Below are 288,358 nucleotides of genomic sequence, written 5' to 3'. Positions count from 1 at the left end.
AAAAGATGACCTGCAGTTTTTGGAATTACGCTATGTTCAAAGATATGTCACTGAAATAATGTAATGCCACAGACATTAGGCCATAATGACCTAAAAAAGTATGTGTTTTGTAGTTTGCAGCTGGAGTCAAGGAAGAAGCAAAACCGCTTGAAGTGAGCCAGACCCACACATTCTGAAAACCATTATTGCATTTAGAGCACTGGCTAGGAAAAATATTCATAGCAAACAGTTTGCCTTTGGTTTAGATTAAATGTCACATGATTAGTGGCTTACAATGGTGTAAGAAGAGCATTTACAGAGGATTTCTGATTTGTTTCTTTTTAATGTCACTATCAACTGTGATCTGAAAGACCATAACTGTGGACCAAATCAGCAGTTGTCTGGAATTTTAAGGGATGGAGGTTTTGGTTGGGGTTTTGCGTTTGGTTTTGGGGGCTGTTTTAATAGCAAAGAGAAAGGACTTGTGAGAAATGGGAGCTGATATGTACCATCCAGAACAAGTAAAGGATCTTCTGTGTGTTGAAACACCTTCTGATGATCAGAAGGTCCAAATAAACAAGATGTCTAACTTTGTGCTTGACAGCCCATGTAATTAGGGACTAACATAGGAATAGCTCAACTTCCAAGAGACTAATGGGGGCTTACAATTTTATAGTTAATCTTGGCTGTGCACCGACTAGTATAGAGTCCTCATGATGCAAAGACCAACTTGAAGAGGTAAAGTTCATACCAATGGAGTTTTCATGCTGCCTGCCTTAGCAATGGCTGAAGGCATGGACTTCAGATGCCTTATTTGCTATTCCTATACTCTAACAGCCAAATAATTTTCCTAAGAGAGCACGTACCTTTTTTGGTGTCTAATTTACCAGTGTTTGGCATGATGGATCAAGGGTTTAATACCAGAGCTGCTTCTAGAGTGATTTGTTTTTTGATCTATATGTGTTACCTTCCTCAAAGAAGCTTTAATCGTGTACCCAGCAGCTGAAAACCTTATATATTGAACTGCAGTCCTCAATTTTTTCGAAGTACTGTTTAGAAAAAACAACCCCTATCCACAAGAATAAAAAACTATTATAGACCTAATCAGAATCTGTATTAGCCACTACTAAATGTGCACATAGCTGGTTTTGGTTGCTTTTTCTTATCCTAAATAACAAAGGATAATAGTTATGAATTTATCCTTATAAAGCATCCCATAGAACAGTATGAGAGGGTGTATGACAAAATAAGCCATGATTTTATTAGCATTCCCCAAGTAAATAAATTGTACAACAGTTTGTTAAAAGGAATTGGAAAAGCCCATTGTAACATATCAGACAGGCAAAACAGGCAGGTGGACTGCCTGGCTTCCCATGCATGCAATTACAGATAGCAAAACACCAGAAATACTCAATGTATTTCATTAAAATGTAGAAACAAAAGAAAATTTTCCCAGTAGTGCCAGCTCTTTCCCCACTTGTTTTTCTTGAGCATCTGAATACAAACACATCTTAGAAACTAATCTTATCAGGACGGACAGTTGGCCTGGACTATGCTGAGTTTGTTATATATTGGGTAAAATACCAGGCAGTGTAAGTGGAGTTGGTTACCAACTCTCTTGGCAGATCTAAGGCAATTAGACAGGCTTTGTGCTGATCTGATTTCATTGTTACAGTGAGGTCTACCTTTTGCTTCCCGAGAAAATGCAGGTTTGTCTGTTTTCAAGGCTTCTCTTTTATCCATGTCATCTTTGACTCTGAGTTTCATGACTTTACCATACTTTTTGATTAAATGTGCATACCAAATATTTTGGTGAAATTTTAATAAGCTTTAGTAAGTTTTAATAATCTTTAACTTTACAGGCCTACTAAACTTGGTTTAGGAATATTCTTGAAGTATTGTTATGCAGTAAATGGATGAATTGCCTGTCAGTTCATCTAATTTTTTCTGTACTTGCTTGTAAATGAAACCAGTAATCAAATGCTCTTGACTTCCTCTGTGCGAGTTACTAATCCCGTAATGACAAAGCTAGGGTGTTTCAAAGCACTTACCATTGCCCTGCTCCACAAGGGAGTACAAATCTTAGTTTGAAGATTCCCTGAAGAGTCTGCATTTTACAGAATCAGTTTGTTCCAGTGACATTGTTTGAGCTAGTACTGCTTCATCTATTCCTGTAAATCTGCTCTTTTTTAATATATAAAATCAGATTTGTGAGCAGTTATCTCAAAAGTGAAGGAGAGATGGAGAATTCAGTAGAAAAGTGGCTCTGCTGTAGCTAAAAAATACCCGCTTTGACCTTGTTTTTTTCTTTTGCCTGGAATGTTGATGCTGTGGGGCTTGGGTGTTCTTGAACACAAAATGGTTTATTTCTTCCAAAGTAGTCTGGTCTCCGTATGTTGAGCAATTCCATGGATAGTCTGCTCCAGAACATCTTTGGTTAATAAAAAACTGAAAGATAAGCCTTGTGATAATTGATAAGCCATTAGCAGGACTCTAGTTTATCAGATAAGGCAATTAATGGTTTCACATTGCCTAAAAAGTGTCAGTGTTGGGCTGAGTCACTACAAGATGTAGGATGAGGAATTTTTTTGTGATGTAGTTAGAATTCAGTACAGATTTACATCCAAGTGTGTTTGTTTTCTGCAATACTTACTTTGGCTCTTCAGGAATTTTTATTCATTTTGAGTTCTCAACTGGAAGTTTGTGTTACAAAGAAGTGATATTTTATTCATTCAGGTTTTGCGCAGCAGGAACCACCATTTTTTCTCTCATTTCCCTCTTACATATGCTCATAAATGAGCTTTATCATTGGAAAGGTATTTCACTTTTTTTCTGTACAGGTGTTAGAAATGTTGATTATGATTTGAGCATCATGAAGTCAAGCTATTCCATAATTAGAATACAAAGAAGGAAAAAATCTGTCAGGATTTATTCCAAGTTTTTTAGGATTTTTTTATTTAGCTGAAAAGTTTTTGGTTGGTTGGAAACCCAGTTGTCATTTTTTGTATGGTATAAAAATTCAAGAGATAATAAGAACAGTAACATAGCATGACTTACATATGCAGAGCTCTTAACACTAGTACTGAGATCTTTGCTTCGAGCACAGGCAGGTTGAAGTGTTGAATCTTCAAGGCAGTGTTTGTTACACGAACTGGGCCTTTTTTACTATTTCAAAGCATGTATCAGTTGAACTGAATAACTGTGAAATGACAGGTTTGATGGAGAGTTTGCCTTGCAATAGTGTTTATAAGAAAGGTTGCTCCTAATGAAGCGATGAAGTCAGTAGGAGTAATATCTTTAATAATTTGGGTCAGTAGGTTTGTTGGTATTGGCTTTGTGTAGACAAGATGCCATCACAACCACATAGGATTTGGACTATAAGAGATACCCTGACAGTGCTGACCTCCACTGATATAAGCTGTGGTGGAGCTGCAGACTTAGTTCTCCACTTGGAAGTTCAGCGAGCAACAGGAGACAAAAGGTTACTTTCAGTCTTTTTTGGTCTCTCTATGTGTTGTTCCAATCACAGTTGGGATTTTAAAAAGCTTTGGCGCCTGTAATTGAACTTCCATGTCCCAAGTGACCATTCAGAACAAGTGGTCTGTAGCAGGTCCCTATCACCTAAGGAGATGAATGCTTATTGCTGTTCTCTCTCCATCCAGTCCTTCCATCTTTTGAGAAATGTTCCTTAATGTTTCATACTGGTTTGGGTGAATTAGCTTCTTATATTGAATAAAACTATCAGTTGTAAAGCTTCTTACTGGTTCTTGGTCTAATTGATTTTCAAGAAGACTGAACAATTGGTACACAGATTCCTTACTTACAGTGAAGCGAGGATAAGAGAGGAGATAACATCCTAACTGAACTGAGGTATGAATTCTGATGGTATTGCTGTTGAAAAGCAGGCGTGTTTTTAACCTATTTTTCTTCATTCATAAGGGTAAGAGCTTGCCTGATCTAGCAGGCATTGTGATACGTTGGGAATTCTAAAAACCAGTGTGCAAACATTATTTTGTTCAAATATTGAGTAAATTTTGCCTTAAAATATGTCATACCATACTGTGAAGAGATTCTCTGGGTATAAAATAATGTGTCATGCTTAGTTACTCTAGCCACTTTAAATGTGTGTCTCTGAGAGTAAAAAATTCCATCTGTGATTTGTGTATGAAAGTTGAGGATTAAGCACATGAAACTTGTCATTTGCAACAGGAACGTTGATGCCAACTGCACAAGCTGCTTCTCCGCCAGTGTAAAGAAGTGTAGCCTGTGTCCAGAGAGTAGATCAGGATAGTGCCCATATTAGCATACATCTTAAGGAGTTAACTGCAGTGAGCTCATAGCATCTCAAACTACAATCTTGAAAGTGTCAGAGGAAGAAAAACATTCATATGTGCATACGATTTAAAGAGATGGGAACACATCTTCTACTGATATAAGCCAGCGTCACTGGTGTTGCCAGCATTCAGTTTGCTGCACAAGGCAATGTCAGAAGCTACTGGGAAGAGCTGTTTAAAGCTTATCAGAGCTGGAGCCTACTAGGGTATATCTAACTGAGTGCTAAAGCTCCTTCATGGTTCGGTATTGAAAGAACAGGTGTAAATAATGACTTATTTTAATAAACACTGTACTTCTGAGAGAATCCTTTTAAATTACTTGGAACCTCCTGCAGAAGCAAACAACTGAAAGGTGACAGAATCTGGTCTGTACTTACTAATTTGAAAATGCAGTTCAAAAGGTAATGCTTAATTGTGATATCTCTATCTCCAATCATACTGTGTAGAATGTAATATAATACAGTTTCATTCATCTTAAATGATGCGTATGAAGTCATTTGCGCTATGTTGAGGGCACTAAGCTTCCTAGTACAGCGGGTGGAAGAGGAGACAAAAAGGAGTGCAGGGAGGAGAGAGACGTTGATGTTACTAAATATGTCTCGAGATCTGTCAGGTCCAGACAGGTCACTGGGAAATCTGGAGACGATTTTTAGCTGGTGATGAGGGCTGAATCAGCTGACAGACAGAAGTGTAAACACTGGTTCTTAACTCTTCACAGAGTTGAAATGTATTTACTGTACTCACTGACAACTTAATTGGAGAGAAAATAGTAAGAAAAAATACCAAAGCACTATCCTATTTAAATTAGTAATTTGTAGCAGCCATTCTTGGACAATCCCAGTTTGAGGTCCTTGTGACAAAGCTTGATGTTATCAGTGTCCTGTTACATCAGTATGTAGTGACTTGTAGTAAATGGCTTCTTCATCTTCCTCTTCCTTCCTCTGGAAATAAGGCAGGCATTATCTGAGCCACAGCTTTCTCCCAAAGTTCCCTGGGGGCTCCTGTGTACCACCTCTTACACAAGGCTGAGCCAAGAACACTCAGCTTCACCCTACGGCAGAAGAGCTGTAGCTTTGAACCTTCATAATCTTCATTAAGGTAACTCCTCCTGTTTTAATCAAATGCCTTACAAGAATTTTGTTCAGCCTGTGAGTATGTAAAAATCTCAACAGATCTCTGAAGTGCACATTTCTAATTAACAGTGGTATCATCTCCTTCGTGCTTGCTTTTCCCTTCATGAATTCCTGATATCGCCGAGTGCTTTAGGCAGTGATTATTCACTCTAAGTTCTGCTGCTTTCTTTCAGTCTCTCAGATCAATTGATACAGATGGTTCGTAGGAGCACTGTTGTCACTGTTTAATCCGCAGCATATACTTTGCAGGAAGGTAGCAGAAAAGCATACAAGCCAACTTCAAAAGACTGTCGGTTGAAGAAAAAATCAGCAGTCTTTATAGCAATTAGTGACAATAGAGGCACGCACCTGCGGTGAGGAACTTGGACTCAAAGAAGCTCATCCAAAAAACCTTTAAGCACTGTGGATTCCTCTTAGATTTGAAGAACTGACAAAAATGACCTGTTCACCTCTGAACTAGTGACCTACAGGTGGGAAGAAGTATTGTTAGAGGCATGTAAGCAGAATGTAAGGCTGTGTTGTTTTGATGTTTAAGCTATCCATTTCATCTTGGTGCAAATAACAAAGAGGCAGTCTGGCTGATGAAAGGCAAAACTGCACTTGAGTTAACTCAGGTAGAGAGCTAACTTTGCACTTGAGTTAACTCAGGTAGAGAGCTAACTTTTGCAAATATTTCTACAATCTACATGGTGAAGATGTGTTAATTCATTTGTATTTAAAACCAAAGTCTAGGATTTTAAGACTCTTCCTGCCCTTAACTATATACACATTCTGTAGTCTCTAAAGCTTTTTAACCTTGTTAACTAAGACAGTTTCATTTTAAAAATTAATGATGCAGAGCTCTTTGTCATTGACTCCAATGGCAGGAGTTTCAAGACTTACTATTGTTCAAGAACCTTGGTCCCTGTGATTCCCCAGTTCCTTCACTAGAGGAGAAACGAACACTTTGTGGATTGTGTTACTAGGACACAGAGCAAAGTGGGGCCAAGAAAGCCCATGGCAGTAAAGCACTCTGCAGGACAGTTCATTCAGGAGCTGTGCTGCTCATTAGGGAACTAATGACAGCCAAAAGCTAGTGAAGTTGTAAGCCATCTTCTGATAGCTGAGAGAAGTCAGCTGCTTTAATATGGCACGTTCATACTGGATGTGATTATTATTAATATTTCAGGTGGCATAAAAGAAGTATAGCAGGACTGTGTTGCCAAAGATCAAAGTAAGAACCATCACTGATTTCTTCAAGTGCTTAAGATTGGGAGAAATCTCCAAAGTGATTCCCATTGTAAGATTTTAAATTGAGTAGGAGGAAGATGTATGATTAAGGGGAATTTGGCTGCTGAAAGTTCACACTTAATCATAGCCAAATTCCCCTTAATCATACATCTTCCTCCTACCCCATTTAAAATTTTGCAATGGGGACCACTTAGGACATATCTACCAATCTTAATCATTAAAACACCTGGTTAAATAATGTGAAGAGTTATTCTGTATATACTATTTAACATGCAGTGGTTGCTATCAAAGTTTTTATTCACTCATAAAGAAATTGATGGGAATGCTTTCATGTTTTTAGTATTAATCTTTCAAAAAGAAGGAGCAGATGTATCCTTTTCCAGTAGCTTGCCCCAGCTCTATCTCCTGCTCCAAATAAAAAGTGCAGTTCTCTAAGATACCTTCTGGCATGAGTAGAGTAGCCAAATACATTTAACATCAAATAAGTCTCAGTTAAAGCAAAATTGTCCATAGCATAGGCTTATATACCTGGGGAGACAAACATGATGAACATTGTGAATATGCTGTACACATTGCTTGATGCAGTACTAGTAGATGCTAAATTCTGATTGGTGTCTGTATATGAACTGCATAAACCAGAGTAGTCACTTGAAGTGCAGTTGAAATGTTAAAGAGAATGGCTAATCATTGATTCACACATACTCTTACTCATACCATACTCATACTCATACTCTCACAATTAGCAAGCAAAACATTTCAAGCATGACAGAAGAATATTTATCTAATACTCAATAAATCTTGCCTAGAATATACTTTCAGTATCCAGTATCCTTTAGAATTGTAAACCCACAGTACCTAGCACAAGACATAAAGTATTTTCCAGCAAAGAAGCCAATGTGGTTTTTAGGTGACAGCTCACTAAAGGTTGGAAGGGATAAAGGGCCCACAAATAGTTATGTGTATTATTGAGTAAAAATCAATCTTATTTTGGTTCAGTTGATACCTTGGAGGGAAGGAATGCCATCCAGAGGGACCTTGACACACTTGTGAGGTGGGCTGATGCCAACCTCATGAAGTTTAACCATGAAAAGTGCAAGGTCCTGCATCTGGGTCAGAGCAATCCCAGGCACAGCTACAGGCTGGGCAGGGAAGAGATTCAGAGCAGCCCTGCGGAGAAGGACTTGGGGGTGCTGGTTGATGAGAAAATGAACATGTGCAGGCAGTGTGCGCTTGCAGCCCAGAAAGCCAACCGTATCCTGGGCTGCATCAAAAGGAGCGTGACCAGCAGGTCGAAGGAGGTGATCCTGCCCCTCTACTCTGCTCTTGTGAGACCTCACCTGGAGTATTGTGTGCAGTTCTGGTGTCCTCAACATAAAAAGGACATGGAACTGTTGGAGCAAGTCCAGAGAAGGGCCACGAGGATGATCAGGGGACTGGAGCACCTCCCGTATGAAGACAGGCTGAGAAAGTTGGGGCTGTTCAGCCTGGAGAAGAGAAGGCTGCGTGGAGACCTCATAGCAGCTTTCCAGTATCTGAAGGGGGCCTATAGGGATGCTGGGGAGGGACTCTTCATTAGGGACTGTAGTGATAGGACAAGGGGTAATGGGTTAAAACTTAAACAGGGGAAGTTTAGATTGGATATAAGGAAGAAATTCTTTCCTGTTAGGGTGGTGAGGCACTGGAATGGGTTGCCCAGGGAGGTTGTGAATGCTCCATCCCTGGCAGTGTTCATGACCAGGTTGGACGAGGCCTTGGGTGATATGGTTTAGTGTGAGGTGTCCCTGCCCATGGCAGGGGGGTTGGAACTTGATGATCTTAAGGTCCTTTCCAACCCTAACGATTCTATTCTATGATTCTATTCTATTAAAGCCTTATCTGCCAGTTGCTGCTTAGAAATCAAGTCCCAAACTGAATTAAAATGGCAAAAGCATATACAGCACCTGTCTTTCTAAAGACTTACCAAGTTTTCTAGGATACACAAAAAAGTCAGATGAAACTGGAGTAGCCAATTTCAAAATCATTTTAATAATGACTGATCCATTTGAATTTAAGCAGATGAAGGATAAGCTGAAGCAGGGATCAACTGAAAAGGCCATGTGCTGAGTCCTTTCATTATCTACGTGACTAGAAAGTACCATACTTTATCATCTGTTCTCTCTTTTTGCTATCTCCCTCTTTAATTTTCCTAAATGGCTGGCGCACTGCTGTTGAGATAAGGTATTTAATATGGGAAAGGATTTAGATGTTCCTACAAGACCAGCCTAGGCTTCTTTTTTTTAAAATGTCATCTTGATTTGTGCTTTTTTTTCTTCTAAGTAATAGGCATAGGGATTATGAAATCAATCTGAAAGCTAAATTCCACTAACAAAATCCTTGTATCCACTGGTAGCATAAATAACAATTGGTTCATAGTACTATAATCCCAGGTAGTAACATCATGAGAAGGTACAGAGCTGAACCTTATCTTAGGTGAATTACTTTTAAAATAAAGATTTCAGAAGCCATAGGGCTGCATTTATTTCATTTGAAATAAAACTGTCAAACTTATTGTGTTTTTTTTGAAAAAGCAAAGGAAAACATTCTTCAATGTAATAATTCCCTGTAATAGATATATACATGCTACTTCCATGCCTTAAAACTCATCCTGGAGCCATCCCATTGACTTTCTTAATCAAGTATTGCAGTTGAGTTTCTATCCCAGGAGTGTAATTTAAAGAAGTAGTCCTAATAGTAAGTCATATTCTGCCATCTTTACAAATGCTGAGTAGCATCTTCCTCATGATCGCGCACTGAGTTGGTCTGCAGGATTTTTTCCCTCATTCAGTGCAGTGCATTGACTTTTCTCTGGGCAGGAGACAGTAATTTCATTATCTATTTCAGGTTCACATTTTACACCTCCTTAGTTTGTTGCTGTAGAATATGTTTTCCTACAATTCTTGCTTTACTAATGGTGAGGAACGTTCTGGCGTTACCAGTGTCAGCCTGGGAAGTGCCAGAGTACCCAGCCAAACTCAGAGCAGTGTAGGCTATGCCAAGCCAATTGCTGCATGGATTCTCACATCTGCATTGTGCAAGGCTAAAGCTATGAGCAAGGGACCCCAGAGCAAGGTTCCACTGAGCATCCCAGTGCTGTACTGTACAGTGGTAAGAGGCTGAAGAAGTAATCTAGTTGCATTTGGATGGTGCTGAGTCTGGGCATGGCATTTTTCCAGTTTCCACCTGAGCTGGAGTGTCTCTGCATGGTGCTATGTTGGATCTGACTTGACTCTCCCTCCGTTGTGATCCATAACAGAGTCCATGGAACTTCTCCCACTGGAAGACTGCATTGAAAGCTTGCTCAGATGACCAGAAGCACCAAGAGAGCTCTCTCCTGTACATCAGCTGAGAGCATTTAACTAGTAACACACACACTTGGAACTCCAGAGGTTGAATCTTATAATAGGTATTTTAACCTTTTCAGTTTAAAGTATAAGCTAGAAGGGCCCCTAAGAGAACTGCTTGTTGCTTTCATATGGCAGATGGTACTGGACAGGGAGTACTTGAATTTTTCAATCAAGGCTGGAAGGCTAAGAGGGCTGGTATTGATAGGTAGAGCATTATATTCCAAGGCATTAGAATGAGGTCACCTAATACAGTGGTTTCTTGATTTTCCTGAATACCAGATCGAGGCATGGAGAGTTTACCCTCAAAAGTAGGGTTTTTTTTCCATACCTGACATCTTTGTCTCAGAGATTTAAATGAAAATTTTAATCTGCTGGTTTGCTATAGAAGCAGCTCTTCCAGCATGTGGAAGAAGCCTAAGCTTGCAGTAGCCTGTTCTGGAAGTTCTCTGGTACCTTTCTATAGCTAGAGGGAGGAAATTAATGGATGCAGCTGCTAATTCTATAATTTTATAATGAAAACTTTGTTTTTACTTAAACTCAGCTTTTTCCTTTCTTTTTTTTTTTTAAACTCCTGCTTGTGAATGATACTTGGTAGGAAAATCATCCAAGTTGTTGAAGAAGAGTGGATGGAAGCTAATGTCAGAGGCTTAACCTCAGTTTCTACCTGGAGGGAGGAAACAAGGGGGTTGAAATTCCAGAACTGAAAACTTGGACTGTAAAATTCTCTAAAATAACCCTGTCTTTTTTCTTCCATCAATTTAGAGATAGTCATTGTCAAGGGCTTTTCTGCATCTAGTATATGGTGACTCTGACTTGTTTTCACTGCAGAAACTGATACAAAATGCAATCCATTATCAGGAATTGTATATGCCCATATCAGCGCTGAAGAGGGGGAAGAAATGAAATGTCATTGCCATCTTTTGAATGGAAAACTGAGAGGCAGAAACGGAATCAACTTGCCCAAGATTTTACAGTACTGAACTAATTTTAACTTAGATGTTGTGAGATCTGTTTTCATGTATGTTTTCAAATGCACAGTAATGTTTTTCAGAAATATTTGAGCTCACTCAGAAGTGAAAGACATACAGTTGTATAATTGCAGTTCTTGACCTATGCCAATTACCCACGTTCTCAGCAGGGCTGTACTACACTACAGTCCAAACAGTACAGTACCTGCATCGTGCCAGCTGAACGCACCACTAATGCCTTATCCACACAGCTAGCCCTTTTTTCCTATTTCTTCTGGATTTAGCTCCCACACCCCACAGCTGCTGTTTATCCTCAGCATCTACATTACCTGACAAGTTTGTGTATGCCCAAAGGATAAGGGACAGTATTTGCTAAGCAAGTGAACTTTTTTCCTTAGGCAGTTAAGAAGAGCATAATATTATGCATATAGCAAATGGTCATGATCATTGCTTTTTACTACTGTGTAACTGCTACAAGAACACAAGTTGGGGTGCAACACTTCAGGCAGGGTTTGTGTCCCTCTTCTGAAGTCTCTGCTATGATCTTTTTTTGTGTTAAGTGACAAACTTCAGCATGCAGGTTTGTGTTTTATGGAGAGGGCTGCCAAACCCGTGCTTGGTTAAAAAAAATAAAAATACAAAAATAAAAATCAACAAGCTCAAACTTAAAGAATTCTTCTGTCTAGGCTGAAACTCCTTTCCTTCCTCTTAATGCATGCATTGGGGTTAGAAGTTGGCTAGTTTAGCTTCTGTTGTATATGAGTTGTGTCAGCCTTTGCACATGCAACTTACAGCCTTTATGTTAGTGAAGTAAATGTAAACTTAATGCTGATCACAGTTGACCTGCAAAGCAGTGTCTTCATCTTTAAGGCATCTTTAAGGATGTGAGCCATTCCTGCAGAAGAACTCATGCCAGCAAACTGGTGCAAAATGCTGCATAAGCTTATCCTAATTCAGGGGGCAGGACAGTGGAACTTAACTGTTACTGTTTCTAGGAGTAGAATTGTAAGTGTGTCCACAAAATCAGAGCGCTGTTAGTATTATCTGCATCTACATCTGCTTTTGTAACCTGCTTCCTGGGAAGAAAGAGGCTTAGAGCCTGAGTTACATCACAGGCAAAGCTGAGAAGGGAGACACAGACACAAAGTAGTAAAGGGGTCCCACAGCAGATCAAGGACAGAGCTGGGAATGCAATTCAGGTCTTTTCCATGTTCATTGGAGCGTGCTGCCCCTTACACTTCTGTGCTGACTTAAGCTTTGTACAATGCCAAAGGATTTAATGTTGCCTCTAAACCTGAGGAATATTGGGTTTATGGTGTAGTTCAGGCTATGTCGATGGTAATAATTAAAGGATATTTGAATATCGCAGAGTGAAGGACTCTAGCTAAGGTTGATTGTGATGATAAGGTAAAATGATGGGAAGCAGAATTCCTCTGAAAAGCTTAGAAAAATCAAACTCTGTTTTGAATATTAGATATTTATGGGCAGCTCCACTAACTGTTGTTTCTAAAAGAAGAGCAGATGCAAATAAAGGTTTCTTGTTAAAAAGGTGTAGACTGCTATTCACAAAAAGTTCTATTGAAAACTATGCAGGAGAGGTGGATCAAGTTATGGACTGGAATTGCTGTTTACTGCTTTCATTTGTGAGATGTCATCACAGGCAATCGGCCATCTCCTTAGGTTTAAGAAGAGAAAGTTTTGAGGCAAGTATCAAAAGATAACTCTGGAGGCAAGCACTGACATAGATCTCATTTATACTTGCTTTGGAGCTGGAAGACGCATATGCTCTAAGGAAAGTAAACAAAGAAAAGCAGAAGAAAAAAGTGGAAGGTAAAACTTGAGATTGTTAGGGGAAATTAAAGAGGTATGGAAAATCACCTAGCCAAATCTTGTGGTTCTAGTGTAGTACCACAAATACAATGCTCTGAGCATTTTGAAGCCTTCTTCATTATAATTCTACACTCTATGCTGAATTTTCACTTCTGTGGTTGAGATCCCTTGGAGTCATCACACCTTGATCTATTTTACTGCTTTACCTTCAATATATTACGGTGAGGTTTTCGGTCTTTTTGGCTTTTATCCTCCTGTGATGGTAGAGATAATGTTGGCAGAAGACATAAAAGTTAAAACAAGGTGTGCTCTCAATCTTTATGGAAATTCCAATTATTTTCTGCTTTTGCTGCAAACTAGTGGTGGAATGTTCAAACACCAACACACAGGGCTGAAGTTCTTAGAAACAGCTTTGCCTTCTGTTGAATTAATAAAGGAGTAAGTATGCTTTCAATCTTTCTCATAGCTGCAATTTCTAAGACATTGTATTGCATATGAATAAGTAGAATAAATTTTCAGTGAAATGTTAGAACATTAGAGATTGTAGGTCTCAAATTTGTTTTGTAAGTTTGCATCTTTGCTTAAGAAAGAAAACAGAGGTGCATCAGGATTCCAGGAAGAGATTTGTGCTGGATTCTCTGAGGATGTATGCTGTCTTCATGCTATTGAAAGTGGTGAAGCTTGGACAGTTTATCCTATCAGTGCCTCAGCTTTTCTTTTCAAGTTTTAAGTATTACCGTGTAGTTACTATGAAAAGTAAAGCTTTGGAAGGCTGCTGACTTATATTCTTGCATGGTATCTTTTGGAAAGTGCATCACAAAAGACGGAAGCTAATATTTGTAATGGGATAGCATCAGAGCTTTCAAAATGAATGCTGTAGTTTGCTTGTGTTAGTGAACTCAAATGCAGGAGAGTCTGCCACTGTGACCTGTTTTAGCTGTAGCAATTATTATACAGGCAAAATACACAATAAAAAGGGGACATAAGCAGTCTTGTTTACTCAGTTAACTAAAAGCCGAAGATCACTCAAATAGGGGTAGTTAATACCAGTGTGATTAGAACTGCTGGGGATGCCTGGCCTATGGTTATATCTTTGTATCTTCTGCTTTTGAGAGTCTTCTCTTACAAGTACTTGAAGTCCTAAAACCTGGTAACTTAGCCTAAAAATAGTACAGAGGAATACTTCCTTTTTTTTCTGTGAAATAATTCACTACACTAATAGAGCAGAGAAAAGATTTAGGTGGAGTTGTCCTTATGTTCTGACTAAACATAGATGTGTTCCCTTCTGTTTCATTGATGAAGTTACAGGCTGTATCATATCCTGCACTTCTTTATATCTGATTGGTGACTATTCCCACAAAACATTTGTCTTAACAAATCTTTGTCTTAACTACTGTAGAATTAGAACAAAATCATCGAGGGGGCTTCTGAGCAAAATAAAGGTTTGTAAACCACTGTTTCCCAATACTATCAGTATTTTCAGAAAGCTGTGCCCAGGAAGACTTGGCTGCAAAATGCTGCTTGTTCTCAGAGCTTTATTTGGTCTCTCATTTTGCTTAGAGTTTGTTAGCATGTGAGTTTTCAGAGTCCAGCAATAAGTCAGACAAGGTTAATTCTTCATCAGCTGCTGCTATTATCTTACCTGAGATTTCCCATTATAAAATGCTCTTAAATAAGTGTCTGTTGAAGAATGAGATTAGTGCCTGATGAGATCTGTCAAGTTTCATCTTCGAACGGGTTTTATGCCAGATTCAGATTTGAGAACGAATAGTTAAAGTATTAAAAGTTAATATATGATACAATTGAAAGCTCTGTGGGGTAATTACATTTTTAATTTTGAGTTTGTTAGCCTAACAAGTACAGTAGGGCACGAGTGAAAGGTTCCAATAACCGAAGATTTACTGCATGATGTCATGTGCTGCATCCCTTCCAGAAGAATTCATGTTAATTGTCACACAGTCTTGCCAAAATCATGAGCAGTGTGCAGTAATGAAATCCTAATAGCAGACAGCTGCTTTTAAAGGCGTATACCCAATGGCCTTAACATTTTCAAAGATAGATGTCTTCTGCAAGGGCTAGCTCTGAATTCATGCCTGACCCACAGAGCTGAGCAAAGGGATGTACCAGCAGCTCTGCAGAGCTGTGCAGTCCCCACATGTTCTGAGTGTGGCAGCAAAGGGGCGGTGCGTGCATTTCGCTCCCAGTTTCCTTCGAATTCTTGCCTGAGCCAGAGCCAGACGTCTGCCTCTGTGTTAAGTTAAACTGCATCACAGAGTTCTAATTATCCCTTACCTCCAGCCCCCTCACAGATCTTTTATTATCTCCAGGCTCCAGCCCTGAGAAGACCATTCTTTGATGCATGTTTGTTTGTTTATTTATAAATGGGTCATTTACATGTGGCTGTGACCTTTCCAACTGGCACTAAACACTGTTCTCTGTGTGTAGGAGTCAGTTTTCCACCTCATGGCAGATATATTCACTCCCTCTGTTTCTTAGGATGGGGAGCATAGCCCAGCAAGTATCTTCTTTCTTGAGATTGACTTACGGATCATAATGCAGTTTGTGAGTTCAGCTTCCTACTACTCAGTTTGTTCAGCTTCACAGTTGACAGTCTTGGGCAGAGAGAGGGGAAGCTGTGACTGTTACTTTGGGATTAGTTCACCCCCCAAAAAAACCTAATCAAAAAGACAGCTTCTGGGGTATCTCCATCGTGTTGAAGGAGTTTAATGTTGGCTCATGGGTTGTCATCCTGATTTCCCATTGCATGATCCAAAAAAAAAGCATGTAATGTTCATCTGCTGGTGTGCTCCAGCTGTGGAGAATTAAACCAGAGGCAGATGTATTCAGTGGTCAGACCATCAGTTCATAGGTTAATTCCTTTCCTGTATGTGGAATTTGATTTCTCACCAGATGTTTATCTATCAACTCACAGGGTGATGATCTTTATTAGTATCTGTGTACAACAACCCTGAATAGACTTTTGGAAGGTTCATGTCTGTTTTCTGCTGCCAGCACTCATCTATTGATGCGTTGACTACATCTTACAGGAGACTAAAACATTGTACTTTCAAAAACTGCTGTGAGCTGTCAACCCAAGAAGAGTGACAGCTATCACTGTGGAAGGAGAAAAGGATCTGAGTACATATATTGTCACTAGCAAAAGGAGTTCTATCTTTTGTGTTGGAAAGATGGGTGAATAAGTATACAGCAGGAAGCAATACCTCTGTGGTACTGTGCATCATGTGTGTAATTTTACACTGGGTATTGTATAGGCACATACAGGCATACCTTCAGATGAACCAGTTGTGGAGGTGGTGGCAACCTGAGGTGCGCCTTGTCTTGAGCAGGCAAAAGCTCAGCTATTCGCTGCCCCAGAAACAGAACAGTCAGCCCCTGAAGAAAAGCCTCTTTAGGTACAGCAGACCAAATAAGTCATCTGTCTAAACACTAATAAAAAACCTTGAAAGGCGTAAGGGGAACCTATTAGTATGGTGGTGAGTATCCAAGTGAGGGCTGCAGGTTGCATACTTTGCCATTAAAAGAATTATGCTGCTGAAATCAGCGGATGGGTGATGTTAGATAGAACACACTCCCTGGAAATGAATGGATTTCTCTAGGTTCATTAAACTATTTGGAGATGACAGGCAGACAGATAGATATGTGGGAATACCTGAGAATCATCTTATAAATTTCTAAAAAGTAGGTGAGTATACTCTACTGTTTACTTCAGGCAAATAGATCCCTTCCTGCACCACATCCTAGGGCCGCTTCATGTTGCCTAAATTTTACATATTTATATCTAGAACCTATTGGGTGTCTTTCACGTTCACATGCCCTAAGTCTGTACTAGCAGTTGAAAGGTACGTCAGCTTAGGTAGTACAATGCCAGGAGACTGCTTCCAGCCTGTGCTACCTTCAGGCTCTAATGCTCTTTAACAAGAACAGTTTTATACATTGTGTTTGTCAAGGCAGCACACACTCAAGGTAGTACAATGCTAAATCCACTCAGATTTTTTTGTTACTTATTCTTTCTCTACATAATAATAATGTCAATCTGCCATGTTGTACATGTCTTAGCTATGCCTACTGCTTTATTTCCCATTTTTCTTTTGTCATATTGATAAATGCTCAAGCAAAGCAATATTAGAGCAGGGAATGCAACAGCTGTTGTTAGAGATATCCCAAATGAAAATGATAAAGCAGCCACTGTGCTGTCAGGGGCTTAGTTGTCTAAACAGACATTAATGTTAGATCATCTCTAAGTTCGGGGGGGGGGGGGGGGTGGGAGGTGGAAAGATCACACTGATCTATTTTATTGCTTTTGCACAGCTCCAGTGTAATAATTAAGAGCAGTAGCCTGAGCGAGTGAACACATGCACATTAATAAAGGGATTGATTTTCAGGCAAATGGGTAATAAAAGGCAGAATATAAATGAAGGATAAAGTCTCTTCAGCAATGGAGCTTGGATCCCAGCAACTGGATAGGGGGAGTAGAGAGGTGGCTGCCTAATGGAGTTAAACTCCTCATTGCATGTTTTTTATGTGAACATATGTATGTATAAGTAGATGCAGAAAGTAAGGAACTTATATTCTGTGACAGCTGAAAAGAACTGTTGAAGTTGGACATAGGGGGCGAGATCGGCTCCTAGTGCTTCTGTAAAGTTTTCACTGTGTACTGCAAATGCTGCTTTCCTCCTGTATTGTGCTTTACTAACTCATCTCCACTGCGTATGCGTGGGACTCCATTGAGTTCCAGGATTTGCACTGAAAACATTCAGAGCATGCTTTGAGGTAAAAGGTCTGTGTCTGCTTGGTGAGGCACTGGGTGCCTGCTGTCTGGCAGATAGCAAACCAAACCCAGCTGTATTACTGCTTTTTTCTTGCCAGCAGAGAAAGGCCATCGCCTCCAGTTCATGGTACTTATTAAAAGAAGAGATTGCTTAAATGGCCTAAATCTCATTTTTTCATGAATTTAGCAGTATTTTTGCTTCTAACGTGAAGGATATCTTCTGTCTCCATAGCTGCCCTTTAGTATCTTTGTATCAGAATAATTAGTGGTATTTCGGTAAATGGGAGGTGGGGTGTATATACTTTCCAAATGTACTATGATTGTCTTATCTGATTTCTGTGGGTTTCCTTACAAACCAGAGTGAGGTCTGGGAAAATGAGATGAGAACAGTAGTGAAAAGTCTCTTAGCTTTTCATCAGACCTTACAGTGTGATATCCAGGTAGGTCTGTCCACCTTGAACCATGGGATGATGGCATATGCAGGAACCATGTTCTGGGTAGTGGTATCCTAACAGCACCCTGTCTGTACTACTAGTGAAATTTGAAGTCCACCTCACTTTTAAAGCCTATAAAATGAATGAATGTGAGCAAGCCCCAAACCTCTGTTTTCCTGTGCACTTCCCACCAATGTGTTCAGCCATAGCCTGTACCTGTGCAGAGTGGTTCTGTAGCTTTTCCTGCAATCACATAGTGATTGCTCTTGCTGAAATGTCTCTTGTCGTGACACAGCCTTGCCATGTGAATTCAGGCGTTAGTCTTCATCCTATCCTCATTGTGGGCTGCAGTGCATCAGTTTTCCTTAATAAGCCAAATATCACCACCTAGAACTGAAGGAGTGTTTCTAATCTCCTCACTGTTAAGAGCTGGTATAATGAGAGGGAACAGAAATGACCTCTGGAGTTCTGTGCAGTCTGATGAGCTTTCACAAGGCTTTCAAATGCCATGAGTTCCACACAAATGACTATAAATAATTGCCTAGGTTGGCCTGACCTCGGGTTGTCTGAGAAGATGATCTGATAATGGCACGAGTGACTCTGATTCTGTTCTGAAGCTAAGATCCCGTTTAGGATTATACTTATTTGAACTCTCTGTAATTTAAGAAGAAAGCTTTCTGCATGTGCCAGTACTGGAAACACATTCTGAACACAAAGGTCACTGATGTGGCAGTTGAAATCATCATGAAATAAGTCACTTGGGACATGAGTTTAAGCAAAACTGAAAACTTACCTCCTGTTTGACAGTGCAGTTTTCTTTCCCTGGTCTCTCAGCCCTAGTCAGAGTTGCCAAGTTTCATATTAACTCCACAGTTTTGCAGAATATATATCAGGCAGATACCTTTTTGCAGAACCTGCAGCATGGAGCTTTGCACTTAGTGGAGTACAGGTCAATCCGAGAGCAGCCTGCAGAAGGGGGCAAGTGTATCTCCTCTTTGCCTAGAGGCATTCTTGCTTACTTTCCCTTTCAGTGGCAAGTAGCGAGCATTAGTTTCCAAGAATGACTATCTTATTTCATAAAATGTGCTCCAAGAAAGAAAAAATTAACAAAAGCAGCCTTTATTACCAGCTTGCTTAGTAACTCCTTTTATTTTCCCCCTACAAATTGTAAAGAGCAAAGCTAACCCACTTAATGATCTTAAAGGTCTTTTCCAACCTAAATGATTCTATGGCTTTCTTAAGCTATGCTTTTGCAGAATGCATTGTACCAGGAGTATGCTTTTGCAGAATACATTGTACCAGGAGGAGTTCCATTACCTGCTGTCAGCCCACCCCAAAGTGCTCAGAACTCATGTTATTTCTTCAGAAGTGATCTTGATATATAATAGAGCAAACCCAAAGAATCTTCTGGGATTTACAATGCCCCTAGTCCCAACCAGAAAGATGTGAACTTGCTTTTTAACAGTTGTCAATATTTCCTAGTCAATGCATCCTAAAAAGTCATATCCAAGGAGATGGTAGATAGCATTACAACACTACACTTGGTAGCAGCTTCTCAAATCAGCCATGCCTATGCCTTGGTGTGCTATTGCTGCCAATGTTCAGGTTTTACAGCAAATAATGATTTTCAGATTTCTGTAGAATGCAGCAGCTTAGATAATGGAATGAACGTGATACTGGAAGGGGCACTCCACTTCAAAATGTCATTCAGCCTGGCAAACAAATGGGAGCTGATGCTGCCAGTGAAGGAATTTGCTGTTGCTGATGGTTTCACATGTGGCAGAAAAGGTTTGGGAACTCCCTGGCTTAGAATAAAGAAATCCCTGATGGTAGATGGTCTACACAGATTAACCGTGGCCTTACTAGGCCAGGCTGTTACTAGACTGTTTTGTTAGTGGTACCATCTGAAAATCTTAAAGCCTCATACAAGGCTAGAATAAAGCTCCACAGAGAGCTGCGTATTTACATATTTCATTTCTTCCCAAATAGCTGTAAATATAATTGAATATTACTATACTGAGAAGTGTCCTAAGAAGCTCATGAAAACTTCAATTCTACAACACCAAAGCCTTTTCTGAAAGACAACTCTGTTTATCCTTCCTTTCCTTAGCCAGGAGCAATCCATTCAAGGACCCAAGTATGTCTTTGGGGAAGCCTTGAGGCTGATTTTGTATTTGCTGTAATAATAATAATAACATGAAACATAAATTAATCAGTTTTCACTGTCATAAAAGGAACCACAAGGGAAAGAGAGGGGCAGATCTAATTAGGAAGACTGTGAGGGGACAGGAGAGGTTTTATAGGTGTGAGAAGACAGATAGGAAAAGGCACCACAGTCCACATTTCAGCTCTTCATACACTGTGTTGCTAGCAATAATTTGTAACCTATTAGTTGAGATTTTCAAAATACCTGTAGGATTTAGTCATATCTTGCATTGAGGTGTAATGGGTAATAAGTTTAAATACCATGTATTTAGAAAAGAAGAAAAAAGATGGAAAACATTTTCAGTCATTACTGAAGCATACGATAGTACATTAGTGTGAGGATAAAGACAAGACAGGTGAGATCTACTGTATGGGTAGGCAAGCTTCCAAGAACATTAACATTTTATTTTAAGAGGTGAATAAAAGCCTCAGAATTGCTCTAGACTTGGCAGGTAAAGTTTGTTATGCTTCATCTTGCCTCTTGGCCAGAAAGCTCAGTAAGTGGGAGCTTGCCAGATACAGCAGTCTTCCCCACTACCTGAATTTAATTTAAACCATTCTGTGCAGCCCTGATTTTAATCCTTTCATTTTGGTTTTGAGTTACCACATATATGGCACAATGGAAATATTTTTTCAAACTTAAATTAGAAACATATTTAGGAGACAAAAAAAAAGTGCCTGTCTTCAGTGTGGAATGAAACATCTTTAACTGTTAGATGAAGTATAACCATTGGAACATTTGCCTTGAAAAGTTAGATCATCAGGAGAGAAATGTGGATTTTCTGTGATGCGCTTTTTGTTTCCGTCCGTCTTTCCAGTTTGTACACATTGCACAAACTGTTTCTTCAGGATGGCTGAACTTCATGACAGCTCACAAGCGTGGATTTAAAATAACTAGAGACAAGAGTGTGATGTGTCAAAGGCAAAAAAACCTTTGCTGTGTTCACTTTTATTTTTACACTCTGCATCTAAAGTAATGGTGGGGTTTTTTTTTGTTCTATGCCGAGATCTTTTTATTTTTCATAAATGATGGTGACTTCATTGTTGTCTCCAAAAATACATGTTTCTAGGATGTGCCATCAATTTATGCTCTAAATACTTCCTGTGCTGTATAAATGCTGCAAATCAAATATCTGAACCCAAGCAGAAGTTGCACCTTGATCTCAAATACTGCTGCTCAGGTTGGCCTAGTTTCTTCCCCAAGGAAAAGTAGTAAGTCCAGTTGATAGAAAAATTAGGTTTTAATGTTTCAATGCTGTTTTTGTAAAAGGAAGGCTGGAAAATTTAGATCTTTATGTAGCTACTAAAGCATGTGTGTGAGAAGCATAGCGGAAACATGTATTCAAGCAGTTATCAGTGATCCATTGGCAAATGGAAGGATCGTAGAATCATAGAATGGTTAGAGTTGGAAGAGACATTAAAGCTCATCCAACCCCCTGCCATGGGGAATTGTGCCCTTGTCCTACCATTGGAGTCCCCGATGAGTCCCTCTCTAACATCCTTGTAAACCCCCTTCAGATACTGTAAGACTGCTATGAGGTCTCCAAGCAGTCTTCTCTTTTCCAGGCTGAATAGCCCCAACTTTCTCAGCCTGTCAAAGAAATAGGATGCATTAGGTGGGATTTCCCAGAGATCCTGGTATGGCACAACCATCAAAATCATGGTTGAAAGATTAGATAGTATGGATTAAATCTGCAGATTATGGATTAAATCTGCAGACTAGACATCAATCTAGTCAAGAAGGATAAGTGTGAGAAGCCCCCTGGACAGGAGTAAACTATTATATAAACAAGCAATGGTCAGTGACTAATCTAGTTATCAAGTACTGCAACTACTTCATCCTTACATCACTTTAACTGTGCCTTGATGCTAATACGTTGTTGAGAAGAAAGGCCCATGTTACACTGGAGTATTGGGCTGTTATTGATGAGACCTGTGAAATAACTTTATTTGAATAAAGTAGTTTGGGAAGCATCGAGTGTGATGCGTCCTATTCTGGACTCTGTGTTTCAGAATGGATGGGTACCAATGGGGGCAATTCAGTGTTGAACAGTTGGGATGTTTTGAGGTCTGGAAATGTCACTCATAGCCTAAGACACTGTGCTAATGCTACTGACTTGTTACAAATGATTCCTAGAGTTTGATAAAAGCAAGATTATGTTTTTGTTAAATGGGCTTTGTCTAGCATTTTAAACATGTATTTGTCAGTAAATCAGGTATGTGTTAATATAATTTGTGCCCTTTTTTATGCTTGCTTGTTGGCAGCAGACCATGAACATAGAAAGGAATAGTTGCTATGCAGTTGCAGTTAAAAGAGTGTGAATGCTTAGTTCTTGAAAGGAGCCAATATCAGAAAAAATGTGCCTACATGTGGTGGCTGTATGGACATGGTATGATCCTGTATTGTGACTGGGACTACTGAAACTTAATATATAATGCCTGCTAGTTGGTTGTCTAGATGCCAAACTATCAATGGGATTGTCTTACCAGGCTGCTATTGGAAAGGTACTTGTTTCAGGAAAAAATATAAACAGCATTTGATATCATTTTAGAGACACCACTTTAGGAAGTGCACCTTTTGGAAAATTATGACTATAAATTCCATAAATGAAATATGTGTCACTTCTTGGCTGAGCCAAATAGTTGCGTATTCCATGATGTTAGGAGTGCTGGTTTGTTTTTTGTAATTATGTGAATGAGGACATTAGAAAAATGGTTTATTCCTATTGTACCTGGGAAATGGTGGGGTGACCAGATTTAAATGTAGCTTCCCTGAGTGCTGGTATGCAGAGGAGGTCACTAAGTCACTGTGGGTGTTGGCCAGGATCACATCTGACATGATCATGTTTAAAGGCAAAGCAGAATGAAAGGGAGGAAGGAGCTGACAAGGTATCACTAGTGAAGAAAGCTTATCTATGATGTGCTAGCTACCCAGCAAAGTGTAAAAAGGCCAATTAGCTCTGCTTGTCCTTCCTTTCCTGTTGTTCCCAGCCTTGGGGTGAGCCACTCACAACTTCTTGTTCTTAAGGCTTTGAGCAATGAGTTACTTTTTCTACAGACTGACAGGAAATCACTTAATAAGCTTGGGGGCAGGGAGAGAAGCTTCCTGTTCTAGCCACTGTCTGTATGACCATCCCCAGTGTCCTTATGTGTGTTCCTCTGACAGTGAAGGTTTAACCAAGCTGATCACATCCCCATGGATTTTGCCTTCATCTCAGTGGGACCCCTAAAAGCTCTAAATGCATTTTAAAGAATGTGTAAGTTGAGTGTTTTCTTTTTCTTTAAGTTGTGTATTAACATAATGGCAGTGCTTCCAAGGCCATGACTCTGTGCAGATGGGTTGGACTGTGACCTTGCTGGAACCTCACAAACATTTAATGATGCATTGGTTTAAGTTCAAGTGAAGCCTATTTTGCAGTACATATAAAAAGTGTAACTGGAATTGATACATCTTTGTCTTAGGCCATAAGTATTAATACTTAACTTACTTAACTTTATTACTTTGGTCTGTGAGCAAATGAATTTTACTGCTTTTCATCCTCAAGTCACCAAGACAAATGCAAAGAGGGTCATTGTGTGTGTGACTGCCAGTGACTGAAGAGTGCATGCCCAAGGTCAGTTTAAGGCAGTGAAAACTTACATAAACTCTTCTGCTCACTGCATGGCAGCTGGGCAACCACTCTTCACTCACCAGCTCCACACTTCATCTTCTGCAGCCAACCTTCTGCATCCAGGCATGCTGGGGTAGTGGGAGCGAGAGCAGATAGTGCAGATCGTGCTCTAAAGATCTAACCTTATCAAAGGACTAAACTTTATAAGGCAGTTATGTAAATCTTACTAATGCTTTTGATGTGTTTATCTCCTGATTTTTTTCTTGTCTTATTTTCAGTATACTTGAAATACTGTAATGCATTCACTAAGGAATGGGTGCACTTGTTTAAATTGTGTAAAAATATTAGTCTATTAATTCAAGTGTCTGAATGGTAAACATAAATTTTGTTGAAAGCCCATGGTAAATTTAGAGATTTAATACTTTAGCAATCCTACATAAGACTTGCACAGAAAGTGTAGTGAATTAAACAAAAAAACATCAAGTTGAAGACTACAGCAGTTCTGTAACATGCCTGATACATGCTGTCAATTTCAGTAAGGAATACTTTCTAGATAATATTCCACATTAAAAGTGGTACTGACTAAATCTATGCAATTAATGGAAAAACTGTAAACTCTGACATAATTCCAGGTACTAATGGAAGTACTAATTACTCAATACCTGAAGATAAATTATTTACTAAAGATATATAATGTGTGTTTTCTGAAACAAGTGTGTGGGGTTTTTTGGAGCAGACATCCTCAGCTGCGAGACCTCTCAGAAAGCTCAGCATTTCAGAAAGGTCCTGAGGAAGGATATGACAAGGTTCTGCAAGATGTGACATCTGCTAAGTGGCCTGCTTCCAGTGACCCAGGGACCCTGTCAGGTACTGTGACAAGTTCAGTCTTACTGAGGTTTGTAGCAAATTTCAGGTGACTTGATTAAAATCGTGAATGCACAGTTTTGCTCCTGCTGGGAGTTAACTTCCCTGTGCTGCAGTGGGCAGCACACACTGAAGCTCTGTTTTAATTATGATGTTAATTGTCACTGGACAGTGCTGAAGGATTACAAATCTGTCTTCTTCAGACTCTGAAAAAGCAATTGAATAGGCCAGAGATGTAGCATAGATCTGTAAATTATGCTCTTATTCTCATTTCCAGGATAGGTGTAATCAACACAGGCTCATCCTTTCTAGATATAAATTAATGAGTGCATTTATTCTTGTAGTCTTATATACCTGTTCCAGTCTTCTGCAGCTGCAAAAGCTGATGTTTTCTCAAAAGTACTAGAAATGGCAAAAACAAATTAAAATTGAGTTTATTAGTGTTCAAAGTGGTATTCTTCAGTAAGACTGGAACTATTAGGCAATCCTTGCAGTGTTGTTAAGCTTGGCAGTTGAAGTGTTCAGCTTGAAAAGAGGACATAGGTACAGATGTATGCCACAGAGGACAGGAAGGCTATTTGGTGAAGAGAACATTAAAAACTAAGTCTAGTTTCACTGTTCTGACTGTCCTCAGGAGAACTGCAGGAGAGGCAAGTGAAAAGATCTTTTTAAAAAGTAGTGTCTAAACCTGATATGGAGCATACAGCTGGTTACAAATGATGGACAGGTTTGGTAGGTATTATGTTTTCCTTATGATTGTTTTGAAAGTGAGTTGAAGGAAAGCATTATTCTGTTGTTGTTTCTGGTATTTTTATCACTTATCATAAGTTGTGCTTAGCTTCAGCTGCTTCTCCCTGCAACCCCCATACATAGGCCTATAATCACCTTTCAGAGAGGCTGAAATGAAAATCTGCAAGTTAAGAGGAAAAGCAGCTGAAAAATCCATGGTTTTCAATTAAAATTAAATCTTGCCAAGCCTGTTTGTTTGTTTATTTTTATATACTGCCATGAATATTCTGTCCAGAAGTTACAGATTGCGTATTGTTTGTGATATGTCCCAAGTCATTCCAGTAAACTTTCTCTCTCATGATTTGTTGTGGCTGAGGTACTCAAGCAGGGGAAGGCTTGTTTGCTCGGCTTCACTTTGTTTTCTTCCTGAGATGCTCTGGCTGGAATTTCAAAGCAAAGGAAAAATCCTGTGTGTGTGTAAAGGGGAGAAACTTCTGATGGCAAGGGCTTGAGTGGGTATCTCAAATAGCTGTGATAATCCCAGCAAAGACATAATGATTAGTAAGTAGGAGGATGTATCAATCTGCCAGTAATCGGGCTGGGACAGAAGTACATATGTGTGCACATTGATTGAAATGTCTGACCTGAGCTTTTGTATCCAGAAATAAGTGGCTGATTGTCTCCCATGACACCGTCAAAATACATCCACCATGAGTATGTGTAACCTGTGGGTTTTTACCATACTTTTCCTTATTTTTTCCTGAACTAAGTCCTTGTATGTTGTTCTGCTCTCAATATAAACCCACTTGCTCTGTCTTCCCCCTTAGCCTCCAAGGATTTAGTCGGTGAGGGGGAAGTGTTTAAAAATAATTCCAGTTATGGTAGAACAGCCTGTATCCTTTCTATAGAGTAACTGACATCAGACTTCTGAGTTCACTAAATGGTCATCCAAAGATCAGTAAAAACATCTAAGGATTCTGAAGGACAAACATTTTTTTTCCTCTTTCCTTTGAAGGGAAAATGTGACTTTTCAAGCACGAGTAGGCTTTCAGATTATGGAAGCCTGAATGACACCTCTTATTAAAATTCGTATGATTATTTGTCCTGAAGAACTACCCAACTTCTTACAAGCTTCCTCTCTGAGGATACACATAGCTCTTCTGTAACACCAAGGTAAAATATAGAGTAAATATTCCAGGGTTCTGTGAATAGGTGGGGCTGAAGGAAGAAAAAGAATCTCTTATTTCTCTCTTTTTTTCCCTGACTTGGTGAGAGACACAAACCCTGTGCTGGCTCCTGGAATGAGGGGAAGGGTTCATTTTGCTTGTGTTAGGGCTGGGAGAGGTGAGGAGATACAACATGAGGCTGCAGGTGGAAATCTTCTTTAGACCAGGGAATATGTGCCTCAAGGGAAGACCCATTAGCTGACTGTGGCTATTGTATGGCTTTTGAATGTGGGTGAGCATAAAGCACTAGTCAAATTAGGAGACAGGAGGTGAAAGTTGAAGATGAGGTGGGGATGTAGGCAGTTACAATAGGGAGCTAAGACACAGCTCTGTGGTTTGCTCCCATCCTAGTACCAGTAGCACTCAGAGGCATCACAGCCATCCCTCCAGGAGGCAGCAGGAGGCTGGGTGTAATTTGGTGCTGTCCTGCTCAGAGCTGCTTGGCACAATTTTCTCATTGAAGCTGAAGGGATTTCGAAACAAGCACCTGAAGCGTGTGGGTGAGGAGAGGGCAAGTGATAAAGCAGAATATTGCCTTAGGCCCTGATCCAGTAGGCTCTGAAATTTTGAAGGCAGAAATTCTGCAAGGGACTTAGAAGAGCATGGGCAAGGAGAACACACTCAGCATCTGATGGCCACGTCATGGTGCTCAGCAGTGCCTGAGACAAGAATGGCAACAAGTGTTTGCAAATAGATGTATTTTAGTGTTCGCTTACTATAGTGGTCCATATCAGGAGCTGGAAATGCAGCAGTACTGCAGGTTCTCCTTGACTTAATGCTTTCCCTGCTATTTTAAAGAAATATTGAGAATGGCTTTGGAGACTGTGTAGGAACCTAATGGAAAGCACAACTGGGTTGTTCATAATGGTGTTATTTTAATACATGCATGTGCAATTAGAAACCAGTCAGTTACATTTTCTCACCCTTTCCTAACAAAGCCAGAACTTGTGAATTGATCTCTGTTAGGAACAATACTTTACACTAGCCAAATTTCTTGGCTTACTTTTGAAAGACTAAATCTTAAATAGAATTTTATTAATTTTTTTTTCCTGGCATATAAGATTAGACATGGGAAATAACACTCGCTTTTCCCCTAATCCTTGGCTACATTCAGCCAGCCATGCAAAATCTTCTTAAACATTACAAGTATATTGTTTTCTTTTGTTGCATGCTGGTAGCTTTTTCTCACTGTAAAGGTTCTTTTGCTTTCAGAAGAGGAACTGCCATATCTGCGTTTGGCATTTTCTTAGTGCTTTCACTTTGTAAGTTCATTGGGAGGGCCCAGCGAAAGCTCAAGCTCCCACAGAGATGTCTCACCCTGTTGCTGCAGTCATCTCCTGCCTCTCCTCTTCCATCGCTCACTGTTTCACTGATGCCCCCTTCTGCCCTCCTTGCCTCATATCAGGGAAAAATCTTGGTTAAGACTACCCAGAAAACGCATAGCATAGGACACTGAACCTGGTTTTGGGTACTGCTGGGTGTGTTCTGGGGACAGATCGATCCTGTTTGCTTTTGTGTTGGCAAGACCCTCATTAGCCATTTGCCTTTTCTGGCACATAGGAACCGTGTGAATGTGTGAGAAATACACTGAAGGAAGTGTGAACGATTCATCTATTAGAAATCTTTGTGAGTGTATGACCAAAAAAGCTCTAGAAAGTGTATTTGGCTGCACTCGGTTTTCAGTTGCGTGCTCACCTGTGCATTTTTAGCCAAAACATCACATCTGAAATTAGCTCCTCCTTAGAAAACAATTAAGAGTATATCTTTGAAAAATGAGGACCGGTGTCTGTGCATGTTCTTGCTCACACAGTCCTTCTCCCTGCAACAAACCCTCTAATGTGATACAAGAGTGCTTATATCCGTTTCACCCTGGAGATTCTGCCTGCTGCCCAGTCTCTGTGCCACACTTTCCCTGTGGCGGACAGCAAAAGGAGAAGTGTCCCAGCTCCAGGATTCATTTCTCTGCTCTTGCCAGAGAAATATGGTTTCAGAGGTGAGAAAATGCCCCAGATGCATGCTGTTTGCTGGTGCTGCCCCTGAGGTTTCATTTCTAGCCTGCGCTTTGCTAGGAAAGAGTGAAACCATCAGTTTTCACAAGTTCTTTAGTTGGTTTTGGGATGTGACCTTGGCACTGAACAACTACAAATCTAAAGGTCTGGCTGCCCTTTTAGAAACCTGTTCTGGAATGACCCTTCTTCTAGGAGTCCTTCCATGGGTACTAATCGCATAGAGCACACCAGGGAGTCTCCTGGAAGTGGTGGGGAACATCCATCCAGGGAACATCCACATACAGACAAGTCCTTATTCTATGAGGCCTGTCCTTGCCAGGGAATTCCAGAGTATTCCTTCTGCATAGAAAACAGAGTTCCTATAAAGGTGAATCCTTCTGTTACACAGACCACAGATCCAAAGAGTGCAGGTGCTGGAGTAATCAAAACAAAATCAGAGACTCTGTGGGAGACTTTGTCAATTCAAGAGGGATGATAGGATAAAGGCTGCTTTGATCCAGCACAAGAAGAAAGGGGGGGGGGGGGGGGAAATGACTGCAGAAGTGGTTTGGGGTTTTTCAAATGCAATGTATTTCCCAACAGCAATTGCAGTGGTGCAGCACCACTGTGGAAAGCGGGTTTAGTCACTACACTGTCTTTGGCTTTACAGTGTTAAATGCAGTTACCACTCTTCCAGGCCAGTCTTCTGTTTTTGTTGCAATGACATGAAGTGACTTAATGACTAAACTGAAAAATGGTACGGTATTTCAATCCTCGTATCACGAACAATATAGGAATTAAAAAGCGTATAATAAAATTAATGTATTTTTCAAAAGTTCATTAAAATAGCCCCCTTGGGACCTGTTAACAGGGCCATTCCAAATTAAACCTTAGTTTTAGTGAAAAACATATATGCTTTCTAAGGATAAAAAAAAACAACCAAATATAAATAAAGCCTTTGTAGTTTAAGTTTTCTCCCATCTCCTGATATATTTGTCTCTCAGAGATCTCCTGCTTCCCCCTGTAAGCAGCAAACCACATGAACTGGCAGAGCGCGCCTTCCCAGTACCTTCTGCTCAAAGGCTGTTGACGTATAGGAGTGGCAAAGAGGGAGGTGCAAACAGATGAAAATCCCAGCTGAATGAGTGGGGTTTTTAATCTTCTTGCACCTGCTTCCAGGAGGGAGTTTGACAGTGATAGGGTGCAGAAAGGAATTTACAACCTGGGCAGCAGGATGGGGGTGGAGGAACAAGGCCCAAGGCGGGGGTGGAGAGAGGAGCAGGAGCACGCATTGTGGTTCAGACCTAGAATTTGGAAGAATGGTGGTATTGAGGACATATATAAAAACCACAAACAATTTAAGAGCAGCGTTTGGGTATGGAGGGGGAAAAGAGGTATTTACCAGCATGATGTGAATGCAGCAACTTCTGAAATAATTCAATTTCCAAAAGCAATTGCTCTGAGACTAATGACTCTGCTGTATGGATTTCATGTACAGCAGAAGGTGATCTTATCTCTCAAGCTAATTGCCTAAGCCCAAAGTGGGGTTCTACATGGTTAGAAGTAGCATGTTGAGAATAAAATCTGCCCCAAGTAGGATTTGCTGTTAGATCAGAGGATAGAACAGACTACAGAGGGGTCTGTCGTGGGGGTGCTGATCGAGAGGCAACTTTATTCATCTTCTGTAGTACATCCCTGATATCATGGATGGTGAGCCTGAACCCACACGTTAGAAGAGCTTGGTTGGAGGCCAGGCGGGCACCCTGGCTTTCCAGCTGTTTGTTCCTCAGTGTTCTTTTTTATTACAGTGAAAAGGTTGTAAAAATTGGGCTAAAACATTCTGCTTGCAATATTTGTGAAGATTTGCAAACCTGCCTCTTCCCAACACGCAGCTGGATCCTGGGCCAGGTGCTCTCTTGGTAGTGATGGCAGTTCCAAGGCAGCACAGTTCTAGTCCAACTGCATTCACAGTCCTTTGAAGTAATGCAGACCAGAGATACATTTCAACTGGTGCTTAAATTCCTATGGCATTGCTATTAATCCTTGGTTTTTTTCCCTTTTGCTCTCTTTTGGGTGGACTCCTAGCAAGTTTGACAGGAGCACAGGACATTTTTGATATATGGCATCAGGTCCGTTAGTTCAGAAACCCCACACAGAAGCTTGTTTTTAGAAAGAGAGAAAATAAGATTAAACAGGACAGGGAATGCTGTTATGAAGGAATGAAAATATTTTCATTACCAGAGTATTTGTATGTCAACAGCTGATAGGGAATGATGTGAGACATTCCCACAAGGACTCCCAAAGATTTTTTCCTTGTGCAATAGACCAATTAGCAGAGTCCAGATTAAATAGGCAATGTCACGTTGCTTCTTGCATTAAAAAAGTGTGACATTCAGTCTCTTTATCTAATAAATGTTTGCTCTTTTTTATCCTTGTGACTTTGTTTATGCTACTTTCAACAGCTCTACATTCCCAAGCAATGCAGAGGGAAAAGTTATCTTGTTCAACACAACTTTAAGACATATACCACACAAGATAAATCTATTTATGTTTTAATATATTTTAATACTATATATTTTAATATACTTAATTAATTATTAAGGAGAAGCTCTGTATGCTCACAGAACATTGCACACATGTGAAAAGGAGGGGAAAGATTCAATTTTGCTTACCCAGAACTTGTAATACTTTTAAGGTGACTTCATGAGTTAATAAATGAGGAAATGAGCAAATTCAGCTTCAGCCTCTGCCACCCAGCTCTCCAGAAGCAGCCCTTGAACCGGCCCACAAAAAATTATTTGACTACAGTTGTTTCCCAATCTTAATGTGGTTTGGAGAAATGTTAATCTTTTCCTAGAGAAAACTACTATATAATTAGACTAAAAGCAGCTAAAAAATTATCACTGTTAAAAAAAGACAGTTTGCAGCGTTGCCTTCTTTCCTTGACAGCTTGTGGATTTTTCTGCAGCAGTGGTTGTGCTTTGGTGACAGAACTCTTTCCAGCCTTTACCTCCCTCTGATCCTATGAAGTCATGTTGGTTAAAGTGGATAGATAGAAGAAATGCTGCTATAGACTTAAAGAGCATGAACACTTCACTGAATTGAGTTTCAGGATATATTTTTCATTTCCACATGTCTGAAAAACTGTACAACTTAAATATTTGTTTATAACCCTGATCTTTATCAGGTAACCTACTCCAGTTGTTTGTTTTTCAAAATCAGATGGCTCCCATGGAAGTGTTGTGATCTGTGTGACGTATCAGTTACACGCATTCAATAAAAAAAAGGTAGAAATAGTGGAATTTTGTTTTATATTCACATGTAAAGGACTTGGATTCCACATATGGAATATGTATGTATAATCTATATAACTCTTTTACTACATGTTCATCCACTGATGTTTTCACCTCATCTTTATCTCCTCCCTTAAAACTGTTTTTCTTGCAAATTGCTATTTCTACATATGAAGCCTGAGACCTCTGTTTGTCAGGTCGGAGGAGCACTTGAGAGATGAGCAGTCAATTCCACTAGTGATACTTATTAATAACATTGCAGTAAGTTCCACAACAGGCTCAGGATCCTACTGCTCAAATCACTGTTTGTACTTGTTGTCATCCCCTGAAAAAGCTTGCACTAATGCCTGAGCTGGGAATTTCAAAAGGGCCCAAGTAAGTTTGTATTTTCTGCCTTCACACAGGCTTCAGGAGTGTTCTTTAGGGGCTACTAAAGAGTTGCTTTAGGACTAAATGTGATTCCTTCTCCTAATGCTTTTTCAGATTTTCTTCTGAGACTACTTCTTTCTTGCTAGTCCCAGGTTTAAAGGTTCTAGCTGATACATACCATTTCTGGAAGCTGAATTCTGTTTTGCTGCACCACCAGCTATGAGATGAGGGGGGGATGGGAACTCGCCTTCTGTGGGGAAAAGGCATAAAATGTGTATGCAAACAGGGAAGGCTGAAATGTGTCAGAAAACACCAGTTCCTTCATTGTCAGCTCCTCTGTACATACCTTAGTTTTTTACAGCATTTGTGGCTTCTCAGCACCTATTTGGTGGTGCAAATTTCAATGCATCTGTGTTTCTTCTACAGTTTTTGCTCTTTTGTATGTGCGTACTTATATACGTGCATAAGAGGAAGCACTTCTGTTCTACTGTTCTTACAGTGTTCTTGTCTGCTATTTATGGAGGGCACATCTCTAGAGCAAAGCAGAAATCATGCCAACAGGAGTGTTCTTCTTCCCCCCTCCCTTTCTCACTCAAAAGATCCCAGAGTGTTGAGGGTATGTCCCAGGGAATGACCGAAGCCCTCCTCAATATTGCCTCCTGTAGGGCAAAAGGAGCCAGCCTGTCCAAGGTGTCAAATTGATTAGCTGCTGCCATCCAGAATAAGGAAGTTAATCAGTACCTAATGCTGATTATCTAATAGTCAGGTTTGAAATGGGTTATTCCCGCCCCGAGTATTGCTGGGGCCACTTGGAAGGAGTGACTGCAGGGATTACACTGAGGGTGGGGATCCACAAACAGGAATGTGGTGAATAACTGGACAAAACCGTGCAGCACTCTGCCTGTTGCAAAGAAGCCTTCACCTCTTGCTGGAGTTTTTTGGCATCTCGAATTGCTTATCTACTCTACGTGTAGAGTATAAGGTGAATTGCAAAGAGGAATGCAGACAGCTTCTCCTATCAGCACATTGTTTTGGTTAAGGCTCTACCGGAGTTCTGTAAAAATGCAATTGGGGGAAGGGAAACAAAGCGTGCAATGTCCTCTGGGTTTTCTTAGTTAATCAAAGAGGCTTATTAGGAAATTAACACTTCTAGGGTTAGGAAACAATTGCTGTGCTATTTTAGTTTTCACATGACTTCAAACACTGTGTCCAGCTGTCTCAAAAGCAACCAACAATAAAACAAGCCCTCGCAGCTTGGGCTGTAAGTGTGAAGGTAGGGGACCGGAGCCTGCAGAGTCAGCAGTGGTATGGCAGGTTTATTTTGAGAGAGGAATAGTTTTACGTCTGACTTGTTGTGGGTAGCTGTGGATTTTTCAGCACCCTGGATGCTGGCAAGAGTGAAATTCTCAGCAAATCACATTATGTATTAGTTTCTCTGCTTTGGCTTAAGGTTATCTGATAACTGCCGCAAATATTAACTGTTCTTTCATGCCTTGTCTAAGATTATCATTGTTAGAACTGCCTGCTTGGAGGGCTGGGCATCTGTACTTCCCTCTCCTGACTAGATCACTGAGACTCTTACAGGATCCCTGATGCAGAGATCCTCCTGGAAAATGCAGGTGTATTTTCAAATGGTTGCTTCAACTGTGCACTTGTAGTTTTCTATCTCATTTTTGCTGAGAATTAACAAAATGAAACAAACCCACACATGAATCTGCTTGATGTGCTGGCTTCAAATGACCTGTTTGACAGTTCCAGCACTGAAAATCAGTATTAGCTTTGTGAACTTTATCCACTGCATTTCAGACATTGTACCTCACTTGCCAGCATGATGGTGCTGTTCTCTGCCCAGAATAGCTCTTGAGTAGTCACCTTGATCTCTATTTTACCAGGCTTGCCACCATACTGTCAAGTTCTCTTTTTCTTTTGCTGCTGTCATTTCTCTCTTCTGTAAGATTTCTTAGTCAGCTTTTGGTCCATAGAAGGTTCAAGATTTGCTGACAATTTCCTCAACTGTTTTAATACACTTTACATTCTCTGGGTTTGCTTGCAGTTTATCCTCTGAGTTGCACTTCTCAGGTAACAGAAGCATGAAAAGTAAAGCCTCTAATTTCAAACTAATCTAAAGGTGTAATAAAATACAGGGTATCATTTTGGTGATAAATCTTATCTATGCTTTATGTGCCCCATACAGTCAGCTGGAGAGCTCACAGTGCTCTGTGCACTTACCTGCTTTCCCAAAGGAGTGAATTGGGGGAAGTATGTATGGTTTCATTTTATTTCTTAAAGAATTCAAATGCTAAATAAGCAAAATAGCAAATTTCAGCATTGCTGGAGGAGGGAGCTGTAGCATTTGCAATAGTTTCGTAATGTGGAAATTAATGAATACTTGTAAATGCTTGAATAAAGGGTGCTGTAATCAAATAGGCTCTTGGGAGTATCCCAGCTGAGTTCTATCCTTCATCCATGGAGGTCCCCTCTCCTTATTCTCTTCTCTAGGGTGTTCACACTGAGGCAGGCTCACAGTGAAATAGGATTGTGTATTGTGGTCCAGTGCCTTTAACGAAACTATGTGAGTGAGTAAGGATAGTGTGTGGGTATGAGTCACCCTGGAACTAGATGTTCTCTCCAGGGCAACCTTTGGGAGGAGGGGGCGGCCAACATCTGCAAGGATACTGGGGAGAAGGTTACCACAGGCAAACTCTGTTATTTGATCACTAGTGGCGAGGGGGGGAAACTCTCAGCTCCATGGTCTGGCAGTTGCTGAGCTCTATTTGAACAGGTACACGGATGATTGTATCTGAGTAATACCAAGGAGCATTACAGTTGGTAACAAGACAAGATTTGCAAATTCCTTGCCAGCAAATGCCTTTAGGAAGTATACAGCAGGAAATAAAAAAAGGAGTCCCTGTCTCGTAATCCACAGCCATTTCTGTGTTGCCTGAAGACCTTGCTTTTACCCTGTGTGGTTGAGAGATTTCTTTAGTGCAAATGCTGCTCTGGGACTAATGCAGTTGTGTCATTTTAAAATAGCAGGAAAATAGACCTCACTGTGGCATGTTGTAAGATCATGTTTAAAGTACATGTTGTATTTATAGCAATGAAATTCAGGGAGTTGCAAAGGCTAAAAATTTAAGTACATAAATATACATAATATAAAAATCCTATGTATTTCATAAGTATGTTGCAGTCTTAAATCTGGATTAGACAGCAGTGGAACAATCACCAATGAAGAAGCTATTTCACAGTAACTGATTTTAATGTCATTCCAGACATAAAAATATGTAATTCCTTCATATTCCATCATGTATTTTTTCCCTGAAAATAAATCATGTGCCAGATGAACCTCTCTTTTATTTATTGTAAGAAATGTAAATCTTTAGGGTTTACCAATGAGCACTTAAAAAACAAATGCTGACCTGAAGGAACATTTTGCTGAAGCAAAACTCGATTACTCATTTGCAGTCCTCATTGTTCAAAGCTTGGTTATGCATTTGTTAGAACAATTCCCATGGAAATCTCACGAGGTCAAACATATCCTTGTGGAAACCCAGTTAGGTTCCTTAGTTTGGTTTTTTGGTTTGGGCGTTTTTTTAAAGGATTTTTAATGAGTTTTTGTTTTATGGGTGAGAATCAACAGAGAAATTTCACTGTTTGCCTTTCTGTTCAGAGGAAATTAACTAAGCTTCACTTCCCTGTTGCTGGAGCTGTTAGCTAAAATGAAGACACCTCTAGTGTCCACTCTTTGAAATAAGTGTTTATTCAACCCTGGTTTAAACTGTCTGATAGGGAGCTGTAAGTTATCCTTAAAAAATTCTCCAGCTGCATATCTGTTCTTCACAATAGAATGTCTCTATCCAGGGCTAGATCAGTAATCAATAGCAAAGAATTTAGGGGAGTTCATAGAATGATAGAATGGTTTGGGTTGGAAAGGACCTTAAAGCTCATCCAGTTCCAGCCCCCTGCCATGGGCAGGGACACCTTCCGCTAGAGCAGGTTGCTCCAAGCCCTGTCCAGCCTGGCCTTGAACACTGCGAGGGATGGGGCATTCTCAGCTCCCCTCCATCTCTCCTGTTTTAATATTAACCCATTCCCCCTTGTCCTATCACTACAGTCCCTGATGAAGTGTCCCTCTCTGACATCTCTGTAGGGTACCTTCAGCCATTGGAAGACTGCCTTGAGGTCTCCACGCAGCCTTTCCTTAACTAGCAGAAGTGCTGGGCCCAGCAATCACTCAGCTCACACTTCTTCTATTTTTCCCACTTTTATGTCCCTGGTTTTGACCTTTCCTTCACATTGAAGAGTCTAGTGCAATGAACCTGTTAATTGTCTGAACTGTTTTCATGATTTTTGTGGTGACTCTATGAAACTACTCTCTTTAAGAGGTAAATCAGTGTAAGCAAGAGTAAGAGTATACCTTCTCCTTTGCTTTCTGGTAATAAAATCTCATAACCTCCTGGCAGGTAGCACTTCTGTTCCAGGGAGCTGCCCTTTTTCCAGGAACTGATACAAGTGTTTTAGAAGTACCAAATTTTGGCAAAAATGAGATACAACTTAATGCCCAGCACTTCCAAATCAATTACGTTGAATTTGCACTGTTCCACACCCTTTATCAACAGACATAGGTCATCCTGTCTGGACTGCTGCTCCATTCATTGCTCCTGTTGTACTGCTTGTATCCTCAGATTGGCCAGCAATGATGTGTAACACTTCTGATGAATGCCAGCCGACTCAGGTTCTTATGCAAAGGCCAGAAGAACACCCACATCATGTGAATTCAGATGGAGCTGCTGTTCAAATCAAGAGATTAATTCGCTGTCATGGAAATCATGAGGTAGCCTGGAGAGAGAATGAACATAGAGAACATATCAGTGGACAGCCATAAGGCACGGAGAAATGCAGATGATCTAAAAATGATACCTTGGGTCAGCATAGCAGTGGCATTTCCTTCTAATTCAACTACTTTGACAAGGAGAAATATCCTAAAATACTGAAGAACTAGTAATGCTATTCTTACCAAATAAATTCAACATCCCACTTACAAATCCCTTTTCTTCCTCATCTTGTGGATAACCTGAGTTAGAACAGCTGGACAAGGAACAACTCTGTCTTACAGATACTGCAGTTCAGATTGTATTTTATTAAGCTGAAATGAGAGACATAGCAAACTCTCTGAGGGAGTTCAGAAGTTTCCACCCTTCTAGTAATTGCATACTGTACAGGAAATGGAGGTTAAAAAAAATGACAGAAAGTCATTCAGGGTATCTCTAATAGAGTCATTGCCTTGAAATAAGTTCTCATCTCAGAAATCCTCTGAAAGGAAAGAATCAGGAAAGACTTTTGGCAGTTCTTGGTATTTGTCAATAAATAAGAGTGAAGAAAGGAACCTAGTTTTGAGTTCTAGTGCTCTGTTAGCCTCTAGCCCTGTGCAAGAGACTCCATTGCACTTCTGTATTAAAACTAAACTCTCTAGGCCTCCTCCTGCTCCAGTCCCTGCACAGATGTGTTGCTTTCTTCTCTTACTGCAACTGGTTTCCCCCATAGACACCATCTTTTAAAAAGCGCAATATTCACTATACTTACAAATTGAATTGAAAGTATTTCTGAATGTCAGTCCTACATCCAAACAGACAAGAGCATTATCAGTGTGTGGCTTTCATCTCATTGGAGTGATGTAAGATAAAAACTCAGCACTTGCCTGAAACTAGAGATTCAGGTCACTCTTGAGCACACAAAATCCATCTCGCTTTGGGAGTACAGCTGTGCTAGAGACTTCAGTCCAACCACCTGGACTCAAATGCAATCTTAAAGGGAGAGCAACCTTTTCCTCCTCCTTCCTCTCCTTCCCTCTCACAACACCTACTTAAACCAACCAAAAAAACCTCAACAGTTGGCTCTTGAGAGCCAGGTTGGTTTGGCAGTTGCAGACCACGACAGTCACTATAAAAGTCATGCTTTATACTCAGTTTATGCTTTGTGAAGTAATTCTCAAAGAAACGTAAGAGTATTGAGAGGGTTTCATCCCTACTCATGCCAGAATAATCAGTCCTCTCTCTTGAGTGTAGACAGGGGATTATCTGGGAAGCTGAATGCTGTTGTTTCTTTTTTTTCGTTCAGTGTCTGAGTCATTAACAGGTGTATGGTTGAGGATCAGAAGGTCGTGTACTATGTTCTTATTTCTAACTGCGTATAATCTACCTCAAATGGACTGTTAGCTTCATGGACATTAAACGAGGCATTGAGTAACTGCTCAAGAGGAAGGAAATAATTGTTTGCAATTTATAGATGAGATATTTTAAGCATAGGTTTCACTTAGCCTCATAATTCACAAAGCTAAAACTCCCCAAGATCTGATACACAGTTTTTGCCCACTGTATTAATATTGAAATTGCTTCATGCTTCCACAGAAAATTGAATTCTCTACATAGCAGAGTTACCTGGTCTACTTTGTGTGTCAGGTACTTCATGATTGGTCAGTGAAAAAGGGTATTGTAGATGCTAATATGGTTTTTTGTCCTATTTTACAGAATAAACACAAGACTGAATGTATCCTATTAAAACAAATGTATCCGAGTTTAAATCATTACAAATGCAAAAATCTTGGGAGAAAGAGAGGGAAAGATGTGAATTGTGACATTAACCTAATTATACTCAAAGAGCTTCGTTATAATAGTCAATTAGTTCCACTACAAATCACCCTGCTATGCAACATTCTTGCTGTAGCTTGTTGTAGTACACCAGCCAAAACTGGTTCATGGGCATGGCTATGAATTTATACATAAATTAATTTTGTACATTAATTAAGCACCATAGGGTACTGGTGGGATTACAGTATTGTAACAAATCCAACTGATAATTCTTGGATGATTGGTGACTAGTAGGATGTTCAGGAAAACTTAATTCATATAGAGCTCAAGGTATCTTAAGTATATAGTTAATAGTGTAGATTTTGGATTAACTTCCCGGAATCCTTAAATTGACATGAATTCTGATTTAGCACTCTCAGTAAAATTAATATGCATTGGTAATTATAAGAACAATTATCTGCACTTATTCTACTTCTTCCTGAAAATGTGTATATAGTTAACAGTACTATCATTGACTTAATCTGGAAGATAACTTGGTTCTGTATACATGGTAACACAACTAGTCACTAAATCTCTATTCACTAAGTTAGATTTTAGTCAAAAATAACATTTGGAGGTTGGCTGCATGAAGAAACATATCAAATCAGGAAATACAACAGAACAATCTCTTAACACACCAAAGCTACATAAATGGGCAATACAAAAATAAACAGGCTCAGAGCTAATACATGCAAATCCACACACACTGTTTCAAAGGCACTAGATTACATTGCTGAATATGAAGAGATTGTGAAAGTGTATAATATAAAAGGTGATAGAACAAATTCTCAGATTTGAAAATTTGTGCTTCAAGAGAATAGCTATTCTGTACTTCTATCCTCATGTTTGAAGCAAGATGCAAAAGAAACAATCTACTGAAAGTATGCACTGTATTTTCATCTTTACTTTTAGTAAATTCAGTTTTAAGTTATAAGTAATTATTAGAAAAAAATGTAGCCTGCATTTTTACTTAGTTTCTCGGGATTCACTCTCTACTTGCTGCTATTTTAGGTATGAATATTCAACAATATTAGAGGAGCATGAAGTTTGTATCACTGCTTCAGTGAAGGCTTTCTCTCAGTAAGTATCAACTGGCTCATTTAAGTACTTGGAATTTTTATGCTCCTTTGACATGCAGCCAATAACCAAATTCCAAAGGACTTCACCCCGGGTCTTCTGTCCTCTTTGAGTGCTAGAAATGGCTAATAAAATCTTAAGTTGAAATCAACTCACAGGGTACTACCAGGACAGAGCATTCAGTCACATATCTGACAAATTCAGCACCTTCTGCATCTATATAATGAATTAAGCTGATGGAGACTAACAAGGCTGGGGGGGAATGGATTAAGATCATTTGTTGCACTGTCTTCGGTGTACTTAAAAGCATATAACAGAAGTAAAACCACAAAACACTGTGGGCTGGGACCTTCTCATTCTTTTGTCAACCAGATGTTTGCTGGCCCTGTCTATTTAGACTGAATATATCAATTTGGCATGTGTGGAGGAGAGGAAACGGTTGACATCAGTGAAAATGTTGCCTATAATGCTCTGCTCACTATCTTTTCCATCTGAGGCTGCTTACCCTTTCAGAAAAGCTAATGTAAGTTTATGGTTTGCTCTGAGACATGGATCTGGAAAAAGCCCAAGCTGAGTGAGGAGGAGTCCTTTTCTTCCTCCTAAGCCAACGGAAGATTACAGACTGTGTAGACCATGACCCTTTGATCATGGCCCTTAGATATTCCCTTGTCCCTCACAGTCATTCAGGATGCTTTTGCTGACAGATGATTTACAAGACAGAGGGTGTTGCAAGCAGAGGAAGAGCAGTGACTAAGTTCACTGCCTTGCAGGAAGTTCGCAGCCCTACACAGCATTTTGTGAAGAGACAGCATGAATGTTTCTTTCAATGGGCTAAGGCATGCAGAACTGTGACTGAAGCTGGTTGTGATGATATGTGCCAGGCTCAGGCGGACGTCACCACATTTCAGAGTGTCTTCACCCCTCAAAGTTTCAGTATGTTTCTGGGAGAAGACTGGTTACGCTGTACTCTAGAGATGACGGTGCAGTGTTATACCCAGCCTTTGGGCCACTTCCACCCTTAGAGACATACATCTATTGCATACAATAGCCAGAGTCCATCATTGCATGTATGAAATTAGGACTATTTTTGTTTGCATGACTTCACACCTACGAAACTTTGAACTTCATATGCCATTTTATGACAGATTATAATATTGTCATGTAATTTTCTATGGCTGTCTTTAGTCTTTATTTCATTGAAACCCACTTATCATTAGGAAACCTCTTCTCACTTGCTATTTGCTTTTCCATGTCACACACATATTAGACACCACAAGCTCTAGTGCAGATTCCTGTGAACTCCATAGTTTCCTGTGGAAAAGGACTCCTACCTTATTTTTTTTAGAAATCATTTATGAATGTGCAGACCTACTATTTTTTGACCTACTGCTTTTTTGGTGTTCACTAACCTGAAGCTCAGACGGAGAAAAAGTTGTCATGAGCTCTTCGGAGATGCAGGTAGGGTGTCTGAGTACAGTTGTTTACATCTGTGTTTACTGATCCCTGAAAGCAGATTTTGGAGGTATACTCCCTTGTCAGAGGGGAAATCTTTTTCTATACCTCTCATTGACCACATGTCTCATAGTTCCAATCTTTAGTATTCTTTATTATTATTTCTGATGGTATCTGTCTGGTTTACAGGTTTGCAGTTTGTTAAATCTTCCTTTGCTCTCCAGAATCCTTTAACCTGAGTAACATCTTTGCCATTTTCCAGTTCTTGTGAGATAAGTTAACCACTGCAGCATCACCTTGACTTTGGTTAGAGCTCATACTTGTCTCTCATTTTCTAGTATTCTACTGTTTTATTGATTCATTCTAAAACTTACACTAGCAAGTATATATATCCTTCATGATAAAAGGAAGGTTGTGTCACACTAGCATCTTTTGCACTGTAAATGCTTTTATAAGAATTTATTTAGTCTTTCTACCATGTTTTAAAGCTCTTTCAGTGAGACTTCTGCACTTTGATCATAGTTTGGTCTCCTGCACACTTTCTGCTCTTGATGCATTTGAAAGAGGGGTGATTTCAGTCATTATGCTGGTAATACATTGTTCTTTAAAGTCTTTTAGACCTGCATTAACCTTTGGCTTGCCTGAGCTTTCTTCATTTGTACCCAACTTTGTCTTTCCATAGAAAGTCTGTATTTCTAATATCCTAGCAGCTCATTAGCCATTCCAGTCTCTTTGGTCTTCCTCAAGTCTTTTTTAATAGATGTGCATTTTCTGTCCCATTGGCATGATGTATTTCAATATTCCTGTAGCCTTAAAATCATGTACAAAAATTTCTCTTCTACCTTCTGATTTTAATTTTCTCTTAACATTTTCATACTCTGTAATTAAAGCATTACTTTAATGGATGTTCTGCTCCTACAGGCAGCAATGTGCTATGGGTGTTAGTGTTCTTTTAGGAACAATTTGAACCAGGTTCATGGCTCAGGAGCAAGTAAAGAATTGTTTCTTTTCTTGTCTACTTTCAGATGAGCTGCCCCATGAAACTTGTTTGGAGGGAAAGGTCTATTTCTTTTTAATATGATAACTAGCAACCGGAAAACTGGGAAAAGTAACTAGAAATATAAGATGAGGTTCAACAAGAGTCCTGAGAAATTGGGTGAGAAAATCATCTCAGTTAGAATTTTTTATTAATCATCTTGGTTAGAATTTTTTATTAATTTTAATTAGGAAAATAACATCTTGAAATAGATTTCTCAAAAGCCCCCCCCCCCCCCCCGAAGTGATCTCATGTGAAACAGAATTATTTGTTTTCATTTTGAGCAATTTTCCTTGAAGATAAAATTGAAGGTGATCTTGAGATGAAACAACTTGAATACAAACCTTTCATTAAAAAAGTTGTTTGAAGTGAAATACTTTGTTTAGAACCTTTTTGCCTTTTTTTTTGACACAAACAATTAAGTGAAATCCTGACAAATTCAGAAGCATTCTTTTCGTTACCACTGAGTTTTGTCCTTTTCCTTTCAACCCAGCATAATTCATATCTAATTGAAATAACTTCATGCCAATTGGCAGGAATTAAGAAAGTGGAATGCCACTCTAAGCTCTTATATATAGACACCTGCCATACAGATAAAGTATACCAGGTGCCTCCTAAAGGGTTGTCATGCAACAGATTGCCATCCTCACATGAGGTAAGGTGGCTGTTGGCAAGTGCACTTGACAGGAGCTGTGCGAAACCATGTCTTGTTGCTGTAGAAACCACCTCAGAGGCCTCTGCAATGTGCTAGCTGCTGCACAGCATGCCATGACCCACAGGGAGCATGAGGTGGTTTACCTCATCAGTTATCCATGGAGCTGGTGGTCAAACCATTGATTATGATGTGCCTGTGTGAGTGAGTAGCCACTGGGTTAGTGCTATTAATATGTGGCTTTGGTACATACCATTTGTGGTGGCTTGCTTTCCAAAGCCAGTTCCCCTTCTTTACATTTATTAAGCTGCTTGAGTCACAACCTATGCTTCCTTCATTTGTACAGTGACACGGCTTTTTGAGTGAAATTAGTAATATAATTAGTGTAGATCACTTGAGTTTAGATTTTCCTCTTTGCATATTTTGTTTCAAAAGGCTCTTCAGTCCCTGATTGAATTAGTTCTCTACTTAGAATCACAGAATCAGCTAGGTTGGAAAAGACCTTTAAGATCAAGTGCAGCCTTTACCCCAGCACTGCTAAGGCTACCACTAAACCATGTCACTAATGGCCTCATCTACAGGCTTTTTTTGAGCACCACGACACCAGGGATGGTGGTTCTACCACTGCCCTAGGCAGCCTGTTCCAGTGCCTGACCACCCTTTTGGTTCCTAATATCCAGTCTAAACCTCCCCTGGCACAGCTTGAGGCTGTTTCCACTTGTTCTACCCCTTGTCACCTGGGAGAAGAGCTCAGCCACCTCCTCGCTCCATCCTCCTTTCAGGCAGTTGTAGAGAGTGATAAGGTCCCCCCTGAGCCTTCTCTTCTCCATACTGAACCCCCACCAGATCCCTCAGCCGTTCCCCATCACACTTGTGCTCCAGGCCCTACACCAGCTCCGTTGCCCTTCTCTGGCACCACTCCAGCACCTCAATGTCTCTCTTGTAGTGAGGGGCCCAAAATTGAATGCAGGATTCGAGGTGCAGCCTCACCAGTGCCCAGTGCAGGAGAATATCACTGCCGTGGCCCTGCTGTCACGCTATTGCTGATACAGGCCAGGATGCTGTTGGTCTTCTTGGCTGCCTGGGCACAAGCTGGTTCATGTTCAGGTCCGTCTATCAGCACCCTCAGGTCCTTTTTCATCCAACTTGTTTGAAGTTGGGCAGGTGGATTTTCCTCTTTTGACAGTTTTTGAGGATAATTGGTTGATTAGCTCTTCTTCTATCTACCACCTCTTGAGTACAGCATTAGATAAATGTGGTTAAGTGAGTATAGTATCCTCTCTGCCAACTGCCTCTTATACTGTGTGGAAAAGTTTCTCAGGAATGCCAGAACTTGGTGACGGACACCATAAAACAATTTGTTGTGATACAAGTGCTGCTTCTCACTAGTGAATCAATCAACTGATGGATGTGATCAATAGATTGAAAACACATCAACTAGCCTGTAAATTACAGTCCTGACAAAAGTAGAATTATAGCATCTTCTGGAAGAGAACTTCCTCCTTCTCCCTAAGAGTTTTACTTCACAGAGCCCTAAAGAAAATCCAGAAAACCATCAGTAAATCGGTAAAAACACTATCTGAGAAATAGGGGATCCCTCTATCAAACTGATTTCCAGAATTATTTGTAACATCTCCACAAGCCACTAGGAGAATTCAAACCCATACATGAAACTAGAATCAGCAGCAGTGCTTCTCATGGGCATCACACATGTTGGGTAGATGCTCATTTGAGTCTGTTTCCTCACAGACTAATCCAGAATAACAGGGTTTCAAAGGGTTTGGGAAAGAATCCTTTTTCAGATAATTAAAGTAGTTAAAAAATCCCCTTTCTTCACAAGTACCATCCCCTCCCCCTTCAGAAAGCATTAGTCTGACATCTGCTACTGCTCCTGCTCTGCCTGTTATTATTTGTCTTTGAGCCTCTGCCCATTCTTTTGCTTCTACAGCTGCTGCTGGTGTTTCCTCTTGGTGTTTCCTGCCTCCCTGGCCTAAATTCCATCTGACACCCTCTTGCCCCTCTGGCTTTCTGCCCAGCTGGTTAAGAGCTGGCATTTAGTTGACTGCAGTGCACATTTCTGCAGTAAGAACATAAAATAATATTTGGGTTTAATATTCTTTTGAAGAGCTCTTCAAGATCCTTTCATGAAGGTAATATATTATTTTTTCATGCTGACCCTTTAGTTTGATCTTTGATCTGCAGAGAATCTTGTACCCACGTGAGAATTGCCAATGACTGCAAGGACTGCAGAGAAACCTGTGGCAAATTTCCTGCTTCAAAAACCATGATGGGTTGGTTTGGCTGAGGAAAGTGGTGGAATAGACAGTTCTGTCTTTTCTTCTCAACAGTTTCATAGTCAAGATGACTGCACAGTTTTGCTCTGGCAGCATCCCTGATACCTCTGCTTTTTGTCGCCACTTGTCAGTAGAGAGGGAGGAAATTGAAGGGGGAATCCAGGCTATGTTACCTTGTTCTTTCACCTTGGTGTCTGACATTCCACAGAGGAAGTGGTATATGTTGACTCCCTCCTTCAGAGCGCTCTGGGAGATGCTTACTGCAGTATTCAGGGAAAGAAAAAAACTTCTTAGGAGCAAACAGCTGTCTGGACCTTTCCATCAGCAGAAATAATAGTTATGAACTGGATGTACAGAAGAGGCAAGTAACTGAAAGTGCAGTGTCTTCTCCTTTGCACCTTAAATGTCCAATTTAAGGCATTTCAAATATAGTCCTGAGTTTAACCACAATATGGATATCATAGCCAAGACCTTTTGGTTTTTAAGAACTGGTAGATGAAAAATTGACCTCTGGAAGATGAGACATTTGAAAGAGTGCGGAGCAACAGCTTAGTGATATCCCCATATTGCTGATCATATGAGTTTATTCTAGCTTTAATAGATCACCTAGGAAACATTCCTGTCTTCCGCACTAGCACTGGTCCCTGCCAATCTGCTGCTCACCTCCATTAGCTTGGGAACTAAAGCAAATTCTGGAGGAAGAACTTACTTAGCCACACTGCAAGTAACCTGGTGTTGGCTTGGGCTCGGAAAATAATGCCTTTCTGAAGCTGCTAGAATGAAGCACTACACCAACAGTTTGAAACTCCCCACTTGTATGTTATCCAGATGCTGAGCACCTCTTTGTTCTGGGTGGTTGTGAGACGTCATCTTAGGAGATGCTATTTATATATAGATTAAAATTTTTCCTGAACGGTATACCAGGACCTCTTGTACAGTACAGAGTATGCTGTGGGAAGGTGAAGCCTGAACTGAACATGACGAGTGATATTCTAACTGATGCATGGAGTCACAAAATTGTGGCCAAGGGCATATCTCCCAAGCAAAAAACCTAAAGACTCAGAAATTATAGGGAAATACCAGTAAGTTAAAAGAAGAGCTACTAATTTCTCCCTTTCTCCTCAAGTTAGCTGGTTAGATGTGTTGAAGGAGCTGAATGCAAGAGGAGACACAAATCTGAAATGTGCAAATGACAGCTTCTATAAAGAAACTATTTCCAGGTGGAGGAATCAGTCTGTTTGGAGGTAGAGATCAGTCTGTTTCAGGCAACTGGCCTTGAATTATTAGTACTCAATGTCTTTGTGAGCAGTTAAGCGCTGCTTAACTGCCCACAACACGTTCAAGGAGTACTTAAAACATTCTCAGGACTAAGAAACTAATGAACATGGAAAAATGAGTTTAAACTTAAGAAGCAAAGAATTATAGCCTGTAAAGTATGTAATTTTTATTCTCTATCAATAGATGCTATTGGGGAAGAGCAAGAATCATCTTTTGCCAAAAGAGCTTGTCAGTAAGAGGGCCAAAGCTGCTGAGCACTATCATGTCATGCAGCACACATTCCTTCAACCTCTGTGTGCCATACTGAGATGTCTATCAACAGGTAAGAAAAATACAGCAAAGAAAATCTCCTAGCTTGTAGGAATGTTGAGTAAAAACCTGAAAACAGACTATATTGATAGGGCTGCCCTGCAGTTCTGCAGAGATACTCCTGGTGAACTTTCACCAAAGCATTTTTGGTGACTCTCTTATTTCTCCATTTAGTGTGCCATTGGCTTCAGAGGTAGGTGCTGCACAGGAAATTATATTGCCTGTCCCAGAAGGTAAGAATGAGTACAAGAGGGATTAATGTTAACTTCTTGGTTCATTCTTAGATAGTATCTTGGGAGTGATCTTGACAATCTTAACTTGACACCTGTATATATATATTTATTTTTATTGGAACATAGAATTACATTGGATTTTAAGTGATTCCATTTGGTTTGTAAACTGATATTTTGTTTACATTGGTTCTTCTGGTTTGTTTTCAAAATGTTGTTACAGTGAGTTCTTAAATATTTTAATTACCAGCACATTAAATAATACTGTTTGCAGGGAATTAAGTCATTTAGAGCTAGTTAATGCCCTTCTGTATTGCTTTAACCTGAATCTAGGCTGCTAATTCTGTTCAATTACAAAACCACTGGATTTCCCTCCCTGGTTGTACACTCAGAAAGATGTTTGCTAGTAAAGTGCTCCTTGAATATCAGTGAAGGAAGGAAAATCTAATTGTTTTTCTAAATCTCTAAAAAGTAAATGAACCTTGCCAGAGTGTCAGTCATGTCAGGCTGGGGGAGTAGCTGATATTCCTCAGGTGTCTACTTCTGGCTTATACAATATTTCTGGTGATGTCCAAGGAAACACCCTCATCATGTCCCTGCTTTAGTACTCAAACTGTAACATGCTTTTGATTGTTTCATACTTGTGAGCATTGAGTTTCTTGATGTTACTACATGGATTTTAACATAATGTATCTAAAAACAAACATCCCCAAAGCCCTCAGATCTCTTCTCTTTGCTTTTATTTAATATATGTCAGACCTTTTGAGACCAAAGAAGTACCTCAACATAAAGAAGTGCATCATTTACAGCAATGTCTGCAGATGTGGCCATTTAGAAGTCTAAGGTATATAGTACACACATATGTATATTCTGCATATAGTTGGGCTTCTCTCTGGCCATATCAGATGCCATCTGTTCTTGGATAGGCATACTCCTTCCATTTTCTCTTCTCCATGGTTTCCCCTCATTGTCATGCTCTTTGTCAGTGCAGGTTTTGACCCTCCATCATTTGTGATGAGTTGTGGCCCTGCCTGTCCAATTCCCTGGTTTGCTCCTTTTCCACACCCAGATGCTGATTCTCTTTTTTGGGTTAGTTCTTCTCTGTGCTGATAGATTAATAATTTGTGTCATTTATTAGATCCCTTTATGATGATATTTAGCTGGAAAATACTGATTGAAATTTCTTATTCCCACCTTCTCTGCCATTCTTAGCAAAGAGAACCTTGGTATCAACACAGGAGCTAAGCAGAAATGCCTGAAAGGAGGAATGATTTTTTTATGAAGAAATGCAAGCATTTTCTGTTGTCCTATTGCCCTTGCTGTTCTCTGGCCTCCTGTCATCCATCTCCCTTTTCAGAGCAGGATAATCCTACGGCATACCTAAACATCTGGAGTTCAGACTTAATTTCTGTTTGGCTACAAACTTCTCTTCAGAAGAGCTGCTCTCTTTTTTGCCCTTTTTTTTTTTTCACAGTTGCTGTTAGGAGCCAAGGCAATTGGAGATCAACATCAGATGCCCAATGCTTGTTGGTCCCTTACATTGCAGTTTTGTCTGTTGGCTCATTGCATGTTTCACTTTGGTGCTGTTTCTTCCTCTACAGTCCCAGTGCAGTTTTCCCACCCAGGGTGTCCTACATAATAGAAGCACAAATTCAATAGACCCCACTTCAAATAGGTTCATTATTCCCTGATGCAATTCAAAACTGCCCTTCTTGTTTGTAGACCTCTCCACAGAGTTTCTTAGGCTAATTCTAGCCTCCTTAATTACCTCCCCTCCTTCGCTCTCCTCTGTTCAGCTAGAACTGGCCTTCTCTCTGACCCTGTTTCTTCTGTCTGCCTGTGTCTTGCTGCCTTTCTGACTCACCACCTACTTTTCAAATGCCATGTGAAAGCATATAGTTTCAACCTTGCCTTGTAATAATCCATAGCACCTTAAGGAAAGCAAACCCTTTGTTACCCAAAGAGGGTTCAATAATTTTTTTCTCTAACCCTCCTAAAGTAAAAAAGTTGGCCACAAGAAGCAAGTAGGAGGACCTCACACACATTATCCATGCTGTTTTGAGGAGCTTTGTATCTGAGAGGTAACAAGAATAAAATAAAACTTGAACAAAATATTTCTGCTGACTGGCAAATAGCACAGTACAAAAAATACAAACCATCCATGCAAATAAAATGAATTTGTACATTGATTTTGTTTTGGTTTATGTTTTCCTCTAATGTTTATCAACTCCTGGCTCTTAAAAGTCATTTAAGGATAGGTGTGTGTTAGTGGTTGGAAGCACAGAGAGAACTCTTCAAGTACAGACTTTCACGCTTCAGCACAGTTAAAGGTAGTTTTACTAAAATGCATGTGGCAGGCAAAAGGTGTTTGAGAACCAGTTTTTATCTAAGTCCACGCTAATGCCCTTGGGGGCAGAAGAAGGGAGGGAAACATACCCAGGAGACCACAAAGTCTAGTGTTCAGCATAATTTTTCTGACTGCTTCCAGTTTTCTTTCTTAAACTCTTAAAGGCTCATTTCCCATGTAGCTTCATATATTTTTCCCACTGCTGCTTATGGCTTTGCTTGGGAATGCTCATCCTTACCAGTCTTGAGCTCCTTCTTTCTGTGTGCTTGGGGAAGGCAGCACCCTGCTGCCAGTTAGCAAGGCAATTTTGCTGCAGAAGCCTCTTTCTAATTAGAAACATCTCTGATGCTTAGCACTTGTATTTCTATTTGGTGCCTACCATCCCCAGTCAAGCTTGAGAGATTGCTGTGCTTGGAGCTAGATATGCAGATCTTATCTTCATTAGGAAAAAGGTGGTTTAGATAGCTCGTTGAAGTGTTCCCAAAGACCTGAGCTTAATACAAGTTGGTTGCTGTTTTTCTGAGGCATTTGTTAACTTCAAATACCTAAAAGAGACTAAAAGAGTTGCTGTCTTGGGGAAGACTCTAGCAGTGGTTAAAATCAGGGAATGACTGTTACGTTGCTCACCACAAACTGCTTGACAGACTCTGGGCAAATCATGTAAACTCTTGTTTCTGTGATGGAGGCCAGTTAGGATTTACTTTCCATGCATGCAGAACTGCTTTGCGTGAGCACACAGGGGTAAGCTTACCTCCCCTGGCAATTATTGCATCAGATAGAGCAAATTAGTAAAATAGGACTTGTAACTTTGAACAAGTTCCTTATTTCTCTAAGTCTAATTCTTTGCTGCTATTTACCTTGCACGAGTGCACAATGGATAGGAAATTCTTTCACGAGTGTCGGTACAGCCACATCTTTCTCCTTTGGCTGCTGCAGATGCACAGGCCTGGTCTCTGGGCACCCCATTCTGCCATTGCTCCCCATGTGCTTCCTGCCAGGAAAGGGCTCCTTCTCCAAGCTGGTGGTATCCACGAAAGTACCCCATCACCCTGGGAGGGCATCTGGAACAGGGCACAAGGTGACTTTTAAAAAGGTCCCTTCTGACCCAACTTGCTCTGTTTCTGAGCTCAGGCCTACAAAGCAAAGCTTGATTTCATGTCTGATGTTTGTTATTTGAAGGCATGTTTATTACCAAATTTCTCATATAAACAGGGATGGAAATGGAAAGTTTATCTTACTAGAATTTTAGGTGAAGAGGAAAAATTGTGCAGCTTCAAAGGGGAGGAGAAGGGGATCATCAAGTAGATCTGGTGGTAAAATGAGGTATACATTTCACCCATAGTAATGAAGTCATTTCTATAACAGGCTATGCTTTATCCAAATACTTTATTTTAGTAACTGTCCTTCAAAGTATGGCACTCTTCCTGTTCTCTTTTATTGCTGGGAGCATTGCAACCGTTGATGTGAGCAGTTGTTCCTCTACTATTATGTTATGTTATTAGCTATAATATATGCCAATCTAACTTCCTGATTAACCTTAATGTGGATACAAGTCCGTAACATCTCTTTAATGTTTTCTTCAGATACTTCAAGTATTTATTCTCTGACTTGGAAATAGTTTACACACTGTCATTACATTTAAATACATCATTTGTGTCTCTGTAGGGAAGTGCTAGTTTGGTTACAATTATTGCACTGAAAGCCTGAGGCTAGAGTAAGGTTGTTGCTTAAATAATATATTAAAGGAAGGAGGCCATTTAGCTTGTTTTGTTAAGAATCCTGGGGTGATCGTTTGTGTAAAACCACCAAAGGCTCATACAAATGACACCTGTATAAGCTCCAGGGAGAATGTTCATCTTGGTCCATGCTAGAAACCCCAGCTTGAGAGTCATTAGCAAAGTAGGAGAATTGCAGAAAGCTTCCCTCTTAAATCTCTAACATGAGATTCAGCAATAGCTGGAGCAGCTAAGAAGTATCACTCATCACTGCTCCAAAATCTGAGGGGAGTGGGGGGTTTAAAAGGCTCTTGGAAACTTTTGAAATCATTGTTTTCGTGCTTTAAGGGTTATATTTAACCTTCATTAAATGTTCAAGTAAGTGAATATTTTGGTTTATTTAGTGGGGTTCAGGTTGCAGTACAGACCACCACTCATTTCTGCTTTAATCTTTGCACTCGTGGAAAACATTTACTAAGTTTAGACACTATTTAATCTCTTTCAAGCTTGTTATCTTAAAACCAGCAATAAAAAAAAAAAGCAGACTTTAAAAGAAAGTCCTATTTACATCTGATATAAACCAAAACTGTGTTAATATTAGCATTTCAGAGTATCTAGGAACTCGTTGCTTTCTATTTTGATAGCTTGGACATGATCTCTGTGGGCTGGGAAAATTCCCAGTGTATTCTTGGATTCCACTCCTTGCTGACATGAGGAACAGCTACCTGCAGTAGGGACCTACAAACCCATTCAGCACTACATAGCACACAACGCGTGGCACTTCTTTTGAGGGGGAACCTGGAGTAGGATAGGTCAAAGCGACTCCCTCCCAGGGGTTGTTCTAGCCTGCCCTCCATTGGGATTTCTGAAAGGCACATAGCAAGGTTTGCTTCCTGGATGTCCTCAGCATTTTATCTTTCCAATCAACTCTATTTGCTGGAGTAAGATGTGACAGTGTGAGCTTCCAAACTGAGACATGAAAGAAGTACTGAAATTCTTTTAAACAAGCTAGACCCGCTTCCAAATAGCTTGCCTGATGTTTTCATCCTGCCAGAGATTGAGAGCTGTGGAGCTATATATCTCACAAGCAAATGACAAAGCCGTGATTCTTGCCCTGAAGCAGCTGCAATCCAGGACTCCAGTCCTGTGATCAGTCTGCTGCAAACCACTATGAACCCTCCAAGGGCTCTGCGCTCAGAGCACACGCTCATGTTTGAGGCTGGGGCCACACAATGTCAGAGCCAGATTTCTTAAGGTAGTTGGTGCTGAACTGATACAGGCTGGGGAGTTTCTGAAAATAACCCCAAACTCTTTGATTCAGAAGTAACATGACACTCTGCAGAGTTTTCCTTTTAGGCAGTGAGAGCTCAGATCTGCCCTCTGCATGCACGAGGGCTGGATTGGCTTCAGCAGGAGCCAGCACGCTCTGGCAAAGACGTCGTGCTGGAAACAACATTCTGCTCATTCTTCTGCGTGTTCACATTAGTGATATTTTCCAAGGTGAAGACAGGCTGTACTCATGGAGAAGGAAAAGAGCGGGTGAGGTTATTTTGGCCTGTGTTATTTAGGAAGTCACACTACATGCTATATGATCACCTTACAATCCATAAAAATTAAATCAAATACTAGTGGAGTGTAGTCTGGGTCTCACTATTGGGACTATAAAGGAGTGCGTGTAACCAGCTTGAATACATATATGCCACTTGTAGAGAACTGTTACCCTCCCTGTTACTAGAGTCTCCCCTTTCACTGCGCCTCTGATGAGGCTCAGGTCTTTCTAATGTTTCTAAACTGCTAATTACATGAGGAACTTTGCTGGAACTGCTTGGGAGTGTCAAGTTCAGCTTGTGTGTAAGCGCTGGCAGGAGCTGGGAGCAACTGGCTCTGGAGCCTTTTGGAGTGCTGTGATGGGTGGATGGAAGACATATGGCAGGGAGGGGACAGTGGTACCATGGAGCGAGGCATGGAGAAGAATGTCCCTAAATGAGCCTGGGGTGTTCGTGCCAAGCTCGGCTGCAGACAGGGAGGATGTTCCTTCATTTTCATACCCTGAGTCCCGCTTGCAGCTGGCTCAGTTTTCACTCATGAGAATGAAAACCTAATAAACCGAAACAACAAAACAACCTTTTAATAAACCAAATTGTTCCCCATATAATCTCAGTGTTCTGTCTCACTTCACCTTCTGTGCTTTTTCTTCACTTACAGAGATGTTTGTGCTTTCCTCTTCTGTGTTATAACCAGAGCTGTGTGATGCTTTTCAGCTTGCCTGTTATTATTCGCCCAAAATGCAAGTCCCAAAATCCTTTACTAAATTTAAACCTTCTAACAAATAAGGAAATAGGTTTTCAAGAAAGCATTGCTTGTAGTATTCCAGTAAAGCTGTCATTTCTTACTTGAAAGATATTTTTATGTTCAAATCAAGAATTTCAATTTAGGTAATTCTATAGACTGGTAAAAACTATGACATTTAATCAAAGTTTCATTTTGGATTAGACAAAAGGATTTATTAAATCCAGTTAAGGAAAAAAAGGGCGGGGGGGGGGGGATGACAGTGACACACCATTCTGAAAACAATGTGATTTCTAAGAGAGCTGAAAAAAAAAGGTGAAAAGTCTACATCAAAACATTTGGGTTAGGCAGTGAACACAACTCCTTTTGTTCCAGTCATCAATCTCTGGAGCTGGTGAGGTGATAAATCTTCATCCAGCTTCTGGTCAAATAAGTAAGACACATTTTCTCTATGTTACATTTCCTAGTAATATGACAGCTTCATTTTTACATAATGCTATTTCAGCATTTATGAGACTCGAGGCAATTAATTCTGACATAGTTATTTGTTAGTGACTAGAGATCATTAACAGCTGCACAAACTAAGAGGTAAAATGCTTCAGAAAAGATAGGAAGAATACATACCCAGAAAACATCAATTGCTTTCGTTAAGAAAATAGAGATTTGAAGAGCAACTGCAAGTCCAAATAAGCTCTATCCTGGCAGGAGTGATAACAGTGCAGATATGATGGAGAGCCCTCAGCTCACCCCACAGCCTTGCTTAAGTCTGTGCAATCAGCTAGCTGCTTATTACCTATTCACTATTCTGTCTCTGTCTATATAATGCTTATTTTCAGCACTGATCACTAAGTTCACAAAAGCCTCAGAAGTACACACCCCCAGTGGTGGGGTACTGATGACCTGCTGCACATGATTTGGAAGGTCCTCTTCCCTATAACCTTTACTTGACTTTGGCACATGCATACCCTTTCAGGTGGCTTTGGAGTTTAATGCAATCTGTTTCCACTGAAGGCAAGCAATGCTGGAAATATGATTACGATAATTGTATCATGAACATGGTATTGTCATGATCAAGGGAAGGGCTCCAATATGTAACTGATAAAATTGTAACTTTGACTTCCATCTTTAGCTAAAAAACTGAAATGAATTAATTTAAGGTAGTTTGTGCCCTATGAGGTTCCATCCCCTTCATAAATATTTATGCAATTAATGAGTAATTTAAAAACTTATTACAGTGTTCCAAGTCATACAGAGCATACCAGACCCCGTCTGTGTTGGTTTCTTACCCTCTAGCTTCATTTAGGTCATAATTTGAGGTTCTTATTTAAATATGGAAAGAAGGGTGTAAATTGCACCAGTCCTACCACAAGCTTCAGTTTGCAGAAGTGCCACTGATGCAGACTTCTGCATTTATTTTGGGTGGAAAGTGTCTATTTAAATTGTAAGATCAATCATCAAATTAGATGTGTGACTGCACACATCGTTCCAGTGTTTATTTTCCTTTCTGGCACACTTGTGGCTCTTTGGGTTTGAAGAATGTAACTCAATTGGAATGAGCCTCAGTGATAAAATGGTCATCACATAAGATGTCTTTGTGTTGTTTTGAAATGTACTATTACAAGGCATTTTAATAAACTTTGTTTTTATTTTCCTTGATTAATAACACATTTGCTTGTGAATTTTCTGGGATGTTTGATTCATGGTCTTTCCTTTCTTTTCCTTAGAACTCCTTGGTGGCAGCAGCCTTGTGGGACTATCCCATGGCGATCTGACCTGATTCTGGCTTTGTCCAAGTAATTTTAGTCGCACTAACACTTTTGACCCCTGGTGTCATTGATAAGCTCCAGAGCACCAAGTGCTGGGTCCAGAAAGTTTTGAAAGATCTACAGAAAACTAAATGCCTAAAGCCATGTGATGGATGTTTATTTGTTTTAATTATAAATATAGAAAATAATCTTCTGTCACTTTCTCTTCTCTTTTCTTTATATTCACATGAATAGAAAAGTGGTCTCATCAATAGTGTATTCATTACACGCATTAAACATTGTTCAATAAGGGAGGATAGCTCTGGTTCAGTAAAGGAGGATAGCTCTGGTTTACTCTTCTCTGTTCAATAGCTAATTCGATTTTTACCACTTCCTCAGCTGCATGATTTAGTAGGAAAGACTCAGAGCATTGTGTAAGGCATTAAGCAACAGCAGCTGATCACTTGTGCTAATATGGTTTCACTATAAAGTACTGTCATCTTCTTTTGATTGGCCCTTGCCTTTCTTAGAATTGTTTGCCTAATGCAGTGCTAAATAGTTTCATTTTCTTCCCCCCTCTCCTCCTCCCCCCCCCCCTTTTTAACTGGCTTTTATCTTTAAACTGTTTTTATAAAGCAGAAATCTATGTTCCTTTGAACTCATCCTCTGATGTCATAAGAGCTGGAAGCTGACATGAATTACACTGTGAAAATACTGACATTTAGAGCTAGGTACCAGCGTGCACTGAAATACAGCAATGCATGTTGTGTTCAAGAATATCTTTTAACATGCTGTTATTAGTGGCAGGCTCTTTGGTTTGAACGCCTGTGATAGGTGAAATTAGCACACTGTTTTTCCAGTCTATGGATGATAAATTCTTTTCCCTTTGGGGGTCAAAAAATACAAATATTAAAGAAAACCCCAAGTGTTGCTGTTTGCAAGGTTACAATGTTTGTTATTAGAACTGTGGAATATGATCAATCTTTTAGGGAAGATAGTATGAGGGACCCATAAAAGGACAGGAAACATCTATATTTGCTGGCAGCATGCCTATGTTAAACATATTGCTCACAATGCCATCCTGATGGCACGGTGGGGAAGGACAGTTTAGCTATGCAGTATGAAAACATGCCATCATATCTGTATTTCATAACATAGCACGCTAAAGTCAGTCATGGGTTTAAGTTAATTAGCTGAGGTTCCCTGCAGGAAGCCAGTTCTGTGGCCAGCTAAAAAAACTGAGGATGTTCAGTGGTATTAGGTCCCTAATCTTAATCCTCTCCCAGGAGAAGCAGCAAAATGCAGGAAGCACTTTGCACAAGGCTTCCTCTGGGTCCCCCAGAGATGTCCCACAGAGAAGCCTGGTTTTAATGCTGCATTCCTTAGAACAAATAAAGCACAGCTTTGCATCCTTACTTGTGCAAGACTTTGAAAGGAGACTTATTGTGCCCTACAACATTGGTATAGTGAGGCAGTAGGAACAACTATTTTCCCTTATACTTTTTCCTAAAAAAGTAGAAAATGTACTAGAAGTAGGAAATGCTGCATATATGCAACAGGATTATGGCATACGTGAAAACAAAGTGGACTTTTGATCCTTAGCATGAGAAAATTATATAATGCTGTGCTTACTGAAAATGAGGCTGAATTCAGCGCCATTTATTTCCACCTATAAAGTATCCTAGCAGCCCTCTTAACTGTTGTTTGTATAAACAGCTTTAATTCCATCAGGCAAATTCATTTATTCTGTTAATAGAGATTACTCTTCCCACAAGTATATTAAACATTTAGAGACGTTTTTAATCTCCCTTTTTGTCTTATCCAAAGGAAAAAAGATAGAACCAACCAAAAAGCCCCTGGCTTTTTATGTGTGTTTGAACCTAGTCCATAGCTCCTGGAACTGACTAAAACAAGAGAAAAAGAAATTCAATGCATTTGTAAATAATTCCAATTAGGAATAGCAGCTTTGGCCAGCTGAGGAGGCCTGAGCTGCTTATGGAAGCAATTCACCTGGCTCCATCCACTCTTGTCTGACCCAGCCAAGTGCGGGCTGGTCCCCAAGGTCCCTGCAGGGCAGTCAGTGAGGTGGATAGCCTGCTGTCCCTCGGTGCCAGGTGTTCATCATGCCCAGCATAAATGGCCTGTTCCCCTTGCCTTGGGAATGCCATGGGCCACCACAGCCTCATCAGGGTACCAGCCATTGGGTCTGTGCTGCAGGCAGGTTCCAGCCCTGTTTGCTCAGTGATAACAGAGGGAGCATAATGCCTGCAGCAGTGAGCCCATGCACCATCACCCACACACCCAAGGTAGTGCCCTCAGCTTAATCCAAGAGGCAGTAGATGGATGCAGATGGGTGAGAGAAAGAGCAGGGGCAGCAACTGAAGGAAATGAGTTAGCAGGCTGACAGAGTTAGGGTCAGTAGCACCCATGGGCCACCCTTGGGCTTTGCCTCTTCTGCCTATGCTATGTTGCAGCAGTGGGTGAGCTGCACCATCTGTGCATCCATGCCGGAGCATTATAGAATCATAGAATAATTTGTGTTGGAAGGGACCTTCAAAGGTCATAGAATCATAGAATAGTTAGAGTTAGAAAGGACCTTAAGACCATCTAGTTCCAATCCCCTCTAGTCCAACCCGCCTGTAATAGGCAGGGACATCCTCAAATGAAAAGTAATGCCTTTAAAGAAAAAGTGCAAATGTGCAGGTACAAAGTGAGACAAAGGGTGTATTGGTGTTAGTTACATAGAAATAATTGTTTAAACAACAATCGCACAGCCATTATCAGTCATCTTTACCAATTGCTTCTAGGCAAAACCAGTTATCTCTGATAAAGATTTCTGCTATTTGGAGGCAGGCCTGCATTCAAAACCACAACATAAAGTGGTTATATTAAAAAAAAAAACTGTTACTACTGAAAGAGCCCACAGGAGGAGGATGTGATGCAGCTTTCTGCTCCTTTTTCATGCTCTGTTGCTGCTTATACCCATCTAGGCTGGACCCAGCTCTTGATCTGTACTCAGCAGGAAGACACAAATTTGCAGGGTTTGCTCATGAAGCTTTCTCACCCCTCCATCTCCATCTTCTTCCGTATGCCACCTCTTCAGACTCTTGGCCACTCTTCCCTAGTAAAGTTATTTGAGTGTCAGGGATGATTTTCACCTTTCCCAAACCATTCATAGAATTTTGAGAAAGAATAATGGAAAAAGAAGAGTGAGGAAAGGGGAAGAGCTCAGTAGAACTTGTAGGCTCAGTAATTCATAAGAAAAGAAGTTAGGAGAGGTGGAAAGAGGGGGAAAATCCCCCAGGAAAGAAGGGATGTGTGTCTTTGCTCAGTTGTGGAGGGCAAAGTATTTACATTCTGCTGCAAGAGTGGTGGGATGTGCAGGGTATGGGATATAGAAAGAGAAGAGGTAGAAAGTCAAGCCTTCATATATGGGTGCTGAAGGACCTGTCTGAAGAAACTCATGAGAAAGAGTTCAGAATTAGGAAAACGAGAAGGTTATGAAGAGCTTTGAAAGTTAGAAAATGAAGAAAAGTGGAGAAGTTTTGCAGTAGAAGCCTCTGTCTCAGTCATCCTTTTTTTCTTTGCTACTTTTGTCCTGCGAATTAGGAGAAAATGTGAGATCTTTGTATGTAAGTCAAATGTGTGTTCAGGTGTGTCTTGAGAGTATTCAAGTATTTGAAGCCGGGAAGAAACGCCTAGTATCTAAGCTGCAAGAAAATCATCAAATCCATTTTCCACTCATGTGTCATCTCAGAGATGGTTATAGCAAGGAACCCATTTTCTCATTTCACCCACTGAATCTTCTGCTATTTTCAAAGTCACATGCACTACACATCCCACTGCCCATGCTGGGGTCTGTTCTTTGAACATACAAAATACCCCAAGAAACTTTTCCTAGTATTTTTTATATCACAAATGCAGGCTTTAGACTTCCTTGGTAGGAGCATAGCACTCTCCAACTGCTGCATCTTTCCAATACTCTGGGGAGTTTTAGCACAGGAGAGCAGGATTCTTTGGCACCACCTCCAACAACCCAAAGCTCTGTCACTAACAGAAAAGGGTGCCACAGGCTTTGTGGGTCTGGAGATCTTCTTCTGAGCCTTCCCAGCCTCTGCTCTCTCAGGATTGGATCTGAAATCGTAAGTCATGAAATCTTAATCACTATTAGTACACTCATATGATTCCTCTAAGACCATCCCACCTTGGTTCAGCACTGATGTTCCCACCAGAGGTGAATTTGCGCTGAGCTGCTAAGCAGAGGGGTTTACAAAACCTACAAAAGTAGGAGAAAAGTCTGCAAGTTGAAATGCATCCTCCTGAAGGTACAAGCAATGAATTGCTGTCAGAAATCCTGTCCTCCATGGCAGTGGATGAATGCGTGGTGTTAACACACTACTTGTGCGTAGTGAAGACATCTGAGGGGAAAATAATCATAGAACCCCAGACTGGTTTGGGTTGCAGGAGACTTTAAAGCTCATCCAGTTCCAACCCCCTGCCATGGGCAGGGACACCTTCCACTAGAGCAGGTTGCTCCAAGCCCCATCCAACCTGGCCTTGAACACTGCCAGGGATGGGGCAGCCACAGCTTCTCTGGGAAACCTGTGCCGGTGCCTCAACACTCTCACAGGGAAGAATTCCTGCCTTATATCTAACCTAAATCTCCCCTTTTTAAATTTAAACCTGTTACCCCTTGTCCTATCACTATCATCCCTGAATAAGAGTCTCTCTCCAGCATCCTTGTAGGCTCCCTTCAGATACTGGGAGGCTTCTATGAGGTCTCCACACAGCTGCTCTTCTCCAGGCTGAACAGCCCCAACTTTCTCAGACTCTCTTCATACGGGAGGTGCTCCAGTCCCCTGATCCTTGTGGCCTTCTCTGGACTTGCTCTAACAGCTCCACATCCTTCTAACACTGGGGACGCCAGAGCTGGATGCAGTAGTCCAGGTGGGGTCTCACAAGAGCAGAGTAGAGAGGGAGAATCACCTCCTTCGGCCTACTGCCTCAGATCAATAGAGGCAGCTAAAGAGCATTGCTCTGAACAGGTTGCATCTCACCAGGGAGAACCGGCTTGAGCCTTGGCTCATGAAGAGGCACCACTGGGGACTGGAAGTTTTTTTCTTTGCAATTTGAATGCCTGTGTTGTGTACAATTGTTTAATCCTTACTATTCAATTGATTTTAAAAGTGGATAATCACCACTGAGCTTTAAATACACAGAGGCTGTTGTTGGAGCTACAGATTGTCTTTGTTTGTACTAGCACTAAATACTTATTCTGGATAAGGATAACCTTAGAAATATGTGGAAACACCTGTGATTGAACTGCTGGGATAAGGATCTCTACTCTAAAACTTCTACTGCCAATATTTTTCACAAACCTCACTATATGCAGTGGTGAATAATTTATATTAATTTTCCACTATTTTTGTCTCATAGATTTGAATGTAGTTGATGCCTGAATCTTTACAATAGGTTGCAAACCCTGAGTCGTGTCTTTAAGGACCTGTCCTGAATTGTTTAAGCAGTTCTGCCTGACAGAAGCCCTTCTTCTTCCTCCAGCACTAACTGGGTGATGATAATTGGGTCGCTTAAGGAAACACCAGAGCAGGAGAAGGCAGCAGGAGACAGTGTGTGAGGAAATCCAAAACCATGCACAGACTGATAGTTTTATGAAGCTACAGCAATATACTGTTTCCCTTCCATGAGTACTGCCAACAGGCAGCTCCTTTCTGTTTGCTCTGACAACAGCTTTTATATGGCTTCTTAAAAGTTATCTAGATGATAATGTTTTTACTTGAAAAGTGGAGAATGAAGAGATGTGTTTCCCCCTCTGACAGTAATATACTCAGGGAACCTGATGCTGAATGCCTTTGTTATGGATACATGAATGTTAAATGTTTCTTCATCTAGCGTTATATATTTTTCAATGGAAAATATCTGATAATTGTGGGGTTTAAACGTCTTACTAATATACTGTGCAGAAATTGAATTACTTCAAATAGTACTTTGCTCCAGAATTAATAATGTGTTTTTTAAAAAACCCTTTTGAGAAGGGAACAGTTTTGTAACATTGATGTTTATTTTAAATAAGAATGCAGCCTTTTCACAGAAGTTTTCATACGTCTTTGTAAGCATTTCATTAGGCTCTTACCTATGTGAAACTACTGCACTTCAGTGAGTTATTCTGACACTTCTGTAGAAATAGTAATTTCTTGTCATTTTAGTTGCTGTTAAGGCCCCTGTAAACCTAGACCTTGCAGAGTCAAGAGTAAAGTTCTGCTTGCTTTAGTGAAGCTAGGATGTCTCCTTCTCAGTGGAAGGAGAAATTTCTCTTTCAGCCCTGTACAAAAGCCAGAGGAATGTCGTGTCAGAAGTGTTGAAAGCAAGAGCAAGTGAACTGTGGTCCCAGCTTGATTCACCTGGGACCTGTGTGAGGAACCTGGAGAAATTGTGTGTGATGAGAAGTTAGTTCTTATGTTTTCTCATCTGAAAATCCATGTGATCCGGAACTACTCACATCCCAAATTGTTTCACTCTTTAAAAGCAGTTGCAGGTCCTACAAGGGGTGACATTTCCGAGGCACGGTGCTGCCCGATTCTGGTCCCAGCACTGCCTGCTTGCGTGTTCAGGCAAGAGCTGTGTGCTCTCACAAACCTCAGGATCCATCTTCAAAAGAGAATGTTGCAGGAGAGCACGTTTAAGTTGAGGTCGGTGTGGGGGCTCAGGAGTTACAAATGTGTCTCCAGCCTTCTCTCATCTTGTGCTGTTTTGTGCTACTACGTGAGGGCAACATAAATAGTATTTGCTTGCTTCCATTCAAGCAGTTTAACACCCACTGAGAATAGCTTTGTAATGAAGTCCCTGTTTTGAGTAGGAGTGCAGTTTTGACAGCAAAGAAACTCCGTGCTTCTGTTTTCCATATTAGTTGTGTTATGATCCCAGGATGTATACAAAGCACTGAAAGGCAGCAAATACTATTTTCATTATAATATAAGCAACAAATGACATTTCCATTATAATTTCCATTGCATTTTAAATAGCTCTTTGATCAGGTTAAATTTTTTTGAGATAAAATAAACATTATAGTGCTGCTTAACCTACAGATGCTCTTGTGCTGTTTTAGTTTGTCTTAATAGTGCTTTAAAGGTTGTAGTGAAATCTTTCTATAGACTACTGAATATCCAGAAAATGTGGTGTACCTTTTCCTCTGGCTTCCAGTTCAGGTTATGTTCTTTTAAAATAAGCTTGTCTAGCTAGAAAAGGCAGCCAGCTAAAGAGTGCCTTTCTGTGTATCAAATCCTTTCTGCATGTACTGAACTGTGTAGTGACTATTAGTCTTGTAACTGGTAAGTGCAGGCTGTGGGACAAACATTTTCTATTGTAATTAGTTATTCCAGAGCTAATAACTAATAGAATAATTAGCTATTCCAGACAGTCTACATGTAGTCCTGGTCTCAAATGAGGAATACGTAGATGAAACCTAATATGTAGATGAAATCTAATAATAGCTTAGAGGCTTCTTTCAGTTCACTGAATTACATTGTAAATGGTCTTTAAGTAGTTAAGTTGCCCTATGCAAGCAGGGGAATGTGATGGCAGTGGAGGATCTGTAATAGGTTCACTGCTTTCTTCTGTGGTTGTTTCTAAGTATGTAAATTGAGATTATTCCTTCTTTAGTCATTGTGAAGCAATAAACAATGGAGTTAGAATCTCACAGACAAAATGTGCATCATGTTCTAGGAGGGTTTTCTGTGTGAGCAGAGGGCTAATCTTACTCTTGATCAAGCTATGGCCATCTCTGCCAGAGGAAGGGCAGAGTGTACCCATAGGACTTAGGACAGCCACAGCAGCAAATTCAGTGACTTCAATCTGTAAGTGGAAAGTGGAAAATAAGAAGGGTTAAGGAGCAACATCTAGAATGTGTTCTCTAGGTGTCACTCATTTAATCAGATGTGGGTAACAGAAAGGAACATGAAGTTAAAATCAGCTGCTTTTGAGGCCTCAACTTGTTAATGCAAGCAAGCATATGACAAATGCTGAAGTCTGAATAAATAATTTGTCTTCCATATACCCCATTTAAGCTTTCAGCAATATGTCACAGTAAGAGCTGAGGGTTTTCATGTTAACACAAGGCGTTACAAGCCACCAAAACTTGAAGCCAACTAACAAGTAATGGGCCTTAATCAACTCAAACTGTTTATTTTTAAACAACTGAGAAAAGAGAAGCAATGAGAGTTGTATTTTATAGTAAGCAAAAATTCTGGCTGCAGCTGAAAAAGCCAATAGCAACCTGCTCTAGTAGAAGGTGTTCCCATCTGTGGCAGGGATTGGAACTGGATGAGCTTTAAGGTCTCTTCCAACCCAAACCAGTCTGTAATTCTATGATAATAGTGAATTGAATACACTTCAGTAACTGTGGAAGGGTCCATTCCAATAGGCCTGTTTTCTTACAGAACTGATTGACAACATTCAGTATTACTTAACCTACTGAGAAGCATGGAATACCTGCAAACACTTCCAGGCACTTGTATGTGATGCTCTGGGGGCCAGATACCTGCAGGGGAGTGCTCTGATTTGAGAAGTTTCTTGCTGTTGTACTGATACTTGCTTAAAACATCAGCATGTTTTCAAAGCTTGCTCATTACAGCCCTCATTAAAAGATCTGGGAACATTTGCTGATATTAAACATTTTCTTTATTTATTTTAAAAATGACTGATTTACTCTCCAAACTCCTTTTTCTCTCCATTTACATAGGAAAACTAAACAAAAAAAAAAAAAAAAAAAACCAAAAAAAAAGAAACAAAAACCCTAATAAATTAAGTGAAGAATTGAATTTAAAAGAAATCACTAAATCACTTTAACATTAAAATCCTGTGTAGGAATTCCTTTTAGAACTTGAGTGCTCTAAACTGCCTTTAACTTAGTTAACTTGAATGTTTCTTGGTTGTGAATAAGTTGGGGACTGAGGCCAATTCATTAATATTCTTGAAACATTAATTCAGTATAATTTCATGATGTGTGTCTGTAGGCAAACCTGAGGAGCACAGAAACAGACTCTAACATGGGTCATTCTTTCTTTCTCTGTTTCTTAGAGTCACAGTGGTACCAACAGAGTGATAAGCACTCCTTAAAATACGTATTTGTACCTATCTCTGGGTGAGCAACTCTTTAAAATCCAGTCTAGAGGTCATGGAAGTTCCTGCAGGGACTGCACTGTTGGAGAGCTGAGTTTGTTACCGTCCTCCGATACGGTCTTAGTGTCCTCTTCGTCAGATTTTTACTAAAGTAATACTAAGTATTTCAGTAAGAAAATTAAGTTTCAGTGGAGGTGTTGCTCATGTCAGCCTCCCCAGGTATTTCTGTGTCTTTTTTTTGTAATCTAATGCACTGAGACATAGAGAAATACTGTGAGCCTTGCACTTAATCTTCAAGGGAGAATTCTTCTGGCAGAATATAAGGCAGATACCAATCATCAGTGTTAGATGCTTCTTTGGCTTAATCTGTGCTGACCTTTACTATCTATAGAGCATAGTTAAGTGGGGTTTGGGATCATAAATTCTGTGAGCATCATGCTGCAAACGTGTGTACACAGTTTCTTCTCCACTGACCACTTAGAGCCTTTGAAACTCTAATTTATGCTTTTTCCAGTATAGAATGTAATAGCATCCCTGTTAAAAATAAAGGAAAAAACTCTACTCTTGAATTTATACCAAATATTTAATGGCAAAATCACAATTTTTGATTCCACTTAGCAGTTTGGCAGTGGAAAGTCCCTACTGTGTTCCTTCTTTGAAGTCAAACAAAAAAAATCTGGCCTGGGTTCAGTATTTGGGGAGAAGAGATTTGCCTTGTGTAAGGATTAGTCTCCTAATGCCATGGGACACTTAGGGTGCATCGTGTTTTCCTGAGACAAACATTTAATTCATCCTTTGTTTTTATACCAACGGCCACTCACATGAGGCTTGTAGAAAAGGAGAGCACCTTCTGTCTAATGAGGAATTGTCTTCTCATTAGCTCTGCTGATTTTCCTAAAGATTTTGCTCCATGCAATGCATTATAATTATATGACAGGAGAACAGTGGAGAATATGGCATAGCATTTCCCATAGGTTTCCTTTCTGAGATAAGAAAGATAAACATTCTGCTTTGCTTCTCCAAGAAGGACAAAAAAATTCCCCCTCTGCTGTTTCCGGCAAGGCAGTTGGATGTGAGCTGCTCTCTGGAGCTGTGGTTTTCCACTGCCAGACAATGATCTGTGTCAGGCAGGGAAACGGGCTGTACAAAGTAAGGAAGCCCCCTGGACCGAGGTGTGTGTCCTCAGCTTCCTGAGAATGTGCCTTATCACCCAAGGGTCCCTACACACTCCCAGGGCTTTATCTGGGCAGCTCCCAGAGGGGGGTAGCTCCTGTTTGTTTTTCCAGGGTGCTCTCTGTTCTGGGGGACACCCGGGCAGCCTTTCATTGGATTTCTCCTTTGTTCCTCCTGGATTGCTGTGACTTCAACTGAAGCGGGAGGAGCACGAGCAGGACTGAGGTCTGGTTTGGGGTACGCAGAGCTTGACTCTAAATGACCCACCTCTCTTTCAGCCCTGACACCCAGGCCAGGGAAATGTTTTCCTTAGACTGGCTTTCCTAAAGCAGGCAGAGAAGCTCCGGTTACAGGACAAAAGTGAGCAGCAACGATACTTTCCATTTGCTCCATTCTCTACAGTCTGAATTGTGCAGAAGGGAGAAAAAATACCTAGGCATTGCTTTCCCATACCAGCTGGGAAGCATGCGCTGAAGTTCTCCAAAAGCCTGGGTGGGTGGGTGAGCAATTTAAAAGCTTTAGAGGGGTTCAACAGGAGAAGCTGTAAAATTGAAGTAATGCTCCTAGTGTTAGTGGTTAACAAGAGACTGTCAGACATGGAGAGGTTTGCTCCTTGATAGCCTCAGAGCTTTGCAGCTCCCTGCATTTCTGTTTAACTTTCTTGTTTAACGTTCTCATTTGTAACTTCTTTTATTATTCACACACCAAGTTTTGTAACGCACTGACATCTGCTGTGTGTTTGACTAATGCAGCCACTGCAGAGCTGACGCAAGCCTTGCAGGCTACATATAACAGGCCTTAAGAAATCAGAGTTAAGGAAAGGGGGAAGCAGGGAGAACCTGATGCATTGTTGATACAAGGAGGTAGGAGGGAGCAAGGCCCTTAAGGGGGTTATATTATAGTTGTTTTGTTGGAAGCAATAGTACAAAATAAGTTCATTTGAGTCATGCAAACAGCAGCTGTATTGATTGACTCCAGTTATCACCACTTACAAAAGAGTTATATTAGCTCAGTTTTTCCTTTTTTGTTCTCCTCTCTGAGTAGGGTTGTGGTGATGTGATGGGCCTGATATGATGGGCTTATGATCCTCATAAAGAGCTTTTCTGCCAGCATTCATGAACACTGAAACTGAGAAGAAAGAGTGTAGCTCAGTAACCTCCCTACCTGCACAGTGAGCACTGCATCATCTACAACTATTCTGTGAGATGGGAGCAGCCTCCACCCCAGCAACAAATCACTAGGTCCTTGAGCAGGAGCAGTTGCAAAATAGCATCACTTGTCAAATACTAAACCAAACTGAAAATAGTCATCCAGTTGACAGCAGCAAACTGTCTGGTCTAAAGCTGCTAGTCTAAAGCTGGTCTAAAGCTTCTCTGGGACATTTCACCTGAGGATGTGGTTTAAGCCCAGTTGGTAACCCAGAACCATTCAGCCACTCGCACACTCGCCCCCAAACATCCTGTCCTGAGCCCAGGACAGAATGGATCTCTGGAAGGGGTGTGAGGCAGGGGAGATGCTCCATGGCAGTGTGGGGCAATCATATCACCACTGCCTGTGGGCTGAAGGTGAAGCCTTCAACACTCAAACCCAGCTCCCAGCTTGTGCCTCTGCCAGGATGCATCTCAGCTGGACATTTCACCCAGGGCAGTACTACTCAGAAAGCTTTTATCAAACCAGTTTTAAATGAGATCCTGATCTTTGCCCAAAGGAATAGTTAGGCAGTTTTGCTTTGTCAAAAATTGATGGTATTTCTCATAAGAACTGAAAAGCTGGGATGATTTTTTTTTTTTTGTTATATTCTTCTGCTGAAAAGGATTGTTTATAAAAACACACCTTTCTCCAAAAGAACCCAAAGGGTTTTACCAACTTCAGGGTAGAATCTCTTCTAAAACAAAGACTGAAAATCTAACAGTCTCTTTGGAAAGGGGGGAGCCTCCTAACAGACGGTTTCTCAAAATACAGACTTACCCCAGCTCTGTGAATCAGTGAGTTATGTGGCTGTCCCTCACATTAGTCCTTCTATAGGCAACATTAAGGTAGGAAGTCCCTGGGGCTGGCAAGTTTCTATGAGCAAGAAAGGATAGTTGGCCTTACTTGTTTTTTTCTTTTCCCAAAGCTGGCTGTAAAAACTAACATTGTAAATATATAGTTTACAAAAAAAAAAATGGGATTCAAATGTGCCATAAACTGTAGCTTCTACTTATGGTAATTCCCAGCAAATGTGCAAAATGGCTGCAAGGCCTTTACAGTGCTGGAGTAGCACCTCACTCAACAGAAAGAACTGAAACACAAAAGTACCTTTTCATTATGAAGAATCTTAAAGAGCAGGGGAAATCCTCCTCCCCTAGAGATCGAGAGGGAAATTCCTTTTTAGTTTCAAAAGGACAAAAATTTAGCTTTGTATTAACCTGTTCAAAAGCCCTGGTGTTTCTATTGCTTTGCAGTCTTCCCACAAGCAGGGAAGAGATACAGCTGTCTACCTCTTCATACAAAGCTATGGTTCTTTACGTCCTTCTATCAGTTTTATAGGTCAGTAGAAGGTTTGCTCCTGGGTCATACTCAGGAAATTCCTTCAGGGGCACATAGCATTAAAAGGTTGCTGACTTTCTCTCTTGTATGGTTTTTATGGGAGCAATGTCTTCCTTGAAAGCCTGTGCTGAAGTGCCCTTCATTCCTTATTTTTAATGCCTCTTCTGGTCAAGTTCTAAATACCACATTTTCAAACTGAGACATCTGCCATCAGCAATCATGATCAGTATTTAGACATGTGAGTTCCCAGGTGCATTCAAAGATATTGTGTATTACCTCATTCTGAGAAACTACATGTGCGAAAATGTGACATTAAATGACAAGCAGAGGATCTGATAGCAAGTAGAACTCTGCTTTATGCCTTCCAGCAGTGATGCTATTTCTAAAACACTTGAAGTGCCCAGAGTGTAACATGCTGTCTAAATGCTGTATATTATTCCAATCATAACACTGCCTGGTAGAGACGCACGCTTCAAGGACGGTTGTAATTGTTGATGAACTAGCTTATCAGGTGAAGCTGAGCCTATTTCTTCTCATTGGAGTGTAAGCCATGTATAGGCTGCATTCGTTCCCTGATACACACCGAGAGCTGCTCTCTGTGAGGATGCTAGGATACAAAAGCACTGAAAGCTGACAAATCACTCAAGGCAAAAGTCTGGGGTTTTCTTAAAAAGAAAAAAGCAGCCAAACCCCTTTATTTCCTCTGTTACTGATTTAAGTCAGATAAAATCAAGGTTAAAAAAATGCCCTGCCCATTAAATAGGAACCACAGAAGAACAACTTTTAACATTTTTAAACTATTATTCCAAATATATGCTGAAGATTTTAGGATACACTGAGTGCAATATGTGCTTCTGTATTTAGTGGGCATTGCAAAAGCTAAGCCAAACGTGAAGCCAGTGAACAGAACTGGCTCAACGCACTACACAGTCATGTGGCACACTGAGTAGTAGCCTTCCCATGCAAATAATACTAGTTATGCTTAATATGAGACACCTATAGCACTGGGAAGATGAAGGTGGATGATATGGAGCTAGCGAACTATCTAACGGGACAAGGAAGAAGTAGGAGAGAGGTTTGTTTTGCAAATAATTACATTTTGTTGTTAAATTACATATGTGATGTTTATATTCTGAACCCCCATGGGCATTGTGGTGATTCTAAGCCCCAAGGCTATTTATGCCTCATCACACCCTTGCCTTTGGCCAGACTTCTGCAGGCGCTGCTCTGACCAAGGTCTCTGGGAGATGGGCTGGAGCTTGGAAACGTCCGGCATTCCTCACCCTTCCCCTTTCCAAACAGCACCATCTCTGGGGTGGCCAGCCCTGAACCACACCATCAGGAAGATGTTAGTATGTCCTGACCTCCATGCAGAGCTGCTGCTGCCTGACCAGGTTGTGCTGGCTCTGGCAGAACCTCTGACTTGAACCCTTGGGTCATGGTGTGGAATTATTTGTCCTTAGCATAGGTTGGATTTGCCTGGGGGGCTTCACTTCTCCTGACAGCTATTCTTATGATGGGTTTTATCTTATTTGATGTAAGGGCTGGCTACAAAGTGGATGAAAAAATTAAAACAAGTTAAAATGAAATTATATGTAAGTAAACAAACTGTAATCAAATAAATGGGCTGAACTTTCATCTACATCTCCACTGGATTTGAACCAAGCCCCTTCTGAGAGCCTAAGAAAGTTTGAGGTTTGTTTTGGGGTTTGGGGCTTTTTGTTGTTGGTTAGTCTGCTCTACATTTGCTTTCTGACATTGCAACCAAGAGTAGAAATGCTGGAAAACTGTGAGCAACTCTGATCTGCTGTTTCTGGCCAGGCCAAAAGCAGGACAAGCTGGAAATGTCCTGCAAATTCCCATATTTGGTAAATTTCCAATTCAGATCTGCACACTCAGAAGGTTGGAGTAAGATAAATTTAAAGACCTCAGGGTGACTGTACAGACAAAAATCAACTTCCGGAATTTAGGTGGCTGAGTTCAAACTGAAATATTTGGCTGCTTCTTCAAGGTTGCTGCTCTTGCTCTGAAGGGAAATTTAATGTTTTAGGATTGCATTGTACTTCCAAGCCCACGAGTGGGTTGGGACAATGCAGGCGTGCAAGGAGCAGATATGGATATGGCATCCCAACCTGTATATCTCCAGTGAGTGTATGCTTCCAAGTTACACATTCAAGTTTTTGAGGGACTGCGTATAATCTGAAATTGATGTTGGGTGAAGTTTAGGTCTAGTTCTTTTCCTCCAGAAGGAAGAAAATTACTTGCATCACATCACTTTTAACCTGATTCTCTAGAGATGACATGTGGCTTGGTCCAGCAAAACAGATTTGTTCTCAGATCAAACCTACTTGTATCATGCAGTCTCATTTTTTTAGAAACATAGTAGTTACATTTAAAAGGGAACAAACTTGTGCTTCTAATTGTTGTAAAGTGCAGCATGTACTCAACAGAGGTACAGCTAGAGTTGGGAGTTGCCATGTATTCCTCCTGAATGTGGGCTGCATTTAACACTCCAAGTTTTTTAAGATGAGGTGGATGCAGTTTGTTGGGGCATGGTAGTCCTCTCTCACCTTTGCTCTGCTCTCTAGATCTGGCAGGGTATTGTTTCAGCAAGGGCTTCTTTTTAATAAGATGTGGGAGAAGCTTATAGGTATATGGAGTTATTCACAAATTGTTTATATAGGTAGCATGTACATAAACTCCAGATGTGGACAGCCTATTTTAAAACAAAAGCACCCTGTTCCTGGCTAACCTAACCCTTTCTACACTTTCTGGAACACCTTGGGACCTGACTACTTAACTGTAACCAAGTCAAACTGCTTCTAGTTACTCAGAAATGGAAAAGGAACACAACTTACATGGTCATAATGCAGATAGCAAACTCTGGGTATATGTTTAAATTTTACAGTGCTTTGCTACATGTGCACAGCTTTGCTCCCAGGGCAGCACATCACCTGTTCAGAGAGCCCTGAACATGCCCTGCACAAACTCTCAGGGAGCTGCTAAAGACAAAACTTGAATTCACAGTATGCAGATGAGCTGCCCAAACCCGGTGGCCTGAGTGAGTCACCGCAAGCTACTCACACTAAAACTGGTGTAGCTGCAAACATGTGCAAGCATGTCCCCGGCTGGCCAGGTTGTGGGAACATGAGTATCCCTGTATGCTGCCATAGCAAAGTGCTCCCAGCATGGACACAGCTAACTAGCAGTGTCTACTCCTAGAGCTGACTTCAGCCTCAAGCCTGTAGTACAGGCGCTCCAGATTAGAATAGCTTCACCATTATGACTGTCTCTCTAAAAGGCTTTTGTCAGCAAAGTTTTATCCAGTGGGGAATCACTCTTCTCCCAGTCACTAACACTCCAGTCATGTTGTTATATGATGTGACTGGATTTATGTCTCCTAAATTTAAGAGTTTCAACCTGAATACCCGGATAGCCTTTTCAAATATTGTTTCCTTAAATGAGTAAAGTCCTAGATCCTGGCTGAAAACAGACTTCAGGAGGTTATAGGAGTCAGAGAGAATGGCTATAGTTTGGGACCCAGTTCTTCAAGAATAGACTCCACAAATTCTCTTTGATGTCGCTACACTACTTGAAAGACTTTTTCCTTTAAGCCTCTTCTTTTCCTTCTTTTTTCCTTCTCAGCACACCCCACCCCCCACCTCCTACCCCCCACCCCCCAATAATCTGAAATTAATATCACTTTCTCTGGATCTTAGTGCAAATTTTAAAACAGTCTGAAGGAGCATGCAGTTTTCTTAGTGCCTCTAAGATGCTTAGTATCTCTGCAGCAACAGTGGGAGAAGCCTGCTTTGGCTCTATTTTTGTTGTACAATGCTATTAATTTGCAACTTCAGGGTGATCTGGACAGGAGTGGACTTGCATGGTTCAGGGTTTTTTGCTCTTTTTCCCACCCATGCTTTGTAAAAAAATAAGCATTAATGTGGCAGTGCTAAGAGCGAGCAATTTGCTTTGGAAGTCATCAGGCTCTGACACAAACGGTCTTTGCTTCGAGCTTCCTAAGGAGACATAATTTTTCCTGTCTAAAAAGAGGAGGCTGGATTGTTTGTTTTTATTTGCAGCATTCGGCAGCATTGCTGTAGGCCACTGACTGCAGGATGGCAGTAACACAGGATTATCCTGCAGAGCCGTAACTAGTGAATCCATAACAGCCAACCTGAACTCTGCTGCGGGCTGCCATTTAATACCACAAGAAACTGTTTGCATTTCATCATGTAACCGGTTGTGTGAATTTAAGAACCTTCCCTGGATCAGGCTGTGTTTTCAGATGAAAGAAAGGAGCTACCAAATGGTAGAGTGAAATATATGGCTTGTTTTCCTGTAAGCCTGTCCTCTAAGCGTAAACAAATAGACTGCAGTGAAGGCTCTGGCTCCAGAAAAAAAAAACGAGCAGAGATGGGAAGTAGGAAAAGGTTGGGGCTGCCTTTTCTTGTAAGAGAGGTTTCTCTGATATCAAGGCAGTAGGAACAGGCTCAGAATGAAATGGAACAGTGAAAAATGCCTTTACAGAGTCAGCTGAAGGGGGGAAATCTACTCTCCTGATCCTAAAACTTTTCCTTCTAACATTCCCATCGGAGTGGGTATAGAATTGAGCCCGTTTGTGACTTTTCCCTCAGGGTCTGTTAGATGGGCTTTTATTCAATGTGATTTCAGTCATCAGATCATAATAAAGTTGCTCTGTTCCTCATGAAGCTCACATTATGGATGTACAGCCATCATGGCCTATGGACTGCTTAGTTTTTCCTGTAAAAACAGAAATCTTTGTACGGCTGGGAGCTTGTAAAAACAAGCCTGAAGCTACTCAAATTTTTAGCTTTACAGTATAAACGAGAAACAAAATTCTTCACTGCAAAATATATATGTACCTATATATGCTTGAGGTCTTGACAACGAGACTCATTCATGCAGAAGACGACACTTGCCAGGTGAATATTGCCTTGTTCTAGCATCACACGCCAAGTAATGTAATTAAAGGGCGTTTATGAAATGTTCGGGAATCCTGAGCAGATGGGAGAGTAGGATTGTGTGGTTGGGGTGTCCCGAGGTGAGCTGCAGGCCAAGCGAGAGGTGAAGTGCTGAAAATGAAGCTTTCTCAGGGCAGTTTGGGGTCTAAAGGGAGCAATTTGATCTCAAATAATGGTGGCTATTCCCGGTTGCCAAGTGCTGCGCCGCTAATCGGCACCTCCAGTACCGAGCCTTCCCTGCCTTCGGGTGTCGTTTAGACACCGTCGTTTAGACACCCATCGTTTAGACACCCGAAGGGAGAAACACAGACTCTGGAGGTGAAGCGGCTCGGCCCTGCTCGGATGCGGCTGAGGACACCGCACCCCACGGGCACCTCCGGGCTGCTCTGCCCTCCCGCACTTAGGGAACACGGGAAAACTCCTTCGAGCCTTGTAATAGATTACATCTAATGGATTTTTCACAGCGACCGGAATATTTGATTTCCCGCGGTACAATTAGTTAATTCTCGGGAGCTCCGGCGTGCAGGGCAGACCCCCACATGCCAGGTTTACACGTAGCCGTATTCTCCCGTTAGGGGAATAAACGCTCCACGATCTTAAAGACCACTAGTATTCGGGGAAAGAAGAAGAGGGGAAAAGAAGAAACTAGGATTGCTTGCAACGGCGGCACTGTGACGGCCTATCCCGGCTGCGTTGGTGGCTGTGCCGAGGAGGGGAAGGGACCGGGGGACCGGGACCCGCTCGTTTGAGAAACAGGAACTCGGGACACGCAGCGCCTGGGTCCGCTTATAAAGCTATGTCTGTGCCTCTCCTAGGCGAGCCAAATTAACGCGGGTTAACGTAGCTGCTGAAGCGGTCGGGAAGGGTAGTTTCTTGCTGCGGCACCAGCAGCGTGTTCGGCTCCGTGCTTCCCGGAGCGGAGCCGGAGCCCCGGAACGGGCAAAGTGGCAGTGTCGCCTGCCCTCCGTCCGGGTGCCGGTGCAGGCGGAGGGAGCCTTGCTCCGGTGCCTGCGAGCGCGTGCGGTAGCCGAACGGGAGCGGTGCTCCCCGATCGAGGGGCGTCCCGGAGCGCCGGAGACACGTTTTCTCTCCAAGCGGAATAGTGTGAGAGGAAGCGTGCCACATTTTCAAACAAACTGATCCCAGCCCTTCCAGGTAAAGCCGGCGCTGCTGCCTGCACTGGGGTGAGTAGAAAAAAAACCCTACTCGGGCTCCTTCTTGCTTCTTGCCCGCCCTGCAAAGGCCGGCACGGCTTCCGTAGGACCCCTGTTCGCAGTGCCGTGTCCCAGCCGCGCTTCCCCGTGTCCCAGCTGGAGTCCCCCGCCGCTTGCCGTGACCCGCTCTGCACGGCAATTACACTCGCGGGAACGGTGCCGGCCGCTTCCCCGCCGAATACCGGACTTGATTAGGAAAGGCGGACCCATCCCGGCTCGGTACCGGAGAAGCACGGCGAAGCACGGAATTGCAGCCCCCCTCGGGGAGCTGGGTTGCGCGGCCGGGACTGAGACCCACTCTGCCCGCCTCCTTCCCGGCTTCCTTGCCCTGGGAACGAACTGCAGCCGGGGCTGCTCTGGGTGAAAAAAGCGAAAACGCCTTTCCCGCCGCCCCTCAGCGTTCTGCCGTGGGATCTGCCCCTCTCCGCAGCGGGACGGTGTCCGGGCATCGGCGCCGTGAGCCCTGCTCCACTGCTACCTTCCTCCTGCTACCCCTACCCCCGAGGGCAGCAGGCCCTGTCGGGGAGCAGCTCCACTGCCTCCGATTTGTCCCGGTTTGTTTGATTCCTTGTCCGACTCCGGGAGCGGCAGGGGCTCCCCAGAGCTCACCGCATGGGACCTCTGTCCCGGGTTGTGCGGCATCCTCCGCTCCTCACTGGGGATAGGCGTGCCGCGCCCCTCTGCCCGCTGCCCGACCCCGTTCATTGCATTCCCCTAGCTGCGACATGTCTGTGAATGCCGGTAGGACTCCAGCTCTCGGCTGAACTGCAGCCACAGTGTCCAGGCTCGGCTGTCGTGGCTTAATCATACGGTTTAATGTCCCAAGAAGGGCCCAATTAGCACCGGGGAGAGGGGACAGCCGGGCAGTGCCCGTAAATCAAACGTTCAAGTAGCCGCACACGGGACTGCTCTCTCACCTTTGCCGCTGCTCGGCCCGATCGCCGCTCCCAGCTCTGGGCTGAGCTGCTGCCCTTGGGTGTTCATCCGAAAGTCCCCTTTGGTGGGGCTGTCAAAAAAACCCAAGCAAGGCCCTCGGATGTCCAATGTCCTCTGTGAAACAGGCAGCCCTGGTAAGGCGCTGCGCGCCCGGCTTAGGAGTGCAAAGGGAGGAATGTGCCGTTTGGCGGAGGTGATGACACACGCAACAGTGCTGTTACACCTGCATCGGGCCTCGCCGCGGAAATGCCTCGCGCCGGGAGCAGCCTGGGTGGCCGTCAGAAAGCAGCCGGGCTGGCCCAAGGGGGCCTGGCAACCCCGGCGCCGGGCACGGCTAGGCACGGCTGCCCTCCGTAGAGGCACCCTCCGAGGAGCGACCGGGGAGAAAAACCGCTGAGAGCGTCTCTCCCTCTGGCCTCATTCCTCCGAGGTTTCGTTTATGCGCTTTAGGGGGGTACTTTGAGGGCGGCGTGCGCTGTTCTGCGGCTGTGTGCGGAAATAGAGGGGCCTCGAATCTGTGACCGAATTAATGCGGTCCACGCTTTAGGGTACGCCTTTCGCCGCCGATGAGAGACGGGGGATTCGTTATATGGCGGCAGGCGAACAGGCAAAAACATTCGAACCGAGAAATAGAATGGCTTCCCGAGGGCTAGTTTATTTTTCCGTTTCTAGATCTCCGACCCCCCCTTCACCCACAAATATACTCCCCCGGAGGGGAGAGGGGACCCTTGTGCCCTTGGCTGGGCAGAGGAATCGGAGCTTCCCGCATGGCGCGCCGAAACCCCAGGGCACCCCGACGGGAGGGGTGGCTGCACAGGGTACGCTGTTCGAGGGCAGCCAGGCCCCGCCGGGCTGGCGTTTGGTTAATGAAAACTGATGTTGCGCGTAAAACCCGCGGGGCGCGGAATAGCGCTGAGCGGCGGCTCACGTTCGGGAACAGCAGAAGAGAGACAGAGGGCTCCGGCCGCGGCCCCCAGGGCATGAGTAGCAGCTCCAAGAGCCGCTTCTGGACAGCCCTAGAGGGGAGACTCCGAGGCGTGCTTGAGTGCGTGAGGGGATCGGGTCCTTGTGGCTGCACCCCCGGGGGCGCACCGGCAGCGCGGTTGGGGAGCTCAGGTGACCCCGGCCGCGCTGTTTGGGAGGTTCTGGAAGACAAACAGGGCTAGGCTGCCTTCTTCGCGGGGACCGGGCTAAGGGCTCCTTTAGAAACCAGCGCAAAGTATTATCCGTCTGCTTCTCTACCCGAGGTGGGAGCAGCCCCGTGTTAGTGATTTATTATACGACACCTCTGCTGGGGGGGGGGGGGGGGAGGGGAGGAGAGGGGGGCCTCTACCTGAAGGCAGAGAAGGGGAAGGAGCAGGGCAACGTCGGTGCAGCATATGCCGCCCGTGTGAAACCAGCTGGAGACGTGCAGGTGAAGGAGCGGGAAAACTGGCCGGTGTGTCACGCCTCGCCTCGTCACCCTCCACCGGCCCTCGGGGCGCGTCAGCCCCGCAGCCTACTTCGCGGGGAGAGAGGAGAGACCTGACACCGTTTGCTCTGCCTCCTGCAAACAAGGGCTGCAAGAACCGACTTGCAGGCAGCGGCAGCAGCCTCCTTGTGCTCCCCGGGCGCGATCGGTTGGCGGGGCCCGGGGCCAAGACATACAAACGCGTCCGCGTGTGCGGCTGGACGTCCGGGGCAGGGGCGAACGCCGCGGGCACACTCCGCACCCGCCGCCTCCGACGAGGCCCCTGGCCGGGCGGGAGGGGAGCCCACCGCCGAGGGCCCCATCGGAGCTCCTCGGGCGGGCGGGCGGCGGAGGCTTGATCGGTGCTCCCCCGGACACCGCCTCCCCCCTTAACTTCCCCCCCCCCCACCTCCCCGCCCCGGTGGCGCGACCGAGCCGGGGCGGTTCCGCGCCGCTCCGCGGGGCTACGTCGGGCCGCGTGTGCGTGGGGCTGAGCGCTGCGCCGTGACTGCGGGGTGAACTCGGCCGTGCCCAGCGGCTCGGCGGCGATAGGGGAGCGGGCTCTTGACGAAAGCGGAACTCGGCCGGGCCCATACAAATCAGAAAAGAGCCCGGCTGCGGCGGCAGAGGGGAGCGGAGCCCGCGGGGGCAGGGACGCTGCCGCCGCAGCGCTGCACGGACCAGCGGCGCCGCGAAAGGCGACTCCCCATCTTCGTCCCGGTCCCGGCTTCGACCTCGGCCCCGGTCTTAGCGAGCGCCGGGAGGGACAGGACGGCCCCCGGCACCGGGCTCCGCACATCGGACAAGCGCTCCGCAGCCGTGCCGCGGGCTGCGGGACGGCGGGACGCGGGGCACCATGATGAACAGCTACCCAGACGGCGAGGAGGACGCGGTGGCGCTGCTGGCTCATGACACCGGCGGCAGCAAGGAGCCGGAGCGGGTCAAGGAGGAGCTGGGTGCAGAAAAAATCCCTGAGAAGCCGGACCCCTCGCAGAAGCCCCCCTATTCCTACGTGGCCCTTATCGCCATGGCCATCCGGGAGAGCGCAGAGAAGAGGCTCACGCTGTCCGGGATCTACCAGTACATCATCAGCAAGTTCCCTTTCTACGAGAAGAACAAGAAGGGCTGGCAGAACAGCATCCGCCACAACCTCAGCCTCAACGAGTGCTTTATCAAGGTGCCCAGGGAGGGCGGCGGCGAGCGCAAGGGCAACTACTGGACCCTGGATCCCGCCTGCGAGGACATGTTCGAGAAGGGCAACTACCGCCGGAGGCGAAGGATGAAACGGCCTTTCCGGCCGCCCCCGACCCACTTCCAGCCCGGCAAAACCCTCTTCAGCCCCGACACCTACGGCTACCTCTCCCCGCCCAAGTACTTGCAGTCCACCTTCATGAACAACTCGTGGCCGCTGGCGCAGCCCCCTGCGCCCATGCCCTACGCCTCCTGCCAGATGTCTGGTGGGAACGTCAGCCCCGTCAATGTGAAAGGACTCTCGGGCCCGGCATCCTACGGCCCCTACTCGCGGGTGCAGAGCATGGCGCTGCCCAGCATGGTGAACTCCTACAACGGCATGGGCCACCACCACCACCACCCTCACGCCCATCACCCCCAACAGCTCAGCCCGACCAGCCCCGCGCCGCCCGCGGCCCCGGCTGCGAACGGAGCCGGCCTCCAGTTCGCCTGTGCCCGCCAGCCCGCCGAGCTGTCCATGATGCACTGTTCCTACTGGGAGCACGACAGCAAACACAGCGCCCTGCACTCCCGCATAGACATCTAGGGGGACTTCGGCCGATAGCCCGCCGCCTTTGCACCGGCTCCGCTACCATTCTGCGATCCTGCCGCCTTCTCCTTCTTTCTCGGGTCTCTCCTCCTCTCCAGCCGCGGACTCTCTCCGTGCCTGAACTGTTGCGGTGGGGAAACGGCGGCCCTGCTCCTTGTGTAGTGTAAGTGTAAGAACCGTCCTACGAGGAGGAGAAGGCGGTGTAAGTGCCGGTGCGCTGTAGCTGGGCGAGCTCGGACTTACCGTTCGTTTCTTTGCTCGTTTGTGTGTGTTCGTGAGACTTTTTTTTTTTTTGGGGGGGGGGGGAGCATGTAATTAAAAATAGGCTGTTTAGCCCTCAAAATTCTGCTCCTTTATAATTCAGCCTTAATCCTTTCGGGCTCAGCCTTGGGGAGAGTGAAAAGCCCAGCTTGTAAATAGCGGCGGCATTTCCATGCGTGGCGGTGCTGGCTGGCGAGGCCTAGCTGCTGCCGTGGTGCTCGTCCTCCTCCTCTTCATCTGCTCTTTTTCCTCGGACTGCAAAACACCGCGCTTCTTCCGAACCGCGGCTTTCTGTCAAAATAGTACTTAGGTGGGGACTTCTGGAGCAGCGGGAGATGTGCGATATTGCCGGTTGTCAGAAACCCACAACCGAACCTGCCAGTGTCACTCGGGAAACGTTTCACTGTCGGTAAAACATAGTTTTGAAAGGAGACAATGTCCTCTGAGGTCTTAATTTTATACAGGTCTAAAAAAATGTTTTGACAAAAAAGAAAGACGGTTTCCTGTAAATTGGAATATTTTTTTCCGTGTGCATATTATGAATAATGAAAGTATCTTCGGGTTTTTTCGACCCTAAACCTGGCCCAAAATGGATTCTCTGGTAGGTTCTGCTTTCGAATGCTTGCCCTTTTAAAACGTTTTGATCCTTCGATTTTACATAGATTGTGAAGAAAAAAAAATAGCGTTTATAATACGGGCCAGTTCGTAGCGATTTTGTAAACGTTTATGTAAGCTGATAGATGCTGTGGCATAGTACCATTTTGGGACCAACTTTTCTAGAGTGAACTAGCACTTTTATTGTACTTCCTAGCATTGTAAAGTCTCCAATAAAGTGGCTTTCCTTCTTTTCAGATCGTTTTATTTCGCTCCGTTCCTCCGTGATCGGGGTCGAGAAGCGGCAGCGGAGAACGGTGTGGGCGACTTGTCCCGGGGCCGTTCCGAGCCGTCCGGCCTGCTCCCTTCGGCGGTCACCACTCCCGGTCCCAGTTCCAGCCGCGGCCCTCCAGCTCTCGCCTCCGCCGCGGGGAGTACGAGGACTGTGCCGGGGCGGCGGATCGGCTCTGTTAAGCGCCGTAGCGGGAGGGGTCCGGTGATGTTTTGGCGGCCGCCGTGGAGGTACCGGGACCGCTTCGTTGGCTCTGCGGGAGCGATCGGGAGCGCCTCCGCTGTGGGACACGGGCAGCCGGCGGCACCTCGCCCCTGTGCCCGGCTCTCCCGGAGCAATGCCGGCGGCTGTGGCCGGCACCGACCTTGGCTCCGCTTTCGTTTCATCCCCGCCCGCTCGGGGCCGCGGCGCTGGACGACACCGCGCAGCCCCGCGTTGCTCCGGGCCAGTGCCGGTGCTTGGGGCCGCTGTCGGGCCTCGCTTTCCAAGCCGGGCCGGTGGCTCCGGGCATGGGCCTCGCTTGAGGAGTTCGTACGCAGCTGCTCCTTTGCGGGCTGCACGGGGGGATGGGAGGCGCAGGACGGGACGGTGCTGTCGGCAGGTGGGGTGGTCTCCGCAGAGTGTCCCCTCGAAAGCCAGTCTGGGCCAGGCCTGGTGCTGTTCGGCGGGAGGGAGTGGGGATGTGCGTGTTCCGCTCGTTCCGAGGGGGGGAGGTAGCAGGGCGAAACGCGGTACCGGAGGTGAACACTCCTCTCCCGCTGCCGGGGACAAGATGGGGGCCCACGGGAGAGGTGACCCGCGGGCGCTGGGTGCAAACAGACTGTCGCCCGGCTGGAGTCCCTGCTGCGCTGCCTGTCACCGGTACCCAGACCCTGACCCGAGCAGGAGGGCGTTGGGAGCGGTGTTGCCGCCGAGGGTTCTTGCTCTCGGGGCTGCAGCAGTGCAGCTTCGCGCTGTGCACCGTGACAGCGGGGCCGAGCTGCTGCCGCGGGGACCTGGAGGTAGGGAGGGAGCGAGCCCAGCTCCTACCATGAACACACCGGTGTCATAGGGAGCGAAATGCCTCCCAGGCTGGCAGCCCCGGGATGCCAGCGCACATGGCACACGGTCCCCACTCATGCCTTCGCCACCCTTGCCTCTGCCGGCCTCTGCCGGGAGCGGGGAGCTCACTCGGGGCCTCTGACCTGCCCGGGACCCTCGGGTGGAACTGCTGGTGGAGGGGAGAGGCGTCACCGTTCACACGGCCTCAGGAGCGCAGGGCGACCTCGGCGACCGGCCCAGGCATCCCGGTGTCCTCCTGTGAGTTGTAGCCTTGCACCGGAGAGCTCAGGGCCGTGGCAGCTCGTTCTGCTTGTTGCTTATTCGATAGTCCCGCTTTGTTTCCTCCGGGGTACATGGGGGCCATGGCGGGATCACAAGGGAAGCGATGGGCTCGGGGCGAAGGGAGGACGGGACCTCCGCCGGCGCCCCCCGGGCCGGCTGTGCCACCGCTCGGCCGGGCTGCAGTGCCTATAGCAAACGGCTGTGAGCTGCTGGGGCCTTGCCGACGTTGAGTGAAGATATAAGCTCCGGTGCCCTGGGGCAGGGGTACAGTGGTGGCCCCCGGGGCTGCCTCGATTCCCACGGGGCCTCCAAGCGGTGCCGCCTCAGCAGGGGATCAGCGCCCGGCTGTGGTAACAGAGGCAGGGAACACGGCGCTGGGCTGCCTTTCGGTCCCTTTCGGGCAATCGTTGCCTCTGGACGAGCGTCTTCTCGCCAAGAGAGCGCAATGAGGTGTGTGTGGTTCTGCTTGGAAGCGGGTAAAGGTGCTGTCGAGCCTGCACCCACTCGGGGCTCCCCTCTGCGGCTCCTTCCCCGGGGTCTGGTCCCGCCAGGGAAGAGATGCAGGCGGGCCGAGCCGGAGGAGGCCACCCGTCCTGCCAGGTCGGGGCCTGTCTGGCGGACTCCCTGATCGACCGGGGCTCTGCTAGCCTTTGGTTCTGCTCTCCGAGTCAGTGGGTGCTGCCGTCGTTCCCGTAGGATGTTTTCACGATCTTACTCTATAAACAGAGGCTGTACTGAATGTAAACTCGCGTGGTTCACTAAGCAGCCATCGTGTCGTGTGTACGGCTGCAACCCTCTCCCTTCACCCTGCCCTGAGGACCGACCGGAAAGCCCCCGTGTGGACCTCTGCCCTGTTCGGGCCCAGCAGGGCCCCGCGCTGCTTCCAGACCGGCCGTGCACCCGGTGGGGCCTCCCCTCTCTGCCCTCGGCCCTTCGCAGAGGGGACGGGAAACCAGAGCAAGAGCCCGGCCGTAGTCCAAGCCGACTCACTGGGCGCTGCGGGGCGGCAGGGGGGTGTGGACACGGCCCGTCCTAGGTCCCTACCGACGTGGGGAGAGGAGCCCGGCCTTCACTCCTGGTGTTTGCCTTGGGCAGCGGGCACCGGCCTGGGGGGAGCCGTAGGAGACCTCTGTGGTGTGCGTTAACGAACACCCAGGCCTTGGCACGCAGAGACTGAGATTCCCCGCGCCGCCAAGCCAAGACCATCGGGCAGATAGTGCCTGCATCCCGGGAGAGCGGCGCTCGGTACAGCAGGGGCTGGGCGGGAGAAGGCGTCTGTGCCCACCCCACGGGCACGGACGGCACGGGCCCATGGGGTGTCAGCACACTTCGGATCCTCTCTCTCCCACCCCGGGGTGCCCGGGTACCTCCTCCCTCCTCCCATCTGCCCCGGGCAGCGGCGCCAACCCTTCCCCGCCGACCGCTTAGGAAAGCAAGCGGCAGAGAGCCGATCTCTTGGCAAGAGCGGGGTTTGCGCATTGTGTAAGGCCTTTCCCCGTTATATAAATGACGGCAGGAGGAACGCTCCGCCAAGCGGGATGCGCTCCCCAGGCCGGCACCTTGGCGTGGAGCCTTCCTCAGACTTCGCGGCCACCGCCCGCCGCGGAGCTGCTTCAGTCCCGGAGCCGAGGCATCGGGGCCCAGGGCCGCTGGTCCAGCCGAGCTGCCGCCGCTGCCCTGCCGGAACGGCCTCAGGTTTATGCAACGCTGGCGAGAGATGAAAGCAGAAGAGCGAGGGCTGCTCTGCTTCTGCGCAGAGCGGGTGTGGAAAGAGCCTGCCTCGGCACTGCCCGTGCCCCTCGCGGGAAGGATTTGCTGCCCGGGGCTGAGCGGGCTCCCACCGCATCACGGCTGCTCTAGCCCTCGGGGCAGCGCCAGGCCTGGGGGTGGGGGAGCTGTTTTGTGGCCGCAGGGTTTTCTTCCTTTCCGGTCCTTTGCGCAGCCCTCGAACCCGGTGGCAAAGGCTTGGGCGCCGGGAGCACTCCCCGTCGGTACGGCTTGGCACGGCACGGCTCAGCTCGCTGTGCCAGGAGCGGGAGGGCCGCCGTGCCGGTGACTGCAGACAGGGCCGAGAGGTGCTGCGGGAGGAGCACAAGGCCCGTTCTCACCTTGCGCCCCGCTCCCGCCCCGGCGGTGGGGCTGTTTAATACCGCCTGATTCCTGGTATTCTTGTCCGTGTTTTAAGTGGTGAAAAAGTCATTTCCAGTCCCATGGTCTGCATTTCACCCTGAACTCATTGAAAAGAGTGCGGGGTCAGGACTGTTTATTATACAACCAATTAAAACAGGAAAATATGCAAAGGCTTCAGCGAGATCCGGCTATTGTTAAGCCGAAAACGATATTTTTGTTTCGAAATAAAAGAGTACATTTGTTACTTAAAAAATCTCCGCTCTGCGTGTGTGACGAACGCGGCTCCCGGCGGTCGGGAGCGCTGTAAGCTCCGGTGGCCCCGGCCCTTCGCGTCCCTGGCGGAGCCACGGGTGCTGCGCTACCGAGGGGCGGCTCGACGGAGTGGGCAGCGGACAGGGACCGGTGATCCCCACTTCCACCTCCTGGGGCAGGGACCGGGGATCGCTTCTTGCACCCGCCGCTATGCAGGTTCCGCTCCTGTCCGCTCGCAGGAGAGGCCGGCCAGCATTAAAAGCAGGGAGCCAGCGCCGTGCAGGCGGACATGAGCAGCCGGCGTGGTGCTTTGGGCAGCAGAAGACGGTGAAAACCAAAGTACTGCGGGGACTAGAAAGGCCGACACTGTAGCGGGCAACAGGCAGGGCCGAGTAACCAGACTGGGGAGCTCCGAGCCGCGGTACAGAGTTCGGGGAGCAGAGCTGAGCCCAGCCACCGGCGGCTGAAGCCCCGGGCACAACTCGGCGGGTCCTCTGCGCCCCCTCCATCCTTCCCTGCACAGCCCGCCCGACGCCCATCGCTGGGTCTGCGGGGCATCGCCGCGGCTCGGCAGGGCTCGGTAGCCCTCGGGGATGCGCTGAGCAGCGGGCCTGGGAAGCGCTCACCAAAACAATCGCTCCGGCTGGCCTAATCCAATGAGTTTATTTTAGTCCTCGAGCTGTATTGAAAACATTAGCTCTGCTTCTTGTGGTTGTTTACAGTATGTTGGTCTCAACATCGTAGCCGCCCTTCTGGAAAAGTCTTTCAGGATTCAGGCAGAGGGAAACCAACACAAGTGACTCTGAAAGCAAATGATTAAATCAGAGACAGGAAGGCGGAGGTAATGAGTTTTCACTTATAGTTTACTCGGGTGGACATCTTTCTTTTTAGTTCTATAAGTTTAGAAACCGCATAGGGTTTTATTAGCCAAACAAGCAGCTGCAGGGTTTGGAGGGCTGATGGGAATTCGTTCAAAATCAGTTGCACGTTGCCTGGAGCGGAATTCGGCTTTCGAGAAAACCTCGTGCTTGCTCCCGTCTCAGCACACGGACGGAGCCGGACGGCGGGCACCGAGGCTGGGGTGGAGGGGGAGAGCCGAGGAACATGGAGCACGAACGCCTTGCACAAGGCAGGGGAGCTTTGCGCTCCTTCAAGCCGCACAGAGAACACTGTGAGAAATGTCACACATGGGGCGAGATCCGAACATGAAGCCCCGGCTCTCCTCGCCCAGTATTCAGGACGGGGCACACCTGAAGCCCTGGATGTCCCCAGATCGGTGTCCCCGCAGGTCCCAAGAGTGGAGCCTCCTCCCGGCACAGGCTCCCTACCCCCAGCAGGTTCCTGCAAATGCTGCCGGCTTGCTGGCAGATGCCTTTCTCGCCTACTTTCGTTTAATTTCTTTAACGGGATTTCCCCGCCACTACCACATGAAGGGCTAATTCGGAGCGACTCCGAAGGAATGTGATTTCTCGTTTGCACTGGCTATCTCCGCACTGGGGAGGGTGAGGGCAGTTCACCGACCGCTGTCGGGAGCTGAGGCCCTTTGAGGGGCTGAAAACACCGTTATGGTTTGGGAAACGGGCTCCGTGCGAGGTGGGGGGATGAGGATCTTGGTTCTTGGGGCTGGGGGGAGGCAGCTTCCACCTCTTGGGGCGAGCGGCCCGGCGCAGGGACAGCCAGTGACCTCTTGTCTAAGATACGGAGACTGTTTCCCCGTTTTTTTTTTCCCAGCGATGTCATTTTATTACTATCGTTCTGTTCTGTGGAAACCCAAACAATAAAGGGGGAGAAACTGAGCACACGAAGCGTATTGTCCTTAGTTATCAAAAAGGGGGAGAAACAAAAAGGAGTCGCTCACCACTTTTTTTTTTCCAGGTGTTTTTAACACGATCAGAAAAACAAAAATATTGGGCACATGCTCTTGAGGATGCGCCGAGTTTTCCCCGTTCCCTGCTTTAGGCGGCGATACCACCCGGTGCAGTTTCAACAAGGTTTTAAAGCCTCCCCAGTCCCTCTCTACACGAGGCTGGGGACGGCCGCTGCGATCCCACTGGTACCGGAGGAGACGGACCCCCGGGAGACTTGCATTTCTTCCTTACGGGGTGCCGGGACACAGACCCAGCCACCCCAGTGAGCAGTGGAAGGGGCTAGGGTCAGCGGCGAGCGAAGTTTCAGGCAGGGGTGTCCTCCCCATCCCCTTGGCCTCACAAGTTGCCTTTCTGGTTCCTATGATGCCTCCGAGATACGGGGACGTTTTGTAAAAAAATAGGCGGTTTTAAAAGTTAGCAGGGGAATTTGTAAAGTCTTTGTAATTACACATCACTGATCACACCTCCTGCGGAGCAGACTCCTGCCCTGGCTGCTGCAGTTGCTGTCCCACGGAACAGCCACTCTCTACTCCTTCCCAGCACCGGTAAGGTGCTCCGGAAAATCCCTTGCTTTGCCTTTACAGCTCAGTACAGCCCAGCGCAGCCAAGCGTTGTCTGGGACAGTCACCAGTTAGTTGCCCTGGAACAGAAATGGGAACCACTTGTTTAAACACCCTAAGGTCCCAAAATCTCTACGAGCCATCACAGGAGAGGGTTTTTTCCCTTCCCGGAGGGGAAGGGAGCAGGGATTACAGGGAGGAATGTCTGCCCTGGCTGCGGCAAGCACCCTGAGATTGCGGTTTGCCTTTTTTCTTTGCCCATCAGTTTTTCCATTCCTTGAGGAAATTTGTTCGGTATCTGAATCAAAGTGCACTATTCCAGCCCTTTCTGCCGTTTTTTATCTCGGCCCTTTTTTATGTTTCCATTTAAAAAGTGAGAGATTTGGTAGAGCTCTCAACTGTTTCCCATTAGAGGCGCAGAGTTCAGCACTGTGCCTTCCCGCTGTTCCCCATCACGGGGTCGGGGCTCTCAAGCCGGGATACAGCCGAAGCCCATCTCCGTCAGCGCTTTCCTGGTAGCCTGGTCCGCGCTCCAGCCGCTGCGGCGGGCCGGACCGCCGCTGCCCCCTGCCGGCCCCGCCGCGCACCGCCGGGCCCGGTGCTGCCGAGGTGCTGCCCGGCGAGCGGGACCACCTTCTCCATTCGGTTCTGAAATGTGGGGGATTAATTCCCGGGATATAAATAGCAGTGGCACATTTCTCCTTAAGGAGCCTACGAGAAATCTGGAGAGGGCAGATTTTGGCAAGGGCCTGTAGTTACAGAGCAAGGGAGAATGGCTTTAAACTGACAGAGGGGAGATTGAGATTAGACATTAGGAAGTTCTTCACTATCAGGTTGCTGAGGCACTGGCACAGGGTGCCCGGAGAAGCTGTGGCTGCCCCATCCCTGGCAGCGTTCAAGGCCAGGTTGGACACGGCTTGGAGCAACCTGGTCTAGTGGAAGGTGTCCCTGCTCATGGCAGGTTGAAACTGCATGAAGCTGTAAGGTCCCTTCCAACCCAAACCATTCTGTGATTCTATAGATTCTCCATGCCCCTTGCTGATTGTTCTTTGCTGCTTCTCTTACTACCAGTGCTGCTCTCTCTCAACAAGCAGCATCAAGGGGGCTGCTGCATTCCATCCTGACAGTGGGCTCTTACCACTGTTCTGTTGCTCCCTATTTTTCATCACCTTTAAGGAAAAAAACATTTATGGAACAGGTCATCCTGCATCCTTGTGTTTGAAGTGGTCCTGTACAAGTACTAGTAAAGCAGCGTGGAGAGCAGCGCTTGGTAGGAAAAATAGAAGGCGTCAAGCAATCTTTGTGGCCAAATTTTCTTGTAAATACTTGCAGAATACAATACATGTTCATAAAATCCCTCCTTTGGCAACTCTGAGTTTATAATGGCAACTGAGACCTTATAACTATAGAAAATGGTTTTGTACATGGCTGCTGAAGTTTTTTGGTGAGAAGCCTCCGTTTTATAGCCCTTAGAGCAAATAAATCACTGTGTAGCCTATTGATCTTGAGAAAATGAGCACATTTATGAGTGCAAAATATGAAATGAGAAACAAAAAAATGATGTAGGTTAAAGAACTTTCCACACATTACATTTGTTAATCCATGGGCACAGGGTAGCTGCAAGCTCATAGCAACTGTTTGTAGTTTATACAACAAAATCACTAAGTTCCTGGTGTAGCACAGTTTAAGGTGCTCACAGTTCATTAGATCCTACACAAATTCTCACATTCTTGATATGATCAACTGTTGCCTTTTATTTGAAAAACATCAGAATATTTAGAAAATATAAGAAGAACCAGAATTTGATGAAGAAAACCAAGTGCAGTGGACTCTGGGCAAACACAAGGCACAGTGAGATGGTTGATACTGAAGCAAGAAGGAAGTCCTGGGTTATTTTTACAGCTACTGTATTTGTTCACTCTTCAGGTAAGATGGGGGTGTTGCTGCAATACAACTGTGTATGAAGCAGCCCTAGCTCCATGAGAGCCCCCAACCCAAATAGTCCTGTGATGTTTTCAGACTGTTGACTCCTTCAGATGGAAGAGGTGCCCTGCACACAGACAGCCTGCCAGCACTGATGCTCCACTGGTGAAAATCAGCACAGTAGCAACACAGCCAGCACAGCCTCATCTTGTTAGGTGTGGATTTCTACTTCTATCACCATATTCAATTAATAGTACTTTTTCTCTGTCCTGTGCTTCACATCACTGTAAGACAGAACAATTGTTATGATTTAACTTGTACTTTTCCCTAGAAATTGTTTTATGATGGACACTAAGTAGTTGGAAAGAAGGCTCATCCACTTGAAACTCAGGTGGGGAAGGTGTAGGGTAGAAAGGATAAAGCTCTGTGCTTTATCTTTTGGCAAGACACTGGAACACAGGAATGTGACACTGGATACTGGAATAGTGAAGCGCTGGTACAGGGTGCCCAGAAAAGCCGTGGCTGCCCCATCCCTGGCAGTGTTCAAGGCCAGGCTGGATGGGGCTTGGAGCAACCTGCTCTAGTGGAAGGTGTCCCTGCCCGTGGCAGAGGTTGGAACTGGATGAGCTTTAAGGTCCCTTCTAACCCAAACCATGCTGTGATTTTGTGATTCTGTGCACGGCTGTGTTCTCGGTCTACTTGAAGGAGGGTGCCTGTGGATTCAGTACCAGTGGATATAACACAATGTGAGAACTGTTTTTCTGTTTCCCTGACATTACAGTTGAAATATGAAATGAGCTCCATGTGGCAGCAGCCAAAGAAAAAAAGGGAAAGAAAAAAGAAAGGCACTGTCCAAAAGTTTCAGTTATCCCTTGAAGCTATATTACAACATATACCACTCTAATTGAATCAGTGTGAGAACTTTTCCCCTCCATTGCGATCAGTGCACATCTCTGTCCACTTTCCCCTGGAGATGTGCGCATTTGATGCAAAGATGTGCTGGGGACACTCACACCTAGTATAGGATTTTAACAGTCCTTTTAATGCTTTAACTGCTGAAAAGGCAATGCCAGAGTCCATTACGATTTTCTCCCTCTTCTCTCCCCTTCCTTATAGACTTAGCACCAGGGCATGATGCAGGGAAGGTTTGTCTGGATAAAGTCTACTAGATATGGTCTGAAGACATGATAGATTAATTGATCATTTCTAGGGAGCTTGTTGGAATGAATCAATACATGTGAGAAATACTGGAAGAGTCTGTAAAGAGCCATTCACAAGGCTGATGGCGATGGAGAAGGAATGTGGTCTTGATGCTGCCTAAACTCCCGTTCTGTTATCCCTGCATGTACTAGTGCTGTTACACAGCACGGAAAGCAAAAGCACCTAATGCACAAACACACGTCTGTTCTGTAAGTACTCACATGTGTGAAACAATACGTGATCCACAAAACCATATGGCTCTTGATCAAATACATGGGATCAAGTTGAATTATGAAGACTTTGAAAAGGTCCACGCTTTAAATGTACACGACTCCCTGAAATGTCCAGCTAAGTTTAGTGTAACAATTAAAACCAGATAAATTGTCAAGATGCATAGACCAGGGGTAGAGTTAATTCAATACGAAAGAAGTGAGTGGCTAGGAATGAGAGAGAGGAGCAGGAGCAGCAAGGAAGGAAAAGAGCAAGGAGCAGTGGAGAGTCAAAATGATAATAAGGGGGGTTAGGGAGAGCTAGGAATGAAAGGGGGAAAGAAAGAAGTGAAATAAAAAGGAGAGAGAAAAAAGTAAAGAAAGGGATGAGATAGGAAAGGGAAGGAGGGAGGCAAGAGAAACAGTGACACTTTATTGTGTCACCATGCAGCTTTCACTTTAGGAGAACAAAGCCTGGAGCTGACCTAGAGGCTACTGCTTACATATTGAAAGTATGTGGGAAGGTCTTTCTTTGATGGCTGTATATGTACACACATATAATTATATAAATAAAATTACATAGATATTGCAGTCTTCCTGGGGACCTTGTGCTGTTTCTTGGGATCATGGTTTTTCCCCATGCTGCTGTGTGCCTGGCAGCAGCAGTGCCCTTCCCATGCTCTGCCCTGGGATTTCTGGTTTGCTTTGCTGTGTGTTCCTGTCCTGCCTCCTCAGCGCTGGGAATGGTGTTTCTGGCTTCCCTCTTCTGTGGCCCTGAGGAGATGACAACCTGGTACAACCTTGGGGCTTTGCTGCGCCATCACTGCTGTTTGCAGTCACTGCTGCCTTGTGTTGATATTCATGGCAACACTTTCATTTTGCACTGACTGATCCAAATTGTATCAAATGTTTTATTGTTGGATTAGCTGTCCTGGGGTTTTTACATTGTTTTTGCCATGTCTGTCCCTCTACATGCAAGCTGCTAGCAAAGGAGCATAACTCTTCTAGCTTTTGGGGGCTAAAACAGTCGTTGAGTGGTATTTAAATGTATGTATGCATGTATGTATCTGTCTATCTATCTATCTACCTATCTATCTAATAGTTTAACAATGCTAAATACTGATCAGAACCTATCTGCCTCCTGTAAAACAGGCCCTTTCTTATTTTAACATCATATCTTACCTTTGGCTTGGGATCTCTTGTACCATCAGTTACATATCTTTGACTAATTATGCTCATGTCCAATAAACTGTGCTCTGTTCTTGTATGAGGGATAACATACTCGGCAAGCAAAAATTGATTTGGTATGATCACCCATCAGGCTTTAGGAAGGCTTATCTTGCACAGTTATTGATTTGCTGCTGGATGTCTATGGGGCAGTGTACCCATATAGCTGGGGTTGCACTGTTTGCTAGTTTTGTCTGAGTCATTCCAGCTCCATTTTGTCTTGTCATACAGGTTCTCCCCAGGGTGTGAGGGTCAGGCTCCTTTAGTTTTCTTCCATACACTGTGGAGAGCTTCCTGTTCTCCAAAGGTATCCTCAGACCCTCCCATGGTTACATTTGTCTCTTGTCCCTCTAAGGTGGACACCTTTTTGAGGGGTCCCAAGGGATCAGTGTGTAGTTCAGTGATGGACACGTTATTTCCTGGGGCTGTTAGAAATGGCACCTCTCCATTTTGTTAGTGACCTGTGTGCTTCGCTCCTGTGCCCAGCTGGAATTGTTCAAATCACCTTTTCTAGGGTACAAAGTTTTCTAGTTTAAGCGTGGTTCACAGGTTCATTAAACATTGCATAGTTAATCTGTATTTTTTCTGGGGAAGAAATTAAAGGCTTCCAGCCATTGCTGGGCTGTTTCTGAAGGTCTTTACTGCTGTTTTGGCTAAAAATCCAAGCTAAATTTTGCTGTTCTCACTCATCATTTCCCTGTTTCATTTCTCATCATTCTAATAGTCCTGTTACGAAGAAAAGAAACAGAAACATGGATGTTTAACACTTAACAATGTCTTATTGTCTCATTGCTTTTGGAAAAGGGAATGGAAGAGGAAAAACCTCCCATATGGCTATAAACAAAGCAGAGGGAAGTGAGTTCACTATCCACGGGAAAGTGCAGCTCTCCTGCAAAGGAGTTTTTGATTTCAGTTGAGGGGAAAAGCAGCACTGGCCTGGTGCTGCTGAGCAGTTCTATTCAGCTGCAATGCTGAAATGTCAGGAAGCCCCAAGATATACCCTGTGTCCCTTGGGAGCATTCATGATGAAGATGGTGATGAAAATGGCTCATAGTCTACCAGCGTGAGGTGAATGGCAAATTCATATTGAGTTCAGTGTTGTGTACTTGGGCTTGATAAGGAGAAAGAAATGCTATATCCTGCCTTTTCAGAGGTGTCATTTTTAGTGTCCACTTGAGTCTGTCCTCTTCTAGTCCATAGCACCTCCCCAGTTGTTGCTTTCCAACTCTTCAGAGTCCCCTGCCTTGTCCATGTTGTGGGTATTCCTTTACCTTGCCCTCAATGTCTGTCTTGCCTCTGGGCATATAATGACATGGAAATGCAGTTAGGTCAAGGGCTAGGCATCCCCAAGCCACTGGATATCAGGGTTGTCATCACTAAATATAGTGAAATAGTGGAAATTAGAACTTTTGAGGTGGTTAAAAGGATGAATAGTGTAAAATATTTCCCTATGTTTTAGGACAACAGAAAAAAATGGGAGAAAAATGAACAAACCAACCAGATAAAAGCTGCATTGAGAGTCTTAGGTGGAATGAAAGCATCATTGGAGAACTGGGGATGAAATGGTTAAGCAGCCTCCTCACCCCAGTCTAAACTTAGTGATCTCTGTGAGAATAGCAAATAAACAGCAAATAGCTACATGAAGTAGGGCATTATGGTTATTACTGCCTAACATAGCAAATGAATCACGTCCTCAGTTTAGAGCCTCAAGTGTGCAGCAGAAGTGGGTATAACACCATCACAGTATGAGTTTTCTTGGGGATATCTGCAATAGCTGTCTCAGTGTGACTAGAGAAAGGGGTTGTAATAGATTATCTAATGCCTCAAGTTTGGTAAAGCACAAATATAATTGAGCATCCTAACTTTATTCCCTTCCTCCAGAAGATGGCAAAAGTTAGCTGGACTTAACGCAGACAGATGGACTAAAATGTTTCAGGACTGCTTGTGCTATACTAGAGTTTCAGGTCACCACTGGTTTAATGCTCCAGATGGAAGGGCTGATACCAAACCCACTGACAGAAGCTTGCTTGGAGCAATCAGCCACCTCACCTTGGCAACACTGCAACCACTAATATAGCATATATTTTGGCTAGGACAGAGCGGAGAACTTGCATCTACAGAGGAACCTTGGCTAAAAAAAAAGGAAAGAATGTATAACCAGTATACAGAAAGAAACATCATTTAGATATATATACGATATAGAAAGAATTGGCAACAAGGATTTTTTTCCCAGCTCAGCAAGGGACTCTAGAAAAAGGAAAGAAATACAACTAACAAAATCCAAAGAGACACATAATAACCTTTTCTTTCTTGTACAGTTAGTTTCTTTTGTTCCTGTATTTAGCTTCTCTGGCAGTTTATAGTTTCAACATTAGGAAAATGTGAGAGTGTGCGAGTAAAGAGATATGCTGAAGTTAAGAGGCTTCCTGCCAGCAGAGATGAAGAACTGAGGACTCCTTGTTAAATGGATGCTCCTGAGGTGGTTCAGTTTAACCTGGTGCTTATCCCATGGTGAAATCCTAATTAGATTCCAAACAAATTGATCCTCACAATTTCTTTTCAGCCTAGGGGTTTTGACAGCTGCTGTAGCTCACTGATTGCTGCTCTGGGAGGATTTGTGCCCATGCCCTTGGAATAGAGCAGTTGGCCAATGAGGAGGACGTTTGACACCCTTCCAAAAGCCAACCGATCAGCAAGCTGTGCTAACAACTCAAGAGCCTATGACAGCTATTCTCCTTCGTAAATGTCCTCTAAGAGGAGGTTGACTTACGTCCCTAAACTCCAACTGTCTTTTTAGACACTTTACTGCAGGGCAGGACCAGGAGGTGCTGCATGAGCTCCCACCTGAGCTGCCTGGATGTTGAGTTTTGAGTTTGGACAATATGCTGCCATTTGAGCACGCATTTTCTCCTTCAGACAATGTTCAATGTGTCGGTCACATTGCTTACCACCCACAGTGGGGTAGTGATTGTAGCTTAGTGATAAGAAAATGTTCATTTCACTGATGACTTCTTCTTTGAGGTCATGTCATATTATTCAAGTTGACTGGGAGATTTTAAGTAATTCCCTGTCCCTCCACTCCCTGAGAAAATGCAAATTTATCAGGACAAAACCTTTGTTGGTATTTTTAGTTTTTGAAGATTCTTTGTGTGTCAAAATATTCTGTTTCCCATCCCAAAGCAGGAAAAAATCTTGTTATCTCAAAATTTTCATCCGATTTGTGTTTTCTGGGTAATACAAATGTGCAGAAGGATTACTGCCAACTGCCTGATTTTAGCAGCATGAGAAGAAATATCAGCCATGGGGAAAGACCATGCACTGCTTCCATTTGAATAACTCAGCAACATTAATTGTCAAGACCCAACTAGGATCAGGTTGGCAGAGTCCTGATGCTGAGTTTGAATCCCACTGACTGCGTCATCGATGGCTTCCCTAGCTGTGCGGCAGAGGAAGCAGTGAGACAATAGCTACAGTGGTAGGAAGCTTTCTAGCCTCACCCCTGCTTCCTTCAGGCAGCAGGGGTATTACCTGCTAGTCCACTCCTCTCTGCTGGGTTCATGGCTTCCTATAATCCCTCTGCTCCAGCAGCTCTGGTTTGGATAGAGGGAGTCACGTTCATAATCCTGCAGAGGCGAGATTGTTCTCGAGGTATGTATTTGTCAGTGCACTGCTGCAAGCTCTGGAGAAGCTCTTGAAGCATTAATAGCTCGCCTGCTACCAGATGAAAGAAGGATAGTATTCAGATTTAACAAATCAACAGATGTTAAAGCAACTCCTGCCTTCTCTGTTATACTGCACATCAACAGGAATGTGGTAAAGTGCTTTTTCGCGCTGTTTAGAATCTGACATTTCAGCACATCTTGTAAGTGTGCATTAGGAGAGTGAATGTTGCTATATTTGTACTTGCAGATTTGGAATGAGAACAAAATCTGGAGAGATTCAATGTGCACATGGAATATTTTCCAAAGGGGCTGAGACAATCCAGCACAGTGCAGCTTGAGCTGTCTTGAAACTTCAGGCTGCAAATTCGGTGAGACAGCACATACTGATTCTGAAATGGAACTGAAAACTGTTGAAACCTGTTGAAACCCGTAGCTGCTTCTCCAAACCCTGCTAAATACAGGTGCCACTGTAAAATATGGAATCGTGTTCGATTTTTGCAGTTATGTTCAAAATACGTTGTTCCTTTATCTTGTCTCTGAGTATCAACCTTAAACAGGGGAGATTGAGATTAGATATTAGGAAGTTCTTCCCTGTGAGGGTGGTTAGGCCCTGGCACGGGGTGCCCAGAGAAGCTGTGGCTGCCCCATCTCTGGCAGTGTACAAGGCCAGGCTGAATGGGGCTTGGAGCAACCTGCTCTAGTGGAAGGTGTCCCTGCCCACGGCAGGGGGTTGGAACTGGATGAGCTTTGAGGTCCCTTCCAACCCAAACCATTCTGTGGGCCTATGCTATCAGTAATGGCCCTCTGCCTGGTCACTTCAGAAGGAAGCCATTGCAAGTGTTATTTGTATTTATTTATTTACTGCCGAAACCTGGCAGGACTGTGATGCAACACTGTCTGCAGCCGTGGTACTGTACATGAGCACAATTTCTCCCTATGCTTCTATCAACTGTTTTCTGCTAGATCCCTTCTTACCTATCAGTGAGGTCTCTGAAGTCACCCCAAGCCTGTAGTCAGCAAAGCTGCTTTTTTGTGTTAGGGCACTAATAGGCACTATTAGACACTAATTACCCTGACCAGCCTCACCTGGAACCTCAACCCCACCCCTACCTAGGAGCCTTTTGTCTCACTCTGGAGTCCTCAGTCTTGATCTTAAGTTATGTGATACAAGTGCTAGCCTCTAGCCATGGTTCAGATGTGTGTCTGGCCAAGAACATAGTTGATGTGGACTCCAGCATGCAGAATGATGTCGCAGCCTGGCCTCAGTCTTGCTTTACCACTATGGATCTGCCCTGGGGACCTGAAGAGGACAAGCATGTTGCCGGAATGGTGAGGAACCAGCAGCTTTGGCTGCATTATGGCACGGAAGACAGGCTTTGGGAGAAGGGCCTGATGTTTAACTTGGCTTTCTTGTTGAAAGAGAGTGCTGTCCTGAGACAAAGGTGCAGAAGTGCCTTCCTAGATTTGTGCTGAGAGTGTCAGTTTATCCTAGAAGATTAACATGAGTAGCAGAGGCAAAAAGGTAGAATTCTTGTTTGTCTTCCTTGTTTTCCAGTACTTCCTCTCAATTATCTTGTTTGTTTCTTTACCTTTCTAGATTCCCTCTTCTGTTCCTGCCTGGGCTCTGCTTTGTCTTTTTCAAGAGCAACATCAGCTTTCAGGTCTCCTTTGCTGCTTTTTCAATCACCTGGGCTTTGCTGGCAGTGTTCTTTGTTTCCAGCAGAGGCTGCTGAGGCTGCCTTTACAGTTAGTGTGTTTTCAAGGAAGTGCAAGGGCTTGTTTCCTATCCTTCCCCCTTAGGCTTTTCCCTTTGATGGCAGAAGCTCAACTGAGCATCTTGGACAAGCCTATAGCTCCCAGGGAGTTTCCACTGCAGTTAAGCCACTATTCAGGCTACCTTGCCCCATGGCTAAGCTACAGGAGGATGTGTCTCTTCCCTTCTACGGTTTGCAGTGCTGCAGTGGGACTGCAGCCAGCCTCAAGTGTTAGCTTAAAGGTGGCTGAAAGGAGATTAAACCAGGAAAGACTACTGCTGTAGGTTAACCATAGACAAAGAGGGAAAGGCTTTGGATGCTGCTGGAGCCTGGATATTGTAAGAACATTTAATATGTCTCCCCATTTCTTTAAGGAATGGGTGGACAGGAGCACCTTGTTTTCTGGTAATAGGAACTTGGTGTTTACCCCAGACACAAGGGATTCCTCTCTTGGTAGACCAGGATATGTAGCACTGCGCACTGTTTTGCAGCTTGAACGTTAAGAGCCAGTTAACCTTGGGCCATTACAGAGTGCTCATCAGAGAGTGGTGGCCCAGCTGCTGTGTCTCTGCCTTTGGACCATTTGGGCGCTACGAATGTTGACTTGGAGGAACGTAAGAGGGGGCTGTGACTGAGGGATCTTGTGAAGGAACGAAACTACCTGTTTGCACCTCTGCTCTAGTCAGCTATGTGGGAGCTGCTGTCCCAGGGTGCAAAGTTGTTGGATACAGGGTTGTGCCTGGTCCCTCTCAGACATTGCTTTACCATGTCTGTGCTTCTGTTTGTAAAGGAGAATCTTCCTGGGTTGTTCCTGTGCTAATGAATATTTCACAGGACCACACAGAATCGTTAGTATTGGAGGGGACCTCTGGAGATCATCCAGTCCAACTGCCTGCCAAGGCAGGAGCACCCAGAGCAGGTTACACAGGAACACATCCAGGCAGGTTTTGAATGTCTCCACATTCGGAGAGGGAGACCCCATGACCCTCCTGGCCAGCCTATTCCCATGCTCTGCCACCCTCAGTGTAAAGAAGCTCTTCCTCACATTGAGGTGAAACTTCTTGTGTTTCTGTTTATGGCCATTGCTCCTCATCCTGTAGCTGGGAACCACTGGAAAGAATCTGGCACCTGCCTTTGAGATGTTTATGTGCACTGATGAGATCCCCTCTCAGTTTTTTATTTCTATTTGCCTTAGGCTCTCTGAAAAATCATTCTGCTTCCAGACTGTCTGTCTGGGGCTGAGCATGCTTTCTGGGATGCCCCACACAGTTGTTTTGCTGTTTAGGCTGGTTTGGAGTATTGTTTCACACAATGATTGTATGTCAAGACTTGTGTGTGTTGGCTGAAAGCTCCGTACACTCGGTTATCAAACTGTCCTCTGTTCTGCTTTGAAATAGTGACTCTTGGCATCAGAGGACCTTCAGGAGATTTCATACAATCACAGAATTGACCAGGTTGGAAAAGACCTTTAAGATCAAGTCCAACCATTCCCCACCACTAAACCATGTCACTAAGCAACTCGTCCACACGGTTTGTGAACACTTCCAGGGCTGATAATTCCACCACGTCCCTGGGCAGCCTGTTCCAATGCCTGACCCCTCTGAAACCAGTGCTCACTCGTCCCATGTGAGGCCCACAGGAGTCTTCCTGCCCTCAGCACATCGGGCCCGGACACTGCCCCCGGGGGCGCAGCACTGCCGCTCCTGTCCGCCAGGTGTCGCCGTAGTGGGAGCCTCGGGCTCCTCGTTCGGCCCCAGCCCCGAGGCGTAGGGCTCGCGATGCTGTAACCTTAGGGTTATAAACCCCTTAAGGGCCTTGCTCCCTCCTACCTGCTCGTATCAACAATGCACCAGGTTTTCCCGCTGTGCTTCCCCCTTTCCTTAACTCTGATTTCTTAAGGCCTGTTACATGTAGCCTGCAAGGCTCGTGTCAGCTCTGCAGTGGCTGCGTTAGTCAAACACACAGCAGATGTCAGTGCGTTACAGAACTTGGTGTGTGAATAATAAAAAGTTGCAAATGAGAACGTTAAACAAGAAAGCAGAAGCACAGGGAGCTGCAAAGCTCTGAGGCTGTATTTGTAAAGTGTCTGGTGTAGAGGAACCCTGACTCTGCTTGGAGCTGCCAGACAGCAAAAGTACTGAGTCTTACTGTTTTATGACGTCTGAGGGTGTAAGAGAATCTTGGGAACAGGCAAGTATTGAACTGTTGCTCACACGTTGTGGGTACACACTAGTCCAAGGAGCAGGTATGGTCCTGAGGGCATTGCTGCCAACTTCAATGGAGCTGAGATTTCAGCAACGTCTTTTGTTGAAGGGAAATCGGGTGTTAAGGTACAGCATTCATGAATTATTGCCTCCTGTGTATGTTGTGCTGTCTTTGCCCTTTGCTCAGGTCCTCAGACCGCCTGGCATGTTCTCCAAGGGAATTTAAAAGGATCATTTACAAATACCTAATTGAATGCTTACTGCGCTTGCCCTGAGTCTGAAATCTCAGCTCAATTTAAATCTCATGGGAGTGAGTTCCATAGGTTAATTGTGTGCTGTATGGAAAGAGATTTTATAATTTAAAATGCTACCTTTCAAGTTGTATTGAAATTGCCTTGTATCATGGAAAGGAGGTAACCAGTCAGAGCTGACAGCAGCGACTTTAACAATATCTGTTAGTGTCAAAACATGTTAAGTATGAGCAGGGCTTGGGTTACTATCCACTCGCTTTAATGCCCAGACCCTCTCTAGAGTCACCTTAAGTTTCTGTGTGAAGAAATATTTCCCTTCCTCAGATTGAATTTTCCACAGTTTCCGTTTCCTTGCATATTCTTGTGCTCAGACATGAAGCCAGGAAAATGCCAACCTCCCATACTAACCTTATTCATTCCAGGGCATGCTTATATCAAGTCTCCTCTTGCTCACTTCTCTGTCCTGAAAAGCCCTGGTCTTTCAAACTCTGTTTTAGTTTTCCCAGCCCTGTATCATTAGTATCTCTGTGAAGGTGAGGTAGCCAGTGAGGGCTGGTGTTTTAACCTGAAGCAGGCAGGGCTGTAGTCTCCCTTCCTTCCTAGTACCACTCTGCATTGTACATACTTGTTTCCCATAAGCTGTAAGAATAGCTGTACAGTTTCACATAATTACAGCTGTACAGTGCTCACATACCTCAGGCTCATACAAAGAGCTTTAATGTTTTCACTCTCTGATACCTCAAGCATTCAGACACCTTATTGCCATCTGTAACCACAGCTGTGTATTCCCATGAAGGTTTTCCAAAGCTGTTTGCAGTAATACCCAGGTAGATTTTGCATTTGCACCATTAACTGGGAGCAGTGATGTCTGAAAACAACCATGCCTTATTACTCTAGTAAAGTACAATTACCTCTTAAAATGCCCAGACTGGCTGGCCTTTATTTTATCCCCTGTAATTGAAATTTGGCTTGAAGTGTTTCTAACTACAGCCAGTAAATAGAGACAAGCCCCTATCCCTCAGCGCGAACTCATTCACCCATTGTCCAACAACGTCTGCAATGATTTATTTGATGACTGTTGCTTTGCCATGTACAAGATGGGCTGAGCAGTGGAAATGATAATCATTAAGACAAATAGGAACACCGATTGAAAAAGCAGGTTCATCTATTGCTGAATGATTTGGGGAGTGTCTGAGGTGACTATGTTGGAGATTGAAATGGATGTTTCTCAAAGGAATAGGAGAGGACATCAAAATATGTGTGTCTTTAAACTAACTAGCATGCAGATTTTGTTAGCCTTATTTAAGGTTATCCCAACAGGCCAGTTCTCAGATGTCATGGAATTTTGCTTGTGTAATGACTGGGTTTTCTTCCTTCCTGGAGTTTGTCCAGAGAAAGTAGGGAGCAGCTATCAGTGAGCTTCCAGTATCGCTCCAAGTAGAGGGTATGGCTAGCACACATGAAAATAAGATACCATTATGCATTATAAGAAGTGGCAAAATCTGGTCTGTAGATATCACCACTGTTTTTCCACTTATACAGAGTATTGGTCATGTGCCAATAGAAAAAGCTGCCAATTACAACCTTTAAAGAAAGGAAACCCTGTTTGAAGCCTGACAATAAATGTTTTCCTTCCCCTGAAATATGTGCTGAACATCCATAAAGAAGACTTATGGATGTTGCTGAGGTTTAACATTTTGCAGTCATAGAGATTGATTTGTTAACGCTTTCACACTTTGTTCTTTAATAGATGAGCATTGTAACTAATAGGATGCGGTTAAAATTGTAATTAAACACCGAAAACAAGAGATAATGTACTGCAGTTGGATAAACCTATTAAAAGAGAATAGTATAACATTAAAATGCCAACAGCATGAATTCTTTGTTGGTTTAAAATTCCTTTGCTGTTCTGCCACTTTCTTTGTTTCTTTATGCTGCTGTTTTTTCTTGTAACTGAAAACATCAGATGACCACTGGCAATGACTGTGCAGCGGTGCTGCTTCCCAGGATGTGTAGCTGCAGCCTCTAAACCCAGTGTTACGGCAGCAGTGGGCATCCACGTGGCCGATTGTTTAGCAGACATAATGGTGGTGTATTTATGTATTCCTAAACTTGTTTTTCAGGATCTGGGCCTGCCTGCGTATCATGAAACTCGCTGCTTAACAACAGAAATAAAGCACTTGTCAGGCTGCAGCAATGCGTCAGTGCAAAATGGAATTTGCAAGACTAAAGTTTACGCGAGGCAACAACAAAATCCACTGTGCCGTTCTGTTGGGCAACAAAGGTGATTTGTTATGCAACATAATGAGAACTTGTGTGTGATAGACGGCAGTGGCACTCAGTTACAGGGCGTTGACATCAACAAGCACATGCAGCAGGCAGATCTAAGAGAATTGCTATACATAGCAGGGAATTCAAAAGCTTTGTTGTTATTACAGGGTGTTTTTTTTCCAACTTAAAAACCACAGAGTAAACAAACACTCTGAGGCCAGCCCTGCAGTCCTTTATGGTCTGGGTAGGACCTTCATCGTTTCCTTTTGGGTTGGTCTGTGTCTTAGAGTTGACTGTCAGCATAAGGGCCACAAGGTCAGGCTCACAGTGTCATGCACTTGTGGCTCTGACACATTTGGCACATCTCCTGCCAGCCCACAGAATGACAAGGGAAGAGCGAGTGTAGGGGAAGAAGTAAGATGCACTCATGATGCTGTTTACTGCTGCTCAGAAGCCCGTGATGCCTAATCCCACACTGGGATTAGCTCCACTACTGTTGTTAGCACGTACACTCCTAAAAGCCAGTTATCCTTCCTGTAGGGAGCCAATGGTCATTCACCAATTTTGCAGATATCCTGCCAACAGGTGGGCTGTGCACACAGCTGGGAATAGAGCTATGGCTATAAGCACTGAGATTCACCTGCTTTGCAACATCACCTTTCAAAGCAAACCTACCTGCTGCTATGATTGTGCCTCCTGTTTAGGATGACTTTGGCTGCTCTCTGCCTCCAGAGCTGGGGCTAGACCCAAAGATCCTGTTTGCTGACATTCCAGTGCTGTCTCACAAATGCTTGTGTAACTCACTGTTGGGTATGTGTTCTCCCAGCCCACATGGAATGTTTCCCTTGTTGTTCAGCTGGAAGAGAGAGTCTGGGAGCAATCTCTTCCCGAGAGCTGCAAGGGAGAATCTGGGATCAAACTTCACTGATAAAGGCATGCAGGAGAAATAAGGAATCAAGACTGTGGCCCGTGATATGCAGAATGGAGGACTAAGCTGCAGCTGTGTTGGTAACCTTTGTCCTGGCACTCTGTGGGGTTGGTTCTGTTTCTTCAGCATGGATGTAACATTGTACCTTATGCATGATAGTCTGGAATAGTCATAATCAAGCAAACAGTTGTATCCCATGATGGCTGTGTTAATCTGGAATTAATGCTTGCTTTTTGCCTCAAACCATGGTCAAGCCTAGTTGGGGGCACATTAGGTGTCCTGTAGAAAATTCAAAGGCCCCCATTCCCTTGTGTACTGTGCCTTAACCATCACTCAGTGGCAGGATGTTGGAGTTTTGACTGTGACAGTGACTCTGCAAGGGCCTGATCTGTTATTCAAGCAAGAGCACAACTACTTAGGACAGTTACAAAGGGTAAACCATTGTAAAGCCACAACCTTGGTCAAGCTACTTTACCTCTTGGTGGCTTACATGGAAATATCACTATGAACTTAATCTATGGTGCTTGAGGGTTTAACCAAACTGACTGAAACAGCTAAAGAAAAGTTATAAAGCACAAGTTGCTTTAGTGATTTAGTGTAATGTTGGGCATGACACTTGGGCCAAGGTATTGAAACTAATACGTGGTTGAGGAAAAACTTTGCTTTTGGTGTCAAACAGGCACTTGTACTCCATTTCTAATTTCTAGAGGTGCTTCCTCACATTATAAGGCAGACGGGGTTGTTTGGCCGTGTTTTACTTGTGGTTTTTTTTTTTCCCCCTCACAGTCTCTTGAACAATAGGACTCTAGTCCTGATGGAGGTATTTTAGGAGCCACCATGACAAATATTTCATGATGATACTGGGGGTTTTTGTATTTAAGAAATGCAATTGCCAACCAAAACAATGAAGTTAAGGCTAACCAAATTAATATTGCGTCATAAGAAGCAATAAGATTCCATACTGTTGAGGATAAGAAGCAAACAAACCAACCCTGCCTTTCATGCAGAAGATGCTATCTGCCATTTGCATAGATATTGTGTATGTAATTAAAGCCATCCTTAATGTGTAATGCTGTTATTACAGTCCTTGTGATTCTGTAGCATTTGGTAGACCTTATAATGAAGGAGTATAAAAATATCCCAGGGACTCTAGAAAGCATTACAATGACCTTGCAGGCAATGACTGTCTTAAAGTAAACCCCACAAGCATCCTTGCTTCTTCACAGGGAAACATCTTGCTGGCATCTGGCAGTACGAATACTATTTTTTATCAGGAAAATGCTGCTGGTGGGACAGCCTGGATGCTGCATATGGAAAGCTCACAGGTGAGTAAGTCGGGTGGCTCACTCTGCAGTGTGAGTGCAGCATGTCCTCACATTCACAGCACTGCTTGGCTGAGCCTCGGGTTGTGAGGAGCCACATGTGAGCAGCTGGAGTGACTGATGCTGGGGATTAAAGTAATTTCCTGGGGCTTCCTTAGTCAGTCTTTCCCTTTTGCAAGTGAGCATTCACTTTTCAGCACTGCCAGCACCCAGAAACACTTTCGGCAAGCTTGCCCGTCCCCAAGATCTCCATGTGAGAATCTCTTTCTTCCTCACTTATTCCTTCATCTTTTGCCCCTGCAGCAGAGGATGCTCCACTACTTTCTCAGCCTCCTTGCCCTGCTCTGTGGAGTTCATAGAATCACAGGACTCTGTGGGGCTGGAAGGGACCTTAAAGCTCATCCAGTTCCAACCCCCTGCCATGGGCAGGGACACCTTCCACTAGAGCAGGCTGCTCCAAGCCCCATCCAACCTGGCCTTGAACACTGCCAGGGATGGGGCAGCCACAGCTTTTCTGCACCCTGTGCCAGCTCCTCAGCACCCTCACAGGGAAGAACTTCTTCCTAATGTCTGATCTCAATCACCCCTATGTTAGTTTAAAACTGTTTCCCTTGTCCTAAGGGGGTTCTGTGTTCCCTTTCCAGCCCTACTTGAATCGAGCACACGATGAAAGAACAGGTCAGCAATGTTAAACTGAATGTGTTCTATATGTCTCACATATAAAACTGCTCAGAACTTGCACTGTTTCCATCAGCAGCTTACCAGAATATGCATAAGTGCAATTGTGCAAAAAAAAATGTTAAGGATTTTCACATGTGAATGTTTAGACTGAGATTTGGTATGGCAGCAGATGGATGGATGGAGTTGTATGGTTTAGGCCTTTAAAGGTACTGTTTTAGTGTCAGGCTCATCTGGGTCGAGGTGGCATTTGCTCTTTGGCAGGAAGCTTGCCATGTGATTGCTCCCTGTGTGGATGGTTTTTATGCAAATGGCATATCTGTAGTGCTGTAAATCAGTGTTGTGCCCTGACCTCACCTGGATAGGCCTTTTCAAAATTTAGGAAAATGTGTCCCTGACAGGATTTGATTTTTAACCATTAAAAGAACTAGAAATTAGTAGATACTCCTTTAATCTGCTTGCAATAGGCACTGCACCATGTGAATGCTTGAGGCAAGATGAGTGGGCTGTCAAGGACTGGCTGGTGACCAACCAACAACTTTAGCTGACCAGACTGGTAGTTTTTCTATTGTAATCTAAACTGAGGTCAAAGCAGGTGTCTTAGGGGTATTGACTAAGTGCTAGGGCTCCGTAAGTGCTGTGAGTAAGATGAAACTTTGAATTATGCGCTTTGAAAGTCATAACAGGTCAAGTACCTAATGAAAAATTAAAGGGTGAAATTAGCAGGAGCAAGAGAGTTCCCACCAGAGCAATAACCTGGTCCCTGAAAGCAGCCGGCAGCCTCTGTGGAGGCAGTTAGCATGCTCTCTTCTCACAGCTGCCTGCATCCTCTTCTGAGGCTCTGCCTTGCCTTAGTCTTTGTTTTGTTTGCTGTCAGCAGAGGCTGATTTGAATGTGGCCTGAGTAAAAACAGTATCGCAGGATCTTCATCAGAGAGGGTTTTGACTCTGCTTTCAGAAGTGGTCATGCCCATTGCTGACAGCAAATGGTTCTCCGCTAGTAGTCAGTCATCTCACAGCTTGGTCTTACTTTCATGCTTGCTAGCTATAGAGCAAGAAACACTCGGAAATCTGCATTCATAATGTGTAAAGATTGCCTATTGACAGGGAGATGTTTGGGAGCAATGTGCCACTTTTCCAGTAAAGAATTGAAACTAGTATTATCACAAATAATTTTGCCCTAATGGCTGCATGAATAAGAAATAGAAATAAGATGTAGTGGCAACCTAGTAGTTAAGGTAGAAATTAACTGGTAATTAATATGAAAAAGTCATTTGCATTATTTTTAAATGCCAAGTATTGGCAACATAACCTCTTTAATGGCTAAATTCAAGACTACAATACTGCTTTTTCCTCCAAATGATGATACAAGAATATGTAAAAGTATGTGTAATACAGTTAGTTGGTAAGAATTGGGCAAGCACAGACAAGCAAGAAACATGGAACAACACAAAGCCGATTGCTTCTGGACTTTACAGGTCCATCAGGACATTCTCACTGCTTATCAGGAAATATGTAAATAGCTCCTGCACCCTTACCTGCTCAGATAGTGAGGCAAGATCTTTTCCTATAAGCCTTCTTCCAGGAAACTCGCCCTCCCCAAGGTGTGTAATGAGACAAAAAAGCGAGGATACGAGGCAGCACTAGATAATGACAAGAATATCAAGATCCTGGGAAGTGGTGAGGGAGAGGCAGGGATTGTCAGGAGCTGAGGAATGCTAAATATGCTGAGAAGTGACAACTAGGTGAGGGTGAGACGAAGTCGTGGTCAGGACTGTGCAAGTTAGGCTAGGCAGACAAGCTGTCTGCAGGCTGAAAAACCCAGCTATGGTAGTGGACAGTCAAAGATTTCTCCACAGCAAGGGCAAGAGCTGAGCAAGTCAGACTTGTTTCTGCAGTACCTTGGTACTTAGTTTTGCCCTTTCAGGTGATGCTTGGGTGCCACAGCTGTGCTGAGTGCATGGGGAACAGCCTTTATTGGAGATCATTATCTGTGCAGGGACAGCTGATGGAGGGTGGAGGAATAGAAGTATTCTGCATGCTCTGTGGGAGGAAATGGGAAGTTTGGATTTAAGAGCTGTCTTAGGGATACACAGTAAAGAATTAGAGCCAGCAGTGCCTTTGTTCTCTGGGATTTTTAATGTGACATATTGGCTCCGTTAGCATAAGTGGTCATACTGGGGTGTCAAAAGGAAGTAGAATCCTTTCCAAGTGTGGTTTAAACTACAGATGTCATAAAAGCTGCTGGCAAAAGTGCTGTTCAAAAGGCAGGCATGGAGAGTTATACCTCATGGAAAACTTGTCAATTCTGATGCAGATACAACCTCAAAAGCACCAGCAGTGTCTGAGACTGGTAGGGAACACTTCATAAGGTCCCAATTGAAAGTGTTCCTCCCTGTTCTTTCTCAGCTGCTTATAGGAGTTTCATCATGTCTGCTGCTGATTTATACAGGTGTTAGGATATGTGCCTGTATTTAGATTCTTAAAGGACCACTTACAGGACTACTGTATTTTGGGTGCTGAAAGAAACCAACAGGATTTATTCTGTTAAGTTGTTAAGGAGAAGTCACAAGTACATTGGGAAAAGAAGGAAAAGGCATGTTTGCTCAAGGGAAAAGGAAGGAGCACCCTGCAAGAAATGGCAAGGAAGCTACTGCTAGCTGGAGTTTGTTCTCTGTTGGTAGAGAGGGAGGGCTTTTGCCCATCCAGACGAATGGGAGGAAGAACTCTGGCACTGAGCATCCCCAGGAGCATGGAAAAGGAAGCTCCAGGTGGAGGCCACTTTGGGTTCCTTTTCTCTGTGACATTGGCTTTCCTGCCCTGTTCAGACCCCTATTTGCGACCAGCACAGCTGTAGGAGAGGGTTTGGAGTTGTTATTGTTCATTGCAACCTATTGCCCCCACGGAGCATTAAAAGTCCCAGGGGCTTGGAAGTGAGTGGGCTTTAAGGTCCTTTCCAACCCAAACCATTACGTGATTCTAGATAGCTGGATAGCATTTAGTATGACTCCGTATTTCACTACCAAGTGCAAAGTCACGGCTGTAAAAGCCCATGCTTATAAACCCTGGATGCTGGCCTGGGTGCAGGTAACCTGGTCCTTCTGGGGCACACACAGGTCTGTGTTTGCAGGCAGCGTTCCCCCTTGGCCTGGGGCGCTCGAGGCAGGCAGCAGCGCTTCGGGAAAGTGCCTGGAAAAACAGAAGGCTCTGTCCTGAATCCTTTGTGGGAAGCCGGGAGCCCCGCCGCAGCCCAGCGCAGCGATAACCTGTCGGTTTAATTGTGCTTTCCCCCCGGGGCCCCGCCGAGGAGGAGGAGGAACAGAAGGAGGAGGAGGAAGAGGCGGCGGCCGGTCGGTGCCGGGATGGGCCGGGCTGCCGGGCAGGCTGGGCCAGGACGGGACGCGCTGTCGGTGCGAGCCTCCGGGGAGCGCGGTCCCCGCCAGCACAGCGGGTAGGACAGCGGGGCTTGTTTCCTGCGGAGCTCGCTTTTGACCTTCCCCTGATCCTTTCCTGGATTGGGAGCCCCGGGGCGGCTTTCCTTGCCGGGAGAGGACCGGAGGGCACCGGTTACCGCGGTGGCAGAGCTGAGCCCAGGCGGCTGCGGGTCCCGGCTGCGGGCTGGGTGGGCTCCGCCGTGATCCGCTGCCCTCTCCCTGGTACCTGGGGCTTCTTCATCTGCGCAGAGCTCTTGTCTCACTGCAGTGGATGCCGGTTGAGTGACTTCCCAGCCCTCCTCGGTGGCGATCCCCCCCTCCCCGGAGGCGCTTCTGGGGTCTCTTCCTGTTTTCGGAGGGGATGAGAAAGAGGGGTTGAGGTTGAAAAAGGTCAGATGCTGCTGGTGCATCAGAAAGAAACCAGGGGAAAAGGAACCAAGCCCGCGGAGATGGGGCTGCAGGGGCTCAATTTACCAGAAACCAACGGGAACAGGGCCTCCAGCCGGGAAACGTTAAAACCCCAGGGAAGGCTGGCGGCTGCCGGCAGTGGGGAAATGTAGCTAGCAGCGTGTCTGAGGCCAACACTCCCTCCTGCCAGCATGTGTCAAACCGTTTAGGGTGTTAATGGGAAGAATTCACCAATTAAACAACATTCCATCTTTTTGTGTTTCTGTCAATGTTTTCCACGTGTGCTGTCCTGAACATTAACCTCAAATCTTTTTTTAATGATGTGAAGCATTATTGTTGCTTGTCTTCTGTAGTTTTGTTTTCCTTAGCTGTGATTAATCACCCCGTTTTCCTATTCCAATTAAGCTGCTTACTCGGAGCACTGAGACAATCAGTGTCTCATCATAAGAGCTGGTTTCAGAATTACGTGTCTTGGGCTCTTGGTAGACCAGAGGTCTTTTCAGTTTCAGGCTATTGTGTTTTACTGGCAGTTGTAACACGAGGGACTTTACTTGAGTCAATGATCTGTTAAAGCATGAACAGGCTGGGAGGGGGGCTCATAAAAGCAGAGCCTTGATTGCACATGTGCACTTGGGTTTACTTCTCACAGACATTACATCCTGTAAGAGAGCTCAGACAACTACTGAGGCACTATGGGCACTATCCATTGCCCTCGGATGAGAATCTGTATTAGATGTTTGAATGTGATGTTCCAGTCATAGTTTTTGTACATTAAACACAGAGATCAGTGAGTTAATCTTTGACGTTGTCAGGACGATGCACAATGTTCCCTGGTGAGCTTAGTCCCTTTTGGCAAGAAGAGAGGACAAGTACTGGATCTGAGATGCCCGAGGAGGGGAAGAAATAAAGGAGGAACCTAACTGCTTGCAGTTCCCAGGCATGGGAGGAGGCTGGGGCCTCCTGTGTCCTGGTGTTTTTTGCTCTGTGTTCAGCAGTGGATACCCAGAAATAGTAAGGAACAGAGCTGATTTCTGCATGAATTATTTTGCAGGAAATTCTGAAGCACGTTACTTTTGCCAACACTTGTGGTGTATTTTTTTGGAAGTTTTGGATATTTTTGATTGACAGCTTTGACTCCACAGCAGACTGCCTTTCCTGACAGGGCTCCATCACCATGTCCCTGTTGGGTGATCAATAGATGTATCCAGGGTGACTGAACCACAGCTCCAGCGAGACACCCCTTCAAACCTAAGTTTTTGTTGGAAAACAAAATAGTAGATCTTGTGGTTTTAGAAATAAACCATGAGTCAGTGCCTGCTTTTAGTGGAAAGCTTTTTTCAGTATTATTTTCCTTGGAGAAAGCCAGAATTGTCAGTAGAAAAACCTCACGAAGGGAGTGATTTGAGCAGCCCTGGGCAGCAGTTATTGAAATCCAGTGTTCATAGAGGGATGAGAAATGAATGCAGTTTGTCTTGTCTGTTTCTTGCCTCGACAGCATCCAGGAGTGAAACACTGCCTGCCACATCATCCTGGTGTGGCACTTTTTTCCGAGTAGGTGGCCTCTATAAATCTTTACACTTGGCTCCAAAAGCTTGCATGGTGTATGTGGGAATACAAGCCCCTTTCATGCCTTGGTGGATTTTGTACTGTTTGTATACTAGTTGTGTGGTTCCTTGGCTAACAGAGCAGTAAGTAGCCAGGTTTATTTTCCATGCTTTTGGGGCATATATGAAAGGTTTTTTGGGACCTAGGAGTTCTGCTGGGATGCTGTGTGCTGTACCAAGTGCAGGGAAAAATGTCATGAGCACGTTCTGAAGTTAATGACTATGGATGCATGTTCTGAATAGTGGCTCTTATTCTCTGCCCTGTGTAATACTTCTCTGACTTGGTGAATTTTAGCAAAACTTTTCTGGCTCATCGTACAGGAATCACGTTTAAGTCTGTCAAAGAGTGTTGCTGGGAACCTTTCTTTGCAACATCTAAGTATGAGCAGCGCTGAAAACAGGATCCTTGATAAAATGAACCTTGTCTATCAACCATTGTGGTTTTTCTAATGAGAGCAGTTTGCCACCTGCAGCTCTGTGGTGTGTGTGACTTAATTTTGGAGATATTGTAAATGTGAATAAACAACCTTCTGACCTTCCTCATTTCCATCTTGTGCTTTATTTACCATTTCCTTCTTTTCCTCTTCATCCTCTCTCACAGTCCTGTGTCCTTGCAGACATTTCTTATTGCTGGCTTGAGACACGTTACCAATTGACCATTGTTTCACAGCTATTTCGGACAAGAGGAGGAAAGGGCTTGCATGGTGAGACAGGTAGCCTTCAGAGTTTAATGAGCATCCCCTAAATAGCACAGTCAGCTAAGGTCTGCGGGCATCAATACCCTCGTTCTCACCCTCTGACTCCTGAGCTTTTGTGGTGGCTCAGCAGAGCTCAGTGGCGAAACCCTGTGTGTGTACATGGCATCAGCTTCTCCATTTCGTGAATAGAAGGGACTTTATAATAGAGAGTTGTGAACAGTGACATCAGAATTCCCCCGTGACACTGTGATCCATGAACTCATCAACTGTCCTTGACAGGGTAGTGCTGGGAGAGGTAGGTTTATTATTATTCTCCGTGGAATTTTCTCAGATAGAAGGAATTCATTTCAAGGCCTGAATGCTCGGTATTACACTCTTTATTAATTACAATCAGTCAAAACAACATTGGCACTGAAGCTTGTGTGGGAGGGTTGTTTGTGGACTATTAATTATTTTCAGTCTGCTTGACATGATGTGAAGGATTATTAACATAACCAGTCTTGCAGGTGGTGATAAATTCAACAAGCATTACTCCTATTTCTTAAAGAGGTTGCTTTTCATTATTATTAATCTTTCACATAGCTGCCCTCTTCGAGCTGACACAAATTCCTTTTAGAGCTGACCTAAACCTTGTAATTTGGCAGGAATTTAGGGTAGTTTATTGAATTCAAAATACAATTTTCCCTCCCCTTACTTAATACAGTGACCAAAATCAGGGCATTTATTTCATCTTGTAGAAAGTAAAACATCATGACACTATCTCAGCACTGCAAAGTTACCTTCCGTTAAATTCTGTGCCATACCAATCCAGTTTAAGGGGAAGACCGTGTCTGTTAAATCACAGGAGAATTTTTGTCTTCTCTTTCAGTTAAACACTTTCCCCCAGCAATATGGCCAGGAGGACCATTATTTCCATAGAATCATAGAATGGTTGGGGTTGGAAAGGACCTTAAGATCATCTGGTTTCCACCCTGCTGCCATGGTCAGGGATGCCTCACACTAGACCATGTCATATTTTCAGCTGTTCCTATATGTTTGCTTTCAATATTGAGTGTAGCAGCCTGAATCATGAAGGTCAGACTGAGAAGGGACTTAATGCTGGTGAAGAGGATGCATGCATTTTGGACCAGTTTGCACTTTAGATCTATCTACAGTCTCCTCTGTTGTATTACTCACAGCTCTGACATAGTATTGTCAGCATATGCATAAGCATTATATTGCTTTTATGGCTTTGAAGGACTTTTTTTTGGTGAATATATATAAGTTTCTTGCTGGAACTAGTATTCAGGTTGAAAGGGAAGGCCAGCTATGTAATCTTACTCATTTTACTGCCTCCATTGGCATGTATTCAGGTAATTTCCAAGCATACATTTGCTGTCTGGTACCATACTATATTGACTACTGAAGTGTCCTGGGGATTCAATGGCTTTTGAAACTGGAGCAATAAAAGACAAATTCATGAGAAAGTAACATAATAATGTGAATACCTATCTATTATGTTGACTGAAATCTATGTGTGAGAAAGGTTAGCCTTCTAATAGCCTAAATAGAGAGCTACTTGTGTGTATCTGTAGGGTCGTGTCCCCTCCTGTTACCTTTATTAATAGTAAATATCTTTTCCCTCATTGAGCGGGTATGGTGATGGTATATCTGTGGTTAAAGGAGATTAATCTGTTCTTAGTTTAGTTACTCGCTTGTCTTGGCATATCAGATGGGTGAAGATCAATTCATGTGTTTACAAGTACCCAAGCTGTTTTATGATGACAACACTACTCTTATGATGAAAACATACCTTTCAGTATCCCACCCGTACAGCCTTTGTATCGTGCCTTACTTTCCCCAGTCTAAACAAAGCTTTGGTGCTGCTGTTTGTGTTAGTTTTCTCTGTAGACACAACTTTGCTGTTTTTTAAGTTCCGCTGCAGTCTGCCTTGTGTTGTTCTTTCCATACAGATGGTTTTGTGGGGCTTGAAAAAAGCTGTCATGAAAAATATTGTTTGTCCTAAGGCGAACTTAAACACAGCCTTAATGCTCGGTGCAAGTGAAGGGCATACCCTACAGGCAGTGATGGCATGCGTCATCTCCACAGATCCCTAAGTCTTTTTGATTGCAATTAGATAGAAACGTGTAGCAATGTAAAAAATCGCTTATATCTCTCTTTTCTATGTGCCTTCACAATTAAAATGCTGCAGACAAGTAAATATTGAAAAGGAATGTCTATTTCTTGGCTTGAGTTTTAATGCAAGTAACATTTCAATGGCAAAGAAGTTTCTATCCTGCCATTCATATGTGGTGCAGCAGGTAACAGTGTAAGGTGTAGTTTAAATTGTCAATTACAGAGCACAAAGAGATAACTGAGAGACGCTGGTATCGTCAGTGCACATTACGGGGCTCCTTCAGGAATACAGGTGATGTCAGAAGTCAGCAAAGTGTCCTCTCAACTTTGTTTCCTAAAATACGGACTCAGATGAATTACCTTTGCCCTATAACTAAGTTCTCAATGTGAATGGGAGCTTCCTCAGGAGAGCTCAAACCTTAGTTAATACTGTAGGGATCTTTCTTACAAATGACCTAAATGACTTTTATAGTCCTCCTTTCAATTTTTAACCTGCTTGCTTGGTTTCAGGCTTTTCAGCTGCATGTTTTACTTATAGCATTTGTGCTCTGGTTTTGGTGGGTGAGATGGGAACACAGAAATCCCACTTTTCATGTACCCCAGCTGCACAGCCAACAGATTATAGTTCCACCTGTGTTGGCAGGGATTTCCTGTTTTAGAAGATTAGTTAGAGTTGAGTAACTGAGTTCCTCTAAAAGAAAGGATTTTCCTTTCCCACAAGGGAAGATTGCAATCTTCTGAAGCTGTAAACTTGTTCATACCTACCGATGAAGCAGTTGGTACCATTTAGAGATACCTAAGTGGTTTCAGTTCTGGTTGGTTACATGGGCATAAATTGGAGTAGCTGCTGTGCCTTCCTTTACCTCTTTTAGAGGTTGTCCTTGTAGCCAGTTTTCTATCCAGCTAGATATTTGCATCTTGCCCTTACTGTCTCTTCTTTCCAAGTCAAAAGTTGCTATCTGTATCTTACTACACCTCAGAAAACAACTGCCCTGCTTGACTGGGAAACTTTAGTTTGGCAAGTGTGCAGAAGTGGTTTTGAACCACAGTCTGGTTTGCATGACCCTGAATATTCATGTAGAAGCAGTTTTTACTCTTTTCTGTTTATTCCTTCTCTTTTTTTTATCCCCCAGTTCAGTCTGTTGAGTGGCTAGCACTTCTGCCTCACCCAGTAACCTTGTCCTGGTGTAGTTCCAAAAGTCAGAGGGTGAGGAAATGGTCTTTTTCCTTGTGAGTTTTGCCTCTGACAATTTTTCTCAGTTATGTTTACAGTATTAAATTGACATATTTCTCACCTTGTTATGAAGTGTATTTGAACACAGCTTAATTAGGAGATCTAGATTCTACCTTTTTACTCATTTTGTTGGAAGATCATTGGAAGGGTGGTCCTGTTTGTTTTGAACATGGACATTTGTGTGCACATACACAGCTTGTCTTTTCCCCTAGAGATGCACTGTTAGAACTGCAGCATGGTTAGTCTTGCTCTGCCAGTGTCTGAGGAAGCTGAAGGAGCTGGTAGTGACTGTGCTCCTGGTAGACTCTTCACCTTTCATAGTGGGATGAGGTCAAAATGTATAAAGAAGGTGGTGCCAAAGCCTGATCCAAAACAGGACCTGGCAGACAGATGAGACACCTGCAAAGTGAAGCAGTGGGGACATACCTTTTAATCAACATCTTTGCCACTGACATGGACAGCGGGATCCAGTGCATCCTTAGCAATATGCCAATGACACCAAGCTGTGTGGTGTGGTTGACACACCGAAGAGAAAGGATGGGGTCCAGAGGGAGCTGGACAGGCTTGAAAGGTGGGACTGTGTGGACCTTATGACGTTTAACAAGGCCAAGTGCAACGTTCTACACATAGGTCGGGGCAATCCCAAGCACAAACACCGGATGGGCAGACACTGGGTTGAGAGCAGCCCTGAGGAGAAGGACTTGGGGGTGCTGGATGATGGGAAGCTCACCATGAGGTGGTGGAGGGGAGATTTAGATTAGACATTGGGCAGAAGTTCTTCCTGTGAGGGAGGTGAGGTGCTGGAATAGTAACTGAAGCACATGGCACACGTGAGATGTTCTTATTTTCTTCACCTCTAAAACACAGTCCCATTGTGGAATATTCTGTGTTTGCAGTTTGTAGTCTGTAGTTTGATCTGTGCTTTAAATTGGCAACATAGGACAGGTGACACCATCATTTTAGGCAGTCTATTTTTGTTATTGCTTTTTCCTCACATACTTTTTTGGGGAAGGCAAGATGGGAAGGTCTTTCCATAGCTGGGAACAGCTGGATTTCCAGAGTGCCAAAACTTGGTGTGTTACATCTCTGAGCCCAACATGTGGTTACAAGTGAGCATGAAGTCAAGATGCAGTAGGATGGGAAGAGTGCAGAGGCAAGGGTCAAGAAGGGATAAGAGGAAGGAAAAAAATGAAGGGGATGGTGGATTATCAAAAATTAATAGGGAATGCAGAGAGAAGGGAAGGAGTTTGAGGGACATTGAGAATTTTAACTTTCTAATTTAGGCACAAGCTATAAAAATGTATTCATATATCTCTGACATGACTTGATTTGAAGGCAAGTAAGGTTTTCCATGAATAAAACTCTTTGTTCCTCTCTCTGACCTGTTATACTCAATCTTTTAGAAGAATTCTGATTTAACAGCAGCTGTAAGAAGATACCGGAACTGGTCTCCTGATTCCACCCTAGCATCCGGAACCAGCACACCAATTGGTGATTAATAAAAGCTGTAAGAAGCAAGGTGGTCTCCACGTGTTATGGACTCCTAACTTACTGTACAAGCAGCAGAATGAGATGTTGTCCTGTTACATAACTCCTCAAGCCCAGATCTAGCATTGTTGATTCAAGCCTGCTGTTAAATTTGAGATTAAGAGAGAAAATAATTCTTAACAAACACTTGGAAAATGCTGTTTGAGAGCTGTAACAGTTCTCCTCCTCCTGCTCTGTGTCTAGGTGGAATTTTGGCTACAAACCAGGCTCTAGTGTGTTTTTTTCCACTGTGTACTTAATTTGTCACATGCAGTTTTAAGGACTTGGACTAAAAGCTTTCAGAGCAGCTAAGAAAGCTTTTCTTTTCTAATCTGATGTAACAAAAATCATTTGATACCGATTTTAAACCTCAGACTGACAAAAATTGGAAAAACAACTTGCCAAATGACCGGCCTCTGCCAAGTACCTTTGGAAAGGCCGCACTCAGCCAGCCAGCCAGTTTGGAGAAACAATGTGGAAAGAAATGGAGTTAAGCTAGTTCTTTAACAAGTGTCTCCCTTAATATCATTACAGTGTAGGTCGGATAGGAAAAACTGAAAGGAAAAAGGTGAACTTGAAACCTTGGAAAATCATAGCCAACTAGACGGAAAGGCTATAAAAAGAGGGGATGGGTGGAAAAGGGCAGAATGTACAGAACCCGCCATGTGCTGAGCACAGATAGGTTTGGAAAGACAGTTGAACTCAGCAGGATTGCTCATTTGTCTAAGGTTACATGTGTGGGTATGTGGAATTGATCACTACAGCCACAGAGTGCAAAGCTAATTGTGACTCTGCATTAAAAAGGCAGATTGCTAATTAAGATACTCAGCATCTCAGTATCTGTGAAAGAACTTTAGATTTATTTTAATAGTTATTATTACATAACAAAAATAATGTGTAATTGTCATTATCTATTTATTATTATTATTATATATTTGGATTTAGATTAGACATTATGACAACATTCTATGAGGGTGGTGAGGTTGACAGAGGTTGCCCAGAGAAGCTGTGGCTGCCCCATCGCTGGCAGTGTTCGAGGCCAGGTTGGACAGGGCTTGGAGCAACCTGCTCTAGTGGAAGGTGTCCCTGCCTGTGGCAGGGGTTGGAACTGGATGAGCTTTAAGGTCCCTTCCAACCCAAACCATTCTATGATTGAATGGACTTGAAGCAAGCAACTGCAGTAATGCAGAACTGACAGTGAACTTGCGATGGAGCCATTCATTTGTAGTTTTCTGACTTCAGCAGCCTTAAATTTAACCCTAATGTGTTTGTGTGCCACCATGAGGCACCCCTTTTGTGACAGAACTTGCCTGTTCTCTCTGAAGATCTGTGCTTGGGTGCTTGTTAAGAGTTATCTCACTGGGGTGTGATTTCTTCAGAGATTGCCCAGAAGGGCTTATTTAATATCATTTGTTTCAGGGTCAGTGTGCAGCATGGGGCACCAGTTTGTCCTTTGAAACATCAATCCAGAAGCACCTTTCAGGTATATTTTAGCAGGGTGTGGAAAACCAGTATGATGCTCAGTGCTCTAAGGGGCAGGCACCCAGAGGAGTTGTTGCTGCAGTGAGAAGCACAAAGTATCTTTTTCTGAGTCTTCCTATGTTGTTGTTTAATTCAGGGTTTACACAGTGCAATCAGCTCTGCAATTAGGCTCTGTTGGTATTTTTTCATCTTTGGAGGGAGGTTGTAGCATGATTCTTAGCAACTCGAAATAATCGAGTTTTTAATAGAGTTCATATGGGCAAACCACCATAGAACTGTGTATCTATTCCCTCAGATGAAGTCATGGGGGAAGGAGAGAAAACAGCCATAGAAAATCATGCTCAGTTTGTCAAGGTATGTTTGTGGTAAATGCTAATTTAGCTAAGCATTATTGATTCTTAGATTTGCATAAAATGATTAAATCACAAAGTACAATGGCATAATCTTCGAAAGTAACAATCCTGTAACAGGACCTCGTTTTCCAGATCTGTGTATTCTTTTTTAACATGTACCTGTGAAAAGTGGTAGTTTCAGATGTGACTAAGGTGAGAAGAGACAAGCTATGTAACTCTCTAATACTTTATTCAGGGGGATATGTAGCATTAGAGTCAAGATTTAAAGGTTAAGTACACGTTTTAAAGTTAAATTATTAAAGCAAAGCACTAATGTTAAATCATAACGTTTTCAGAGCTTATTTTAGATATAAAGAAATTGGCATAGGATGGTTTTGAAGTTTACAGGCAGTTATTTCACAAATAGACATTTTCTTTTCCACTAATTCTTCTCTCTCTGACGTTTCATACTCTATCGTTTATAATAGCTGCAATTTAGCAACAGCTGTAAGAAGATATTTGAACTGCTGGCCTCCTTGTTCCACCCTAGAAGAAGACTTTTTTCTTCTATTGTGGTTAAGTATTGGATCCATTTGTTGTTAATGGCACTTGAGAACAAATATGGTATTTTGAAGGTGCATGACAGCTGACGCTTCATACTTTGTGCTGTTGTGAATCACCCCTTGGGTGACATGGTCTAGTGTGAGGTGGCAGGGGGGTTGGAACTGGATGACCTTAATGTCCTTTCCACCTCTAACTATTCTATGATTCTATGTTTGATTGACCCTAACTGGAAGTTGTACTGGGCAAAAGGAATTTTAAATACAGCTTACTGTAAGGATGCGTTTGAAGTTTTGGCCTAAATGATTCTGTGTTTGTGCCAGTTGTATGGTGGCATTAGAAATGCTGTTGGATTTGCATGGAATAATTAAAGGCAGCGTGTTCTTGTTTAATGGCATTACACCATGCTTTTCTTTAGCAGCTCACTGCAATTTAGGATGCAGATCACTGCAGTTGAAATAGGCTTCCCAAAGATCCCCTCTTGAAACAATGTGAGTTGCCATACTGTGGTGAGGACAGACACATATCTATGGATAGACAGGTACGTAGACATTTCCATAATCCAGATGTGTATGGGCTGTTATTGTCATCTGGTCTTGGCCTTACATAGTCATTATTCTCTGTGGGATGAGTGCCCAGACTCCCTGGTCCCTGGCAGGATGTGGTACTCAGGACTCATACAGAGGGGGCTAGGAGGCTGTACTGCTGCCCAGGGGCTGCTGCACTCCTGCCAGAACCTGCCTGACAACAGCACTGTGGTGGATGTTAGGCTGAGCTCTGTCGTTTCTCGCCTGTATTAAAAAAATAGAAGATCAAATTGCTGTGAAGTTGCAGGGAGGTGTGGATTACATTGATCTATGCATGTGTGCACTGTGCATACCTATAAAGCCCCTCTTCTCTCTGTCTGCAGCACCATGTCATGCTTTAGCCCATGTGCTGCTTGTGCAGAGGCTGTGGCAGATTCCTGCCTCTTCCCCAGGGCCCTGCAGAGATGTCTCTGGGCAGGAGCTGGGGGACATGTGTCCTGTTTGCAGACGATGGTGGTGGAGGAGTAAAGGAGAGTGCAAATGCATTTCTTTTGCTGTCATCACATTCCCCTGGTGTCCCCAGCATAAGAAGGACTTGCTGGAGCAAGTCCACAGGAGGCCACAGGGATGATCAGGGGCTGGAGCACCTCCCGTATGAAGACAGGCTGAGAAAGTTGGGGCTGTTCAGCCTGGAGGAGAGAAGGCTGCGTGGAGAGCCCAGAGGTTCCAATATCTGAAGGGGGCCTACAAGGGTACTGGAGAGTGGCTCTTAATCAGGGACTGTAGTGATAGGACAAGAAGTAATGGGTTTAAACTTAAACAGGGGAAGTTCAGATTAAATATAAGGAAGGAGTTCTTCCCTGTGAGGGTGCTGAGGCGCTGGCACAGGGTGCCCAGAGAAGCTGTGGCTGCCCCATTGCTGGCAGTGTTCAAGGCCAGGTTGGACGGGGCTTGGAGCAACCTGCTCTAGTGGAAGGTGTCCCTGCCCACGGCAGGGGGCTGGAACTGGATGAGCTTTGAGGTCCCTTCCAACCCAGACCAGTCTGGGATTCTATACCTGAGCTTTGGTGCCCTCAGTGCCTTGACTGAAAAATAAGCAGCTTTTCAGTTGAATACAAGTACTTGCAAAGTCTAGAAGCCACTGGTACATCCAAAAGTCCACTTAGTCCTGGCAGTAATGTTCTTAGAGTCTGGAAATTAGTAGTTTTATTAGTCTTTGACACACACACAGAAGTTGTTTCACAGAATAGAGAATTAATAATGCAGTGAGTTACTCTTTCTCAGGAAAGAAGCAGTGGCTGGCCAAAGCTTTCCCCAGAGGTGTTTGTGGATGGTTTGGTGTTTCAATAGTTCCTCTTCTCTGAGGGAACCAAAGGCATCATGGAAATATTATTCAAAACCTTTCATCAAAACACTCCTACTGAGCACTGGCGCTCCTGTGATAGCTGTAATGCAATCATTAACTCACTGCTGTGGTGCTGGAAACTGTTTTCTGAGCAGGAAAGGCTGATTCTGGTCTGGTTTTTGCTTTGTGTCTGTCCTGATCAGCCCAGACAGAAAAACAGACCCACATCAGTTACTGAGGTGTGCACAATAGTTTTTATGTTCTTGTGATCTGATTTTGCCATGGTGGCCATAATTTCTGTGCCCTTATGCTTTACTGTCTTTGAACAGTCACTGATATCAGTGCGCAGTTACTGTACATAGGTGGGAAGCTGACTACAGGCTGGTGGCCTTGGAGCTGGGAGCTGTGGTATTCAGTACTGCTAACCTGTTCTCATCCAGATGTGGGAGATGAGGCCAAAAAGGCTACTGGTGTAAGCAGGGGGAAAGAGGGTTTGAAGGAGGTTGTTCTCTGGTATTGCTGCTTTCCATGTATTGCCCAAACAGGAGCACATTTCCCACTAGCTGTAGTTTATCTCTGGGAGCAGTCTTGTTGAAACTCAATAATAAGGCCCAGGGAAGCTAACTTCACTTGTAAGGAAGTCTTCCAAAACGTGTATTGGAGCCAAGTGATCAGCAGTGTAACAAGTTGTTAATCTCCTGTTCTTTGAATGTTCTTACCTTGTGTTAGACCATGTGTGCCATGGATTACGAATTCTTATCAAAGTCACATTAAAAAACCCCAACTTGCCCCACAACTCTCACCCTGTGCACTTAATGGACATTAAAAGAAACAATTTATACTTGGAAAAAGTTATAGAGAATGCATGACTTCACCTGTCTTAACAGCTCTCTCCAAACTTTTTGCCCAAGCACTTTTTGGAGTGGAATTTGGTGTTTTTTCCGGGTCATTCGTCAGATCCTTGACCCTAGGTCAGGTCTCTCCTACAGAAATCAATTTGAGAAAGTACAAATTGCAATGGAAAATCCCAGATATTTCCTTTGGTAGTTCTCCTTTGGGACTAATGGTTCTGAGTCTCATGAAGGTGATTCAGGAGCTCATCTTCATCCTAGTGATGTTTTTGCTTTTAAGCATGTCCCCTTTTGGCTGGTTAGCTCAGAATTGCATTTGTCCCTGTGGTGGAGTGTCGTAGACGGTGAAGTAAAAGGAATTACTGGCATATGCTGTGCAAACAGTGTGCATGCCTAAAGCAATACTAAATTCCAAGGGGATTTCCTCTTCTGGATTGACAAGGACTGTGTCTTCTCAATACTATGTTCTCACACCTTTGGGAAAAACATGTGACAATACATAAACCAAAACTGGGGAGAGGGGACATACTGTTGGCTGATTCATGATGGCTCATGTAAAACAGCCTTGGTGGTATGAGAAGAACCCAGCCTATTTCCAGTTGGATTTTGTCATTTATCCTTACCACAACTCTAATATTTTTGGGACATCAAGTTACCCCACTGTGTAGTCTTTAAGGCCAGGCAGGAACTTTCAGAGGACACCTCAGAGTTAAGCTTCATTGGGTAAGTTTCAAGGGGTTTAAGATCTATATTGGGAGATAGGGGAGGAGGAAGATTCCAGTCAGTGATTGGTAGGGAATCATAGAATGGTTTGTGTTGGAAGGGACCTTAAAGCTCATCCAGTTCCAACCGCTGCCATAGGCAGGGACACCTTCCACTAGAGCAGGTTGCTCCAAGCCACATCCAACCGGGCCTTGAACACTGCCAGGGATGGGGTAGCCACAGCTTCTCAGGGCACTCTGTGCCAGTGCCTCAGCACCCTCACATGGAAGAACTTCTGCCTAATGTCTGATCTCAATCTCCCCTCTGTCAGGTTAAAGCCATTCCCCCTTGTCCTGTCCCTACAGGCCCTTGTCAAAATCTCTCTCCAGGTTTCTTGTAGCCCCTTTAGGCACTGGAGCTGCTCTAAGGTCTCCCATTCAGGACCCTTCTCTTCTCCAGGCTGAACCAGCCCAGCTCTCTCAGCCTGGCTCTAGAGCAGAGCTGCTCCAGCCCTTGCAGAATCTCTGTGGCCTCCTCTAGAAATGCTTCATTAATAAGCTTTAGGTGCAGAGGAACTGAGGAAGTTGTTTTTCCATTATCACAAAGGGAAGCAATACCAGTTAAGCCAAGGACTGCAGCAGAAACAGTTACTGGAAATGTTTTCATGTTACTTAATACCTTGACATGCATTATTCAACTTGTGTAATGTCAGCCTGGGTGGAGCAGGGAGGAATGGCTTTGCAGAAGAATTTGTTTGCTCCCCCTGGAATATTTTGCTGTTGATTGCCCGAGAAGGTAGCTATAAGGTACATTCCAGGAATAATTAAAAAGAAAGAAACCACTCTTCAGCCACATCTTCCTGAACTTTTGGAATGTGTTGTCTTGCAAAGCGACCTAACCTTGTCTAGATGCCTAGCCCTTCTCTGAGCAGTGATATCCTGCCAGCCTTTCTTCATTGTAGAACAGAATTGAAGCAAAAGCCATCTATGAGCCCCCTGCAGCAGGACAGCTACACAGTAAATGGTAGAGCCATTTAAATTGGATGCACTTCTCAGAGGCATATGCAGCAAACACTCTCTTCTGAGCAAGTTACTTAAGCACATGCTTCAGTTTTCCTGATGTGTCTAAAGGGCTTTCTGAACTGCAGCCAAAAGGGTTGTGTATTGGGAAAAAGGCAGGAAGAGTTTGTCTGCTCATATTAGCAATGTCACAGGGATACAGTGGAGGAGATGGGAGGCAGAGACAGATTGCGAAGCGTGAAGTTAAGCTGGCAGCTCTCTGCTCCCCTCTGTGTTTACTTAGCATCCACACAGACAGTAATTTCATGATTCACCTGCTGAATGATTTGTTTCGCTGACAAAGCTGTGATAAATAGAGACTTGGCATCATTTGCACAGTTGCTGGATCTAAAGGCATATGAGTCATATAAATGAAGCTTTCAGACTTGTGATAGATTGCCAGACAGAGTGGGTGAAACACACACATATTTTGATCTGGGTAATCAGTAGCTGAAAACATTGTTGTAAAAAGCAGTTTAGCACGAAGTTTGGAGTTTCCAAATCAGTAAGGCAGGATTAATGTGTTAGTTTTGAAAGTAAGCATAACAATAAGAATACATTTTTCCTCCTATGCCCCAACCTTTCTTTTTTTTTGGCATCTACCCAGATTTTGTAACGTTAGCTGTTGTGGACTGAAAATTGAAGATGATGCATGTGTAGCTACAAGAAACTGCCTAAAATGTAATTCCTAGAAATAACATGAGTCTTCCTGATTCAGGATTCAACCCAAGATTGTGCCGAGTGTTGTGAGATGAGCTAGTACTGTAGATGCACTACCAGAATGTCTCCTGCATTGGCTGCGCGCTTTGTGGACGCTGGTCTGAAATGCGTCGGAATGCTGTTTTTTCTGAGGCTGGCACTCAGGGCTCCTGATCATGGGAAGTGAAATTAATAGAGCTGTGAGAGAAAGTGTTTCTGGTTGTTTCAGCAGAGCACTGAATATTCGTGATTCTCACTGATTTCAGTGTGTCTTGGTGACTCTGCAGTGATCTTAGTGTAGGATAAGAGTTGTATAACAAAAGGGCATTGATATGATTAGATGTTAGTGAATTAGTATTAGAGAAGCTTCTAGAAACTTGAAGCATCCTTAAGAAATCTATAAATGCCTTTGGAATGCCTATCTGCTAGATATATGTATCTTTTATAGTCCTTTTAAAAATAGGAACTCATAAATAGTATTAAAATTGTAGCACATTCACCACAGGGAAGAATTTAAAACCTGAAATTTTAAATAAGGAATCCAAAATAAAAGTCCATTTGTAGCTAAGAACTGGTACTTTCAGAGGATTGATGTTGCTTGTAGCCCTTGTTTTTCTTGTACTTGCTGATTTATAACATTTCGCATGAACTTTTTCAGTTTGCCCTATATGTAGGTGTAGATAAAGTAGCTTTCTAGTAGTGTGTAATTATCAACGAGGTTGAAGTTATCCTGGTTTTCTATGGGCTAGCAAAATGTTAATGAATTATCTGTGTTTTATGGTAGCAGTAATATATCACATTTGCTTTTCTCTCTTTCTTTGGCACATGACATATAACTTGGGCAAGATAAAGAAAGATCTGTTTTTGAGCAAGTCTTTCATGGTCCACAAATGGCACATGACCAAATCCAGAGTGATACTCACTGTGTACTGAAGGTCACTAAATGTATTTGAGTCACAGGGTAACCACGTCCATGTAAATTGGGGTTAAAGAATCTGTGTTTTCTGTCTTACAGTGGTTCTACACAAAATGAAATTTTACTGTGACTTACACCACTGTGGCTTGACAATGAACTTCTCTAAGCAAACTTGATATAACATCAGTTGAAAGTCTTCTGCAAGGCCAAAAAGAGGAATAATAGCATATTTCACATCTATAGTCATTAGAAGATGTGATAGACTCAGTATTATTCATGATCATTATGAATTTTCATGCTTATATCTGTTCTGTTATCAGAATAAGACAAAAAGGGTAGCTGGAAAATAAATATGTAAAGAAGGTGGGTTTCTTTGAATCATTTGAATTCCAGTTCCTGTAACAAATCTCCTCTTAGTCATTGCCTCTCGCTGATAATAGTAATATACCATTAACCCAAGAGATGTAAAACTGCTGCGCTGTGCTTGGAAGGGTGTCAGAAACTCCTCTGGTAAGGATGAGAAGGTCTTTTATTGCCTTTTCAATTGCTGGATAGTCTAATCCTAGTAAGCATTTTAACAAAATGGATCTACTGAAGTAATTGTGAAGCCTGATGTTTGACTTTCATAATGAACATATGGCAAAGATGAACTGCTAATAGAGCTGTGTCAAGGCAGGTACAGCAGCTGTTAGACTCAAAGTGCTATCTAACACATTGCAACCTGCTGGACATTGAAGCCTATTTTTAGCAAAAGAATAAATAAGCCGGCTGTGCCCTACTTTTTGTCAAAATGTGTCATGGGATCTTTATATTTGATTAGAAAAGTCAGCAGAAATAACACAAGGGAACTCAGCGCCTCATCTGAAACCTGGCAATTCTGACAAACCAATGCTGCTTTCTATTACACAAATATGTTAATACTGGGTATGAGGTCAAGCCCATAAATTGGGCAGCCGAGGTAACAGCTGGTGGGAGACTTGGCTGTCTGGTGTGTGAGAGTACACGTGGGCACAAGTCCTGGTTCTATTAGGCAGTGGCTATTCAAGATTTTTTGATGAAAAAAGTTATTTTGTAGTCCTGAATAGAACTGGTTTTGCAAAACCTGTGTTAAGAAGCAGGAAAAGTTTTAACTATGTGGAGATATTATACAGTACAATACAATGATGTACCTTCTAGGTGTAGGTTTACATCGCAAAGTAGGAGTATTCTGTTCCCAACTCTTACTGGCACACTTGCAGCCTCAGTACAGAGGGACTCTCCTTTCCAATCCCCCAGTCCCAGGTGTAGGGAGCCAGAGAAGCAGTCATACTCTGCAGGATAATGTACAAAGCCGGTGCTCCAGGAGAGATTTGGTGCATTAAGGCCTCTCTCCAGTTTGGACCTACTCATGCAGCTTGCCTAGGTGGCAAAAAGGGGAAGGAACTGAGCTCACTCATTCACAGCAGGGCTCTGTCTGCCCTGATGTGTGGATCAGTTGACCTCCTGACACTTCTGGCGTGCTACAGAGGCTATGGGAGGTTAGGGAGCTTGAGTTCCTCCAGCCTTCTATTTCAAGTGGCTTTACGTCATTGAAGTTAGGCTTAAAACTTTAAGATGAGAGGCCTCTGACTGTAGGGGAGTGGAACAGTGAAATGTCAGGATGCTGAGTGTTTGGGTATCAATGCTGCTGGCTATTTGAGGTGCTGCTGTAGGTAAGAGGATGGTTTGCCTCTCTGGCTTCCATACACATGCTATAAGTTCTCAGAGAACTTTTCCACTAAATTTTACATGTATTAAATAACTTGGTTTAGCAAAGCACTGTTAAAAGCTGCTTGTTCTTGCTGCAAGCTGTAGCTTCATTAGCTGAATTCAGCATCTGTTTTGTCTGACATCTGCATTTGCAGTCTGGTACTGAATGTCACTCAGTCCATTATTTGCTGCTGCCTCCCCCTTCACTGGAGTCAGTGTGAGAAACAAAGAGAAGCTTATTATAGACACACATGCTGGTGTAAAGGCAGGCAAGGAGAGCAGCATGCTGTACGGAACCACCTTTGAGGGACTGTTACTCTTATGAAATTGAGCGAGTGTGTTCTGCTGAGTTTTTCACCATGCTGTTATCAGTGCACCCTGAGAGGCACTAATGGCAATGGCCAGCTTTGATTTCAAAGAGTGGTCTAATGTCTGCAGAGATGGGGAAGGTCCAATCCAGCAAGCCAGCTTTTATTGAGACTGTTACAGTATGTGGATCATACTATCCACGTACTGTATCTTCTCTATCATATCATTTACTTTCAGCGTACAAAATTCCTTGGGAATCTCAGTATTTGCTTTTTAGGAAATTAAATATAGACTTCAATGGTTAAACCTGGTTCTTGTGACTTTTTTTCCAAACACATGGCTTGAAAGAGTCACACCAAAATTATTTACTTGCTGCTTAACAACACTTGAATTTCAGTGACTAAAGAGAGATTCTGTCCCCCAAATGGTAACAACCTACAACCTCAGGTAACAGGGGACATGTTTTTCTAGTGTAGATGAAGGGATTTACAATGGGGCATGAAAGTTGTTTTTCTTAATTCCAGGTAAGCTATTTTTTGAATGTTATAATTCAAACTGGCCTTTTTTCTAGTGACTGCTGAGGAGACTGTCATGTTATTTTTCATACACAAGATCTTCTGAAGCCTTTTATTTGCCAGCATGCTGACAAAGGAATGACCACACAGTGTAGAATGACCATTATTCTCCCTACCATTGCTCACATAATTTTGAATATAACTTCTTTTTTTTTATCATCATTTCTAAGAAAACAAGTATTCATGAGAGATTCTCATGGTATTCTGTATTCACCACAAAACATTCCTCATTAGCTACACAAAGCTGATTTGGTTTGAAGATGTTGCCATTGTATCCCAATATTGGGCACTAGCAAGTTGCTATGAGCATTTAAGTCTTGTGAGCAATTATTTCTAATACTCAGCTGTGTTCTGGATTGTTGTCCTTACTAACTTGAGTTCTTTTCAGACCAGCTTTTTCTACATTAGGCCGAATGTCCTTCACATGGCATTTCCACTTAGATTTTCCTTCTCCCTCCATCTGGGTCTGCTGCCACAGCTCTGTGATGTCCACAGATGCACAGATGACTTGTGTGTTAGTTCCTTTCTTCTGACCACTGCGGTGATACAGTGATAAAATAAAGTACACCCAGAATGCTGAAAATGACCCATTTTCAAGTGACCAAGAGTATGCCCTAGGTGTACAGCTGTTTCACATGCAGACATGACTCAGATACAGCTTTTTTAGACAAAACTCTTGTTATTCTGACAACACATGTAACAATAGCCTGGGGGGGGGGGTGTGTGTGTGTAGAATAAGTAGTAGAACATTGGTTGTTTTGTGAAGGGGGGTGGGAAGAAAGAGAACCTAAAGGTAAGGAAATTGAAAAGTAAAATTATAGTTAAAGCCTTTAGTTAAAGCCTTGGTTTTTTTTTCCATTGCCACATTAGGGTATAAGAAAGTTTCTTTAAGATGTTTCAAGATGAGTTCCTTATTCATATTGCACACACCGTCCGTAACTCTATGTGTGATAAGAGCATGAATAGCATGCAAGTTAATTGACTATAATCTGAAATACGTTGATAAGTACTGATTGAGGTCTCTTTGCTCCTACTGCTAAATACTGATATTGTATTTGGAGGCATTAAAACACAGAATGGAGAAGAAATTTGAAGTCAGGGATTACAGTCCTACAGAAAAACTCTGCATAGGCAGATTTCATTAAATGCTATTCATAGATATAGCAGAAATAGTCTATACAAGACAATTTTTAAGTGCTTGGGGCTCTATGCCTGACAGATACTTTAAGGCATTGTTATTAAATGGAGAAGATGGCAGCACAATAGATAGATTTTGAAGTTTCTGGATTGTAGCCCTCTGCTCAGTCTGGTAAATCACTCACATAGTTGACTTACGCTTTACAAAGTCCACATTTGGTCCTGTAGAACAACAACCTAAAGGTGCAAGATCCAGAGCCAGTAGCTCTTTTCTAAAAAACACATTATCTATCCTTTCCAGGTACGAACCCATTTGTCATAAGTGAGGCCAACTAGCAAGCCAAGATGTGAATACCTAAGCCAAGACTATATGGATATTTAATGTCAAACTCACAATTATTAGAATGGTTTGAAAATGGGATGGTTTTTGCACTGCTGCATTTCATTAATACCTTATTTTTCAGAAATAAGTAACAATGTAAACTTTAAACAAAAGAGTCAATGTGCTGAACTGAACTTCATTATATAGAGCACTATCTATAGAAATGATGTCTTTGTACGATCTGTACAAACAAGATCATAAACAAGTTTTGCTTGAAAACTATTGGCTTTTTCTTCCAGGAAGAGGGGAAGTCAAGTGAAGTTACCACACTCCTGCGGTATGAAGCAGCAGCAAGGTCAGAAACAGCGCCTTGTGGTACTGAGCGGCCTTAGAAGAACTGGTTAAAAGCAGGAAGGGGAACTGTTAGTTGGTGCACACAACAGACGAGCTGTGAAGGCAACTGACACGCTGTAGGCAAGGCTTCTTACTAACTTCTGCCCTTCCACTGAGATTTGCCTAGATGTTGTATTGTGTGCCCACTGTGAGTGCAAAACACATTTGCTGAAAAGAGTGGAGAGATCATTGTCCTTCCCATAAATTTCCAGTCAGTCCTTGTTGCAGTGCATTGGTTTGTTTGTAACAAACAACTAAACATCCCCTAGATGTTTTCTAACCCAGATTTAATGAAGTTTTAATGCCTTGAGCATTGGGAAGTGAGGTTGATGAAGAAGTAGATTGTCCATCTTTCTATTGTCAGAACTGGAATAACTGGGAAAATGAGCAGAGTAGAATAGACAAGACTAGTAATACAGCTTGATTATTAGCATAAGGATGTTAAAGTATGCATAATATGATCATAGTCTTTGAATGTGGACAGGGATATGCTATGCCTTGCCCTATTTTCATTAAAGGTAGTAGGAATGTTTCTGCTGATTTCAGTGGGTGGGGACGGTGCTAGCTGCATGCAAAACCAAGTTGCTTCATTACTAGTTACATTCTACATTGTGTTTCTTTGATTGCTTCTTTGAAGAAGCCACCGATTTTTTACACATACCCCTTTCAATGCAATTATTCCTAACAGCTCAGCACCAAGGCTCTTAAAACGAGGCTGTATCACGGAAATCATTGGCAAGGCAATAAGCTGCTCTAATGAGGTCTTCCCTGCTGATTTCCAAAAGCCACTTAGCGAAGCCTGCTCTTTGATGAGCCTTTTCCAGTGAGAACAGAACGACTGCCTCTTTCAGTCTCCTAGACCACGCTTAGACCCGTCCTGATGCCTGAGCCCGGCCGCTGGAGGAGGCGTTGGGGCGCTTACCCCCGCGGTGGCCGGCACTGCGAGTGAGGAACGCGGCCAGGGAGCGCCAAAGGAGCGGGGGAAAGCAGATGAGCGGGCGGGGAGGCCGCGGTCGCTGCTGAGCTCCGCTGGAGCTCCCAAAGGGGTATTTCACCGCTGGCTCCGCGGGGCCGGCTTCGCCCCTCACGGGAAAATGGACCCGGGAGCGCTCAGACGGGGCGGGGACGCGCCGCCCGATTGGTCGGCGCCCGAGGTTTGATACTGAAAGCTGCGAGCGGATTGGCGGCCAGCGGCCAAGGGGGCGGGGCCAGGACCCGTAGGCGAAGCTATCGCCTAGGTAACCCCGGCACCGGGGCTGTACGCTCGGAGGACGCAGGAACGCGGCGCGGTCGCTGCCGGTGGCGGCGTGAGGGAGCAGGCTCCCCGCTAGCGCCAGGGCCGCCGCGCTGGCTGCGGGCGGCGACGGAGACGGCGGCGGCCGCTGCTGCACGGGCAGGTGGGTGTGCGACGGCAGGCGGGCGGACGCTGCGCTCTGAAGGAGAGACGGGACGGACCGGCGGGACATCCGCGGGCGGGCAGGTCTGCTTGGCGGGGGGCCGAGGTGCGGCGGGGCTTCCCTTCGGCTTGTTTCGGTGCCTCCTTGCGCCGCGGCGCCGAGCTCCGCAGGAAGAGGGAGCGCTCTTCTCGGCTGCCACCCGTTGCGACACGGGGGTTGCTCAACCCGGGCGGGAGGCGCTGCCCTCTTCCCGGCGCGGGGGCAGGTTTCGGCCGGCGGCAGAGGCCGTTTGTCAGCAGTCGTGAGGAGCGCGGGGCCGCCCTTTGTGCGTTGCGCAGCGAGGAGCGACGGTTAACGGCCGCCGCAACAAGTGGGGTGCGGGCGACGGGGGGTGAGGGGGCTGGGCAGCGGAGGAGCCCGCCCTGACGGCCCTTGGCCATCGTTTGTGATCTTTAAGGGGCGTTCAGGTTATTCGGTGCCGCCGGCTGTTTCCAGCTGAGTTTCCGAGCGCTGTTTCCGTCCTGAACCGCAGGAATTTGTGTGGAAAAAGTAGTGTTTATGTGTTTGCAGTTGGATGTTTGTTCCGTGTGCAGCCCGAGGGGCGTGGAACGCGGGGTGACCGCTTTGGCCCTGTGGTGCCATCGGGTAGTTTCTCAACAGGCAGCTAAGTTCTTCCATAGGTGAGGGCTTGTTTCTGTGTAAGGGACTAATGTGCACATTAAGGGACTAATGTACACTAAAAGTTCCTGAAAGAGAAGGGGAGAACTTCATGCCAGAATGGCCTGTCCAGCATCAGTGCATGTCTTGCTGGATGCCTTCTAAAACCCAGAAAGCTTTAGCGGTTTTCTGCCAGAACTTTAAGCATTTACACTTTTCTTGTCACCAGATACATTGATGAGTTTTGTTCATTTGAAATTGCCATTGTAGCCAAAGTAAGTGTTCTGTATTCTCTAAGTCAATGCTGCTATTACACTGTTGATATTGGGAATTGTTCAGGCTTTGTAATCTCCTGAAACTGGGCATTGCTAGGAACCCCAGACACATGTTATTTATGGTTTCAGGCTTGTAGTTTAGGGTTCAAGGTTATGTGAGTACATGAAGGGTGTCACGGAAATTTGATTGGCCTGTGGTCTGTAGCATTAGTTAAGAGACCCCCACAACTATAGGTCTTAAAAGATCAATTAAAAGGTGAAATAAAACTTTATAACGCACTTGCTGTTAGGAAAATTGCATATAGAGAAATACTGGGCACCCAGACACTTGGCAAAGGGTTGCGTAGTGGAATGCATTAAGGTGCCTGGGGAATCAATCACCAGCTCACTTGGATACTTCGATCTGGAGTCTTCAGTTCCATCTGATGATGGTTTTCCAGGCCTTTGAAGTTTCATGCCAGCAAGCAGTGCTTTTCAGAAGAGTGAAAGAAAGCAAAGGATTATTGGACAGAACCTGTTTGGTAACTGGTTTTCTTTTGCCTTTTTAAAAAGGACTATCAGGGATGTCAATAGCATCAAGACTGTTTTGTTATGGATTGACTGGGAAATGTGTTTGGATGGGGGGGTCAGCCTGGAGTTGAATATTTTTTAAGAATCTTTTTAAAAGGAGCTTCCTCCGTACATGGTCTTAAAGTATTTTTGTTGATGCCTGTTTAAATATCTGGTTTTCTTGAATAAAAATCACTTCCGTTAAGTCAGGTTTCACTTCCTTGGAATATCTGATGTCATACACTTGCTAGTTCTCCAATTGTCTATAGACTTTTGGCAGAACTCCAAATTCTAGTGTAGGAAAGCCTTAAAAAAAGAAAAAGAAAGGAAAGAAAATCTTTGATTCTTATGCTAGAATGTATCCTGCCTCTCCTGCCTGATTTCACTGCTCCTTTCTTGCAAGTTAAACATAGAGTCAGTAGGCTTCTGAAATGTTGTGCATGTTTTAAATAGTTTGCATATGTCTGCAGTATGCTCTGTTTCACAAATGTGAAATATAAACCCCAAATCCTGTAAAAATACAAGCTGCCAGAATGCCATATCCACGAGGAGGGTGCAGGAAGAACACTAACTGGTGTGACTTAGGAGTGGGGTGGAAATGCAAGCTGGTGTTGTGTTCCAGCGACCAGAGGCACAGAGTTCAAGTAGCTGAAGTACTTCTTCATAGGCCTAGGTACACGTGGAAGCTTTGCTTTTAGCTTTCTAAAAGTTGCCACCAATTAACTTACCTGAAAATCAGTACAGGGGTTGCTCGGTCGTGGGCTAAGGGATTGTATTTTAATGCGAAGTCCAGGGAGCTGCTTCTGCTTCAGGTGGACTTTCTGACTTGATGCTCTTGGCAGCAGCAGACCATGAAGTTCACCCTTTTTCACAGCTGGCAGTTGTTGTGAAAGCAGTTCAGGAGAGAAAAGCCTGAAATAAGCATTATTTCCACAGTTACATAGGAAAACTTGCTTGGTTGGTTTTTTTTTAGTAAATGTGTGTTTGTACTCAAACAGGTACCCTTGGAGCATGGGGACACATAGTGTTCCATGCTGCATCTCACATCTCATTTCATTTGCGTCAGATTATGATGACTTTGAATTGTGGAGGGCTAAAACAATGTCAGTGTTAGTGTCTGAGTGCATTAAACAATTTGTTTTGTGGCAGTGTTGTTAATCTTTGCAGTCGGTCACCATGTGAAAGTTTCAATATGGTTTGTTTTGATAACTAAATCACATCTGGTAGCTAAAATCATCTTGCATTAGAAATGTAACTATTTAGTACTTTAGTTTTAGAAATCACAATAGAAACTTGTAAGCAAAAGCTTTGGGTTGGTAAGGTGTGTACTTAGGGTCCACAGTTAGCAGCAGGTACCAGTGTGACAGTTCTGTCGGAAATCACAAAGCAGGGGTTCTGCAAGGTGAAGGTTACATGTATTTGTATAATACCTGAAGTACCAGTTAGTTTAGGCACAACATTGACTAATCTGTTTTACAGTCTGTCAGTTTTACATGGGTAAATATTGGTATCTCAACCTCTGGTGGAACTAAATTCAGGAATGTGGTTCCATTTACATATATTAGAGTGGCAGAGTGAGGTCGTTATGTGCAAATGCTTGTGGGTATGTAGCTACCAAAATAATTGAATTTACATATTGGCTTCAGAAGATGAAAGAAACAAATAGTGGCACTGATGTGTCAAAAAAGCTTCCTTTGAGAAGCAGGATTGGAGCAATTATACTGTCTCCCACTGATAATCCTGTTTTTTGGGGTGGGGAGGGGTATATATATATATATATATATATATATATATATATATAGTTTATTTGTTTGGTCTTGGCAGTTCTAGGTAGCCAAAGTTGAATTGTTAGCTACAGAATACAACCTTTCCTCACTCTAGTTGTTTGCACATAGAGGACTCAGACAGTCTTTGGGTACCATCTTTGCTACTTCTACTTCACGGCTCTGGCTGTAGAGAAGAATGCCCTGAATCTCTTTTAGTTGCATTAAATAGGAGGGAGGCAGGAAGGGAGGGGGGCAGCTGTGAGAATTTCAATTATTCACTTTCTTGGAATTGTGAGTTAATTGAAGTTGGAGTAATTTTGTGTCTCTGGAGCTAAATCTACATATGTAAATTATATATTTCTTTTGGGTATTTAAAAAGAGTACAAGAAAGATGAGTACTGTAATTTTTCTCTTGAAGCAAAATATACTTAATAAAAACTTGCTATTTAGAGCTTTTGTTTCTTTTGAAATTGTTGAACTTGCATATGTTTGGTGTCATTGCATTAAATTTTCACTATGAAACTGTATTGTAAAGGGTGCTTTTCTGATTCCAAAATAACTTGCTATTACTTACAGAAGTTATTGTGATTTTTAGAATAGCTTTATGAGTTCTACATCAAAATATCTTCATCAGAGATACCAGCATCTAGTTTTGTGCTTGTGTAACTTCACTGTACATGTAATGCTGAATGGAGTGAGTTGACCTGACTGAATAGGTCTGCTTCTAAAAATAAAGTACATTTAAGAGATGGTGAAGAATTGTGACTATTACACATATAATGGCTGAATAAATACATTCCCCATCCCTTCCATGACGACTGATTGGGGAAGATATATCCTATAATAGGACACCCACCCATCCCACCTCCTCCCCTCCTTGTCCCTTGTTGTAGGTTTAATTTTTGGGCCTGTATGTGGTGGTATCTTTCTTCTTTGCGTGAATTCACTGGCAAGAGAGGAGAGGGTCGCAATCCTGATTTCCAATTTCTTTCTGAGACCCAAGTGATAAGTGTGTTCTCATGGCTGTCTTTTGGGGTTCACTAGGACAAGGGGGAATGGCTTTAACCTGACAGAGGGGAGATTGAGATCAGACATTAGGAAGAATTTCTTCCCTGTGAGGGTGCTGAGGTGCTGGCACAGGGTGCCCAGAGAAGCTGTGGCTGCCCCATTGCTGACAGTGTTCAAGGCCAGGTTGGATGGGGCTTGGAGTAACCTAGGCTAGTGGAAGGTGTCCCTGCCTGTGGCAGGGGGTTGGAATTAGATGAGCTTTAAGGTCCCTTCCAACCCAAACCAGTCTGGGATTGCATGACTATCAAAGGTTTAGACTGAAAAGTCTAAGCTTTTCACAATGTTTTTCTGAGGCTTCTGTTCCCAGAATTCTTGTATCCAGAGCAGAAGGCAGAGACCCTTGTTCATGTGTTAATTTGGAGCTGATGAATATTTTTAAGTGTTGTGGAGTGCCTTAGGAGCGGCTTGCACTCTTTGCTTTGGCTTTGGATCATTCCTGTCCTCCCCTTGCCCCCAGGCAACATATAGCCACTGGATTAAAAAAAAGGACTATGAGAGCATTCAATGAGTTATTTTATGTACATGTGGAGTTTGTATCAACTGTTTCAGTTAATAAGAATTAACGAGAATATTGGTGTGTGTTTGCTTTTATGATACAGTCTTGTTATGTAGCATTTGCTGGTTTTCAGAGTTTCTTGAAAGCCCTTTGCTGTCTGAATGCAGAGAAGGTGTCTTTAACAAATTAATGAAATACTTCACAAATAGGCGTAAGACAAGTCAGTTGTTTATGAAAGCTTTTGTGTGGAATGTGCAATAGCTGGCATTCTGTAGGATTGACCTGACATTTTGTAAGAGGCTCACAGTCCTGCTGTCAAGTGGGTTTCTTACGGGTTTAATGTGGAAGACCTGTGTTTGTGTGCAGCTGCAGAGTACTAGAAGCAGTTTAGAAACCAGAGTAGGTAGGTGATATTGTGAAAAGTGCCTAGGAAATAGAACAACCAGTAACGTTTGTAGTGCTTGAGGTTCTTGTGGTAGCTATCTATTGAGCAACGTCTTTTTTTATCTTTTATAAATAAGGTGCTTGAGAGATGGATTTTGATATGATTGCATCATTTTATTTCCTAAGAATGAAAGATGATTATTTCAAAATGTGCTGTGTTGTTTTCAGTTAACAATTTGCTGTTCATGAGTATAGGATGTTAATAACAGAAAAACATAAAGCATACCTGATTCAAAAACCTGATTATGTTTGTGTTGCTACAAATAACCCCCCAAAAGACTGCTTTCAAGTACTGCAGTATGATGGTTTTCTGTAAGGTAAATGTTGTCAGTAGAAACTCAAAGCTAAGTACAAAGTTACTGTGGTACAAAGAAACACATAAAATGTTATTCTGAAATTGGGCACTGTGTTCTCTTCCTGATTGGCTTCATGCCTCAAAATTCGTTCCTCTGTTGTTGAAAAGCACTTTGGTCCTTATGCCTGTACTTTTTTCCACTTCATGCACCTTTTGGTATTCCTGCGTTTATACCTTTTCTCTTTTTTTTTTCTTCTTTCTTTCTTATTTTAGCTTGTCGTTAAATGTATTACTATTGGCTTATTCTCCCCAGATCCTCCATTATTTCCTTTCCAACCCTCAAAGACATTAAGGACCTGTGTGTTAACCATATAGGAGTGTTCACTCTGTCAAGTGTCTTGACTGACTGCTGGTTCTTGGAGGCATAGGCTAGTGTTCCTTGCAGTGCCCTGGAGGAGTCCTGTTGTGAGGGTGTGTGTTAGAAGTAATTCAAGCTTTATGGAGTATAACGTTCTGTAAAACTGAATCTGCAGAATAAGGGAGTTTTGAGTGACAGCTGAGGGAGGGAAGGAAATCAGTAGTCACAGATGAGGTCCAGGCTAGGAAATGAGTGGACTGCTATGGTAAGGGCTCACCAGAGAGGTGTGGGGGTTGGTGTTGTAGAAATTGTGATGCTGGGAGGCCAGCTGTTGGATCCTGTATGTTTCAATACTTGAAGATTGCTGGCAGTATCTGGTGTTGAGATGTTGGTTTTGGTGTGTGGTTTGGATTGTGTTTTTGGCTTTTCTCTCCAGATGGACTTAAACGAGTGTTGCTAAGGCAGGCAAGGCCTTTGGGATTCTCCACTCTGTGGTGCTCTGAAAATCATTTGGGCTTGCAGTATTTGTATTTCTAGCCTTTAGTGCTGAATTTCTTCCTTTTGTTTCAGCTGATACAGAGGAAGACCTCTGAATTTACAAACTAGTTATCTTTATGCTCTGCTAAGGATGCAATTCAAGATATCAGTGGTTGATATCTTTGCTGAAGATTGGATGAGGGCATCAAGCGCACCCTTAATAAATTTGCAGGTGGTACCAAGTTGGATGGGGATGTTGATCTGCTGGAGGGTATGAAGGCTCTGCAGAGGGGTCTCTGCTCAGAGCAGGGCAATGAACCTGGTGAAGGGCCTGGAGCAGAAGTCTGATGAGGAGCAACTGAGGAACCTGGGGGTGTTCAGTCTGGAGAAGGCTCAGGGGGGACCTCATCACTCCCTACAACTGCCTGACAGGAGGATGGAGCCAGGAGATGGCTGGGCACTTCTCACAATAAACAAGGGATAGGACAAAAGGAAATGGCCTCAAGCTGTGCTGGGTGAGGTTTAGACTGGATATTAGGAACAATTTCTTCCCCAGAAGGGTAGTCAGACATTGAAACAGGCTGCCCAGGGCAGTGGTGGAATCACTGTCCATGAAAGTGTCCAAAAACTTGTAGACGAGGCCATTAGTGATACGGTTTAGTGGTGGATTTGGCAGTGCTGGGGTAAAGGTTAGACTTGATAATCTTAAAGATCTTTTCCAACCTGGTGGATTCTATGATATTTAAGGAGGATTGTCTGAGTCATAAGCAGAGATCCCCTAAGTAAAGAAGAGGTATTTCATACACAGGCAGCTGTAGAACAGAGGTGGTGCATATATGTGTATGAAGTCCATAGAGGCATATGAAATACATTCTACTGTGTCTGATTGACATTTGGCCAAGTCCTGTTACTAATTCATGGAGATCTACAGCACGCAATAACGAGTCGAAACCTAATAAAATAAATAGAATTGGAACTGTAGCTTTACAGCTATCTGAAAGGAGATTGTAGCAAGGTGGTGGTCAGTCTCTTTTCCCAGGTAACAATAATAGAAGGAGAGGAAATGGCCCAGGTTGCACCAGGGGAGGTTTAGACTGGGTATTAGAAACGATTTCTTCTTGAAAGAGTGATAAGGCACTGGAACAGACTGCCCAGGGAAGTGGTGGAGTCACCATCCCTGGGAGGTGTATAAAAGAGGTGTAGGTAGGCGTGGTGGTGCTTAGGGGCGTGGTTTAGTGCTGGACTTGGCAGTACTGGGTTCATGATTGGACTTGATCTTAAGGGTCTGTTCCTGCCGAAATGATTCCTTGATTGTATGATATTATTCTTTCAGTTTTCTTGTGTTATGTTTGAATCGAAGTTTCAGGTGAATCATGGCATTAGGGTTGAGCCATAATCTTGGGAGGTGCAGAACCCTCATCTGCATCTGCTGATGTATTTTCAATTATTTACTTGTAGTAATAATGTAAGTGTGAAGAGGTGTGTATGTGAGAAGAGCTGTCTTGGTTTTCTTTTCATGGGAGGACTGTATTTGGGAATCTGTGATAGATGCTGACTGGAAAGTGAGTAGTGGTTTCTGAGCCCTCTTGAGTGAAGAAATGCATCATTAGTCTGGCAGATAGTCAGCAGCAAACGGTACATTAATTTTTTGTCACAAAACTCTGCTAACAAAAAAAAGAGACTTTCCTTTCTGTTGTTAATAATAAAAATGGGGAGAGACTGATTATCTGTTGTCATCAGGCTGATATTGTGCAGCTTCTTTTTAATAGCCATGTAAGGCAGACACAATGGTTCTGACAAAAGTCCTTTTATATTTTATTGAAAATAAAATAATACTTTTTAATAAACTGATAAGCTGCATCCATCTACATAACTACGTTTTCATTAAATAAGAATTTTATGATTCCAAGCTATGTGTAAACTGTTGCAAAATTTGAGATGTTATTTGAAGATAAAGGGAGATCATTATTAAAGTGTGTATTAAGCTCCGTGTAATACAGCGAGGCTTCATCCTAAGCCAGTTTTACTTCCCCAGCACTTCAGAAGTAGTGTAGTGATAGAAGGAAGTAATATTTTTCATTAAAAACATTTACACTTGACTAGATGGTCTCTAGCAATGTTGAATATTTCAGTAAGCTCAACATAATGCTCTAACATTATTTTTCACCTGAGTAACAATAAAAGCATTTTTCTTTGTTGAATCTTTAGGTGTCAGGATACCATTTTTTTATATGCAGTGTCATTCTGCCGAAGTTCATAAGAGTTCAGCTGACACGAGTAGATAAACATTGTTTGTTTTTATATGGTAGTCTGTTTTGATAGCTGTAGTAATTTGTACTTCCTTTGGGTGCTGTAAATAATCACTGCAGCTCTTCATACACTGGGTTTAAGAAGAGCAAAAAAAGTACTGCATAAATAGTGAAGGCCATTTAGTAGGAATTGCATCCTTTGGGAAAAGCGAGATTTGCAAGAATGCAAAGATGTGATTTAAAAAGTTCAAAATAATGCTAAGACCACAATCAAGTCTTTTCCTCATAATTTCTCATCTGAGTTTGTAGTGGATTCATCAAGATTTGCTAACAGCTCTGTCTTTGGAAATTGAATGTGCCTATTGGGTGCTTTCACAATTTGTCACTGCAAATAGGCTGGATTACAACCCACTTCATACTCAGTTTGCTATTCACCACAAAATAACAAGTCCTTATCTAGATCCACTCTTTAAATGAAGAACTTCTCTCTCTCTATGTTTTCTTTTACTCCATTTTGTTTAATTTGAAAGTTTCAACTTTAATTTACTTGGGTGAGAAATACTGTGGGTAAAGCACTGCCTAGAGATTTGTAATTACTAGGTTCTGTTTCCAAGTGTGTCACATGCCTGCTGTTCAAGCTTAAAGACGTTTGGTTATCGTGGTATATTTTCATCTATACAGTGTCTTTGCTTGGTAAACTTGTGTTTATGTCCTTGAACATGCGTAATGTCAACTGTCATCCCTTGTAGGGGTTTAAAAGATGTGTACATGTGGTTCTTAAGGATGTGGTTTAATGGTGGGCTTGGCAGTGCTGCATTAATGCTTGGACTAGATGATCTTAAAGGTCTTTTCCAACCTTAGCAATTCTGTGATTCTCTGCTCGTCTAGGGTAAATACAAATGTTTAATTGAAAAATAGGTTGTAGCAGCTGTGGTATTTGAAGTGAATAGCAAGTAGGCTTCATGTGCTTTATATTAGAATGGATAAAAAGTAAATGTATTTTTAAGTGGCTCCATTTAAAAAGATCCATTTAAGTGGCCACATATAATCACCTCAGCTGATGCACAGCCTCATTTTGCCTAGTGTCTGTGGAAAATGCTTTTTGTTGAAAGAAAACCCTCTTTATTATATTACAAAAGGAGAAATAATTCATTAAAAGTAGGTAGAAGCAGACTGTAGCACAGCAGCTAAAGTTTTGTAAAAGCATCATATTAAAAAGTTAGAATCTTTAGTGTATTCTTGTCATGGGAATAGAAATCTGAATGATTAGCCCCCTTCTATTTATAGCTGTTTTCCCTGAGTTAATATTCCTGTTCCAGTTAACTTCTATGTAAATTTCATGAGAAGGCAGAGCAATTCTTGCCTTAGTCTATCACTGCAGCTAAGCAATTTGGTGTCCTTGAGTTACTTTCTTCTTAATGTGAATTTCACAAGTCACCTCGCTGTATTTTCAGATTTATTTGTACTTTGATAACTCGTTAACTTTTATTGCATGCAACTACAAGGTTTAAAGAGGCCTTCAGCGCTTGGTGGCTCCTTTTGTCTTCCTATCACTACTTGCCAACTTTAAAACACTGCTATATTGTGGCTTAAGAGTGATCTTCTGGGGTTCCTGGCTCAGGAGAATGAGATGTGCAGGCTGGGTGTGCTAATGCTGATAAAGCTCAGAAGAGCCAGGCCTAATATATACCAATTGTTATGAATTTTTTCTGCCCTCTTGATGCCAAAAAGTTGCTTCTTCATTGCTAATTCAGTTGGGGCTTGTTGGCCAGGAAACTAGCTTGTGATTTTTTTACTCTATTTTTTAACTCTATTTGTGGAGTAATAAATGGTTTCTACCTATGTAATAGTGGTTTCTTTGAAAAACAGGCAGTGCGGTTGGCTAAACTTATTGGGTAAGGTAAGAGTCTTCAGAAATGGCAGCAGTCCTGAAACTTTCAGCTCAAACTTCTATGTTTTGGTGATGAGCAGACCCAGTTAATCAGAAAGATGTCTTGGTGGCAAGTGAAATGGTGTTAAGTGTTATTTAATTTTCTTACGTTCTGTGATGGACCTTTTTTCCTTTCCTGTGATTTACTTGTGACAAGTAAAATGGGATTATGGAGGGGCTTTGTTTTCTTTCTGACTTATCATGGGAGAGAATTTGAAGGGACTTAAGACAAATAGTTTTTGAGTCTGTCCTCAAGACTTGCACCCCTTGGTAAATAAATCACTGGCTGTCAAGTGTGGTGGTGAGAAGTTTTTAACATGGTCAAACTGTTACTGTTTTTCTGAACACTGAAAAAGCCTTTGCTTTAATTTGCAAGAGACACTTTTTGATTTCTGATTAATATGACATTTTTTATATTAATACTTTAAGAATTACTTTCTTAAGTTCAAATTCTCCTGCTCCAGTGCTCTTCTATGTGCCAGGTTTACATACCTCCTATATTATTATTGCTGTTTGGAGGTGAAGGAACCTGTTCTGAAACAGAAAGTTGTTCTGAAGTAGTAAAGTGGCTGTAAAAAGAAAGTCTCTCCAGTGGTTTGCTCTGGAAGAAGGAGGAGCTCATTCTCTTTTTTTGGGGGGGAAGAGAGCTTTTAGGTACCTATGGCCAGAAACTGAGGTAAATGCTGATCTCATAATCCAGTGGTAGCAGGAGGATAAATGCATTGCCCAGAATGCCCTGCTGCCTCCTCTCCTCAGTCCTTCTGCACCTTGCCCCTGGGAAAATGTCAGAGCACGGATTATTTTCAGTTCAGCCTTTGTCAGGTTCCTCTTTAGTCTTGTGGTTTTATAGATGTTACATAGAATGTCAAGAGGGTTGTGTTTTATTCTTTCCATCTTGTTCATAGTTCATTTCAATGTCAGGAACTGCTTTATGATTTGATCACACTGAATATAGAGTTGTTCTTAATCTGGTTAGAGCAGTTCTGTTCACCATAGCATCTATGATACTAAGTAAGCAGTTGTTCACCTGCCAAGCAGGTTGCTCTCCCTATGGAGGAAGTTTATTCCCCAAGTATTTCTATGCTCTGCCAGTGGTGCTGTCACACAGGGTCATAGCTGTTGCCAGTCTTCACTGAGGAGAATAAACATGGCAATGCACTGAAGAGAGTACTTACAGGAAGTCACAGCTCCAAGTACTGCTACAGCTCTGCTCCTTCTCACAATGTAGAATTAAATTTCTCCCTGTAGTGTTCTCTGATGCCACAGAAAGCTTTTACTTTTGTCAGAAATATGTCTGTAGAAAAGACAGTTCTGTAATCTAATGAAACCTTTTCATTAATGAAGGAAGCTGACAACTGTCATACAGTCTAAATTACTATGCTGAGCATTGCAAGCTGATGAAAATAGAGGTTTCTGGTTGGTTGTTTTGGGTTTGTTTTTTTTTTTTTTTTTTTGCATTAAGCGCTCTATAATTTGAGGTGATGTAGTTAAAAGCAGTGTAAAACATCTTAATACTATTCATATAGACTTTTAGGTCCAAATCCAGATTTGAACTGTTGGTTTGTTTGTTGTTTTTTTTTTTATGTGCATTCTTGTTTGGTTTTTTTTGTGTGCTTTCTTGTTTGGGTTTTTTTTTTGTGCGTGTGTGTGTGTGCATTCTTGTTTGGTTTTTAACATGCATGAGCAGAGCCTGGTACCTGCATACTTGTTGAATTTTTCCTGGTTTTAATACATAGAACTTTTATATAAAGAGACATTAAAGGGGGCAGTCTACCAAGTTATTTTTGCATTCCAGCTTTTATTATATTGAAGAAAAAAATAGCTAGTGAAAGGGATAAAATAATCTTGCTATAAATGTAGATATTAATGCAAAGGATTGTACTGGAACTGGGGAATGTGCTTGTTTAGTTTCATGTTAGAAAATTTGGTCTCAAAATCACTCCCAGATCCATTCTATATTATAAACTGTTCATTGATTGTCATTGTACTGCTGATCTTGAATTTGAAGGAGGAATAGGGATATCGTAAAGCTTCTGTAATTCAGTATTTTGGAGGAAGTGTACAAAATAAACCAAAACCCCCAACTTGTAAATAGGCTTATTAGTTTTCTGTTCAGTTTTGTATGTTTTTCCCCATTCCTTTCAATGCATTTCAGGTTTGCTGTTGAGCGGCTAATTGGAGCAGGAGAGTGCATGTCCTTGCTTTCTTCAGCCCCTGCTTGTCTTGCTTCCACAGTCCCCTATTGATACTCAAACCTTTCTGTTCTGTAAGACAGTTGATGTTCTTGGAGAGTTTCTCTAACCACACTGGAAACAGGAGTTTATACATTGTGGCATCTAACTTGCAGCCCCTTCCACAACATTCTTGAGTTTGCAGCACCAGGGGGTGAGGCAGTACCTACCTGAAAGAAGGGGGGCGTGGGGAGCAAAACCAAATTAAAATCTACAGTTTTGTTACGTGAAGGAACCTCATAGATTTGCTTTTTAGTAATGAATATAGCTGAAGGTAAACTGCATTTGTTAGATACTTTAATTTTTCCTTCAGCACAAAAACTATTCTTAATGACTATTTACAGATAGTATTTACTATATACATGATGTGAGTGATGAAATACTCTTGATATTTATCATGTGGTAAAATTTGAAATCAAACAGCAAGTTGGACAACAGCATGTCTTTGAAGTACAGTTAGCTGGACACTACTGTGTTTGTTCGTAATCTTTTCCAGTCCATGCTTTGGAGTTTGTTTTTATCAGAAAGAGCAAAGCCTTTAAATGTATTTGGAGCAGAGTAGGAGGCAGCTTCACAAAATGGCTCATTACAGTTAATTACTGAGAAATTGTTTAGTCTTGCTATGTAATTCTATTCATGTTTTCTCATTTATATGAAACTAAAGATGTATACAACAAAAAGCAGAATTTGGGAATGAAATAGGAAGGAATTTGCATGGTCTCATCATAGTAGGCATTTAATACAATGTAAATGGGAAGTGAAACATAAGCTTGTGAAAGTAGTGAAGAAAATAGACTGCACAGAAGAGAAGAGAAATCACAAGTAGTCCTATTAATAATATTTCAGATAACTAAACAATTGTGATAGGATCCTTGTAGAACCCAGATGAAGACTCACTGGTTTATTTCTCTGCTTAAAATGCAAGTGGATGTTTATTAATTTAACAACTGTTTGGTGGAACCAGGAGGGTTTTTTGCAGTTTTTTTTACATCTATGATACACTAGTGAGTAGAAGATGCAGCAACAGTAAGAGCTGTATTCAGGTATCCTGAGTGGTGGGGAAATGCCTAGTCAGCGGGAGCTCTGCAGCTTAAATCTTTCAGAGTTGAAGCCTGTCAGAGGGAAATTGTGGAGAAGGACTTCATAAACTTGAGAGTGCCTGAAAATGGCCTTAAGCTCATTAAACTCATTAAATGAATATTTAGATTAAAACCTTTTTTGGTCAAAAAATGGTAGTGTGGAAGTAATTTTGTTCCTTAACAAGTCCTTGTGTTCTATGTTATGCCCAATAATTAACTTAGCTTCAAAAGTAGGTTTTAAAGGGAAAGTATGGGGCATAATTGTGGTGTGAGACAGGACCAAAAGAACCAGTGCTTCACTGCCATCTCACAGGTATAAGAATTGCTGTGCTGCTGCCTCCCTCCCCAAGACATCTGTTTTCAAATACTGCTTTAGATGTAATGAAAATCCATGCAAAACCAGGTCTTCTTTTTTCTTATTATTGCTTACAATCTATTTCAGTATTCAAAAAGATGAATTTTAGTAGTGAGACTGCTGAGGGTGTGCAGTGATTGCGGACCAGTTGACTGGCACTTCATGAGATCTTGCTACATCTCTGTAGATGTCACAAGGGCTTGTGCAGGGTGGTGGATTTGTTTAGACCTGCTTAAACTACTGCTTGGTGGTTATGATAGCTCAGCCTCAAGCCTTTGAGCTTCACACTCTGTGTGTGTATGCATGCGCATGCACATATAGGTATGGATTTCTTGGAGGAGCACTGCTCTGTGACCATGGCTTCTAATTGTTCATTTCTGTAAGCCAGATGTAGTGAACCAGATTTAGAAAAGCTGCAGCACTGGCCTGGAGGTGCCAGGGATGTGTGGGCCCTGGAGAAGTTGGGGCAGCCTACATCTTCAAATGGATAAGTGTTTAACCTAAGCTATTCATTTCTTTGTCACCAGCTTTGGAGCTATTGAACCAGTTGGGTAATCACTTGTGTGCTAAACTGGAATGGAACTGGAAATGAGCTGGAAAGTGTTACTCATTTGACTCCCATGTTTTTGAATCAATACAAAGCAAATCTAAGCACTTGTTTGTGAGTCATCTGAAATCATACAAGCACTGCCGTTTTTATAAAATGGTCACATGCTGCCTAGAACTTTGTGCCTCTTGAACTCTAGAGTACCCTCAGGTCTAGTACATTCTCCAGCCCAGAATCTGTCCTAGGATGTTTAGGTGTTCCACAGTTGTCATTGTGAGTTATTGCCACTGGCAGCCAGCAGTCTAATACTGAGCGCATTTGCAGAGTCTCCCACTTAGATAGACTTAGATAATCTCAATTTCAGTACACTGCACTCAAATCAGAGAATGACTGGTTGCTGAAGAGAATGAGAGGGAGAAATGTGCAATGTACTAGCCTCTTGTTAAACTTCAGTAACAGTGATGATGTGTTTCCCTTATGCTCTGCCCAGAGGCATTTTTTTTGAAGGGGGAAGAGCAGAATAAAATCAGTTGAATCATTCTGGGAAAACAGGAATCAATTATTTTTGTTTAGGTTTCTGTTTGTTGATTCTAAGTCCTGCAGGTGATGCCACCTGGAAGTATCTTTGCTCCTTTAGCTGAGGGTCCTTCATGTTCCAGTGCCAGTAAGAACCTGACATCTTTTGCTCTTTCATTGACTATCTTAAGGACAGAAGATTGGCATTTGCCTCACAACTTCAATCGTACTGAGTTCTAAGCTACAACCAGTAGCAGGATTACTGGGCTACCGAACCTTGGGTACCATCGGGATATAGTGCTTCTACAGAGGGATTCCCCTCCTGTGAATTAAACTCAGATATCAGTAGCTGACACCCTGTTAGAAATCAGTGTTTTAAAAATAGAGTTGATGAAATCTTGCAAGTTCTTTTTTAGTATTTTCTTACAGTTCTAAACTGAAAATAATTCAGCAGTGTGTGTAACCAAATAACAAAACCATCCAGTTTATTCTAAAGTATAGTATGTGCTTATGCAAGTATCAGTTTATTTTAAGTAGGCCTCTTGGACACTGAAGGGTGTTTTTCACAGAGGTGGGCCGTAGCCTTGTGAGACTGGCTCTCTGGGTAGAGCAAACATGGCTTTGATTAAGAGTGGTTCATAGCAGTTAAGTAAAGCTCCTGCTCTGAATCACCCACTGGATAAACATAGTTATGATATTAAGATCTTCTTAATGAAGACATGGCTGGATTTAGCTTCAAATCATGTTTCAAACTGCTGTCCATGTAACCTAATAACACTCCCCCATATTTTTTAGTTATTCATGAAAATGCTTTGTGGTCTTTCTTTTGTCTGTCTGAAGTCTTTAAACTGACTTGTAGCTCTGACATAGATCTCTCTTTGCAACTCTTTTGGCTTAGAGCTTGGTATTCTGCAGTTTCTGTCTTGGCTTGTTTGGGTTTTTTAGTTTTCCACGGGTATTTTTACACGATGAGAGCTTGTAGATGTGTGCTTGGTTTGGTTAAAAAAATTTTGGACGAGGCAGGTGGGTTTCATAGAGCAACTGTGGTCTGCATTTTCAAGTGAAACATTTCAGATAAGGTTGAGGCTTTTTAGTTAAAGGATGATACTGGTTTTTGACCAGCACCTGTGAAATTCAAACACAAGGAAGAACATTGCTGTGTGTGTATAACATGTATGCTGGCTATTATCAGTAAATTACTGTCTCTTGATATTACTGCAGAAATGCCACCTTTAAAAGGTCAAAACTGGTTTCTGCTGTTGAAGAGACTGTGGGCATTGCATAATTAGGATGATGCTTATGTGTGGTTCCCCTCTTTGGATCAGTTTGCATGTAACCCTATGCCACATACAAGAAATAATTTTTTCAACTTCAGGTTTTAATTTGCATTTTCAGCCTTTGCACTAAGATGTGCATGCAGTATGTGGAAGGTGCATGTTGCTGTGATTCAGGCACATGTGTACTGCTGCAAGTTCTTCTTCTCACTGTTGTAATCCCTGAGCTATATAACCCTGAGGTTATAATGGCTCAATTACTGATAGCAAATGTTCTTGAAGAATTTTGAGCTTATTGTTGTTGAAAGTTAAGACTGAGGAAGGAGGGATAAGAATGTTGCTTTATGTTTTTCAGTGTTCTTCTCTTTTGAAGGTATTAGGGGTATTTACTGATAGTTAGTCCTCCTCGTGTATAAGACGTGTTGAAATGATGGTGAGTTTCTTCATTGCTGAGTGGGTGCTACAACAGCTAATTCAGCTTTACATTCACTTGTCCAATCTTCAGTACTATTGAGAGCAGGAAATATGCAAGACAGCTTTGAATATGTGACACAAAAGCTATACAGCTATACCCTAGCTGTATGTTTCTCTCTGCGTTGCTGTCCAGAACATCTCCTAGTGTTCTCAGTGCTGGTCCTGTTGCCTTCCTCAGTGCATTCTTCCAGAGCAGGAGATTGATTTGCGGAGAGGAAGATACTCAAGAAACTGCTATGTCATGTCATTCAACCCACTCAAAGTTCCTTACCCTAAAGCGCATGCAGAGTATCCTCTCTAACAAATGGTTTCTTTGTGTGCTCTGGCAGAGTTCACAGAGGAGCCTGTCTCCTGGGTCTAGAAATTGTTACAGGGTAGGAGACCATAGTGCTGCAATTAACCCAGTAATTTCTGTGTGGCATTTGGTACTGCTGCTGAACGATTTTCTTCCCCCTCCCCCTTGTTTGTTTATTGATTTATGTTTTAATGTCTTTGTGGGTTTCCCTGGCTTATAATTGTTTCCATTTTACATTAAATACCACACAGGAGCTATAGGCAAAAGTTTCCTGTCCATTTTCCCCTTTTTTTCCCTTGTGGTACAGTGTGTTTTTTTTTTTCTCATGCATTCGTAAGTGTTTCTGTGGACATAAAGAAGTTCACACTGTACAACTGTAGACTTTACTGTATTGTCACAGGCGTTTTGATTGCCACCATTTCTGAATTAGTTTGTAAGGTTATTAGAGTTGGTTTTTCCAAACCAGTTACGATTTGCACAAAGATGACCTCTGTAATAAAGGTGTAATGAAAAGATTCACAAAAAATTATTATCCTGCAAAATAAATTTTCTCATGCAAAAGCTGTAACCTGAAATAGAATAGGGTTTCTATTAGGTTTGTGGTGGTACTTTCTGTAGAATTGGTATGGGCAAGTGCCCAAGATGGTTTTGTGATGTGTTGTGCTCTTGATTGAGCTCACAGTCAATAGAGATCCATTAAAGAAGGCCTCAGTAGTAACATCCAAATGACAGTTGTGTCTTTGCCATGTTCCCCAGAGAGGTGCCAGGGGGAAGAGGCGTGTGCTCATCGGATTCCAGTTTGTGTACATTGCTTGAGGTATTTGCTTCAAGTCTTTCTGACCTTTGCTCTGCTCCCAGTATATCCTTGTGTGTTTCTTGTACAGTTGGAGTTCTCGCTGGTTGTTCACGGTAGTTAAAAGGCCATCAGAGTGTCTGTTAGCTGGTGTAGTCACCAGCCCTGAAAACTTTCCCATGCATGCTTTGAAGGTAGAAACTGAACTGGCATATGAAAGGTTGACCCTGATGTGATCTATGGTTATGCGATAACCGTCTCTCATAATCTTTGAGAAATAAGGAAGGTTGGTTAGCTAGAAAAATGAAGCTGTGCACTGTCAGCCTGTAGTTAAGGGCTTTTCTAATGCTCGAATCTAGCAGTGGGTAGTTAGTCTGTATACATCAGAAATGCCTCAAGGTCTGGAGAGCTAGCCATTCCCCTATCTATCCTCAGGGTACAGCTGGTTGCAGAGGACCAGCAGGAAGCCTCTTGTCAATGTCATGTCTGAATTGCAGTGGAGATCAAACTACTGTGAGAACAGAGAGGAAGAAGGACAGGGCTGTAGGAAAGTGAGCAGCAATCTAGCAAGCAAGAGACTGTGGCGAACGCAGGAGCTGATATACTGTGACAGGAGCTGTTCACAATGTACTATCTTATTAAATGTCTACAATTTACACACCCTAGATACTTTCTGGGTTTTATGCATGTGCCTACCCCTCAGGTTGAATGCCAGTGCATTGAGCACTGTGCTAATCGTGCTTCTTCTATTTCTCACCAAATTCTGAATAAGGCACGAGAAGCATTAGCTGTCCTTGCTTCACCAGTGTCTTAGAAACTAATGGAGTTTTGGAGGTTGACTGTCTAAGATGGGCATGACTTGAAGCTTGGTAGGAGCCAAGCAGCTATTTCCTGTTTCAGGTCACAGTTTGCACTACGTGCTGTGAAGAGAAAGGAAAAAATGAGACAGAGGGTGGCTCTGAGCAGAAGTGGCAGCACTAATATGACTCTTCTAGTATTTGAGTTATTTCATAAAATGCACTCTTTAGTCCAGAAATCTGACAACATATGTGTTACACATTGTTTGCATTGATGAACTTAATAAAATGGATAGATAGTATGGTACTATCTACCATGGTACCCTGGTAGGAAAGGAATAAGGTCACAGTTGTTTCCAGTGTATCAGTGATACACTGATATTAGAAAACTAGTATTGGCATGTTTTGCCTGTGATTCCTACATTGCAGCTGGGAGGGTTCTCTGTGGTTTGCCAGCCTCTGTGGAAGTCGTTGTTGTTAGGTAAGCTTGCATCATACACACCAGCAGTGGCATATCTGCGATTTCAAAGCACCATAGTTTGTTATGTTGGTGCTGGTACGTTTCCCGTGAAAGATTTCCTATGAATTTAGAATGGTGTGTCAGGCTCCCACCACCTGGTTTGTCATCATATGACTGGTTAGCCAGATAGCTCTAGAAGGTTGAGATATCTCATCTTCAGTTAAAATCCTGCTTCTGCCCCAGGGCATGGTGGTTCAGACATACATTGCGTCCTTCCTTTGAGCCCACCTGAGTGCTTCCCCAGGTGGAAGTTCTGCAAGTAGTGACTGTTCATTTTGTATCTACAGTATGAGGCATTTCATACCTCCCAGGCTCCTGCCTTCTGGCCACTAGGTTTTGGTTCTGATTTTTCTGACTCCATAAAAGCAAAGTGACATGGCTGGAGAACGTTGGTGGCAGACTGGTAGTTTAGCATTGGGTATGAGAGATTCACACTGTTCCTTTGTCCATGTAATTTCTAAATTGTGTAAGATTTAGAAATCCTACACGTTTTAGAAATCTGCACTCAGTTTTTCCTCAAGTTTTCCTTTTTGGCTGTTGCCTCCTGTAGGCTCTTAGGCTTTAATCATGAGAAGTTTCTGGACTAGTACATATCTTGATGCACCACCAGATAGTTTTCAAAAGGTTGCGCATGGAGCAGTAGCTTATTTTTTCCGGACTTCAGCAGATGGACAGCAACTATTTTTCCCTCAAAGCAACTGAAGAAACCTAAGTTCCTTCAGAGTGCTCTACATACTGATCCCTACAGAGGTTCTGCTCTGCATGGGACAGAGGGAATGACAGCCCTGGTTCCTGATCACGTTGAGTTCCTACAAGTACAATGTGTACTCCTAAGTGTGGCTTAGAAACAGAATTGTTTATGGGAGGAGGAGTGTAGTACATGCCTTGTGTTTTGTGGCTCGGCCTACAAACTAATAGTATCAATGCAAACTGATAGCACTGCTCTGGTCTCAAGGTGGTTTTAAATATTTTTTGTGTATCTCACTTTGTTGAGAGCCTGGTTTGCAAGGTAGAGCTAAATGGAGATGATGCCTTGGCTCTGTGGAGCTGCTTTGTGTGGAGGATGTTGGTAAGAGGAGAACTATTGAACCTTTCTCCTGCCGTTTAACAAATTAAAATATGAATAGTAAGATGGGATCACCTGTGTTATCAGCTCAAATTCTCCACAATAGGACTACCGATGACATTAAACTCTTAAAAAACCCACATAGATTAGCTTACAGCCAAATGTACGAGAGAAGATGTGTTAGGAGGGTGAAGACAGATCTATTTCCCTTTGTTTTGTCTGTGGATCTGACCCAAATTTAAAAATACTTGTAGCAGCTAAAACATGTATTTACTGTGTAATTAATGATTGTGATACCTGTATTGTTAGAATAAATGGCAACTCCAACATATTTTTTCCTTTCCTTTTTTTTTCCTGGTAACGGAGCATTTGAGGACTTGACATTGGTTTGTTCGCTTGTGTAATATTGAGTAATACTGACTTTACTGTTGTTGTACCATTTGAAGAGAATGAAAATGTGGGGTTAATTGGACATTTCTGCCCCAAAAGTTAACGGCACTACTAAATCAACTAGAAATTGCTGATTTTTCTCATTTGGTTAATGACATGTTGTGTTTTGCTTTGTTTTAGGTCACATTTGGATCATCTTGTGGAACCTTCTGAGAAAACAAGGGTAATAATAAGAAAACAATGTTTAATGAAAGTATTTTCAGTACACAGTCGGACTGAAACAGGAACAGGTTATCTGGAGTAAGTATTAGAGGTTTTTGGTGGGGTTGGTTGTATTGTTTTTTTCTTTATAAAGTCAGTAGCGTGGTTATTAGTCAATTATTTAACTTTGTTAGAGTTGCATTCAGAAGTAAAAATCAGTGATTCCATAGTAGTTTTGGTTGATCAGCTGGTAATGGGTACTCTTTTGGGCTCTTATTGAAGCATTTCCTGTCTTAGAAGCAATCGTATCTTATGAAATTTAGATGGGTTTCAGACTCTTCTCTTTGCTCCTGTGTATTCTATATAGGGTTTTGAACAGGAAGTGGCCTCATATAAATATGATGACATATAACCCCTGATTTACTAGCAAAAGTTAAAGCCCTGGCTGTACTTCCAGTGTATTCGAAAAATTGGTTGGGTTGTTTTTTTTTTTTCTGAAAATTTCCATTCCTGGCATTTTCTGTGTGACCTTGATGTTTTTGTTGTCAGTATTTTAATATTTGTCTTGTGTTGCAGTTGTGTTGTCCTTCAAACTAGCATAAGTCTTTAGTTTATGAATCTCAGACCTGTCTTTCCTTCACTGCTGCTAGCTGACTTTTAGCTTTTCTGAATTGTAGGCTGATACATGTATATCTCATTTATGATATAAGAAGTTGAACTGCCTAACTCAGGGACTGTGGATTGCACATTTTGGTACTAAACACTGATATACTGATACAATATAAATCTTAGTTTCCTTGTGCATCACTTGCTTGAGGTAGGTCGCCTTGTTTGGATCAGATTGTTGAAACATATCCTTATAGAGGTTAGAAACTGGGAAAAATCTGCATAATCTTGTCTGATGCGGATTTTGCTCATGCTGCGTGCTATGTCACTGTAATTCTGCACGAGCCATTGCAAATGAGTGAAAAATACCTGGCCATTAGAACTGAAAGGGTTGGAAACCAGTTTTAGTTTACAAGAAGATTATTTTGACATACAGCTTTATTGCCAAGAGGAAATGACTCTTTTTAGCTTCTCCTTTAAAAAGGGATCTGGACATGGTGTCATAATTTGGGTAGAAAAATGTCTGAGTAGGTTTCACAGACAAGATAAACGTTTCCCACTTGGTATTTTTTCCAAAGTAGTTTTTTTTATCTGACAGAATAACACATTTGGATTGATTATTAATTTTTTTTTTAAGGTAGGAAATGCATTATTGTAAAGTTTCAATTAGAGATGGATTTAAAGAGGTTGATGTGTGTGTTAGTTCCCTTTTTGTAAGCACTTGAAGCTAATACTGCAGTTTTAAGTCAGCACATGTAAATTTGTATCAGTTCCTGATATAGGCCCTATGTCACATGGCTGGAAAACCTACTCACAAAAGCTTCTTGTAGCACTGACACTTCAGTTCTGACCTCTGAAGTTTTCAGGAACTGTGTTGCATGATGTTGTTTGTCTTTTAATCACATACTAGACTACAGGGTAGAAATACAGGCACCTATCACAATGTCCAAATAAAGTAATACCTACTTGTTTACACACTTCCTTTCAACAGGTTAATTCTCGAGTCTGATAATCAAGGCACCAAAAGAGATGGGCAATAATGCTGAAACTGAGCTCTCCAAACAAATGAAATTAAAAATGTCCACTGGAGGCAGCTTTAGTAATTTTCAGTAATTATATACAGGCTTATATTGGGCTTAAAACTTGCTCATGTGTGCAGTAGCCAGTTAACTTTGTCCCCGCTGTTTTGTTTCTTAAGGGACTTTGAGAATTCAGCTACTAAAATTGCTTCTAGCTTGTCCTTTTGGGGGAAATATTTTTGGATGCTTCATGTTTGTTTGTTTAGATTCGGACATTTGTGCAGAGTTCAATCATTCCAAAGTATTTTGCAGCTGGAATCCTTCATTAAAGAACTGAAAACATGAAAGTCTGAATGGTGAAGTTTTAAAAGCAGATGTCAAATCTCACAGCTGGGGAGAAGTAACCCCATGCAGTAGTCATCCTGGGACTGACTGCTAAAGGCAGCTACTAATGGTAGTTCATAAAGGCAGGAGCTTTGCTGGGAGTCAGGTTTAGTGTGAACCAGCAGTGAACACTAACCACACAGCAGGCTGCCTCAGCAGGAATACCACCAGCAGGACAAGGGAAACGACTGCTCGGTGCCTCTGAATCTGCATCCAGAACATTTCTCCAGTTCTGGGCCCTAAACAACAAGAGGGATGCTCACAAACTGGAGAGAGTCCAGAGGAAGGGCTGCTGCTGAGGGGCTGAAGGATGTAACATTCGAGGTGGGGATGTGCATGACCTTTGATTGGGGAAGACAAGGAGAGAAAGATCTTTACCAAGGTTTCCACTGCCTGAAGGAGGATTATAGAGCAGATGTGGCCACATGTCTGAGAGAGAAGAACTTCGCTGTGAGGGTGGTTAAGCACTGGAGCAGATTTGGTCGTGGAGACTTTGGAGTCTCCATCCATGGAGCCTTTCAAAGTTAACTGTGCAAACTCCTAAGCAACATGCTTTAACTTCAGTGTTGAAACCAGTCTTGGGACCAGATGACTCCCAGAGGTTTCTTTCAACCCAAACTAGTCTGTGATTCTTAGATAATTATTCTTGGTCCTTCTGGTGAATGGCCAGGACTACTTTTGGTTTTATTACCATTAACTTCATGACAGAAATACTGATTGAGTGCCATTTTTAGGATTATTCTTTGCCATTGCCATTATATTTCAAGCTGTCTTTATAAAAGACATATGAAAAAGATGCATGAAATAAATCTAAATATTTGTGTTAGGCTTAGATTGTTGCTTGTTCAGTAACAATTCCTATTCTTATGTAGCAAATGGCTGTGAATGCCTGCTTCTGAATCTGTGGGGCTTTTTCCTTAAAGGGCATTTTGCTAACTTTAAGTGTCCATGGCATCTCTGTATGTGAGACTTGAGCACAGTCTGCTTGTGTGATAGCTCTGTGATTTGGCCCATGAGCCCTTCTTGTTGGAGAAAATTTCACTCATTATTTTCCACTGGCTTTAATTATTTCCCTTTTTACCTCTCTTTCTAGCTGCATATGATGTGTCTGCTGGAGAATAATTGTCTTTCCTAGAGGTTTTGATTGAAATGTCAGAAATAATTGAAAAGAGAATCTTTTAGTCCCGGTGTGAAGAGGTATCTATATATAGGAAAACCGCAGTTTCTGCTCTTCACTTTTTTTATAGTAGAAAGTCCTCTAGCTCATAATTTAGAGATGTAACATTTTAACAGCTGAATGAAGCAGTTGGCTGCTGTGGGAATTTGATAGTCTAGGTCCATTTGTACATGTTGAAAAGGGGAAATAGTAACCATTTATACATTTGTCATGTAAGTGGAATATTTACTTCTCCTGTCCTTCTTGTTTACACTAGAACAAGTAATTACTCTGACTGGTGGAACAGGCAAGAAAATAGCAGAGAGCAGAACCAATACTGATTTAATATTTCCTCGTATTTTTGTTAGACTTGTACAAACGTTTAGCGGGGGGGGGGGAGGGACCCTGCAGTTTACTTAGTACAATAGATAGTACAATAAAAGCACAACCGAACCGCAGATTATTAATACATCTTTTCAGATCCATGGCAGGCACACTGAATAATAGCTTGGACTGTTACACACACCTTTAGGCTGTAGTTTTACCTACATTTTTTTAAAAGAGCTTAAGAGCTGTGAAGTGGCAAACCAGCCCTGGGGCTGGAGAAACTGTCACTTCTCCAGCTCATCTTGTTTCTGTTTACATCTTCACTTTGCTGGCACAAGCAGCTTTGTAGGGAACTGACTCACCTGTGTTAAAATGACATCTTTATTCAGGGTTAAGCTTCCCTCTGGGTTATGGTTCAGCTCTTTCTCCTCCTTTCCCCTTGAGTCTGATTGTCCAGTCATCTTTCTTCCCATGTGACATCTCCATTCACCTTTTCCGTTAAGCTTGATTTTTCTGTTTGTTTGAAATGACCATGTGAGAATCTCATCATTGAAATGTTTAATAGAATTTTTTCTAATGCTTACAACTGAACATACCCTAACATAGAATCATAGAATCGTTAGGGTTGGAAAGGACCTGAAGATCATCTAGTTCCAACCCCCCTGCCGTGGGCAGGGACACCTTACGCTAAATCATATCACCCAAGGCCTCGTCCAACCTGGTCTTGAACACTGCCAGGGATGGAGCATTCACAACCTCCCTGGGCAACCCATTCCAGTGCCTCACCACCCTAACAGGAAAGAATTTCCTTCTTATATCCAACCTAAACTTCCCCTGTTTAAGTTTTAATCCGTTACCCCTTGTCCTATCACTACAGTCTCTAATGAAGAGTCCCTCTCCAGCATCCCTATAGGCCCCCTTCAGGTACTGGCAGGCTGCTATGAGGTCTCCACGCAGCCTTCTCTTCTCCAGGCTGAACAGCCCCAACTTCCTCAGCCCGTCTTCATACGGGAGGTGCTCCAGTCCCCTGATCATCCTCGTGGCCCTTCTCTGGACTTGTTCCAACAGTTCCATGCCCTTTTTATGTTGAGGACACCAGAACTGCACACAGTGCTCCAGGTGAGGTCTCACGAGAGCAGAGTAGAGGGGCAGGATCACCTCCTTTGATCTGCTGGTCACGCTGCTTTTGATGCAGCCCAGAATACGGTTGGCTTCCTGGGCTGCAAGCACACACTGCCGGCCCATGTTCATTTTCTCATCAACCAACACTCCCAAGTCCTTCTCCGCAGGGCTGCTCTGAATCTCTTCTCTGCCCAACCTGTAGCTGTGCCTGGGATTGCTCTGACCCAGGTGTAGGCCCTTGCACTTGGCATGGTTAAACTTCATGAGGTTGGCATCAGCCCACCTCACAAGCATGTCGAGGTCCCTCTGGATGGCATTCCTTCCCTCCAGGGTATCAAAACCAAACCACACAGCTTGGTGTCATTGGCAAACTTGCTGAGGGTGCACTCAATCCCGCTGTCCATGTCAGCAATGAAGATGTTGAACAAGACCGGTCTCAACACCGATCCCTGAGGGACACCACTCATTACTGGTCTCCAGCCGAACATTGAGCCATTGACCACAACTCTTTGTGTGCGGCCATCCAGCCAGTTCTTTATCCACCCAGTGGTCCATCCGTCAAATTGATGTCTCTCCAATTTAGAGTCAAGGATGTCATGCAGGACAATGTCGAATGCTTTTCACAAGTCCAGGTAGATGACATCAACTGCTCTACCCCTGTCCATCAGTTCTGTAGCCCCATCATAGAAGGCCACCAATTTGGTCAGGCAGGATTTCCCCTTAGTGAAGCCATGCTGGCTGTCACCAAGCACCTTGTTGATTTTCATGTGCCTTAGCATGCCATCCAGGAGAATCTGCTCCAAGATTTTGCCAGGCACAGAGGTGAGACTGACTGGTCTGTAATTCCCCGGGTCATCCATTTTCCCCTTCTTGAAAATGGGGGTTACATTTCCCTTTTTCCAGTCATTGGGAAATTCACCTGACAGCCATGGTTTCTCAACTATGATGGCCAGCGGCTTTGCAACTTCATTCGCCAGCTCCTTCAGGAGGGATCTCATCAGGACCCATGGACTTGTGCACGTTCAGATTTTTAAGATGGTCTCGAACCAGATCCTCTCCTACAGTGGGCCCAAGGTCTTCATTCTCACAGTCCCTGCATCTGCCTTCCAAGACTTGGGTGGTTTGGTCAGAGCCTTTGCCAGTGAAGACCGAGGCAAAGAAGTCATTCAGAACCTCAGCTTTCTCCAAATCCTGTGTAGCCAGTTCTCCCGAAAGCTTCCTGAGGGGGCCTACATTCTCCCTAGTCTGTTTTTTATTTGCTATGTTTGCTTCTCGGACAACATCCTTGTACTCTTCCCATGCCACCTGTCCTTGCTTCCACTTATTATAAGCCTCTTTTTTCAATTGAATTTTCCTCAGGAGCTCCTTATCCATCCAAGGAGGTCTCCTGGCCCTCCTGCTGCACTTCCTTCTGGTTGGGATGCAACACTCCTGAGCTTGCAGCAGGTGATCCTTGAATATCGACCAACAGTCTTGGGCCCCCCTGCCCTCTGGGGCTATATCCCATGGAACCTTCCTAAGCAGGTTCCTGAAGAGGCCAAAGTCTGCTCTTTTGAAGTCCAGGGCAGTGAGCTTGCTGCACGCTCTTCTCACTGTCCTGAGGATCTCAAATTCGAGCATCTCATGATCGCTGCATCCAAGGCTGCCCTGGAGAGTCACATTTCCAACGAGCCCTTCCCTGTTGGTGAGCACGAGGTCAAGCACGGCACCTCTCCTTGTCGGCTCCTCTATTACTTGCAGAAGGAAGTTGTCTTCTACACAATCGTGGAACCTCCTGGATTGCTTGTGCCGGGCCGCACCGTCCTTCCAACAGATGTCAGGGTGGTTGGAGTTGCCCATGAGAACAAGGGCCTGTGAGCGTGAGGCTTTTCCTATCTGTCTATGGAGTGCTTCATCCGCAGGTTCTCCTTGATCAGGCGGTCGTAAAATATCTACAGTGATCTGGATTCTCAAAAGTGAATTACCTAGGTTGTGAAGTAACCAGCTCTGATCTCCCAAATCTTTAGCCTTGTTATCCTGGAGCACACTATACAGAATGCATTGATCTTTGTGTCAGGTCCCTCTCTGCCTGCTGCTATTTAAAACTTACCAAAATATCTGAGAAAGCTGTTTACAAATTTTCCTAGCAGTGAATGTATCGGCTATGTTCTCACAACCCAGTTGACACAGAATACTCATCTGTTTGGGCTTTTTGCTTCATTTGAGCCTTTCTCCTTGTCTCCCTGACTTTGTTGGTCATGGTGTCAAATGAACTGTTACCTATATGACAGTGCTTTTCTAATTTACTCTTTTCTTCCACTTCTTTATATTCCATCCCAGCTTGACCATGCACAACTAAGTTCCAGTGAGCTGAATGTTTTCCTATAGTGGCCCCAGCTTCAGTGTGATCCAGTGGTCATATACTTCTAAAGATCATTTCAGACAGTAGCATTTGAATGTGCATGGAGTTTTTCTTCTCCTTGCAACTCACTTTAACTGCACAATACAGAGATGACCTGACACTCCTTACTTTTATATTTATATTTCAATGTATCTGTATAGTGATTTCAAGACAGAGCAAATGATAGTCACAAATTAGTTTTGAGAAGCTGTTACGCTACTTTCTTGCTTTGTGCTCATTATGAATTATGTGTGCCCGTGAATTGTCCAAAGTCTGTCAGAATTCTGGGACTTGAGTTTTATTTGTTTGGCTCATTATGAGTAATCTTTGGAGGGAGCAAGAACTGTGGTGAATTGCCTGAGTCTAAAGTAATAAGGAGTAAGAAAATCCTTTTATCCTCCTTGTTCAAAGCAGTACTGATAAGTCTTCCAAGTCTGGAATAACATTTTATTAGTGTTGTTCTCTACCTGCACACTTGTTTAGGAGGAAAATTTTCTGAGGACGAGAATCTGATTTACAGCTGCTTTAAAATGACACTTGCATTGAATTGTAGACCAATGTCTGTAAGAGCTGACAAGAGGTAACCCAGCCATCTGTTCAAATCAGGTTGATCAAATCAAATTTCAGTTTGAAACCAGTTAACCTGTTTGCATTTTGTTTTCCACCTCCCTATGTCCTGCTGATGTCAATTGCAAATTCAGGTGCTCAGCATTTCTGGAGATCTGGGCCACTTGTATTTCGACGCATTAATATCAAAGCAGAAAGTCAGTTCATTGCGGTTTTAAAAAACTGGCTTCAGTTATTCAGTCTTAGTGTGTAACTGTGAGGGTGCAGGAGTCCCCTTTAACCAGGGACTATAGAAGAAACCTCATTAACTTTTCTTTGTGGAAAATTAGCTGTATTTCAAGAAGAGAATGACAGGATCTAAACTTGAATAGCTGAGTGACCACTCTTGGTCTGAGCACTGTAAGGGAATGGCATTTAAATAAGGCCTTTCATATTTTCAATATGTAGATATTTTTAGCAAACTAAACAGTGATATTTTTATTCTGATTTCTGGAGGAATCCTGACTAAATGGACACTCAATTTTCCATCCCATAGGGTCAGCTCATGCGGCAGTTGGGAACTGCTGGGAAGTATTTATAGTACCACATGATCTTTAAAAATAACTTCCCAGGCTACACTGTAGGTGTCTTGAGTTCTTAAAATCTTTGCTATTGGAGATAGATGACATTCCTGGAGTGGAAAATCTTAGCTTGGCTAATTTAGGCGTGTGTGTTTATGATCTAGTTGTTTGTATTTACCTTCTTTAAAATAGATTGAGGTTCACCTGTGCAGCTGTGGAAGGCCAGACCTCAAGCAGGTTTACTTTTTTTGGCAAAATAGGAATTTCAGGGGCATGGTAAGAAATAATATACAGAATAAATTTTAGTTGTCAGTGCATTCCATCCTGTTTAAAGAGGGTCACTATTGGTCCTGTGTGAACTGTGAGGCCTAGTGAACAAACAGTTTAGTAGTACACGCGTTGCATAACGTAGATGCTTTCTGTTGTCATGTTAAAGCTTTGAACAAACCTAGGCTGCAGTTCCATGTTACACCTAATTTCATCCAGCTGGAGAGTAAGGGCAGTGTTCTCACCCACGCCTGCTTCAGATATGGTGATTTCCTGTCACAGGTGGGCAGGTTGTTCCCTGAGTTAATGGAAAACTAGTAATGTTTGTTCATATTGTTTTTCCACTCTGCTAGGGAGGGGGGGGACAGCCAAGAATGGGGAGAAGCAGAACAGCTGCCTGTAGGCTGCTCTCACAGCCAGCCGCAACTGCATGCAGGAAACAGTGACTTAGGAGACAGTGACTTGTAAGAGTCACGCTAGTGTCTGAAATAATCCTGTTGTAGTCAGTATAAATGCAGTGGAAGTCAGCAAAATGGGAGTCCCACGCAACACTGAAACTATTGCCAGTGTATTGACTGCAGAACCATCCTCTTGGATCTGTAAGCTCAGTGGCTGTGAATCTGTAGTTCTACAGAGCCATGAACTGGTATGCTGATCCAAGGTGTTTGACTTCAGAGTCTTTGGAAGAAATAATAACTCACATATAAAGAAGGAGGAATTTTTACTTAAATTCATTTTTTATATGCCTTCTAAGTTTCATAGAACATAAACCTTCTTGCATATCCTGATTCCTTTGCCATCTTTGCTGCTAAATTCTTTCCCCCTACTTGTTCTCTTGCTTGCTCATCTTTTTATAGTACTAGATGTTTACGTAGTTAGGAAAACGATTACAGTGGTTATATTGTGTTAGTGCTTAGTGTTTCTCCTACTTAGACTACGTGATATGCTGCTGCTGTTTCCTAGAAAATGACTGTGGCCAGATTGTCATCCAGACTCTTCTGGACAGTAAGATATTGTTTAAACACTGTTCTTGTGTGTCTGGATGGGGTGGCCCTTTTCAACTGCTTTCACTGCTGCAAGACTTTCTCTTTCTTTTAGCCCCTTGACTGCCACATGACAGAGCCAGCAGTAGATAAAGAGCTGTATTGATCACAGTGACGATCATCTTGAATGTGGTGCTTAACAGTTGTGATAACTTATTACATAAAGCAAAAATCTGGATAAGCAGAGTGCTCCTAGTTTGTGCATAATCAAAACAAGCTGGTTTCTGACATTTGTCTCTTATGTAAATAGTCACATTTTTAGTGAAAATGAAAGTAAATCCAGCTTTGTGTTTAACCTGAAGATCCACAGATACTTACGTGCCCTTAAAAGGCACCCTTGTCTGAAAAAGGTGGTGTTTCTTAAGGAAATGGACTTCTTCATACACAGGTGATTTCTTCCCTGTTCCTTACTGCCCCCATAACATTTTGCCATTTGGGATAGCATACATAAGTATTCATCCCGAGAGAACTGACCACCTTTCAGGGGGTAGGTGACATCATTTCAGATGTACAGTATCTCTTCTAAAGACTTGCCTGAAGACTAGATTTTCTTGGTGCTGTGCAGCAGCCCAGGAGAGTAAATGATGTGAGAAATAGCAGGGGGTTGGAACTTCCTTCTAACAATGTGCTGTGTGTGTGTTTATATTTTCCAGCTTGGAAGCTGGTAATTCCATGCTTTTACTTGTAAAATTAGTACTTGTTTTACTTGTAAAATTAGTATTCTTTTTGATTATGCTTCAGGATAAGAGATTGAATGTTGTATTGGAGTTTACTTTTGTATTCTTTTAACAATAGATACATCTCAAAGGAGAAGTGTTAGGGGATTTGTGGTGAGTTCACAAGTAAAGGAGAATTTTTATTTTAATGTGATAGTGTGAAATTTTGCAATTGGTGCATTCTTCAAAATGTTGGTATTAGAGGAACTTACCTGGCACATTAATGCTGAGTATTGGTAACAATCCATGTGGATTTGTGGGTACTTTTTGATGTCTAAGTTTTTTGCTGATGTGATAAATTACTTTCAAAGAAAAGTTTATTGCATTGTTACTCCATGTCTAATTTTATTGCAGTGCCTCCAGGCAGACTGACTTTCTGAGCATGCTCTTGATCAGCTCTTAATTTTAGGAAAACCTTCTGAAATCTCTCCCCTTCTTTGCTTTGTTCTTCATATCTTCTTGGTTGGCACTGTTTCATGTCATATACTTGGATTTAATTCTTTTACATGAGTAAGTTAACTACCTGATGCAGGTAAAACTGAGTTCACCAGCTCTTCCAGTAGTGGTGTGAAGCCTTTGTAGCGGGATGGTCCTGGGCTCACAGTGCTGTCTTGTCCTTGAGTAGTTGTGGTAGAATTGAGTTTGCCACAAACTGTTTTGCTTCCTTCTCAGCAAAATGGGCTTAGTAAGAGAACACAACTCCTACTCAAAACCACAGCTTCTGAAACCCTGCAGATCCTATAGTCTGAAAGGTAAGTCTCGTAACTCTTGGGGATGTTGTGAAAGCCTGGGTTTTGTTAATTGGTATCTTGTAATCTTCCAGTGGTTCTGCTGGTGGCTGACACTTCCAGCAAGTGCTGCCTACATTGCTTTTACAGACTGCTTTTGTACTTGAATTGTATAGGCCAGGTGTGCATGGTTCAAGTTCTGTGTTTTGATTAGGGGAAAACAATGAGTGGGATGCAATTCATAGAAGACCGTACATAGATTACTTTGACTGTCATCATTACTGAAACCGTCTTAGGAATCAATGAAGAAGCAGCCTGCTTCTGGTAGCCCTTTTTTGTTTGGTTTTTTCTTTCTTAGTGGTCTCTTTGGTTAGATGATGAGATACACTTCTGTTGGGCGGTAGGGAGGAAGCTACACGGTCTCTTGGCTTCTGGAGTAAGGCTGCTAGCACTAGAGTCAATTATTCTGTTGCCAGGACCTGGTAAGTCCTTTAAAACCCTACCCCCCACAACAGAACAAGAACAACAACAAAGAACCCTGTGCCTGGGAACACAATAGCTGTTCTCAATAGCTGTTCAGGACTGTGGGCTGTTGGCTGGTCTTTCCTACCTAAAATGTGTGATTATTTTGTGATCAAGGTCACAATACTGAGGAAAGACAGAAAATTAAATACTGTAACTTTCACGTTGGTTTCATAGAGGAAATTCTAACCCGCTGCAAGAATCCACAATGAAGAGAAAAATAGCTTAAATCTCTTCTGTGGTGAAACAGTCCTGGTCTTTTGGTGAGGCAGTGTCAAAACAGTGAATGTTTATGAAAGACAACAGTGGTGAAAATCTCTATGACTTACTCCATGGTTCACTAGATTCTTTCCTCCTGTTTTACCTAGCTGGAACTGTGTTAGTGTGAAGTATTCGTTTTGCTTTAGGCATTTAGAATTTGAATTGTCTTTAATCAGGGAATTCTTTCTCCCTCTTAAAAGCAAATTAAAGTGTTATTTCATGTGTTGCTTAAGTTGCTCAAAATCTGGGTTGCTGTCAGAAGGGATGTTCCTGCCCTGTTCCCAGCTAAGGGTTACTACCACCACCTTTCTGTGTTCATGCAGCATGCTTCCTTAAAAAGCTGTTTTCAACTGAAAACTTAGTTTAAAGGAGAGAAATACCTGAAATCTCACTTAGATCAATGCACTGACCTTGCTGACAGAATGGGCGATATGGTCTTGTATCAGTTTTAGTCAGTTGTAAAACTGCATCTTAAGGCTGTGGTTACCTGCAGACACAATTTGGAGGCTTGCTTCTGGTTAAAAAATAAGATCATGCTTCCATTCCTCTCCTTTCAGAGGCTCTGGCACTCTTCAGAACCCACGTATGGTTCTGGTGTCACCAACATAAGGACATGGAACTGTTAGAGCAAGTCCAGAGGAGGCCACAAGGATGATCAGGGGCTGGAGCACCTCCCATACAAAGACAGGCTGAGAAAATTGGGTCTGTTCAGCCTGGAGAAGAGAAGCTGTGTGGAGACCTCAGAGCAGCTTCCAGTAACTGAAGGGGGCCTGCAAGGATGCCAGAGAGGGATTCTTTATCAGGGACTGTAGCAGTGAGACAAGGGCTAAAGGGTTTAAACTTAAACAGGTGAGAATTAGATTAGATATAAAGAAGTTTTTTACTGTGAGAGTGGTGAGGCACTGGAACAGGTTGCCCAGAGAAGTTGTCGTTGGCAAACTTGCTGAGGGTGCAGTGGATCCCACTGTCCATTTTGCCAGTGAAGATGTTGAACAGTGCTGGTTCCAGCACTGACCCCCGAGGAACATCACTTGTCACTGGTCTCTGCTTGGATGTTGAGCTGTTTACCAAAACTCTTTGAGTGCATCCAGCCAGCCAGTTCATTATGCAGTGGTCCATTTGGCAAATCCATGCCTCTCCAGTTTAGAGACAAGGATGCCATGCAGGACAGTGTCAAATGGTTTGTACACATCCAGGTAGATGATGGCAGTCGCTCTTCCATAACCACCAGTGCTGTGGCCCCATCATAGAAGACCAGCAAATTTGTTAGGCATGGTTTTTCCTTAGTGAAGCCTAATCACCCAATCACCCCCTTACTGTCTATGTGCCTTAGCATAGTTTCCAGGAAGATCTGCTCCATGATATTGCAGGGCATTGAGGTGAGACTGACATAGCAGCCTGAAAACACAGGCAGTTGTGCTGGTTGAGAAATTTTGTTGTAGGGCTTCTTGTTTGTGTCTGTTAGAAAGTAAATGCAAAGATGAATGTTAAACTTTCTTTCTCTTTTTCTCCTTTTGCAGATGTTCTCCTAATCTGTGTTCCATTTCTTTCCATTAGTCTGAGCAGCCTTTTCAGAACTGTTGGTATATTAAAATATAAAGTGAGTGGGTTTGAGATTAAGCTTGTGTGTGTAGATATATGCATATGCAAGAATCTGAAATGCCCATGTCAAAGTTCAGAGTGAATTTTTGCTTTACATGGAAAGGGTTGAATGATGTCTATCAATGCGCTGTACCTGGGTCTTAGGAAAGCATTTAATATCAGCCTTTGTTGCTATTAAATTCAAATAACCATCAGATACTTGAGTAGTCAAGATTAAGTATTGGTTTAATTACTTCCTTCTATATGAGAAGTTGTTTTTTACTGTGACAGTAGGCAAGAGCAGCTATGAAGTTAACAGCCAGAAATAGCTTTTTTAGTATAATTTTGCTTGTTGGTATATTTTCCCTCCATCTGGAAGTTGTTTAAAATGTCTTTGGTATTATTGCTCCCAATGCAGATGGCTTTCCGCCTTTGTTTCAGTTCCTAGATGTGAGTGCTGTTAGTGTTAGTCACTACTGCCATAACACATTTTACTGTTTTGGCTCGTGACTCATTCTCACACCCGTCTTACGTTGGCAATCAGTGTTATTCCCAGTATAAATACTTGTTCTTTCTTGACCCCTGTCATGTCAGGGGTAGAAACTGGGTGCTGACTGTGAAAGACCCCAACCTGTTTCCTTGAGGAAGGAAATATTAAGTAAGTGCCTGAAAGCAAGAATAGTTTCCAGCATGCTCGGGTTGGCATGATGATTGCTCTTCCCTTTTTAATCAAATGTGGAAATAGAGTTGTAAAAGCTTCTGATGTCAGTGTTGGAAGTCCATGATTACAAACATGATAGGTCTGGTTTTGGTTGGCTATAGGGTATGTAACAGCATTTTGAAGTCTTGCTGCTTTGAACTTTTTAAACTCTTGTTGATGTGCTGAAGTGCAACAATTGCAAATGCTGTGGTAAAACAGCTGAAAGAAGATGACAATAAAGAAGATCTTACCCTGAATGCAAATAGAAATAATAAACGAAGTTATTTTTCACCAGGTCTGCACCTCTCACCTCTAATTCTTTTTGTTCTGATTCAGTCCGGTGCAGTGTGGTGGGGTTTTGGGGGGAATGAGGACTTAATGGTGATAAAACCATTCAATTATGATTTATATATTCAATAATGATGATAATAGGAGCTCCCTAGTTGTTTCTTCTATTGAGGAAAATATTTTTCCTTATGTATTTACCTGTCTGAAAATTAGAGGTTTTTTGATTGCACTTAATGGTATTCTTACTATGCTTTTATCTATTTTTTTTATCTACTACAAGCAAAATACTAAGTGATCCACATATTTAGTGTGGTAGCAAGATGTGCTGGCAGCAGTCACGCTTGTGTGGGTGCTCACAGCTTTGCTAAGGCTGAATGGAAGGTGTATTTACATGGCAGTTAGAGGTGCGACTGAAGTGTGTTGTCTCATATCTAAAGCAGCTTTGAAATGGCAAGCTGATGGTAGCACAGCTGCAATACCAAAGAGTTGTTTTTAGTATTTAGCTGGGCTCCATTTGGGTTTTTGGGTTTGCTGTTTTCACTGGGCAGTGGTAAGCTTCGGAGGATTGCCGTTCTCCCTGCTCAAGCCTCTCTTTACCAGAGTTTTTCATCTCCTGAATTTTTCCAACTGTCAAATGAGCAATTTGCCGTAAGGATAGAAACCAGTACTGAGAACTGAGGCATATGGGGACTGGGAATATTTTCAAGTGGTGATTTAAATGGTACTACTTGTGTGACCATGATGATCAGTAAAAGTTAGCAGTTGTACAAAATATTAATAGCTTTCTTGTCAATGAAAAGTTGTGCTTCAGTAGGAGTTGATTTTTGTGCTGCTGGCATAGTCTGTTAGCCATTGTAGGGACATTGAGCTTTCCCCTATACTTGCTTGCTTATATTTTTATTTCATTAGAAGCTGTCTGTATCAAGCAAGGGATTACGGACAGACTTTCTGAAGTACCACTTTTGCATTTTTGTTGTCAGTTAAGGATGATGATGCATATGACATTGAACTGTTCCATTTAAAAGCCTACCAATTTTGAAGAGGAATAGAACTATTCAATTTAACTTGCTATAAATGAAGCATTAACTCCTGCATATGAATTTTGGATTTAGTAGCTGGTGGTGTGACTTTTCCCAAACCAAGCTGTTTCATATAGAAAAAAGCTGGAGAGGGAGGGGAGCAAAACACCTTTGTTATGATGTGGTTGGTCTCCTGGAATTTTGTGGTGGGTTCACCTATAGTGTGTTATAAAAAGATTTTCTGGTTGCTTGTTTTTTGGGAAAAAAAATATTAGTGATAAAGTGCTTTAGGGTTGAAAAACTGTATTCATAAATGCATACATACATTTATAACATGTTTTATATATATAGACTAAAACATGTATATGTAATTATCTGTAATTATCTGTAATTCAATGGCATGACCAATTTAAGCAATCCTGCCCTGTTTCTAGGAATACCTTTGTATGTTTACCCCTTGTAGAAAGGATTAGCTTTTGACAGTGGATTTTGCCTAGTGCCTTAACAAAGGGGAAAATCCCATGTGTCAGACCTTATAGCAATGAAGTCAGCAGTAGTGACTGGAGTTCAGGAGGCTGTTGTGCTGATGTGGGGTTTGTTTGCTTCCCGATGAGTGAGTTTGAACCTGCTCTGTGATGGATAAAGAACAGAAGGCCAGTGTATTGGTTACATCCTGCTTTTTCTGCTGGTGCTGTAATAGGGGAAATACCTTCAGTTGGGCAGAACAGGCCTGATTTCAGAGCAGGGAAGGAATGTAAAAGGGAAATAATGATAAAAGTAACAGAAAGCTGTACTATTAGTGGTGGTGTACATTTTGGCTTATTTTTTTATAAACAGTGATTCCCCTCATCTCCTGATGTCCAACAAGAATTGGAAAGGTGTTGGGGTAATTTGTAAAGCAATTCTCCAATGAAGGCAATAGTGTTTTACAGCACTCCTCATCCCTTTGTCAGCTGAAAAACATTGTATGAAGAGGAAGGTAAATACTTTAGTGACTAGTGACTGAAGGGAAAATGGATCTTTAGAACATAGGTAATCAAAAGACTTGGAAGGTCAGAAAAACTAGTGGTAGCATAAAGAGTAAGTAAAAATGTCCTGAAACACAAAGGACATGTAATCAGGAAGCCAGTGTAATGTGTTGAAGTAGGTCACATAAAGGGTTTCCCCCTACCCTGCAGGGGATGTAGTTTACACAGTGGGTTGAATTTATCAGAGATGATCTTGCTTTAGGGGTGAAAGTGAATAGAGATAAATGTCTTTAGAGGAAAAAGTTGCTTTCTAATAAGCATTGAAGATTTTTTTCCTTTTAAGCTGAATATGTCACTCTGGCCACAGTAGTGCTTTACCAGAAAGGGCTTTTACACTAAATGGAATTAATGAGTAAAACTATGCTTATGTGTTTGCAATAGCAGCATTTGAGACCCCAGACTTGGCAAGCTGAGCTGTACAATCAGTCTTATGTAAACCTTCCAAAGGCTTTAAAATGTGTGTCTGATTATAGAAGGTGAAGTATACTGAATTGTAATTCTTTTTTTCCCCCCTAAGGCCATGTGGTTATGATATTATTGAGATTGCATAATGCCTCCTGCCGTGACAGACAGCCTTGACATCTGGGCAGTGGATTCGCAGATTGGCGCTGATGGCTCAATATCTGTGGACTTCCTGTTGCCCACTGGAATCTATATCAACCTGGATGTCCCTCGAGATGCCACCATATCTCAGATTAAACAGGTAATAATACCAAATGGTTCATTAATGTAAAAGTTACCTTCTATTTGGAATGTGTGCTGTTCCTGATTTTTAAGCGCCTTTTGGCAAATGAAGTAACGAATTTGAGTAGGCATAAAAAATGGTGTACTGAAGGCATGTGCGTAGCAGATTGATTAATAAATGTAAGTGTGTCTGGGGATTTGGAATTTCTTTGGGCAGATGGCAAGGTTTGGAGAAATTACTTCTTGCTGAAGGTTAAACTTCAGCTGAGATTATTAATATGCGGGTATTAGAATACTGCATTGCTACATCTAAACCTGTCTTTAGCGTATCGCTACTACATTGTACATTGATTTAACAGTTTTCTGATTAGTGTGCAAACAGGAGACACTGTGTCTAATTTGATTTTTAATATGGAAGTCACAGATAGTGCTCCTGTTTATTTTGATTGACACCAAAGATGGGTCCTTTAAAAATCATGTATGCCACTTCTTAAGGGTTTTGTATAAGCGTCTTGTTAGGGTACCACTTAAAAAGTAAGGGAATACTCAAATTAGAGGAAGGGGAGCATGGGAATAACCACAGATATTAAAGAATAATCTATTGACCTTTCATCAGGTAGTGACCATATGAGGGCATTTAGACAAGCTACAGGGGAGTTGGGTAGTGAGTGAATTACAACAAGTAATCTGATCTTTAAGGCATAATAAAGTTCTAAAAGAAAATAAAGAAGTGTGATTTCTTTTTCCATTGCATTGCCTGGTAAGTAAGTACATTATTTTTCATTCTTATTCAGTCTGGCAGTAATCTCTTTTTTATAGAGATTATTTTCATTGTATCAATAGTAGCTTCATGTACATTCATGTACATGTACGTGCATCCACAGTTCATTGTACTCATTTGAAATGTTGTAGGCACTGACGTACTTTTTTTTATGCAGTGGGTCACTTGGTATATGCACTTAGTATGTGCAGTAATGAGAGTGCCACTAGAACTTGAAATGATCCAAGCGAAGAGTTTTGTGCTATACTCAAATACTTGAAATATTTCTGACTGGAAAAATGCCTTTGTTTTAGTAAAAGGGTAACGTGGGCAACTGCAGGTTATTTTGTGGGTGGTGGGTAAGATAATGGAACAGCTGACAGTGATTTCAGCTGAGAAAGAATTTAAAAACCGAGTGTGTAAGTGACAGCACAAGGGCCATGACAGAGGCTGTCTGGTTTTCTGATGGTTGACACGCTGCAACCTAACATGTTACAAACATGTACTGTTGATATTTAGCTGTTTTTCAAAGGTAAGGAATGTTGATTGTAACTGCAGAGCTCTTTCATGGAAAGGACTCTATTTGAAAACAGAACAATAAATGAGGAATTTGATGGCATACTGGGTTTGTAGCTCTGCTCCCATTTCATTGCTGTGATAAGCCCCAATTTATGGACTGTAGAATGTGTAATGCAAGTAGCCGAATACTTGAGGGCTGAAGAACTGCTTATTTCTGTAGACTTTCTAATGCTACCAGGCCTGTACTTTGGGTGATGGCAAATGACTGCTTTCAGCAGAAGTCTGTTTCAGGGACTTGCCAGCTTTTTAAATGTTATGGTCATTAAGGGACATAATAAGTACCAGTTGCTGGAAAATTAGACAACTTGGGAGCTAAAATAAAAAGATACTGATTTTTATATAATGAGCTGTTAGAGAAGAACAGAGAGGCAATGGTAGATTTAGCCTTTCGATACCTTCAAAGTTGGAAGTTTTGCTCTACACCAGAGGTAGTTGCTGGATTCGACTTCAGTCAGCTAAGCAAAATACACTGGAATACATTTCTGGAAGGCGGAATTCATTGTACAAACTATGAAATATATGTAGGTATGTTCAATTTGGCAGAAGGAGTGCAGTTCAGCTCCAGTTGTTTGAGAAGGGGTTTTTGCTATACATTATCGATCCTGCAGTTCCTGTTTCAAAAGAAGTTTTGGAAACAAATCCGTAAGATGTAAACTTTCAAGATGAGGACAAAACCATTCTCACAGATAAAGATTTTAATAGTATTTAGGTCAGGAGAGCTCTATTTACTTCCACTTTAGCTTTCTGCTGAGGATTTGATATATTTTATGTATCAAGTTACATCAAGTAACGCTGGTGTTACTTAAGGTGTAATCTGCTACTGATGTATTCAGTTCAGTAAAGCATTTAGTGTTCTGTGGGCGACGTGGGTGTCTTAATAGCCTGCCAGTAATTTACAAATAAATTTACTTCAAGCTTCTCCAGACAACAGGGGAAATTTTATTCAGGAATTAGTTCCATAGTGGGAACCTGTTGTCTGTGTATTACAGTAATTACTGGAAAAAGTATAGATGTGTCTTGAGGCGAAAGGATTTTGTTAAGAAGCTATAGGAATGGATGGAAGAGAATGGTAGCTGGGTGGTCATTGTCATCACAAAGTGCTTTGCTACTGTAGTGACAGCCATAGTCCTGCAGCTTTACTGCAAATAGGACTAGATTGGGTCAATACCAGGATAAGCATCAGGATGAGGATTAGTGCCCTCTTATCACCTCATAGTACTTGCCCCTGTATGTTTTTTACCCTTGGGATACTTGGGCACACAAGTTGCTGCTTAAAAAGAACCTCAAGATAGAGACTACAAACAAGACCTATATCATTATATATAGGGGTATAGCAAACATGTTACTCTTATGTTCTTCGGGGGACGTGAAAGAAAATTAATGTTATCTTCAGTGCCATAAGATATGTGCATTCCTTCATGTTTTGATTTATTTATTTTCTTTGCAGCTGTTATGGAAGCAGGCACATGCCTATCCACTTTTTCATCTCCTCATGGAGATTGACTCTTACATGTTCTCCTGTGTGAATCAGACTGCTGTACATGAAGAATTAGAGGATGAAACGCAGAGACTTTGTGATGTTAGACCCTTTCTGCCTGTCCTTAAACTAGTGACAAGGAACTGTGATCCAGGAGAGAAGTTGGATTCCAAAATAGGTGTCCTTATAGGCAAAGGTAATCACATTTAATTTTTTTTTTTCTAAATGAGGGCAAACTTTGTTTTGTATGAAGGTCTCAACTGGGCAGGTAGCAGTGAAAAATGAAACATTAAGAAGTATTTCTGTGTCAGAATTTGCCTTTCTCAAACTAAAGCTTGTGAAAGAATTGAAATACTCAAGATGAAATGTTTGAAAGCTGTTGAAAGCTACTTTCAATGTTGCATTTCAGTATGGTGTTGTATTACTACATCATTCAAGAACAAGTTTTACCTTATTCAGTGAGGGGAAATCTATAATACTGTTACTAAGTGAAGGAAAGCATAATCCCTGAAAAGTGTTATCATTAATAGCCTAACAGCAAGCAGAGGGAACTTATTATGATTTTGTTATACATGGTTTCTGACTTGGTTAACAATGAGATTCTTGGGTTTGCTCTCAATTGTGGCACTGATTTGCAGCACACAATGAAAAGCTATTTTTAAAGGTTTCACAGTAACTTATTCTTGATGTTATTTCAGAATTTTCAGCTTTTCAATCCACTCTGCTGGGTTATACAATCAAGATTGACGGGGTCATGTGAGGTCATACCTCTTGTTTTAAAACAATGAACCATTGTTAGCTCTTTTAATAAAGACTGCAGGTTTTGTTTAGATTTCATCAGCACACTGTCTGCCCATTTGTTGAAACTGACAATGGGAACAGTTAGCTAGTTTAACCATTCACACAGATTCTGACACATTCGGAGAGATTCAGATGTTTTCATTGGATCTTCTGCCTGTTATAGCTGTGTCCCTTTTCTGTACTTTAGCAGTGGAAAAACATATTCCTATCTCAGCCTCTAAACTTAGTGGTTTGTTCTCAAAAGGTGTTCAGTGCTGTGCCATAATCTGGACAATGTCCTTCAAAGTTGAGAAAAGGAACACTTGCAGGCCCTATGCTTCCTGAACGAGCAAAGAATCACAGCTCTGTGGACTCTCCACTGTGTATTCTCTCTCTACGTATTTTGGGAAAGGAACTTGGATTGGTTGGAATTTCATTATGACATTATGTCATGTTATATATTAAGTACTGTCATGATGACTTGAGTAGAAAATGTTAATTACAAGAAAAATTCAAGAATAAATTTATCTATTTTCAGTCGCTCTCATATCCATTTCTGTTTCTTTCTGTAGGATTAAAAAAATACAGTTTGCAAGCACTTCTCTGTGGTCTTTAAGATGCATTTACTGGTCTTTTCATTGGTTCTGTGAGAAGAGACTTTACAGCTTTCCAAATTATCTCAAACTCGGGGTGAGGTTGTCTTTGCCACTTAATAGTACCTAAGGGAAGCTTTGGTTCTTGCAGTTTGAACTAAACTCTCATGCCAGGTTGCATGGGAATTGTGCAAGTAACTTCAGAAGTCCACTGATGTAGAGGACAGTGTAGAGCCCAACTGGCTTTTGAGCAGCCATATTGGATGGGATGTCTGAAGAAAACTCTTGTAAGCTTAAATTAAAGATAACAATGGTTTGAGTGGGATGCTAAATAGGTGAGCAGTATTTGCACAGGTATGTATCCTTTAGCATCCTTGAATTCTTTCAGGTCTCCATGAGTTTGATGCCTTACAAGATCCTGAAGTGCATGACTTCCGAGCTAAAATGCGGAGAATCAGTGAGGAAAGGATTCAGTCACTTGTGGGTCTCTCCTGGATGGACTGGTTAAAGCACACTTACCCACCAGAGCAGGAACCTGCTGTCCCAGAGAGCTTCCAAGATAAGCTCTATAGTGGAAATCTTGTAGTGGCTGTTCATTTTGATAACTGCCAGGTAGGAATGGTTGTTCATCACATTTCATCTCCTGCTCTTGATTATGAACTGGAACGTCATGTGATTGATCAAGGATGTAAATAAAAGAGTACTAACATTATGGCATTTGATTTAAAATGCAGATTTTTTCACCAAGATCTTGAAAGTGAGGATGCAAACCTACAATTGTAAAGTGAACTTCTAAAGTCAAGTTACAGTTCTTCTGAAGTCAAAATGTATTTGTATGTTCTATATGATATATTCTATGTATTTTTACATTTTTTTAAATGTAAAACTTAATTCAAAGTTGTCAGGACTTTGTTTTTGGCCAGCTGTTACTGTGTTGCTTTACTAGTGTTCATTTTCAAGCTTGGGGGATGCTGGTGAATTGGGAAACACCATATCTAACACGCTTCTCTGTGTGGTTCATTGTTGAACGTCTTTGGGGTTGATCTGCTAATTAGGTTGACCAATATCTTTTAATGAAAAAGGAATTAGTATTTCCTATGCTAGACATGCATACAGACAAATGAAGCATTAGCTGAGACTTAGACTTACCTTCCTGTTTCAGCTAACAAATCCATAGCTTATTTATAAAATCAAACCCCATTTAGTTTCCATCTAAAATGATTTAGCTTAAGTTTCTTGATGTTGAAGTAGCTATGATTCTCCTTGAGGCCAGCATTCCCATTATTCATTTCTACACTGTGTTCTTTTGGATTACAGTGAGGGATCAGCATTGAAAACCTGAAAATCTTGAAAATGTGTAAATATATCAGGCTATATTTTGTGTCCAATTTTGACCAAGGTGCTAGATACTGATTTTCTAATGATTTGGCAGATTTCATTTACAAAGCCCTATTATTTCCAGTACTACATTTTTAAACTTAAAAAATCTCAAATGGTAAAATAGTGTCTGATTCTGGAAACACTAAATGCAGAGATAAGTCCTCAGTTTGGTCACTAGCTGATGCTGGATGCATAGGTGGGTTTATGACAACACCTTTTCCAATCCTTTTAGCATAGAGGACTTGTAGTTGTCCAGGAGAGAGAATATCTGTCTGTTGTTAGCTTTTGATTAAAATGTTGTATATATGTGCGTATGGTAACGGTGCAAAAGTTCCTGCTGGTGCAGAATGTATTTGCATGCCACTGTAATAGCTGAGACTGCTGACATTTCAGATGTTTTGAATGCTTCTGCTGCCAGTTCTGACCTTCAAAGCTGTTAACACCTCAAATCTGAGCTACTTTTTAGTATATTAAACTCTCTTCCAGACTTTACTACTTGCCCTGAATACTAGAATCATCCCAGGAGGATTAAATGAGAAGGTGTGGGGACTGTTGTGTCCTTTCTGTAGGAATTCTGCAAGACTGAGAGAAAGGACTACTGAAATCATTTTTGTCTAGAATGTGTGGGGGGGCTGTAAAAGCTACCTAATTGTCTGTGCAGCAAAAGAGAGAGACTGATCCCCATTGCTGTGATGTGCATTTAAAGACTTACAAGTTGGAAGTAAGGCAGCTGTTACAGAGCACCAGCTTCCTGAGAAGAAAAAGTGTCATTCCCTGTATAGCCGTTACCAGTTTTGATAGGAGAAGAAACCCTTCAAAGTTTTGCAGCTTTCTGACAGGGGAAGGCTCTTGGGAGCCGTGCAGAAACTGAGAAAAACCTGAGCTAATTCTGCTTTACTTTACAGAGTTAGATCTTTTCATTAGGGCAGCTTGGCTTCTTACCAGTAAACTTCTGTGTAAATAAAACGCAGGTCAAAAGACTGTGAGCCAGACAATACATCGTGTATTAGTAAATTAATAAAAAAATCAAAAGACTCCCCAGATCAACCTTTGCTAATAAGCGTGTGTAGAGCATAATGTAATAAGTTAAAGGGAGATGAAAGATATCACAGATGACCTTTTAAATAAGGAAATGTAACCTTTTTTCTTTTGTAAATTTAAAAAAGGAGGTAACTTCTTACCTGTCTAGAATGCATCAGAATTAGAGATACTTTGGCAATAACTAGATAGCCTCAAAAAGTTAGATTAAAAATGTTCTTTGGAAAGGTTTCCATGTTGTATCCAGAATGCTGCAGGTATTGGCAGCTTCCCCTCTTTTCTGCACTCTTCCAAGTAAGTTGGTGGGTTTGTACATAAGTCACGTTAACATTTTCTTCTGCTTTATTGCAGAAGCAAATTGTTATTTCAAGTGTTATTGCACTTAGACTTCTTTCTGAACAGAAAGAAGAAAAACCACATCTAGTACTGCTACATAGCTTGAAATGTATGCATGATTTATATTCTCCCTCATTCACATTCTAAAATGTAAGCTTCTAGGTCAATAACTTGATGTAGAAGTTTTTGAATTGCTACTGTACCAATTAGGTGAAGTTCTGTGTTCTTAAAACATTTCTCATACTACAGAAGTTTGTGAATTGACCATTTTGCAGCTTGAAGTGTTAAAAATAGTCTGGTTTTAACAGTTAAGTATTTCTACCTATTTTATTGTGCATGCTACAATTTAAGTCTTATACATCTGACTATGAGAAGCTTGATAATAGGTATTCCTGTTTGTGTTTTCTTAGGATGTATTTAGTTTTCAGGTGTCTCCTAACATGAATCCCATCAAACTGAATGAGCTGGCAATCCGAAAACGTTTGACTATCCATGGAAAAGAAGACGAGGAAGTTGATCCTGCTGACTATGTGCTGCAAGTTAGTGGAAGGCTTGAATATGTTTTCGGTGATCACCCGTTAATTCAGTTTCAGGTATGTAAAGCTGTTTGAACTTACCGCAACGGTTCTCTGGTGCCTTGGCCAAAATTTGGCTTTGCTTCCTGTGCTACTGGATGCTCAGCTGTGCTGAACAGTAACAGACTTCATCCTCATGTCTGCAGCTCTCTCCAATTGTAAAATACATGAGCACCTTTTCCTTTGTGTCTTTATAATATATTATTTGTTTCTTTGGTTTGAAAGTTGGCTCAGAAGTAGTCTGCTAGCTGATAACATCTGTTTTCCATGGGGTTTTAGTATATACGCAACTGTGTGATGAACAGGACTCTTCCTCAGCTAACTCTAGTTGAGTGTTGCACTATAAAGAAGATGTGCGAGCAGGAGATGATTGCCATAGAAGCTGCCATAAACCGAAAATCATCCAACCTTCCTCTTCCTCTGCCACCAAAAAAAACAAGAACAACAACTGTAAGTTGATATGGAGAATGTCTAAAACCCAAACAAACAGTGACTTGTGGAATATGAGTAATAGTGCCTGGGATTTGTGCTGCTACTGCTGGTTTCCAGTGTAGGTCACCTAGGGTCTACTTGGAGTCTCCTGTTCCTTGCAAGAGCATTTACATCAGAAATAACAGACCTTGAGACTTTTTGGAAACCTCTTTTCTTTCCTTGCCTCACCCATCCTTCTCCTCTGCTCACCATCTCCTTTCCATTGCTATTGATTCTATTTTAAATCACAACCCGGAAGAGGGGGTAACTTTGCAGGAGTTAGTGCAGAGAATCTGGATTCTCCAGCTTCTGTGCACTGTGTAGGCTCCACTAGCTTGGGCCATAGTGGTCTGTGATCCCTTTTATCAGCCCAGATATCTTGCATGATGTTGCCAATTCAATGATGGCAACTTTGGGGCGTATTATGCGTCCATCTTTTCTTTTAAAATGGTGCTTTCTTTATTGCTAAACCTAATGTCCTTAGAGCACAGATGCAACCTACATACTGTCATTCTAAGAAACGTGAACAGACTTTGCTCTGTTATGCAATGTATATATTCAGAATGAACAACAAATTTGAAGGTTTATTGTGAATTGTCAGTGAGTGGTACTCATTCCCCCCACCTCTTTTCCGCTGAGTGTTTTTTCCTAACTTTTTTCCTCTTTAGGGTGTCTTTGTATACTCTTGTGATCATGATAACCAATTTATTTTTTTTAAAATTTCAACTTTATGTTTTTAAAAATATCTCTTTATATGTAGTTATGACTTTTTCTTAACATATTTAGCTTATAAAGTAGGTCTTAATATGTTACATGGAGTAAAAATGAGCTTATATCTTTGTTTTATTTCTCAGAGTGTATGGGATATTTCCAACCCTTTCAAGATTACTCTGTTAAAGGGCAATAAACTAAATACAGAAGAAAATGCCAAAGTAAGTAATCATGGCAAGTGCCAGAATATACTCTGTCCATCATTTAAACAATTTTCAATGGTTATTGAACTTAGTATACAGATTTCAATTTAGCAAAAGCATTTTTAGTTATTCCTAGTTATATCAGTAGTAGTATTAAAAATCTTGCTTTATTGCACAGGTATTGCTTTCTTATCTAAATAATAGATACGTGCATTAGAACATTGTCAATAATCATGGGCAGTATGACACAAATGTTCACATGGTACTTTTTGAAAATGATATGTGTAAAGTACTGACATTGGTATGAAATAAGCTTGTTCAAACTAAACTGTCATAAACATCTGATAAACAGAAGCAGATGAAATACTAAACATTTTTCAATGGAACTTAAGGTACTTTTGTAGTCCAGAACACAGTCTGTGTGTGTGTAAGCACAGACTGCATGCTTATATACAATCTGTCTTTTATTTTCTAAACACGCTGAACACAAAAAGCTGCAATATCTCTTCCTGTAAAAATGCACACGGCTGGGCTTCTGACTGGTTTACAGACCACAGGCTGTTAACATGTGGGAATTTATTGCACAACTACTTTTAGACCTTACAAGACACTTGCCTGTGAGACAGAACAAGATTCGTTTCCTTTCCTTTGCTTGGCAATCAGTAAATTACATAGTCAATCGTGTAGATTGGGAAGAAATTAAAAAAGCCATTGAAGTTGCTGTTCTGATGGTTTATTCGGAATACTCTGTGGATTTTTTTTTTTTCCTTCAAAACTGTTGTCATAACCCCCTTGTGTATTAGCAGTACTATGTTTTACTACATAGCTAAATGAACCATAGCTACAATTTTACTACCAAAGACGCTTTGGCTATGGAAACGGATGTCTGCAAAAACAGATGTTTCCCTTATATTCGTCCAAACCATTATTTGGCTAGTTGTTGTAATATCTTAATTCTATGTTCTGTAGACTCTTAAAGCTTTTAAAAGAAAAGGGAAGGGAAAAGAGAAGGTGGATTCCAGAAGCAACGTAGCTACTGGGTTTTATTTTCGGGGTAGGGTATCATACTTAGAAAAAGTGAGTCTTGGTTACTTTCAGTATGCTTTTAGAGGAAAAAGAAAGTACACTTGAAAAGCTTGAGAAGAAACAGGAACAATGACAATTTTTTTGTATCGGTGCCTGTGGACACTTGCCTGAATCTTATTTAATATTCTGAATGCTTTTTAATCTTGAAAATGTTACAGTCCTGTAGTTACCTAGGAACAAGAATGCATGTATTAACTTTGCAGGCTTGTGCATGTTTCCCTGCATTGTCTGTCTATTCTATTTTGGAATTGTCACTACTGAGATCGTGTTTGTTTCCTAGTTGTGATTCTAAGTCTGTTTAATTCACTGCCATTGTTTAAGTTTCATTGTGCTTCGGATCAAGCCAATATTCATCCATTTTTGCTCAAACCACCAACAGGGTTCACAAACACAGTGCTTGTAGCGGGAAGCAAAACAGGTGTCAAATGGATAACATTCCACTAATTTGAGCTGGATTTAGTATCTTTTACTTGATCGCGTATGCTCTTAATAAAGTAAAAAAAAAGCTGGGGAAATGTGATGGCATGTAAAGTTGTATCAGATAATAGCAAAGAAGGATATTCAAAATGATGCAAATGTGAGCTTAAATCCCTGGTTAAAAAACAACTCCCACCTCCTCCCCAAACAGCCTCATTTTAGAACATTTACTGTTGCTGGTGTTAAAGCAAAAGCATATACTAGATGTAATTGTATTTCCCTAAGATGTCTTTAAGTCAGCAAAAGAACTTGATTATAAATTCAGTTGAATGAATAATAAATCTCCAAATGAATTAATAAAGGGCCATATGGTGAGTTGTTTGAAGAAGGTTAGGAACCAACCAATTTTAATCTGTTCTCTGACATCAGCCACAGTATTTTGTTTTTGAGGAATATATGGCTGCAATCTTTAATTACAGAGAAATAAAAACCCCACTGTAAATACAATGAAGAAGAATTTTTATTGTATATGTGTATTTTTACATACAGGCATGCATATACATGTGTAGTCTGTATACATTTAGATTTCCTGAAGTAAGGTTACTTTCATGCAGTCTGTTTCATGGATGTTCATGTTGCTGTTCTTAACTCACAGTGGTGAAGCTGTGCATGCCAGAAATACGTAACTTGTGATTCTTACGAGTATGGCTGAGACTCAAGCGAATGCAGTTTTTTAAACTGAACTTTTTCTTTCAGTGGTAGTTTGTAAGCTTGGAAATGAAATAGGGATTGTATATATGTAAGTCAATGAGTCAGTTAATAATGGATGTTCCTATGGCACCTGTATCAAAGAATGTGACCCATAATAGTGTGTTCTCCAAGACTTAATGCCTCTGCCTATGCTGTGAAAGCAGTCTCTTGATCAGTAGTAGCAATTGTTCCAGTGAAGTCCAGAATGGGTGTTATTTAGAGACCATCTGTTGATGCTACTAATGCCTCCTCCACGTATTATGTCAGGCTGAAGAGAGATTTGCTCGCTAGCATGACTTCATTTAAACTGCATTACAGTTTGCCAGTCACTAGTTTATCTGAGCTAGTTGATGGAGAACTTAGTACTGAGCAGAAGCTGGTGTAGCCAAGTCAGGCATATTGATACTGGAACTGCTTCAGTGTTGATCACACTGTTTGTTGTTCCTTTGAAGGAGGGAAAGACAGGCTCTCTCCCGGAGCAGATCTTGTTTGTGTCCTTGGGAATTCAAAGGTGAATTTTATTTTTTTTTTTTTAATCTAAAATCTGAACCAAATTTTAAACATCTCTGCCTTTCCCTTATAGTGCTCAGAAATAATACAGTAGCTTAAAGGGATTGTTGGGAATGTTGTTTGAGAAGCATAGGGAACCTGAAACATCAGGTCATATTTTCCTCACCCAAAACCACTGATACTTTGGAAGATCACCTGGAAGAAGCTGACATATTTCTCTTTGTTGTTTGCTCAGGCAACGAAAATAAAGACCTGTCATTCCCATTTGAACTGTCAAAGAATATGGATACTTGAAAACATGCAGTTTCCTGTGTACATGTGTTTGTTGAACACAAATGCAGAAATGATCCACATCTTAGCATTGGCCTGGAATGGGTGTAATTTCAGGGCTAATAACTCCAGCTTCTTCTTTTCTTGCCCTTCTCCTTTCCTGTTCCTTATTTTTATCATTCAAGCTAGCTGATTTCGCTGGTTTCTGGGTGCTAAAGACAAAACAGAATTTCTGGCAATTACATATATCGTTGCTACTGTTCCTATTGCTATTACAGGTGAAGTCTGATGTCTGGGTCAGCAGTGTTCCCTCTATACATTTTAATGAGCAATTTAAGTAAAAAAATGGTATTTTTTTTTCTTTGGCTGAAAACCTCCAAACTTTTCTCATTTAGAAGCACAAGTAGGTTCTACCTGGAGGTTTGAATTTGTGAAAATTAGTCTTTTCCATTCTGCTTAATAGTTTATTTCCTACATTTTTTTTTCTGTGTTAGGTATGTTGTTAGAAGCGTTTGTGTATCCATATATTGTATTTATTACTACAGATGAGTTATATTATTTGTTGTGTGGTAATATAAGTAATACAGTACTGAAAAAATTAGTAGCCAGTATTATTTAAACAAATATATTTTGATTTGGCTAGTGACATGCATAGCAAAGTATTTCAAGCGTTATGGGTTTAAACTGAAATGGAGTAAGTTTAGATTGGATAGAAGGAAGAAGTTCTTTACTGTGAGGGTGGTGAGGCACTGGAATGGGTTACCCAAAGAAGTGGTAAATGCTCCATCCCTGGCAGTGTTCAAGGCCAGGCTGGACAGAGCCTTGGGTGACATGGTTTAGTGTGAGGTGTCCCTGCCCATGGCAGGGGGGTTGGAACTGGATGATCTTAAGGTCCTTTCCAACCCTAACGATTCTATGAATCTGTGATTATGCGATTTATTTTAAAGCATCAAAATTAGTATTTCTTTTAAGACAGAAATATTAATGAAATGCACATATGTATGTTCTGTATAATATTCTCTGCAGAATTCTATAGGTTCTGTGGCAAGTTTAAAATGTCTCCTTATTGCAGGTTCATGTTAGGGCTGGTCTTTTCCATGGTACAGAGCTCCTTTGTAAAACTATTGTAAGCACAGAAATATCTGGGAGAAGTGACCATGTTTGGAATGAAGTACTGGAGTTTGAAATAAATGTCTGCGATCTTCCAAGAATGGCAAGGCTCTGCTTTGCAGTTTACGCTGTGATGGATAAGGTGAAAACTAAAAAGTCAACCAAGGCAATGAATCCTTCTAAGTACCAAACCATAAGGAAAGCAGGAAAAGTGGTAATTATTTCTTCTTGTTTTCTTGAGTGTAACTCTGGGTTATATTGAAATGACTGTTCAGAAATCTTTCATTACTTCACTTTAGTGTTAAAAACTGCAGAATGGAGGGAAAAAAAACCTGCAACCCAATGGAGAAAGAGGATAAGTAATAAGAATTGCACATCGTAATTATTATTTTAAATTGAAAATAAATATATTTGAATTTTCTAATAATAATGTTTATAGTATAAGTATCTTTAAACTTAGTTTTATAAATATTTTTATATTTAAATATAATTTACAATGTATTTTTAATAATAATAGCTTTACTATCAGGAAACAAATTCTTCCCTGTGAGAGTGCTGAGGCTCTGGCACGTGGTGATCAGAGAAGCTGTGGCTGCCTCATCCCTGGCAGTGTTCAAGGCCAGGCTGGAAGGGGCTGGGAGCAACCTGCTCTAGTGGAAGGTGTCCCTACCTGTGGCAGGGGGGTGGGACTGGCTGGGCTTTAAGGTCCCTTCCAACCCAAACCAGTCTGGGATTTTGTGATTGATACAAAACGAAACTTCTCATACTTCTCATACACTGATGAAGGCATGACCATTTTTGTTGTAAGCCAGTTGGCATATGGTTGTTTAAATAGTTGTATTTCAAAAGGTCAGTTTTGTTCTGAACTCTAGATGAGTTCTGTCTGAGGAAAGATGGACAAATTAGCATCTAGGCTCACATTCAGGGAAATGCATGTTTCTATACCCTTAAAATGAAGTCTGAGTAGCACTTAGTGGTACTGGAGTACATACTGAAAACGATGAATGTGTTTAACTGCTTTTCTGAAAGATAACACCATTTTAAGAAGCCCAACTCTGTTTTGCCTATACTGTACTGCTTGCTGCATAGTAATGTTCCACATAACAATTTTTTCCTTTCACAGCATTATCCTGTAGCCTGGGTAAATACCATGGTGTTTGATTATAAAGGGCAGTTGAAGAATGGAGAACTGGTACTGCACAGCTGGTCATCATTTCCTGGTAAGGTTTAATATTTGGATTTTAAATACTTGGAAGACTCAAGATGTGTACTATCAAATAGTAGAGTTTTTACTGTATGCTTATCCAATTCTCTTGGCATAATCTTTTTACTCCTTGTGTTTTTTTAATGTGGATAGATATGTAATATCTAATCTCTTTCCTGAAAGTATTGTGTATCAGCAAAGAGGAGGGCAAGAGTCAGCTTGGAAATAGTATAGTAAAAGTATTTCCTAAATTATGGAGTTAAAATCATATAAAAATAGATTCATATTTATATTTGGTGTTACTTAAATGCAGTTTGTTTCATCTGGCTTCCTGTGCTAAGCACCATAAACTAAATAGATAAGCTGTATTGTATGTGACGGTATTTGTGTTAGCAAAAAATGTGGATTAGAATCTGTTTTAAGTCTTCCTTCCCTGACAGATCGGATTGATTAGTGAGAACATCTGAAACCCCATGTCTTCATTCTGTCCTGAGAAAACCTGTATCAACTTGGCTGTAGTGCTGAAAGAAATCTGCCTTAAAACTCCATACTTTCTTTTCATTCTGTTTGATACAGAGGCAGTGTGTATACTGATTCACAGAACCTGCAGATCTTACTGGGATTTAGTTAGGTATAAGGATATGTCACCTTCCCTTAACTGGTACAGTTACTTTGCAAAGAGAAAATCAGTTTTTCATTGGGTGATAATCCCATTTGTGAATATAGGAGATATGGGGCATTTATGCTGGAAATACAGTGCATTGTATTCGAAAGTGTTATGCAGCAAAACATGCTTCTGTCCATTGTATACAGTAAGCAATTTCTTACTGCATCTTTCGCCTCTCAGATTTTATAATTTGAATGCATGCCTGGCCTATAATATTAATTGTTCTGTCTGATGTTTCAGATGAACTTGAAGAAATGTTGAACCCAATGGGAACTGTCCAGACTAACCCTTACACTGAAAATGCAACAGCTTTGCACATTAGGTTTCAAGAATATTCAAAACAGCCTATTAATTACCCTCCCTTTGATAAGGTAAGGTATGACATTGAGAGCAGTCATGCTTCTGTGTAAGTAGCTATTTCTTTTTTCAGCACTGCCTTTTCCACTCAATTCCCACTTCCTGCCTTTTAATTAGCATACTAAAGTGTTTTAAACTTGCCCTGTGTGAGAGTGCCAGTGCTCTGGCTTCAGGCTTTTTAGATAGCATTTTGAAGACCTGTACTTTTAAAAATACACTGTACCTAGTCTCTTGAGGGCCAGAAGCATAATCAGTTTCCCATATCGGTGATCTTATAAAAAGCTAAACTTATCTGCCATTCTGGAAATCTTCAAACTGTACTTTTCTGTGATTTTAAAGATCTGGTATTTCTTTCTATAAACGTATTTTTCCCACTTTCTAGGACACTTGTTCCTCTATAAGCTAAATGCTTTTAAGCAGACTCTTAATATTGTACAAAAAGGGATTTCTTAAGGTCTGTGCTCTTCAACTAAATTCAGTGAAGTTGCCTTGCAGTTTTCTACAGCTATGGCTAAGAATGTCTAGAAACTAAGTGTATGTTTGGAATGCACGTGGTAATGTCTGTAGTGTGGATGCTAAACAGCAAGCTGTTCACAAACCAGAAAGTAAAGCTAAGACCAGACAAGTAATAAGTGTTAGACAGCTAATGTTGAAAATTATGAAAATGGTTCAACTCATACATACGTTAGTCTGAATTTTATTTTGGGGAGAGTTAGTAACCACCTAGAGAAAATCCTTGCTCAAAGGGACATTTTGGGTTTAAAGTTAATCGAAATGGAATTAAATAATAAAATAGGGTTCTTGGTTTGATATTTGCTTGGGGTTTTTTGTTTGTTTTTTTCCTCCTTGTTGGCACAATACTTGTTCTTGTATTAAAACAGTGTTGGAAATGTATTAAGAGCTAGAACAGTACTAATTGCATTCTTAATCACAGTTGACCAGTTGACTCTTCATACTGGACTAATTTTAGTTCATTTGGCTATTGGTTCATTTGTAAAGCTGTAGTTTTTGCTCATTGCAGTATATATTTTGAATTTCTACAGGAAAAAAAATTGGTTTTATGAGCATATTACAGACATGCTATATAAAAGTGTATTTCTTAAGTAATCGCATGGTTGTTCTAGCTCTCTTCCTTTTATTTGTACCTGCAATGCCAAGTTTCAGTGTTAAAATACTGGGGTGAATACAGACAAAAGGTTTGACTTAGTTAAGTTACCTGATGTATTGATGTTAAGGTAGTGTCTGATGGTCTTCACTGGAACAGGTTGCCCAGAGAAGTTGTAAATGCTCCATTCTTGGCAGTGTTTGAGGCCAGGTTAGACAGAGCCTTGGGTGACATGGTCTAGGGTAAGGCATCCCTGCCCATGGCAGGGGGATTGGGACCAGATGATCTTAAGGTCCTTTCCAACCCAAACCATTCTATGATTCTCTGATCCCTTGTAACTTTGGTTTGGCTGCTTGATTTAGTTATTTTGTGGCTCTTACCCCCTTCGGGATCCTGAGAAATCCTCAGTATCAGATAGAGAAATAGCCCAGAATACTGTTACAGAGCTGGTAATAAGACATTGGAAGCATTCAACTTTGAGGAAATGTTTTGTTTTTTTTTTCTAGTACCTTTTGCTACTTGCTGTTCCCTAGAGTTAAGAAGCTGTTTTGTGGTATCGGGGAAAATCAGAGCCCTAAACTATTTGATAATGCATTCAATTTCTGCAGGTATACTGAAATTTTTACTGAAATATACTTTAAATACTGCAAAAGAGACTACAATACCCAGTCTCTGACAGGTTCTTTTGGTGAAGGTCCTGTTGAATCAGGAGTAACACTGTAGCTGCTTGAGTTTCATCAGCTGAGAATCTGGTTTTCAGAATTGTCTACATGAGACTTCCTTGGTGTGTGGCTGCTTCTAATTTTATCTGTCTCGTTGCTTGTTTCTGCCAAGAAAACAGAAGGCAGATCTTTATTTTAAGAAACATAATGTGCAAAAATGGATTATTCTTTTTGATCTTACTGTCAATCCACTTGCACTGAACAGCTGTTTAGGGCTAAGTGAGCAAAAGATAATCGAGAAGAAAACTGTTGTCTGGTGCAGGAGCAATGCATTGGCTGGTAGTTCAGTTGAACAAAGCTTAGAATTGTAGAAACTTTCGAAGTTCATTTGCAAACCAATTAACTCTAAAAAGCACAAGGAGGCAAGGGTCAAACACAGCATTAAGGCATTGTGGTTTTTACACTGAGGGTGGCAGAGCACTGAACAGGCTGCCATGGGGAGTTGTGGGGTCTCCCTCTCTGGAGACATTCACCTGGGTGCATTCCTGTTCTGGGTGCTCCTGCCTGGCAGGGTGTTGGACTGGATGATCTCCAGAGGTCCCTTCCAGCCCTAACGATTCTGTGTGATTCTATGAAATATTCCTTCATTTCTATAATATTTGCTTCATTTCTATAATACTTACTTTCCCAGTGCAGTCAGATTTGGTTTTAAATCTAATGTATTTAAAAACATGTCTTTGCAGATACTTGAAAAGGCAGCTGAGATTGCAAGGAGCAGTGACAATGCTGCAATGGCGGTAAGCACCTGCTAAAGACTAGTTAAAAACTACTTTTCTGGGGCTTTTTGGTTTTTATCTTCTACATTAATTTAGAAATACATCAACTGCTCAAATGATGACAGTTCTGCTGGCTCTGTTTTCTTCTGTAATTCACTTTGAACTGCTTTAACGTTCAGGTGTATATCCCCTTTTTTCAATATATCTTGGACTTGGCTGTTTTCTGACAGGAAGCACACTTGCTTTACATACTCTATGGGTTTGGCACACAGCTGTGATTTACATTCTATCTGAATCTGGAAAACATTCCTAGGTGGAATAAAATATTGCTGGAAAATTGCTCAGTGTTGTCAGTTATGAAGTTTCAAAATAAGCTCTTTTAAAAATGTTTCCTAAATATGGTGTTTATATCCTTTTTTTGAGGATTTGGATAGTTCTACCTTGAGGAAAAAGATCACCTGCATCCGAAGGTGTTTTGACCAAATACTGAAGACTGCAATTAAAAATGGTTAAAGCACAGTTGGAATCCGCAGTAACAACTGTATTTTATATAAGAATCAAGTAGTTAATGAACATACATGTCAGTTACAATGCCAAGTGCCTAAAGCACTCAAGAAAAGTGAAAAGTTATTGCTGCTGCAAACAACTTCGTGGCAAATACTTGAAAATCCTCAACAGCAGCATGCCAGCTTGAGAGGATTGCAACTTCCAAATGAAAAGATTCAGTATTTCTAGATAAAGAATCATCTTATTGTCAAGACTGTTTTGATACAGAAACAGACTATGTACTTAGTTTTACCAAGCAAGCATTGCATTTCAACTACTTTTTTATGTTCACTGCTAAAGAATTTGTACTTATGTGGTATTTTTACATGAAAATACTTAAAGCATTTTAGCACAATGCAAGGCTCAGGCATTTATCATTTCTAAAGGAGCTAAACTTAAGTTCTGTGTACAGCAGATGTGGTTTTTTTGTCAGGTGGAATACCTGTGCAAAATGTTATTTGATGAGAGCTGTTTGTTTCTGCTACCATTTTTTCTGAACTTTCCTTTGTTTTTTATTTTCCATTAATGTAAAGACCTTTGGCCTATGTCTTAAAATTATGTAGAAACTTCTTCAGCTTTGTGAAGATAAAGCTGCCTTTGGTATTTTAAGCTTGCCGTATTGTTTTTCAAAGTATGTATTAAAACTAATTTTTCCCTTCAAATACTAATTCCTCACTCAGAAGCAGCAGGGTCTTTTTATCTCCCATTAATTTATGGAATGCTATTGCTGCTGATATTACTGCTTTAATTTCTGCCCTTGCAGTTTGCATAGAGGCATGGCCAGGGACAGAAGGTATTAGCTGAGCCAGTGTGAAGACTCGTTATACAAACTGATCTACAGAATCAGTACTAATGTCTGGAAAAGACAGATTTATACGTACTTCTCTTAAATTTGCTCACTTGAAAAACAGAAGGAGAAAGTACATGCATCCTAAATGAAAGTTCTCCATGTTAGAGTAGGAAAATAGAAATATTGCCATCTAGTGTCAATTAACTTTAAAGTTGAGTTACTTCTCTCAAAATTTCTGTACACTGGATTTTGAACCTACTAGTTACAGTTCTTTACAGCTTAAAGAAATCTGAAAGAGAGGCATAGTCATTCCCCTGTATTTCATGAGTTTTAGCTGATGTTCTTCCTGGTATAGGATTTCTAGTATTTGAGCAAAACTACAAAAATCCTAGCGAATATATCAAAACATTATTTATTTTATATGTTTCTTATTTTCTAGGGTCGAGGTGGTAAGAAGTTTTATGTTGTGCTAAAAGAAATAATGGAAAGAGATCCTTTATCTCAACTCTGTGAAAATGAAATGGATCTTATTTGGACTTTGCGATATGACTGTCGTGAAAATTTTCCACAATCATTGCCAAAACTGCTGCTCTCTTTAAAATGGAACAAACTTGAAGATGTTGCTCAGGTAAGGGAAAAGGCAATGATGCTGGGGAGAAATCCTGGAGTCAAATAATGAATAAATAGGGCTTCTTTCCCACATACAGGCATTTTGAAATGGTACTGTTGTATAAACCCAAGTTCATTGTATACCTTCTGTGGCATGGACACATAAGCAAGAACTTAATAGCTAAAATAAAGCAAAAAGAAACCCAGAATACATTTCAGAGGTTCTCTAAATGATGAGGAAAGCACAGCAATGAATTTATACAGGCTAACTTTAATATCTTGTGCTCAACTTTGATCTTGAGTGCAAGGAAATTCACAGAATCATTTAGGTTGGAAGGGACCTTTTGAGATGATGCGGTCTAGCCCCTGTGCTCAGGCACAGTTGGCTAGAGCAGGACTGTGTCCAGCTGAGTGTTGAGTATCTTCACTGATGGAGTAAAATCAAAATCTGAAATAAAGGTTCTTCTAAAAATTTAACTTTCTCAAATATTACAAAATTCCACATCTTGGACTGCGTAATTAAACCTCTTAGAGGCAGACATGATTCTTCAGAGATACAGTACCCACTAGAGGCACAAAATAAAGTACTCTCTTCTCATCATGTTGGTTGACCAAATAGAGTCTCTTTCAGGTAACTCTAAGTAATTATGGACTTTAAGACTGGTGCTGTGATACAAGACTACATTTTCGGTGAAACTATGCAATTTCTTTGCTGTATAGATGCACAAGGTTATTTCACTTTACTGTAAAGAAGTTGCTAGAGCTGCCTTTTTCTGTATTTACCCAAATGGAATACAACTCTTTGACGCTTCTTGGGAATAAGTGGAACCTTGATATAGGAAAATTATATGAGCTTATAACGAAATAATTCTGGCTTGATAGACTTGCTTAAAAGTAATAAAATAACAGATTCATGGATTTGTATTCAAACATTTTAGTCTGGGTGCGTAAAGAGGAGGCTGGGCAAAACAGTAAATGTCTGGCCAGTGTTCACACGTGCAGAGCTCACTGTTCATCTGCTTATCCTAAACAAAAAAAACATTTGCCCTAGTATTGTGATAGGTAGCATAAATTTCTATTGTAGCTTTACTATTCTGACTTTCATCTGTTTCAAGCTAGGTGTAATTGGAAGAAAAGGAAACCACCCCATGAAAACTTGACTTCCATCTATTCATCATGTGATTTTTGTAATTATCCAGTCCATCAGAATCTTACTTTGCCTCCAGCTTAGTTGATATTATTTCCTTCCTACCAGCTAGGTGTATGTTTTGTGAACTTCTAAAATTACATGGAGTTTCATCCTAGCTCAATGTCTGTGCCATGAATACACCACTAACAAAATACAGCACCCACACATTCCTTGTGTTCTCGTGTGCAAGAACGCTTTGTTCCTTAGTACGTTCATTATATGCTTCTGAATTTATTGTTAATTATTAGAAGTTATCTGGAGATATAACCTGTAGGAATAAAAGCAAGTATTTGTTTACTCATTAAAATATGTGAAGGAAAAGGCATTCTGATTGCTTGCTTTGATATGGCCTTTGGAAACAGAGTTCCGCAGAGTTATTTGGAGTATGCATGTTAGATGACAGCTCAAAGTCCTTTAAATTTTGGGATATTAAACAATAAGTATAAAGCATTTTATTTAAACAAATGGCTGAAAACACATAGTCATCTGGCTTGTGGAAAGAATGTAGTATTGATATTTGCTTATCTATAGACAGTTGGCAGCAAGAATACCCCATCTGAAAAATGAGATCTTACCCTTAAACACACTCAATATTGCAAAAATATATGTAAGTATTCCCAGTGACTTACCTTTTCAGGTCATTCAAGGCAGTCTCAGGAATTCTATGAATTCCAACATTAGCAAGACACATTGTTTACCTCACATGAAAATTAAGTCAATGTAGTACTAGCTGTATATTGCAGTATTAGTGCTGCTACAGCACACATGCTGTGGCACTAGGAGGTTTGTAAATACCATAAGTATTTCAGTAAAAGTCTTGACACATAAGGCAAAAAAAGTTCAAAGTATCAAAGCCAACCAACCAACAAAGCCCGCGAAAACCCAAAATCAAGTCAAAAACCAGCCAAACACCAGCTGTTTATAGGAAAAATGAACAGTGTAGCTATATTCCGGTTTCTGTTAATGCAGCTCAAAGGTAGTAAGGTTTTCAACAAATGAAGTATTTGATTGTAGACTGTCTTTAATCTGTTACTTCAATGTTCCCATAGAGTTATGTACAATGGATTAAAGCAGCTTTCTTGTGTTATTTACCATATAGATACCATCCTAGCTGTTACTGTATTGTAATAGTTAGGTGGAGTAGTTGCACTGAAGGATTCTGAAGGTGTTCGTCCTTCCTGTTTCTGTAACCTCCTTGCTCAGCATAGCAGGAGGATGGAAGAACCTGTTAGTAGCAGAACTCACTATTTATTTTCAAAGCAGGGCTTAGCCATTATTAAAAACAAACAAAACCATTGCTTGTTTTGACTTTCAATCAAGTGACACCATCATTAATAAGAACTAGAAAAATTACAACTAATTTTCTCAAGTACTTGAAACAACTGCAGTAAAAATACCCACATGTGCTTAACTGCATTGTCTCTTACAGTAGACTTGTCTTTTAGGAAAAAAATGTAGTTATATCTGTATAGAAATACAGAAATACTGGCACTCTAAGGCTAAATTTGAGTTTTCTCTAAACCTTTAGATTGTTGTTGAGAATTCATGTTCCTCATTTCCTCACAGCTTGTCAGGAGTTACAAACCATGTGAGAGAAGTGTGCAGTGTTTCCTGTGTGCAACATGGTTGATACTGCAAAGAAATTTTAAGAGTGTGAACCATTTATTTTGAACTGTCAAATGTCGTTACAAATGAGCGGTGTTATCACTGATACCCATTCACCTGCACTTTTGAGAAGTCTGGGATGTGCCTGGGATGTGAAGCTAGTTGGAATGCATTTCCCTCTTAATTCCAAGGCAGAAGGTGACCAGAGCAGTGGGTATTTGGGGAATTTCCTTGTCTGTTTCATAGCTCGTTTAGATCATGCTTCTTCTAAGCTCATATCACGTAACATTTTCCCATTGTAATAACCTCTGAAATCATTGCAGCAGTCAAAGTGAGAAGGTATGTAACTTCAAATGAACTTCATAGTTAATGTACATGCTGTAGGCCATGACTTTCAAAATGAAGTAACTGATAGATGCAGCATGTCTTTCTCTTGTCTTTTCAGACTGTACTTCAGGTTCTCACTCATGATCAGTCATGATTAACAAAATGTTTCTATGTTTTTACTGATTCCGCACCTCATTTTAAGTAGGCTGTCTAGAAATTCCAACACATTTGTTTTGAAGTTTCTTGCTGTGTCTCTGCAAGCAGGGCTGCTGCTTGCATTTCCAACATCTGCTTTATTGTATTAAATGTCTGCTCAGTGTTAGTATTTCTTTCAGAATCCCTATAAGTATCCATGATATGTACATGTTGATGCCTGTAGTTCTGCATGACCTTGTTGAACCTTACTATGGATTGAATAGATATTTGCTTGTATATTTCTGTGAAATTAGGACATCTGTATTTAAAAATACCTTTAGTTTTAGTTCATGTAATCTTACATATGTTCGTACCAGTATTTGCCCATGAAAGCAGTTTGATTCTTTCTCCTGCTTCTGGAATTGTAGCATGGCCACTGGCTTTGCAGTGGGAATGATCTGTGCCCGTTTCTTGCCTTCTGAATTTCACAAAACTGCACAGATGAACCCATTCAGAATCTGTCCCATAGGTGTTTAAACAGTGTTATGAACATGTCTGTTACATGCAGGCTGAGGCTATGATGTACACGTGTTTGTCATAGTTGAACTGGAAGCACTGGTTGAACTATGTCATATGGTAGAAATGGAGATTTTTCACTATTGGTGTAAAAAGAATTCCTAAATCAGGAGGAAAATAAGAACTTCCTAAGCATTCATATTTTAAGTTGCTGTTTAAATATGAAGTACCTGTATTATCTAATTTGTAGGAAGGGGTGTTTTTATCATGAGTTGTGGATCATTCCTACAGAGAAGAAAAACCTTGTTCTGTTAATGCACTGCATTTACGCATTCTGGCTTGTTTATTTGGAGCAATAATGTACTACTGCTCCAGCCACACCACTATATACATATCATTAGAAATGATACCTATATAGAAATGATATGTATGTATCATGTAGCTTCATTGAAATGTGATAAAACCAGTTGATTTTTTTGAGACCTCTAGATGTTGTTCTTGGTAGTCCAAAATAATAACACTAGTGGTTTCTGTATTTTTTTCCAGCACACCATTGTCTTCAATATTGGGAAATTTTTTTAATATCTAACCCGAATCATCCATTTTGCAACTAATGCTCATTACTATTCACAGTGCCTGTGGGAAAAGGCTCCATCAGTTGAGGTGGATAAATAGCTTTGGTATAGGTCTCTCAGCAAAACCCTATTTTTCTTAAATAGAAAACTTTTACCATTACCAAAATATTTATATGTTTATGAGAACATTTACAAAACATTATCAACATTAGCTAAGTATTATTGAAGCTCTTTCTAATACATACATATTTGGGGTTACCTTATCATTATTTACTGTCATTGTGTCTTATGTATGAAGAAACTGATATTTCAGACTAAGTATAAATGACACCTGGTGCCCAAAACATAATCTGGATCATTTGAAAGGGTAAGAAACATAATCAGAAGTGGGCCTATTTTCCCATAATTATTTGCTCTCCCCTGACCAGTGTGTAACCTCCTTCTGTAGTGGGAATGGTTTTTGGGCACTTATACCCATCTGTGTTCTTCAATACTTACTTTACCTGTAACCTAAGAATCTTCTTTTTAAAACAGCTTCAGGCTCTCCTTCAGATATGGCCCAAACTGCTGCCCAGAGAAGCATTAGAATTGTTGGATTTCAATTATCCAGACCAGTACGTCAGAGAATACGCAGTGGGTTGTTTAAAACAAATGAGGTGAGTATATTTTATTACTTCAGCATGCATGGACACCTGCAGTGAAAAACTTCATTCTGTTTGTTTATAGGAACAAAAAAAAAACCCAAAAGATAGATTAAAGCACACTGCCTGCCATGAATAGAAGGCCAAATAAAGCAGGCTAATTTCTAGATAAGCACGTTGGCAACCAAATAAAGCCGTATTCTGACATTGTGTATTCAGTGATTATTCCGTGTTGCTGAGAGAACAGCAGTGTGCCTTTGTCCCAGGGAGGGCCATGTCTTCAACCAACCCTTCCTTGGACAAAAGGAGAGCAAGATAGTGTGAGATCTTTCTAAGAACAAAGGGAGAAAATATTACAATGTTCTAATACTATAAAAATTGCCATCCAGCTACCTCAGATCCTGTCAGCGATTCACTGTATCATGTCATACAAATGTAAGCTGTAGTGTATAATAAAACAGAGAATTACTGATTTTTTTGTTCTTCACTGTAGACTTTGCTATGTGCAGTTCTTTATCACATATAATTTTGCTGTTTATGGTAATGCAAGGCAAATCTGTATAACAGTAGCATTTGCAGCATTACTGCCTATTTCCTGTCCTTGAATTCTAAATTGTCTGTGGTGAATAGTTTAATGATTAATTCTTTTAATGGTCAAGGCTAGACTTTTGGGGGTAAATAAAACCCAAGAGTATTTTGACTTCTTTAGAATGCAAAGGAGCAATTTAGCTTCTGGGCTATCCTAAATAATACTGAATTGTTACATCTGGAGTTACTTTGAGAATTCTTAAGTTCTGGCTCTGAAGCAAAATCATATTCAGCTGCTATCAGAAATCAGTTTTCAACATCATTAAAAAGTCTAATGAAGGCAGCTGGTAAAAACTGTAACCTAAAGGTGATCCTTTTAGCAGAAATAGAATAATACATGAGCTTAAATAAAAAGCATCATAATTGAAAATCTTTTCAAGTTACTGAAGTTTTTCAGGCTAAGATGAAGTGAATGAAAATTCAGTGTTTGCTTCTCTGCAGTCTTCAAGCGATGGGCAGAATTTTGACTCTTTTTCCTTCTGTCTTAGGAAGAGAACTTGAATTCTGCAGGCCTTTTTGAAAAGATACTCAAATGTAAAACGTTCACATTTGTACTAGAGTAACGTAATTGTCAAGTCTGAGAGGTTTTTTTGGGGGGGGAGGAAAATACAAGATTTAATAGAGAATTATTGGAAATATTTTTATAATGTCATAATATTACTTGAAGTAGTTAATTAGCACAGAGGCCTTATAAAGCTATGTTTATGTGGCTAAATACTTAAATGTGCACTTGTAGGAGTAATTTGGGCACTGTTTGGTTTCTCAGAGATGATGTATGTATTTTTTCCTTAACCTTTATGTTGTTGGTAGGAATAAAAAAACTAACACAACCAAAACGACACCAACAGACAAAACCCAAACAAAAAGTTTTGGCTCAATGGATCACTTTATAGGTGTATCTTAATAAATTAACACCTATTAGCTCACAGGTAGTAACTTTTACAGACACAGTAATTGAATTTCTTTCAGTAGAATCAATGCTCTGCTCCCCCTTCTTTGTAAGCTGAGTGACTTTGATGGGTATATGTAATTATTACCAGTTCTTGTCCATGCCCACTGTAGGTAACTGCTAGGTTCCTCTTTCTGTGGTTCCACAAGTCCAGCTTCTCAGTCCGAGGTTTGAGTGCTCAAAGGCAGCCAGTGTCCAGTCTGAAATAATTTGAAATAGTGAATTTCCCAGGTACTTAACCTAGCACTGAGGCTTAGATTTTAGTCTTCTAAAAACCTGTGACAGAACACCAGGTTATCAGTTACAGTTTTCAAAGCCATAAGACACTGCTGGAGATATAACTTAGTGATGAATTCGTCACTCTGGCACTTGCACTAACTTGTGTATTATTGTCCCTCTCCATGCGATTGAAAAACTGGGAGACTGTTGCTATTGAAACAAAACTGTTGGATTTGTCCTATGCATCTCAGTTTCTGGAATATCGTTAATCTAGTTACTCTGTTACTAACTGCTTTTATGTACCTCATTCTAGTGATGAAGAGCTCTCTCAGTATCTCCTTCAACTTGTACAAGTCCTGAAATATGAACCTTTTCTTGATTGTGCACTCTCCAGATTTCTCTTAGAGAGAGCACTCGCTAATAGGAGGATAGGACAGATGTTGTTTTGGCATCTAAGGTAGGAGTTTTTCCCTTACATCCTTCTGAAACTATGGAGCCTGACTGGACTTTCAAATGTGATTGCTTGAGGATTTTTCTAACTGAGCTGTTACTGTAGTCCCCTGCAAGTCCTCTTTATGTTTCTTTACCTTTGGCATTTATAGATCGGAGCATGTCTATGACTGAGAATATATTACAGTGATTTGTAATCTGCTCTTTGATGAAAGTATTCCCAACTGCATTCAGCTGTAACTCTCTGATAAGTTAGGTTTGTATATAACCTTAGTGTTTGTTTTGGCTGCGTATGCAGTAGAAATACAATATTTATACCTCTCAGGTGAGCAAAATTTGTATTATCTTTGAGAGTCTAACAAAATAAAAGCAGTTCTTTGTTTAGGTGCTACTTTTGGTGACCGGTTCCCTGAAAGGGAGCCACCTTGTGGAATGGACCATAGGTACATTCTGACTTCCAAGTACAATTTACTTAATATTTCTAAATAAAAAGAAGAAGTACTACATGAAAATGTTTTAAGGATAATTGGCTTTGGTATAAGGTTCAGTGGCTTATTTCAAAGTGTTCCCCCGGAGGCAAATTTGGGGTTTTCAGTTAGAAAGATTTGAGAACACGTAGTTTAGCGTCAGCCCTGATTGTCAGTGTCACCTTCTATGACTTATAAGTACTACTGTCTTGAATAAAAGGGGTTCCTGAAAACAAATATCCAGTCACTACCTATTACATTACTGTCTCCAGAGCAGTCCTATACCTGGCACCAAGGGACATGCACAGAATCTGGCCAGTCCTCATAGTCTTCAGTACATAAATGTTCTGTTATTTCTTTAGAAATCTGACTTTGTTTTCTCTGCATGACCAAGAGGTGTTTTGCTGTTTATTTTTTTGTTGTTTTATTTTTATTTTTATTTTTTTTATTTCCTTATATGGGTGTTTTTCATTATCATAATGACTTGAAGAATGCCAATCTGTAAGTGCTGTGGTCTGATGAGCAGCTTTTCCTCTTATAGGTCAGAGGTCCACATACCTGCCGTTTCAATACAGTTTGGTTTGATACTTGAAGCTTACTGCCGAGGAAGTGTTGCTCATATGAAAGTACTTGCTAAACAGGTATAGACTTCCCTTTTTTGAACCTTGAGTTATCCTAGCTTGTAACTGAGACAATTATTACATTGCTCCTGTGGGCCATATTGGTTTCCTTGGCAAAATCCATCTCTTGGGGAGCAGGGAGGAGAAGAAAGCATGGGTGAGACAGGAATGAAAGAGAAACCAGATGGATGATGGAGTGTCCTCCCTGGTACAGAAAGCAGCTAGTGCTGTGGGGCCCTGGAGGTAGGGAGCTGGATTTATAGTGTACCAAGTTGTGTGAGGTACTTTAAGCAGCCTGCTTGTATTCTGGACAGAGCAGAAGGCTGCCTGGGTTATTAACTGAATAAGGGTTTCTGTGCACTGGAGACTTGTGACCTTTTTACCCCAGTAAGGGTAGCTTGTTCATTAGAAACTATTACTTTTCCATCTAAACGTTGGTTAGATGACTCCTGAACTGCTTCCTGCAGCTTTGGCTTTTGTGAAAAGCTGATGCAAAACCCTGTGAAGTTGTAGTATAATGTAGTATTCCTTGGAAATAGAGGTGTTGAAGCAAATCAAATACACGTTTTAGTGATAATATAGTATGGTTCAGGACACGACACAAAAATATGCCATTTACAGAAAACAAACAAAAAAAAGAGATGGTTGCTGTTAAATACCCTAGTAAATCTTTGAGGTTTGCTTTTAAGTACAAGTGTATCAGTAGATCACTGAGACTCACAAATCACTTTTGAAGTCTCTAATGCAGTTTTAGCAATGAATTTATATTATGATAATAAAAATCTTTTGAAAACAATCTCTGGAATGAATGTATTTGCTGTATCAGGCCACAGAGACTCACCCAGTAGGTACTTGTCTGTTGAGTGTTGTTTCTAACCGTTTTGATACCGTCTATGTTGAAACTATGCTTTGAGAGGCATATGGAACAGGAACGTGCTGTTGTGCTCTTTATTACTGCAGCTAACTAAGTTACAGAACTTTGAGAGACCATGTCTTAGACATGTGTGCTTGCTAGTATTGTCAAAATCATACAAAGATTAGGTGATGAAATGCTTGGAGCAATAGACCTAAGGTCACTAAAGTTTTCGTGCACTTCACAGGAAACCAATGTCAGTACAATCAAAGAAGGGGCAAAAAAATTCCCAACTGTGCAAACACGGAAGAAATTCAAAGTAGAAATACTTCAAAAAGTTCCTGTTTGTACAGCACAGGTTCCATTTTGTTCGCTTGTCACTGATGTTTGTACAGCTCCTAGAATAGTGGAAAAGCAGAATGCTTTTGGTTTTGACAGATGGCTGACCTGGCAGGTCTCCACTGCCTCAGCTTTATAATCAAACTGCATACAATTTCCACAGCATCCTGCCTGACAGAGGTCATTCTGTCTGTAGAAGTGGTAAGTTTTGACTCAGCACCTTGTAAGTTAGACTGAAGCTTCCTTGTATAGAAATCAACTTTTGTAATTATTAAATCGATGCTGTTTGCTAGAAAATGTGTATTACTGAGCATGTTAACTGTGGCTAGTGCAAGTACAGCTGATTGTTCTAACAACTATTTTATATATGTCTAACAAGTTGCTTAGATGTAGATGCAATGCACGACTTGTATTTGTTGTATGTGCTATTGAGGCTTGTTATTGAAGGGCTTTTCTCTCTTAGTGTTACGTACATTCGCATCATTAGTTGACTTGTTTTCTTAGAAATTATGTAGCAGTAGAAAACTTTCCAAAACAGAAGGGTAGAAAAAAGGGTTAAATCCCACCTGCATGATTGCAAGGAATTGTCTTGCCTTTTTACATATGTTTAAGGTAACAGTATGGCTTAGATGAGACACTATGATTTGGAACACCTTAATTGATTAGAGCACTTGCCTTATGTCTACCTTCAGCAGGATTTTAATGAGCAAACGTTTAAGACTCTGCTCTTTACAGGTTAGGATGTGTAGTTACGCATGTGAAAATTGTCTGCAAGTGGTCACAGGGCCATGTCACATTGTATGCAACTAACAGGGTGTGTGCAATGAAGTATCCGCATCCATAGCTCACCACAAGTAATGTTTCATTTTTAAAAGTGTGAAGCACTCAATATTTCTGTTCAACCTCAGTATGGATAGAGGCACCTGTGTTAAGGGCTTTGTTAAATTAGTGGGCAAAAATTGTATCTTGAAGAAGGACTTTGTGTAAATATACACTACAATACCTCATTCATGTTTTTGGAAATGTCAAGTCATGCTTTAAAAGATGACTCAAAGCTCGGGAGCTTTCACCCATCAGTGTCTTTGCTACTTAAGAAAATGAAATTTCTGGGGCAGGAGTTGCTTGGGAAAGGCTGCCTTAATAGCCATCTATTATTTCCATTTTGAAAAAATTGTAGAATTGTTTAATACTACCTTTTGTTTTGAAATGGGATTTTGCATTGTATTATGTGTAAAATCAGAGCAATGACTTTTAAAGATAAAATATCTTTCAGGTGGAAGCCCTTAATAAAATGAAGACTTTGAATAGTTTAATTAAGCTGAATGCCATGAAGCAAAGCAAAGCAAAAGGAAAAGATGCAATGCAGACGTGTTTGAAACAAAATGCTTACAGAGAAGCACTTTCTGACCTCCAGTCTCCTCTGAATCCTTCTGTTATACTGTCAGAACTACAGTAAGTTAAGAATGAGGGAATAAAATTCCACTGTAGCTTTTTCATGGGAACAATAAAGCAGAAACGTGTATGTGCTGTAACTTCTTTTGGCTGCATTGTTCAGCAGATACGCTGTCCTAAGAAACTTCTTGTATAGTGAGAGAAGACCTGCGGCTGGCAATCCGCCTAAGGTTAAGTTATCAGTTAAGTTTAGAGGTTTTTGCGGTCCACCTTGAAACTTAATAGTCTCTTAGTTAATGCATTACCATAACTAAATAGAATTAAATATAAGCCTAAAAATGAGTTGGACAGCATTTCTAGCTTCTGTTTATAACAATAAGCACAAAAAACATTAACACTTTTAACAGCACTTTAAACTTTATAGTTTAAAAGCTGATGGGAAAGGATATAAAGAAAATCATTTTCTCTGAAAATGACGGTGTTTAATTAAAGCATTAGATATATGTATGTCAATCACAGTATCTAATACATTCCATCTATAACAATATGTTTGTAACTTGGTAAGTGCTCATAGCATAGTAGCAGAATGAAAGCAGAGGTAACATATCAGTGCTTCCAGACTGGAAGTCTGTGTGTTCTGTTGTGTTCGCACAATGTTTGGATATTTTCAGTTGAATTACTCTTATTGGACTGAAACTTTCTTTGTATTTTTTTCTAGTGTTGAGAAATGTAGATATATGGATTCTAAAATGAAGCCTCTATGGATAGTGTACAACAACAAGATGTTTGGAGGAGATCTTGTAGGGATCATCTTTAAAAATGGCGATGGTAAGCAGTGCTAAAAACTTTAAACTTTTCCTTTCTGTCTTCGTTCCCACACTTGCACTTAAGCTTGTTGCTCTGTACTGCTGTAGAACAAATATGATTTACTCTAACATAATGAAGCATCATCTTCTGACTGGGTTTCAAAGTATATACATGATCAATGATGGTAATATAATTATGATTAATCCCAACTTCACCTTTAGTGTTTTTGAGATTGCTTTTTCTGAAGGCTTTATAAACATAAGGAAGTTTGTCTACAGCACACTGAGAGATTGAAGTAGCAGTTTCAATCTCTTGTTATAGATCTGCGGCAGGACATGTTGACGCTCCAGATTTTGCGTTTGATGGACATACTTTGGAAAGAAGCTGGTCTGGATCTTCGGTAAGGATCTTTTGAGGGCTGGTTTATTTGGATGGAGAGTCTGCTTTTAGCTGTAAAGTTCTCATGTTTTCTAAATATCTTCTCTACTGTTCTCTTTCTATGCATCCACATGGCTGTCCAGAGGTTTCACTTCTCATTGCCAGGGGGAACAGCCTATAGAAAGCAGTTACTGTAACTGATTAGATGGCTTCTCTTGGCATTTAATTTCTTAGATGGCCCACATTACAGAAGAACTTAACCATGAAAAGGAATAATGGAAGAAGTGAAGTGAAACTTCGGTTTTTTTATTTATTATCAATCAGAATCCTTTTCCTGGTGTGCCACATCTCTTGCCATTTATCTAAGTTGCCACACTGATTGTAAATTCCACTGTTCTTTTATATAGTTTAGTGTTTTCATTGTTTGAAAATCATCTAGATAAAAAGCATTGTATGAGCTCAGGAAATAATTCCTGAGTTAAGCATCCAGCAAGCAGCTTTTGTGTCTTTTGTTTGTTTGCCTGTGTTTGTGACCTTTACAGAGATATTTCATAAACTCCTCATGTAACAAACTTAACTCTTAGTGGTCACTGATTTTCCAGGCATATGCAAAAATGGGGACTTAGATTGCAACTCTTAAGTAAATTAACTCTGAAGAATGAAAGTGAAGTACAAACACAGAACACAGATCTGCTGGCCAAAAGTTAGCAGCTGAGGACTGCACCTGGAATATACCATCACAATTCTCTAATGGGTAGACCTAATAGGCAAAACCCTCTCTAGGCCTTAGTCAGCTTTAAGTACTGGTAATTTGGGGATGGGGGAGTAGGAGGCTTGAGATTCTTTATAATAGAATTTTGCTGTCTGGTTGAGATTTACCAGAATTGTGGAATGCAAATACAGGTTTTTAACATTTTCTCATTTCTCTGGGCCTTTTTCCTTAAGGACATGTGTGGTTTGTGCTGCCATGGCCACACATGTCCAAATAAATTTTATACTTGCAATCTGTTTCCTACCAAATTTAACAGCAGAATGTCCATCTTATATTAATTACATACAGGCTTCATGAAGATGAGGGTCCCGGGAGAGAAGTATCAATTCGTGGGCCTTTTGTGGTTTTTCTGGGGGGAGGGAAGGCATGTTGGTTATTTTGGGGGATACTTTTCCAGCCAAATCTATGCACCACTTTTAGCCAAAATAATTTTCAAGTTCTTATTTCTTTTCAGAGAAGTAGTTCTAAAGAAGATACTGGGTATCAGATTATTATAAACCATTTGGAGGCCATAAATTCAATTTTGTATGCCTGTGAAAGAGCTATAATCCTTTGTGTTTAATTTTTAAGTGTTGTTTATAAAGCTAGAAGTACTTATTTAAATATTACTTGAAATATTCCATTTAAATTGTTTGAGCTCATTTAAAATTTCTGTGCTTCAAGCATAATAGTGGGAGTTTCATAAGGCACAAAACATCAGCTTGCACAGACAAGTAAAACTATAAACTTGTTACTTATGCTGCTTATGGAAATTCCTTTGAGTGAAGTATGGAATGAGGGAGGAATGTGAACAATAGTTTCTGGAAGTATATGTTTGTGATGAGGTGGCTGGGCATGTGTTAAGTTGAACACTGATTTGAGGAAACTTTAGGTAATTTATGTCATTATAAATAGACTGTAAGGAGACTGATCCAGCGTTTAGCGGCAAGGACAATCTCTGGCAGCTGTGGAATCCCAGATGAGGCATTCTTTGGTTGCTGCCTTCCAGAAGCTTAGTTTGTGGTTGCAGCCAGGGCCACACACTGTGCCTAGCAAACAGGAATAGCGATCAGGAGTCATCAAATAGGCTTTTCCTGACTAAGGCATTTTTCTAAACTCAACAAAGGAAAACCACAAACGGTCTCTGATGTCCAAGATTTTTCTTAAAACTCTCAGAAGAAAAAAAAGTAGCAAGGGGAAGTTCCTAGTGAGAACTGAAGTTCTATAATTGGCCTCTTCCATTTATTTACTTAACTGGGAGCATCTTCCTTCCATTCATCCTCTCGTAGTTATGATTAGAACATAAAATTCTAGGATTGAGGCAGGGCTACAGTTTGATATCTGTCAAAGAGAGATTAACCAGGCAGCTGCCAAGGGAAGGCTCTGAAATGGCCTGAATTGAAAACAGAATTGGACAAAACAGCACTCTGAATGCCTGGAGCACAAGGACGCAGCTGGGAGGGTAGGACACTGTGATGTCCATGTTTACAGTATGTGTGCCTCTTGGGAAGAGGTAACCCCAAAATCTGTGGGTTAACAGCAGTGGTTCTGTAGCCATGTTCGTGAATTGGGACTTGCTTGCTTGTTGGTTAAGAGGCATGGTATCAGGTAAATAAGCGCTTTCCTGAAAAATACAGCTTTGTGTGTCCATATAAAGACTGCAGTATTTTCTTTTTGCCCTGTATCATCCTTTGAGGCTATAGTTTCCCTGAAGTTGTTGCTTCCCTTTTGCCTTTGTGGATGCATAATGGATTTTGCGCTTTTCAACTATTTTCCACTACAGAAAGTCTGGTATCTTATGCAAGAATGATACAGGGCTTCTCTCTTCTTTCACCAGCATAAGAGCAGAAGCACTTGGTGTCTGCCTCTTTCTGCCAATCAATATCTTGCCACAAGCAAATAACGCTGCTGCTACAAAGCATGGATCAAATGGCAACCAATATACTGCCATCGAGGAGTTTGGGATAGGGTCAGTTTCCTTATAATTGCACTGCAATCCACAGTCAGTTATTCAGTAGTAATATAAAATGAAATCTTAGCCCAGTCTGTGCCTAAAGCAAGCAGGATATTCTCAGTGGGGTTTCTCAGCTCTGGAGAGGAACACCAAATATATATTGGTTTTGAGATCTCCAAAGCTGAAGAAGCAGAAGTGTATGTTTGTATGTTTGTTTGTTTGTTTGTTTAACTGTTAAGTGATTTGTCTCATGGGCAAACTGGCCTATTCCACATAGGGTGTGTTTCGTTGTCTCAGTCCCATATGTGCATTCTGACTGAAGAGCAGAACAAGACCAGATTTTGTATCAGGGAAATATGCAGGAGGATGCAGCAGTGTACTCCAGTAGCTCTTTCATCCAGAGCTGTCACTGGCTGGACCGTGCAGTGCCCAACTGAATAAAGCTTCTCATGGAAATTGCATCTGCTTTTCATACAGACCCAGCCAGTAGACAGCAATGACCGTCAGCCCAGAGGAGCACTGTGCTGTCATTTAGAGAAGTCTGGCTCAGGGTCAGTTTACCTTAGATGTCTGTCGGTCAAGTACCAGAGAGAAATGAGAAAACCAAAAAAGCATGTTCTTTAATTAATCCCCATACCTATTAATTTCTAACATAAACTATTACCTGAAAATTGAGGAGGAAAGAATTGACATTAGTAAGTGTGTGCAGCCAGACTTCCGCACTTCTTTCTGTAGCTTATGTCTAGTTGTTTCTTGTTAAGTATGGGCAGTTATGAAACAAACTCTCTAAATAAAATGGTATTTTTATTGAGGTTACATCTGCAGAGTGACAAGATAAGACTTTCAGCGGTTCAAACCCATGAAAAGTTACAACTCTTCAAGTTAAAAACTCTGTGTCTTAAGTCACGTGTACGGATATACTCAGTAGATTGTCATTCTCTGATACTTGTTTCTATGAGGAATGTTTAAATACTGCAAATACCTGTCACAGCAGAGGGGTGTAACAGCTGTCCGTGGGGTCTGCAGTGTTGCACCTCTTGGAAGAGTAATCCTTGCATCAAAAAGCGTATCTGCAGCTTTACCTATGTGACAGCATTGAAACTGTGTTAAGGGAGAACTTAGCAAAGTAACAGAACAAAAGAAAATCTGAAGTTTGAAGAATCTGATCTATGCTGAGTGACCTTTGTTGTCAGAGATTGTCAAGGTATTTAGTACTTGGTTACTTTATGGACAGAGTGAGTTCTCCAGACTACTTTTTCATTTCATGGCTTATTGAGCTCAATGCCTATAATGAGTTTTCATCTTTACCTCCCTTAACGTCTGTCAAGTCTGATGTTGAGCGACTGTACATTAATGAAATCAGAGCTCATAAACATATTGAAAAATGCGTTTGTTACAAATGTAAAAATGACATTATTTTTAAACCATTGGCCTTGAAGTTACAGAGAATGTGTTAATAAATTACCAGAACTTGGTGAAGGATTTGGAAATATACTGCTTTGGAGAATTAAACTGTGGAAATAAAGAACAGCATTAAATGGAATGATGAACATTTTCTGTCCTGCTCAGGACTGCTGTGTTGATCTGCCTGTGGTTTTTACCGGCATTAAAAAGCAGGGAGCATATCCTGCTGACAGATGTTGAAGTCAGAAAGACCAGGATGAGATGGAAAGGGCCCAGAGGATTTGTCCCTAACTTGACTCCTGTCAAACTGTCTCTCTGACAAGGATGTTTTTTCCTCCAGTTGTAAGCACAGAGTCCTCAAGGGGCTGAAGGCTTTTCATCATTGCTTGCTTTGAAGGGGAAGTTGTTGGACATGTGCCCAGTTAAGCTGCAAGTAGGGTGGGTTGAAATGCCATGGAAGAAGGCCAGCATGCACTTTAACCTGGCAATATTTGGCTTACATTTGTCGTATCATGATAAGGATGGGCAGTGCTTCCTTCTATCATGGACATTGGTGTTCGGTAATTACAGATCCCTTCTGTTCATTGTGAGAGCCCTTTGGTCTAGACTGTTGGGGTTTTTAATTGGGAAATAGATTAGAAATAGGAAGAAAGTTCCAAATCTGCACTTGTCTTTTTTTATTATTATTAGGTTTCAATTTTTGTTTCAAAGTTGTGCATTCTGAATCCCCTGTTGAATCTAATTTTCAGTTGGTTTTGTGGCCCGTAGAGAAGAACCCCCAGCTATATAGTTATTCCTACTTGTGCCCCTTCAGTTGCGTGCTGTTAGGCAAGCTGTTCAGCTGTCTAATAGCTATTATGCCAAAAAGTTCCAGTTATTTTCACCTGGAATGTTATTTAGTTTTCCTCTGTGACTTGGGATAATAGCCTCTGTTGGCTGAAAGATATGGTTCTGCTTTGTAGCAATCAGTATCTGCTTTATACATGAATACTGATTAAACTCCACCAGCAGTGCTTTTTGTGTGTATATATATATATATATATATACACACACACATATATAGGTGTGTGTCTGTATTTATATGTAAGTATGGATGCATATATACCCCACACAGATTTTAATGTCCTGCAATTTTTCATACAGCTTTGTAAGTCAGTGAGTACTAGTCTATACCTTGTGTACTGCAATTAGATTTGCATGGGTAGCCGTTCTTTTCTACGTGGATCCATGACCAGAATAGAGGTAATACTCTTGACACTTCCATTTGGGATGTAATACCTTTGAGGAGTTGCTTTACTTTCCCATTGCAGACATGGAGCTCCTGTCCAAGTTCCCATCCCATTTAGCATTTTAAGCATCTGGAGTGAGGAAAAGTTTTAGAAAAAACTACACATAACTATTTAGACACATCTCTAAGTGTCTTAATACAGTGATATTATTGTAGATACTTTTACAAGACATGGTGTATGAATGCACAGGAGTATTCTTGCACACCAGGCAGGTTAAAAGGTGCATTCCTAGTTTTCATTAGGTTTCTATGTTTGAAATAAGAGTTGGAAAACATTATTTTATGTTTATATTTAAATGGATTTCTAGCATTTTATGTTAAACTAGGAAGAACGGGGAGAAAAGAGATGCTCTTTTCCATTTACACAAATGATTTTGTCTAGAATGAAGGTAACTGCTTAGCCGGTAAAATAACAAATGAAAACAAAGGGCTCCCTCTATGGTTTCTCCTATCAAAGTACAACTGTGTTATCTAGGAAAAGGGAAAAATAAGGGTTATTTATAATTTCTTTTTTATAAATATATATAAAAATAGGGAAAAATAACATTTTAAATGTATTGCTGGTATTTTAACTTTGCAAGCAATGTCTGTACATTAACCTTTGAGAGTTTAGTGTTCAAGTTAGCCTGAGTATTCAGCCTGAACTGGATGTTGATACACTAAAGAAATGTGCTTGCTGTTTCTGTTTTTAACATAAATCTGTGTTTCCTTTCAGGATATTGCCTTATGGCTGTTTAGCAACTGGAGATCACTCAGGCCTTATTGAGGCCGTGTCTAGTTCAGAAACCATTGCTGACATTCAGTTAAATAGCAGCAACGTTGCTGCCGCCGCCGCCTTCAACAAAGATGCTCTCTTGAACTGGCTGAAGGAATACAATTTAGGGTAATTTCTACAGTTATTTTCTCATTTATAGTTTAAGCCACAAAATTCCTTCAAGTTTTTATTTCAATGTCAAGGAATATGTGGTGCTTCTGGCAACTTCGTTACTACTTATTTTTCTAGTTTGTAAAATTTTTGACTCTAATCCATGGTATCCTTGGGATTCCAACAGCGATCCAGCTTAAATGTGGCAACATTTTGACTGCATGTTGTTGAGTAAGTTACACTCGATTTGGCAAAACAAACCAACCCAAGGAAACTACATGGGTCACAGGTCTTGGTGTTGTTGCCTTTCATACTTGCATTTCTCCCGTTCTTCCTAGCTACTTTTTACAGTGTTTTCTCTCAAGTAAGTCTAGGTTTACCTCATCCCAACGGGCACTTGGTTTAAACAAGCAAAAATCCTTTTTGAGGTCCAGGAATGACGCAAATTACCAGTCTTGTGCACTAATGTTGGTTGTCTTTGTGGTTTTAGAGATGACTTGGATCGAGCCATTGAAGAATTTACCCTGTCCTGTGCTGGCTACTGTGTAGCTACTTATGTACTGGGGATTGGTGACAGACACAGTGACAATATTATGGTCAGAAAAAACGGTCAGGTAAAAAAGTCTCTTCTGTAGGTAGAATAATTACAATGTCTCTGTTGTGAGATTTATATTATATTTATCTATAAGAATTATATTAAACTTTTGATATCTTCAGTGTCTCAGTAAAATTAACTTGTCTGAGTTTATGTAAATTATTCTGCCTATAAAACTAGCAAGGATCTTAAAGGGAGAGTTTTAGGGACACTGCAGTATTAAGGTTTTTACCTACTAAAAGACAGCTTGAAATGTCCTTATCTTTGCTTCTGAAATGGGAGCCCGGCTGCAGGTTCCGTGAGATTAGCTTAAGTTCTACTAGCTTTGCTCCTGGCTTTATGTGGGAAGCCCTTGGATACGATGATGTTCAGTCTTCCAGGCTCATCACTGGGCTCATTTTTTTATCTGATATTATCACAGGGTGTTTCTTGGCAGACGTCAAAAGCTTAAACCTGAGATAATCTTTTGCACATTTATTTGGTTGCTCATAAGAGCCTGGTTGTTATCACTGACTTTAAATTAGTCTTGAAATGTTTAAAACTAAATACTCCCAATGAGTTGAAACTGTGGGTTGTGAAGAGTAGCATTATGCATTAGCTGTTCTTGATACCAGCATCCTGCAGAGATATCGGGAAAGTGAAATATTTCACTGTATAAATTAATTTCATTTCTGGTTTTTAGCTCTTTCATATCGATTTTGGGCATATCCTTGGAAACTTCAAGTCCAAGTTTGGAATTAAAAGGGAACGGGTACCTTTCATACTCACCTATGATTTCATTCATGTTATTCAACAAGGAAAAACAGGGAACACTGAAAAATTTGGTCGGTGAGTATTATTTTCCTTTCATAACTGAGTGATAATTTCCAGCACACCAGGAACCTATCTGAGTTTGTTTTGCTTATTTGTACTTGCGTGGAAGTGTGCTAGCGCACATTTAAAACACTGTCTACTTCTCTACTTGAGCTTGAATATACATATACGAATTACTTCATACATCAGAAACTGCAGCTTTGCAATGAAAAGATACAGTTCCTTTTATCTTCCCCAGCAGGAGATGGCAGACTCTTCTGGACTCATCTTTTTTTTTTTTTTTACCTTCGGCAGCACCAGGCAGGAGGGAGGGATTCCACAGATTATTGTTCAAGTGAGATGAAGCACTGGACTTAAGCAGGCTCCCTTCTGCCCTTTCTGTCTGTCAGTTCACATTCATTGTGCTGATCGATCATGCCCTGACTTAGATGCTTAGGTGTATAGAGCCTCCTGCTCCCAGTCCAATGCTTTGGCATGCCCCTTCCCACCTCAGGATACAGTGCTGCAGTGGACCGTGAAAGCACATGACAAGGGAAGCTGCCTTCTGTGATTCTACCTGCTGTGGGAGATCTGTCTTTTTCCCTTCTGTATCATTCTCACCAATGACAGGAGGGGTGTTCTGAATGTTTTACTCTCACTTTGCTATCTGTTTTCAAAGGAAGAATTTTTTGACAGAGATGTGAAATTACGTACTTAAATATGTAAGATAAATCTTACAGCTACTTCTGCTAGCAGAAGCTGTACATATAGTTGTAATGGTTTGTCTATGAAAAGAGCTGCTAGTGACCCATGTCTTTTCTGGAGACTAAAGAAATCAACCTGTAGCTCCACTTTTAAGCCATGATGTAAAGGCCATTAAGTGACTATGCTGTTGCAAGAGCTGTGGACTGTGAAGTACTTTAAATGGCAGTAGGATTCAACTTTCACTTGAAAAATGCTTCAGAAGAGATTTTATTCTTTGAATTATTGCTCATCATCTTAGTCTGAAGGGTTCTTCCCATTTTCTGTGGAAACTTACAGATTAAATGCTGGACAATGGCACATTTGGGGACCCTAAGCAAGGTCTTAAGTGCCTGTGTGATAGGTCTTCATGCCAGATCTGGCAGTGAGTTCAATTTTGACCACATCTGCAGGAAGGAATTACCTTACAGAGACAGGCTGGATAGGTAGGGACTGCTGTAGAGTTGTTGCTGTTCTCCACTGTGTAGGATCATGAGAGTGTTTCACTTAACATTCTGGAAGAGGTGGGACACCAGCATTATCTTTGCCATTTTTTGCTTTTTCTGAAGAATGGTTGCTTCTTTTAAAGCTTTTGGCCTCTTGTACTGATGTTCTGAGGGCTCCTTGGAGGGCATGGGGTATATTTGGGGGAATGCATTGGAGATTCTGTAGATATCTGTGTCCTTTCTGTTACTGTGTTCCTACAATACGCGTGTTAGACCAGATAGCAGTTTTTGGAAATCATTATATACATTTGTCATCTGTGTAAGTTCTCATGTGTTGTCTTGATCGCATGTGCTTGTGGTTGAACGTGAAGGTTCCGCCAGTATTGTGAAGAAGCATACTTGATTCTGCGAAAACATGGAAACCTATTTATTACACTCTTTGCACTGATGTTAACTGCAGGGCTTCCAGAGCTAACCTCTGTCAAGGACATCCAGTATCTCAAGGTAAAGTATGATTTACAGCTCAGTGGGACTTTGCAATATGTCAGTTTTGATACTAAGATGAATACATTTTAATTGTTTTCCATTTCTGTCAAGATTTCCACGTAGTTCCCAAAGCTTTCTTTTTGAGCTCTATAGAACAAGGCCTGTAGTCAGTCCTAGCAGTCAAAGGAAATTGTGAATACATGTTCCTCTCAACTGTTCTATAATGAGTTCAGCATCCCTTCATCTTAAATGTAGTTACCTCAGGGGTGTTCTATGTCTTGGCCTATGCACAAGCACAGACCTGCAAAGGGAAAAAATATCTGCTTAATTCTTATTTAGTTTTGTCTTTAAACCCAGAAAATACCTCTAATACATTGCTCAATGAATAATAGGTGAAAAAGTGTCAGAACAGGAAAAAAAACCAGAATGTGGTTTGTGTTGCAAGGTGGAGGCAGCGTTAGCTGTAGTTTGTAAAATTCCTAACAGTACTTGTTTTGCTGTCATCTCAGGACTCCCTCGCTTTAGGGAAGAGTGAGGAAGAAGCACTAAAACAATTTAAGCAAAAGTTTGATGAAGCACTCCGGGAAAGTTGGACTACTAAAGTGAACTGGATGGCTCACACTGTTCGAAAAGACTACAGATCCTAGAAGGTTTTTGCATTTGCACTAAGCTGGATGTTCCCTTGATAAGTGTTTTTTAAAAGGGATCTGTAGCATGGACCAATGGAACCTATCTTAAATAAGAAAGAAAACAAAACAACGAGAAGAAGTAAGACCCTACAAATAGTGAACATCCTGGATAATCAGTTCCTGCTGACTTTGCACGCTGAGAGCTACTAAGCATTTTTAAAACTTCTTTGGTACTTTATGGAGGTGTAAATATTTGTTTTTATACGTTAGGGTAATGTACTCTAACAGCCTCAGGAGGTTTGGAGACCTCTGACAGAATTGTTCTTTGTTTAAAGTTGGGACTTTAAGAGAAATTTTTTTATATATATATCCTAATCTGGCTAAAATTGACCATATTGTGTATATTTTTCATATGGACTCTGCCTTACTGGCACAGATGCATTAAGTTACTGTAAATAGCAACCACAGTATCATTGTACTACAGGGAGCTGTTTAATGTCTTATACTGCTGCCGAGAGAAGAGTAGATATTGGTAAGATGGGGAGGTGGACAGAGGGAGACCTCTGGAAATGATGCGGTGTCCAGATGTTCAGGGTTGCATGATCTTGTTCCTTTGACATAACATACACAAACAAAGCCCTTCCATAAGGGGAAAGTAAGGCCAGACATGCCTGGGAGACCCTCATTGGTAACAGTCTCCCATTTGGCTCTGGGGCTTTGCTTTCAGCCCCTTACAATGCACATTAACTTCAGGTTCAGCAAGAAGCTCCTTACAGCCTTACACTGAAATTGATATCTCAGACTAGTTGTGCCATGCAAACATATTGATTTAGGTATGGAAAATTTTCATCAAATATCCTATACATAGTGTTTTATCAGAGCATACATACCAAAAACCCCAAGTGTTTGGAAAAGCAAGTGTTTATGGGAAAACATTGTTCCCTAAAACACCAATGAGAAGTCATTAATCTTTTCTTTCTGTATTTATTAAAGGCTTGCAGTAATGTTGCTTTACAAGATATATATGTTGAAGATGGTTGCTGAAGAAACTGGATTTGTTTTAATTTATTTAGTGAGGTACCAGGCTTTTAGGTGCTTAAATGGAGAGCAGATTTGTTACGTGCAATAGGGAACTGCTGGTTAAGAGATGTAACATACTGTTTCTGAACATCAGCAAGATTGACTTTACTGCTTGTTCTCCAAGGAACACTGGTAGCTCTCAATTCCTGTTGCCATTTGAAAGAGAAACGTATATATTTCCTTTTGACTAAACAGTTGTTTTGCATAGAAATGTTGGTTTATGTAGGAATTTAATTAAAGGCGGTTTTACTTTGTTGAAAGTGATTTATTTTTGTCATTGTTTGGGGGTTTTGTTGTTTCTTTTCAAGGTCAAGAACCTTTTTGGAGCCAGAGCACCGTTTTATGTAGTGGTTTGATTCTCTCGTCCCTCACCCTTTGGGTGAGTCTGACTGAAAAGACCTCTGCTTCTACAATATTGTGAAAGTAACATGTGCTTTATGGTTTTTAGTTATTTTTGGTAATAATATAGTAGCACTTGAAGTGTGCCATGTCCCCCTTTTAATTTATTTTTACTTTTAAAGCAGATGGGAAGAAGGGTACAAAGAAACTACTCTGCACGTGACAACTTTGGGAAAAGTAATTTCATCCTCAGCTAATTCACAGCACATAAATTTGCATATGTGTCCATTCTTGGATGTGTGATGTTTTCTGTCGGACAGCATACTAGAGTGTCTGCTATGTTGTCTTGTTGAGGGTGACATACCCTTCTCCCTGGAACTTGGCACATTCATCTTTGTTGTGTAAGGCTGGTGTGCAAGGTCTGGGACAGGAGGGAGTGTGACAGCTTCTTACATCCGAGGCTAAGGCAGGTCAGCAACGTGTTCCACTCAACTTCATGTGAGACTGGAAACAAGTCGTTAAGTCTGTGCCTTTGATTCCCATCTGCAAAGCTAGCAAGTAGCATTGGCCTCCAGCCACAGAAACACCTTCTGTCAGTTACCACCAGGATGTTGCACAGAGTAAAGATGCTTTGTACATCAGTCCATTAATTAATTCTTTATTTGCCTCCCATATCCAGCCATACTGTTAAAATGGGCAGTTTATTTGGGCTGAGTGGGATCATATTTTTTTTTTCTTCCTCTGAGCCATTATTTTAGACCATTATTTGCAGAATTCAGAAGGCATCAGGTGGTCAGATTATAATGTGAGAGGGTTTTTTAAGGATTTTGTTTCTAATAGTGAGTAGAAACATAACATGATTTTAAGTATGGAAGCTGTGGAAAGGATGTAGTTTTACACTGCTGTAGAAGAGAAATGTAAGCTAGGACTTTGGTACAAAACTCTGTCACTTCAGATGGTCTTGTGTCACATTTATTATTCTTTTCCAAGTTTGCATCTAATGTGGTCTGAATGTTTCCATGGGAAAAGTGACTTCTCTTAAACCAGCTCTGCTTCTCCAGCCTTCATTACATCTGACAGAGAAGAAGGCACCTAGACTACTTTAAAAACAAACGGGGAATATGCAGTGTGTATATTGTATAAGTCTGTTCTGGTTTTCTTCTGACTGCATGATTACTGGATGGGTTTCCTTGCTATACCTTGTATCATCTGATTTGTGGCGAATGCTGACAACTGCTGTTCTTGCACTCCTGTGTGACCTGTCCTTGGTTTCCAAGGAGAGCACTCCCATGATTTGCCCCTCAGCAGTGGAGTTGATTCCCTTCCCTTTGATGCTTGTATCAGTTTTAATGACAGTGGTGTGTTGTTTGTTAAGTCATTCACATTCTAGCAAATGCCTTTGTCAGAGCCTATTCATATATATAATACAGCAGAGTCCGTTATTACTCTTTTAATTTCCTAGAGCTATTGAAATCAGATAATTAAATAGCACAGGCTCTTAGTAATTAATATGTCAGGTGGTGATCATAGCTTTATTCTTTAGGAATGATTCCAAGCCTAAACCTTTTAAGTATGTAATCAGTAATTCTATTTTTACTCTTTCACAATATATTGGGTTAATATAATTCTGTGTCTGAGCTGGCTTCTAAAATGCAATCCTGTGCTTACATAATGCGTTCCAGGTTTTGGCAAGTTTTCTTAAAATAATTCAAAAAGTAACTTGTCTGGCAGAATACTGCCAAGTGAAGAGGGAGTAGATCCGACCCGATGGAAAGTGACTCTTAGTAGGTGCTGCTGTATGTGACGGCGGTGCTGCGCTGCTGTTGGACCTCACAGTTTGCATGTGGCTCTGGCTTGCTTGATGGACAGCCTGCCTCCTTCTGGCTTGGTTCACAAGGTAACAGTCAGACTAAGTTCAAGGCAGTTTTATTGCCTGACCACAGTACCACTGGCTACTAATGGCTTTAATGAGCCGGGTGTGCAAGCTGCTAGTATTTCTGTGCCTTTCCAACTTGACCCAGGTGAGGAACTTGCCATCTTGTCCTCTAGCAAACCACAAAGGAAAGTTCTACATCAAATGCTGGTAGAACTTTACATGTTATGTCAGCTCTGGAACACCCCACTGAAAGCCAGCTCAACTCTGTAACCTATTTTAGCAGGTTTCCTGTATTGGACTGTCAGATGTAAAATAATACTGCTGTGGTGAGCTAGTCCTTCATCCTTACAGTCTGGCACCTTGAGATTTCTCAGGTGAAGTTTCTCCAGGGATTGTTTGATGAAGGATGGGATGGGTATGTGTTTTTTAAGTAATGGCATGGCTTACTCTTTGGAAACCTGTGAAGGATCACGGTTTAAGAACAGCAGTCAGAGAAATGTAAAAGGTTAATTCTGATTTCCAAGGCATCGTTTGGCTTTTATGAAGCAAATGGGAGGAAGCGACAGTCAAGCTCCATGGAAACATGGTTTCTGAGGGATTACAGCCCTTGTAGCGCAAGGATGTTTGTTAGATCTGATATATGGCTTTAGAAGTCTGTGTTTGGGCAGGAAGCCTGGGCACTTGCTGGGAGTGTCCAGAACCACTGAAGTTTGAGTAGAATCGAGGAACTTGTTAGTGGTTTGTTCCTATTTGCGAATTCTGCCCAAGGTTTTTTCCTGCGTATCTTACCTAATGGGCATTCTCTGGATGCGCGTTTGTGATCTGACTACTTGCTCCACAGGGACAAAGCAGCTGTACCTCCTTGCCTAAGGTGCATCAAGCATTTGATTGACATGCCACAAAGGGTGCTGAGCAGTATCACTCAGGATACTTTGCAGTGTGAGAATGTTATACGCATGGCTCTGAATTCCTCCTGTTGAAACTGTTCCGTAGGAGGTATGGGAGGAAGCCAAGACAAGAATGGATGACGTAGCTCAGTTAGAGTACTCTCTAGGGACAGAAAAAAAAGCCTGTATTCCAGTCCCTTTACCAAACATTAACTGGAACAAAAATGGAACATCTTCAAAGGGGAGCAGGAAGGACAGAGGGAGTCCTTTCCCTTATGGACCAGTGGCTTGGGAACACAGGAAAACAAGTGACGAAACCGGTCTAAACTTTTCAGTCTGTATTCTGCCTGGCTAAATAAAAGAACCCTTAATGGCTATGTGAGACAAAGTTTGTGTTGCCTATTCCCTAACATTACCAAAGAATTCATCCTGCATACAGAATTGTACCAGCTGACAAGGGAGGAAGAGATACGTGCTGCTGGGTTTGGGGTAATCTGCTCCAGAGGCTACTTCTGCCCTTAATCTGTCTTTATGAGCTCCATAAGGTAAGTTGTCTTGTGTATGCCTGGACCTTAATGCCACCCACTGTATATTGGCTAGTCACAGTGCTGCTCTCCTGAACCTTGCTGAGCAAGTCCTTCTGGGCTCTGTAGAGGTAATGGAGACAGAGGTGTGGGTTCCACTGGTATGCTTAAACTGTGAATACTGTTGCATTTGGAGCTGTACTGCACAGATCTTCAACCCAAAAAAGGTTTAAACACTTCATGAGTTGTGATTGTTCCTGTTCCTTTTAAGGAGAAACACTGAATTGTAAGTTAGGATTTGAAGTCTGTAAAAGTTCAGAAACTGTGGAAGGGAATTTGGAAGTGTTCTGCAATTCTTGTGGCCAGGATAACCTTTAGAAGCCCCCTCCCCCATCAAACTGCATACCCAGGCTAGTAAATTTAAAAATAAAGAAGAAGTTTAATATTCCAGACCACAAACAACACTGAAACATAGCTAGGCACTACAAAAAAGTGTAATCACCCAGGGGTTCTGCTTTTAAATTCACTTTCTCTTTTGCAGCTCAATGGATAATCTTGTTTCCTTGAGAGGAAAAAAAAAACTCTTTGAAAGTGTTTCTGAAATGATTCCCTCTTCTTAGTAGCTGAGAAACTTCTAGCTCCTACTTACATATCTTTGTTTGCAGAGTTTATGCTAGTTAAATTGGTGAATGTGCATCTGTTACAGCAGGTATGAAGTACAGTATGGTTGTAACTGCTGCATATTAGAGTGCACGGGACAATGATCCAGTCACCCTGAATGGACCCAAGCTTCAGCATTTTGGATGTAGTCAGGTACCCAGGGCATCCACAGCAAATCTTTATAATCACCTCTACGTACTTGACTTTCTGCAGACAGCGTCTCCTGTGTCATAGTGATCAAGCAGGCTGTGGGCAATGAAGCTCCGTTCTGAGTGCAGAGTTTCGCACTTTGGGCAGACGAGGATTTCACATTTTGGACACATTTTCCCAGAGTGAGGCTGCCTTAAAGTACATATTTCTTCCCTCGCTGCCTTCAGCTTTTTGGAACCTTTCCTGTGTAAGCATCTTCTCTTGTCTTCAAGAAGCTGACTTCTTCCCTGAGGGCTAGAACAGTCAGAAATGAAGGCAACAAGTTTAACCTACACAGATTCCTGGATGAATGAGATCAGCAGAAGCAATTAGTGTGTGATTTATGAACCCTTCCTGAGGCTTTCCCTGTGACACGCTAGGAGCAGGTGCAGCGTGTGGTCACCTGCAGAAAGCAGGAATGGACAGAAAATGGAGAGTGCGGCTCTGGTGCTGAGGTGGCAGCAACAAACCATTAGTTTCAGAACATAGAATTATTAAAAGGATTGCCACCATTTAAACAAAACCATAAGAAAATGGTAAGGCAACTAGCTTGGTAGGTGCTTTCTATTCAGTTCTTTAATACGTTGGTGGTGGTGAAACAAGCCTTGTGTGTTTGCATGCAGACAGATTTCATACAGCTTTATGTATCTAAGTTATAGGCTCTGACGTAGTAGAGCTCATTTACATTATCATAAATGTTCTTTTTCCTCTTTCATGCACTAATAATTATGCTGGCTAGTAGATAGCCCCTATATTATGCTATCCTTGAACAGAGATGGAAAGACAGCAAGGGAAGCACTCTTGATTGAATTATATGCCATTATATTTTCTATAAAACAGTACCTCCCTCAAAATCAAGCCAATAACCTACATAATCCCTTACAGAAGCTCACAAATCAGTGCCGAACTGCAGAGATTGTATGATTTCACCGCTGTGAAGTTCTGTGGACCCTGATGCCTGGAATGTTTTAAAAAACCCCTGCCATGCAGTTGGTCTGTGGAAATACACCCAGTAAAGCCTGAAGGCTGACTCTCCATTAATGTGAGAGTACCATGGGAGGAGGATGCTACATCACTGTTTTAGTATGTTTTTATTTTTAGATCAAACTGGGGAAAATCCATATTCATCACCTTCTAATAAGGATCAAGTCCCAGAGAGCATGACTTGACTGCTTCAGCTGCATTTGTCTGCCTCCCGAATGCACGCTTCAGTGTAATTTTGCACAATGGAGAAAATTCACAGGTGTAATTTACTGACTCCTTGGATGCTTGACTGTTTCCAGTCTAGTTCCTCAGCAGCAAGATAAACCCCAAAGCAAAGCCTTGGTATTAGTTGTTCTCCAGTTGGATCAGTCTGAGAGAAGAACGTTGCTTTCAGGATCATTTTTGGCTAGTCTATATTAATCTTGTATCAAGCTTGTAACCAGCTGCTGTGGCTTTCAAGCTTAATGTAGTTAGCTGAGTAATTGTTGAGACTTGCATGCACTTCCTGCTAAGACAGTAATTTCATGATAATTATCAAAGGCAGACTCTTTGGAGATGTGTACAGAAAACGGCTCTTTTAATGGATGAGAAAAGACTCCTTTTGGAAGCTAGTCCTGATCTTAGCATGACGTATATGGTACGTTTACCTCATGTGCAGGAAGAATAATATCAAGTACAAAGACCCAAGAAAAGAATTTCAAATCCCATCAGACTGATGATAACTCAAACCTAATATGTGCACAAAGCAGTAAACTCAAACTCATTTTTGCCTCTTTGCTAACGTTGGTTAAAGAAGGAATGGTTTTGTATTACTTGGCTTTTTCTATCTATAAAGCAGTAAGCATAAAGGCACTATTTTAGGAACATAAGCAGTAATTACGGTCTGATTCAAGGAACTTAGAAGCACTAACTTTGAAGAGTGATTTTGGCTGCTGCCCATACGTTGCCACTGTATCTTACAGGCTGGAGGTAGGGATATTGGCACAACGAAAACTGCAGCAATGTGACCTCTAGAAGCAGTGTCTTGGGTTGTCACAACTGGCAGTGCTTGTGTGTATGTGGAGGAATAGAGATGCTGCCCCTCCGGTTCTCTTGCTGGGTGGGAGGAAGTATAGGGAAATGGTTGTCAGATGAACATGCAGACCACATGTTCAGAGACCTTCATGTCATACTTCTGGCAGTGACTTGCTTTTTTAGGTCAAGTTGTTTAATTAGCCTATAGCTGTTTTCCTTCTTTGTGAAACAATCAACAGAGTAGAAGTAAGAGAGATGTCTGTGGCTCTTTGAAAGGTGCTCTGGAAATACTTAAAAATGTTTTGGTTAAGAATGTATACAAAATATAATCTCAGATGTACTTACAGTTTCTTCTTAGGAGACCCAGAGAAGAGGCTCAGTCCAGAAAATCTCCTCCTGAATAGTCGCTCTCGCTTTTTTCGGCTGTGCTTCCCATCTCCTGTGCTTTCTTCTGTGAGTTCCTTCTTTCCTTTGTGCCAGCTCATTTTATCTGTCATGGCAACAGCACCTGCTTAGATGAAAGCAGAAATCTGAGTAGCTTTTCGAAAGTCCCTCCCGTACTGCATTAGACCTCGTGAAGTCTGGTCCTGTTACTCCACAGACCTGTAAGTGTCCTGGTTACACAGAAGAGATCAGCTGCTTTCCATGAGGTGGAGCAAATACCTGCTTGGAAAAATCCAGCAGACCCAAGGTGACTCGGTATTCTTACTCAACCACTATTCCACGTAATTATAGAAAGTACGTTTGGACATTAAATATAATAAATATTTCCCTCTACGAGCTCTCTTTCATGATTAGGCTCGTTCCTGAAAACCAAGAGAGGAGGCAGCTCGTTTGATAAAAGCAAAGAGCCAGGAGCTAAAGAAACAGTTTTGTGCGGAGAACAGAAGCAGTGAAACAGATGTGAGATGGAACAAACACTGCAAAGCAAAAACCAGAACCCTGAAAAGATGAAGAACCAACTGGGGATTTTAGTTAAGGCTTGGAAATTGTTTCCTTTTTCTTTTGATAGACCAGTTATTAGTCTGCATTTCCGTGTTGCATTGCTTTGTCTCCAAGAATTATCCCTTTGGCCTCTCTGATTGAATTAGTCTCTCTGCTCTGCTTTTAATACTTGGTAATTGCATTAACTTTTGGTTGCTTGACTTGGAGGGCTGCATTCAGCCCCTCCTATTGCCTGGAAGCACTTGTCTCTTCCTACCTCTTCAAAATGTCTTCCACAAATCATCTAATACCAGTCATGCAAACTCTGTAGGTTTAAAACCAGAACTGAAAGCATTTTGAACTATGCACTTTTCTGATTTTACTCTTCATCTCCTCCCCCTGTCATCCCCCATCCATCCCTTGTCCTCCCCCCTCCCCTCCCACACTCAACCTTCCCTGTCTTAAGGACAGCAATTCTTAACCAGCTCTTACAGTATGATACACACAGGCAGAAGGGACTCACTGTGCAAAGTCTTTGCAGGATTCACACCCTGAAGCAGGGTGTGTTTAACCGTATTGTAATACAGTTGTGTTGTAATCATTTACTTTTACACACGTTAAGAAGAGACTGTAACTATCTTGAAGGAACATCCTACTCATGCTTGGTAGTGAGACATCCAGCTTTTTAACAGAACCCACGTAAATTGAACCTGTTTCTTCCACAGAAATGGCAGAGTAGACTGTAAAAGAAGATGCAAACAGCTAACTGACCTGTAAGAGGAAACTGTCACTAAAGAATTACCATGCTATTAAGGAATGAATCAAAGTTGCCAGTGAAAGAAAATTGTACACTTCACGATTATAGACTTCAGTTTTTAATCTGTGACAAAATAATCTGCAAGTTTGAGACCTGTTTCAGGCATGCAGCGGTGCTGAGGTGAAGCTTTGCAGAACAGACCAATCCATGGCTAATAAAGTCAGCAACTGGGGAGGCAGGAATCTTTCTTACCTCTGAGAAGCGAGCTTCAAAGGCTTCTCACTGCAGGATCTTTCAGTACTAATTCCACTCATCTAAAAGATCAAGAGAGGAAAGCGTAACATTGAAAGTACAGGTGTAAGTATGTGGGAATTGGTGACAAAGAATCAAAGATAAATGGAAAGGGTCTTTTCTAAAGCCTTTTAGTTAGTAATTATTTAGAAATTGTAATTTGGATATATATTGTAGAGTATTTAATTTTTAACTATGAAGTTGGCTGGCTATGTTGAGTCTCCAGTGTAATTAACTCTAATGATGTAGGAGGAATCCCTTCTATACTTCGTTTAACATGCGTTACCAGGTCAGGAGATTTGAATACCCAGTATTTAAATATCGTGTTTCTTTGCCATGCTTTTCTTCTTTCCTTAAATCTTGTCAAACTTGACTACCATTACTTTCAATATACCAATTGATTGTCCTCACCTTTCACACTTAGCAACAGAATAGTGTTTTTCTGATCTGTGAGCCAAACCAGTAATGGTGTTACTGTTGATAGCCCTGAGATTTACTTCATTAGCTGGTCAGTCCATAAGCCTATAATGACTCTTTAAAATGGGAATCCTACTTGTAGATCTGGGAGAAAATACATTTCCTTCAGATGAAGATCACGTAGCAGCAGGGGACAGCACTTTTAGGAACCTCAGTGTTGTATGTTTAGCTCGTCTCTAGTTAATTATAAGCAAGGTCTAGTACCTGCAGGACTTCAGATGTCAAACCTGATTTGCACTGATGCTTGCTGTTGACTGCTTTCATTCGTAGGCTACCTGAGCAGTCCACTGGTGTCTCTGTAACTGCCTTCATGTTTACAGACAGCATTTCAGGACAAAGTATTATGGATGGATGGGGCAAAAAAACCAAACAAAACCCCACAACAGTTGATGGATGAGATAGTTTTTCCTACCCAGGTCTGGCAGGTTAAAGATGAAGGAAGCTATTTTCCAGAAACAGAGTGTTTCTACAGCCATCCCCCCATCTGCAGCAGCCCTGACCCAGCTGATATCCCCTGGGGTAAAAGAACCCAACAGAGCAAGAGGTAAAAACTTTGTGACAGGGACTGCCACGCAAACACACAGGGCGAGAGATGCCAGACAGGAAAGGAGGTCTGGAGAAATGAAATGACACCACTAGCAACTTGGGAAGTACTTCTCAAGGTATTTCCAGGATGCAGCTTTCCTGATCCAGTCCTGTGTCTTAATTCAATACAATTTAAACTGTTTGAACAAATTCTGATTTTTATTTTTTTTTTTTTTTTTTGCCACCACAAGGTGTCTCTGCATCTCTTCCTACACCGAAGGCTTTGGTAGCCTTTAATGGCAAGTTGATGTAGGGCTAAAGGAAAATATGCCCCAGCTTAGATATGGACTTTCTTCAGGATCATGAGCCTTCTTGGATTGGAATGGTGATGCCTTCATTAGCTGGTAGGAAATTATTCTTTAGCAAGAAAGGCCATAGTCCAATGATGTTATTTCATTTGGTTTTGAGAGCTCTCCTGCGTTTGATCGAAGTAAGCTGTGCTCATGTGACAGGGTGCATTGATCTAGCCTAAGCTCATTCTGCACTATGTTCACAATGTTTGAAGCATCATCCTTACAATGGCACAATTTTGCTAAAGCAGTATCTGTCTGCCATTTTACCTTTATGCTTATGTGGGTACTTTCTGTTGTCCTTCCGTCAGAACAGAGCTGGCACGAAGTCAGCATAAACACTGCATCTCATGCTCTAGATAGTGTGTATATTAAAACTGTTTCATGTTGGGTTTGGGGTTTTCCAGTTTTGGATCTTTTTTGAGTCTTACAAACTTTGGTCTAGCATCACGGTTACTTCTTCCACCCTCCATACAGTAGGGACAGGAAGTCAGACCACAGAAGGGGCTGGAAGGTCTAAGAAAGCAGATCCTTCTGTCCAAGGAGCTCTTGACCACGCATGACTCTTCACCTCCTCAGTATTTTGGGTTTGAGAACTAAGATAACATACCTGGTGGCATGTGGTCCCAATGTTAGGCGTAACCCTGTGAGTGGGTTTTGGTGTGGCTGTATGCTAAAGGAGTATCAAACATATCTTTGTCTAGGATGTCTGAAAAGTAAACTGTCCTCACAAGAAAAGAGTTATGGAGGAATTCTAGATGACAAGTGCTAAGTGGTCTCTAGATGGATAAATCTCAAAGCTTCTCTGGAATATTATTGTCATCAGGGCATGACAATTGGTTTAAAATCCAGCTTTTTTGTAGAGAAAATCCAGCCTGAAGTGGTTTTTACTTCCATCAGGTAAAGTTTCCCAGGGCCAGGCTGTTACAAGTGCAGTGTGTGAGCAAGCCCTTAGTGATGTGGTCAAATGTAGAAAACTAAGGCTCAAGGTGGTATTTATTTATTCATGCAAGTAATTAGGTTCAGTAGAAAAGACAGATTCACCCTCTGGTGGCAGTAGGTATGACGGGTCTTCAATGCAGCAAGCAAGCTCCCAGGCACCAGAGGGAGAAGAAAGAGATGTTCCTGTGATTAAGTTACTCTGAGGTGTTTGTTCCACTGTTCCCAAGGGGCTGGTTCCCTTCAGAGCTGGCAGCCCAGAGGCTTGCATCTGAATCCAGCTGGGATAGCATCTGAGCCTGGATTTGGGCAATAACTGAGTGTCCTAATGCCTGGGCTCTATACCACTGCTGTGGGTGTTTTCACAGTCCCAGTTCCTTTCTTTCTCCATGAAAATTTTCAGCTTGTTGATACTAAGTTTAGAAATCAGGACTGATGTGTTGCTCACTCCTAGTACCTGTATCTTTTCCTGTCGCTTTGAGGAACATCTCTTTTCTTTGGCTTCCAGATGCAGAAAAGACAGATTCAATCTCATGACACCAAGGTACTTCATCCCCAACAGGCACACCAAGATCTGAGGTCTAGACACTTACAAAAACTCCTCCTGTTCTGGGTAAGCCTTCCACTTGCTTGGGCAGACACCTGGTCTCAAAAGCTTGTGCTACCTGTCACTGAAATTGATGGAAAGTTAGTGAAGGCAGTGACTGGTGGAGTGTCTTTTTACATGAAAAATGGAACAAGTTATCTCAAGTAATAACATTATTCCTTAAACTGTTATCTGAATGGTGGGCCGCACAAATGTTTTCATGCCGTGTTTATTATTGATTTCTCTTTATTCCCAGATCCAGGCCATGTATGACATTACTCAGTATGAGAATATTTCTAGTTTGTTCATGATTCTGCAACAACTTCTTCCAGATGAAACAGAAGAAATGTTCTGCTTAAGAAGAAGTTTTGATCTGTACAGGAACACAGGGGGTGGACAAAGAGAGTGCTAATGTTAATGAAAGGGATTCAGGGGTGATATTGGATGACTGGACCTAGGTTGGTTGGACAGAACTTGGAGCAACCTGATTTAGTGGAAGGTGTCCCTGCCCCTGGCAGGGTGCTGGAACTGGATGAGCTTTAAGGTCCCTTCCAACCCAAACCAGTCTAGTATTCTATGAATCATGCAAGAAGCAATGGCTGATCTAGTAGCTTGTCTGCCTCTGGATTTGCTCTACACTGTGGGAAGGAATTACAATCCAGACAATTTCCTTTTTGTCATTCTCAGGTCCTCACCTGTGACAGCACAGATTAAACTGCAACAACACCTCCTGTGATTTTATTCCTCTTTTTTCCTTTCTCTTCCCTTTCTTCTTTCTACAGAGGAGAGGGAGACTGAAGGTGGTTACAGACACACACAAAGGTTTTCACCTCCACAGCCACCCTCAAGCCTCCCGGCTGGAACGATCCCGGCTCCTGTAACCACACCCAGCGAGACAGGGGCAGGAGCGGGATGCAGGAGGCTCGGTCTGCCTGAGTCGCTCTAGGACCTTCTCCTGCCTGGCGTGAGGCTGGGGAGGGGGTACCCCGTGCCCTGCCTCTACTTCCTACCCTGTGATGTGAGGCACAGGCATGCTCAGTAGCCGGTGCCTACCCCTCCTAGCTCAGCAACAGTGCCTACAACACTAGGAGACTGCTGGTAGCAGGAGCGGAGCCGGAAAGCCATCTTTGCTAGAGAGGGAAGCAGCAGTCCCTGCGCCGCTAGGCAGCCGCGCCACTGCCCATCATGTGAGTACCGGGAAGGGGGGGGGGCCCTGCCCCACGGCCCGGCCCCAGGCGGGACGCTCACGGCGGCTGTGGGGACAGGAGCGAGCATTGATGTGCAGCCTCGGGCGTTACCCTGTTGCTGCCGCAGCCGAGGGGGGGGATTAACTTTTGGGATCCGGCGTCGGTTTGGTGCTCGTGGGACGTGCGGCGGGGTGGGGTGACGGGATGGAAACAGGAATACCGGTGTCTGAGGCTGCCGTTCCTTGTGGATGGCATCCGTGCAGCTGCAGACTCCGAGCAAGGAGGTCCAGGGCGTGGGGCTTGGCTTCAGCCGGCCGGAGTCTGTGGCGAGCAGCATCCAAGTGTAATCCATCTGCTCCCGCTGGTAGCCTGGGGCTTGGTCCACTGTTCCTCCAGCTGCCAGGCAGCGGTGGGGGGGATTACTGACACATTTCTAACTCGGATTACTACTCAAAAGGAAATGCTGGGCCAGGATCCTCAACAGGTTTGAGTCAGGATTGTTCCATAGCCTGAGTCACTCCGTGCTGCTGATCCGCAGCTGTTTATTTTCACAGTTTAATGCGATGTTCTCTCTCAAATACTAGCTGTCTGATCCATTCAGCCTCACCATCTCCAGTGCCAATGGCTTCCTGTCAGCAGCGCTTCATAATAGTCTGCTCCTTCTTGTTTGCATCTCTTCAAATATCTCTTCCAAGTCTTTACATTCAGCATGAATGACAGCATTAACATTCTCTGCTAGGCAGTGATGAAACCCCCAAAGACATTGTGAAACCAGAAGTGTGTGGAGGTAAGTAGGAGCTGGTCGTCTCCCTGTTCATTCACAAAAGAATTCAGGTCACTAAATGCATCACTTTACTAGTGTCTCAATTGGCTGCTCGTTTCCAGTGACTCCTAAGGGACAGTCAGGAATATGTCTAAACCAGTCACTCCTCTGTGGTGTGTGGGACCAAATACCTGCTGGTATCGGATGGTCTTCAAAGGACTGCAGCTTAGCTAATTCAGACAAGATGAGGAGTGGAAACAGTCCTGGCAATCTACAATTAAATGACTTTAAAAATATTTCCAGTAACCGTTTGTCTTCATGAGGAGAGCCCGCAATCTCATATTCTGAAATGTTGTCTTTGTTCTTGAATGCTACTTCCTATGTGATATCTTGGGCAAAAAGCTTTTGTCCATGTTTGCTAAAATGTTTCCCAAGGAAGGAACTCTTTGGAAGTGAAAAAAAAAATTGTTATCTAGAAGAAGATTTCTCATTTAAATACTGAACTCCATCTAGCAAAAGCCAGTTCATTGTAAGCTTCTGTTGCCTAGTTCTGTTGTTATCAAGAGCCAGATGATATCAAATACTTTTATTTGTATGTGAGCTGTTCTTCAGTGATTAATAGTAGAGTTTGCTGCTGCAGTATTACACAAGCTAAGCTGTTCAGACACAAAATAGTACCTCAGATAATGTTTAACTTAACCTGTGTATATTTCAGTCTTGGTGTACATAGGTGTTCATGAGAGCATTTGTAAATAAAGCAGAAAGGGTGATGCTAGTGTAAGTCATTCATACTTCTTCTGTAGGGAACTTGCATCAGACTTCTGAGAAAAATTACAAGCAAAAGGGAAGGCATTTTATGTCTGTTTTGGCAATATAGACTTTCAGTCTGATAATGGAAACAAAGCCAAGACAAATAAGCAGCTTGTCATTGGCAGTGTCAGTTGGCTTCAGTCTCACTGCCAGATACTGTAATGAAAACTTCTTTTTTAACATCTGCATGAATATCATGTCCCAGTACCTTCTGAGTTACTGATGAGCACCAGAGATAAATGTGTATTAGCTACTGACTTTTAGCAGCAGCTACAGTTGTAGTTCACTGGAATATAAAAGCTATTTGCTAGTGAGCACCAAAGACACTGTAGAGGTTACTTCTGCTACAGAGTATTGCAAGCATGGACTCATGCATGTATGCAGGCATGCACATGAGACACGATGCTGCGTCTTCAGCTGGTGTGAACTAGTGTCAATAAAGAACTCCTTCACTGGGTCAAATGGCAGCTCCGTATGTCCTGGTGTGTTATCCCCTAAAGAAGCTTGCAGGGAATGCTCAGGGAAGAGAGTACAAGGAAACAGTGGGTATGCAGTGGCATTGCCAGAATACTTTTCCAGTTTCCAGGGATTTAAGGTTCAGGGAGTGTCTAAACCTGAGGAGAGTTCTTTGTATTTCATGGCTCCCAGTGCTGTTCTTCCAGGAAGGTGTCCAGTTGTTCCATTTGCAGTGTCCTGTGGCAAGGAGCTTCATAGTTGGACCATGGAGGCTGTGAAAGCTGCTTCTTGTTGGATTTGAGCTGTCAGATAGCAGGTTCTTTCTGATCGTACTCTTGTACTGGGAATCAGAGACCAGTGTTCTTTATTCACCACCTTCTCTGTGATTCATGATTGTGCATCAGACCTACACTGATTTACATCAGGTCGGAATCTGTCCCTGTGGTCTCTATTACAGCAAGTAGAATCCAGGGCAGATTAGATATGTTCATGTAACAGACATCTTTTACCTTGCTTCAAGCAGAGGAAAGGAAGCTGTGACAGAAGAAATATAAATGAAAGGAGGAGGGTATAAGAGGGTCCTAAAGCGAGAACAGCGAATGGTTGAGCTATGCCAGTGCAGCTGGGAAGATGGAGACAGTTGAGGCCAGGCTGGATGTGGTTCTGAGCAATGTGATCTAGTGGAAGATGTCCCTGCTCATTGCAGGGGGTTGGACTAGATGACCTTTAAAGGTCCCCTCGAACCCAAACTAATCTATGATTCTATGATTGTTCCAGCTGTAAGGGAGAGCCCACAAACTTACTTGGAGGAGATATCAGGAGCAGTGAAGGGAGATGAGAAAAAAAATGGTGCTCAAAGCTGAGGCACTTAAAGGCTTTGTTCCTCTCTGGAAAACAGACTAACAGCAGCAGGTGAGGTATATGGTTTTGTTTCTTTTACAATGGTCACATCTCAATAGGTAATTATATATAATAGAAGCTCATGGCATCATGTCATCTGTTGTTTACAGACAGGTCAGTGACCAGACAGCAGGGTGCCTTTGATTACATTAATTCGATACAAATGTGCTCTATTGCAGGGTACAACTTTTGTGAGACAAGCAGCAAAGCAAAGCACCTGGCTCTCCCTGGGGCAGTATTGCCTTGCTCTGTCTCATTCCTCGGGCAGCAGTTAGGCCTTCCTAAAAAAAACCCCAAGCCTCTGCCTGTTTTAGAGCAGCAAGGAGTACATCCTGGAGGGGCTGAATGGGATTGAAGTGGTTGCACCAGTTGTAATGAGGCTCTTCTGGCTGAATGTCTATTCAGTTCCTCTGAAAAGAGTGGCATAGCTGTGGCCTCCTGCTGTTAGCAGAACAGTACTTAGCCCTCCTTTTGCTGGCATAATTTTATGATACTCTGCAGAATCTCCCTACCCTGTCCTTCTCTTGTACTGAACAGCAGAGACAAACCGATTTAGTACAGTTCTCTACACAGTCCTGATCCACTGCTTTTAGGGAGTTTAGTGGCTTACAAAAGTCCACGTAGCCAGTGCATGTCCTATAAAAGTATAACCAGCATGAAATGGAGGAGTAAATGTTCTAAGTGATGCAGCTATTCCAGGATGGTAAAGGGTTTGTATACCCTTAGAAATATATTCCAAAGAGCTTTGGAAATCCATGGTGGCAGGAAGATTTGAGTCCACTGGAGCTCTTCAGGTTTTACATCTGGTGGCCAGCTGCATCATACTGGGATGATGCCACAAAGAAGGAATCTTCTTCATGTATTGCATTAGAAATAAATGCTTTCAGTTCACATTAAGTGTTATTCCTGATACACTCATCACTTGAAATAAGGGTCGCCCAAGTAGGTCATAAAGCTTTCGGATATTTGGTTGAGGAGTATTTGAAAGTGTAGAAACCAAACTGAATGGTGTCAGGAGGACCTCAGCTAAGAAAGTCTCAGAATGAGAGCTATTGGGAATTATATGTGCCAAGTACAGACAAGTGAATATGTGTCATGATAAACAGTCTTCAAAACAGGCGAATATGTAGTAGATGGAACCCAAATCTGTTTAGTTTGGTGGTCTCATTCCTTGTGACTTAGTGCTTATTTATTCTGCTATGTGTCAGCTGTAGCTTGTTCCTGTTAACTTCCAGGCATTTTGCATAGATGGTTCCAGCTGTGGAGTAACTTACAGGACACTTAAAGTGGCTGCAGTGGAAGCTGACTCGTCTGCCCAAAGGAGCATTTCCCCTTTTTAGATGGTATTTACGTAATTAATGCCTTCCTGAAAAATCAATAGTTAGTTGTAGAATACCAGCAAACCCGTGTTTGTGTGCATGCCTGTGGACGAGCATGTGTGAGAAAAGGAGAGCAACATGACTGCTACTGCTGAACCCAGGACAAACCTGTTCTTCCCCTTCTTCTGCCACCATTTATAGGAGGCAGAACACATGGATTATTCTCTCTGGCAGCTTTAGCCAGATGTTTATGGTGCCTTTGGAAAGGACAGTACAGACTGTGCTAAATCAGTCAAATTGACTGAACTGCTCATTTTAAGCAATTATGACTTAGAGAATATCCTCTCACCTACAACATTCAGTGCTCTACTGTCGTTATTCATAGCCATTGCCAGCAATTAACTAGACCAGTGTTTTTCAATGATGCAGTTCCTTTTTTCCCTCATGTCTGTACTTGAGCCCCCTAAACTCTGTTCCGTTATGGACTGAACAACCACCAAGTGATTGCAAGGTGGGTTGTTTTTTTCTAACTGCTCAGTTATGATCACCTTATGTTTTACTGTGTAAACAGTAACTCACAGAAATAGATCCGTCTGTACATTTGCAAGGGTTTTTTTTTTTGTCAGTTGCAGTTACATTGTAGCTTCTGTACCGGGTAAAATAAGTTCCTGACCGAATGATCTGAATTACCTGACCACGTTCCTTAACCACTTCAGATGCAAAATTTAAAGAATATGCAGGAACAAAAATAAAAAAAAATTAAAAAAAGCAGTATTTCAATTTCAGAGTTAATTAGAAAGAAATCTAATTTATTAGGTGTTAACTTACACCTGATGGACTCAGTGTCACAGGGTCCAAAGAGGACTCTATTCTAGAAAATAGAAATTCTCCCACGATGACATTATAGAAGAAAAAAATCCACATTGTTTCAGGAATTGTGGTTTTTTTGGTTGTTTTTTAAAGTACATTCTCATTTACCACAGTGCTCTCTAAATGTGAACCAGTAAATGTATTTGAATCAAGGGCTGTCACTGACTATTTATACATCAGGGCTATAGCTTGTGTTCTCTAAGTATCAGACTGTTGACGGTTTGGTTTGTGAGGAATCAGTGCTGTGAACTTCACTGGAGTTTTTATTATGAAACATGTCAATACCATGCGAATTGAGACAGCCTTTGCGAAAAGCTGGAAATGGAAAAACTGGGCAGTGGGAATATGCCAGAGGCTGTGATTTGTCCTGCTTCCCGATGCAGGAGTCTAAGAAGGAAAGGAAGTGTCCACAGAGCTCATAAAACTCCTTACATGGTCTAGAAGAGTTGGAGGGAGGAAATATACAATGGTAAGTGCTGCACTGAACTGTCGTTAGTGCCTCATACTGGATAAATGCTGATTTTCCGTTAAGCCGCTCACACCAGATCCAGAGGGGAATTTATACATTTAACTTTAAAAATTCTGACTGGATAATTAAAAAGCAAATCTCACTGTCCCATGCAGCAGACTGGAAGAGACAGGAGTTGCTGGTAGTAGACAAGGTTACCAAAGAGTGGTGTGCTAAGACTTGTCACCCACTGCTACAGAGCTGTGGCTTTTACAGCTCAGTTTGTAGCTACTGGAAATGGTGGGTTTAATCCCTGGTTTGTCTAGCAAGATGGTGGCTGCTGAGTTAGCACCAAGGACTGTATTGCTTCAGGGATGGCTGTGGAGGTGGATCCTTCATCTGTGGAGACATACAGGAAAGCTCTATGGGCACGCTTGGCAAAGAGTGCTCCTTATATCCATGCTGGTAGCAGGTACCTCTTGGTTTTGGACTTCAGAAGAAGGACAGATCCTTAGCCCAGCATCTTTGCTGCCTCTCCAGAGCTCCTTTCCCAGCCTAGATTTCATGCACCATTGGAGAAAAGGTGAGAAATGAGCTTTCCCAGTGAGCCTTGTGAACTGCAGTTCTTGTTGGAATCAGTTTCTGAACCTTCAAAGTGAGCAATGCACCCAAAGTACTCAGCTCTACTGAAACACTCTTGCCTGTATAATTGACTGTGTGGATCTGTGAAGGAAAGCACTTGGGAACTGGCTCCATAGGCATCTCCTCTGCACCCACATAAAGGCAGGGGTGCTGGCCCTGGGATCTGGGGGAATATTGTAAGGCACTAGTTGCCCTTTTAGACACTGAGGGCCCGAGTCGGGCAATGTGCCAGCATTTCAGAAATATGCGGGTCCTGGTAAAGCTTCCCTAGAAACTATGAAAATCATTAATTATCCCTAAACCCACTTGTTATCTACTTCAGGAGGTTAATGGTTAGAAATTACATTCGTTCATTTGAATTCACATACAAAAATAGCTCCTCTTTATCATGCTAGTGAATCTGGCCCTACTCAGGGCCTTAATTACAGCGTGCTGCAGTAAGGCAAAGCGCACTGCTGCTTGAAAGCATAAACCTGATCTGCTGTTATCCACCAGCTGTTGGCACAGGCTGTTACATGGGATAGTGTCTTGTATGTTGTTTAGAGAGGAATTTTAAGACCGGATATTTCTTATTGCTCTCAGTGATCCTGAACAACAGTGGTTCTAAAAGATAAAAACCTCTAGCTCTTTCTCATACACACACACACACTCTTTAGGCTGGTCTGTGGGAAAGGTTCCTGAAGTCCTGCTAGGTTTGCCAATAGCTCTGATAAAGAATGGTTCCTCCTTCTTTTGCCTTCATCACCAGTAGTATCCATTTCCAGTGTGTGCACAGGGAGAATAGCTGTACGCAACAGTTGTCACCTATGGTGACAATTCAGATGGGGAAAGTGGAAAGGAAACAAAGAAACAAAAAGCTTTAATCAACGGCAGCAAAACCAAAGTTGTCATCTACCCTCAAAGGCATAGAGCACTTTGTGCCATCGCTGACTGGCATGGCACTTTGTGCTGCCAAACATCCTGGGTGGAATCAGATTTTACAAAGCAGTTACCACGAGATAATTGGGCTTGCCTGTTGGTAAAAATGCAAATATTCTGAAACAGGCATGAGATTGAGCATCAAAAAGCGAAACTAACAGAATGACCTTGCATCCCTTGTATACGGTGAGAGTGGTGGATGCTGCAGGCCTGATTTGCTAGGACTGGTTCTGGCGAAGAGCCCCTATTTACAGGGGACAGTTGTGTACAAATATGGCTTGCTTAGTTTACCATCACGAGTGCACTGAGTGACAAAAACAGTCCTTCCAGAAGGCTTTGGGGATTGGTTTGCTTCCTACACTTCCAAAGCCGACTGAGATTTGATGATGACTTGTAGCCCATCAGTTTACCAGAGAATCTCAAGGCAAAACTCTCTGAGCTGGTGTCAGTGCTGTGGTTGAGAGCCTTTCTGCTGATTGGGATCTGGGGAGGGCTCAGCTTGAGAGCAGGCACTGCCAGGATGAATCAGCAGATATCTTCCTGGAAGCAGTTGACAGTCTGGGTATCCCAAGTGTTCAGCAGAGATCCCACCAGGCTATAAAAGTCTGCTTCTGAAATGTTTGACTACTTTCCTGCAAGGAGCTGTACAGTCATTCCCTGACAGCTGTGATGCTGTCTCCCACACACACATGAAGTTCACACCATGACATTTTTCAGCAACTTTGTTTACTAGATGATATAAACATAGAAATACTTCAAGTCACTTAACACTTTGATGCTTTTCTCTTTGCATTGAGCATTTTAGGGAAGCTAGGAGAAGGGAATGGAAAGGCAGAATATGCCCCGTGTGACTTGGCATGTTGACACTGATCTGCACATTTTTCATGTCTCAACTGACTTGTATACATCAAGTAACTTAGTCTTTTGTATTTCGTCTTCATAACTGATCTGTGGCTACAGCAGCGATGTTAAGTAACAAACCTTGCATTAGCATGTTCATTGCCTTTGTTGTGACACTCAGTTTTATGCAGTTACCTCTAGGGGCAAATGAGCGAATTTGATGTTTAAAGTTCTGTGCAGAGACTGAAATGTTTTAGCAGTAGGACTATAGCTGACAGGTGCTTTTCTTGTTTAACCCCCACCTGGAAAAGCCAGTTCTGAACTAAGCAAGCTAGTATTTTTCTTGTTACTGACTTGCAGATAGCTGTTTGCTGAAGATCTCCTTCACCACCACAGGTTTAGAAATAAAGCCCGTTTTCTGTCCTGAGCCCCCTCTCCTAGCCTTTCCATGAGCAGTCTGCATGGTCAAACTTGTTATGCAGCAAGAAGGCATTTTGGCTTAGGCTAAAACAAAACAAATACAGAATCAAAGGCATTTGGATGGAGGAAAAAGCTTAAGAAATCGGTGTGTATGGATGAATTGAAAGGGAGCCTGCATCTTGGGGAGGGGAGCACTGTACCCAGGGAGAAGAGCAGAGTTTCTCTCTTGGAAATATCCTCATTCCTGTGCGCTGTCAGTGAATAAGAAGTACCAGGATTTCTGAGTAACTTGCTCTAATCTTGGAGGAATCTGTAGCAAGGAATTGGAGGAATTCCTGTAGAAAGTAAGAGCACTCCAGAAAGCTTCTGGGTGATTGAACTGAGCAGTTGCTAGTCCTGAAGTTTCTTAGAAAAGAAAGTCTTACCCAGCAAAGAGGGAAGGAGTCCAAGAGGTCAGATCTGTTTAGAAACTTGAATCCAAAATCCTCAGAGGCAGCATGGCTACTGGCTCTAGATCAGGCTCAGATCAAAGCTAAATTGTTCTGTTCAAAGCACTTCCACTCTGCAGTGCTGCAGTAGCATTGAATAACGTGAATGAAAATATTAAAGAAGTAGGAGAAAATGTAGTTCAGAAGGTAACTCCCAGTGAATCAAGCCTTACATACTTGGAGTGAACCTGAAAAATCCCAAAATATTGTAAAACATTTAACAAAACATAACCAGTGACTAACCAGATATTGGTTTGGTTTAAACTGCACCTTTTTCTTCCTTTAGTTTGGTGATGGCGCTTGTCTCTGGATTTGTTCTAGCGTTGCTTGTACCTGTCTGTAGGACTGGGTGTGGTTTACAGTGAAGGCAGCTCTTCCCCCAGCCTGGACCAGAGCAGTTGTGCTTCAGTGTTTGGATGTATACAACCATTTGTCCAACTCTCCTAGCTGAAAGATTTTTTTTCTCAAAGGCTTATGTTTATTCCTATAACCTTTGCTGAAACTGATGGTGCAGGTTGCCTATGAGGAAAGGCTGAGAGTGCTGGGGCTGTTCAGCCTGGAGAAGAGAAGACTGGGGAGACCTTATTACAGCCTTTCAGTTATTAAAAGAGGCCTATAAGAAAGATGGGGAGAAACATTTTAGCAGAGTCTGTTGCGACAGGATGAGGGGTGATGGTTTTAAACTGAAAGGGGATATTCAGGCTGGATGTGAGGAAGAGATTTCTTACAATGAAGATGGTAAAATCCTGGCACAGGCTGCCCAGAGAGGTGGTGGGTGCACCATCCCTGGAGACATTCAGGTCTGGGCTGGATGTGGTTGTGGGTTCAGCCACATCTAGTTGAAAATGTCCCTGCAGGGGGTTGGAAAAGATGACCTTTAAAGGTCCCTTCCAACCTAAACTGTTCTATGATTCTATGATTATGCATGTAGGTAGCAAAGGAAAGTACTTGATAAAGATTTCTTCATATCTTAAAGAGATTGTCATCTAGGATTTAGGATAAAATTCTCCAAAATAAGAAACTCCTATTTGAAGGGTGGTGGTGAAGTATTGTGAGTAACAGATAGGGGATAGCAACTTCGTGAGTGTGTGGGGAAGAGGAGACAAGCACAGGTGTTTATGCTTGCAGCCTGCTGCGCAGAGCCAGTGCTGTTTCCTGACAGCACAGTCACATCACGGGCTCCAGGGGGTTGTGTCTTCAGCGATGACTCATGCGCTGAATCCAGTTTCTGTTGTTCTTGCTGTGGTCCCTTGTTAACCTGCAGATAGTCTATCTCAAAGTCCACCTTCCCCTGCCACTTCCCAGTGGCAAATGTGACTTGGCTGCCTGTACTTGAGATTTCTCCCTTCCTGAGGTGGCTTGATGATAGATTGATGATAGATTCACCAACCAGCAAACATCAACTATAGCTCCAAGTGACAGACAGCTCGTAGCCTAACTTCCCATGGAAATAGCTTTTCTATCTGTACTGGATGACAGCGTGTTTTTTGGGACTCTAGTAGCAGCACCACTCCCAAAAGGCTATCAGTGGTGATAGGTGGCAGGATTGCAGTAATTTCCTTGTGTTTTCACATAAACAAAGGGAATCCCTCTGCTCTGAGCTACAATTTTCTTCAATTTGGTTAGAGTAGAATAATTTTCATCTGTTCTTCGCTCTATCTTTGAGAGAATAAACTAGGCAAACTTGGCTTCATTCTTTCATAACAGAGAAGACTGGTTGTAGGCTGAGGTCAGAAGAAAATTAATTTAGAATATGTCAGGAGTTTGGGATGGAAGAGATTGCTTCATCTTGCTTTTTACAGAGAGGCTGAATGAAGAGGACACAAGGATAGACTGGGATGCACAACCCACTGCAACATTAGACATCACACCACCTCACTATTGCACAGAGAAGGAAATTAGTGCTGTGTCTGCCCTTCTGTCTTTAAAATGGAACAAAGAGAAGATACTGTAGTTGGCTCTCCTTTTCTTTAAGAAGAAAAGACAAAGACCCAAGGACTCAGTTGAGTTATCTTTAATTACTAGATCTCTGCCCAAGTAATGGTGGGTGTTTGCAACTGGGAATTCTTTACAGTTACTGCCATAACCAAACCAGGGTTTTTCTTGAGAAGCCTTTACTTTTCCAGAATGTAGTAAAAGAAGTAAAAAAAAAAAAGAAGAAAGTAGAACTTTCTATATCCAAGTACAACACAGATTTTATATGGAACTTGCTTTAGGGCGTTTTCAGGTAAATGCTCAAGGTGCTTAACTCAGAGATCAAAAAAACAAGTAAGTTGACCTTACAAAGATTATGAGAGAAGATGTTAATACTCTGTGAGAAGTGTGAGGTTTCTAGGTGAGAACAGATTCAGTGCAGGAAAGAACACCTCTGCCTAGAAGCATGCAGATTTTGTTCAGATTGTCAGTGTTTTTAATGACAGCTGCTTTCTGCAAATGTGCATACAGAATGCCCAATTTACATGTTTCCATGATGCTGTGCAAGAGCTATTTTGCATATGATCATTACAACGCAAGGTGTATTCTATTTGACAACTTAGTGTTTTGCTTTGTCTTTAGAAATACGGTCCTGAGAGGCTGGTGGGTTTTGCCTATGTGTGCATTAAATGGGTTGTTTTGGGAAATTTGGTTTGTTTATTTTTCAGACTATCTGAAAAGGAGAAGTTGTCTGAGAAATTAAAGTGCTGGAATTCAGCCTCTCCTTTCTGGGGATTCATCTCCAGTCCACTGAGGTGGCTCTTGTCCCAGTTCAGTAAATCTGGCTTTGAAGAGTACGCGATTCTTTCCAGTAGTTCTTTGCTTTACGTAGGATGTGTTATTGGTGTTTATCTTCTCTATGCAGAGGTATCCTTCATAGCAAATTTAATGACGAAAAACCAGTAACAACTATTTGAAGTTGTGTTTGTAGCATCAGAGTAGAGAGTACATTTCATACAGGAGTAGTGTGTGGCTATTGACTGTACAGGAACTAACCCCGGTCATAAAGCTCAGGTATGGACTGTGTAATACCATACTAGGTAGAAAAGGATGCATCTAGCATCTTTCTTGTTCCTTCTTATCCGCAGTCTGTAATACACGTGTAAATAAAGCAAACTGATTGTTGGAATATGACAATAGTCCTCTATCAGCCATACACAATTGGCTGAAATCAAGAGAAATGTGTAAATGCCCCCTAGGCCCTGGGTGTCTTATATCTGGTACACCAGGCTAGAGCAACAACGTGGATCAGGCAAACATTCAGTGATTTTGAAAGTTCAAGTGATTGAACCAAGGATAATGGTTTTAATAGGCTAAACCCAATCAAAATAGCCCTCTGTGTTTTAATGACAGTGGTTTTGGCAACCTCAGCACTGCACAGATTTACACAATATAAACACTGAGAAATGAACCAAAGAAAAATTAAAATCCTGTTGAAAAACTAAGACAAATATAGCCACTGTATATATATTTTATGGAATTCTTTTTTCCCTTCAGAATTGGGAAGTGTTAATGGGAATTAAGTGTTAAGAGAACATCCTGGTTTTCACTGAGGTGGCATAAGCGAGTAAAAATTGCAGTTCTCTTATGTGCTTTTGATAATCCCATAGCTTTAATGATTGTCCCTTTGCTTATGTTCTCGACATTTTCTCACAGAATTGAGTTAGTGTGCGATTGCGCCTCCATCACAGTGCTCCGGATATTGATGTTTCAAAAGAAGTTAAGACTTCTGCCCTCTTCCTGAAAGTTTCTGCTCTCAGAGTACTAGGAAATAAACCACCCTGCAACAACCTTTATTCACTGGCTGGAAATGTGGCTTCAGGGTGGTGGCTTCTGCTATTTAATTGCTCTTTGTAACCCCTGCAAGTGTGCCTGGTCTTGGGTGATACATACAGTTGGAAGTACCAGTGAAGTGGTAAGCAAAGTAGAGGAGCAAGAGGTTGTAACAATATGGTGTTGGTAGAGGGAAAGGTGTTCTGCTCCAACATAGAGTGGGTTACTGGGGTAATATATAACTGTTTCTACCTTGCTCTTTCTTTTCTGCTTCTTTCCTCACCTTTGATCTATGACTAACTGAATATCTTTGTCTTTGCTCTCCTGTAACTACTCTGCTTCACAAAACCTTTTGAGGAGTGAATTTGCTTCAACAGTGTGTGCACAATGCCTGTCTTTTACATTTTTTTCATCAGAGGTCACATCTTGTTCCATCAAGAATAAACTTTTCTGGCTTGCTTCTAATTTGAAATTTGATTTCTTAAATGTTTAAAAATTTAAAGAAGAATTAAAAAAGCAGTCGTGCTGTGACGTGAAGGGAACAGAAGCTATGGACTGGAGAAAATATCTGTTCACTAGGAGAGATATTTGAAGAGAGAAAAATAAATTCCCTATGGGAAGGATCAAAGCACATGGAGTTAATGGATTATGACAAAAAAATACCTGGAGAAAATATTAGGTTCAAACATGAAAGAGCGAAATAGGGAAGAGTGAGGGTTTTTTTTTTTTTGTTGGACATAAAGGATAGTTAGATGGCTAGCTAAGTACTTCAGATTACACGATGTAACTAAAGGGCTATTAGCAGGAATAGGCATTTCTTTCCTTGTGTCATCACTTATGTGGTGTCGAATTAGCCTTGGAGTTGCAGTCCTGAATTCCTCTTCTATTGCAGTGCTCTGTGCTGCTGACTAGAGCCTAAATCACTCTATAGTCCAACTGGACCCTCTCAGACTGATTGTAATAACTCTTAATAATAAATCAATAAATAGTCTTTCTTATTTAATAATAACTTAATAAAATAATAAATCTTAATAACTCATAGTAATTGTAATAACTCTTAAAGTCACTTTAATAGCCTGGTTAGGTTCTGCTAGGCTGAAAAATATATGGGGTTTATCAAAGAAGAGAAAAAAGGCAGAAACCTTTCTGGTGAGCAAGGAAATGGTCATGGGTGAAGAACTGTGGAAAACTTTTGTTCATGTTATTGTTCTGAAAGATCATCTGTACTGGTCCAGGTATCTATGTGCTTTCTTCATTGCTGCAGTGTTTGATGCCTTACAATCGTACCAGATAGAAACAGATAACTACAGCTAAGGCACAAAGACAGATCCTCAAAGATTTCACTCACAGTGGCATACACATCTCACTGTACGGGATGTGGGAATCAGATGTTTGAAATGCCTCTCAAGAAGCTGGGATCCGATGACTTTGTCCAAGGCTCCCCTGGGCTTGTGTGGCTGAGCAGAAGCTGCACCTCTCTTGTCCCATTTAGTCACCCATCCTTCCTCCAGTCCCACCGCAAAGCAGAATTGCCAGGGGACTTGTGCCAGTGCTTTCATGCACCAGGATGCTCACCTGTACTAATTACAAAGTAAGGGCTGGATCTACTGAGAGATGCTCATCCACCCAGAACTATTGGTAGGTGTTGCTGTTTGCCAGTCTGGTTTATTTCTCTGTGCGTTTGAGCAGTTCCATCTCCATAAAACTGCTTTCCTGTATTGAAAGTGATGTCTACAGTGAGTGAGATTGAATTTTTGTTACTTGCCCTTCTTAGCAACCCCCACTTGCCCTCTGCCTTGGGTCAGTTTCTTATTTGCCTTTTCACAGTTCTTAATAAAGAAGGCCCTCTTGTCCTCCTGTCTACAGAAGTTTAATTTGGAAAAGGCAGTAGATTTGTATAGTGACTGGAGACATGAAAAGGTGGCATATGTGGGACACCGCCTGTATTGATGATCTGATAGAGAGCTGATCAGTACTGACTGGAGTGCAATTAGAAGTGCAGTATTGTGCCTGTGACCGTATGCTATGACAGAGGTGGTGTTACCAGATGGGGTGAGGGAAGGATGAAGGCCCTGGTCAATCCTAGTCTCCCAGACCTCTCTCATCAGCACTGCCTGTGCTTTGTGAGTGCTCCTTTTTGCTGTATGATTTGTCTTTAACTTCCAAGAAGTGGCTGAACTGATGGAGGAACTGTGTTACTTCCAGTTCAAAGGCAACTTCAAATCAAATATATTTAACTTAATTAAAAATATAATTGTGTTTCCTTTTGTTAAACAGCTTCACTTTAAACTAGAAAATCCCTTGCCTTCTTTTACAGCAGCTGCAAGAGCAGCAGTCTCTCTTGTCTGTCCCCAAAGACCAGAAAGAACTACATAAAGGAATATATTCCAGTGAGTGCATAGTCCAGAAGAAGCAGAGCAACATGAGTACAAAACACTGCTGTTGTCTATTCTCTTAGAATTGTGTCTGCCTTCTGAGACTTGGGTGGTGTGGTCAGAGCCTTTGCCAGTGAAGACTGAGGAAAAGAAGTCATTCAGAACCTCAGCCTTCTCCAAATTCCGGGTAGCCAGTTCTCCTGAGAGCTTCCTGAGGTGGCTTATGTTGTCCCTAGTCTGTTTTTTATTTGCTATGTACTTGTAGAATCCCTTCCTGTTATCCTTAACATCCCTAGCCAAGTTTAATTCTAACTGGGCCTTAGCTTTCCTAACCTGGTCCCTAGCTTCCCGGACAACATCCCTGTACTCTTCCCAGGCCGCCTGTCCTGGCTTCCACTGATTATAAGCCTCTTTTTTCAATTGAATTTTCCACCGCAGCTCCTTATCCATCCAAGGAGGTCTCCTGGCCCTCCTGCTGCACTTCCTTCTGGTTGGGATGCAACACTCCTGAGCTTGCAGCAGGTGATCCTTGAATACTGACCAACAGTCTTGGACCCCCCTGCCCTCTAGGGCTGTATCCCATGGAACCTTCCGAAGCAGGTTCCTGAAGAGGCCAAAGTCTGCTCTTTTGAAGTCCAGGGCAGTGAGCTTGCTGCACGCTCTTCTCACTGTCCTGAGGATCTTGAATTCAACCATCTCATGATCGCAAGGTTTCCCAAAGCTATGTGTAGCTTTTCTTTTAAATATTGTCAATTTTACCACCAGTCATTTCCATTTCAGTGCTGAAGTATAGAAGATGATAACATACAAAAGCTTGCTATAGTATGGTACTACTATGAGACTTCACAGCAGTCTTCAAATATCTGAAGGGGGTCTACAAGGATGCTGGAGAGGGACTCTTCATCAGGGACTGTAGGACGAGGGGCAGTGGGTTCAAACTTGAACGGGGAAGTTCAGGTTAGATATAAACAAGACATTCTTTACTGTGAGGGTGGTGAGGTGCTAGCACAGGTTGCCCAAGGAAGTGGTAAATGCTCCATCCTCGGGAGTGTTCAAGGCCAGATTGCACAAAGCGCTGGGGGACATGGTCTAGAGTGAGGTGTCCCTGCCCATGGCAAGGGGGCTGGAATGAGAGGATCTTAAGGTCCTTTCCAACCCAAAGGATTTTATGATTCTATGGTGCTGGCAACTTGGGCAATTAGCCATACCAGTTTCTTCTCTTCTTAAGAGCTTGGAAGAAAACATATGGAATTAGGGAGCAACAAACCTCAGTTTTCATTTGAAAAAAGAAATAGAGAATGATTCATTCTAAGACTATACGCTCCAAAGGATGAAGATTTGAATTATTAGCAACATATCTAACCATGACGGGTGCTGACACCTTCATCTCTCTTATTTTTACTGCCATGGATTTTCTTCACATGCAGTGAGAGAATTTACACTACAGGAAGTGTTAATGGTTTCACGCTTCCTACCCATTTTTAGCTGCCTAATTTATGGAAAGCCATTACAAGGTGAGTCACTGCTTTCACAGGATTACTGTGGCTGAGACAGAGCTTTGGGTGTTCCTTTAATTTCCATATTTGCTTGAAAGGAACAACAGATCCACATTAAAGCTGTTAGTGTTTGATATTACAAGAGAATTCAGAGTCTCTGCTCTACTTGATCATGGACAAATATTGCAAGATTGTCCCTATAAGCTAACAAACAAGAAACAGACTTTCCTGCATTACAGATGCTGTGAATCAAGGTGTCTCGTTGTGTATTCTCTCGGATGGGATTTAAATACTCAGAAAGACAACAAACAGAAGCAACACTAGGAAACTCCCTGTAAAGGACCATTCATCCTGCACTAGCTATTGAACAAGCACATTTACTCTCTTGGTTTTAATAGGTTTTGGATAGAGATTGACAGGTGACAAAAATATCAGTCAAGCCTGAGGATCAGGGTTTGCCCCTCACAGTAAATGTGAACCATGGGTTGAAATGAATTTGGACTGTCTGTATTATAAATTCAACAGGAGAAACTCAGTGTGTGAAGTACTCAAGTGCTGAATAAAATGTAGATTTCCTAGCCAATACTCTTTGTGCTAAAGAATTTGGAAAGATTTGTTCAGGTTAGGAAAGGGTCTCCAGCAGGCAGTAACAGGGAAAATCTACAGGAAATCTTGTTGGTTTTTTTCTTTTTTTTTTTTTTGCTCTGTTTTTGTTTTGTTGTTTTTTTTTTTAACTCATTTACTCTCTATAAACCTCTTAACCTGTCATGAAAGGCATGTGTGGCTTGTTATGAGTCTTTCACCCAATCAGAATCTCTTAAATACTTATGTAGGTTTTTTCTACTAAAGATTTTTTGTTCAGGCTTCCCTCCAGAGGCTGTTTATTTCAATTCTGGTTTGGTTTCTTAATTAAGGAGCCCAGATCTCACCGCACAGCACATAGCAGGTAGTACAACCATCCATCTGTAGCTTCCACATTTGCCTTGCTGGGAAGTCTGTTGTGCAGTTGAGTCAGTGTGGACCTGTGGCTGGGTTAACTTTGAGCTGTCCTACAAAAATGATGATTTTGGGGTCTGTAGATAATGCAGTGAAGCATAACGAGTTCTCTCTGTTTTCCACTTGAGAGTCTGTGTGGGATGAAACTGGAGAAATGATGTTACAAGTAATTTATTCCTTAGGGTTCCTTTTCTCTCCCCAGTTTCTTTCTATTCTGTCAGCTTCATTTTTTCTCACACCAATTACTCTGGCTTAAGAAATTACAAAGCTCTTCATAACAGCGCTTGAAGATTGGTACGTTTGCTGTATAAATTCTGAGGCAGACCTTCAGCTCCTACAAAATGAAGTAACTGAAGCCACAACCTTTTCTTGTCGGCTAAAGATCTATTGTATATGAGCTATCCACCATTTTTCCTAGGATTTTTAAAATGCTTGAGAGATTTTTAAAACAAAAGGAAGTGAAAAATAGTGAATGGTACACATAAGGTTGGGAAGCAGTAAGTTACTGATGGCTTGTTAAATGGGAAGTTATAGAAACTCAATATAGGTGTATGTACATGTCTCTGTGTACCCACATGTGTAAACTCTTGAAAGAGGTGTTGGGAAATAAATCCCATATGACCCTTACAGTCTATCATCAAACTGATCACATGAGATCAGTTAATAAGTAATGTAGGCAAGTACAATAAGACATTCTTCAACTACATCCCTGGCATTGTTTAAGGCCAGGTTGGATGGAGTCTTGGGTGACATGGTTTAGTGTGTGGTGTCCCTACCTATGGCAGGGGGGTTGGAACTGAATGATCTTAAGGTCCTTTCCAACTATTCTATGATTCTTCTGTTTTGCAATGTGAGCCTGTGGTGAAAACAGAAGCCTTTTGGAATTGACTTTTATAAGAAGGTTCAAAGTACTTCGGGTATTTAGAATTGAAGTCTTCCATCACACTCTTCCAGTAGGATTTTTCTTAATGGGACTGTGTTTGGACTACACCTTCTTATTCACTGGCTATGCATGTGGACTTTAGGAAAAAAAAAGTTTTAAGTTTTATTCTGAACTGAAATCAATACAAACATTTGTGGTAGATGCTTTAATTTGTACTTTCGAAGCACCCCACATTTATGTGTTCTTATTTCATTCAGGGCAGGTGAATAACTGAATGCCGAAGAAAAGAAGAAAAGCAGCAACATCCTTTGAATGATAGCTGCTCATTTGTTATACCACTTCTGTGTAAAATAAACAGTGTCTTCCTCAAGGGGAGAGTCACTGATATGACTGAGGCATAACAAATGTTTGAATAACAGTAGCAAAAGCAGAGGCTACAAAGATCTCTACATGGAAGGCTTTTAAATGATGCTGGCTTTGGCCTGCCTTTCCAATGACACGCAGTCTGTGTGATTGCCTGTCTGCTGGTCTGCTGAACTTGATGGAGTGGTAAAGACCTTGTAAATACAAACACCTAAAAGCTGTTGGGAGATCAGTGGCTAGGGAGAGATGAGGCCCAAATTGTTGTTGCTAGCTGAGGAAAAGTTGTAAGAGAAGTTCATGAGCTATTGGTTACTGTGGTTGGCTGTATGCAAGGATGGTCCAGACCTCACCACACATTAGAGCAAATGTTCTAATGCTCACTAGAAGGAAAAAGGGTGGAGAACAGCTGGTGGATGTGGCAGGAACTGGAAGAATTACAAGGTAGCAAGTCTTAGAAGTTGGTAACAGAAGTAAGCTGCAGATACTCTGGTGATGGGGCAATTTAGGATCTGAAACCTGGCTTTATTGGTTTGGTTCCTCATGGAACAGTTCATAATATAGTTTGTAAAAGTTGCTTTTTAGTGAATGATGGAGTATTTAGGAATAATGGAGTATTTCTGAATATTGCTGATGTTTTAGACCAGTAGAAGGGATAAGACCTAGTCTGGGTGTCAATGAAACCTCACTGGGGCCGTAACTGCAGAAAAGGCAGAAATTATACACAAAATGAAGAAGTAGCATCATATACCAGGAGTGTTTGTTCTATAAATAAATAAGCCAGTGGATTGAATATTTGTCCTGCTTTGGTACATTTTGTTTCCAAGCAAGCCATTATTAAAACACTTCTTTCGGCATCTTTACTGAAATCTGTTTCATTATGTGGTGTGTAACACAGGGAAAGCTGTGAGTCCAGTCGGTATCTTCAAAGTAGTAACTGACAAGTCAATGAAAGCAAGAATTAGTAGACTGACCTGCCTCTTCTTTCTTTCATTTGTCTTAGTACATTCATTTATCATTAGACATTCTGTAAAGCATCCTTATTTAATGGATACAGTCAGAATAGTTTAATACCTACTCTTATTTACTGCTTCTTATAATTGAATCAAGCAAAAATGTTCTTTCCTTTCAGACATTGACAATTGTCTTCAATTGTACCACACGACATCTAGTATGGTAAGATGGAGCTATATACTGCTGTTAAAAGCCCCTTGGACATTGCCAGATATATTGTGGAGTTGTGACAGTTATGTTTTTACTAAAATTGTTTCCTTAAGATGATGAGAGGACTGCGATCACTGTCAGTTTTTTCAGTCTAAGTTAAACCAGACAGATGTGATTCAGGCATATTCACTTGACAGAATGCTCTGAATTTACATGAGTAGGAGGCTCTTCAGATTAAATGCAATTCATCAAGGCATTACTCACAAGTAAAATACCTGTGTCAGACTGGCCACTTTTCCTTTAAGATGGTGGGAAAGTAATCTTAATGAATTCAAGAGAAATCTCTGAACTACCTGCACATGCCACCAGGTAGATAGGTAAATAAAGTCTCTAATTAGTTCCAGATGTAAACTTGCATGTGCAAGCTTGAAGGCTGAGTTAAAATTTATCTCATTAAATGTTAGTTAAAATCTTAATAAGAAAAAATGCTTAGTAAAGAGTAAGGTTCTTTATTGTTGCAGCATCATTTAGAAAGATTGTATATAGAAGTATGCAGCAGGCTCTCTGGAACATAGTTCTGTGATCTCGAGGTATCAATAACCAGTTATAGATTGTTTTCATGTGCTAGGTTCAAGCTTCTTGCAGAAGTATTGGTATTAATCCACATATGCTCAGATGGTGCATTACATATGATGGCTGCTGGTAATCATGTGAATGCAACACAATTGTCACAACTAGTAAGAGCTTGTCTTTAAATTTACAAAGCTGTGGTACTATGCATTAACTCAAATGTTTTGATGTTTCTGAGGTCCTGCAGGAAACGTACTGGAGAGAAACTCTAAGTTTGGTGCATCTTTATCCACAGAAAATTATAGCAGGAAGCAAGAGTGGAGTCAAAAATTAGACAGGTGCTGCCTTGAGAAAGGAATTTAAAGTATCGGGTTTGGTCATGTTTCCTTCCCTAGTAAGCACAAAGTAAAAAATAAGCTTGGTTTAACTATGCATGGTTGGATGAGTGTTGGCGAGATGGTGATAATGAATGGTTAGTTACTCGAAAGAGTATGCTGTTCATTTGACTCATGAAAGACTTGGGAATCTCTGTTAAAGTTTAGTGACTTTATATAAGGAGTGTATGAGCACAATAAATAGAAAGAAAGCCTTTAAAATTAGCAAATCCCCAGAAGATGAGATTGTCAACAAAGTTGGCTTTTTCTGCAAGTTACAGATTTTCATTTACTTGGATAACTTGGATGTAGCAGTGTGGTGAGATTAGCATAATCACTGAACATATATGTTATCCTAAATTTGATTTGGCAGTTGTTGATAAAAATTAATTAATTAAAGCAACTAGATGTTGAGTTTGCATTTTTTGTTTCAAATGAACTGCACTTGGTACACTAAAGCCAAAATGCCATTAAATTCTGACTTGTTGTGTTGTGGAGCTCTGTCATTTCACAGGTCACTTTTTTTAAGTCATTATATGTTTTTTTGAATCACATCAAACATTGGTTTGTTGATGTTCAGGTTTTTATTTGCAATCTAGCCTTCATTTAACCATTTGAATTTAAAACTTACTAATTTTAAGCAGTTATGCTTTTGTTAGCTAGCCTGCACAGTGATCTAATGTCTAGCATCTTTTCCCTGAGCTCTGATGGTCACTGGTTTTGAGGTTTTGAGATACACACACATTTTCATGCATACCTATATGTGGAATTACTTTTAAAGCCTGCATAATGATGTCTTGCACTAGTAACTTTTATGATTTTCAAGTGAATCAGTACTTCACAGTGTATTATGTCTTTGACTTTTCAATTTGCAATTGCCTATGAGAAGTCTGAGCATCTAACTATGATTTTTGAAAAGTCATTTGAAAGTCATCTCTGAGAATTGTTATTCAGTGAATTACTCCCAAGCTGTTAGTTGTTTTTACTTGAAATCTGATGGAAGACATGAAATGTGGTCTCTTCATTTAGGCTGGATTAATTGTCATTTTTTCTTCAGTTTGAACACTGGAATCGGGATTCAAAATCTGTTTTCCCAATAACATTGCATTTTATCTTTCTGGTAGTCTTTGTCTCAGTTGACTCATTTAAATAGTCACAAACGAATTTTAACATTTTTGTAAGTATATTATTAAGTGTTTTTAGGAAGTTAGCTAATTCTGAATCAACCTGGTTTTAAAGAGAACAACCAACGACAGAACTCTGCTGTGATCTGAACAGTTCCCTTCGTAGGTTAAAATGTACTTTGCAAACGGTTTTGTAAACACTTCTTGCAGAGTCAGTATGATTTCTACCAAACTCAGCAAGGAAAATTACTTGTGTTCCTGTACTGAATTGCTGTGTAGATGTTCAGTCACTCTAGGACTTCTTGGATAAAGAGCTTGTTGCTAAGGTTTTCATGGCTCTGGGACTCTTCATATTCACAACTCTTTCTTTTGTAGGTATTCTGGTCCCTCAGCTGATTCATGATTGAGGGCCCAATACTACAGATAAAGTTGGCCAGTCCCCTCTTAGGGACCCTAAGACTAAATAGTACAAAGCATACTTGCAGGGATTAATGGCTCTTGACTGGTGTCCTAGGAGCTTTGCTTGAGTTAAAAGTGCTAAATGAACCATCAAAATGTCTGGTACAAATATTGTTGGGGGGAAAAGCCAGACAAGGCTGAGGCAGACAAACCTGTTTCAGATCTGAAGCAGAAGTCAGTCCTGCTTGGAGATAAGGGAATGGTCAAGATAAACTCCTGAGGTCTTTTCCAGATAATTTTTACATTTTCCACTATTCTGTCAGGAACATAAAAAGTAAAACCTCAGTCAAAAGCATGTCTTCTGCCAGCAACACTCCCAGTTATGTAAAAATCTGTTGGTTATATTGGGAACTGATAGACCATGTGTGGTTATACCCTACATCCCTTTTTCTTAGTTCCCAAAATTTTTATAATCAGTCCAAAGCCTAAGGATTTCATACTGCTATCTAAATAAAATCTGATTTCATTATTGGCTAATGAAATATTATTAATGGCTAACAAGGTATTCAGGGACTAATACCTCATTGGTATGAAATGCTTAATGCCATGGTCAACTGCGCATCTAACATAGCAGTCTTCTTCCTAGGCTAACACATCTCTCTGTAAGAGTAAGGCATGACTTATAACTGTAGCCTTTTAAAGCACTTATAATTTATGAAGTTTTGCTGTGTTCAGTGACCATGTTGGTTTATCTAGAAGCGCAGTGATTCTGGGGCTGTGCATTGTCAGGTCACTAATCTCCATCCTGCACTCAGCCTATCAGACAGATGAGAATGACTCATTCCCTGCAAACCTCCTGTTGCTTAGTAGCTGTTTGTAATGTGAAAAAGAGTTGGGAAAGTAGTGGTGAGGTAAGAAGAAAAGGGCTGGGAATCAGAGTGTTCCTGGCTGCCTAAAAGGAACTTGTGAATTGAAGGTATTATTTGACCTTGTAATTGGTAAGGATTTTTTCTGTTTCCTCACAGGTGCAAGGTACATGAATTTACATGTTCTGCCCTTCGCTATTCTCTGCAGTACCTAGGAAAGTTAGTCATGCTGTGGGCCTTTATTGTATGCATTTATTTATTTATCACCTTGGTACCACTTTCTCTTTTAATAGTATCTGTTACCTAGGGAACTGGCTACAGCACTGCACATTTCTTCCTCTGTTTTTGGTGCGTCATCATGCTCCTGTATGCCATACACAAAGTTCCCAATAGTGTCTGAGGAACTGTATGTCTGCAGCGTGTTGTGCCAGGCCTGCATTACAGCACTGGCACCAGCATGATGACTCAAATAAAAGATGATGCAGGAGCAAAAGAGGAATAATAATTAAAAAAAAAAGAAAAAGGAAAAATAATAGCTCTGTCAGTGCATTGAATCTTGCCATAGGTAGGCTGAATTTCTTGTGGATAGGTGGATTTAATTCCCAGTATTTAGTTGGGATAGCTGTAGAAAGTTACTTAGCTTTTTAATGAAAATAAACTGCATGAACAACATTTGCTTCTAAAATGAAGCATCCCAGTCCTAATAGCAGGAGGTAATAATTTGCCCTTCAAGGGATGCAACACAGATGGAAAGACTGAGAGACTGAAGAGTAGCTCTGAGGGCAGGAAATGTTAGCTATGGGAATGCTTCAGTGATCTGACTTCTTCTTTGTTAATATGAACAGGCCTTTATGGTTGATTGTAAATGGATTGCTTGGTCCCAACTATGATTCTCTGCAATTTCTTCTCACTTGAATAACATATGGACAGTTCAAATTTTTATTAAGTCTTTGACTTTTAACAGGTTTAAATCTCAACCACTTCTCCTCAATCCTAAGGACTTTTCTTTGTTTTGAAAAAGGAGATGAGCAACAAGTGGTTAGCTCTGATGTATAATTAACTTCCATGTTTCAGATGAATGCTAAGCAAAACAGCAATACTCACTCAGCAGACACAGAGTGTTTCTATTTATCTAGAGAACCCCAAGGGCTGCTGGTAATGACGCAACTCACAACATGATTTACACCGAAGTGGCTAAGCATTTTACAAATAGCAAAAGGTAGTCTCTTGAGTGCAACAAGACTAAAAAATAGAACCAAAATAAACTGGTATTTACAAAACGAGGACAAGTTTATGGGTTTATGTTGTGGGGGAGAGAAGCAAAATTCAATTTCTGGACTGTAGCAATTTGTGAACGTACAAGTGTGCATAACGTTGATTTAAATACCTCAACTAAATTAGAAAATCAGATGCCATATCTCAGCCTCAGCCTTCATCCACGGAGTATGTTTGTAAGCTTCTGAAATCACAATGGGGGTCTTTAAATTTCTGGTTTTGTAGTACTGAAAATGTTTCGAAGTTTTTTTATTTTGGTTTGTTGTTTTTTGGTGGTGTGTTGTTTTTTTTTCCACTCAATGAGAGTTTGAAGTGAGAAGTTCCCTTTTATTGCTCAATATATTTTATTGGTTAACTGGAATTTGATTCAGTAATTGATGGATGTTGAAACTGGGGAGAAAATGCATTGTGTGTGAATCCTAAAACTGCGGGAAGGTGGAGCACCTGTGGTAAGGATATGGTCATTTGCAAACGGTACCTGTACTTCATAGAAGTGCTGCAAGAACTGAACATGACACTCATGAGAAATAAGGATACAAGATTGGCTTTCTATACAAATATTTTTGCTATTCTCTCTTAACACTTGCACATACTGTGTGACAGCTGTTTAAGTAATGAATAGGCGGGATAAAATTTTCACTGTAGTTGTCTTGGCCAAGTAGTTAGAGAATATTTAAGCTTAATAAGCCTCCTGATAATTAAGCTTTAATATTAGTAAGGATGGTAATTACCCTATAATGTTCAGTTGTGATGAAACTGCCACTGCGTAGATGCAAATAGCAAGGCTACAAGAACAGTTGTTTTGTTGTTGCTGGGGCTTTTTTAATTAAGAAAAAAAACAAGAGCAAAAACCATGTTAGTAGTATATTTCTTTCTAAAGTGCAACAAGAATGCTGGAAAGAAATTTACACGCAAACGCAGAGCCTCCAAGCCTCCTCGGTTTTAATTCGGGTCTCTCGAAAGACAGACACAGAAAACATCCTTGATCCAAAAAACTACTACTTAAAAGCAGGGAAAGCATATCAGTCTTGTAATTCCTTTGGAAGTCTTGCTTGCTCCTCTGTATCAGAGTTAACTTTTAACTGACTGCCACCAGCAACAAATTACAGCAGTTCCTTCTGCACATGAGTCAGTAAGGGATGGCTGAGTCAAACTGTGCCCTGATCCTTCCCTCCCACTCCCTGCCCAGCTGCTGCCTGTTTACTCCTTAGGGTACAGCCCATGATCCTGGAAGCCTACAGAGACAGTTAGAAATAGTGGATGCCTTTACTCCTCTGCATGAGAAACATAGGTGAAGTTTGACCGCAATACACCATGTCAGCATGAACGTCAAGTACGTTAGCTCCTGTTCAGAAACAGGACTTGAGACTTTGCTTAAAGCTGACCATTTCCACTGAACTGTGTCCTCAGTGATTGCTCTGGAGGGTGAAAACAGAGGTCTGTAATCTGGACTGTGTGGTACACCAGGAAGTTTAACATCAAATGTACTCTAGCTTCAGAGTCCTGAATTTTTGAAACATTTCTGTAGCAATGTATTTGGTATTTATATCTTTACCCTATAGCTTCAGTAACAGATTGTGTTTGTTCTTTTTCTTTCAAGATGGAGAGGAAAATGACAGCAATGATTCTGACTGCATTTTCAGTGTATTTATTGCTTTATTCTTGAGTTGTTTCAGACATATTCCGCTAAGGCACTGAGTGAAGCTTTGTTGTGTTAGGCTGCTTCTCTCCCACAGCCTGGTATACTTTCTGCTTTAATCCAGCATTGTTTCAGTTTGCAGTCAGGTTTCTCTTTCCCTAATTTCAGATCAGTAACTTAGCACAAGAAAAATAAAGTCTTTGTGTTGTTCAGGATTCCAGGATTTGATTTCTCTACTGAATCTCTCTGTTGCTGTTTTTATGCCCAGTAAAAGCACTCTCCTATTTATAAACTAAAATTCCTTTAGCAAAGTTTGCTAGGAAGAAAAGTGCAACTCCTCCTCTGATGGATGGTCTTTGTGTTGTTTTTCTAGGTGTGTAAAGTAACTCAATGTGCAAGGCAGCCCTCTAGTAACTGGAGAAAGACCGCTACTAGTGCCCCCCCCATGGGACTGATGGAGCATAAAACAACCTTATGTAAACAAAAATCCTGGTCTTTCTTATAATAGTATGTTCATTTACCTACACCTTTGACTCTATTTGCAGTTGGCATCCCATGCCGAGATTTAATCTGTATTCAACTAACTTGAAGTAGTAACCATTTTGTGACAAAATCAAATCACAGAACTGATCTTTGTGCCAGTTTAGCTCACACCATAACCTGGACACTTGTTAAGTTAACAGATGGAGAAATGTCAAAAAGTAAACTAATGAAAAAAGAGCAGCTTGTATTCTCTCAGCTAATAGAGAGAAATTACTGCAAGAGCCCAAAACCTGTTATTTGGAGTCCTTTAGCTGTGAAAAAATAGATGACATTTGATCAGAGATTACCCAGATCTGGAGCTAGCCCCGTGCAGAGGTTTCTTAGGTGCAATGTCCCCTGCTGATCTGAGAAGGGCAGTGAAGTCCTCCCGCTTCAAGGGCAGCTCCTTGCTGGCAGCAGGAGTCCTACATGCATCAAGGTGCTGTGAGGCTGTCCCATAGGCTAACCAGCACTTTTGGGCGCTCAGTAATATTGGGACTCTTCCTTCCTTCTTGAGCTGCTCCTGGAGGCACTTAATTTGCTGCTCTGCTCCTCTAGGAAGAGATGGGGAACACTCAGCACTACCACTGCTTTTGAAGAGGCAAGCGCTGTGGCATAAAAATCAAAACTTCTGTCACAGTGTGTTAGAGCAGAGATTTGGCTATTCTGGTCTGGGTCAACACAATTCCTGACTGCAGTTGGCAGACTGAGCTCTTTTAAATGGATCAGATAGGTGAGAGTTTATAATAGTGACTGTCTACTTGACTACTTGCTTTATTAGTTCCGTGCACCATGAACCTTTCTTCTGTCCAGTTAAATGTGAAGATGAGACTGGTCAACTGGGATCTGAAGACATGGTAGTATTAGCTTGTACGTGCAGGTTCTTTTCTGGATAGTTGATCCCTTAATACAAGCATATGTTAGATGATTGCCTTCTGCAGGGTATAGTTCTGTGGTTTTAATTTGTGAACATGAAATGTGTAGACCAACACCCTGAGTCATCTAACCCTTAATCATCCTTCAAGCAAATCCATAGACTACTCTGCAAAGTGTGGTAAGTAGTTAACACATGAATCGATAGCCCTGTATTGTGTTGACTTTATCTTAAGCCACAGTCTTTGCTAATGACAGCAAGGGGAAAGAAGAATCTAAAAATATCTGTGGTGTTGATATTTCAGAACAGGAATCCTGCCTGTTTCTGACTAGCAGAAATCCCACCTGAGGCCCTGCGACTGGTTGTTGTGAAAACTACAATTTAGAGGAATCATGGAAATAATGCAACTCTTCCTGGCAAATTCTTTGTCACAAAAATCATTTGGCCGAATTAATTGGCTTGATTTAGAATTCAGGTGCTTTGGGCCTTAACAGTAATACTCATTTGGCTTGAATGGAAGATACTGGAGAAGATAAATCAGTCAGTCATTACTGGCATAACAAATGATGATCAAATTAAAGATGATGTCTTAAGGTTCCTCTCTTTTTCCTCTGTGTGCATATTTAGCACACCAGATGGTTAATGCAGTCATAATAAACTGGTGGGAATATTTAATTAAATGTGTTCCTAGGGCATTAAATGTAGGGTATTATTCTTTGGCTGATGATCAGAGTAAATATTTTGTTAATAAGGGAGTCCATGTAGAATATTGCTGGTAGTACATGAAAATCACATTTGGGAACAGAAATGTGTTCAAAGCAGAAATTTCTTCACAAAATTAAGACATCTCAAGTGCTAATTCTTTTTATATGTGGGGTTTTTTTTCCACCGCCGATTCACTATTGGTCATTACTACCCAATTATTACAAATAGCCTGAGAAATCATTCTAAAATTGATAGTCATAGAATGGAATGGATCTAAGTTAAAGTCTGTAGGCATTTAATTGGCAGTAGTAACATTTTCACTGCATACTGAAGGGATTGGATGGAACACCGAAAAGCACAGTTAAGATCATCGTTTTTGTTAGGGCAGTGATGGTTCCCTGGTAGGGAAGGAAGCCCATGTGCTCTTGTTGGGGGTTAATTCTGCTCCCTCTGTGACATTCCAGAGGACTGAAAACATCTTTCCATGATCTGAAAATCCTGCCACCCCAGGTATGCAAACATCTACTAACCCAGCAGTGATACCCCTGTGTCAATAACTTTTCCACCCTAACCAGTTTTATATCATTACTTTCTTTACTCCCACAGAGCAGCTTTTTTGCCATGTGAAAGCAAGATTAGTAGAATGAAAACAAGGATAAACTTGGTCTATTAAATAGGCTAGTTAATAACTGAAGGGGGAAAGATGTGCTAGAAATACATACCATCAGTGGGCAGCAGAGCTGAAAAGCACACTGAGTGCATCTATCTTGGAACTGGGTAGGTCATGCTCTCTAGCCAGGGTTTTCTTTTGAAGACTACTTATATTAGCGGCAGAGAAAATGATTATCTAGTTGTAAGAAGCCTGAGAACTTAATTCTGAAGGACACTCATTTATGGGGGTGTTAGAAGTAAACCATCTTTTCTCCAAACCTCTCCTGACCGAATTAGCGTGTGGTTTTGAAAGAGTAACGAGACCTGCCATTTGATGCTACCCCATCTCATGATGGGAAAAGCAAAAGCTTGGATAGGTGGTGTTGGGATGGATAACTAATGTCTCTTGATTTCTAGACACGTACATGTATCTATATATTCCCAAATAGAAACACGATTGTGTGCACACAGCCTGTAGGCCTGTACTAAAAGTCTGTACAGTTAAGCACACAAGTCTGTATTTCTTTGAGAAATGGCACGTAGACAAGCTAGCACAGAATGTTAGTCTGCACTCTTTGGTTAGACTGGATTTTGTTAGGACTGTGTCAAACTGCATAAAGACAAACTGATTGGTAAGAAAGGTTTTTTGCTAGTGTTGGCTAAGTTGACTTACTGCAGCAATAAAATCATAGGTAGTAGGATCCAGTTAACAGAAAACTGAGAACTAGCAAATCCCTCCAGAAAGCAGAATACTAAGTATGATCAGTAAAAGTACCCCATGGCAAACTAACAGCAAACCCCCACTGCTATACAGCTTCTTTATTTCCTTAGAGATCCTCCCTGCCTCAATGCTCTCAGATGCATCTAAATTCACAGATGAACACTCTCTGCACCAGGGACGATGTGAGAGTTGTTTGTTTCTACGGTTTCTGTTAGGTTCAGGATCTTCAGTGACATTTGTAGTCATTACAGTCATGTATGAATTTGCAGTTGTAGCTATTTTTAACAATTGTCTTACAGTTAAATCTCAAGAGTACAGAGCTATGGAAGTGTTATTTTTTGGGTGTGTGTGAGGTGTTCAGGTTTTTTAATGCGTTTGGAACCACAGGGTATCAAACCCCGCTTAAGCAGCGAAGCCCAGATGGGTAGATGCCTTTTGAAGGGGTCCAAATGGAAAAAAAGTGTCTTAAATATAGTGCATAAGTTTGGTTACAACAGTAAATATTTACTATATAAATATGGAATCTGGACAGTAAAAAAAAAGAGAGAGAGGAAGAGAGGCAGTGCAATTTAATGTTTTATTTAAACAACAGGTAACGGATTTGAGGAAAGAAGAATTAAAATGGGATTTGTAGAAAGCTGCCTTCCTCATTTCACTTTTACAGGGATCATTAGTCAAATCCTGTACTGCTTTGATGCACTTCCACTGCCCCCACCCGTGAGCTTTGCCAGTTGAGACCAGCTAAAGCTGTCTGATGTAATTCTCACATTCCTCATGCTGTAACCTTTAACCGTATGGTTCTCATTATTTAAGTCTGAGGGATAGAAAATAACTCCTGCTATTAGAAATTGGTTTTGAGCTTTGATTTGGAGTCAGTAGCTGAAGAATTGAGGGGCACAGAGCTGGAAATGAAGAGGCCTTTGCTGCTTTGCCACAGGCTTTCTCTGTCACCTGAGCAAGTCATTTCATTACCCTGTACCTGCTTCCCAGCCATATGCAGGGATAATAGCTTTTCCTCAGCTTATTGCAGTGTTCTTAGGATAAAAACTTTGAAGGGATTAGGTCCTGTAGCTGAAGGCTTTAAAAAGCACTTAGGATGGATAAAACAAGTTGCTGAAAGCAGCTGTCAAGGTCCAAATGTAAACTGTACCAAAGTCGCAGTGGTGGCCTGGCATCCTCCTGGTATTCATGTCGTACGCTTCCCTTCCCTAGCCTGATTAACACCAAAAAATTCTCCTACATAGCTCACACGCATGAACAAAACTGGAAGTGTGCATCAGGCAGTTTCCTAAAACATCAGATACACAGTCATCCTTAATGTTCTTTCAACCAGTGCTTAAATGGAAAACGAACACTGGATATCTCCGGTTATCTCTTAGAGTTGCAGTTCCCTTGAACTAAGAGTTAAATAGTAAATTGCTTCCAAAATATCCAGGTGAGATAAGAAGTCTTAGTCATGATTTTGACCCACCAGTTTCCGGCCCAGCAAGTAACCAGAAGAACAGGATGTGTGAGTCAGCTGAGACTATTTCACTGAATTGCTAGGACAGTCCCAAAGATTTCTTCCAAAGTGGCTGCGCACATACACAGATCCAGCTCCTGCTGTCAGTCAGCCAGATTGCTCATGTGTGAAATGAAGCAAAATCTGGCATGAAGGGGAGAAAGAATATAGTTCATGTTACATAGAGAGTGACCCAACTGCCCAGGCTCTAAGTGTGTGTCTAAGAGTTGTCCTGAAGTAAGTGTACTTGTCAGTCTCCCAGAGTGTCCCCCAAAGAATATTTGCTAGGGATTTATTCCCTTTTAACAATAATAGAGCTTTGTTCCCCTGTCAAAAATAATTTGACCTGTTCTTGAGAGTAAAGATTCTCACCATCAATGGTAACCTTTTTCCTTTTCTTAAAAACAAAACAAAACAACCCCTAAATAAAAGTGCACAAGTGTGTTGGCCTGATGGCTAGGGGCGCAGTGATGGAGCTTTTATATGGGTTTTGCATTCTTTTGTAGCTCCTCAAAATAGCGTCAGCCCACGAGAAATTGGACTTTAAAGTTGTGATGCTTCAAGTCTTTCAGAAGCAAACCTTTCTAAAATAGTGCCAGTGTTCTGCATAAATTTTTTTTCAATAATTCTGATAAATTATAAACTGAGATAGCACAGTTCAGAGGCAATAATAGAATGATGTAAATGTGCTAGACTTTCGTTCTAGCATTTTTGCACTAAGATATCCCAGGAAACAGTGGTGTTTTCCAGGGATGTAGGCCTTCAGTTCCCTTCTTTACTAGAAAACTCAGGTTCAAAGACAAACTCTTAACAGATGCCTTGTGTGACTAGAGCTACATTAGCTCACTGAGGTACTGCCTTCTGCTGCCGACAGACGGGATGCTTTCGACAGAGCTCAAACACTTGTAGGGCTGAGCTAGAAGCATGGAGACCCCTCTGTTTTGATCTAAAGTGCCTTAGGAAGTTGGGAGAAGCGGTGATGCAGGTGTCTCTGTGCTTATTTTGTCTATTTTGGATATTACATGCTATCTCATGACAAGAGAGGGCTCATTCCTTGTTGACCTGCAACAGCTGCTGGTGGCATTAAAGTCACATGCTTAAGGCCTGACTTCCTAGAACTGGTGCTGGCCCCTCTGCAGCATGTCCTGAATCTCCTCTGGTGAGCACTCTTTATTGCTCTGACCCCCAAGGCTGTGAGCAAGGCAACTGCTAGTTGCTGTGTAAGGAGAGCACAACTCCAGAGACAAAAGTAGCTCTGCACTGCAGTCAGCACCCAGCTCTGGTTTCTCTTCTATTAGATTTTATGTAATTAATTCAGATGGGTATGTTAATCACAAGCTTGCTGTGCCTTAGCATTAAGGCAGCCATTTCTTTTTGGCAGTTACAGTAACTCCTGTTGGGTGGTCAGGGCAGCTGTACAAACACAGTTTTCCAATCCATTCCTCCATTACACAGGGAGCAGAGAAGCCCCAGGAAAAGCAGCTGAAACCAAATTAGGTGGCAGCAAGGATACCAAAGGTCAACCAACTGGAAAGTACCTACTTTGTGCCAAATCAGTTTAAGGACGGCTTGGGAGGTGCAAAACATAAAGGATTAAAATTACTGGGCAGGGAAGGGGTATGGCAGAGCACTGAACTTTTATCATGCAGCTGTGACCAAGAATACCACTGCACTTATAAGCTATGCTTACGAGCGAAAACACTAGTGCCAGGGAAAAACACTTCTCACGTGCTTCCCTTCTGTAGTCTGGGATGCTAACAGCACATTGTTCAAGAAGGGAGCTCTGTTAACATTTGTAGTAGCGAACAGTGTGACACAATGTTTTCATAGGAAAAAAATCTGCTGTGTTGGAGGGAAAAAGCCTATTTACTGCAAATAAATTTTACAATTTCAGTTTTAGCTCTGCTGTTGCACCAAGAACTCCCTTTGAATTTGTTAATGCTCCAGGGGCATCTTGTTTAGCATTATTTGAGTCTGATATATATTATAGTCAGATTTTGATCCTTTGTGAAAACAGTGTAAACTCAGAAAAAAAATCCTGTTGGGATCCTGGCCCATGGCCCTTCAATGGGGTAATTCCATTGCAGGTGGCAGCAGCATCTGGTCTTTTATGTTTTTAACAGGGGCTGTGAGGTCCTCAAAGGATGAGCAATTTGTGTACAGCTCAGTTTTTTTTATTTCAGCTGAAGCTTGATAATGACATTCTTACCTATAGTTAAAAAAGAAGTGTAAGATCCAGCACTGCTCTGTGTCTGCAGACAGCTGCTCCATCACAAACCCTCAGCATGTCTGCCAACACCAGCAAGCTGGGCGGTGTGATTGACACGCTCGAGGGAAGGGATGGTACCCAGAGGGACCTGGACAGGCTGGAGAGGTGGGACTGTGCAAACCTCATGAAGTTCAACAAGGCCCAGTGCAAGGTCCTGCACATGGGTTGGGGTAATCCCAAGCACAAACACAGGCTGAGGGAGACTGGATGGAGAGCAGCTCTGAGGAGAAGGACTTGGTGATGAGAAGCTCACCATGGCCCAGCAATGTGTGCTTGAGCCCAGAAACCACCCGTGTGCTGGGCTGCATCCCCCAAGGGTGAGCAGCAGGTCAAGGAAGGGGATTCCCCCCTTCTGCTGTGCTCTGGTGAGACCCCCCCAGTCCTCATACACCACTGGGGCAACAGCACAAGAGGGACATGGAGCTGTTGGAGCGAGGCCGGAGGAGGCCAAGGAGACGCTGCGAGGGCTGGAGCAGCTCTGCTCTGGAGACGGGATGAGAGATCTGGGCTGGTTCAGCCTGGAGAAGAGAAGGGTCCTGAATGGGGAGAACTTAGAGCAGCTCCAGTGCCTAAAGGGGCTACAGGAAACCTGGAGAGGAGCTTTTGACAAGGGCCTGTAGTGACAGGACAAGGGGGAATGGCTTTAAACTGACAGAGGGGAGATTGAGATTAGACATTAGGCAGAAATTCTTCCCTGTGAGGGTGCTGAGGCACTGGCACAGGGTGCCCAGAGAAGCTGTGGCTGCCCCATCCCTGGCAGCGTTCAAGGCCAGGTTGGACACAGGGGCTTGGAGCAACCTGCTCTAGTGGAAGGTGTCCCTGCCTGTGGCAGAGGGTTCGAACTGGATGAGCTTTAAGGTCCCTTCCAGCACAAACCATTCTGTATTACTGGGAGTCCGTGAGGGTCTGCATTATCTGTAGAGATCTTGGCCCACAGGTGATACTGCCAAACTGAATTTTGTAGTTTAAGGTACCTTTGTGGAACTAACTTTAGTGCCCCATAGTGCTTTGATAGTGTATTAATGAGGCCATAATCCCAGCAGCATTAATCAGACCCCAGGATGTCAAAGGGAACGATTCACGGAGAAACGCTGTGTTCTTTCAGTCTGTCACTTTGGCTTTGGTAATGCATGAGTGGGATTTGTGATACTTTTCAGTTCACATGCTTAGGGATTTCCTTTGCAGCTTCAGGAAGGGGTTTATTTCTCTGCAGGAAATAGTGATAGGGGTCTCTTAAAAGGAAAAGTAAGGTTGCACAGGTTAAAGTGTGGGTGTGAAGAATGACTGGCTAAGATTGAAGGACCCTGTTCTGGCTGCAGGGTGAGTTGTCTGTACAAGCTCGTGCACTGAGACAGACTGGATCTGTTGCTGGATTTTAAGGGATTTTTGCTTTGCCTTTTGTTTAAGAGCAGGCTGGGGAAAGCCAGTGTTGATGCTTAAGAAAAGGGCTGATGTGGGTGGAGTTGATCAGGGCTCTGTTCACGGTATTGCTGCAAATATTCATCCAGGGTCCATGGCAGATGTTTGAGCCTGGCCAGCTGCTCTGGTAGGGCATTTTGGTGACCACAGGTGGGGTGGTTAAACACTGGCTGGATGCCTGAGGTGACTACCCCCTGCTGTGTGCAGTTCTCACCCCCACTTCCTTCTCCATTTCTTTCTCTCTCCTTTTGTTCATCTTTTACCCGGTTAGCTTCCAGCCAAACACCAAGGAGCAAGGGAGCGCATCACTCCAAACACTGAGGAGGAAGGCAGGGTCACAGCCCTGGCCCCTGTAGATCAATACAAAATACCCAAAGGAGAGTCTGTTCCTTTAGTGGGACATAAGCTCTGCCCTGCTAGTCAGGCCTGTGATCAGTTTGGCCATTGGCCTCATTTAGGGTAGATAACCTGGAATGCTTGATGTTTAAAAGGCAGCATGGGAGGGGAAGTGTTTGATGTGGTCCTATCAAAAAACAGTGTGAAAAATAATTGCAGCATGGGAGGGAATGGGACACTAGGAATGGAAATGTCTCACTAGTGGGCTGTGAGACAATGGAAAACTCCTTTTAAGAGACAGGTACTCCTGACTTGTTCCAGAAAAGGGATAGTAAACAAGTGAAGATGGTTTCAGTCACTTTTTATGTTCTCTGCTTTTGACCTAGGTCTGCTCCAGCTCCTACCCAAGGTCCCACCAGTGCTGGGGCTGGAGGGCCACCTCCTGCTACCAAACGGCTGCAGCAGACGCAAGCCCAGGTGGATGAAGTAAGTGGTTCCAGGTGATTTTTTGCTCACTATAAAGGTGCTGATGTGGGTTTGGTTTGTGTGTGTCTGTTTTTTTCTGTAAGATACTTTTCCTCCCTAGCGATCCAGTAATTCCTGCTCATTTGAAGGGAGTGAATCTAGGAAATAAGATTATATGGCATTTATGAGGAGGCAGACTGCACAAGAGATATTCCGCATATGAACATCCTTGTACCGGTAACACTCCTGCAGAATAAACATGGGCATTGTGCCAATTCAGAAATTCATCCCAGTCGGTCAGGTTAGAAGGAGAAGTAATAGTGGAACCAGCTCTTTTAACATGTTCCTGAATTCCTGGAGGTTAGACGCTAATCTCGCAGACTGTTTCACAGGGACAGACCATCGGTTTCTCATGGATAGATTCAACCCATGAGAATTGTACAGTTGAAGATGCTGTCACGTGTGGGTTTCTTTGGGGATAAATTGTGATAATTAATCAACTGGTTTATGGCACCTGTCTGGTCTGTTAAACTTTGACCTTCCAATGAGATCTTTCCTGGTTTTCTTTCGTGTCGTGTAGGCAGAAAACCTGTAGGTGGCACCACACACCACAACACTACACCCCTGCGGCTGCTCTGCTCCAGGCGATGTCGCGCGTAAGCACTTCAGACCCAAACCAGAAACTCCACAGGGGAATCAGGGCATCGATTAACAGAAAATCTTTGGTCTTCGTAAAATGACTGCCATTTTTAATGTTATCTCAACGCTGATACAGTATTTCAACTATATCCATGTTGGGTTTTCCCCTCTGATTCCTCCAGGCATCCTAAATGTTATTTTCTAAGGCCCAGATCTTGGCTTTAGTCTAGACAAACATCTGTTTCTGTAAAATAAATGCAGTCTCATCTGGACAAGTGCTCATTGCAGCCAGGTTAAAATCAATAAATAGTTCTGGGCGTAAAAAAAAAAAAAAAAGACAGGATGAGTAGGAAATGTTACAGTATTTTGTTTCAGCATTTTCAAGTAGTTTGAATTTTTCACTATGAAACATAGTACCAAGACAACATTCAGCTCAATACTAGCTAAGAAATGAAAACAAAAGTGTCTTTCATTTGATATGAAATTAAGTGCTTGGAAAGTTTTGATTTGGAAAAGTAAGAAAGAAAATTTGTGTTGACCAAAACATTTGATTTTGTTCTAGGTTTGGTAGACGAGTGAAACTAATGTTTTGAGGCTTGGAACAGCATTTAACCCTGTGCCAGTCCTTTCAAAGATTCTTTCACTACCAGCTTCATCTCACTGTGTTTAAATCATGTATTTTTTTTAATAACTCTGGGGTTTTGCATGTAATAGTTAAATTACATTAAGTACAAACCACATGGACTTCCTTATTATAGAGTGTGAGAAGTAAGAGCCCAGCAATTGTATTCGCTGCTACAATAAGAGGACACTGCTTTACTAAGTCTGGTATACTGTCTAACGTTTACATTGGGGATGAATTTGTAAAGGAATGCTACTTAGAGTTATTGCCTTGCTAGAAAGAGACTTTTTGATCCAACATATAAGATATATGCACGAAAAGGCCTTACCTATTGTGTACTGGCTGCACACACATTTCTGCTGAGGCTGTGAAATGAGGAGGCATGAGCTCCCTCCTACACTTCAGGCTGAATTTTCTCAGGTAATATTTTCTCCTCCTCCACTTTGAAGCAGGACTTCAAATTATGGCTGGGAAGTCATCTTGTCTGAGAAAGAACTGCAGAATGAGTAAATCCTTTGGTCAGGAAATGCATACAGTTCCCTGCACAATGGCCTTTATCTAGCCAATTTCTCTAGTTCAGGTAAGGAAGTTATATTGAAAGTATAGAGAGAATAATGGCTTGGTCTTAGTGATGACAATTTGGATGTCAACCAAATCATAGTATAGCGGTCTCCACCAATTTTCTGTATTTATAGTGAAGTGGCTGGTTGTAGGCTAAAAGAAATCTAAAGTTCTAGTGAAACTCATTACAGTATTTCATAATGTCCCCTTATTTTTTTACCTTTAAAAGCATCTGAGCACAGTCTAGCTGTGTTTATTTTGTTCTCACTGTGTCTGTTTCCATAGGTATGGTTTTTGAGGCACTGTCCAGGTAACTGTCATCACATGCCATAATGGCAAATGGCTGGTTTCAGTATGTTATGTGACATTACAGAGTGTGAACATATGGGTGACCCTCAGCTTTCCTGTGTGTAATGTAACATGAGGCTGTGTCATTGCAGGTGGTAGACATCATGAGAATGAACGTGGACAAGGTGCTAGAAAGAGACCAGATGCTATCAGAGCTTGACAACCGAGCAGATGCATTGCAAGCAGGTGCCTCACAGTTTGAAACCAGTGCAGCCAAACTGAAGAGAAAATACTGGTGGAAAAATTGCAAGGTAAGGAATAGAAAATCTTGTTAAAAATCACTTAATGGCATACATTTCTTCCACTTGCATTTAATGGCCTCTGCTTGCAGGATGGCATCTCTAAGTGGTCTCTTCCTGTACATGGCAGAAAGAGATGCCTTGCCCTTTAGGTTCTAGGTTAATAAGTCAAGCAACTTTGATCTTTACCAGAACTTATTATTTCAATAATTCTGCAGTCTATACAATGTTAGATACAAATTCTGATGTTTCAGTCAGTGCCTGCAGATAGGGATGGGAGAACAGTCTATGTTAATTCATCTCAGCTTTCTGTGTGAACTGCAAAACCTGAATAGATACAGTGAATTCTGGTGTAGGAGAAAAGAAGCCTTTTTCCTTCTGGCAGGATCATCAGCCTCTTGATCTTTCTTCAAGATGGTAAACTACAAAAAAATTAGTTATTTTCACAGAGTGCTGTGAGAATTGAGGAAATGAGAGCCCCTTTTGAAAAGGGGCAGCTTAGAATAGAGCAGGACTTTAATCAACTAGCTGCCTCCTCTGCAAAGTCTCATCTTTCCCACTAGCAGAGGGAACTTCACTCTCCTTTGATTTTTCAGACCTCAGGAGTTGTGTTTTCTAGACCTGGAAACTTCAGCTCCTTTTACTCATATAAGACCCCATATTCTTGCTTCTTTCTACTTCTGTACCACCAACATGAATGCTAGGCCAAAAGTTCACCTTCATTTTCATTTCTCTTCAATACCAACTTTGCTGCTGACCATTCATGTCCACTCAGATAAAACCACCTGTTCCCAAAGGAGAATCCCACAGGTATCCCTCACCAACCTGTTGCCTGCTTTGTCTCTTCAACCCACAGTGCTATGAAAGGTAAAGCAAGATAAAGTATTCTGGGTTAACTACATGCACAAACATGCCAGAAATAAGTGGCTGTAGGCTAGAAATTCAGCTGATCAGTTCCTCTGGGCTTCTTCTAGCTGTTGCCCAGTTGCTTTGTCTCACAGTGCAGGAAGCAGGGCTTGTGGGAGCTACAGATTTTGAGTTAGGTTCACCCATGCTGACTGCAGTCACCACAGTGACCTACACTACACTAGATTTTCAAAGGTACCTTCATTTTCCCTTTGTCATTGTCCTTTCCTGCTTTACCTTGACAAACAGAATCCCCTTGTCCTTCCCCTGGCTCTGAAATCACCTCTGGAGTTCTTTGACTTCAGAGGTTTACTTTTGAAATGGACAAGGTTGGTCACTGCATCTTAGCTGATGGACAAGCTTGGACAAGAGGCTATGTCTGTTGCTGGTGGTCATCTCTTCCTGAAATATACCCTAAATCTGGGGCCTGAACAATTCTGTTCCAGCAAGTCTTTGCAAGAATTAAAAGTGCAAGGAATGACCCACTAAGTAAAAGCAAAAACCTGAGGGGTTAATGTTTTTCATGTGAAAACCTGACTTTCTCTCTTTTTTCTTGCAACTTTCTTTTTATAGATGATGATCATCCTTGGTGTAGTATGCGCAGTCATTCTCATTATAATTATAAGTGAGTAGTTCATTTCTCTTTTGTTTATGATCTCAATAGCTCTGTGACATGTGAAGTGCTGATTTATTTTAAAAAGACAGAAAAAATTGATATAAAATATTTAAAGTGATTGATTTGTCAAATTCCCCTGTAGTGCCATGTTGTTATAGTGAGAATTACTGCAAACTCTCTAGGCAACATATGGGTGGAATTTCTTGACAATTAATATATTTTACATCAGCACATTACATAACTTTCCCTAGGATTAAAGACTGTCCCTTTTAAAATGGTAATACAACTTTTTATGCAGTTTCAGATATCTTCCTTTCAATCGGTGCCACAGTCCTGGTGTTTTCTAGTGAGAACAGTAATGCTTAAGTTACCTCATGCCTATAAAAAGAGGGTGAAGGCCCAAGGGCAAATGGGCATCTGATGAATTCCTTTTGAAGTGTGCAGGTGGAATTTGAGATGTTGGTGCCTCTGAAAATGCCTTTGCACCTTGAATACCTAAATATTGCTAAAAGACGGCACAAAGTCTTACTGATTTCTTGTCTTGAAAGACCATCTCATTCCACGTGTTGGTTATAGGAAAAATAACATATGACTGAATAATAGCAGTCGTGCTGGGTGGGACCCAGGGATCTTGTAATGACAGGAACTGAACATTTTCTTTATGTAACCTCTGTGTTAGCAACAGCTGTTATGTGACATAACTATAATATGGCATTAACTCCTAAAAGGAAGATTTCTTGAGTTAGACAATCCAGCTAGTAGCAACCCAGAAGAGATTCACCAGGAGGCTAAATTGTGGATGTGAATTAATTCCCCGCTCTCAGATTACATGCCTTGTAGTCAGCATGTTTCCATTTTCCTCTTTTTCTTCTATAAAGAAGGCTTACAGAATCACCTGTAAATATGACTAAAAGGATCGAGGTACATGTGGCAGTTTATTAGTCTTATGAATGCTGGCACCAGAGTGACCCAGAATAATTCTAGGGTTTCGTAACACTGATACAGCAAGAATGGGAAATGGCTAGATATTAATTAACTATATTAACTGGGTACTCAAGGCAGCTGGCTTCAAGGGAAAGATGGGCCTTTGTTCTGCAGTCTAGTGCAGCAGCCTGGGAAGACAGATGTGCAGCTATTGAACTGACTGCTGTGTACATACGCATCATTGAGCATTATGCGTATCTTAACAAGAAAGTGAAAAGCAAACAAGATAGCTCAGAATTTCTCTTTAGAAGTTAAGACAGAAATTATATATCAATAATAACATTGTCTCCTTCTTAGTTTTAAAAGTTGGATGCCTGTCCTGGGAAGCTTAGAAACAGACAGAGCAGGATTGACATGGGTTAGGTTGGGTTCAGATTATTTAACTTGAGTGTCATCAGGATATCAAAACTTAAGTGCCACATCATCACACCCAGGTCATGGCTCACCATAGTGACATCTAGTGCAAGTTTAGTGAGATTTAAATGCATTTGGATCTTAAATTATTTTTTCAGTCTTTTCTATTCTTTTCAGATCCTTCTGTAGTGGTGCCTAAAGGTTGCAGCTTCAGGAAGGACTCTGTGTATTGAACTCAATGATGTATTTATTTACAGTATCTCTCAAGCATATGTTTTAATCCTGTTGACATAAAGCATCCAAGTGCTGTCCCAGACAAGGCTTGCATGGCTTCTCCAGTCACTGATTGGAATGAGAACAAGACTATACCTTCTAGGGGTGGCTAGAATAATAAATTGGGTAGTTCCTCACAGCAGCAAGCTACCATGGGTGGTGAAATGGCCCAAGCCAGGCTTCCTACCATCCTGGTAGTGGAGCCCTTAAAAACCAGGCTAGCTCCCTGCGGAAGGAAAACATGTTGGACTGTAGGTATTGCTGGAGCTGTCATCACCCTCAGTCCTTGTTTGAGCTGCAGTCTCTCATGCTTTCCACTCCAGTTCCCCCTTCGAATTCCTTTTGTCACAGGAGTATCCCTATTCCAGCTAGGAAGGCATACTATGTACTTATGGCAAAGATGTGCTAAAGGTGTTTGCCATTCTGTGACAGCACACTCTTCTGTGAAATAAAGCACAACAGTAACTCTGTAATAACTACTGGTTTATGTCTTTTTTTTCCCTTCTGCTTCCTTTCCCAGTTTATTTCTCCACTTGAAAAAGCAGAGAAGGAAGACTTGGCACAACTTTGTTCATATCAACCAACGATATCAGTATTTCTTTGTTGAAATCCGCTTTTTAATACCCGGTGTCTTGGGATTTTTGCTCGTAATAACCCATAAGCATTCAGTGTGGTGTGTTTTGGAATTCTGTTGTTTCCACAAGAAACTGTACCAGCTAAATACTGCCAAGTAGTTCCATACACTGTCTTATCACTGTGTCTTAAAATGTGTACGCACTGACCTTCAGAAACTGTAGTATATGAAAAAGCATCCTAAACATCTCAGAATCAGGGAATGCAGCTATGGGGAAGCTCCTGCTTAAAGGGACACTGTCAGGTGAATTGGACCCAAACCTGACGTTACAGCAAATGTTAGGGCCAAAATTCTCAGTCTGAGCACCTAAAGTTGGATGGCAAAGCCCACAGTCAGATGTAACTTTTTGAGGTAGCATCTGCTACGGGAGTGGTACCTACAAGTTTTCATGTAAGACATCTTATTTCAACTTAGCCAACCAAACCACAGGTTTTTGAGATTAATTTTATGATCCAAGTCTAAAAACATTGCTTGCAGAAAATAAATAGTACTGGATGATCATCCTTTATGGATTTAAATATTTTCCTAATGGGGTGTTCTGTGCAGCCAGGTTGCCCTCAATATGAAAGCCAGAAGGAAAATTGTACGACACCCAAGAAAGCATTAGCTAGCACAATCTTGAAAAAGCCAAGTGAAATGCAAAAAATGGAGGTAGAGGCATCATAAACAATCAAGATAAAGACTCGTGCTAAAAAGTGAAGGTGCTGTTTGCCAGACTTCATGGGACTCTTGAACGCCAGTTCCCAACAATTACAGCCCTAACTGTAGGGCTGAGCAGCTTTTGGTGATGTCTGTGGCTTCCCAGCACAATGGTAGGAGGCAGAAATGGTCCCCACTGTGAGGACCATGCAAAAATCAGGAAGGAGAAGGTATGATTAAATAGAGAGAACAGTAGAGAGAGGCCAAGAAAGGGAAGGGTGCCTAGGAAAGTTTTCCTGGTGAAGAGGAAGGCAGAGAAACACTGTTCAAAAATGGTGTTAATAGGCTTTTAAAAAAACTAATTTAATTTGTATGTGTGTGTGTATAGTTCGTAAGCTGTAGTATTGTCTTTGTAAAGTGCTCAGCTAAGCTGTTTTTCGTACTCAGTTTAAACTAACATTTGATGTAATTAAGAGAAATGACATAATGAGAGAAGGTTCTTGTATGCTATCGTAGGGTTTCTCCGAAATGTTCAATTCCTTGTTTTTTACTTTTTTAAATTCTGAATAGTTTAATCATAATTAACCAAACTAAAAATGAATTATGAAATTTTGAGCCAGGAAACTCTGAAAGAGTCTATTTAGTATAAATAGTGATAATAGTAGTGAAAATATTCCCACTGTGGAACATCTCTCTTGACATAGTCTTAGACTAAGAAGTCAGAGACCCAGAGCGGTTCTTTGCATACAAATTGTGCTGAAGTAGAATTTTGCTGAGAGAATAAGCAAGGATAAGTTGAAAGGTTCAGGGAGCACTTTTCCCCCTATATATTTATTGCTTCATATTCACATGTGCAATTTCATATCATTAAGTAGTAAGTGGCCAGAGGCTTAGTGAATCTTAACTTTCAAAGTTACTAATGTGCTACTGGACTCCCTGTTCACTTGAGTCCTTCAGCTGAGTGAGTACATACACAATTCTAAAATCCTGAATTCCACACAGAAAACTCCACTGTCACGAAAGGCTTGGCTCCATGAGGTGCCACAGCTGAATGCTATCTCTAATTGCATCTTTGCTAGCAAAGAAATTAGCCATCCAACTTCAGGCCCCTTTTGGCTAGCTGACAGGAAAGAATTATCTCCTAAGAGTGAGACCCTGCCGCTGATACCCATGTTGAGCATGGCTTGATCCTCACAGGGGTTTTCTATGGGACTGCTGAAAGGACTCATGAGATGAAGATAGCTTTCACTGGAGATGGTACAATCAATAAGGTTATATGCTGATATAGGTCCTTAACACAGTGCCTTCTCCCATGAGTCTGAACTGACTGCTTAACTGCTACGGCTGCAGATACGCATCAAAAAGTTTGAATCCTCTAGCTGCAAAGATGTAAAGTTTCCAAATGAAACAGCTATAAGGATGCAAAGCTTACATCCTGCTAACCTATCTCAAGTAAGTTAATAATCAAAATGGGAGCTTTAGGGAAGAGTGGAGAAGAAAAACTGCTGGTTGTGGAATGTGTAATTATTTTCCCTCAAAACAGTAACTAATGGTGATGACTGCTATATGTTGGTGAGAATTTGCAAGGAAGAGTGTAGTCAAGAAACCTAGCCTTCAGTGAGTTGTAAAAGATTGTTCCTCTGTGTGCTAATGAAGTATGCTAAATTAATGTGTTTTAACTCTTCAGTTGTTTGTATATTGTGTATTTGTGAATGCTCAGTGTTTGCTAGTTGTGCTGTGCTGGTCGGTTGCAATCGGGTAAGATGAGCCACATACCATTTCCAATTCGCCCAGGAAGAATGAACAAGTATGTCCTTCCCTGATGCACAGATCCAAAATTGAACTGCTCCTGCAGAGGGTTAGCTCTTCTGCAGAGAGTTAGCTCTTTTGCAAGGAGAACATGGTAATATAGGACTGTTCAGGGTCATAGATTGTGCAACACCATCACATATATGTAGACTCGAACAGAGCACAATCTATATAAACACAGTCGGAGATCTTATTTGTGTTGAAGCCAGGATTGATCGCTTTGCTCTCACTGCATCTACATTTAAAATGTCCATGCAGTTACTACTGCCTACTTGTAATAGTAAATTTCCCATGAAAATATGAACTTGTTCTTTTTTTGTGAGCACTGGCTAGAATTTAAATCACTGGGTAGAATTTCAATTACTACTCCTCAGCACTATCTCCTGCAGAGACTTTTACCTTGGACTGATAAAAAGGCACCAAAGGACTTCCTTTTACCCACTCCCCAGCAAACCCTCAGGGGACTGCGAGGTCGACTGCTTTCTGACTGCCATCATGGGTACTGGGCTGAAGACTTCTCTGACTGGAAGCAGGGACTTGCTAGCTTTAGCCAGCATTAGACGTTGTTTGTGACTTGCATATTCTACCTTTATAAGCACTTCCTCTTCCTGGGATTTCTAGGCTACAGCTGTACAGCTAGGATGCCATTCAGAAACAGCACAGCTGAAATGAAATGGTTAGGAGCTGGTCTGTGCTTGTACCACAGCTGCTGTTTGGCTTGCCAATGAGTGCTTCTGAGGTTGAAGAAGTGTTATTTGCATCCACTATCCACTGACTAGTAAGGTCCTGCTCTGGCATAACACCTTCTTCTTTCTAATTTAGATAAAGTTGCAATATCCTAAATGTGGCTTCAAGCCTAAAAACATTGGTACACAGAACTTGCGTGGAAGCCCGAACAGGGCACTTGACCTGATTTTCTCTTGACAACATTATGTAATGGCACAGTCAATCCAACATAGTCCAACATAATCCAATATTATTAGAAGGAGGAGGGGAGAATCTCATAAAGATTATGAATGTAACCTAGGATCTGTAAGACAAGAAGTGGTTTAGAAATGTAGTCAGATAGATTATTTAAAGCTGGCACTTGAATTCTATTGGAACCTGCATGAGATTAGCCAGAACAGATTCAGGCAAATAAAAGACTTGGCTTTTTTCTTTTAAAACAGTGATCTGCAATAAGTGATTTAAACAGTTAAAATGATAGAAGAACAGGACAACATTAACTGTGCAAGGAATTAACCAGAACAGCTACAATCTACTATGTTTTGTCTGGGTAGCAAGACCTTTTGAAATTCTGTTTCTATGTCTTATTTCTGTCACTGCTCTCAATAGGGCTTCACAAAACTTTAAACTTAAGAACAGCTGAGCCATTCTTGTCTTGAATACAGTGGATTTTACTTCTTAAGAGAAAGTTTATAAGTTGACATCTGTGTTAGAGCATACCTGTTAAATGGTTGTATCTGCTTCTCAGAAAAGCATCTACCATGGGAGACTCAAACTTCAGGAAATTCCAGAAGCTCGGATGTTACTCAGCTCTTTTTCACGCTTTTACAGAGTGAGGTTTTTCTGTTTTCTATGGGAGGTTATCCACCCAGAGAGAAGTATCTATAATCTGTCACTTTTTTTGTGACAGTGCCTTGATCACACATGTTGGTGCTAGACCCTTGCAAAGAAACTAGAGAGCGTTTGAGTGTGATCCAGAATTTAGATATCGACCCTGCTCCTCCTGCCCTTTAAACAGGGAAGAGGGCTAAACCAGTAGCCATATAAGGCACTGGGCTTGCACCCAATGTGCACACTGCGTGTTGGAGAAAGGCCTCGAAGAGACCAAAATCTCTTTTGTCAGGATTTGTGTCCTGACCTGAACTTTGAACCCACAACAGATCATAACCTTTGGGCCTGATGTGTAGTCAGAAGAGTGAGATGTTCTTCCAGACAGTTCTTCTTCTCACCTGATTTAGGTCCCTCTTGCTAGATGAGATGCATTTGAGCATGTGTTTCTTCATGCAAGAGAGTGTGCAAGCACCTTCAAATTACCTTTAAAGGCAGAATCAAAAAGGCTGAAGAATGTAGCTTGGAAACACATGAATTGTATCTGGGGAAATGATTGGCTGTAGATTTCTCAGATGGTGGCATTATTTTCAGGTGGGATACTAAATTTGAATGTTTGAAACAATAAAATCAGAACCTCGCATCAATTGTTCTTTCTTCATCTGGTCTCCTTCAGAAATACTTCTCTATTCCACTTCAAGAAAGGATTTTGTGTTGCTCTACAGCAAATTTTCCTTCCCTATTTCATTAATTTATGTCTCCATTGATGTGTTCAGAAGCTCCTTTTCTCCATTGAGAACCAGAACACTGTCTGTTTTTTAACACATGCATAGAGATCTGAGCCACCCGAGGAGTTTACCTTTCTTCCTGGTGCACTGACATTTAAAAGCTACATCTTACAATAGAGCAGAAAAACTGTGGCAGTCCAGTTACATGCAGTTTTGGTGGAGTAAACACTTGATTATTCAACAATGAGTCATTTCTGCAGTAACCTCATTCTGTCATGACTGTATCACATCTTCTAACTCTCCAAAGCAAAAAATCATAACCTGCACTGGCTGAAAACAGCATGGTTTAGAACAGCCTCGTGGTTCATATGTAACAGTCTATTCAGCCAAAGAAGCCATGTGCTTTAAGTTTAAAAGGGCAAAGTATTTGTTTTCAAAGAGAAAATGTCATAGAGAACAACAAAGATAATTATGGAAAAACCTTCTCTGTTCTTTAGCTCTTCTCACAGTGTCCAGCTTCTCCATTATTCTTCCAGACTCTCTTCATCCTGTTAAGAAAGCCTTTGTGGTTTTGGGATCTAGAGCACTTGGAACATAGCATACTGGGGCTAGGGTTGTCCTGCTGCCCTCTGAATTGACTCCCTGCCTTCTGCCATATTGTTATTGTTGACCTCAATCAGAGCTCAGGCACACCTGAGTGGAGCAGAACCTCCTCCCGGTAATGCCCTGCTGTCCTTAAACGAGCCTCCACTGATGGGATGAGAACACTGGAGGCAGAATATGGCTCCTGGATCCTAATCTGGTTCAAAATGATGTGATATAAAAGAAGGGTCCTGACTGGTACACAACAGCATTTTTGCTGTTACATTTCTTGTAACAGTAATTTCATAAAATTGACAGAAAAAAGAGAGGAAACAGCAAATAAGGATTGTGTGATGATGACAAGATAGTAAATTGGGAAATGGTTTAGGTGAAATATAGCCAACATTCAGTAAACTCCTCTTTATAAGTGGCTACCCCTAAAATCACCTTTTGTATGTTAAAACTAAGCAGTGCTACCCTATTGAAGTGCACATAGACTACCACTTAAAATGAACTATGACGAACAGTAGCTGAATTTACTGCCTTCGCTTTTTTTCTTCAAAATGTAGAAGAAATATGCAAGAAGAATGATCTAGTGTGTTTTGCAGAGAGTGCCAGTTGGGGTGTAGCCTCCAAAGGCATTCTGCTATTGCCACCTACAGATCAAGGACTTAACCTAAATGAGGGTCGCAGGGTGCTTGGTGCAGTAAAGGTACACACTGAATACCCACTTTGTTGTATAGCACTTTGGTCTCAGTAATGAAATCTTTTTGACACAGCGTAAGTATTTTGCTTACCCTTGTTCCACTCTAATATCTATGCTTGTCCACTAATGAATGGCCCAAGGAGAGGATAGAAAATCACTTCGCTGAATCTGAATTATATTTCTGTCATGTATATATGAACATGTGGCGGTGGTCTGAGTTTTTGTAAGGAAAAGAGTTTAGAGGAATTAGGAAAAGATTTTAAAGGAATTTCAACCAATATTGTCAATCATCCTTTGAAATTAGTTTCTCCCCCTTATAAGCTGCAGGTTTGTTTATAGTAAAGGTAAATGATGGCAGCTGATGTTGTTTTCTTTGTTAAGATCAACGTGTGAGATACTGCATATAATGGAGGTACAAATTCATAATGTACAATGCATAATTGGTTTCAGAAGTTCAGCTACTAATATTTATAGTATTGACCTGAAAGGTTGCAACAATTTCTCCATTAGTCACGGAAGTATTGGCTAGACCTGAAAATTCAGTGGTCAGTGTGGTTACTATGCCACTAGCAAGCTACAGTATACTACATAATGCAAGTTCAGCCTTTCCTGAAACTTAAAGGCAAAAGAAATTCTGAATAAAATGGGAAAGTATAGTAAAGGCCATGGGTATACAGTTTAACCATTACTTATTTAAATGTTATTTATTTATTAGTTAAGCAATTAGCGGCTCTACAAATAGTCAAATAATTAGCTTCCAAAACCTATTTATTGGTGAAAGAATATTTTTTCCTTATGAGAAATGCTGAGTTAAATCTATATCCCATTTGCTTTTTTCCTCAGATTGGAAATAAAATTCTAATGTAGGTAAGACACACTCACACGTTTGCACAATAAAATGTTACTGAAAGCCCACTACTCGTCATGAAAAACATCACTACCTTGTCTTGCCAGTGAAAAGTCCTCCCTCCCCCGAGCACATACGTGGTAAAATATTAGTCACATTATGTATATCAGCACCACTGAAAGATTATAAATTGGTACCTCCTACTCAAGAGCAGGACTTTAAAAACATCCTTTGTTGCAAAAATACATTTTGAGGGGGAAACACCAACTGTTGTAGAGGTTAAATTTTTATTTGACAACTCCTATTCTTTTTTTCTCCCCCTTTCTGAAAGAAGTGTTTATCTGCGTAGACAAGCATTTGCCATTTGGGTGGTATACTCTTTTTCCAAGTATGAGAAAGATGAAACACAGGCAGGATCTATTGTGAGCAACCTTTAGTTTGTTTTGCAGCATAAAAAGTTCTCTTAGTGGCAACATATGAACTCTTTATTATAAACTTGGTTTAGTCATGGCAGGAAATGAGTTTGTAGTCAGCTAATTAGTATTTTCCTTAACAACTGATGCTTGAGCCTTAACACAGGAAAGCAGCCTTTGGAGGTACTGGCTAATCAGTTCAGCACTGTAGACTTAAAATGGACACATGGTTGAGAATTTCACACTCTCCAGCCTAGAGTAAAGAGCAAAGAATGCCCTGTTCTGCAGTTCTGTGTGTGCTTAAGCATACAGAGATTTTCCAATCTCTGTTTAAAAAAAAAAAACCCACCCCCGTTTATCCTTACTAAACCCAGGCCTGATATCGAATCTGTGCTGTGTTCTAATTCAGGAGAGGAAAAGCCTTTCCTTTGAATGACAGAAAAATTAGGTTGGAAAGGACCCCTGGGGTTTATCTAGTCCAATCTTCTGCCCAAAGCAGGACCTCCTTTGAGGTTGGATCAGGTTGCACAGGGTTTGTCTTGATGAGTTTTGTGGTGATTCTACAGTGAATTCTGCCATTGGATACATTCTCTGCCCTACTAAGATTGATAGAAGAAAGTGCAGCATGCACCTGCATAAGTGTGTGTGGTTTATGTTTTTGCTTTTTTTTTTTGGTGCACTGATCTGATTAGAATCAAATTCAGATGCAGTGGCAGTACATAGAACCCTTATTTTTCAAAGAGCTTCTAGTGCCAAAGAACTTACTTTACTGGACTAAGCCACATCTGATCACTTCAAGGATATCAGTGCATTGCCTCCCCTGTATGTGAAGCCTGCTCCTCAGACACTGAAGCTGACGATAGGTGGAGGATCAGATTCAGGACATCTGGTAAAGTTTAGTTCTGTACTGTCTGACGTTAGTGACAAAATCTGTATTGGCTACTGAGTTAATAGACTGGCACCAAAGAAAGAAGAGGACTTACTGAGATTACTGTTTTTCCTCCAAGTCACCTTAGCAATGCCACCCCTCTTTCAAATGCTGCTGCAATGATGATGCAAAACAAAATCCTTTCTTCTACCTCTTTCCTTTTAATTCTTCAAGCTTAACTTCTACTAGGAATAACCAGAAATAAGTTTTCAGTTGCCTTTTTAAAAACTAAACTCCAAACCAAATCTTTAACTGCATCCCTTTAAAGGCCAAACAGTAGTGCTAAGCTGTGTAGTAATGCACTCAGAAAGGATCTGAAAAATCTGTGCTGAGAACAGCATCCCTCACCTCATAGACTCAGCTGTACTGGGCAAGAAATTGTGATCTGTGCCTCTTCAGAAAACATTCCATTTGCATCTTATTAGAGCCTACCTGTGGAGGGAAAATCATGTTGTAGAGGCCAGGAAATTTCTTAAAGTGCTTTACCTGGAGGTCAGTGGAATTCCATTCATAAATGATGAGTGCATGCATTTTGATGCTGAAATTGTGATGACTTACAAAGTTTGATATTACTGTACTTTTCTGTGGACAGTGATTTTTTTTGAAGTGGTGAACATATTTTCCAAGAATATTGTAGACATTTGTAATATGTGTGTTTGTGCCAATAAATCTTGTTTTAAGAAGTTGCTTTTTGTATCATTTCTACTCCCAATACACACAGTTAAGGACAATTGAGCAGCTTCAGCTTTCATTCCCTGTGTTGTGCTAAAGACTTCTGGAAATCAAGATTCTCTAATTCACAATGAGTTTTTATATATTCAGTCTAATAGAAAAGAAAAAACCCCACACTTCTGTTGTATAAACAACAATTAACTCTGTACAAAAAGGGGGAGACAGTCATTAAAGAAATGTGAAGAGAAGCAGATGGGAGAATGCCTTCAGTGCAGTTGACCTTAACTTTCTTAATGGTAATACATATATTTTCCTATTAATAGGACACAGTTAACTCAGGGAACTCATTGCCACTAGATAATTAGTTTACAAATCTCATGTACTTTGGACACACTTTTTAAGTGAAGAAAGAAAGATTCTCTGTGAAAGGGCTGCAGACTGTCTTGCAGGGTCATCTTCTGCCTTAACTTGAAACAGCTGATGCTGGTCACTCGTGATGACTTAACAGGGCATGGTAACTGTTACCATCATTAATTCTAATAAGTAATTAAGCTTTTTGAAGGGACAAAAGCTGAAAGCTGTTTTTCTCTCCCTTATAGTGACTACACCTACATTTTATAATACATAAGCATTGCAGTAGCTCCTGGGGCACTCTGCACCTTCATACATGTGGGGCACTACCCAACAGCTCTTCTAATTTTCTTGCAAATCAACTTGGCATATATAAAGGGCACAGTACCATCTCTTCCCCACCCAAACACACCAAAACCAGGTAATGTCAAGATGTCTTTTTCAGTGCTTTTTTAGTAAAACTATAGTTTTTTTTTCCCTTGGTAACTCTTAGCATAGGTGGCAATAAATTGAGGGCACTTTAAGCCTGTAAGGAGGAGCTGGGAAAAAGCAATCCTTTGATGTCATACAGTGCATGTTCTGCTCTAGGTGAAATAGCAAATAAGGACTAAGTGACAAGGCAGATTAGGTAGATTGGTGCACATGAATGTAATATGGAAAAACACAGGAAACTAGTCAAAGCCAAAATAAGGCTTATGCTAATAATTAAGAGAGCACAATGGGCTAATACTCCACTAGCACTCTTCTAATCACATTGTGTAGTTAGCTCAGATTTGTTGAAACAAAATGTTCCAATTTCTGACTTTGAGCTTATAAAGAATTCTAGCAAATGATAAAACCAAGGGAAAACGAAATTAGGTGTAATGTAATGGACAGATTAATGTGGATATGGCAGAATGAGTAATTATATAGAAAAATCTAAATTCTTTTTGCATGCTGTTCAGATAGCAGATTTGCAATTTGGAAGTTCAAGGAGCAAAAGGAAGGACTGCTTAGGGGTCACTAAGTTTTGTTAGGTGAAGAGCTCTGGCACTTGCATATGCTTTGGAAAGTTTAGAGAAAATAGTTCAAAGACAAAACAAATCTTGAAGTGACTGTCTACATACTTTGCTTTGTGAGCTCAGGTATATGGAGATAAGTGAGTAAGATGCTTTCAAGAGCTCCTGAGAGATCTAAAATTTCAAAGATCTCTCGCGTGACTAAAGATGATCAGAACTGCAACTGAGAAGAAAAGCAGGTAATACTGAGACTGCTAGAGCTCTGTATGACAGAGCACTAGGCCATGAGGATGACTATTATAAAACCAAACCATCTTTTTTTTGCTTTCCTGTGTGTTTCAAATCCAGGGAGCATTACTTTGTAACACCACCTGTGGTTTGGGCAGCCATCATAAAAACTTGTTACCGCTATGTGGTAGACCTATAAAATACATTTTACTATGGGAACTTCCTGGTACCAAGTGCACTGAGTTACTGCACTTTTAATGCAGCTTTTAGAGTGATTTTGCAGAAATAACATCCTTGCCTTCTCCCTTAGTAGCTGAACAATCTGATTATATTTTAACAGCTCTTAGCTGAACTGCTTTACTAAGGCAAGTAAGCCTGGCCTTCCTACCTTCCGTTAGCCATAAGGCAGCTTTGCTCTGTTGAATGTAGATAATTAAAATTCTAGTGCTTGTCTAACTAGCAGGTTGTTCTTTTTACTAGGAAATGTACTATACAGCATCATGTTATGTTTTCTCTCAGCCTAGAAAACACCTGCTCCATTGTCCAGCTTCAGCTGGACCCTGGAATGACTTCCCAATAGCATCCAGTGCATGCCTCTGATATAATCTCTAGTAAGCCATGACAGTGCACTGAAAGGGCTAGACAGATCAAGTGTGTTGCTAGCATCATATAGCCCTGCACCAACCAAGGCTTGGTTTAACTTCCTTCCTAATGATCCAAGAAAGCTACAGAGGAGAGAAACTCACAGGTTCTCCCTAGTCATGTCAAATGATCAGGGCAGTGGGGAGGAGTTCCTGTTCTCAGCTCAGAATCCAATGAGTTCACTGGGAATAGGATGCAGAAAGCAAACATCTACTACTCTAACGCCACAAAGAATGCTAGGGTTAATAGTGCTTGAGGAGCTGGGAAAGTAAACCAGTTTTATATAGCTTTTTAGACAAAGGAAGCCTTGAAATATGGAATGATTACAATGTATGGATTGCACTGGGAACAAACAATTCCATCTCCTTTCAAACCACTTTGAAGACACCTACAAGTTCAATCTTTTTTTATTGCTAGGCTTAAAACTGCCTGGCTTAGCTTTGCCATCCTTCCACCTGCTTATCAGGCACCATTTGATAGCCACATGCACTCTTGCCTCTCTTCAATCCTCTAGAAAGCTCGATCTGAACTTCATTCTTGAGCTGCCTAGAAAACCCTAATATCCTGATCAATATCTGGGAACAATGTATAGTCCTTACTCTTTTGTTTGTTATTTTTCTTCAGTTTGAGTAGCCTGTGTCCTCCTTAGTCATCCTGACAGTCCATCTCTGTCCATTTTCCAATTCTATCACTTATGACCAGAGCAGCCATCAATGTTCTGGTTCAAGTAAAGGCTGGCCAAATGCTGTATGTAGTGGCACAAACATTTTGTTGTCTGTATTAAAGAAACACTCTAAGACTATATTAGTTTTTCTCGCAACTGCATTTACCCTCCCACCTCCCACAGCAGTCATCCTAACAATCATGTGCTATACTTGCTGCTTTTTTTAAATCTCTTTCTCTTACCTCTATAGTTTAGGACCGAAAAAATGACCATTTTTGAAACAACAGTAAGCAATATCCTTAAGGATTAATTTGATCCAAATTCTCCTGCCTCTACCACCAAAACAAATCCTATTGATGCCTCCAGTGCCTAGCCAAAGAGACAGCTAGGTGGCCTGGGACACTGCCAGGGGCAGAAAATCAACTAATATTTTCATTTCAGAGTTCCTTGTTTTACTCAAAAGTCTCAAAGTTTGAGTAACCTTTTTTTCCCCCAGAGGTATATGAACATACCAACAGCCAAACTCTTGCTTACTGTACTCAACAGCTTAAGTATTTTTGACTACTCAGTCATCACTGTTTGCTGAATACAAATGCAAGTTGAAAATGCTATTTTTGAGATGCCAGCCCACATACTCTTCCGCAGCTGAGCCTAGAACTTGAAGCCCTATGGAGTGAGAAAGCCAGGCTGGCTGTATAAAGCAACACTCTTGCATTTTGGTGGGGCTGTGTCCATTATGAGCTTCTACTGGCTATGCATAGACTTATCAGCTCTTGTGTAGGATTCTGAGGTGTCTTCTGGTGCTATTAAGACAATGCTGTCTTACAGGTATCCCTGTGTCTCAATTTTATTAAAAATTGGTCCTTGGGCAGTTAGATGATTAATACATGATTAAGTGCATCCTTTAGCCTTGTATAGCTGTATAATACATTATACTCACGTGATGTATGTGTGAAAAAGCAGCAAAAAAGCATAAAGGGAGCCCTTCAGTGTATAACCTGTGTGCTCCTGTCTGACCCAGACATGAGGGAATCAAACCTTACCCACCTAAACTACCAGCTTCTATTCCTAATAATCTTCTCTTTGCAGACCACAGCAAAATCTGCGGGAGCTTTCAGTAGAGATTTGCAGAACTGCTCTGTCCTCCTGAAAACGTGTCAACAAGATACTTACTAAGTATCTGCAGTGCCAGAAAGCAAGTTGTCTTGTAAACTTTATTTTCCTTTAAATAAATAAGAAAACATTGGAAAAGAAATCTGGTATTGCTTTTAAAAATGCCTTAATGGAAGGGAAAAAAAAAAGAAATAAGACACATGTTCAGGTTTTAGCAGCCAACAGTGCAGTGCCCAGGAGTCAGTCTGTACTGGGCTCAGGAGGCATTTGGCCAGCCCAGCTGTGACCACCCCGTGGTAGCCAACACAGGCGACATTGCCCTGCAACAGCATGGTCACAGTCAGTCAGTGCTGATCATCCTAGGGAATTTGTTTCACAAACGTTGCTCTCAAATGCAAAGCAAATACGGCCACAATTTGTCTGCTCAGGATTAAACTGCATTGTCCATCCCTTGGGGTAGCCGTTCTGACACTGGCAATTATTTTAACAGTTCTTCAGATCTCTTTTTCATTTCCCGTACATCAGTTACTTCAGCCTAGGCTTCAAATTTCTCAAGCATTCTCTAACTTAATGACATTTTTCTTTGTGGTTTTGGCACTGTCTCATTTTCTCTCTTCACTTCATCCCACCTGTTCTCTGTTTCATGGTGCTGAATGAAATATTGTTCCTTCTCTTGTGTACAACAGCTATTTCTTTTCAAGTAATTTTGTGTAACTCTTACATTCCCCCATTTCTCTATGGAAAAAAGAAGTCAGACTAGTGTGTCCAGGCAAAATGGTTGCACACTTTGACTAAGCCATCAAGTACTTTGTATTCTCCTGGTACTTCCAGGGTTGCCTCCTACGTACTGACATTCTCTGTTTTGGCGTTGCTCAGGGTGACTGATTACATTGTCCCATTTGTCCTTAAGAAACTCTTTCAACTGTTGTTTAAAACCCAAGTATATAATATAAACGCACCTTTGTCTTAAAAGTAAAGACTTTTAAGTTTCTCACGGTTTAGGTCTTTTTTGGTACTCCTAGAAGCATCGGAAAGCACCATATCAATGTGGGGAAGTACCTGTCAATCTTTTCTTGGAACACCTCTTAAGTCAGGAACCAATATGAAGTGTATTGCCTGCAGCTGTCTGTACAAAGGCTCTCCGTGTCATGTGCTGCATGGAAGTGACCTCACCAGTTGAACAGAGCTACTGAACCAGTTACAGATGTAGTCTGACAGTCACAGAACAAACATGACTCACACAAGAACATTCCCTACCTTCCCTTTTAATAACTGGTTTCACCAAAGTCAGTAAACTAGAACTGAAGGGAGAACAAAGTGTTCTTCAGCCAGCTCTGCACAGTGCTGTCACATGCCACTTACTCCACTGCAGGAGCATTGATACAACAGTCCTTTCACAATTACATCTTCCCTGATGTCTGAGCTCTCACAATGTAGCCATCCATAGCAGCAGATACTGACAGATACTGACATGGCAATACTAACAATACTGACACCAGTGCTAATGAGTGAACAGTTCTATGTCCTGGATTTAAACCAAAAAAGCTTTAAAATACAAAATGTTGGTGTGCTGAGGAGAGATAATCATCTGTGATGATGATGATGATGATTGTTGAGATGATAACAGGGTTCTGCAAATAAGGAGATTTGTGTCTAATTTGACCAAGCCATTAAGGACTTCACACCCAAGAGTGCTCAACTTCAACATTTGGTTTTCTTAACAACAGGCTAAGAAATTAATTCCTGCTACTCCTTTGCTTCCCCATTTCGTGGTATATGAATAACCACCTTGGTAAAGCTCTTCTCAATAAAGTAGATAATAGAAATTATAACGTCAGGATACAAATTGAAAATTGGAATTTTGTGACATATTTTTGGTACTATAAAATCTCAGCTCCACTGATGCTAAAAGGAACAACAAAATCTTGGTTATACAAGTGGAACTGAGGCTTCATCTCATATTAAGCTGTTACAGCATGCAATTAGCATCTTAGTTTTCTGACTGTGCAGTACACTAGTCCTCATACTAGCTCTTCTCCTATTGTTTCAATTTGATTGTAGTGGACTGATTTTACATAATTTACTTGCTGTGGCATCCTAAGTTGAAACAATGTAATACACTGATTTCACTAGGAATGGCTGTGTCTACATGGGCACAGTTCATTTTTCCAGTATATTTTATCAGTGGTCTCCCTATACAATTCTATGTACTGTAATCCAACACATGTCTGGGGAAAAAGTTTGTTTAAATAGATTTGGCTTCTGTCACTGATATTTGCAATAACTCAATAGGAATTTAAAGATGCTCCATCTCAAGATTTGAGGCATGGTTACTTGTAATGGCCTTATGACATATTGTGGAGTGCCATGTCTCTGGTCTTGAGCACTGATCATTAGTCCAAGCTCTAATGATCAAGTTTGCAGTGAGGTAATAGATTTTACATAGTGACACAATGAACTTTGCATTTTAGAGCTTGAGAAGAGGAGATGTTGTCTCAGTAGACAATGTATGACAAGAAAAGTTAATTTGTTGGTTATTAGGTTCCAGTGAAGTATAAAATCTGTCATTTTAAAAACTCTCCTTTTTTTTGGTTTGCTTTCTGAAGTGTCCTGAAGTATAGCACATGCATGTTCTCTGACTAAGCCAAAACACCTCAAATTCTGCTGGTGTTCAGACATAGCTTGTTCCTTCTAGAGGTAAAGGCAAGGAAAGGTTTAAATTAGCCTGAGTAATTTGTAAATTCTTTGACTCATAGGTAAGGATAAACTGATGGCTTGGTCTTAAAAGTTAATCAGTTTTTAGTTTTGGTAAAGCTGCTTAAATGCCACAGTAGGTAACTTACTATATGCTATGGGAAAAGGGAGAGGGAACTCTAATGAAGCTCAAATTTGCCTTCTGTTCTGCAAGAAGAGATGTACACATGCCTTGGACTATTTCAGGCTAGAAGGGCAGAGATGCTAAAACTTAGCAATTAATTTTGGTTATTTAAGTAGACGAGCCTAATGTTTAAACAGGAGCTGTTAAGCTTATTCAAACCCCAGGTTCCTTTTATCACTCTTTCTGAGTTGGGTAACTCTTGCTAGTGAACCCCAGATAGAACCACATGCAAATGAACAAAGTAAAGTTATAGATTTTTTCTGCAGAGGGAAATTATCCTTTTTCTAGTAGTCACATGAACACATAAGGAAATACCTCAGCAAAATTGTTAGGCATCACCACTCAGGAGGATACCAGCTGCAGAGGAGACCAGCCTGCCCAAACCTGCTGTGCTAACCAGCTAGAGGAATGCTTTGGCAGAACAGGCTAAATGCTTCAGTGTTGGCTGAGCTCCTTGGGTGGGCTCTGCAGCCACATTCAGCTCTGTACCTGTCAGGGAGTTTCCACTATTTAAAAACTGGCTTGAATGTGCCTTCATAAGCTGTTCCTACAATGCAAATGTACTCTACAGCTGTCCCAAGTCACTGTTTTCCTTGCAGTGTATTCATTTAGAAAAGAACAAGAGTGCTATTACTGCATGAGAGGAATCAGCCTCCCTAACTAAGCACTGATTTCTTCATTGTTAAGGGAAGCCAGTAAAACCTACTAGCATTATTAACAACAATAGATGTTAGTAATGCACGGTGAGAGAGCAGGACTGGAGACACAAAAAAAAATCATTGGAAATTACCCAGATCGATCAAAGGGCTGAGAGGCAGCTGGATATGTTTTTCAGAGTCACCGGGAAAAAAAAAATCCTGATGCTTACTGAGTTTTCTACCCAGACACCAAGGAACCATGAGCCCTACAGCATATTTATAATTGCCTACAGGAGGCATATCTCATGGCTCTGCCTTTTTGGCAAGGTAAGATTTCTTTCAACCTTTTGTTTTGCTCTAACTACCCCCTTTTTTTTTTTTCTCAAATGTATTTCCTGTAGCACAGTGCTTTAAAATGACAGCGGCCTTTCCTTCAATGAGCAACACTTAACTAATATTATGAATTCCTACTTCCTTTTTATGTCCTTTGACCTTTCTCCTTTAAGGAATATAAGGTTTAGGGGTCTGGTTGGTTTGGGGTTTTTGTGTGTTTTTTTTCCCTTTTGACTGAATTAAACTGCTTGCTTGTTTAATTCCTTTTATTTTGTAGTTACACAACAGGAGCATTGAATTCCCAAGTTCTACTGCTAACAGAGTATCACATGTTTCAAGCGGATAGAATGTGTCTCATTATGATAATGACTACTGTATTTTACTGATTAAGGCTTATGGGACCACTTTGATTCTGTCTGCTTGTTTGCCTCTCCCCATTCACTTGACAATCTAAAATTTATTGGCCACTATTTACAAATGTGACGGATTGGACGAAGTCCTGAGGATATTTCAGCTACATAAAAATTACGTATTTCAGAAACCAAGTAGATGAGAAAGTCACCCTAGAACTGCACTGAGGAAAGGGTTGTAGTTAAGACCACACTAATTCAACACCAGGAAATCAACAAAGATGAAAAAGACTCTACCCTCTTTGTTTTGGTTACTGTTTTCTTTGGAGTAAGTTGCCAAAGCTGTTTAATTCAAAGGCAGTTATCGTAATTGAATTTATATTAATCCTCCACTCCTTGATGTTGTGGATTAATAACAAGGTGCCAAGTGAGCTGTCATTTCTCTTTAAATTATTAAAAGAAAGGAATTTCTGAATGCTTATCATAAATTTCTAATACTTTTATGGACACCATCTGTGACAATTTACTGAAGTGATTTATTTAGTCTAAAAGGTACTTCTGGACTATCTGAAAGACTTATTAAAATGCTAACTTTGTTTTCTAGTAGTGTGGCCAGGTACCTCAGGCTTCTCTTCCTGAAGCAAACTCAGTCAGTCATATATACTCTCCCCTGAAAACAAAACCAACCTTCACTGACTTCAGTAGCAGCAACATTCTGTTAAAACAGCTCATGTGTGAACTAATGCTGGAAAACTGATTGAGGCAGAACAGTACTGGGAAACTCATTCTGAAAATGAAATGTTTTTAATTAAGATATACTCTTCAGAATTATCAAGAGGCTTTTTCTCATTTAAAACCTGGTTCTTCCTTCCTCAACAACTATGATCTATAATTAGTATTCTTACTAGAAGGAATCCCTGATTGTCTGGCTTAAGTTATGCTTATGATTGCAATGAGGAGAGATGTAGGTGTGTTGGAACAGATTCTAGCTAGTCTGCTGCTTACCATCCAATTTCTTACACATGTTTCTGCTATAATCTGTTAATGTTATGTTTCTTCAAAATGAGAACAAATTAATGAAGAAGTGTGCCTCTAGATTCCCAGTAGCCAAGACCTGCAGGATGACTCCATGACACAAGGATTGTGAATTTACCTAAGAACAAGAAAGACTCCATCTCCAATCCCATGCCAAGACCTTGTCCAACACTTTGTATAATGACTACTTAATCAAAATTGCATAAATGCTCACTGGTGGAGAAGCCAGTACCCAGACCTTGTCTCTCTGCCCTTATTTTAAAGGAAGGTCTACCCATCATTCCATTTTTGTAAGTTTGGTAACACTTCACTCAGGCAAGTCCAAAAGGAAATCATAAATGTGATGGAGGTCAGTAAACTGACTCTGGTCAGTAAATACAGAGTTTAAAACAATACCAAGAGTGTGCATGAGAATCAGTGGTTGTGGGGAGTCAAGGGTTTGGATACGCTGTGTTACAGGCCCAGCATAAGGTCAGAGGCCTGGCTGCTTAGATGTGTGTTGAGGAATGCAGGTGTCTCAAGTACAGTTGCTATGTCTCCATGTTTAATCCAGAAAGTAGTGTGCCTCAGGTATGAGAAGCTGTGGAAATGTTATTCTGCTGTCTAATCGCCTTTAAAAGAGCTTTCCTCTGCCCTGTCCATGCCATGTGTGGCCTCGAAAGTGTACTCTCCCACGAAGGGATCATTCAGTTGTTTTACAGGCAGGAAACAAACTCAGAAAGCTTTCTGACAGATGAACACATTGAACTGGCTCACTGAGGGAACAAGCAGAAGAGTGAGCAAAGGTCAAGAGCACAGAACCTAAGTACATGGTAGCAAAGTGGTAGTGGTGGCAGGGATAGGGTGAAGAGTAGCACTGCCTCCCACTTAATGAAAGCAAAATGTTAGATCAGCTCAGAAACCTTGTGATAGGCCTTAGACCCTCATTGGAACCCAGAACATGTTCTTCCATCCTGGTTTGTTTAGGGTTCTGTGCTCCTGCAGTTGTGATGTTATCCCACCAAAAACTTCATTCATGGGATGTTTTCAGTCAAATCAGTTTCCTATCTGGCTAACAGGACAGCTGCATACTCCTGCAGTTGTGATGTTATCCCACCAAAAACTTCATTCATGGGATGTTTTCAGTCAAATCAGTTTCCTATCTGGCTAACAGGACAGCTGCATAATCTCCAATTTTTAACTTGGTGGAGCAAGGACTTTTCCTTTTGGTGGACATTTAAGGTCTTTGATCACCTTAGGCAAACTGTGAAATAACAAAACTAGCACTCTCTGAGTTATACAGGAAGCTTAAAACCCCTTTTCAGCACTGGGGATTCAATTTCAGGCTCTCTTTGGCCTTCTGCGAGGCTGACTGCAGAAAACGAGTTGCAAATACACACTGAACAGCAGGACCACATCCCTTGGCAGTGTTCACGGCCAGGCTGGACGGGGGTTTGAGCAACTTGGTCTAGTGAAATGTGTCCCTGCCTATGGCAGGGGGTTGGAATTGGGTGATCTTTAGCGCCCCTTCCAACCCAAACCATTCTAGGAATCTATGATCTCAGACTTCCATTGCTCAGAGCTGTATTTTGCTTCTGAAATCATGTTAATGGACTTGGGGATCAGCACATATAGCTACAGTGATGAGACACACCCTTCCTATTTGTGTCCTTCCAGTCATATTAAAAGAACAAATCAGGGCTCTTTTATGTGTCACTTTTCAAGACATTTGGAACTTAAAGTTACACTGAAGTTGCCAACAGAATCTGAATTTGATTAACTAGAAAAGAATATGAGTGGGTACAAAATGAAAAACTACATTCCCCAGAACTCTTGAGGAAACATTTTCTGGCTGGGGACAACCATACACCTTTGCAAAGGACTTGGGAGCTGCACCTCTTTTCAGTAACTTGCTGCTTGAGTTGGAGCTCTTTACCATGATTCTTCTGTTCCTTTACATTTTAATCAAAAGAGTTTTCAAGACTGTATGTATATTGCTATCTTTCTTCTGATAGTTCGTTCCTAATCTTTGTAATGCTTTTAGAAAAACCTTTTCATATATTCACAGGTAATGAGGAAAGTGGGTTTTTTCCTTCCCTCATCCTTTGTCGGTACAGAGAGTAACAGTGACGCCTTTTGCTCATTAGCAAAAAAGCCTTTCCGGATCTTTGCAACAATCAATGACTGTTAGTGTCACTGTAAATGATGATTAATTAGACTTAGGAAATGAAGAATTAAACGTGGGCTCCAGCTGCAAAATATTTTTTTTTAACAATATACAGTTCCGTCTGTGCTGTGGCAAAACTTATAATGGGTAACTCCTGTGAGCAGACAAGTCGATAGGGAAGCATAGTAATTTGGAAAAGATGAGCCCTGTAGTGAACAGTAGTGAACCCAAGCAAGCAATCCTCAGGTAGTTTTTCAAGAAGTCTCAAATTATGGTGGTGTTTTTCTTTTCCTCCCCACACTGAAGGACTTGATTCATTCCTCCTCCCCCCCCCCCCTCCCCCCCAGTGTGCTGGTTTTGGTTGAGGTTGAGTTACTTTTCTTCATAGCTAGCATGGGGTGATGTTTTGGATTTGTGCTGGTAACAGCGTTGGTCACACAAGGATGGTTTAGTTAACAGTGCTCACACAGAGCCAAGCCCTTTTCTGCTCCTTACCCTACCAGCTAGCAGGCTAAGGGTGCACAAGGAATTGGGAGGGGACACGGCTCAGACAGCTGAACCCAAAGTACCCAGCGATATCCCATACGATGTCTCATGCTCAGCATATACAACTGGGAGAAGGAGAAACTGAGGATGTTTGGAGTGATGGCATTTGTCTTCCCAAGGGATCATTACACATGATGGAGCCCAGCTGTCCTAGAGATGGCTGAACTTCCCAGCCTGCTGGTGAGCAGTAGTGAAAGAATTCCTTGTTTTGTTTTGCTTGTGCGTGGCTTTTGCTTTACCTAGTAAACTGTCTTTATTACAACCTATGGGTTTTCCCACTTTTACTCTCCCAAATCTCTCACCCATCCTGGGGCAGACTGACTAAGTGGCTTGCATGGTGCTTAGGTGCTGGCTGGAGTTAAACCACGACACCTAAAAATGCTGATACTGCCAATATGCTGCTGCTTATCAGAACTGACTGAAATGCTTTTGTTAAGCAAAACTAGAAAAAAAAGGCCTAGTTCTACCAATTAATCTTTTGTGATTTCAGAAAGCTACTATGCTGGAAAAATGACTAGGCAAGGAAGAGATTCAATGGCATGTAGAAACTGCATATAAGCAGTGCAGTTGGGCTATCCTAGTCGTGCAGTTAAAAGAAAAATGCAAGGCCCAAACCTGCCTGCTTATGGATTGCCCCTAGTGAAGGACTGCTCTCTTCCATGGCGGTGTTTTATACAGACTGGTGTTTGCCTTGTGAAATGGAATGAGGAAGCCAGGTAGAATTTAAAGCAGGACAGTGCCCTAGCTCACCAACCAAAAGCCACTTTGGAGGAATGTCAGTGTTACATGGCAAGATATGGTGTGTTATGTGGTGAAACAGATGTATTGTAATGGACTTGCCTTATATATGAATGATTTGTTCTCACCATGCTCTGAGAGTTGAATAAAAAAAAAAAGAGTCAAAGCTGGAAAAAACCCACAACCACCTTCTTAATGATTCTGTTCTTTAAAACTTTTTGATTACACCCACACAAAAATATTTTACTCATTCTGCTATTAAAACCCTTATGTTATAGTTACTGATAGAGTGACCTTGAATCAAAACAATTTTGTCCTGTAGCATTTTGGAAGCATTTTACTTTGCTTTGTTTCTTAACAGATGAGCCATTGGATCAGTAGTAACATTCACTCCTCTAGTAGCCATTTGCCTGCCCTCTTGCCATTTCATATTGGTGTTGCCTGGAGTAACTTGTATGTATACATGACCACAACTTTCATAAAACTGTCACAAAATGAAAAATTTTGACTCAACTGGTTCAAGATGTGTAAATCACATTTTGACACTCCTTCCCCTGATTTTGAGTCTATTAAATAGAAAGCTATAAACAGTAAAAGGTGGCAGGAATAGAACTTAAAAATTATTCCTGTAAATTCTACCAAATTAACTTTTTTAGTATCCCTTCAAAATAAGCAGAACTCAAATAATGCCTCTGGTAGTTACTACGATGGAAAAGCTACTGTCTGTTTCTGGTGGTGGTGATTACTGTCTGGCGGCTACAACTGGGACACTCCAGTGATGATTAATGTGTCTCCTGTTCTGTTTGTTCTGGAAACTCATGAAGCTGTAGTGCAGTGCCATAAAGTTGCCTCCAGCTCCTCATGCACTCTGAAGTGGGGGGGCACACTCAAAGTTTTCCCTTGGTTGAAGCACTTTACTTCAAATCTGTGGTAAGAAGTATAGCCATTAGCATGCAGCCAGAGATGGGCTTTTCTGGCACCTAACATGAAAAACAACATCCAGTGAAAATCAACAATGTCATTCTACCTCCCACCAACCTTACAGCAGAGAACTTAAAAACAGAAATGATGGAATTTTGGATATGAAGTCCTAACAGCAATAGCAAGTTGCCCAAACTACACTGAGAATATCTAATTGGGATTAGTCTTTAAAATAGACGCCTCAGAGGAGTGCAAACTTAGAATGGGATCCTGGTAAGCTGACTTGTGCATTGCAACAAATCCACTTGCAGGATCCGGTCCTAATGCTTCCACTGCCCACCCCCTTTCCAGGAGTTAAATACTCCACAGTACTTTACTCAGAGGCTGTTTCTTTAACACTCATAGCTTAAATATCTATGTACCTAATGGACTTATCCCTAACACCGCTCTAAGGGAGGGAAGCGGTATTAACCTCATTTTGCAGATAAACAGTGGAAGCCATGATGGCCGCACTGCATTACATCCTGTGGAGCAATGGCACACATGCAGTATGTGTAAAGATGCTGTTATGCCAAACGGGTGTATTCACAGCAAGACTGACAGAGTTTTGGCATGTCTTCTGTTCCTTCCTTGCACGGGAACATTTAACATAACTTATCATTAATTTCCCAGCTATGGATTGCTTTGCTCAGCCTTGGAAGATGTGGAGACTAGAACAGTGCCACTCAACACACTGAACTCTTTAACAGGGGGCAATTTGCTGGACTGCAGCAACTCAGAGCCCAGGTTCTCTCTCACCACAACCTCGGATGGCACAGGGGCCTGAGCAAAAACCTGTGTGGCCAGCATCACAGACAATTTATTTATTATTTCACTCTATGATGAGAAACGTCAATACTCTTTGAATGTTTTGCTGGAACAGAAGGGGGGATTCCCCCCACCCAGTAAATATGAAAACCTGGGGTTTTATACATTTGGAAGAGAAAGTAATAGTATGATAATTAGCATATCTGGCACTAGTTTTTCCACAAGGGAACAGCACATACTTTGAATGCCTCAGAAACTCTTTTATGTTTAACCATTTCTGAAGTTATTCAAACTGATGCTAACTGACGGTGCTGGACAAAGGTGAAGCTCTGCGCTCGCCTGTCCTGCCCTTTGGTTTGTGACCTGGCAACCTCAGATCAGCACGCAGGGTCAGTTTCGAAACTTTAGGGCGTGCACCCAGCCGGGCGTCAACACCAGAAAACGGGATACAGGCGCCTGTGTCTTATGTAAGCGTACCGACCCGCCAGCAAGGCACCCTCCGCAGGCTCCAGCTGGTGTCTCCACACCGCAGCCAGCGCCTCAGCATCCTCTCAGCGGGGCCGCCAGGCTCTCCAGAACCGGCTACTTTACCTTTCCCCCCACCTCGGGCTCTCGCCAGGCCCGGCAGCGGCGGCTCTTGGGAGCCCCTCCCCAGAGCGGCCTTTTCCTGCAGGGCGGCGTGGGGGAGCGCTTCCTGCCGTCCTCGGGTCGCGCTCGGCGGGATCCCGGCCTCCCCTTCCTCCACCAAGGAGACCTAGCAGCTGCTGCGGGGTCCATCCGCTTCCCGCCTTTCCGCTTCCCCACCTCAGCGGGTCCGGGCGCGCGCCCCCGCTGCCGGCGGGCGGGCGCGCGCGCTGACGTCACGGGCGGCTCCTCCGGGGCGGGGCGGAGCCGCTTCCCTGAGGCGTGATGTAACATCTGCCTTCGGCGGTCCTAAGGCTCGGCGGTCCTAAGGCCCGGCGGAGGAGCGCGGCGCGGCGGGGTGGCTGCGGGAGGCAGTGCGGCGGGGCGGTGAGTGGT

General features: G+C 41.8%; 4 protein-coding genes across 7 annotated transcripts; 3 read left to right on the top strand and 1 right to left on the bottom strand.

Annotated features, from left to right (window-relative positions):
• Positions 1-77,433: 77,433 nt before the first annotated feature.
• FOXL2 (forkhead box L2) lies at positions 77,434-78,820 on the top strand. Its single transcript, XM_061465370.1, has one exon. It carries the CDS (start codon positions 77,694-77,696, stop codon positions 78,612-78,614), a length of 921 nt encoding a protein of 306 aa, XP_061321354.1. The 5' UTR covers positions 77,434-77,693; the 3' UTR covers positions 78,615-78,820.
• Positions 78,821-106,851: 28,031 nt separating this feature from the next.
• On the top strand, positions 106,852-210,042 carry PIK3CB (phosphatidylinositol-4,5-bisphosphate 3-kinase catalytic subunit beta). Of its 2 annotated transcripts, XM_061465443.1 has the most exons (25): positions 106,852-106,976; positions 127,389-127,559; positions 149,961-150,080; positions 166,773-166,958; positions 169,726-169,951; positions 171,517-171,740; positions 174,293-174,475; positions 174,737-174,907; positions 175,783-175,860; positions 179,948-180,199; positions 181,109-181,205; positions 182,097-182,227; positions 184,724-184,777; positions 186,532-186,720; positions 191,583-191,704; positions 193,759-193,902; positions 194,904-195,003; positions 197,448-197,626; positions 198,285-198,394; positions 198,695-198,773; positions 204,864-205,031; positions 205,504-205,627; positions 206,291-206,436; positions 207,959-208,091; positions 208,583-210,042. In XM_061465443.1, the coding sequence occupies exons 4-25, from the start codon at positions 166,806-166,808 to the stop codon at positions 208,718-208,720; spliced, it is 3,201 nt and encodes a 1,066-aa protein (XP_061321427.1). In that variant the 5' UTR covers positions 106,852-106,976; positions 127,389-127,559; positions 149,961-150,080; positions 166,773-166,805; the 3' UTR covers positions 208,721-210,042. The 2 variants fall into 2 exon arrangements, with proteins under 2 accessions (XP_061321427.1, XP_061321428.1); XM_061465444.1 differs by lacking the exon at positions 127,389-127,559 and having other exon boundaries at positions 106,883-106,976.
• A 4,123-nt stretch (positions 210,043-214,165) lies between these two features.
• CUNH17orf50 (chromosome unknown C17orf50 homolog) lies at positions 214,166-276,980 on the bottom strand. Of its 3 annotated transcripts, XR_009745538.1 has the most exons (5): positions 222,504-223,356; positions 221,800-221,873; positions 218,032-218,250; positions 216,601-216,763; positions 214,166-214,512 (listed from the first exon to the last, which is right to left on the bottom strand). XR_009745538.1 is itself a non-coding variant. In XM_061465441.1 (2 exons), exons 1-2 carry the CDS (start codon positions 216,750-216,752, stop codon positions 214,260-214,262), a joined length of 405 nt encoding a protein of 134 aa, XP_061321425.1. In that variant the 5' UTR covers positions 216,753-217,115; the 3' UTR covers positions 214,166-214,259. The 3 variants fall into 3 exon arrangements, 1 of the variants encoding a protein (XP_061321425.1); XR_009745539.1 differs by lacking the exons at positions 218,032-218,250; positions 221,800-221,873; positions 222,504-223,356 and adding exons at positions 259,486-259,652; positions 276,881-276,980; XM_061465441.1 differs by lacking the exons at positions 218,032-218,250; positions 221,800-221,873; positions 222,504-223,356 and having other exon boundaries at positions 216,601-217,115.
• Positions 222,008-264,106, top strand: LOC133275469 (vesicle-associated membrane protein 2-like). Its single transcript, XM_061465442.1, has 5 exons — positions 222,008-222,291; positions 257,818-257,917; positions 260,159-260,317; positions 261,785-261,836; positions 263,959-264,106. Coding segments are annotated over exons 1-5 (330 nt in total). The 5' UTR covers positions 222,008-222,289; the 3' UTR covers positions 263,976-264,106.
• Positions 276,981-288,358: the final 11,378 nt, after the last annotated feature.

Source organism: Pezoporus flaviventris, unplaced genomic scaffold (assembly GCF_033815535.1).
Source record: "Pezoporus flaviventris isolate CSIRO_AGI_PZ_B2104156 unplaced genomic scaffold, CSIRO_AGI_Pfla_v1 ptg000040l, whole genome shotgun sequence".
Lineage (NCBI taxonomy): Eukaryota > Metazoa > Chordata > Aves > Psittaciformes > Psittacidae > Pezoporus > Pezoporus flaviventris.
The sequence above is the reverse complement of the archived record's forward strand: the minus strand, read 5'-3'. Positions and strand labels throughout refer to the sequence as shown.

Excerpts from the sequence above, each read along its gene's own strand:
- FOXL2 (XM_061465370.1), top strand. The coding sequence starts at position 77,694 with ATGATGAACAGCTACCCAGACGGCGAGGAGGACGCGGTGGCGCTGCTG.
- PIK3CB (XM_061465443.1), top strand. The coding sequence starts at position 166,806 with ATGCCTCCTGCCGTGACAGACAGCCTTGACATCTGGGCAGTGGATTCG. Across the intron at positions 180,200-181,108 it reads TAAGGAAAGCAGGAAAAGTG|CATTATCCTGTAGCCTGGGT; the intron begins GTAATTATTTCT and ends TTCCTTTCACAG. Across the intron at positions 195,004-197,447 it reads TGAAAGTACTTGCTAAACAG|GTGGAAGCCCTTAATAAAAT; the intron begins GTATAGACTTCC and ends AATATCTTTCAG.
- CUNH17orf50 (XM_061465441.1), bottom strand. The coding sequence starts at position 216,752 with ATGACAGATAAAATGAGCTGGCACAAAGGAAAGAAGGAACTCACAGAA. Across the intron at positions 214,513-216,600 it reads GGGTCTCCTAAGAAGAAACT|CCCTCAGGGAAGAAGTCAGC; the intron begins GTAAGTACATCT and ends TGACTGTTCTAG.
- LOC133275469 (XM_061465442.1), top strand. Across the intron at positions 257,918-260,158 it reads CGCAAGCCCAGGTGGATGAA|GTGGTAGACATCATGAGAAT; the intron begins GTAAGTGGTTCC and ends GTGTCATTGCAG. Across the intron at positions 260,318-261,784 it reads ACTGGTGGAAAAATTGCAAG|ATGATGATCATCCTTGGTGT; the intron begins GTAAGGAATAGA and ends TTCTTTTTATAG.